Here is a 288,358-nt window from a genome sequence, read left to right on the forward strand (position 1 = left end):
CCCCACCAGAATGACACTGACAAAAGAGTAGAAAGGGAGTGGGTTCTCAAAGAAAATTACAGAAGCTCCTATCACAGGAAGGGGAGTGAATGCAGATCAGGTCAAGAAACAGATGCCTTCTGCAGGTGTGAAGTTTTGTAGCCACGGTGCATGTAAGGACTCTATGTTGGGGAGGCTAGCAAAGAAAAGAGAGGTATGAACCCCTGGGGGGAGTGCACAGGCAAACATCAGATCCTGGAAGACAGACAAATGAAGGAGTGCTTCTTCACATTGCAGAATTAATCAGAGTATTTGCCCCCTCCTTCTATTGTAGTGTTAGCCTCTGATTATCAAATGCATATCTGCACAAGAGTCCATGATGCACGTGCCATGGGAAAGTAGGTGTTCTAGTTTGCTAAAGCTGACACAAAAATGCAATATGCCAGAAATGGGTTGGCTTTTACAATGGGGATTTATTAACTTACAAGTTTACAGTTGTAAGGCCGTGAAAATGTCGAAGTCAGCAGAACAATACCTTCTTCCTCAGGAAAGGCTTTTGGCGATCTGGGACTCCTCTGTCACATGGGAAGGCACGTGACAATGTCTGCTGGTTTCTGCCTTTTCTCCTGGGTTTCATTGCTTCCAGCTTTTGGCTTAGGTGGCTTCTCTGTTTCTGTGGTTTCTCTATGCTTCTGTGTGTCTTTCTCTCTTGGTTTCTCTGGCTTTTCTTCTCAGCTTCTCTGTGTGCTTCTATGAATTTTATGTCTTATAAAGAACTCTAGTAAGAGGATTAAGATCCACCTGGGGTGTGCCTCAACTGAAATAACCTAATCAAAAGGTTCGAACCACAATAGATCTACATCCACAGGAGTGGATTAGCTTTAAGAACATGGTCTTCTCTGGGGCACATTCAGCTTCAAACCATCACACTAGGTAAAGTGTTAAATGAGATTCCTTATAGCTATGCCCATGTCTCTGTTTCCTATCTGTTTTACTTGCAAGGCTAAATTGGGAATCTGCAAAGCCTGCCCTCATCCAGGTAGAGACTGACCCCATCATAGCAGGGCATTCATATGATTAACAAAGAAAGGACGTCTGTGATCAAAATTTGGAAGCACTGGACTCAATGAAGTTTAACGGACATTGTTTCTGCAGTACTTCTCAGAGGCTTTAATATTCTAATGATCATTGAGATGTTCCACGAAGGGGGATAGAGATGGCAGAATTTCCTGACCTTATTTTTTCCCACCGTGGAACCCTTTTTGGGAGGTACACATCACAGGGCAGTGTTACAAAGAAAACATTTGGAGTTGGCTCCATAATACCATCTTTCAAAACATTTTCAAAGTTCTAATGATGGAATTTGATTGTTACATAAGTCAGAGCTGTCAAAAAACGAAACTGATTCATATTTTTATTGGCAGACCACTGAACGGTTTCTTTATTTTAAAGGGAATTTCACTGGGTTTACATGAACAAAAACATAACCTGGCAAGTTTACAATCCCTTCTCCTCACCACATTCTTTGCCCAGGAACACAGCATTAAATCCCTTCCCAATCACACCTTAGCCTTATTCATCTCCAGTCTCCTCTCCATCCCCCTTACCTTCCCAGTCCTGCCTCTGAGCCTTTGTGCCTTCACTCCTTCTATCATAAGTGCCCTTTTCTGAAGCCCATGATACCACACCAAGTTGGCTACAGTCCACTTCTCTGCTCCCTTACCTGTGTCCTATTTGCCAGATGATAGTCGTGTTTTGGGGGACACAGCCATTGGAGAGAGAGGAGGAGCATCTGTGTATGTGTTGGAGGAGCCGTGTTGGAGAATCACTTGTAGAGAAGTCCAGTTGCAGGAAAGTCATGGCGAGGATGACCCATGGGGCTCTCCTCCCCTCCCACATCCTTTTCTCTGGTGTGGGGAGACTTTGAAAGTCTGGGAAAGTCATGAGCTGTAAGGAGAATGAGCAGGGGACTGCAATGTAGGAGAACTCAGGTCTCATTCCTCTTTGGTCACATTATAGTATGTGACTTCGGGCGGATTGTCCTCCTCTCTGGGTCTGAATTTCTTCCTCTGTCCAGTGGCAGGACTGGGATATACCGGTGGTTCCCATACTTAGCTGATCACTGGAGACACCTGGAGAGGTGGTTAAGACACCATGTTCTGGATTCCAGTCCCGGGAGCCTGGTTTGGAGTTTAGAGTGATGCCTGGGAATCTGAATTTTAAGCAGCACATCCAGATGTGGCAACCAGTTGGATAGATTATGTCTAAGATCTTAGCCCAAAACAAAGCACTGACAAATTGCCTATCCCTCTTGGGACAGTGGGAATCTCCCTCCTCCACCACCATCGCCACCGCTACCGCAGGGTTCTGATGGAGCTGTCAACCCCAGGACTCCATCCCATGACCCAAGCCTGTCCAATCATGGGATCACACTCCTCTGGTCACAGAGAAGGACAGTGAAAAGCATGTCACCTAGCCTAACCCATCAGAGCTTTTCCCTGGGATTTTATTATTGTTGTTGTTGTTGTTGTTATTTAGAGCTGAAAGAGAAACAACTTATTCTTTAGGGTCATGGAACCTGAAGGCCGCTGTCCTTAGCTTCCAGGAGCTTTTGACCTGCCACATGGAGGAAGTCTCTGTAGCAGGAGAGTGTGAGGCTGGGCTGAGAAAGCCACAATGAGTTGGATAGATTGCAGCAATCCCAGTGGCCTCCAGTTTCTTAGGTCCCAAGAGCTGCCCTAGTTCCCAGAGTCGGTTCTCTGAGCTACCACCTCTTATGTGAGCCAGTAAAGTCTCTTTTTGCTTATGTCAGCTTGAGTTGGCTCTCTGTCACTTGCAACTAAGAATCCTGTGGCCAATTCAAACCAGGTCTGACTCCATAGCCTGTGCTTCTAACCACTGTTCAAGCTTGTCTTCTTCAATGGGGCAAACAGCATTTTTCATCAATGGTCCTCAGCTCTCTGTCTAAAACCATGCCCCTCCATGGGCTGACACTTTTTAAAGCCTGACCCATGGCTCCCCTCCTGCTTGAAGCTCACTGTGTCCTTTTCCTCATCCTTTCTGCTTTTATGGTTCTTCTGTTTGCATAGTTTGCTAGCTAATGATCATTTATGGCTTTAGACCATAATTTCTCCCTTTGTAACTTTTTTGGTTCCATCTCCTCTATGAAATTATAAGCTCCTTGAGGACAGAGAATATGAATTATATTTTTAAAGAATGATTCTTCACCATTATGGATACAGAGATGACCAAGAAACCTACACCAAATAAGTCAGAGGGCTTGGGATCCAATCCCAATTTATAAGTGGAGGAGCTGGGATTTGAGCCCAGGAATGGTGGCTCCAAAGCCATGCTATTATTATGCACATGTCATCCAAAGTCACAGACATGACAGAGTGGAGAGCCCTAGGAAAGAGCACTCAAAGGAACCTGCCCATTCATTTGGGGTGATTGGAAAAAGTCATTTCCCTCTGCAAAAACAGCCACATCTCCCCGGCAGCAGGCAGGATTCCCAAAGGAAACAGAGGCCTTGTTTATAAATCTGGCAGACATGATGTACGTGGAGAGTCGTTAACCTCAATTCTCTTGCCTCACTTCCCTGGGATACAGGGAGTGATGGAAGCTGTCCTCCCAAGATCCAGGGCTCAGCCTCCCTAGTAGATGCAGGGCTCACAGCTCTCCGGAACCACTGCCTGGGAGAATCGCTCAGCCTGAATCTCTGCCCTAGCCACAGTTGAGTCCTCAGCCTAGGGGGCTCCCCCTCATAGCCAGAAACAGAGACCCACAGCGAACCAGGGACCCGGTCCTTGCCCTCAGCAAGGCTGGAATCTCTTTGAGGACACAGCTCACATCTGCACATGAAAGCCAGTCTGAATATTTATGAGGCTGCCCGATGTGCCATGCAAACAAATGGTGCATGCTGAGTATTGATAGAGAAACGTCTTGGAGCAGAAAGGGACCTTACAAATTATCTAGCCCAGGCGTCACCGAATGGAGGCTTGTAGGGGGAAGTTGGCCTGTAGATGTGTGTTTGACTCATAACAATGTTTGGTTTTTCTTTAAGCCAATGTGTAAACTTGGGGAGAAATTCATATAAAACGCAAGTTCTGACTTCTCTTGGGAAAAAAAAAAAAAAATACATGATCTGGAAGCCCTGGGCTTGCATTCCTGTACAGCAGAAACCTGCCGAGCTAAGTCCTGTTGAGAGAAGACATATGCTCTTTGACTTGCCAGAGTCCTCACCAGTCCCTATCGTCTCCCTGCCTCTGAGGCCCAGTGTCATCTGCTGTGTATCGGTGCCTGTGTGCTGTTGTTTTCATTATAGAGGAAAAATCTCTCCCTCTCCCCATCCCTTAATCAAAAGAAGAAAATCTCAGGTTTATCAGAGGACTGCATTATTTTTACCTGCATTTGACCAGCTTCTCTTGTTTGTAAAACAAACTTGTGTATTAAGTGTCTGAACATGTGATCTGTGGTTTCTTCCCAAACCCTACATGTAGTGAAACCAAGGCCCCCAAAGAGGAAGAATCTAAAGACTGTTTTCACAGACAGAGCTCTGAGCTCAGCCAGAGTCAGGAAGGCTTGTAGCCCTGGGTTTCAAACCCATCACTAGCCCCTAATGTTCTTGGGAAGGTTGCCTCAACCCTGAGCCTCAGTTACTCCATCCATTAAATGGACACAAGAATAACCATCCTGCTGGGATTGTTGTGGGAATTAAAGGAGATAATTCCATAAGCTGTTTATAGACCATTAAGTTCAGGGAACCATGTACTTTTAAACAGTCATACGAATGTCCCAGCTTCATATTTTGTGTTTAACTTGGCCTCACAGCCCCTGTCATTAGCATACCTAAATCTTCTCAGTGCTGGAAAGAACCTCTAGCCTTTTAGGCTTTTGTTTGCCCCACCTCCCTTCTGTTTAGCTTGGGTAATAGAAAGCTTGTGTTCTTGAACCTGCATTGGCTATGCTTTAAGCAGTTCATGGATGCCTCATCAAGTACATATTTTTACAGACACACCCTCCTTGGTCCTTGAACCAGAGCAAAGAATCTGTCTTTATGGCCCAAAATAACAATAATGGAAATTCCCTGAGCTGTTATCATAAGCCAGCCACTGTGCAAGGTAGACCCTTCATGTGCGTTTAAACTTCACAGTGGCCCTGTGAGGTGAGTGTACCGGGTAGCTATTGCTGTGTAACAAATCACCCCCAAACTTAGCATCTTATAGCAGCAAGAAGCATTGACTACTTCACACATAGCTTCTTTGGGTCAGGAATTTGGGAGTGATTTAGCCAAGTGGCTCTGGCTCAGGATCTCTCATGTGGTTGTAGCCACCTGAAGGCTTGAGTGGGACTGGAAGATCCCCCTCTAAGGTCTTTCATTTGCACAGCTGGCCGGTTGGTGCTGGCAGCTGGCAGGTGCTCTCAGTTCCTTGACATGTGGACCTCCCCAAAGGGCTGCTTGGGTCTCCTTCTGACATGGCAGCTGGCTCCCCCCAGAGTGAGTGATCTAAGAAAACCAGGAAGAGACAGCTATCTGCTTTATGACTTAGGCTCGGAAATTACACGCCATTATTCTACCATATCCTATTAGTTGTGCGGGTCAGCCTTATTCCCTTTTGAAGGGACTACACATGACTTGAACATCAAGAGCAAGGATCACTGGGCACCATCTTGGAGGCTGGCTGCCACGGTGAGAATTCCTACTATTCCCATATTAAAATTGGGAAGGTTTAGAGGGATTACATAACTTTCCAAGGCCATATGAATAGTATTGACGGTGCTGGGAGTTGAACTAGCCATGCTGCATCCCAAGTACTTTCAAAACTGCAAAGCACTGTGCAAGTAAATTCCATTATTGGATAGAATTTTTCAGGAATCAGTATAATTTTACTGATTAGAAAGAGATCAATCATTCACCCCTCCATTCATTCATTCATTTCTCCATTTAACAAATATCCATGGAATGCTTCATTTGTACTAGGGTCTGGAGTAAAATGACTTTAACCAAAACCACATAAGTGATAAATGGCAGAGCAGGACTCAATCCTAGGTCTGTGTGACTCCTAGTCCATTGCTCTTTCCACCCCCTGTAAGGTTGGTTTAGATTTATTTTATGTGTCTTCAGATCATGTTGATGAAGCCCAGAGAAATGAAATGATTTCCCACAGTCTGAGAAAATAGACTGGAGCAAGTATCAGCTTCCTCCACAAAATAGCTCTGAGCCTGGGAAGATACTCAGACTGCAAGGAAGACTCAGGTGTGAGTTGGATCTCATGGTGTTCCCAATAATGGACTTCAGGTCTGAGCCCCCGACATATCTTGCAGACAGCCCCAGATGACAACCCGTTTTATGAAAGGAAGCAGAGGCTCAGAGACACTAAATCACCTGCCCCAGAATCACATAGCTGGGAAGAGACAAAGCTGGGGGATTTAAACCCAAATCCTTTCCAATGAAATGTGCAGCCTCCTTTTCTCTTGCTGCTGGATTTGCAGCCGCAGGGAGGCCAGGTAGCCATCTCACCAGTGCTGGGGCAGCAATTTGCCAGTCACTGAATGCCCCAGGGAGGCATTTGGCTTTTATGGCCTGAGATCAAGCTGGGGAGAAGGAATAGCCAGGGCTCTGGGCCCCTTGACCAGAGACAGCTGAGATCAGAGCAGCAAGGCTGCTGGTGAGCCAGTTCTCTCAAAAACATCCTGGGTGGGCTTCAGCTGCACAGCTGGGGTAATTGGCTAGCCTGGGAACACCAAGGAACATTTATAGGTCCAATTACTGTTGTAGAATATTTTCCTGCATCGGCTGGGCCAGATACCCCCAGATTTTTAAAATCCCTGAGATCTTGGGAATCCTTTTTATTTAACTTGAGGGTGGGGGTGAGGATGGTGAGTGGCAGTAGCACTGTGGGTCCAGGGAAGGAGGTGGGGGCCGATTGGGGTCTGTCCCCTTCTCCCTCCCTTGCCTTCCAAGCTCTGTGCTTGTACTTTCCACCCACAGCCCCTTGCTGGGAAAAGTGACACTTTAATTCAGAACAAGTGAAAAGGAGGCTACATTCAGCTTAATGAGAAGTGACCAGGGAACACACTGGATTAACCAAGGGAGATTGCAAAGTTCTGTGTAAATAGCAAACTGCTGGAGTAGGGATGAGGCATTTGGGCTGGTCTGAAAGCCGCACCAGCTCCCCGAGGTGAGGCCGAGCGAACAGTTTTGCAGCCACTGAAATCAGGATGACTGGGTGCTGAGGCAGAAGGGCTGTTTCTGAAAAAAACATCCTGAACTTTCTGCCTGGCAAGAGCTTCTTAGTGGTTTACAGGGGTAGGAGCCCTGGTTAAGGAAGAGACAAACACTATTTATGGAAGAATTGCCAGGATCCAGGGCTAATTCTGAGCACTTTCACATACAGGTGCCTAGGATCTTTGGATGCACCCATGCCCACATTTGAACCCTACTTCTGTCCCTTGCTAGATAATTGAACTTGAGTTTGCCCCTTGACTGTTCTAAGCCTCAGGTTCATCATCAGGGTTAATAATACCTCCCTGATCACTTTGTTGAAGGAACTAGGCAGGATCGGCCCTGTGCCCAACACATAGCACCCAGGACCTGGCATTTGTTATTGTCATCACTACTATCTGATCTCCTGGGGCCATCACCCCAGTGTTTATGGGGAACATTTGATCACCAGTGGAGCTAGAAAGAAGCATGAAAAGTGGGTCATTTTCAGTATTGGTCATCTCTCTTTACTCCTACAGCAAGGGTCAGCAAACCATTTATGTCAAGGACCAGATAGTAAGTATTTTTGGCTTTTCAGGCCATGCAGTCTCTGTCACATCTACTCAGCTTTGCTGTTAAAGCAGAGATGTAGCCATAGACAATACATAAGCAAATGGGCACGGCTGTATGCCAGTAAAACTTGATTTACAAACATAGGCATGTGAATTTCTGGGTGGAGTACCTGGCAGAGAGTAAATACTTAACAAGTGGTTGCAGAGGGTACAGATCCCTAAACTAGAGGCATGGCACCCCAAATTTTAGCCTGACTCCCACACCAGCCTAGAGCAAACCACTCAACCTTGCTCAACATTTCTGTCTGTCATTTCACTATTGGTCACGGGGAGAAAATAATCTTGCCCAATCCCCTGACTGGTGTGAGTTTTGAATGGTATGCTATACAAGTATAAAATACTAATACTGAGTGCAAATCATGCCACAAGGGCAAATCCTGCTCGTGATTTCTGCCAGGAACAGACAGAATCAATGGATAAATTGATGGGGTGTTTATACTTAACATCCATTTTTGTTTCCAGTAGACATTTCCTCAGAATTACCAGCAATTGTTGGACACTGACTGTGGTTACACATTGGATGTAACAACTTCTGCAATAATCATAAGTGGGTAGACAGTATGCTGGAAAGAGCTTTGTCTGGAACTCAGATAACCCGGGGTCCTTTTGCTACTCTTGCACTGATGAGCTCTATAATCTTCTCTCTGTCTTGGTTTTCCCAAAAATGGAGGTGGAAAATTACCCCAGGGGTTGCATTAGTTCAGTCTGGGATTGATATAAGAATCCTTCAAACATGTTGTCATTGACTCCCTCACTAGCCATCTCCATAAGATTGAATGACTCCACTGTGTTTTCGTGGGCTAAAATTCACTCTGTAATCCACTGAAGATTCGGTGTCTACGAAGTGTCATATAATTAGGCCTGGGAAATGGTTTGCCAGTACCTTGTGTTGAGGGACTGGATCATTTGCTCCTACAGGGAGGCTCATCACCGAGGACTTTTGGAGATGCTGAAAGCACCACTCACTCAGCTGAGTTGCCCTGGGAAAGGGGAAGATTCCCAGGCAGAGCTGTGAAGTGACAGGCACTGCTCCAGAGCCTCCCCCACCACAGCCAAGCCTTGGATATCTGTCAGGGAAGGTTAGGTGATGCTATTCCAACAAAAAAACCCAAATCTCCATGACTTAACCCAATAAAACTTCATTACTCCTTCATGGCATCTGTCCCTCATGGGCTGATGGGGTCCTCTGTCCGTGCCGTCCTCGTAGATGAACCTGCTAAAATGTCAACATGGGCAATCTCACTGGCTCTTAAATGCTCCCACCGTAAGTGACATACATCACTTTTGCTCACCTTTCACTGGCCAACTCAGGCCACTTGGCCACGTCTAACTTCAAGGATGTTGGGAAGTACAATCCTAATGTGTCCAGAAAACCGAGAAGTGGAAATAGTGGTCAGAAGCACTAATGTCCTTCACATCTTTATTGAGCTTCTTATGACATCAGCACCAAGTAAATCCTTTAATTTCTCCTTTGGGGTCACCATCATATACCTGGGACCCTTCTCTTAGAATTCTCAAATGTGTTTTCTCACTGGAAGCTTGCTCCCGGGAGAGGAGAGAAGCAGCCCCTTTCTACTGATGCAGTCTTGAGTCACAGAGGAATCTGTGCAGCTTGCTGGAAATACAGTGAGAACAAAGGACTTGGGTTCTCCAGTTCCAGGGCAAAGCTCATGCTGGGTCTGTGAAAATGGAGAGAGAGAACAGCCTCAGTGCCATATACGCTCGTAATACCCAGGAAACTTCTGTCGTCGAGAATCCACAGACAGATCCTAGGATGTGCTCTGTTGGCTGGTTCCTTCCTGATGCCCTGAGCTGCCCCTCCCTGCTCCCCAGAGCCCCCAGCTGCCTGCTGACAGCTCACGGCTTCCTCCCCTCCAAAAATTGACCTGGCCTGAAGCAAACTATCTCAACTATGATTATGCCCGCCCTGTAAGGACTGCCTGCATCTAATGACTATGTGTGGTGGCATACAAGTTCAGCCTCCTTCCCTCAATTTGTGACCACTCTGAAGGGCCATCCAGGCTCCCACGGGATCAGCTGAGATCTCTGTTGCAACTGCTTGTAGTTCAACTTCTCTGTCTTTCTCATCTGTCTTCCCTCACTTGGTTACAGTGTTGTTTTTGAGGTCACCCTCAGCCATAACACACCTGACTTCGAATCTCTGTTTAGAGACTGTTCCAGGGAATGCAGTTTAAGACATGAGCCCTCTCACTTTCTCAGATAAGCCCCACCCAGGCAGACAGGAGAGCCTTGGCATGGGCTGTTCCCTGTCAGAAGCACTCTTCTCCTGCCTCACTTTTCAGGAATCACCCAGAGGTCACCTCCTCTTTCTTGGCTGTGCAATCAAAATTAGCTCTCGCATCACCGTCTATCTTAGCACCCTGACTTACATTTTCCATATCCCTCATTGTCAGCTGAAATTATTTAATTTTTGTTTACCGACTTATTTTCTATCTTTCCGTTTTATAATATCAGCTCCACCTTGTTTGCTATTGTCACCCCGGTGCGTAGAACAGCGTTGAGTGTAGGTGCTCAATAAATGTTTGTGGAATGCTGCTAATGAAGCCTACGGGCAAATCTCTTTCCTTCTCTGAGCCTCAGTTTCCTCATCTGCAAAATGGCAATAAGAAGATCTGTCACCTTCATGAAATGCCAGTGAGACCATGGGGTTGAGAACACTCGCTAAATCATGCAGCTACCATCGCCTCCTTCTCATCTCCCTAGGAACGCCCCAGCTCACAGCAGTCCCTCCCCTAATCCTTTCAGATGAGGGTTTCTCAGCCTCAGCACTACTGATGTATTGATTCAGATAATTGTCTCCAGGTCTGCCCTGTGCATTGTAGGATGTTTAGCAGCATCCCTGGCCTATACCTACTCCCTCCGCTGGTTGTGACAACCAAAAATGTCTTCTGTCATTGCCAAATGTCCCCTATTGGGCAAAAGGCTCCCAGGTGAGACTAGCTGCTTCAGACCAAACCACTCACACATAATGAGGCAAACTTTTGGAAGAGGAAGACGCTTTGGGAGGTGACTGGGCCTTTTTGTCCACAGAGACCCTGTGGGGAAATGATGGCTTCATCTGCAGAGGCTCCAGGGCAGGAAAGTGTGATCTTGGACAAGTGACTTAACCTGGATGAGCCTCAGTCTCCTCATCTGAATTTTGGGGCGATAATTCCTGCACCCTCAGGGTTGCAGTATGGACTCAATAGAATAACACCACCAAATTGCTAAGCACACAGCAAGAATTCGGTAAAACATCACCATTCTTTTTACTCTGTTTGTTGTGGTGGTTATTGATGATGTGATAACAAAGCTGCTTTCTGCCTTTGGAATTTCAGGTTTCTTTTCAACAGTTGTAGCACCGAGTTTGCAAATTGGAATGAATGCACTGGATTTGACCTTCAGGCATGTTTTATTTGGCCTGTAATGTGAATTTAAAATGTTTGCAGCCATAGCCTACGTTTAAACATCAGATTTCACCCACAGTTCCAGATTTCTGACTTTTCCTCAGTGCAGGAGCCAGAGACCCACCTGCCAACGAGCAGCTGGAGCTGGAAACAGCCACCCTGTTAGATGGATGTGTGCCTCCATTCCCCCAAAGCCTCACCACGCTCACTTCAACTTCCCTTAGTGGTGTTTTCTCCTCGGTGCCTATAGATGTTTGAGTTTCCAACCCCTGTATGTGGAATTCTTTTCCAAGACCCTCCGAGTTGATGATTCTTATTCACCTTTTCCAATTCGATAGTTACAGCTGAACCTCCTTTTGCACTTACAGCCCCACCTACCCCCACACACCTAATCTCAATGTCCCTGTGACTGTCTCACTCTTGACGAGGAGCCAGGTGGGGACGTCTCCAAACCGTCAACTCAGTCTGGGGCGCTGTTCAGGCCCGAAGCTCCAGGACTCCCCATCTTTTCATCTGCTCCCATTCTCCTGACCCACAGCCTCCGCCAGTCCAGTCTCCCCCAGCGAAACCAGAACAGGCAGCTTCTCGAGAACCGTTTATCAGTAGCGAGGAAATAACAGCTTTTAACCGCGGTTCTTATGCCTGAAGACTGTGATCAAATTCCGAACCATTTCCGAAAGTGCCCCTTGGGGCCCAGGGGGAGACGTGGTTTCCATGATAACAGCGCCTTGCCGTCTCCCGGCCCCAATCCCTGGGAAGGAAAGCGGATCTCACCTCCCATTGGCACTGGAGGAAATTAAAGTACAAAGAGCCTGCAGCAAAGACATTTATGGAGACAACCTCACCGTCTTGGTGGGGATCTGTAAACAAATGTCTTGTCGGTGACAGCAGCTATAACGGGAGCCTGTGGCTCTGTCCCCTCTAGACACCTCTTCCAGGCTTTCCTGGGCCAGTGTACAAAGTGAGGAGATGGGGAGACTGTGGAAGGGAAGAAAGTCTCTCTCAGACTGACTCAGGTCTTAAGTGCTTTCCTGTGAGTGATTAAAAAAACAAACAAACAAAAAACCTAAGTAGGCAAGAGAGAAACCAGCAAATTAAAAAGAAAAGCTGGGGAGGAAGGAAAGCTGCTTCATAAATTAAAAAAAGATAATGTATATAAAATATATAAAAAGCACTTAGAGGGCTCTGATACTGAGAAAGCACTCCAGATTCAAAATTCATGATCATATTTATTATCATTTGATTGGCCCTTCCTCAGAGGCTGCAGTGATAGCCAGAGCAAACATCTACTGAGATCTTATGTTGATTGCATCCATGATCTTGTTTAATTCTTATGACCTTCATAACTGGGTATTGTTATTGCCATTTTAGAGATAAAGAAACTGAGGCTACAACTGGTTAAATGCCTTGCACCAGGTCTCAGAGTCCATTGAAGAGCTTGGCTACCAAAGGTCTTTCTTATTCCAAAATCTGTGATCATATGTAGCATACTATATTGTACCACCTTATTTGAGCCTAGGGAGAGAAAAGTGTTATTAAGTCTATAGTGGGGTATAGGGAAGCTTGTATACTCCAAAAATCTATCATTTTATCTCCAGTATCTATTGTAGCACCAGGAATAGAATATTTACTGAATTTTTATTGAATTCAATATTTATTGAATTAATGAGAAGGCAATGATTAACTCAAATGAATGTATCTCCACTGGTGGACTTTTAGGCAAGGTGAAGAGACATGCTTTTATTGCAATTGTCTGTCTGATTTTCTTTCTCTGTCTCTGAATTGTGAACTCCTCAAGAACAGTGATGATGTCTATATTGTTCACTATTGTATCTCCAGACCTTCCTACAAAGTTGAAGTAGATTTGATAAATAAGTTAAGGGAGGGAGGGAGGAAGGAAGGAAGGAAGGAAGGGAAAATGGAAAGATGGATGGTTGCATGAATGGATGGGTAGGTTGGTAGATTGGTGGATGGATGGATAGATAAGAAATGGGATGATTCACCACGCTGGGAGACCTACCTCTTAGAACTACCACTGGACAGGGATCCAGGCTTATATAGCATCATCTTGCATCCAAACTTGAAACACACTTCTACCAATGGTATCTGCTTTGCTTTTCCTCTCATCACTGTCACCATCTCCCAAGCTAAATATTTTGCTTGTATATTTTATTGCCTGTCTATCCTAGCTAGATGCATGAGGATCCTCTATCCTCAGAACAAAGTAGATGTTCAGTAAATATTTTGGTGTATGAATGCAATTATGAATTAAGCTCCTCCTATGGCCCCTGTCCACATCCTTCAAGACCCAGCAGAAGATACCCTCCTCCTCTGAGAAGCCTTCCTTGACTACTCACATTTGTAGTGATCCCCACCCTTCTCCAGAGGTGGGAGATGGAGTCAACTGTTCTTACCAACTGTTAGCTATGCTCCCCCAGTATTACCGTGCCGTGATTAAATGATTCATATAAGCAAAACAGATTGCCTATCTACAGAATGCAGATTCTCTAGCCCCAACCATAAATAGACTAAATCCAAATGTCTGGTTTCAGGGCCCCAGAATCTGCATTTCAGCATCCCTCCCCCAGCAGATTCTGAATTACATGGCCCTTGGATCAATTTTGAGAAACTGCACAATTAAGCACTGAGAATATGAGATCATAACTGCTGGAAAATTTAGCCAGTTCTCTCTCTTGCAATTCTTCATTTCTCACAAACTGCCACTTACCTACATTTGCCGTAGAAGAGTGTGATTTCCCTCTGATAGACTTGTACACACGATGTCACGTGGAGATCTTTCCTGAATACTGAGGCCAGATGCGGGGGAGGGACTTGATCCCTACAGGTTTTATGAAGCCCAGACCTCTCGGTGCTTCTCTCTAAAGATTCTGAAGAGTGGAAAGGAGAACTGGTTCCTAGGGCAAAGGTTGAGACTGGAGGGCAAAGGCCGCAGGGGCCAGTTGATTTATTTCCTCACTTTTGTTCATGCTTCCCCTCCCAACTCCCCTTACTTCTCAGTTTGCGATGTGGGTGGTTAGGTATTGTGTTGGGGTGGGGGGGGAGATAAAGGAGGGATTAGGGAATCTTTCACTGGGGAAAGAATATTTTTTCTCCTTTCTTGGTCTAAGATCTGTTTGGAAACTAAGTAGGATATTTTACTCCACCCCACCCTCACCCCCACCTTCTTGCCTATCCTTCTCTTCCTTTGTCTTCTTTCCTCTGCCTTCTTCTTCCAACAGCTACCAGATATTGAGCCTTCATCCTGAGTCTGGCTCTATATCAATAGTTTTACAGGCATTGTCACATTGAGTCCTTGAGTACATTGCATTGCCACCCCCACTCTCCCTATGAGGAGGCTGCAGCTCTGGGAGGTAAGGTCACCTGCTCAAGGTCACACAGATTGCTGGACCCAGAAATGGGATTTGAACTCAGGTTGTCCGATGCCAAGCAAAGCCCGTGCTTATAACCAGGACACAATGGCAAACAAACCCAGATGCCTGCAGGGGCTGTTTAGAGCACAGGCCGTGGTGGAGGCTGGGGCAAACTGCAGACCCCTGCCATGTGTAGAGGCTCTGTCATCCCTCATCTCCATCTGAAAGTTGCCAGGTAGGATCTTCTGATTTTTCAAGAGAAGCTGGGAATCTGAATCTTTATGGGAAATCTCTTGATTTTTAAATGTCAGCAACTGTGATGGTTAGGTTCATGTGTCAGCCTGACCAGGTGATGGTACCCAGGTGTCTGGTCAAGCAAGCACTGGCCTAACTGTTACTGCAAGGAGATTTGTGGCTGCTTGATAAATCAGAAAGCTGGTTTATTAAATCGTCAGTCAATTGGCTGCAGCTGTGACTGATGACACCAACTAAGGGCGTGCCTTCCACACTGAGAGAATGCAATCAGCTGGATTTAATCCAATCAGTTGAAGACTTTTAAGTGAGACAGATAGAGGATCTTTACTTCTTCTTTGGCTGACCAGCGAAGCGTTTCCTGAGGAGTTCATCGAACACATTCATCGAAGTTGCCAGTTTGCTGCCTGAGGAGTTTGTCAAACATCTTCATTGGAGTTGCCAGTTTGCTGCCTGGCCTACGGAATTGGGACTCGTGCATACCCACAGTTGCATGAGACACTTCTATAAATCTTATATTTATAGATATCTCTTGTTGCTTATGTTTCCCTAGAGAACCCTAACTAATACGGCAACTAAATAATTCTTTTCAACTTGTGGAGTTCAAATATGTCTATGGGCTGGACTCAGCTTGTGGGCCACCAATTTGTAACACAACTGCTTGAAGCAGCCACTAGAGTGCAACCACCATGGATGTGGGGTGCTGTGATGTCTGCACATTGACCCAGAATTCTTTGATCCAGTTGGGTCTTGGTCTTCCTTTGTGTTATCCCTTGACTCACAAAGAACCATGACTAATGTGAAGGGAGGAGGTTCAGATACCCCCAAAATAACATCCTTTAGAACTGCACTGTCCAATACACATGTAATCACATGTAGCTATTTACATTAAAATTAAATAAAATTCACAATTCAGTTCTTCAGTCACATGAGCTACATTTCAAGTGCTCAACAGCCACATGTGATTGTGGCTACCGTATCAGACAGTGTAGGATTATAGACCATTTCCATCGTCACAAAACATTCTACTCAACAGAGCCGCTGAGAGTCAGACTCTGGAACTGCCCCCTTTTCCCCCATAAAACACCTTTCTGTGCCCTGTTCTCTTAGGAACGCTTCTCTGCTGGTGGCAAGATAGCTTATCTGGAGGGAGAACAGGAAATCATGTCTTCATTGGAGAAGGCTAGCTGACCACCCCACCTTCCTCTCTCAGTAAATATTGTACATTATCAGTGCCCTTCTGGCGACTATTGCCTAACACTGATTAGTTCAGAAAAGTGTGTCTTGGAAAGCACTCCAGAGCAGACAGAGGAGCAGCAAGCCCTTGGAAGGGATGTTCTGAGACCCACAGTGACAGCTTCCTACACCTGGGGACCCCCACTCAGAAGCCGTCTCCTGCTGCTCCTGCAAGGACGTTATTGGAGTAAGTTGGTCCAAGTTAGTCCCAGCTCAGTGATGAGAAAGAAAATTAAATGGATGTGTTCCAATGCATCAAGGAGGAAAGAGTTCTCCATATGAATGTAGGACACATGATAAAAGAAGACAAGCTTGAAATTAATGACGATTCAAAATGCCAGAGTTACCCAACTTGTTTCTTTTCCTAAAGACTCCAATGAGAAAGACAACGTGGAGAAGTTGAAACATTTACCAGACATGAAGAAATTGCAAGAATAGTTGTTGGCCAAGTGGTAATTAGAAAAGACTTGGATGAGCTGGGATGTCTGCAGGGTTGGCAGAGGGTAAGGCATGGAATCCGCCAAATTGCTCCATGATTCAGGACCTGGGTGGGTGCGGAGCCAGAATCGGGAGAAGAAAGCCAAAGAAAGAGCTGTCTTTGCAGAAAGCTTGCTTGGGATGGCCATCTGGAATCAAGACAAGGAGACTTAAGAAGAATGGAAATAAGCAATGTAAAAAGAGGAGTGGACACTTTCTGGTGGTACAAAACTAATTGCAAGAGACACGAAAGAGTCAGATGGAAATCAAAGTGTCAGCTTTATTACTAATAAAAAAGCACTTTCTGCTAACACTCTTCTGAATTGAACTCACCCCCCACCCCAACTTCAGACAAAGCTATGTGATAAAGCCTGCTCTGCTAAGCCCAGAGTACACCTTCTCGGAGGGAAGCAGATCCAGGAAGCGGGGAAGGAATCTGAGCTGAGTGTGTTCTGTTCCTTCTTCCAGATGCACCAGTTGGGTGGGGCAAAAGGCCAGAAGTGTCCCTCTACTGGAGGTCCCCTTCTAGGGAAACATGAGGAGTGGGGAACAAGTGTTTCCCTTCTCCCCACCACTGACTTCAGGTTGTTTCAAGAAAATAGCCAAGTGGTTTTAAAGATATGAGGGAAACTGAATTACAAAGTCTTGAGCAGAATTTAGGAGGCTGTCTAGTCTCTCTCTGTTTCTCACCCTCCTCATTACTGGATTTATACATGGACAGATTTACTGGGGCCCTCACTCAACCAATTTCATTCATTCCCCATTCATCCTCGCTGCTTCGACCTTCTCTAGATTGTCACATTGATCCTACGAGAAAGGTGCTGTGATGTCTCCAATTTACTGATGTGCAGACTGAAGTTTAGAGGATTTGAACCCAGGCCTGTGCCCAACTTGAAGCCCCTCCTTTTCAGATTTGCACATTACAGACGTGACACAGGCAGTGGATGGTTGAAGAACAGCTCTCGACGCAGGCCGATCAATGTTCGAATCCCAGCTCAGCCATTATTTCCTTTGTGACCCTGAGCAGGTCACTTCTACTCTCTGAACCTTGGTTTCTTTGCCTATACACGAGGATTTTCCATTTCATAGGAATGTTGTAAGGATTTAGTGAGTGCTGAGTATTAATCACTTAGTCGAGTAAACATTGCATAAATGCATATTGTGTTTTTGTTTTAGGGGAGGCTGAAGTTTTCGTGGTTACCCAATTACGATGAGCCTCTTCATGCCATCTTGTCCTTGCCCGTGGTGTCCCTTTTGCCTTGAATTCCTTTACCCCACCCCCTCACCCAGCTTCCTAAGTTTGATGATCTCTTACTTGTTCTCCAAGTCCTAGCTCAGCAGTCACCCTTCTTAGAGCCATTTTAGATTCTCCCAAGCAGAATGAGCTGCTGTCTGCAACCTCTACTGCTTCCTTTCCTTATTATAGCTCTTAGTATGTATTACAGTGATCTGGTAACTTGTCTCTCTTCTCAATTCCCAAATAGGCTAGAGCTTCTCAAAACTACAGAACCATGTCTGATTCATCAAAGATTCCCCTCATTTAACATGGGTACTAGCACATAGTAAGTGTCTAACAAATGTCTGAGGAAATGAATAATTTATTAGCTATCGATTGCTGTGTAGCAAATTACTCCCCAGCCTAGCCACTTTCAACAGAACTCATTTATTATCTCACAATGTCTGGGTATGACTTAGCTGGGTTCTCTGGCTGTGGGTCACTCACAGGCTGCCACCGAGTAATCGGCCAGGGCTGCAGTTGTCTCAAGGCTCAACTGGGCAGGATTCTCCTCCAGACTCACTCACATGGTTCTTGGCAGGATTCAGTTCCTTGTGGGTTGTTGGACTGACGCCGCAGTTCTTCATGAGCTGTTGGCCAGAGACCTTCCTTGGTTCTTTGCCACGTGGGCCTCTCTGTAGAGCACTTAACACCGTGGAAGCTGCCTTCATTGGAATGAACAAGAGAGAGGACAGGAAAGAGTGCCAGCAACAGAGTGCTAGCAGGAGAAAGTCACAGTCTTATATCATCTAATCTTGGCAGTGCCCTGCCATTACCTTTGCTGTATTCCGTTCATTATATTCCAGTCAGTAGGTCCAGCCCACATACCAAGGAAGGGGATGACCCAAGGCTGTGACTATCAGGAGGGAGGGGTCATTGGGAGCCATTCCAGAAGCAGCCTACCACACTTAAAAATATAGATAGGAGCAAGTCAGGGGAAAAAAGGAAGGGAAGGAAATACCAAAGGGAGAGGATGAGGAAGGAATGGGGAAGGAGAAGTAAGAAGAAAGAAGAGAAGGGAAAAGGGGTAGAAGGGGTCATCTGGCAAACACTGATGAGATATCTGTGTTCCCAATAAGGTGATACAAGAGACACACGTACCCTGACATCACAGCTCCTCCCCGTGGGTGTCTGTCAAGATGGGGAGATGAGACACCCACATTTAGGATGATTGCATAATAACTCAGGGTCATCTGGGGGAGGACCCTGTGATTCATGCATACCCAAGTGCTATGAGATTGAGGTGAAGGTGAACTCATTGGACCTGGTGTGCTGAGAAAGGTGAGACTTGAGCTAGGACTTGCAATGTAGGTAGACTTTGGATAGGAAGACTGCATACTAGGAGTGTGGGAAAAGGCTCAGAGGTGGGACTTCTTGAAGAACAGAGACGCCAACCTAGTGTCCTGGAGGATTCCAGGAGGGCATCAGTGAGAGGCCAGGTGGTGTTGGCGGATGGGGGCCTCAAAGTGTCTTGAGAGCCTGCAGGAGAAGTTCAAGTCCATCCTATGGACAGTGAGGAGCTTTCCAAGGTGGTTGAATGGGGGTGGTATTGAGTAGGGTCAGTGTATCAGATAGCATTCTCTAGAGAAACAAAATCAACAGGCTATATGCATATAAAGAGATTTATTATAAAGAATCGGCTTATATGATTGTGGGGACTGGCAAGTTGAAATTCCACAGGGCAGGCTGGAGGCTGGTAATGCTGGCAAGAGTGATGCTGAAGTCTTGAGTCTGAATTCCTTAGGCTGGAAACTCAGGAAGGAGTGGAGATTGTAGTCTTGAGGTGGAATTCCTTCTGATCCCTGGAACCCTCAGTTCTCACTCTTAAGACCATCAACTGATTGGTTGGGACCTACACTCAGTATTGAGGGTAATCTCCTCTATGTAAAGTCAAATGATTGCAGATCCTAATCCCATCTACAAACTACCTCCACAGCAACAACTCGGCCAGTGTTTGACCGAACAACTGGACACCACATCCTAGCCAAGTTGACACGTAAAATTAACTATCACAGTTAAGCACAGAAATTTGGAATCAGGAAAACTGACTTTCCTTTCCCCTGCTCTGCCACTTACTGGCTGGTGGAACTCCTTGGGCAGGTGATTTAACTTTTCTGAGTCTCGGTTTCCTCATCATGTAAAGTGAAAATATCTCCCCCCCGCCATGGATTAGTTTTGAAAATTAAATAAAATAATGCATGTAAAGTGCTTAGCATAAGCTTGTCATATGGCAAGATCTTCTTTAGTAGTTAAATATGTAGTTGCTATTATTATTATTATTGATGTTGATGGTGATGATGATTTCTGAGTTTGGGGTGGGGGACAAGATTACCCCAAGAGATGGAGAATTTTTAAAATGTCAAAGTCTCCTTCTTGGTGGCAACACATTCATTCTGGCCCCTTCACTTGTCTCTTCCCAGCTGTGGGCTGTGACAGATGAGCAATGGGGACTTAAAAATGACAGATGTATCCATGTAGGACAGGACAAAAAGGGAAAGGAGAGAGGAAGGAAGGGCTGGAGAATGACCTAACAATGCCTGGAATCATGGTCAATGGAGTTGGGGTGGCTTAAGCAGCGATCTTTACAGAAACGTAATTCTGAGGCCAAGGCAAGGGCAAGTTCCCAGAATGTCCCTGGGGCACCCGTACAGCAGTTCTCATGCAGAGGGAGGGGCTGACTGGGATTCTAAAGGCAGGAGGGTCCTTGGAGGTCAAAGGATGGACATCCCTCCTTGTATCTTATTGTTCTTTGAAGGAGGCTGTTGACCTGAGCATCTGGGGGAGAGACAGGGCAGTTGGGCCTCATGACTCAAGTGAATTAAGATCTTGAACTCTGGGGTGGTGGGGTTATGTCCTTGGGAAGTTGGGAAGTGGGACAAGTTTGGTTTTTTAAGTTTTTGTTTTCTCCCTATCTTAGTTTCTTAGGACTACAAGCTAGGTGGCTTACAACAGCAGAAATTTATTGTTTCCCAGCACTGGAGTCTTCAAGTTCAAAATCAAGGTGCTGGCAGGGCTATGCTCTCCGTGAAACCCACTGGGGAGGATTCTTCCTTCCTCTTCTAGTTTCTGGAGTTTGCTAGCAATCCTTGATGTTCCTTGGCTTATAGATGCACCACTCCAGTCTCTGTCTCTAACTTCACAGGGCCTTCTCCCTGTGTTTGTCCTCCTCTTCTTAAAAGGACACAGTCACTGGACTTAAAGCCCCACCCTAATTCAGTATGACCTCCTCTTAACTTGATGACATCTGCAAAGACCCTCTTTCCAAATAAGGTCACATTCACAGGTACTGGGATTTTGAACTTCACCCTATCTTTGGGGGGCAGGGTGGTGGCAAAATTGAACTCATAGCCCTCTCCCAGACTCCTTTGAGCACTTTTATTCAGATAAAATGTACTTCCTGGCAGTGTCACATGCTGCAGTTCTTTTCTCTTCACTTCCTCCCATCAAAACTTACCCATCCTGAGTTACATGCCCTCTGATTCTGATTTTTTTTTCCCTGTTATCTCATAAAGCAATCATTCTCAGACTCTTGATGTCAAGGACTAATGCATTTCCTTTGTTGAGATTCCAGTATTGATCTATATCTCTACATAGGGGTTGCCAGCTCTCTATTTTGCCAAACAAATACCTTTTCAAAATTATTCCATAAATGACTCTTTTTTTACTTTACAAAGAAGAAAGGATAGGGTCTCAGAAAAAAGAAGCAATCCTTTAAATGGAATAATTTGAGCTTTAGGAGAAACTCCCATACACAGACCTTATTTTTCTGTGTCATAGACTGCCATTTGGAAATTGCAGTCAAAGATAATTCATGCTGAAGTGTTGATGGCTGGCTAACATTTAATTTAGTAAATAGCAAGTTCCTCTTAAGCGTCAAGCCCTATGCCAAATGCTGGCCCTGTGGAGATGAAGAGAACTTGGTATCTGACCTCAAAAAAATCATTCCAGTTGGGGAAACATTTGTGAAGAATGATACCGATGTCGATGCAATACCTCACAGTGGAAAGGGCTTTTCCAGGAGTTCAGACAGAATGATCTGGGTGCACAGGAGAAGAAGACAGAGAAAGCTTCACGGGTGAGGATTAAGTGTGGGAGGAAGGGTAGGGGATTCCAGGCAGAGGGAATGCATGCTTTTTTTATTATCAATATGTTCTAAATATTGCATGGGAATACTGATAACTAAAAATATATATATTCCTTGTTCATCCAAAATTCAAATTTAACTGGGTGTCCTGGGTTTTTATTTGCTGCATCTGTCCACCTTTACATAAGTCAACATATTCACATTTATATTCCAACCAGAACATTCAAAGCTAAGAGTGATTTGAGTAAAAAGCTGTTTCCTCCCATGAAACCCAAGTGTCCACATTACTAAGCTGAAATTGAATTTCGGTGGCGCAGGATGGATTTATGTTAGCCCACACTCAACCAATAACTACAACAAAAAATCTTTTCTGAGTGGTCTGTTTTGCTTAAAAATATGGTTTCTCGTATGGATAATTTCATGGAACAGAATCCCATCCACTTGAGCTGGTTCCAAATCCTACACTGTCCCTAAAAGGAGGGGGGGGGGGTGCGGGTTACAAGAGGTCTAGACCCTTCCAATTTGAGGACTCCACAACCCTATGAGGGCTTTCCAGGCCCCTCTACCCCATCCCCAATTTGTCTCCTATTCTAGGCAGCAGAACCCCAGCTTTTACTTCCCATCTTGCGAATTCCTTTGTCTGCACCTAACCTGTTGGGAGCTGGGAGGGAGAACACTTTGGGAGCACTTAACAGAGGCAAGCGCTTCCTTTCTTCTCTTCTCCCTGCTATTTGACAAACAAGAGAGTTGTTTAATCAAAGAAAGCAGGCTGAAGTGGAGTTTTTATCTTGAGCTATTCACTAAAGGCATCAAATTTGGGTTGCTTTTGAAGAAATAAAAAGAGTAGCTTCTCTTCCTTCTTCCTTCCTATTCCATCAGCTTTAAAAAAAAAACACACAGAAGTTTAAAGGGAAAATGCGTATGGCATGGAAAAGATGTTGAAAGTCCCCTGTTGGTTAAAGATGCCTAATCAAACCTCTCTGGCTACCGAAACCCTAACGCAATTCTACATGGTTTCTTTTTCTTTAGTTCTACCCATTTTCTGCAAACTCTGATCCAGAACTTCACGTTTCTGCCCTTTGCATTGGTGGGGCTGCCTTGGATTTGGGGTCCAGCAGTTAGGTTAATCTAATGGTCCCTTGAAAGTGTGGGCTAGTGTATGGGAGAAAAGAACTGTAAAGACAGACAGATGCTTTGCATACATTATCTCATGTAATCCTCCCCCAAATCCTATGACATAAACACTATTCTCTACCTTACAGATAAGGGGAGGCTCCGGGAGGTTCAGACTAGAAGAAATAAGATGAAGGCTTTGGGAAGTCATGGTAGTTGGGTGGGTAGTTAGAACAGGAAAGCTGATGCTGCTAATTTCACACCCACTAAAAGGCTTTGTTGATTCACCCTAGTTGCACTCTTTGCCTTCAGAACTACTCATCCTTACTCTAATAATATTAACTCCAAAGCTGCTCTTACAATACAGATATTTTTCTTCTCTTCTCTTTCTATGGGATGACGTAGAATGAAAGTCTTCCCACCTTCCTGACAGCTCAAAAGGAACAAGCTAAATCAGGCAATGTTCCGGTTTGCTAATGCTGCCGCTATGCAAAATACCAGAAATGGATTGGCTTTTATAAAGGGGGTTTATTTGGTTACAAAGTTACAGTCTTATGGCCATAAAATGTCCAAGGTAAGGCATCAACAATAGGGGACCTTCACTGGAGAAACGCCAGTGGCATCCGGAAAACCTCTGTTAACTGAGAAGGCACATGGCTGGCATCTGCTTGCTCCCAGGTTGTGTTTCAAAATGGCATCCTGCAAAATGTCAGCTTCTGGGGGCAAACTCTGGGCTAGTACCGCCAAAGCATCAGCAAAACTCGGCTTTCAATGGCCGTCCTCAAAATGCCTCTGTAAGTTGCAACAAGTGTCTGGGCCTGTGTGGCTCTTTTTAAAATACTCCAGTAACCAATCAAGGCCCACACTGAATGGGCGGGGCCACATCTCATGAAATCATTCACTCAGAGGTCACAACCTAACCAAAGGTGTCACTCACAGTTGGGTGGGTCACATCTCCATGGAAACAACCCCAGTATCCACGAGATTGGATTAAAAGACCATGGCTTTTTCTTGGGGGAGTTAATATATCCAAACTGGCACAGGCAATGTGCTCATTGGAAAATAGGTAGCAGGTTATCCAACACAGGTGTGAATTGCTGCCAATGCTGTTCAATGATGGCGTTTACTGCCCACGTTGGAAAGACCCCAGGATTAACACATGTGCTGTTTGTGCTCACCAAGTGATTTAAAACACCCACATGAAGCTGCTGGGGCAGGCTTCTGTTCCCTGCCTGGTGTAGCCATTTCCCTACTGCAGCTCTTTTTCACAGTACTATGGACAATATCCTAACGGTCTGCAAGGGTCCAAATTTCAAATACAACATGAAGGGTTGATTGATGGACGTGGATGAAAGGGGGAGAATTCAGGTGGTAATGATCAGCTGTGAATCCACTCCTTCATCCATTTATTCAAATATTCATGCAATCACTCAGTAGTATTTATTAAATCTCTCCTGTGCCAGGCCCTCTGCAGGGTGTTGGGATGATAGTTCTGAACAAGCTGGGTGAAATCTTCCCACCAGGAGAACAAGTTCTAGCAGATGGGAGGGGTGAAGATAGATCTGAGTGATGAATTATTTATTATGTAATTACAGAGTGTGGCACTTGTTCTCGAGATGCTGTGGGCACATGTAATGGAAGGGGGGCTGACTTCATAGGAAGTCAGGCAAGTCTTCTCTCTGGGAGGGATATTTTGAGTTGAGATCTGAAGGATGAGTAAGAATTAACTATGTGTGATGTGGATGACGGTTGGGGTGAGAAAGAGTGTCCCAGGCAGAGAGAAATGTTGTGCGAATATCCAAAGGAGAAGAGAAGAACAGTACAGAGCGTTCCTGCTTCTAGTACCAAACTCTCCACCCCAGTGTTTGTGTCACTCCCTTGTCTGCACAGAGCGAGCCCTTACCATTTGGGTGGCTCAAATCCAATGCACATAAAAACAAACCTGGGTTTCAGGGGGTTCATTGACTCTTGAAACTCATAGATCTCTGGCTTCAAAGAGAAGCACAAATGCTCTAGTGGGACATTCAAGCCCTTTTCTACATCTCCGGTGTCTTTTCCGGCTGCATCCCTGCCCCATGAGCTGAGCTAGTTCTGGAAACAAGCCACGTTCTCTCCTGCCTTTGGTTATTCTCTCCCCTCTGCCTGGGACCCTGTCTGCTCCCAACCCATCTCCTGGGTAACTCTTATTTACCCTTCAAGAAAGCTCATTATTGCCTCCTCTAGGATTTCTCCAGTAATCCCTCGAGCTGGATCAGCCCCACCCCTGACCCCAAAAGCTTCCCCCATGAGAGCACTGGGCATTGTGAATTCTGGATTCTGCCTGTGTGTCCTCTTCCCACTGGTAGAGGTGGTGGTTCTCTCTGGACCCCCAGTGCTGAGGACAGCACTGTGCTCTAGCAGGTTCTCAGTAAATAATTTCTGATTAAATTAACCAAGGAAGTGCCCCAACCTTAGCTCCAAACATTCACTTCCTAGCCTTGTAGTTTTGATTCCTGTTTGGCCCAAGCCCCATGTGTGATCTTGAGACTCGAGCTGACTTTCTGGCAAGACACTCTAGTTCACCATTATCAGTACAATCAGGCCTTCTGTTACTCATCTCACTGACCAAGAGGAGCTACTTTAAAGAGATTCACTTGAAATAAAGCCCACAGTGAAGCAACAGGCCCCTTGCCTCTGCTAGGAGGCTTTGTGGACTTCCTCCTTCCACGGCATTGTCCCCCTTACTCCAGCACCCACTGAGCATCTTTATTACTTCTCAGCTGACATTCATCAAGCACTTCATCTGGGTAAGACCAGGCCCTGGGCTAGACTTTTCAAAACATTGCTACTCAAAATGTGGTCTTGGGACCAGCGTCAGTGGTCCCAGGTTAGAGGAGGGTGTTGGTTAGAAGTGTAGAATCTCTGGCCCCACTTCAGACCTTCTGAATCAGAATCTGGATTTTCACAGGACTCTTAAGAAGCTCTGGAGAGCACTGGTTCTCGATCTCAGTTGCACACTGGAACCACCTGGGGAACTGAAAAAAAAACACAAAGTCTGGGCACCATCTCAGATCAATTAAATCAGACTCAGGGCTTAAGCTGCCAGCCATTTTAAGAAGTGCCCAGATGATTCTACTGTGCAGCCAGGTTTGAGAGTCACTGGGATTGAATGATCTGTCCTCCTGCCCCTCATCACTTCTGTCAGCATATCTTTTCCTGTGAAATAGGCACTATTATTGCCCCATTTTACATATGTGTAAACTGAGGCTCAGAGAGTCTCCGACTTACCAGAAGTCACAGTGTTTCTAACTGGAAGAGCCAGGAATTCACACCCAGGCCTGCAGCTCCATCCTGAGCCCACACTCTTAACAAGGAAGCCATTCTACCTTTTGTGCTGTACTAATGCACACGTTTGCCTCATGGATGGGGGTCTGTCTTGTTCCTCCAAAAGTAGCTCTTAATTTATGTAGGAGGAAGCCTTGCTTTTACAGGACTGGCCCAGAGTTCTGAAGCCAGGACACTTTGGTTCCTAACTTCTGCCACCACTTGAGAAAAATTGTTTTCGTTTAATTCCTACTCATCCCTGGTTTCCCTTCTTCCACAGTATTCTCATCCCGCCTCTTAGACTGACAGTCACGGAGACTTGACTTCATGTGCCCTTGGCTCAGTATTAGAAAAACTAATTGCCCAAGAGTGGACTTTTCTGCCCAGGAAAGACCCAGCCCCTGTCTCTTCTTGATGGGATGCCTCCAGTTTCTCCCCTCTCTTTGTCAACAACTATTACATCAAGTTGTAACTCTCCTGCCTCCTCAATGCTGTGTGACCTTGGGTCGATGCCAAGCCCTCTCTGGGCAAGTAACATGTAAAATGAAAGATTGTCTTGATGGCTTCAAAAGGTTAGTGATTCTGTAAATATAATTTTGACTTTCCAAGCTGGATAAGGAACCACTGGCTTTGCTATTTATTTTAAATGAATTCATCGAATCCTACCCCCCACTACAGTCTCCGTTGGAGACTGGCTGTATAGGCCAGTACAGGGCAATGTATCAAAATGCTTATTCCTGGTCTGATATGGGTCTTTTTCTGAAACGAGAAAAGAAAAAAAACAATATGGACAATGCTGAGGTTTTTTTTTAGCAAGTGAAATTTAGGCAATTTAAGAGTAAATTCTTTATTCTGAGATAATGTCTTTCCTACACTTGGGGTTTAAGATGTGCTTCCTTTAGTGAAATGATGATGATAATTTATGATAGGTGATCCTTTAAAAATGAAGTCTGCACTTGACGTAGAAAAATTACTGACAGCTTCTATTTATTCTGTTTATTTACATTTTAAACATTTTACTTGTTTGTTAAAACCTAACATCTAGGAACACTCATTTCTAACTTTGAAGAGGTCAGTATCCTAAGCGAGTGGGATGGATGGACAGATGGACAGATGGCTCAATGATGCCTTGCGGAGTGAAATGAGAAGGGGACTCTGAGCTACAATCTCCGAGTTCATGAGGATCCCTTCCCTTCTCCCTCATCCCTGCCTTCCACTCCCTTCACACTCCTTCCTCGTTCTTCCCTGGTTTGCCCTACCACAGGTCATCTGCTTGGCTCCTTGCCTTCCACTTACTTGTTTTGGCTTCTCAGTGTGTTCCGGGTCTTCTTTCTGAAATGCTTCCTCCCCCTCCTCTGCACCTCCCCTTGCTGTCTGGAAGGGAACTCAAAGCCTGAGTCTTTCCAGAAGCCATCTCAGATAACCCACCCGGTCGAGCAGTCCTCTCCTCTCAGCATCCACAGTGTTTAGATATTTTGATGGCTATGTGGGGTATTTCATTGTGGGAGTTGTCATGGGCTCCATGCTTATTTCATTTGCTGCATTTAGTCATCGAAAGCACCAGCCGTGTCCTGGGGACTTCACTGAGCAGTGGTGATGCACAAGGGATAAGCACACTGTGAATAGGACGAGAGCAGCTGGAGACAGGGCTCTGAGAACATAAAAGAGGTGATGGGGGCTGGGAATCGGAAGAACCCCTTTTTCGTGCTGTGATCGGTGGAAGAAGCATTTGAACTGAGATCTGAATGATGAGAAGGAGCTAGTATTTTAAAAGTCCAGGGCTAGAATGTTCCACACAAAGGGAACTGCACACACAAAGGCTTGGAAGGAAGAGTCAGCTCAGCAATTCTGAGGAATATCTATGAAGGTAAAATGCACGTGTCGTGTTGCTGTTTTTCAGCTTCCTCAAAGGCTCCTCATTACCCTAAAGATAAAAATCCTGCTCACTCAAGGCTGATTATGACCTGGCTCCCACCTTTTTCTCCAATCATATTTATTACCACGCAACTATCACATTCTGTGATCCAATGATTCTCAAACTTAGATCACAGGGGCTCATCTCTCGAGTGCCCAGTGGATTATGTCCAGAGTAGGGCCTGGGAATTTGCATTTCTAACAAGTTCCTGAGAAATGCTGATGCTTCTGGCCTGGAGACCAGACTTTGAGAAACAATGATGAGCTCTGCCTTACCGCTGAGATTTTGTATGTGTAGAGAGCTCTCCCCGCAGGGTTCCTTCTGTCCCCCTACCTTCTTAGCTCATACTTTGGCTCTCATTTTCCCTGATTGCCCCAACACAGGGGAAAGTGCTCCTTTTGTGTGCATCTTCAGCCTTCTGATGTTATATCACTGATCATATCACAGAATCACAGCCACTGTACTTGTCTGTCTCCCGGCTGGATTGTGAGCCTGTCGAGGGCAGAGCTATTTCCTTAATACTTGTTGAAACCCTAGCACTTGGTAGAATCCCTGATACCTACTCCATGCCCAATCAATTCTGTAAATGTATTCTGATAATTAGAAAGGACACGTGATCCGAATTACTTTCCAGGAGTCAGCCACACTCTCCATGGTTTGGGGCCAGAATGATATTAAGTTGTCTACTTAATATTAACTCTGGCCTCATTCGACTCCTGTGGAAACCCCCAGAGTTAGGGGTGATGAACTTGTCTTTCAGGGTCCATCCCTCACCTCTTCCTTATTTATAAGTTTCTGAAAGCAGGGAGTCCGGGATCTTAGTTTCGAGTCACTCCCCCTCCCCATCTCTTAGGAGAGCTTGCCAACCATTAGAATCACCTGCAAAAGCACCATGTTCTTTGTGTTTGCTCAATCACAGGTTCTAAAGGTGGTTCAAGTACTTCTGACCCAGCATGAGGCAAATAAGTGGAGTGTTAAGAGCAGGTGAGCCACTCAGCCAGAGAGCACGGTTACAGTCTCACTGGGCATTTAAAACCAAAATGCTTCCATTCCACTCAGTGCATCGCAGCTTCTCTGATCCCCCTCCAGTGCCCACCCTCTGTGCTGAGCGGCCACTACAGCCATTTCTCTGGAACCTCCGCTGACCTATGCCCAGCATCCATCTGACTGGTCAGCTCCATGCCATCTTAGTTAAGTCTTTTTGCTATCACTCCTGGTTAAGAGTGTGAGCCTTGGGCTCAGACAGACCTGGATCTAAATCCCAGCTTTTCTACTTTTCACCTGTGTGACCTTGGGTGCGATGCGTCATCTCTCTGAGCTTCAGCTTCCTCATATGCAAGAGGTGATCTCGATAGTAGGTGTCTCCTTTGGTGTTATGAGGATGGAATGAGGTGATGCATATGAAGTCCTCAGCCCAATGCAAGGTAGGTCTCGGTTGACACATGCTAATTTCTGTTATTATTATAATTATTTTCATGAAAACTATAAGGGAAGAAAAACAGAGAAACTATAGCGTGTCACCCCGAGGGAGGGGCCTTAGAGATTCTCAAGCTCAGGAGTTGCAAACACAAATGCCAACAAGGTCCAGGGAAGAAACCTGTAAGCACGAAGGGAGCTGAAGAGATGCAATTAGGAGCGGTGGGGTCTGTGGCAAAACCAGGAGCCTCTGTCTAACCTGTAGTCATTCAAGTTCTCTATTTCTAAATACATTGTGGATGTTAAGCAAATATCCACAGGTCAGATTCATCCTGTGGGGGACCAGTTTGAAACCTCCAAGAGTCCAACACCTTCATTTCTTAGATGAAAAGACTGAGGCCCAGAGTTAGGCGTGAGAGTTACCCAAATTCAGTGAGAATCAGGAATCCTGGGCCTGTAAGCCCTCAGTGCATATCCCAGCCTCATTTAAAGTCCTCCTTGAAGGAGTTTAAGATTTAAGAGTCATGAATTTGTTGCTCAAATTCCTGAATAATAAACCTAGGGAATTTTCCATTAAGTCTAGTTGAGAGGGATTTTTAAAAATAGCATTTATCACTTTCCTAATAACAAAATTCTATGTCACATCTATTTTAAGCACCATCCCCCAAAAAGATTTGTCCTAGACATGCTGACCTCAGACAAGTCCCTTCACTTCTTACAGAGCTTGCTTCAAAGAGCCACTGTGAGAATTGAATGTGAAAATGTATACAAAGCGCTTGTACAAAGAGGAAAGATGAAATGCTCCAGAAGTTATTCTGGGCTCACGGGGTTGTCAGTAGCTTGCATAAAATCTCACTTGCCTTGTAAGGCAAACTAAGTTTCCAGGAGAAAAATGATGCATTAACTACCGTGGTCACATCACAACACCGACTATCGATTTGTTTGCTAATTATTTCTGCAACATCCAATCTGGGGGCAAAGAAGGGAGGGTCCAGCTGGAGAGAGCTTTCCCCAATGCCTCTGGCTGCCAAAGATGCCTGATTTTTTTTCTGGCTCTCCTGCCTCCAGTTCTGCTTTCTTCGAGGGTGTATGGACAGCCTTGGTTTTTCTCTTTCTTGTCCTCTTGTTTTTTTCCTCAAGCCAAAGGTCAGTTGCCTTTGTCTTCTGCTTCAAAGCCTTCCAGGAGAGAATTCTGTATTCCGGTCAATAGAAAAGAAGTAACAGACAAGAAAAAGCAAGCCACATTCAGAAGCTGCAGCCTATCTTTAAAAGCAAAAGGCACTTGAAGTGATATATATCTACACACACGCACACACATCACACTCTCATGCACACACACACACACACGAATAAATAAGGTAGAAGGATGCTTTCAGATGCAAAACTGGATTCTCTTAGGCAAGTTCTCTTTCTACCTTCCGGTTTGTAAGAACGTGGATTTGTGCGACCACATTTAAATATTACACCAACTCAGTACAGTAGATGAGATGGCCACAGCATGTTTATGCCAAATGCTTGTGACTTATACATAAAGCAGCTGTGTTACACATTTGTTGAGTCAAATGCCAGCTCTGTCCCTTTCTAGTCTTGGCAAAGGCAATGTCAGGCTGTTACACCCAGAGGGGTCATACAGTGTAGCATCCTTGTCTACTGGGCTCTTACCATATGTACTTTTTACAACTGGAATAATTTTGAATGAGAAATATATATTTTTTTAATAGAAGGATAAACTATATATATATATATTTTTAATTACCTATAGGGAGGGAGGGCATAGGGTGGACAGGGCAGGGTGTCTAGACTTCTCTGAATCTCTGAAATAATGAGGTGGTTTTCTAGCATTCTTCTAATGTACTACTGAGTATTTTTTATCCTTATGATGAACTCATGAATTTTCATGTTTATATTTCAATTGATTGCATTATTATCTTTATTGATGCTGAAACAATAACAAATAACAATTTTCAGAGGAGGCCCAAGAAAGGGAAGTTTTTATTGTGGGTCTAGAAGGATAGGGGTGGATCAAATAAGACTTCCGACATGATGTAATAGAGTTTTGAGGGATGAATAGGAGTTTCTCAGATGGACAGAGAGGTGACAGTTTTCAGTGATTTGGAGAGTCATGGAAAAGTATGGAGTACACAGGAGTGAATTATGGGCAATTTGGAATGGGTGGAGGGTGAAGTTCAAATTCGGAGACAGAGGGGACAGAGAAGACAGGGGCCTGATCATGAGAGCTTTGCGGGTGACATAAAGGAGTTTGACACTTTTCCTACCAGTTTGGGGGAGTCAGTAAAGGGTTTTCAACAGGAGAAAATTATGAGCATTCCCAAAGTTCAGGAGAAAATGATGCAGAGGGAGTCTGGAGGAAGGCTGGGCCGAAGTCAAATGCTAGGAGCTGGAAGGCCATTAGGTGGGTGGTACAGTTTTCTAGGGAAGGATGGCCCCTTTATTCAAGACTTGATTTGGGGCAGCTTCCTGCACAGCCCGGACATTCTTCAGCTTTATATCCTACAATAAAATCAATATAATAGCCTTGGAGATTCATATCCTGTCCTGCCAACTATCTACAAAATACCAGAGTTCCCATACCAGGGAGTACAAGGCAAGCAGTTTTTGCCACTCCTGCAGACTCTGAAAGCAGCGTCCTTTGTAGATATGCAGACTGTTTAACAAACACACTCACCTGATGGTGCACTTTTCTTATTCTGTTGCTGGAAGTCAGTGTGCCATCGAGTTAAGAGCATGGACTTTAGAGTAAGACAGATCTGAGTTTGAAACCAGGCTCCACGACTTGCAAACTGCAGCTCTGTGCAAGTGGCTCTATCCCTCTGAGTCTCAGTTTCCCAATCAGTAACATTCAACCAAGAATAGTTCCTTTCTCATAGAGTTGTTGCAAGGATTAAATGAAATGGTGTTTATCAAAGGTTCAGCATATGTGGTGAATAAAACATAGAACATAGTAACCTATACTTGGTAACTACAGTTATTACCTGAGACAGCAATGAATGTATTTGTCATAGAATCATGGGAACTGTGCAACCAGGAAAGGAGGATTCTGGTTTTGTCCATGTCAGTCCAAGGGCATTTGAAGCAGCCTGTGTCTATGTTCTAGAAAAGGAATGGACAGTAAATGGCAGAAAGTGGGATTCAGATTATTCACAAGGTAGAACTTCCAAGAAGTCAGGATTGATAAACCCCGGATAGTGCAATCATTATTTTTATCGAATAAAAATAAAATATTTTTATTTTTATTAGAGATACAGAATCTTCTAATTTGAATTGCTTAACTCCATCCTGTTTAAAGGCACAAAGACAGGTGAATTGGTCTCATCTTATTTCTATTATCTCAATAATTACTTGAATCTTACAGTGTTCACTGGACTTTTGAACATGGGTACAGACTGTCGAGTTCCCTGGATATCTCTTGATGCTAGTGGATAAGGATTTGTCCCATTGTACTCAGAGGAGTCCTGGACACAGAGAGATGAAGGGGTTTACAGAAGGTAACACAGTGAGGTCATTGAGGTGGGATTTGAGCTGCCTCAGTAGAAGCGGTAGCTGTTTCCCTGAGTTGGAGATACTGCCTCTTTGGGTCAGGGGAAGGATGCATAAGAATCTCTTTAGCATCCACAGAGTACCTCAATCGAGTACCTCAATTTGAAAATCCTGTGTCTCCCTTTATTAAAATGAAAGAGCAATAGCAATTAGGTAAAAGAGACATGGATGGCAAATTGATTTTATCTGAAATGTCAGCTCCAGTCCATTAGCAGTGGCTGTCTAGAAGGTGGTGTTGAGAAGGATTCCGAGGCTCTATCCCAGAAAGAGTGCTGTGGTGGATTAGTGATGTCTGCCATCAGCATTGTACAGAGGAGAAGCAGTAATTGTGCCACATATGTACATTCACTGACCAGCCTGTTGATAGGTCTCAGTTTGTGGTGTGAGCTGGCTTGCACCGGGAAAACCAGAGAGCAATCCCCTGATGAAACAAGACATAAGATGGTTATATTTTGATAAAGTGATGAAGGAACTGGAGTTTGGGGCATATTGGGGAAGCCAGACCTAAAGTAATTTTGTTAGGGTAGAAAGAGGACAAATATTAGGTGATGAAAACCCAGAAGGTAAATTAGTCTGTGAGCTCCTTTAGGGAAGGGACCATGTCTTGCTCATCTTTGGATCCTCCATGCCCAGGACTGTACCTGACCAAGATTAGGCATCAAAGAATGATTACTTAACTGAACACGGCCTAACTTAAGGTATTAACCAGTGATGATCGCAACAGCATCAATAATAATAGCTACCACTTAATAGACACTCACTGTGAACTGGACACTGTGCTAAGTCCTTTTCAGGAAATGTTTCAGTCAGTCCTCAACACAACTCCAGGAAGTGTCCATTAAAGTATCCATTTTACAGATGGGGAAACTGAGTTAGGGATTAGTAACTAGTTCAAGGTCATCCAACTGTTCAGTGACCTGGACGTGCATTAATTTCTTTAACCCTCACAGCTGGTCCCTTTAAACATAGGATCTTTAACCTTTATAGAATCTCTATGTTACCAGTGAAGAAACAGAAGCATGCAGAAGTAGTCACTCCTCCAAGACCACGAAGCTGGGAAATGGTAGAGCTGGAACTTGAATCCAGGCAGTCTGGCTCCAATGGCAGACTCATTACCTGAGACCCCTATTTAGATGCTTCAACACCACGTGCTTCTAAGTATGTGGCTCGTTGGTGTCCACTGGCTTTTCCTGTTCTACCCTGGTATGTTTAAGATCCTAAGGACCCCCCAAACAAGAACAGAACTTTTCTTAACAGCCTCCTTTTTGTCCTTGGTGTCACCTTGGGCACGTCACTTAGGTAAGAGTAGCTTCCTCTCCCACCTCACCTGCTGCCATGGGGTTCAAGAGAGGCAGTGTCATGGAATGGAGCTTTACCAGCATTCTAGGAATTTAAGAACACAGCTTGGAGATGTTGGTTGATCTCATGGGGCATGATCCCACTGATTAATGATTCAGTTCAAATCCTAAGGATGATTTTAAATTCCCCAACCTACTAAAGGAGCCAGCTTTCAAGAATATTTAAAATGACTTCAACTTCAGGGTGGGAAATAGGGCTTGAAAGTGATCAAGCAATGGGCATCTTTGGCCGGGGCAGGGTGTGAGGGGGTGGGGAGCTGGCCTCCACTTTCTTCCACCTCTAAACTCGCTAGTCCTCTCCCACCTCCAGACGCTTCCCACCTAAGCCAGGAGATGCATCTCTAGCTGTTGACCAGAAGGGGTCACTGCAGAGCAGGCAGCACTCTAAGGCCCTGAAATTCCTAAGGCACATGAAATTCCAAATACACACATATCCAAAGGTATCCCCTTCTGCACCCTTACTCCAGGGTTCTTTCAACCTTCCCCCCCACCCCACCCCTCATCTTGTTCTTTCTGCTTCCTCCTCCTCTTTCTCCCATTCCCTTTCCTGTTCCCTTTCAGGGAATTTCTCAAGTTCACGTTGGTGGCCTGGTCCTTTGGGTCCCCATTGCCATCAGCATCAGCAAGAAGCAGGGGCTTATTCCTGCTATGGCCAGAACATGGTGCCAGGTCCCGGCAGGCTTTTAAGACTCAGGGAAGCCTCCTTCCAGGAGTTCACAGCCTTGGTGGGGGTGGAGGGGGGATGGGGGGGACCCCTGCAACTCTGCTGGGATGAAAGGGCTCCAAGGGAGGGATGGGCTGAAGCGTCCAGCAACTCTTGCCTTTCTTCACAAAAACCCTGGGAGGAAACGAGAAATTCTGACCGAGGTGCTCAGAGGTTTATGTTTCTAAACCTCCAGTTGCTGGGATTTGGATTAAACTGGGAAGGGGTAGAAGATAGGGAGAAGAGACTGAAAAATAACTCCCTATGTAATCTTCAGATTCCCCCCACCCAACCCCACCCCCCAAAACACTCCAAGTAAACGCTTTCTTTTCTAAAACGGACTCTGTTCCCCGGAGAAGCTGTGTTAAGAAAGTGCCTGCAGCCAAGTTCCCAAGAGTGCCTGGGATGGTTGGGGGGGCGGGGGCAGCTGTCGTCTTTCCTTTGGACGGGCTGGCAGCAGGGACGTTGGGCAGGCTGGCTGCAAGGCACAAAAGCGATGTCCCTTGCAGCGCCGCGTGGACAGATGTAACGCTGCGGCCCTCTGCGGGCGGGGGGCGCGGCTCGGCAGATGGCGAGAAGCTGAATTGGGGAGGGATTGTCCATCAAACTGCACTTTCTGGGTGGCGGCAATCTCCCGGCCCCCGGGCACACGGAAGGACGCAGGGGACCCTCCTTTGCCGGTGTAGGCAGTCCCTGCCAGAAGTGAGGGGGGAAGTGATTGATTTGGGAGGATGTGTTAAGTTTTTTGCGTCCCGCTTAATGGAAGATCCTCTACAAGACTTGGTGAAGAGGTTGAGAAGGGAGGTGGCCGGGCCCCGAAGGCAAGCAAGAAAAGCTGGGGAAGAGGGGCGCGATAGTCGGGGAAGAGAGAAGCAGAATCTCCTGCCTGCTTCAGTTCTGGGTGCCAGGATTGCGTCTCAGCCGTCAGCTCTGCAACTCTGTGGCCGCGGGGCCCTGGTGACAGGCGCATGCCCCGCCCTTTCTCCTCCCAAGACCTGCGGGCTTTTGTTATGCAGATGGAGGCAGGAGGCTGAGCGGGAGGAGGGGGTTGGGGGAGGAGGAGGAAAGACGGAGAAGGGCGGGGAGGAAAGTGCAGCTCGCGCGACCAGCCTCCTCTTCCAACGTCACATTGTGCGAGAGACAAAACCCGGGCGCGCCGGAGCTCACACGCGCACGCACACACAGACGTCCCGGTCGCCTCTTCTCTCCGGGCGCTGTCTGGAAAGCCAGCCCTTCCCTTCCTCCCTGGGGCGCTCGGGCTCAGCAAGCTCAGAGCGCAGCCCAGAGCCAACCCAGAAGGTCTGAAAACAGCCGGTGCACAAGCCTTCTTTCTCCGCTGCCTGCTCGGGCTGGGGCGCCCCATCCCCCGCCTCAAACCCCAATCTCTCCCACCCCACCCCCCTGGGCTTCACACGGACTGAGCCGGTAGCTGGGTGCGCCCCCGTTTGGAATCCACGTTTCAGCACTTCGGACAGCGCCCGCGTCCCGGCCTCTTTGGGTTGGCCATGGCGAGCGTTCAGCAAGGTGAGAAGCAGCTTTTTGAGAAGTTCTGGCGAGGAACCTTCAGAGCGGTGGCCACCCCGCGTCCCGAGAGCATCATTGTCGCCAGTATCACGGCCCGCAAGCCTCTGCCAAGGTAGCGACCTCCTTCCCCAAAGGGGAGCCCCTGGTGATCCCCCTTTTCCTGGCCTGTGCCCCAGAGCCCTGAGGGGTGGGTACAGGGGGCTGGGCCATGGCACCTGCCTGTGCCTGTCACTACTCGGTGTCTCCTGCTGGAACATGAGAACTAATTGCTTGTATGGGGTGGAAGCTAGCAAGAATGGACGGGGTGCTTTGTGGGGAGGGGTCCTTGATGTACTGGCAGCTCCGTTTTTGCTTTCTTAGGGTGGGTGGTGACTTTTTTTAGGGTGACTGACTCTGAGAAACTTTTCTTGGTATCACAGGGCTCAGAGGGCAGGAGGGGGGAGGCCGAAAGAATGGTGGGTTTCCTGTGGTTGGGCGTGTTGTATAAGAAGGGAAGATGAGGGTTTAACCAGCTCAAGCAGTGTTCAGAGACAGCAGCACATATCTATACTCAGCTCAGAAACTAGCGAGCTCTGAACATTTTGACAGAAGCCCATATGCTGTTCCCTCAAATACACCCAAAACAGCTCCCTCCTCCACACCTTTCTGGCTTCTGCTGCTGAATTCTCTCCTCTCCAGCACCGAAACCCAGGATTCTGAGCTCAAGAGTCAGGAAGGAGACTTCCAAACCATGAAGATGGTCTCGGAAGAGTTCTGTTTGATTTTTTTTTTTCAAAAGGCTCTGATTGCTTTGAACTCAGTGATGGTGGTGGAAATGTTGTGAGGTGGGCAGAATAAGGGGAAAAAATCAAGAAAGGCAGAAAGAGGGAGAACAGGATGTGGGGCAGAAAGAAGAAGAGGTAAGGAAAAAATGGAGGTAGTCCAAGACAGAGAAAATCTAATTCTTTTCATAAATCATTCAATTTAGAGGAGTTTGAGAATGAAAGGAAAAAGGCTGTGCCCTCTGTCAGGGAAAATCAAGGCAGTATGAAAACTCATCTTTTGCTGGTGTTGGATGAGTGGTTCGGTGGGAGAAAAAGAAAGAAGTGGACTGGGAGGACCACTTAAGGGATTTATTAATCCTGGCAGCCTGCATTAGGGAGTAGATGGAAAGCATGTCTTGAAAAGTGCTTCAGACAGAATGCCTGTTCTGGCACAACTGAATCTGAACTTTCCAGTGGGCATGAGGTGGAGGAATGATGGGGGATCATAGCTAAAAAATCAAACCCAGACTGGAGAACTTTTCCCTTCATGGTTTGACAAGAGACTTGGCTCATACTGGTCTCTGGAAAAATGGGTGCCCTGTGTTGGGAATGGATGGACTGGAGACATGCTGGGCCAGCAGGGTGTAGTAGGCTGAAAGCAGCAGCAGCAGCAGCCAGTATTTGCAGACAGGAGGGAGGGGACAGCCACGGACACAAGCTGGAGAAGGGGAACAATAACAACAAATGCTATCAAAAGCTGACGTTTCTCTGCTCGGAGTGAGTTTCTTTGTAGAGAGTTTTGACGTCAGTGGCTTTGTCTTCCTGGGTTTCTGCCACCCGTTCCACCTTTGGAGTGCACATTCTGTTGGCAAATCAGGTGCTGCATTGGCCAAAGAAAATGCCCTTGTAGAAGGGACTCGAGAGGAAATTTCACTGGAAATTGGAAGTGTGGCATTTGGTTTAGAGTCTTCCACCTGTTTCAGCGGTGTAGGGAGAAGAGATCAGATTCCTGGTGGCGTTTTAATTCTAAAAAACATGTCTGATGTCCACTTTGCTTGGTATGTTCATCCTTTTCCTGTTAGTTGGTTACTTTCATGCCCTCTTCTTGTTCAGATTTTGAATTGTCCACAAGGTCTCTCAACCCTCATGCCTTCTGTAGCTTTGTGAAAATCCCAACTGAATCCAAGACCCTCACGATAGCCACCTTTTCCCAACCCACAGGTACCACCTCACTCTTGGTGTTTTTTAATATCCTGGCTCTCCTTCCTCCTGGAAACCAGCCTTGATTAAGAGCCTGGGCCACAAGCCTCTGATTTATGTCAGGCTGGAGGGGTCCTCTACAATACTTCTGTGTCAAGGCATGGTTTCTGTAAAATAGAGTCTAGTTTTACAGCTTTTACTCCTAGTGTAGGTGTGGAGATGAGCAGGGAGCATTTGTTTCAAAGTCCTCAGGAAAGACTGGGTTTGGGTTGCCTTTTAACAGACTGGTTAGAGAAAACCAGAATCAACCCCATTCTCACCCAAGCTAGCCACATCCACTGATGGTCAATTTCGATCTCCTTTCTAATGTTCTGCTTACATTAAGAGTGAAAATGCTGTTTCTAAAGCAGAGCTCTTAGGAGGGAAAAGGATGGAGATGCTGGCATATAGCATCAGCTGGGTCCCACTTGCTTCCTCTAGAGGCAATGTGGGGCTCGGCCACATCAGAAATGTTGTTTAGTTCCATGAGTCAAGCCCAGCTCACAGTCAGCAGATCTGCCCAAGTAGCTGTCTGCAGGGAGATGGGGGAGGGACGGCTGAACCACCAGCCAGTCTGTTGGTTACACTCTTAATATGTGTTTATAAATGAGGGCCACCTCCTGAATGAACTTCTCCAGGATAGTTTAAGTCTATCTCCAAAGATAATTTAGTACAAGGACGGAAACATACTTTCGGATGGAAGCATTCATTCAATTTGTTGATTTCGCAGCAATATGCATACATCACACAACTGCACTCCAAGCAAAACCTCCCCGAGTCCCCCCTCCCCTTCCGCCCCTCCATGAGGCATACTTGATGAGGCAATAGCTTTATAATGTATCAAATTGCAAGCAGATGTCTGACTCAAATGTCAGAACAGTATAGCAGAGTGGGAGGCAGTATATCATAGTGGTTAAGAGCTCAGCCTTGAGTGTCAGAGAAACATGGGTCTCTGCTTTACTCCTGAGTGTCTTGAACAAGTGGCTTAACCTTGCTGAGCCTGTTTCGTTGTCTTTCAAAATAGTAATAATAATAATAGTAGCCACCCCAGATGATGGGGTGTGAGAGTTGAGTCAGGTAAGTACTCTGCACAGCATGTGGCATGTGGCAAATGTTTAATAAACGTTGGCTCTAATAAAGCCAATAGCTTAGAGCTTATGGTGGCCAGAAGGAAATCAACAATTCCTTCCAATACTGTGTTCTCTGTGGCTCCCCATTTCTCCCCCACCATATAATGCTGAAGGTAAAAAATGTAGGATTTCAACTCCAGACAGGCAACTAACTATACCAAGGTGGAATTAGGAGACATGAGGTGAAGGGAGCTGGAGGGCGGGATTTGTTTGCACAGCTCCTCTCCCTGAGTGAAGGTTGGCTGCTTTGCGAGCTGTCTTTTGGGAGTGGTGGTAGTGAAGTGTCATCTGGCTTCAGAATCGACTAATAGGACATCCTTATGGAGCATTCTTTTGGTTTGCACAGGTACCCAGTCTTGAGAGAGTTCAAGCTCTTTGAAAGTCACAATTTGAATTCCTTGGTTCCATCGAACCTAGAATCACTAAGTAATTTTTGGTCTGGACCAAAACACAGTTGAGAGTGAAAGGGGTTGCTGTTAGTAATTATTCTAGGACCGAAGACCTAACAGGGACTATCCCAGACAAATCAGGATATAAGTTCTCCATAGGCTAACCTCATGCTCTGTCAGCTGGAAGGGAGCTGGTATAAATCAGCAGGACACTTGAAGTGTCCCCACCAAACAAGTGTAGTGATTAACTTCATTCTCTTTGTTAATTGCTTGGTCCACAAAAGTTTGTACTTCCGAAGTTTCCTCACCAAGTGAAAACCTAGTGTTTGAGGCCAGCTCAACCACAATAACGATATAGAGGAATAGCAGCTGAAGACTTAACGAACATGTAAAAATCATTTGAAATTAGCATATCAATTGTGAATATATGAGTGTTTGTAAAGGGCTAGAAAAGTGGGCCCCTTAAATAGAATAAGCATTCCCTTTGTAACTCATTTGGCAAGTTACTAATTTTCTTTGAAAATCCTTTCCATGCAGAATAGTCCAGAAGCAGATTTCAGCCCAGTCCCTGTCCAAAGGATCATAAATTCCAAACTGTTGGAGATTTTACCACATAAAGGGAAAGATGGCCAGATTGGATGGCAGGGGAAAATGCCTTTGAATCATTTACTTCAAGACTCCCCTTCCTGCCAAGAGATCAGTTAGCACATTTGTGCTGACTCCATCCTCGGGAGCAGGGCGAGGGGCTGTTGGGAGGTGATTTCCTGACAGCCTGTGGTTAGGATCCAGTATATGCAGGGTCCTGGAGAATGCTTGCCTGGAGATGAATGAGCGTTTCTTCTTGGGAAGGGGGTGTTATTGTTTGGGTCAAGCCTTTCTCTTTCTGAAAGGTGAGATTTGTTGAATGGGGTACAAGGGTCGGTGGGAGCTCATTGCTGACACTCTGCTGGGTTCATTTGGCACATGTGGCACCTTAGAGAACCAGTGTGGCAGGTGTTCAATGAACTTTGGATGTATTAACTGGTCCAAAACCAGCACAGATTAGCTCTTTCTTAGCACCACCCCCAATCTTGACCCACTGGGGATTCTGATCAGTGCAACCCAAGAGAGAGACACTCTGCAAATGGAATTGACTCTTGCTAGGGTGAGAATGAAGCTCGCTGGATATAGACATCTGTTGGCTGGGAAGGTAACCGTTTGAGCTGGCATTGAGTTAACTGCCACCTGAAACTGCCTTCTGGGTCCAGGAGTCTCCGTTATTTCCACCCCCACGCCAGGCCATCAAAAGGGGAAATCCCTAAAAACTTAGCTCACATAATGAGAAAAGAAGCCTGGCCAATGTGCCCTCTGCTTCAGGAATGGTTCAAGCATGTCACAGGGATGTGATAAATGTTTAAAAATATCCTTTCTTTCAGAGTGGCTGGTTTTACCTTTCTGTGAAGTGGAAGGATTGGCAGGGGCTTATCAAAGCCAGTGTTTTTTAATTGCTTGTTCCTAAGTCCTTCTCCAAGGTGTGAGAGATTATTTCTGAGCTGGAGGTAGCAGAGTGTAATGGTTAAGAGTTGGGCTCCGAGGTCAGTGCACCCAGTCTCGTATCCTGTCATGCTGCTTCCTAGTGGTGGGAACTGCAAGTCACTTCACGACTCTGTGCTATGCTTTCCATCTGTAGAATCCTCACCTTGTGGTGTGGAAGCAGCGAGTAAGAAGGATTAATTGTACAAAGAGCAGAGCCCGATATCTGCAAAGAGCAAACCCTTCAGGAGCAGGTGTTCCTGTTATTATGACATGGGCAACCTGATGACATGCAGAGAGAGGAGGGGGCCATGCCCCCCACCACAGAGTCTCAGGGTTGCTGGGGGTCCTAGGCCTTGCCCATCCCAATGTGCTCTGTTCATTCTTGAGTGTGATCATTCACTATGGGGCCTCGGGATCTATAGAGCTGTTTAGAAAATCCGACAAACAGTACCCCTTCCCCCCATGCATAGTAATCAAAAGAAATGTTTCCCTTTCCCTTTTGTGAACGCTTACTGGCTGTGCGGTGTTTGCAAGCGATTTGACCTTCTGAGTCTCGGTTTTCTCATCTATAAAATGGGCTATTAATAGCAGCCACCAACTAGAGCTGTTGTGAGGACTGAACGAACTAATTCATGGAAAGTGCTCTTTGGCACACGGAAAGGGCTCCGTCAACGTTAGCTCGTCCTATTAATAATAAATTATACTTTTTATTATTACTACATGCTGGGCCCCTTAGGGAGAGGAAGATGAATGAGATGCAGTCTCTCTTTTCAGCAGCCTCGGAGTTTAGCAGCGAAGGTAGACACAAACACAAGTGTACATGACGTGAGCACAGAGGTAGAAATTTTATAAAGGGGAGTGTGAAAAAACAGAGGAGGCGGAGACCCTCACTGAGTCAGGGAGTCCCTTGCTTATAGTCACACAGTTACCCAATTTGCACAATGGGGATGATTCTATTTCATCAGTTTTACCTACAAATGCAAGGAATCATCAGAATAAATAGAGCCCTTGTCCCCAGTAGGGTCTCAAGAAAGGTCTTTCTTCTCCTAGGAGGGAAAGCAGGTGAAACTCTGTGGAGGGGCCGTTTCCTGGTGGGAGATCACAGTCAGTGCTAAAGAAGGGGGGCTGTGGAAGGGAACCGCCCACAGTATATAGAATTCCCAACTCCCCTGCCTTTGGCTCCGGGATGCAGACTCCGCTGGGCATCAGGTTTCTCATGTTTCGTCGTCCAGCTCTGGCTCAAGTCGGCTCTCAGCTCCTCTCCCCGGGCCCTGATGCGGTCAGGGATGACTTTGAATAGCATCTGAACTTGGCTTGGGCCTCCCTGTGTGTTATGGACAAGCATGAAATTTACAATCTCTCTGATTGTGATCAATCAGATTAGGAAATTGAGAAAGACAGTGCTTAGACTTCCAAACAGCAGTGGCAAATCTTGTTTCCACAGCAGCAAGAGGTTGGTCTATCTCTCACATCCATGCATGCAAACCTTCACCCTTCACCCCCAGGAACCCCCCTACACTGTGTGCTCTTGAGGCTATATTCTGCACTCTCTCTTCTCTCTTCTCTTTCTCTCTCTCTCTCTCTCTCTCTCTCTCTCTCTCTCTCTCTCTCCCCATTTGAGATTTTGCTGAGGGAGCTCCCATATGCCACAGCCTGTGTGCGGAGCTTCGTGAAATAAAACACCGAATTAAGATGTCATCGAGAGACAAAGCCAAACCGAATACAGGAACAATGCTGAACCCTAAAACACTCATTAAGTAATTCACGTCTACACATGTCTGTTCAAAACAAATATTAAGATCCTCCAGACGCAAATGTTTCTCATCAGAAGAATCCTCTAGTTGCTGGATTCCCAGGGCTTCCATCCCGCTGACAGCGTCGCCGAGCAGAAGCACCAGCAGATCACTGTTCCCTGGCATCATTAAAAGTTAAGCTTAGGCAAGTGAGCTGGAGTGTTACAAGGCAGTTACCACTCCTGCAGAACTGATGTGTATGTACTCATGGTGTGTGCACCTCCTCAGTCACAGTGGGAATGTGTACCGAGCTCCTGAAGTTATTACACGTCCAGCCCTGAGCTACTCATGTTACATCTGAAACCTAACTCCATGCTCATGATAAGTCAAGGAGAGAGGCATTTTTAAAAACCCTGTTTTACAGATGAGGCAACTGAGGCTCAGAGAGTAGACGTGACCTGCTCAAGGACACATGGCTGGTAAATCAGAATCGGGATGACAACCCAGAGCTCTTGAGCGATGCATTTTGCAGATGAGGGCACTTAGGCCAGGAGGGGAGGTGTGTCCAAGATCCCGCAGCGTGTAAGTGACAGAACCAGCATCTGAAACCTGGTCTGCACAGCTGCAAGTATGTTCTTTTCTACCTGACATACTTCTTGACATTGCGGTCTGGATTGCAGTTGTTTTTGCTTTGTTTTGCTCCTCTTGTTAAGGTTGCAGGTGTTTTTGTTTTGTTTTGCTCCTCTTGTTCTCTACAGACTGGTCCAGTCAGCTTAGGGGATGACCACTGTTCATATCCCAACCACGCCACTCGCAGCACACTGTCTTCCTCAACCTTGCCACTCACAGCTATACTCCCAATCCAGCCAAAAGAACCTCTTTGGAAAGCAGTCAGATCATGTAAATCCTGTCCCCCAACCCCATCCTGCACCCTCCATAGCTTTCCCACTGTTTTTAGAATACAGAACTGACCCCCTGCTGGAGCGTAGTCCAGGCCCAGTCTAGCTGCTGCCCACCTCCCCACAATCATTTCTACAATGCTGCCTCTCACTCTCTGCTCAGCTGCACCCAGCTCCTCTTAGCTACTGAAATTTTCCACACTCCTTGCTGCCTCGGGGCCTTTGCACATGCTGCAGGAAAGTACTCCCTCTCCCCAGGGCCTCATCTACTCCTCCACATTCAGATCTCAGCTCAGGAGCCTCTTCCCCAGGGAACCCTTCCAGGGTGCTCCTGACAGGTCACATCCCCCATCACCGACTTCCCTATCCCTGCAGTCCCTCCTCTTGGTACTCAGCACATTTGTCATTTTATACTGGTTTGTGAGGTCACTAATGATTCAAGCCTCCCCCGCCTCATCGACTGTAGGCGGCAGGAGGATGGGGATCGGGTTCATGTGCTCACGCTTGTACCTCTTTCACCTGATACACGAAGGGACCGAACAAATGTTGGTTGAATGCATGCACACAGCACTTTCCCCTCAGCTAATCTTTTTCATAAGCAATTGTATAAACCATCTGGAACTGCCAGTTTTCAGCCTGTTAGACTCACTAAAGCAGCAACATTATTCCCTTTGATTCGTGGGAGAACCATTTGGACCACGGAGGGCAGGGACTGTGTCTATCTCGTTCCTTGCTATATCCCCAGCGTCTAGCACAGTGGTCTGTGGTTGGTCATCTTTAAATATTTGTGGAATGCATAATTAATGAGGGCAATACAGGCTTAAGTTCATTGTACTGGTGAGGAGACCCGGAGACCTAAAGAGGTACAGCTTCAGAAATTTAGGGCTGAAAGCACCTGAGATCATCCAATGTCTGCATTTTACATGTCGAGGTGGGGAAGGGATGAGGGATGTGTTTTATTCTAGGCATAACATATTAGGACAATAGTGTGTGGATGTAATTTATAAGTAAATACACACGTATTGGGTTTCATTCTCAAAATTTTTTATGAAATAAGGTTTGAGATTGACAAACTTTGGAGCCCCCAATCTAATCCAGCTCCTCACTTTACAAATGTGGAGACTGAGCCCAGAAAGGGAGAGAGGGATTTTCCCCAGGTGTGGAGCCAATTGGAGTCAGTCTGGAGTGAGCTCTGGGTTCAGCCAAGTGGTGTTTCCCAGCATCGTGCTTCCTGTTTGGGCTTCCCTGCTGCCCTCAGGTGACCAGATACCCGCTCCCTCCTGCCTCTCCCCACACCACGAGACAAGACATCCTGCCCCACAAGGGTCTCCTGTGGCATATGCTGCCCACAGCCTGGTCCGGGGCTCCTGAGGGGATGTCCATCTGTACCAGCCTGTGCCGAGCAGAGCAGGTGAGCAGCTCCGGCTATTCCTGGGCTCAGCTTTCAGAGCTTCCAGCTGATAAAAGGCTTTTGTTTGGCTTGCCTCTCTGCCCAGACTCCCTTCTGTGTTCAGGGGCAGGTGATTCTGGGGCCCAGCCTGCTCCTGGAGGTAGGTGTCTGGACACTGATGCAGGGAAAATGAGAGGTCCCCACCATAATAACACCTTCCAACAGCCAGCTCGTTATAAACCGTCCTCACCTCACTGTGACATTGAGTCTGCAGTCATAGGATGGATGGCCAGAGGGCTCCTTGGCCATCAAATTCAGCCTCTTCAGTAGACATTTGGGGAGACTGAGGTATAGAAGGGCAGAAAGGGTTAATGCCAGAGCCATGGCTGGAATATGAGCCACGTGACAGCAAGTCCCAAAACACCACACTGCTTGGAGGTCCTTGGGAAGGAGGCAGGGTATATTCCCATTTTACAAATGGGGACGAATGAGATTGAGAGATGTGAAGTGATTTGCCCAGTCACACCATGAGATAATGGTATATTATAATCATTGTTGTTGTAATGCATTGACTGTTGAGCTCATTGGATCCTACCACAATCCTGTGCAGAGGCTACCACTTTCATGCCCATTTTACAAGAAGTCAAGGCACAAGGTCAAGAATAAACCCTGGGTCTCTTGACTCCAAGTCCAGGACCCTTACCCCGTTGTGCGGCAAGATCTCTCTTGGCCACCAACGGTTTGTGCACTGAGCATGGGTCCATCGGGAGGGGAGGATGGGGTCACCATCTCTGGTCATTCCCCACACCGTATGACATTGTGTCCTTTCCAACCACTCGAGTGTGTGCTGTATTTTTTCCTGTGTGCAGTCTCATAGAGTGACATCCTATTTTATGGTCATGCAGGGGGTTGAGGGATGGAGTGCACCCCATCCCCAAAATGACAGGATACCCAGAGCTCAGGAGCCTTAGGAAGAAACCCCATTGCACCTCCTCACTGTGGGTGCCCTGATTGAGAGGATACAGACTACAAACTGCAAGGGGAGGGATTTGCATCAGGAAACCTTCCTTCCATGGGGAGTCCTGGTTATGTCCACCCACAACCGAAAGGTCATCTTGGCAACTAGGAGACTTAGAGATGGCCCCTAGAGTATTCTAGTCCCACCCTCTCTGACTCTGCATTTTACAGAAGGACTCCAGCCTGGAGTAGTTAAGTGACTTGCCCAGGATCTTACAGTCAATGAATGCCATGGGCAAGGAGTTCATTGGAGAGCACCTGTGCAGTCTAGGGAAGAGGGAAAAAAAGGAGCTAATATGATCACCATCCACTGGCCCCACCCTATCCGCACTCCCAGAATACTGGCTCTTCCACCCCAGATCTATAGCACTTAAGTCCCTTTAACAAATCAACTCCCAAACTGCCCCCTCGTGATGGTTTGAATGCAGGAGCTTAAGACCGTGATCTAAGCTCTCCAAGAGGCTTTTGATATTTCCAGGGGAACTCAGATTGGACGTGCTGCTGTAGGACTCCCACTTCGTGGCGAAGGCAAGATGCCATCCAGGGCACCCTGATATTTACCTCCTCTACTCTGCTCCCAAAGAGCCTATTTTCCTCTCTCCCTGGAAAGTGTTGGTGCTCTATATCCCCCCACCTCCACCTTCTAACCTCAATGATGGCAGTGACTCCCACCTACCAAGCACATGGTTAACTGCCCCACAAGCCAAGGGAGAGGTGTTGCCTGCCAGGAGTTCTGGTTCTGTAGCTGATGTGCCTGGGTTTTCATTCCCCTCCACCACCTACTGGCTGAGTGACCTTGGGCAGCTCACTTCACTGTCCTGAGCCTCAGTGCCCTCATCTGTAACTTAAGGACAAAAATCCCTAACTTGGGAGGTTGCTTTTTCCTGGTAGGACTGAGTGTTTGAAATGATTGCCATTGACCATTCAGACTCATGTATAAAAGGGGGACCATCTTGGTAGTGGGTGGGGCTTGAAAAGACCCTGGGATTATACCCTTGACCATGGACCTTAAAACTCTAAATCTCAGAACTCATGGGTTCTGACAAATGACAAAAATAGCTCAGATAATTTCTTTTCTAAGATAACAGGCATGAAACCTGGCTGAACTTGGTTCCCCAGATCTTAGTTCTTTCCAAAACACTGTGGTCCCAAAGGATTCAGGCATCTTAGGCTTGGTTTTCTTCTCTGAGGCTTTTAGTATAGAGATTTAAATGATCACATGTATTCATTCCTAAAGAATCATAGCAATTGTCATGATCCCTTTTGTTTTAATTGGGAATTCCCATCTCCCTTTGAAGGGTTAGCCCTTGCCTTCTTGCAGCTTTGAGCTTCTAGTACATACAAAGCATAGTATTGATAAAAGTCTTCTCTGACCTCGTTGCTTACATCCTACTTGGAACAATACGTCTATAAATAACTAGCTATCACCAGGCAGGGAAGGAGTTAATATTGTCAGAAAAGGAAATTGAGACAAGGGTAAAGTGACTTTACTCAAGTTATACAAGTTAGCAGCAATGCCATGCAATCTTAGACATCTCCCAAGTACGGACTAAGCTCTATCTAGGATAGTTTATAGACTTGATTTCATGGATTTCTCATCCAAAGTCAATCAATAAATAACAGTGTCTTCAAAATTTTATAGATGATAGAAGTGAGCTTCAAAGAGTTCAAGCATCTTGGCCAAGGTTATTGTCTTGTAAGGGTCAGAGTTGGGATTTAGAGCCCAGATGTGCTTGCTTCTAAAGCCTGTGATTCTCTCCCACCCAATGCTTTTTCTTCCCCAAAGGCAAGGCGTGGAACTCAAATGTCACTGGTGAGGCCTAGCTGTTCTCCTGCTCTCCTGTCTCTAGGGGATCACTTCAGTGGAAGCTCACCCCAAGACTGGGCTTGGGTAGAGAGGGGAGCCTGACTTCATAGGTCCGGTGAGGTGTTGGCAGAATGTTGATGGTCCTCTCCCATCTCCGCTGGGCAATCACTCAGAGGGAGAAGCAGCCAGCTGGGAAGGGCCTCCCATGCAAGAAGTGCCCTTCCCAGCAAAAAGGTTGTCGAACCATATTGACATCCATGAAGAGCACTAACCCTCCAAGACAAGGAGATGAGATATTAGTAGTTAACCATATGTGTTCTTGGCCAGAGCCAAATTCAAAGATGGTAACCCCAGAAGGCCGTGAGTGGAACTGAGTGTTGAGAAGGGGGATGGGTGGTGGGGTTGGTTTGCTAAAGCTGCTGGAATGCAATGTACCAGAAATGGATTGGCTTTTACAATGGGGATTTATAAACTTAAAATTTACAGTTCTAGGCCATGAAAATGTCCCAAATAAGGCATCAACCAGCTGATACCTGGACTCTGAAGCCAGGCTGTGGGCATCTGGGGTTCCTCTGACAGATAGCAAGGCACATGGCCGGTGTCTGCTGGCCCTTGACCCTCAGGTTTCTTTGCTTTTAGCTCCTGGTTCTAGTGGCCTCTTCTCTGAGCTTCTGTGGTTCCTCTCTTAATATCTCCAGGGCTTTTCTCTAAGTTCTCTCCAAACTTTTCTGGGTTGTTCTGTCTTTGAGCTCTCTCAGCTTTTTCTTCCTTTATCCTCTCATAAAGGACTCCAGTAAAGGATTAAGACCCACCTTAATTGGGTGGGTGTTCTAGTTTGCTAAACCTGCCATTATGCAAAATACCAGAAATGGATTGGCTTTCATAAAGGGGATTTATTAGGTTACAGATTTACAGTTCTTAGCCCAGAAAAGTGTCCAAACTAAGGCATCAACAAGAGGATACCTTCACTGAAGAAAGGCTGATGGCATCCAGAATACCTCTGTCATCTGGGAAGGCATGTGGCTGGCGTCTGTTGGTACTTTGCTCCCGGGTTCTTGTTTCAAAATAGCTTTCTCTAAAATGTCTCTGGGCTTCTGTCTCTCTTAGCTTCTCTCTCTCAGTTCCTGTGCAGCCTTGCTTGTTCTCCCAGGTGTTTCTCTCTAAGCATCTGGGGCTCCTCTCTTAGCTTCTCTGGGGCAAACTCTGGGCTTCATCTCTTAGCTTAGCATCTCCAAGCATCTTTCTGTCTGCATCTCCAATTGTGTTTGTCTGCATCTCCAAGCATCTGGGTCATGTTGGCTCCTGAGCTTTCTTAAGGACTCCAGTGAGCTAATTAAGACTCACCTTGAATGGACAGGGCCACACTTCATGGAAATAATCTAATCAAAGGTCTCACCCACAGTAATGGATTAAAAAAAAAACATGGTATTTTTCTGGGGTACACAACAGCTTCAAACCAGCACAAGGGGGATAAACATTTATTAAGCACCAGGGTTTGGCAGCCATGTACACTTCCTTGCACTCACTTGTCGGGTGGGCAGAAACAGTCTTTTATTGTAAAGCCCAGAGAGGTTGTTTTTCTTTCCCAAGGTTGCCCAGCTTGGCAGAGCTCTGGCAAGTGGCTGTCACTCCACACATATTACCATGGAGAGATCCATCATCCCTGCTCATGTAGCACTTTTCTGGTCCCCCCTCTCCTGAGCCCAGAAGCAATCTCTCTCCACTCTGGGGAAATCCTTCTTGCTTTGTGTTTCTTCAAGACTCTTTCCTATATCCATAAATCCTCTTCCCCTAAGGGCTTTAATTTTTCCAAGAAGCAAAAGCTAAAATCATTCTCATTCTTTCCCTGTTTTCAGCCCTAACACATGCTTCCCTGAGGCAATGAGGATAGAACCCACAAACTGCTTAAATGGTAAGAAAAAAAAAAAAAAGAGAGAGAAGCAGAAAGTACAGGGAGGGAAAAAAGTACATAGATCAATACCACAAAATATCCCATTGCACAGGCAATGTCACCTTTAAGCCCCTCAACCTTATGAGATGGGGTCTACTACTATCTCCATTTCTAGGAGAGGAAGCTGAAGTATTGAGGGGTTATGTGACTTCCCCAAGATAACACAGAAAGTGGATCCAGGATTCAAGCCCAAGCATGTAAGCCTCCAATAGCCAGGATTTTAAACACCATGTCATAACAGACATACTACCTGTGAGAAAAGAAATTATCAAAATTGTCCAAGATCATTCATCAAGTCAACAGAATGGGAGCCAAGTTGTGGGTTAGAGACACATGAATATTAATTGAAATAATCAGTCAATCAGTACTGGCACTTAATAGGTACCATCTGCATGTATCTGTTCCTAAAGAGCATATAGCTCTATCTCTGGGGAAGTTAAACTCAATGCCTAAGGAAAAATACAAAGAGGAAATGGGCATTCCCTGGAGGGTTATCAAAGCTACAGAACCTTGCAACTGAGTAGGTAAGGAAAGGGGGTAAAAAAGTTTCATAGAGTCAACAACTTCAGTTAGTAGTGGTTACCTGGAGCAATCTATGGAGATGGATTTTGAGGCTACATCTGGGATCAGTAGCAAAGAGTACTTTGATCGATTGATAATGTCTGTCATTGGTGCAGGAAAGGGAGGCGGTAGTATGCATGCTGTGTATTTATCATTGCTAGGGAGGGGATGTTATGGCTATTGGTAGGATGAGATCAAGTACAACCACTGACCACTTACTATGCTGTTGGCACCATGCTCTTGACATTGATTTTGTCAATTAATGTTCATCGCAGTCCCTGTTAAGTAGACATTACAACCTGCATTTTGCAAATGAGAAAGCAGAGCCTCAGAAAGGTGAAGTCACTTGCCCAAGGCTAAAAGAAGCTAGTCAGTGGCTAACTAGACTCACTAGCTCTGATAATTACTGTTAAATATATTAACCATTAGGTTGATGAATAGAAATGTCAATAGAGGAGCAGTCCCAGAACCTGTTAATTAGGGTGTGAATGGTATATATTTGGCCAGAGGCCTATGTCTTGTTTGTCTCTGCTCTTCCAGCAACTAGCACAGAGCTGGGCACCACTGATGCCCAATACACATTTATTTAGAACCACAAACAGGTACCATGCTAGATGCCTGGGAGGCATGGCATAGAGAAGAAAGAGATTTGTTCATTTGTCCAATGGGAGACGTTAGTCCAGTGCATGGCATAAGCCAGGTGTGCAATCAAGATTTGTGGAGTCAATGAATGCTAGAGGAGTTGGCTACTGGGTGGGATTTGGAGAAGACAATACAGAGACAACCTGGGTGAATGGGGGGCAGGAACATCCCTTATCCTGTACGGAGGGGGCTGAGGGGTCCACTTCTGTGGGTTCCACCAGAAAGGACCAGCCTGCCCACTGCTGACTCCAGAGATGCCAAGCGAAGCAGACACATTCTGTGCTCTCCCCAGGCAAGTCAGGGAGCTGAGGCGGGTGAGGTGCGTTGAAGGAGCTATTTCTGGCTCTGTGTCTGCCAGCCGGGTTCTGGAAGACTGCAGGCACCGGATGTGCTGCTGGGGCTCTGGAACTCGGAGCAGGGAGGATTCCAGCTTCATCCTTCCCGAGGCACTGAAAGCACTGGCAGAAAGAGGAAGGCAGCAGAGGGAGATGACTCCGGGAAGCCTAATCCTCTCCCGCCACATTTTAGCCTGTGTTCAGTTTGGGGTGATTTATATTATCTGCAGAGTTGGCGTAAGGATTTTTAAAGAGTTTCAAATTATGATACCACTGGGAGATGGTTGGAATTCTTTTTATCCATTTTGTAGATGAGAATACAAAGACTAATAGAGCTATTTATAACAAGAATAACAGCATGATGTCAGAACTTACACTGAGCATTTTGTATGTCCTAACTTATTTAAACCTTATCATACCCTATGAGAGAGGGAATATTCTTATTTCCAATTCACAGATGAGGAAACCAAGCCTCAGAGAAGACATCAAACCCAGTCCCATCTGATTTCAGAGCCCGTGCTCTTCAACTCCATGCTGTACTACCTCCTTGTCAATTAACCAACCAACTTATTAATTAATAATTTGCATCTATATAGTGTTTCACGGTTTCCAAATATCCTGTATGTATGCGTGCTCTTTGAGCTGTACTCTAGTACAATAAGGTAGATGGAACAGGTGTTGTTTTTCTTTCATATCCTTTGACATGTGGAAAACGATGCTTCCAGTTGGGAAGGTATTTCCCACTCTGTTGTGAACCCAGTGAAGTCACCACCGTACTGTTTTTCACTTTACCAAGCCTTGGTTTACGCCTCTGTAAAATGGGGGGAATAACTCTCCTCCAAGATTGCTGATAAGTCATCATCCAAGGAGATGGTGAATTGTAAAAGAACCGAGCACAGCACCTGACGCACTGAAGAAGTGCCACACACTGTAGCTACCAAGCTACACACCTCTGTCGTTACACAGGAGTGATCAGACACGGCTCTCGCTGGTTCTTCTTCAGGATGGGAGTGGGCAGCTGCAAGGCAACTGGCTGCAGTTAGCCTGGTCATCTGTAAATAAAGAGTAGCACGAAGTGTATTCTCAGCATCTCCTTCTCACCCCCTGGGTAACAGCCACCAGCAGAACCCTTTACTGTGTCAGACCCAGGAGCCATGAAATCTCCAATATATTTGACCCCAGTAGACCTCATGTCTCCAGGGACTGATCCTGCTCTAAAACAGAGACCCGGGTTGTATTGGTTTCCATTTGGGCAAGGACAGGCAGGAGCTTTAGCCAGGATTGGGTTAAGCTGTTTCTAGGGGCAAGAGGTATCTCTAGGAAGATAGAGGCAAAAAGAAGAACTCAGAAAATGTATTTACTATTGGAAAATAGATTTTGTGATTACAACTCATCTAGCCATGCACAGTTGGGCTGTGATTATGTGTGTTCTGAGTTTTCTCAAGAAACAGCTAGGGATGGGGACATTTCACCTGAATCTAACCTAAGTAGAAGCTTAGCACCGTCTGTAGTCCTGGGGTTGTTTGATCAATGGAGGGGGAGCCTGGAGAGGTGGGGGCTTTCTTCCCCCCCCCAGTCCTTTTTCTTATGATCCCCTCAGCTCATTGAAATTGATTCCCAGCACTCCTTTTCTACCAAGGAACATGTTCTCTGACTGTGAGGGAGTGAATGCCGGCTGCATAGACCATTTGGACTCCAGTAGGAATAGACATCATCATGGAGGTTACCAGAATGTCCTTAAATGAGGATAATGTAATTAGAGTAGGTAAGATCAGCTTAAAATGATAAATTCATTTCTTGCTCATATCTTGGTCCTTTGTGGGTTGGAGGAGGACTTTGCTTCATGTAGTCATGCAGGACCCACCTTTGTGACATGGCTTCAGGGTTTTGTGGCATGATCTAGCTGGAAGGTGGGGACAGTGACCAGGATGGAGAGGTCTCACTTGCTCTTAACTGCCTCAGCCTGGAAGTGACCCTCCACTTCTATTTACGTTCCATTGATGAATACTAGTCACAAGGTCCCACCTGTATTCAGAGAGAACTGGAAAGTGTAGTCTAGGGGTTTCTCTGGGTGGAAAGGGAGGGGGGGGTGTTGGTGGACCCTTCGACAGCCTCTCTCATAGACAGGAATTGCTTTTCATCCTTGGAATCACTCAGGGTGAACATCTGAGGCCTCTCGCTAAGTTCCTTCTCCATGCGAGTGGAAGAGGGCAGGAAAGACAATAATGACTACTATTTATCGAGCATTTAAAATGAGCCATGCACTATGTTAAACTCTTCCCATTCATTAATATGTAATATATACATATATATACTATATTAATTCTGTCAATTATGTATTGCTTTTCCCTTTTTATAGATAAGGACGTGAGCCCCAAAGAGAGGAAGTAACTTGATTAATACCACCCAGCTAGAAACTGCTGGAGTCAAAGACCTGAACATAGGTCTGATTCTAAAGCCTGTGCTCCTAACCATTAGACCACACTGCCCATGCGAAGTGCAACCACCCAAGTGTTATTGGGAGGACTAAAAGTGGCGATAGACAAAGTGCTTACCCAGTGCCTGGCATGCCAGGGTGCTAATTAAATGCAAATTACAAAAAAGAAAATGGACAAAAATATTCAACTTTTAGAAATTTTCTCTTTGATCTTTGGGGAGTCATCTCCCCTGGTTTTTTTCCTTTGCATACTGAAGGATAGTGGTATCCCATTCCTTCACTTGCACCTTCAGTTAACATACTCATTGAGCATGTTTTATGTGCCCAACTGGTGCTATGCGCTTGGGATGGGACAGTGAACTGGATACAGTCCCCAACCTCAAGGAGCAGGGTTGGGTGTGGGATGGAAGGTGTTCATTCTTCCAAAATCCTTGGGGGTTCTGAGGAAGGACAGCGGGATATCAGGAACTTGGGTATGTGGGAAGGCTTTGTAGAGCCTGTGGTCAAGGACCAGGGGCCCATGGATCCAGCCCACCCACTTAGACTGTCCTCCTTCCTCTCCCCTCCACCAACAATGTCATTTGATCAAAGCCCAAAACTGAATAGCTCAGTGTCTCCAGTGTTCTCCTGAGCCCCCACACCCAGGGCTCTGTGGCATCCTTGATTCTTGGTTCTCTCACGGACATGCTGCAAAAGATTGAAATCAGTCACTGCATAGATCTCTGACTACTAAAATGAGGGTGATTTTATGTATATTTTCTTTTCCTATTTCCCCTACTCCCTTTCCCCCAAGGGGTTGAGATTGGTAAATGGGCAAAGCTGGCAGAGGTTATGATGCAGGAAAGGTCACCAGCTAAAAATGAGGTGCCTCGCTTACGTGGACATCTAGATGCAGCTAAAATACCACGCCCAGCTCAGCTCCAAAAGGAAGCCTCCTCAAGGGGCAGTGGAAAGATCAGAGAGTGCTGGATGGTACATTGTCCTTCCAGATCCCTTATGGGCTTGCTGCAGTGGCTTGAAATTCCACTGCTCCACAAATCCCCCATTAATATGCCTATACAGAGCCTGGGAAGGCAACACATTCACCCTTCTGCACCCACTGCACATGTAGCACAGGTCAGATGCGGATCCCCTTAGAGAAGGCGGGACCCTGGGGGCAGGGACCCAAGAGGGGCAGCTCGCTGGGATGGGGGAAGGTCCAGATTGAGGGAAGGTGGGGAGGAAAGGGTGGCTTAGTTGGGGTGAACGCATGACAAAGGGTGAGAGAGGCATGGAGGCGTTCTTGGCAGCCAGGCACCAGACATCATTAAGTCAACTTTTCATGCAATTCTGCCAAGAGCAAGCCCTAAGGCTAGTAGTTCCTTTTGCCTTCTTTTCTACCTTCCTTCTTCCATCCTTTCTTTCCATAAACAACATTAAAGTGCTTCTGAGTGTCAGACCCATCTTCCTTTGTGCCTTCTCAGTAACCGGCACGTATGCACTCCTGGACTTAGTTGCACAGGGTTGATGTTTTATTTCAGGAGTTCCATCATGTGGTTCTTCTGGATGTATCCTACCTACAGCAGGATGCCAAGAGGAAACTCTTGGATTTCTCTGCCTTCTTTCCCTCGCAGCCCCCTGCACCTTCCTGGTACAGGCAATAGTGCCGTGCATGTGGGAGAACGTTGAATGAGTAGAGAGATCTCTATGATCTTGTTTCAACTTGGAGATTATAAGATTTTGTATGATTTTAAGATTCTGTGCCTCTTTGATTCATGGTTCAGTGATTCTGTATTTGTAAGCTTGCATGGCTCTCAGTCTGAGGTCTATGATTCTGATATTCACAGATCCCATGAGTCTAAGCAGAGGAAAGTTTGCCATGAAGCAAGTGAAGCGTATTCTTCAGAGCTCCTCGCTTATATGGTCCACTTCCAAGGCCCTGAGAGGGTCCTGGAAATGTGTTTGCATGGTCATATATTCTTGTAAAATTTGCAGATGTAAGCTATTTTAGACATAAATCAGTTAAGTCTGCAATCTCTTCCCCAACTTCCCTCCATCCCACTTCTCCCCATGTTGGATGATGTTGGCATAGCTGTGGGCAGTTTGGGGATCTACTAAGGGAAGTTGAGTTGGGGATACATTTGGTTGAGGTTCAGTGGATATATTTATGTGGTTCATAGTTCACTTTCATGTATCTCGTCTGCTTTTAAATCACAATCGGACCTTTGGACTTTCAACTACCTGCCCCCTTCCTCCTCAAAGCCCTCCCAAGCAAACTGTCATAGAGGAAATGCTGAATTATCCACTCTCTCTATAGATGATGATATTACCAAATTGCCATATGATGAGGACAAAATATGCAGCCAAAAAGTGTAGAGAACAAACGTGTAGCGGTGTTCCAGGCTGTTATATTCAAAAAATTAGAAAATATGTTATATTCTGGATTTTAAATGCTTGTGGTTTTTCTCAGCTTTTAAAAATATGGAGTGCGTTGCAATTTCTCCCCTCATTCTACTTAGAATGATACTTCAGAACTTAGTTTTGTTTTTGAAATTTTATATTCTTTTGCTTATAGAAGGCCTCCAAAATTGGGTAAACTTCAGGCTCCACACCCCTGGCTGTGCCCTTGTTTCTAAGGTTCTGAAACTGTAAGATTCTATGGTTTTTGTGTCCCACAGATCCAAGGTTTTGTCCTTAGCTGAACCCTTGGGGTCGCTCCCACCCTTTCTGATACCCGCCCGCTATAGGACATTGCTTATTAGTATTTTTGATTCCCAGGCTTCAAAGTCCTAGAAATCTCCCCTTAGTGCCCAAAACACTTGTGGACCAGAGTCCTGAGTGCCAAGGAGTTCAGCAAAGCTCTGCCACTTCCGATGGCATCTAGTTCCAGAGAAGAGGAGGGAGGCTGCAGCAGAGAGCTTTGGGAAGAGGCCTTGCTTTCTGGGGATTCCTATATCCCTTTGGATTTCCCTCTTTTCCATCCTGTGGCTCACAGTTCTGTTGGGAGAACTAGCCTCCTCCTAGCAAAGGGTAGGTCAAGGCCAGAAGAAGCTCCAGTTATTTTACAGCAACGACATTGACCCTAGTATGGCAGAAGCTGGACCAAGGCCATTCAACAGGTCAGCCGATAGCCAGGACTCTAACCCAGGAAAGAGACTCTCGACTCCACATGGCTCCCCGGACTCAGGAGAAGCAGCACAAGGAAGGCCTTTTGCTTCCTGCTGAGGGAGAAGCAGGGGACAATCTCAAAGGCAGAAGCAGGGATGATTTCATGATCCTGGAAGATAAAAAGGTCCTGGTTCCCATGAAGGTGTGGACTCATCCAGGATTCGTTTGCGTTTTCCTGTTTCCTGGGCAGTGCCCCGGGCTCCCCCCTCATTATCTTTCCACTGTATTTCAGGGCACCCAACTAGTTCACCCAGAGAAGAGGAGAAACACTGCTCACTTCCTCGCAGTCCCTGTGGCTTCCGATTCCAGTGCTCACAGTTGCAGGAAAGCCTAATTTGAAATAAACATCATAAAAATTTTACAACAGACTCCATGTAGGTTCCCAGAACTCTGGCTGATTCTGGGGAGAGAAGGAGCGGGTTGGAGAGGGTTGGAGCCGTTGGGAGCAGCCAGCCTTCTGGAGCTCCAGGCTGAACACGCTCTGGGGATTAACCCTTTCCTGGGCAGAGCCTGGAAAGGATGGACCACAGTCTGTCAAAGCCAAAGGGACTCCATTTTAAAGCTAGGGAAACCGAGAGAAACTCAGCTGACCAGGGCACTTTTGAGGTGATCAATGGAAAAGTCCCTGGGGAGAGGGCGGTGCAGTAGTTCCCAGACTTGGCTGCACTCTGGAATCACCTAGGGATTGTTAAAAAAAAAATACTGATGCCTGGTTCCCCCCATCCCCACCCCCCGATTTCATTGATTTGGTGTGAGAACTGGGCACTGGGATTTTTTTTTAAGCTAGCTTGGTGATTCTAATGAGCAACAGTGATTGGGAACCACCAGCTTGGTGGTGAAGAGCCAGGGATCTGTGTTTGAATCTTAGCCCCACAGTTTTACAGTTGTGCCCTTGAGCAAGTAACATGAATCCTGAGGGCCTCAGCCTCCTTCATCTGTAAATTTGAGCTGACAGTCATGCCTGCCTCCTAGAGGGCCAAGGTGAGAATTAAGTGAGATAACATGCATTAGGTGCTTAAAACAGTGCCTGATGTATAATAGGTGCCCAGTCTGTGTGAGTCTTATGTGGTGGCTGTTGCTATTGTATTACTAATATGTTTATCATCACTCCAATCTCCCAGGTAGGAGAGGAAGATAGACTCACAAATCCACTGATAGACGGATGTGTCAGGATTCAGAAGACCTAATTCTCTGAGTGTCCTGACAGTAAACGAGCTGTGTGACCTTGGGCAAACCTCTTAACCTCTCTGAGTTTAGTTGCCTCCTCTTGCCAGATGGGTCTCATATCCCCTGGCCATCTACCGTCCAGGGGAGTTGTGAGCTTCCAATAAGATAATGGATTTGAACAAGCTTTGAAAATGGGAATGCACCAGAGGAATTTGAGATATTATGATTATGACAGTCATTTTATCCCCCTCGTGCCCTGACGGGCCCATCTGTTCTGGGAGCTTGCGGTTCTCTCTCTGCCTCCTTTGGCCACTGGTCCTGAACTGCTCGCTCTGACACTTGGGCAGGTTCCAGGGAGGATTCTGTCCCTCATCCATCTGCCCCTCAAGTTAACTCATTTCTCTCTCCTCTTTCAGTCTACCAGGACCAATCTCTGACTCCAGGGTGTGTGGTGATGCTACTCGTTTTATTCTTTTCCTGGGGACAGAAGTAGGTAGAGAGCTTGGATTTTCCACATTGGCTGGAATGGACAGTCCTCGTGAGACCTTCCAGATAGACCAGCCACTGGGACAGAGTGGGGAGGTAGAGCAGGGATTGGAACCCACTTCTTCGACTCCCATCGAGTGCTCTTCTGCCTTTCTACAGCCCCATTGCCCTGAGTTCCTGCAGATGGGCTCTGGAACGGGCCCCTTCTAGCTCCTCAGCTTCTCTTGGATGAGTTAGTGCCTGCAGGAGAACCTCAGGGCACAGTGGGTGGGGGCGTTGCTGCCTCCTCCAGGAGCCTGGGCTGTCCTCCCAAGGAGGACTGGCATTCTTGACCAAGTCACGTAGCTTCTCTGGGACTCAGTTTCCTTAGCTGCTCAGTGGGAAAACCACCACCTCGCCCATTGCTCCAATGAGACATTAGGCGAGAAAGAGTTCTTGACGGCCATTGCCTGGGATGCCAGTGCTGCCGATGGGGAGGAGGTGGGAGATGCTGTCAGGCCAGATCTCCTGGCTGGAGACAGGAGCAAAGACAGAGGAGTCTGGGCTGCTCCAAGCTGTGTGGGCTGGGAGGAGCCAGGAAGAAGGCAGGGCCTGCCTGGGATTGGCAGCTGCAGGCCTGCTGGCAGATGGTCTCCTAAGTGGGCCACCCTGGGGTCAGTTTTATGGATTTGCACATTAACCCCTCCCTACCCAGCAGCACGCTCATTTTGCCTTTGGCCTGGGCCCCAGAACCAAAGTCCTGGGTCTCTAACTCAGCTATAGGCAAGACCCTGGCCATGTCTTATCACTGTCTGCCCCAGAGACAACCCATCCCTTGCATATTACCCAGAGCAGGGCAAGACTGATGATAGGACAGCTATTTAATATTTGTAACTTTTATTAATACTAATTTTTGTAAATAATGACGAAGAAAAAGAATATCACTGCACAGGATGACCACCAGTAATATTTTGAGGGTTTACCCTTCTAGACTTGCAAACTCACCTGTAGTTTTTCTCTATTCTCCTTTTACTTTCCTTCTAAGTCTTTTCCAGAATGGGATAATATTGGGCATTGTTGTTATATTCCAGACTTTTTTTTTTTAATTTAATACCACAGTCTGAGTATCTTCCCTTGCCAGTAAATATCCATCCATCTCATCCTTTTTTAATGTCTGCATAAATCATCCATTGTGGGCATGTGTCAAAATTAATTTAACCAATTCCCCATTGTTGGATGACACTGGTATGACAGAGGAGGAAACAAATTTAGAGAGAGTCAGTGCCTTTCCCAAGGTCACACAGCTTATAAAGAATGGAGCCTGAACTTGAATTTTGGTCTTGAGGCTTGAAATTCAGTTCTCTTTTCAGGGTGAAAGGAGGGGGGGTTTGGGAGCCTCAGCCTTCCAAACCAGTGTGAGCCTGACACCCTCAAAAGAGGGTCCAGATAAGTAATTTGTTGTGAGGTTGGCTCCCTTTTGGTTAGACGTTCAGCCCCATCCCTGTTGGCTGTTTGGCTGTGGGTAGCCTGCTTCCCCTCGCTGAGCCTCAGTTTCTTCCTCCATAAAATGAGGCTGTTAAGGCTATGGGGGGATTAGATGGGATGAGGGAGTGTCCCCCCAACTGCCTGGCACATGGTGGGTGCTCAGCAAGGGAGGCTGATCCATTGTTGCTTGAATTCTTGCCCATATTAGAGTTACAAGAGAATGTTGTCCAGTTAACTCCAGCCCAAGACCGGCTGGACAACCTTGAGCAAGTCCCTTCTGTCCAGGCCTCAGTGTCCCGATCTGGGAATATGGGGTGTTGCCTCTGATTATTTCTGAGGGTGATTCAGTCCCTCACTCCCAGCCCTCATCCCCCTCCTGAAGGTGCCCATTAACCCCAGGGGCTGGGGCTGGCCATGCTCCCGGCTCTATCCGTGCTCCTCCTCCTCCTCTCCCCGACCCACCGTGGGAACCCCGCCCTTCCCCCACCCCAGCACCCCGGGTCTTTGACACTAATTGATACGGAGTTTCCCCCTCTAATCCTGCCTCTGCCTCCGGGGCCCTTGTTCCCAGGGCATCTGCTTAGTGAGAGCAGGAGGCAGGGCCGACAGCCACCCGCCTGTCTGCCATCTGGACCCTTTCCCCTCCCCGCCTCTCAGCACCACCAAAAAAAATCTGTAATGAATCCGTGGCCCCCGCCCAAAGGGGTGGGGTGAGACCGGGCGCATGCTGGCCCCGTGCACACAGACGCACACACATGCATACACACACACGCAGACACGCAGCTTGTAGATACAATTAATAGCCAAGCTTTTGTGCAGCCCTCCCAGGCCTGCTCCAGCTGAACAGCTGCTGGGAGCGCTCCGGAGCGAGATGCTAACAGGAGAGGAACTTTAATTATCCGACCGAATGGCATCTCCTGCAGTCCCCGGGGACTGGGCGAGGACAAGACAGGGGAGAGGGAGGCAGGCAGAGGAGAGACAGACAATTAAACAAGAGATGCGAGGACAAGAAAGGGATGGGACACCCCAGCTGAAGGAGATTCACGCTGCTTCCAGCCTCGAAGAGTCAGACCTTCTCCAATCCAGGGGCTCAAGAAAAGATTTGGGAAAGTTACTATTTTTGTCCCCTTTCCTAAGTGACCTTCTCTCACTCAGCCATTAGGGCTGCTTTGTTCATCCTTGTGTTAACAGCAGGACTTTGGCTCTGCACCTGGGTTCTAATTCCAGCTGTGCTCCTTGCTGGCTGTGTGACCTTGGGCCAATTACTTAACCTCTCTGAACCTAAGGGTTCTTCTGTGTCAAATGGAGATTACACTAACCCGGACCTCATAAGGTTGTTGCATCAGATGAGGTCACTCTGTTCAAATAACAAATCCTTACTGAGTGCCTGCTGTATACCAGGCACCATGCTAGGAGTCAGAGATACAAGAGAACAGATGACAGATGTGGTCTCTGCCCCCATTTGGGGGATGGAAGGAGACAATAAGCAAGGAAATCAACTTATAGAAAAAGAAAAAAGCAGCAAAATGGCAAATTGTGAATAGGGCTCAAATACCAACTGCTTCAAGCACCGTTTCCAGATTCTACCCCTTTCCCTCATGTCGGGCAACACAACTTTTTCCCTTTATTTCTTAGTTCTACTACCGGAACCATATGTTTGAGTATGTCATGAGTGTTTGCCATGCTGTGGGAGCATGTTTTCTCGGGACGGCTTCTAGCTCAGCACCTGGCCCATAGTAGGTGCTCAGAAAATGTTTTCTGAGATGAATTGCTTGGAGTGGCTGGGGGTGAAAAGTATCAGCCCTTATGTTAGAGGCAAAGGAGAGGCTTGTGCACTTTAGAAGTTCTCTTTGTTGCTTCAGGGTTGGAGACTAAATGTGTTACACCCTTCATATTGGCAAAATTGAAAAGTGGGATAATATCACGTGCTGGCGAAGATGTGGGAAAATGGTTACGCGTTGCTGGTGAGAGTGTAAGCTGGTGCTGCCTTTTCGGAGTTCAATATGTCAGCATTTATCAAACTTAAAGATAAATTTTGCATATGGTCAGTTCTTGGTGTCTGACCTAGAGAGAAAAGAAGGTTAGTTCAGGAGAGTTTATTGCAACCATGTTTATTATTAAGGAAAAACTGAAAATAACCCAAATGCTCTTCAGTAGGAGGATGGCTAAATAAATTATGGACTATGCAGAATTATGGAATACAATGCAGCAGTTTAATGCGGTAGAATCTCTTGTATTGACATAGATCTCCAAGAGGTTGTTAGAGAAGAAAGCAAGTTGCAGAACGATATGCAAATTATATAATTTTATACAATGTACATCTACAAAAGAATTCTGAATATGCTATATATACATTACACAAAAGAACACCATGACTGTATAAAATAAATATGCATAGAAAATATGTCTCAAGTATATACACCAAACTGCTCATGAGCGTCATCACTGAGAATAGGGGGAAAAGGAGAATATTTTAGCATTTCTCTGTGGCTTACATGTTTTATGAAAATGCGTTCATAAATTGCAAGATTTCTTTCTGTATTGGTTATGTATATAAAATTAATTAAACAAAAAAGAGTATGTATAAAACACAGAAGTAGCCAAAAAAAAAAAGTTCTGTGAAGAAGCTTCGGATTTCCATAGACTGTTGACATTGGGACCAGATAATTCTTTGTTGTGGGAAGTTGTCCTGCAGGGAGTTTAGCAGCTTCCCTGGCCTTACGCATGAGATGCCAATAGCAACCCTCCCCCAATTCTGACAACCAAAAATGTCTCTAGATTTTGTCCCCTGGGAGGCAAAATCACCCCAGGTTGAGAACCACTGATCCACAGATAGTTTCCAAGTGTATGTTTTATGTATTTGTGTTTTTTTTAATTTTTTGTTTTTTCCTTCCATGAGATCATAGTCTTGGAAGGTCAGTTTCTTTAAAAATGTCCACTCGAACATGAATGATGCATTCATTTGTTCAGCAAGCGTTTACTCCACACTCACTATGGGTCAGTTCCTGAGGATAGAAACGAATCAGACACAGCACTCGGCGGGGGGGCTCAAACTCCATCGTAACATGTCATTGAGCTAAACAGCCCGGGTGGCTTTCTAATCAAGGTTCCCATGACAAAACGCCCAGGAGGACTCCCCTGACTTAGCAACATTCCTTGGAAACAAAGCTTTCTGTGAACTGTTCTCTGCTGCTTACATCCCCTGCTTCCACTTTCAGCTTTCTCCACCTAGACTGACACCAATCTTAAGAAAACAGCTTTCTTTTCTGTTCTGCCTGTTCTCCACCTTGTCTGTCTCCCACTTTATCAACCAGTGAACTCCCCAAAATGATTTCGTCTGCCTCTGCAGCTCTCCCTCTTTCTTCAACTGCACTCCTGCCAACTACTTCCTTTAACCCCATCGTGGCTTCCTTCTTGGTTCTTTAACTCATGATTTCTTGTTCTTTCTCTGTAAGGACCCTGCAGAGTTCCTTTATTGTTTTTTTTTTGTCAATTAACTCTCACTTAAGCGTGTCTAGTTTTTGGTTTTTTGGTCTCTAGTGAGGATGCCTCTCCTGCTTAGTGATTTCCTCTGCTGACATTCACTATGTCTCCCCAGCACTTGGACTGACCCAATTACCTTCTAAACTTTAGGGAAGGCTCCAGAGAGATAGATGCTCTACTTCGCCAGGTGCTTTATATCAGCCTGGAAGGTGATGCTGTTTACTCCCAGCACGCACTGGGTCACAGGTAGCATTAAGAACCAGGTCACTGGTGGACAGGTGAAAACTGGGTCACCCCTTGGCATCTCCAAACAGGCCTTCATGGTGGGGAAATATCCGCGTTGTTTCCCTAAGTAAGTGGCATGATCTCCAAGACAACGAGATTGATGTTTGCATATGTGTAACAAACAAAACAAATTTTGGAGCCAAACAATGAGGTTGCCTACTTTTCTCCACCAGTTGGCCCCTCCAGGAGACTAAAAAACATCAGTGACAACAATGACATCGCCAGCAAACTGGCAGCATCTCCGGTTCAAATGAGAAATTCTGGCCTAGAGAGGTTGAGCAAGTAATCTAGAAATAGAACGTAAACGGGGGTTAGGGCTCAGATGTTCTAATTTCCCGATTTCAAGTCCAGGACTGATCTGCTTTCCAGCAAATATTTTTAAAACACATTTTAATCATAAAAGTAAGTCATGGTAATGGTTTATTTAAAAAATCCTGCAGAAGTATAAAAAAGTGAAAGTCCTTTCATCTTAATTTTCTACTTCTATCCTCTAGAGGCAACTACTATTGTGTTTTCTTATTCATTCTTCCATGTCTCATATGGAAAAAATTATATTGGGAAACTTGCTTTTTCCCCTTAACTTGGATTTTTTGTTTTTGTTTATAAACATATTTAGAGCTGCCCTGTTCTTTTCAATGGCTACATAGTGTTCTATTTTATAGATGTATCATCTTTTATTTAGTCAATGTCCTATTGATTCATAGTCAGGTTGTTTTCAGAATTTTTGCTATAGTGAACAATACTTCAATAAGTATTTTGGTGCATTTTCCTTTGCTCGCTTTGAAGGTACATCAATACTATAAATTCTTAGAAGTGGCATTGCTAGAAATTCCTAGAAGAAGATACTGCCAAATTGCCTGACACAAATTTTCACACACACACACCCACTACAGGGTATGAGAGTCCTTTTCCCTGACTTTTATAAGATAGGGGATAATTGAGCTCCTTCATCCATGTCATTCAGAGAGTTGGAAAGCAGTGTATGCTTGTTTCAGTTTTCCTTTCTCTAATGAGTGAGGGCATGCATCTTTGCATGTTTGCTGGCCATTTTGTATTTTTGGGTAATTGATTGCTTCTTCATGTCCTTCATCTGTTTAATAACATTAGGTAGCTCTTCTTTCATATTTTTAAGAGTTCTTTTCATATTAAGGCAATTATCCTTCTATCTGTCACATGCATTGCTGCAAACATTTTTTTTTTTTTTGAAGATTCAGAGCAGGCAAAATAAAAAAAGTTGTAGGTTGCCTTTGGAGAAGGGACAGAAAGTAAAGCGAGATTCTCTCTCTCTCTTCTACCCTCTCTCTCTCTTTTTCTCTCCCTCTGCCAGGAATGACCTGCTCTAACAGATGGAGAGCGAGGAGTCAGAGCAGGTATCAGGCTCTGCTCTCCCCGCAGGCTGGACCTGGGCTCTAAGGAGGGCTTCATTAGAGGGAAGTTCTCCTCTCTCCGAGGAAGAGCAGGCTGTTTCCCAGATCCGAGATGGAGTTGGCAGCCTGGGCCCCATTCCCAAAATGCCACTCCGTGTTTTAAGAGACCAGGCACAAGGTAGCATATGGCCTGCAGGAACTCTGCAATTTTTAAATTTAGGAAGGCACAGGAAGGGAGGAGGTGGGAAAGAAGGCAGGGGTTGCTCTGAGATGTTCACCTTCAGAGGTGGGGAAGAAATGGGCTTTCTCTCCTTAGGGAAGGACTAGCAAATCCATGGCCACCGAAACAGTGGGAATATATTATGGCAAAAATACACAAACAAAATATATACATACAATGTATATTATTCGCCTGTAAAAAAGAATGAAACTCTGATAAATGCAACATGGATGAACCTTGAAAGCATCATCTTGAGTGAAATAAGCCAGACACGAAAGGACAACTATTGTATGAGCTCACTGATATGAAATAATTAGAATAAGCAAATTCATAGAGTCAGAAACTAGAATACAGGTTACCAGGGGCTGGGGTGGGGGTAAGGAATGGGGAATTAATGCTTAATTGGTATGGAATTTCTATTTGGGGTAAGGGGAAAGTTTTGGTAATGGATGGTGGTGATGGTAGCACAGTGTTGTGAAAGTAATTAACAGCACTGAATTCTGTATTTGAATGTGGTTAAAAGGGGAAATTTTAGGTTGCCTATGTGTTACTAGATTAAAAATTAGAAAAAAAAAAAACAACCATAGGACTGTACAACACAAACAGGAAACCCTAATGTAAACTGTGGACTATATTAATAATAATGCAATTATAATAATATGCTTTCATCAGTTGTAATAAATGTACCACACTAATGCAAGGTGTTAATCATTGGGGTGGGGGTGGGGTTGTATGGGAACTCTGTGCTTTCTGCATGATTTTTCTGTAAACCTGTAACTTTTCTAATACAAAAATGAAAGATATACTGAATCCTGTTAGAGTGAATATGTATGTTAGAGTGAAAGCACTGTACAACCCAGCTAGATGTACCCTTCTAGCCCGGAGAGAACCTCAGATATATACTCCAATTCCACTTAAGAAATTTGTAGAAGAAATGAGTGATTGCATTAATATGCATTGCAGCATTGCTGTAATTGTGAGAAATTAGAAACAACCTAAGTGTCTAGGAATGGGGCAATTTATAAATAATAAATTGCGATCTACCCAAAACATGGAAGCAGTGAAGCAGTTAAAATGAAAGAGGCTGGCCTGTATGTTTGCACGGAAACTGGACCAAGATATTTGCTGAGTGAAAAATGCCAGCTGCAGGTAGATATATGCATAGGATGAAACTTCGTACTAAAGGATTAGCCTTTGTCTCCTGAACACATAATCCATCAGCCAGCCTATCAGTTATAAATCCAAAATATATGCCGATTCCCCCACCCCCTTTCCTCCATCCCCACGGCCACTGTCCTAGTCAGAGATGCCATCATCTCTCATCCGGACATGGGGACAGTCACCCATTTTGTCTCGTTGCCATTTACACTGTTCAGTCCCCTCCAAGCTGTGCTGCACACAGCGGCCGGAGCGATCACTTAAACACCAAATAGTTCACGTCAATTCTGTGCTTGGAACCTTCACTGCTGGCCTTCGAATAAAATCCCCAACTCCTGGCAATGGCCCACCTCTCTCTCCTCCCCTCTCTCCCTCTCACTCCTTGTGCCCCAGCCACACCGGTCTCCGTGCCATTCCTCCCACACATCATGCTCATTCCAGACTTAAAGCCTTCACACTTCACCCTGGACTGCTCTTCCCCCGGATCTGTGGCTTCTCTTCATTCTACAATTCTCAGCAAAAATGTCACCTCCTCAGAGAAGCCCTCCCTGACCACCCTGATAAAGTAACTACCCCTCACCATTACCCTCTAGCAGGCGACCCTTCATAGACATGAGCAGGATGTGGTCTTTGCCTTCAAGGGCTCAGGGTTCAGTACTGTTTAATTTCACTAACAAGGAAAACAAAAAAACAATTAGTTCTTACTTCCCGGGAAGAACTAAATAGTTTTCTACTCCAGAGTTATAAAAATGATACAATCCAGACTTTTTATTTTTCTCTTTGCCTGCCAGGAAACTCAGACCCAAATGTGTAATTTAACAACAGTGGCCCTGGGAAAGGAGATGGCTTACAAATCTGTGCTCTGTTTTCCCCTCTCTCATCTTGACTACTGTGTGTCATTTAGTTTTCTTAATTCTAATTATGCCTTCTTTACAAATATATACATTTACCTATTTTACTGTGTTTTGTGGAGAATAGTGGTAGTGTTTATTTTCGTTTACAATTTCATGCTATAGACGTGTTGGGAAAGGAAAGATGACATAATGCAGATACACGGTATGAATTGGAATCCCAGCTCTGCCACTTACTGGCTGTGTGACCTCAGACACGTTACTTCACATCTCTGTTCCTTGGTTTCCTCATCTGTGAAATGGGGATAGAAGAGTACCCAGACCTCATGGGGTTATTTTGAGGATTAAATGAAATAATATTTGTACATACCATGGGCTCTGGGATATGGAACTTACTATTATAAATGCTTGTTAAAATAGCTGACTTAACCCCACCAATTAAAAAATTCCTTAAGATAGGAACCATCCCATCTACAGCCTAGACTGTAAGCTGCTGGAGGGTGTATCGCCAGCCTCTCTTATTGGTGCATGGTAGCTGTTCAATAGATCTTTGTTGAATGAATGAATGAATGAATGAAACCCATTAGCCACTGGTCCATGGACAGCACACTCTCCCTTTCTGGACTTCACTTTTCCAATTTGGAAACTGGCATCCATTTCAGGCATAGAATCTGGGAACTTGAAAACTGGAAAAAACTGCCCTCTCTCAGGACACCTGCTTTTGGAGCCTTTGCCTAAGTCCCCCATAGGCTGTGGACTTCCGAGTCTGGGCTGAGGATTCAGTGTGCGCATGCTCTGTGGGCCGACAGCCACTGCGTTCCTGAGCTACGGAAGACGGGCAGCAGGACGAGGTGGGGATGGCGAGAGTGGAGGGTTCTGGGAAGCTGGGGAGGAGACAGGTGAGCATGTGAGTGGGTGTGGTTATGCAAATCAACTGGGAACCTAGAGTCTGGAGGACTTGAAGATTCTTAAAAGCAACAAACAAGGGACAGACTCCATTTAGTGGGAACTCAAGAGTGAAGGTGCCTGGCGTTCCTACATGCATAGTCAATCCCCTAGTGAACTGGTTCTGCCTCACCCTCAGTCCTTCCGCTCTCAGCTTCCCGCAGAATTCCGTCGTCTGGGACCCAGACTGACCTGGGTTCAATTCCTGCCTCTGCCACTTACCTGCTGTGTTACCTTGGACAAGTTACTTAACCCATCTGAGCTCCAATTTCCTCATCTGCAACACAGGAGAGAATAACTTAGGGTTGCTGTGAATATTAAATGAGAAGTCAATAAAAGGCTTAGCATAGTGTTAGGACATAGCATGAGCTCAATACCTGAGAACCACTATAGTTACTCTTTTAAAAAAAAAAAAGGGAAGCAAAGAAGGATGGGGAGAAAGAGACATGAATTTCTTCAGGCATCTGAAGAATGAATGGGTTACATTGAAAATGCTGGGTGGCCACTAGTAGTGAAAGATAATTCTATAGTAATACTCTTGTAATAGAAAGAATTATTCTACCTAATTTACTTTGTCATAAGTTGGAATTTCCATATACTAAATTTATTTAAAGTGGGGGCATACCTGCTCTCAGGTTCCCTGCATCATGAAAACCCTGCTGAATATTCTAGGTCATTGATCCTGCCATCACTCACCCCTGGCTAAAATCCTGTATGTCTCCTTTAGAATGGTTTGGTTGCAAGAGACCAGATTTTGGTGAAGTTCAAGTAGAAAGGGATCAATCACAGGGAAATCTCCCAGAACACACCACTCCAAAATGGGGAGTTCAGTCCCCAAAGTCTCCATAATCTTCCAGGTTTGCTCCCCACAGCTGACCGTCTGAATCTCCTTGCCCCAATTCCACATTCCCTGCAAAGATAATTAGCCAAGGTGCTGTGTAAATCAGTTTGACATAAATTCAAATTCTAATTTAAATGCTCCGGGGGCCAGTCACTTAAATATTTAACAGAGGCTTAAGAAGTGTTGGGCACAACATCCTTTGTGCCATGTGAATGAGCAAACCCTAATCAAAGGCACGGCGACCATCCTGGATGGAAATAATGGGGTTTCTGCAGTCCCACCTGCGAGTCTGAGCGTGCTTCTTCCTTCCCTCCAATCAGTGTGAACAACAAGGGAATGCAAGTAAGTGCCTGAAATTTCCCAGAGTTTTGAATTTCCCTACCACCCAACCACCTCAACTGCATTTATTTTAATTTTTCACTTTCAGCCAGAAACCCCAAACAACAGCAGCTTCTGGCCTTCTCTGGCAGCAGCTGCCTTTGCACCCTGCTATCTCCCCAAATTACACATTTTATTAATTTCTCATCCCAGCCTTCATAGCAGTTCCTTTCCCTGCCCATAAACATTCGGCTCCAGGCTCCTGGGGGTCAAACTGCTTCACTGAGAAATGGAACCATTTCCAAGCCGGTTGCCCTGGCCAGAGCTCCTTTTTCCAGCTATTTCATTTGACTAGAAAGGCTCTGTGGTTCTTGATCAGAGCTAGAGAGGAGGTACAAAGGGGAAAGGAAATACTAAGGAACTTACAGAATGGCAGGGAAACAGGGCTTGAGAGAACACGCAAACCAATGATTTTGAGTCTTTCCATGGGGCTCAAGGTCCTTGAGAGGCAGACGAAAGCCCTGGACCAGATTTTGGTGACGTTCACCCACTTGCAAAAATTTGCTTCCGATTTCAGGGTCTTGCTGAGCGAATCGGGGCGACCCAGCTTGCTGAGTGTTTAGGACTGGACTTCAGCTCCCACCTACTCCCTTCAACGGGATGCAACTTGAGCAACTCAGGGTGATGGCCCTGCATGGACTTGCCCCCCTCTCTGATTTAGTGCACACCCCCTGCATTTTATGGATGGTATCCTGAAGTCCAGGAAGGGGAAGTGACATTCTCAAGGTCCCACTTTGAAACAGTTAGCAACCTGGGATTAAAGTCTTAAGTCAGTCTTTGCATTGTATCCTCCACACCTCAAAGACAACAGCCACTCCTGTCTACCTCGTGATTAAATAGCCAATCGATTATCTCCAGTCTACTCAGAGGCAAAGTGACCAGTGTCATAGATAAAAATCTGTTGTCTAAATATCTAAATTAAATCCTTGTAGAAGATGCCCACACTGAAGTGTTAGCAAACCCAGTGGCCCCAGGCAGGGAAGAGGTATTTGTCTTATCAGTACAGGGTTGAATAATCCATTTCCAGCAGTGCAAGGAATGAAATCGTGAAACGATGGGAGTCTGGATGGAGGGGGAGAGAGTTGGGGCTGGTGGCATTGAAAAGGTGCAGCTCAGAAGGGGAGGCCGTCCCAAAGAGGATCATTCAGTTGTGTTAAAGACAGGTCCGCGAAAGTGCAAATGAATTGCCCAAAATGGTGGTAATTGGTAATTGCAAGCAGGGCTGGCGAAAGGTTTTGTATCAAAAGCACAGGAAGGAAAGAGCTGGGGAAATAAAGAGGATTTTATTTTGAAGCTAACAGTGAGGAAGTTCTTTAGAAGAAAAAAAAAATGGAATGAAGGTGGCTTTTCCAAAGAGAAAATGTCCCTAATGGGTGAAAAGGAAAAAAGAGATGCTCATCTCTGCCCACCTCCACAAGGGGTTGCTGTAGTTGCAACAGGAAAGTGATTCTTAGAGACGATGGGGAGGAGGGGGTGGGTTTTGATGGTTGGCTGGGTGACTTGGCTTGTAATTCCTCTCTCTGAGCTTTAGTTTCCTCGTCTGTAAAACAAACTCCTACAGTGATGAATCTTACAAACATAGTGGAGACTCAAAGAAGCCAGGCACAAAAGAGCACCTGCTGTAAGAGTCCATTTATATACAGCACAGAAGCAGGCAAAACTGATCCATGGGGTTAGAAGTCAGGAAAGGGCGATGGGAGAGTGACTGGAAGTGGGCAGGGGGGTTGCTTCTGGGTCTGGGAATATTCTGTTCTTAATCTGATGGGAATTCATTGAGCTCTACCTTTGTGAATTGGGCACGTTTCTGCTTCTGTATATTTTATTTAAAAGTTTATTTAAAAGAAAGGAAAAAGAATGGACCTTGTATCTTCCAGAGGAGATGAAACTTTCAGGCAAATGACTACTTCTAATCCAAGGCAGAAAACAGGAGCCATGGGAGCCAGGCAGAAAGACTATCAGGAGACATCAGCTAGCTGACTTGTAGCTAGGGGTGTGTGTGTGATTTCTTCAGGGTGTGTGTTCCAAAAGTGGGGCCCCCTGGGGCTGCCTTGGGTCACCTGGATGGACAGGAGCCAAGGGTGAGCTAGAACTTCCCAAGGACCCTGGTGGCCATTGGTGCCAGAACTGCATTTGGGGAGCCTTCTGCTACACAGGGCTCAGAAATCCAGTTTTATCCTCTCATCCTACTGGGGACCCCAGGCCTGAACTGCAACTAGTAGAAATGGTTGCCTTGTGACTCAATCAAAAGAGGAGACTGCTTGCCTTTTACTCTAACAGAAAGGCCTGACCAGCTGAAGATTTCATGTTTATTTGTTCCTTAAAACACACACACACACAGACACACACACATTTATTAAAAGTGACTTGCCAGTCATTGCCCTGGATGCCAGGGATCCAGCCACAGCCAAGGTGACCACCCATGGTATCAAGAGTCTAGGCAGTTGTTTGAGACAAAGAGGTGATTGCCAAGGGTTTTCCTTCACCCAGAGAGAGTACCTAGAACAGCAGTAGGTATTTAAGCCAGGTACCAAGGAGAACTTCCTGACCACAAAATAGTTGAACATTCACCTGTTACCAAGGAGGGATGCTCTAAAGGACATAGATTTCATATATCATGGAGCTGACATGTTAACAATATCCCTACCTATTAGAGGTAGAGAGATTGTAAAATTTATAAAGATTCATGACATACATCTCAAACTGAGGCCCAGAGAAAGAGAATCTGTACCAATTAAATATTTGTGGCTGTAGGTCCCAGAACACACAACAGAACATGGCTTAGATAATAAAAGAAATCTATTTTTCCAATGTAAAAAAAGTCCTAAGGAAGGAGTGGGTTAATTCAGCAACTCATCTAGACCTTAGATTCTTTCCATTTTTGGCTCTTCCATCCTCAGCATGTTAACGACATTTTCCCTCATCACTGCAAGAGGGCTGCAGCATCTCCAGCCATCACACACAGACACAGCAAGACAGCGCATTCTTTCTCATGTCCTTTTTTAAGAAAAGGCACACCTTTCCTCAAGGCCCCTCAGAGTTACATCACGTGCTTTTACCTCAGCCAGTCACTGGCAAGGAGAATGGACTTTCCATGATTAGCTTCGATCCATCAAGAACCATTCCCTGGGAATGTGGGACGCCCAGTCTCCCCAATGAAGCACGAAAGCCACAAATAGGGGATTGTCTGCTGAGTGGAAAATGAAGTGTTCACCCCAGTGATAAATTAGAGCTCCGGAACCATCCCTTGAATCACAAAATGGAAAGCAAACTGGATAACCTGGCGAAGGGGTGAGCACTGGGAATGGCTTTGCACTTGAGTGATGGGGTTATCGCTATTTGTGCTTCATTCTCCTTAGAGCAGTGGCGCCCCCTGCAGGTGGGACACACTGGGAGCTGAGAACCTAAAAGACACTGCAGCACCTCAGATTCTCATTGAAGAGTCAAATGATGAAGAACAAGGTCACAGGTTACATGGCCAAGATCAGCTTGTAGTGTCTTTGGTGAGTAGACAGAGTGTGGCCTTTAGCATCTCCCCAACAGGAGCATTTCCCAAAGGCAGCCAGTGTGATCTTCTCCACATGCAAATCGGATCATGCTAGGTGGGCTGCTTAAAACCTTCCAAAGTCTTTCTGTTATTCCCAGAAAAAAAAAAAAAAAAAAAAGGTAGACTCAAATCCTTCCCTTGCCCTGCAAGGCCCTGGATGATCTGGTGCTTGCCTTCATTTCCCCCCAAAACTCATTCCATTTTCCTTCTCAGCCTTTGGCCCCAACTCACTGGACTTCTTTCCCTTTTGTCATCCTTCCAGACCCCAACACACCATGGGTAAATACTTCATAAATAGATAACTAAATAGTTGTTGAATGGATAAGTGCTGTTTGCAGCCAAAATTCTTTCTTACCCATTTTTTGCCCACATTCTACTTAACGCCTACTCATACTTCCCCCTCAACAATTCCTTGTCTTCTTGCAAATGAAGCTCTCCCTATAATTCTCTTATCTCGAACCCTTGACTTCTCTTCTTAGGATGAATCACAGTTGTCAGATTTAGTTATGTGCTTGCTTTGGAGTGCCTATTTCCCCCATCTATTTGTGCATTCCGAGAGAACTTAGCTGCATTCCCAGCCCTAACCCTAGTGCCCAGCCCATCACGGGGGCTCAAAAATAGTACCTGAAGCCCAGAGAAGGAGGTGACTTTTCAGGGTCACCCAGCAAGTTGGGGCCAACTCTGCTGGCCCCCATACCCAAGTTCCTTCCCCAGAGGAAGGAACACACACACACACACACATACACACACACACACACACACACACACACACACACACCCCACTCAGCGTTACTGCCGGTCTGTAGCCTCTCCTTGCAGTTATCTAAAGGGGGCCCCTCTGGGTGGTTGAATCGGGCTGTTTCAGCTTCACAGAGGGGCACACGGCCCAGGGGAGGGAACGTGGGCTGGGTTTAGCCCTACAAGCCCCTCGGCTGGGCACACTGGTGCAATGCACAAATGCACACAGACGGAAGCCCTGCTCTCCCCAAGGCCCTGTTTTATGCGTATTCCACTCCAGCCATCTCCCTGTGGGTCCTGGCCGGGCCCTGCCCTGCTTCAGCTCTTTCTGCTGCCGCCCGCCTCCTCCCCTGACAGGCCGCTAGTCAGCTTTGATCTGTTAATCCAGGATTTGCCAGAGCATGATTGACATGCACTTAAACAGAACCTCCCTGGGGCTGACACCTGCTCTTGTACAAACCCAGGGGCAGACGGGCTGGCTGGGTCCCTCAGCTTAATCTCCCGGCATCAGGAGTTTTTCCAGATCCCTCTACCTCCAAACCAGGCAGGTGTCGAGGGAGTGTAATGTGTTTCATTTTTGTGGGCTCTCTCAGGAATACTGTCTATCTCCCCTGGTGTGTAATGGGGCCATGGGAGAAAGGAGATGAGGAGCATCAGTCAATGAGCACTTACTGACTGTGTGTCAGGTCCAATTCTGGGCACCGGTCAGACTGGAGAAATGAGGCCAATATGTTCTTGCCCCCGTGAGCTCACATTTCCTTGTGGGGAGGCACACGAGTCAAAATTAAAACAGAGAGTGATGGTGCTTTGGTGGGGGGTTGGGAAGAGTGTTCTGCGCATCCAGAGCAGAGGCATGTAACCTGGTATATGCCTGTGTGTGTGTGTGTGTGTGTGTGTGTGTGTGTGTGTGTGTGTGTGTGAGTGTGGAGGGAGGACAGACATTTCTGGAAGGAAGGACACTTACCCTGAGACTGGGAGAGTAGGGTGGGAGTCGTGTTGGAGCAGAGCAGGAGCATGTGCTGATGGTATGTAACAGGGGACTGTATGTATTTCAGGGTGGTTGGAATATCCAGTGACAGGGGTAAGCAGCGAGAGAAGAGACGGACAGGTGGACAGAGCCCGGGTCATGGAAAACTTTTCATACCATGCTCTGGTGTGTTAGTCCAGGCCTTCCTAGAAGCAGACACCAAGATGAGATGACCCATCTAAGGACTGTACTAGGAGAACTGCCTGAGCGAACAACGAGGTGCAGTCTAAGGTCGGTTGGTCACGTTGGGGAGCCCTTGGCCAAGGTTGGCCATTGGAAGAGTCCCACGTATGACCCTGCCTCGGTATCCCTGCCACCCAGGCCCTGGCTGGAAGCAACCCCGGGGATCTGTGACCTTGGCACAAAGGTCGGAGCTCAGCTTTGGAGGTTCTTGGTCAAGAAGCTCCCTGTGGTCGGAGGTCTGTGTGGCACATTCTCTCAGCCACCACATCGAGATGTGACTCTATTCTAGGGAGAATCGGAAGCCATTGAAGGTTTTAAGCGATTTGTATGTTATATTGAAAAATCACTCTGGCCATGGTGGGGAGGATGAGTAGGACGGGATCATTGATGGAATCAGAAAAAACAGTTGTGGGTTGTTGAAGAGGCTCAGGAGAGAAATGATGTTGACCTGGCTATGGGGAAAGGGGTGTGACGAAGTCATGGGGAGAAATGGACAAACTGAAGTCCTACTAAGGAGTCTGAATGCTTAGAACTTGGTGAACTATATGTGAGACGAGAGAGAGAGGAAGAGACAGACAACGAGGGCAACATCTCTCAAGTGCCATTGTATGCTAGATGTCATGGGTGGCACAAGGATCTCATTTAATTGCTACAACAACCATGTGGATCCACCTAAGATGACCGACGATGATACCACTCACTCACCTGCAATTGCTTTGGGAATGGACATATGCCCCAGTCCAGGCCAGTGAGACACAGGGAGAGGTCTTCTGGGGTAGCATCTGGAGAAGTTTTCCATCTCACAGCAAGAGACGGTCCCTGTCTTTCTCTGGACGTTGTGGTGTTTGGGTGGGTTGCCTGGGACTGCATCTGCCATACTGAAATAATGAGAGGGGCAGCCTGAGAGCACAGCCTCAAACCAAGGATGGGAGAGCAAAAAAATCACAAGAACCTGGGCCCTGAGTGATGCCATGGAGCTACTGAATCAACTACCCTGGAGCCCACCTGACAACTGCACCACCTGGAATTAAGATTGTAAATTTCCCTGTGGTTTCAACGAGTCAGGGTTTTCTGTTTCTAAACTCATACAAAGCTTAAATGAAAAAAATGGAATCTTAAAGTCACATGGCTAGTAGATGGTAGAGTGAGGACATAATCCCAGATCGTCCTACAAGATCATTTCTTCCCACTGTCAATGGCAGTTTTCCTCTCTGATGTCAACTCAAGTCACCTGTTAATGAGAAAACCAGGGCTCTTAGCTTGTAGGATATTGACGTATGGGGCAATGAGAGTCAGATCAAAGGCACTAATTGTGCTCTTGCTGTATACCCTGCATAACACAAATCATTGTGGAGGACATAAAGGATCTAGATGTCATCCCTGCCTTTCAAGAGCTTATGATATAACTGAGGAGAAATTAACACAGCTGGAGACTATAATAATAGGTAATTTGGGGGGAGGCACTTATGCTAGGCAGAGGAATAAGTATTCTACATGTTTCAACAAACAACAAAGAATTTACTGTTGCTGTCACTGTCTCTATGTTACAGATAAGGAGGCACCGAGAGGACAGTAACTCACCCACGATCACAGAGCTAGTATAAATGGAATTTAGGGCGGGCTGACTCCAGAGCCAGTTCTATTTCTTAAACTTTTTAAAGGTTTTCAAACTTAAAAAAAAAAAAAAAAATCCATAACAGAGAACTCCAACATACCCACCCCACCCCCATACTCAGATTCACCAATTTTAACATTTTGCCACTTCTGCTGTATCATTCTATCTATCCATCTATCTTTCTAGCAATGTACCCATCTATCTATCTAAATATCTAGCTAGCTAGCTATCAATTTTCTAAACATATTATCATGCTCCTTGAACACATAACACTTCCTTTTACATTTCCTAAGAACACGGATAGTTACATATGTGAACAACCTTAAGTACAGTTATCAAGTTTAAGAACTTTAACATTAAAATAAAGGTTTCAGGCTATATTCCAATTTTTCATATGTCCCAATAATGTCCTTTTGGGCCTTTTCTCCTCCATTATTAGATCCAGTCCAGAATCATACATTGCATTTAATTGTCATTGTCTCTTTAGTTGCTATTTAAAAAAAAAATTTTTTTTTGAATTACACAACATAAACTTTCCCATCTAACCACTCCCAGGCATACCATTTAGTGGGGTTAATCACATTCATGTGTTGTACTACCCTCACCACTATCCATTACCAGAACTTTCCCATCACCACAAACAGAAACCCTACACCTGTTATGCAGAGCTGGTACTCTTACCCACCCCTAACAGAGGTCAGTAATATAAGACAGCATCAAGCCAAGTGTTATACATTCAGGATGATGGTAGCTAAGATCCTTAAATACATTTTCTATGCAGGTCTTTCCACGTGTTGTCACCAGCCAAACTTGAGCATGCATTCGAATCACCTGGAGGACTTACTCACACACAGGTTGCAAGGCCCCACCCCCAGAGTTTCTGATTCAGTTAAATGATTAGCATTTCTAACAAGTTCCCAGGTGATAATGGTGGGCTGGGGCCCACACTTTGAGAACCACTGCCTCAGAGTTACTATCGCCATTTTGCAGATGAGGTAATGGACTCAGAGCAAGCAACTCAACCTTCCCACACCTGGCTCCAAAGTGCATGCTTTGCCCATTGCTCCACTCTGCTCCCAGATCTAAATGCACCACAAATTTAGGAGGAGAGAAGATGGTAGGTAGGTGTGCTCAGGGAAGACGTCCTGGGGGAGAAAGAAACCTTGAAGGAAAATAAATTTCACTCAGCCGTCTCAGGCTCTAGGCATGACCAGAAGGACACTGGACTTGCCAAGTTATAGCTGGTAAACACCCATGCCTCGGGTTTCTACATGGTGGGGGGAATTGTGATGAGGACACAGTCAGAAGGGGCAGAATAGACATTCTGGACTACAGGAAAATAGCAGGGCTCTCAGAGGCAGTGTGAGTCTGCTTAAGAAATTGCAGCTGGAAAAGGCAATCACAGGTGGGAAAGTTTGATCCCCCACAGGCAAAGGTGAGGAACAATTCAAGGTATTTTTCCCATGAGAGAGGATGGCATGGCCCCATCCCGTTTCCTAAAGCGAGAATGAGATCATGGCTTGGATATAACTCCCTCCGGACCCTGCTCCCTTATTCCCATGCTAATTTCCTTAATCAAAGCAAAGAACAAGGACAGTGAGTGAAAAATGATGCCATGAAGACTCATTGTCATACACCCCTGAAAAGCTGTATGCCCAAGAGAGGAGGTTTAGTCCAGGTGCTTGCCGAGGTTAGAAGCTGGGCCAATAGGTAAAAATTCCAAACTAAAAGAATGTGCTAGTCGCTCTTCACGCTGTCCTTCCATCCCGTTCTTGATTCATTCAACAGCCACCCATTTGGAGCCTGCTGTGAACCAGGAGTGGTCCTAGTGTTTGATGAGTCAAACAGGAATGGTTCTTGTCTTCACGGTTTCCTAAGTCTGTCTTTGTGGATAGTCCCCAGCCAGCCCCTCTCCGACACCCCTGTTTCTTCGTGTAGCGATAACATATGCTTTGATTGCAATGAGACTTGCTGAAGTCATCTTTCCCAGAGCCCTTTCGCTCCAGGGAGTGGGAGCCTGGGAGTAAAGGCAGATGTGGTGGCCGGGGAAACCACATACAGCTTTCACCCGGTAAACGTGAGAGGAGCATGTTCTGATGTAGGGGGATGTGTCTCTCGGTGAGGACGACCTCCCCACTAATGGCCCGTCTCCCAGGGCAGGGACTCCCGCAGCTGTCCCAAAGCATTTCTTGGGTCTGTGAGAGAAAATCCATCGGCCATTCACCACCAACCTGGGGAGCATTTCAGCTTTCTAATAGGGTCATTAGCTGGGTAACAGATGAAACCGAGCAGCGACAGAAGGGCAGAGGGAACCGAAACATGAGAGTAAATACACAGTGATTTTCCACATTCTTTCAGCACATATGTTTTCCTCAAAATTCCCTCTATTGCCCAGCATCATGAAAATGTCAGAAACCAAGGGATTTGAAGAGTGACTCAAAGAATCTGGGGTTTGCTGCAGGATGAGAAAGTGCCCGTCCACAAAGAAGGGATGACAGATTTCCAGAAAGCAGTGAACTAATCCTGTAGAGCTGGTGACAATATCTTAAGACACTTACAAACCCACTCCCAGTGATTCTGTGAGCCCAGGATATCAGGCAGAACGATTTGTGAGAAACAAGGGACCATGTTCTAAACAGACAGTTTAGCTGTGGCTTAGGAACTTATTCCATTGTTGACTTTCATCAGTTAACTTTGCTTTCTGATTATAAAAAAAATAATATATGCCCACTGACAAAAATACAGGAAAAAAAAGAAAAGAAAAATTACTTAAAATCCCATAATTCAAAGATAAACACTATTAACTTCTAATTGATATACCTGTGGTCTTTTTTCTCCTACATGTATTTGTACTTCTGTCTTTTGCAAAATTGAATCATACTTTCATAGTTTTATAAACTGTTTTTCTCACCTAATATATCATGAAAATTTCCCCATACTGTAAAATATTTTTATGAATGCTATTTTAATATCTATATTGTATGAATGCATTAGGTTGAAATATACAAAATTAGTGATATTTGACTTCTTTAACCTACGAAGATGGCAATTTCACATTTCACCTCTATCGTAACTGATTTCTCCAGCCTTCTATTGATTGACATTTAGGCTATTTCCAAATGGTCCCAATTATAAATGTGTTGCGGTGGGCTTCTTTGTGTCCAGATCTTTGTACATATCAATGATTATTTCCTTTGGGCAAATCCTTATGTACCAGTTACCTACGCCGTGTAACAAATTGCCAGAAGTTTAGCATCTTAAAACAATACGCATTTGTTATCTCATCGTTTCTCAGGATTGGACTTTAGCAGGGTCTGACACTTCAGGGTCTCTCACAAGGTTGGAGTGACCTCCAGGTGGAGGTCACAGCTCATCCAAAGAGGCAACTGGGGAAGGATCTGCTTCCAGTTTCATTTAGGTGGTTGTTGGCAGGATTGAAATCCTTGCCAGCTGTTGACCTGAGACCTCCCACAGTTCCTTGCCATGTGGAGCTCTCCACAGAACAGCTCAGAACATGGACTTTCTTCATCAAAGCCAGCAAGGGAAAGAGTCTGTTAGCAAGATGGAAGTTACAATCTGATGCCACTTGATCGTAGCATCATCTTTGTCATATTCTACTGTCCAAAGCAAGTCATAGCTCCCACCCACGCTCAAGGTGAAGGGATTACAGCTGGGTGTGAATATCCAGAGGTGGGAATCACTGGGGACCATCTTAGAAACTGTCCATTGCACTCTAGAATTGCTATGTCAAATGATATGACCCATTTTTTGGCTTTTGAAATTTATTGATGAATTGTCTGCTGAGACAGTTGCATGAATTTGTCTTCCCACTAGCAGTAAATGAGAGGTTCCAGCTGTTTGCTTTCTCTCAATTTTCATTTTAAAAAATCTTTTCAATTTAATAGGGAAATGATGGTATTTTTTTCATATTTGCCTTTTTCTGAGAACTAATGTGGTTTTCTTTTTTCATTTATCAATTAGTCATATTTCTTCTTTTGTATATTGCTCATTCATGTCTTTTACCCATTTATTTTAAAAACAGGGCCATTCATCCTTTTTAATACAACAAAGGTTTTATTAACTATTTGTCTGTCATACATGTTTTAGATATTTTTCTGGTTTTTTCATTGGTTTTAAAATCTTATTTACAAAATTTATAAAAATATTGACTTTTTACATGGTCAAATAATGATATTTTGCTGTATGATTTTTTCCTTTTGCTTTTATTTCTAAAATGTCACTCACCCCAAAATCAGTAAGATTATCATCTAAAGCTTTTTTTATTTTTTAATAGTTATTTCAGGGTTTTAGTATTTAATTCTTCAGTCCAGTGACTTACCTTCCCCCACCTATCTCTCCTGAGTGATGATACAACAGCTTCTCACAACTGTTGATTCCTGACTGGTAGCTAGGGGCCCACTGTCCAAGAAGGGGTTATCAGAATCTCTCTCCTCGTAGGGGGGTGTAAATACTGATCCAGTTATTTCAATTTCCTGCTTTATTGCATTGATCAGTACTTCCAATAAAAGGGATGGTTGCAGGTGTCTTTTTTAAGAATGCCCTAGTGACTGAGAGTATCTTCTTGACCAAAAGGGGGATGCAAAATGAGACGAAACAGTTTCAGTGGCTGAGAGATTCCAAATGGAGTCAAGAGGTCACTCTGGTGGACATTCTTATGCACTATATAGATAACACCTTTTAGGCTTGAATGTATTGGAATAGCTAGAAGTAAATACCTGAAACTACCAAACTCCAACCCAGCAGTCTGGACTCCTGAAGACAATTATATAATCATGTAGATTACAAGGGGTGACAGTGTGATTGTGAAGACCTTGTGGATCACACCCCCTTTATCTAGTGTATGGATGAGTGGAGGAATGGGGATAAAAACTAAAGGACAAACGGGGTGGGATGGGGGGATGATTTGGGTGTTTTTTTCACTTTTATTTTTTATTCTTGTTCTGGTTCTTTCTGATGTAAGGAAAATGTTCAGAGACAGAATGTGGTGATGAACGCATAACTATGTTATCATACTGTGGACAGTGGATTGTATATCATGGATGATTGTATGGTGTGTGAATGTATTTCAATAAAACTGAATTTAATTTAAAAAAAAAAAAAAAAAAAAAGAATGCCCTAGTGCTTCACCTATAAGTGTGTTGTTCTTCATTGGTTTGAAATAGATAATCTTTATCAAATTTATTCCTAGTTCAGTAATATTTAAAATAAATCTGCAATGAGTGTTGGCCTCGAGGACAGGGATGGCAATATAAATGATCCTAATTTTTTTTTCTTATTTGACTTATTCGGATGTTTCTCATTGGTCATGGTACGTTTATCTCTTAATAAACTTCTGGTCTCCATTTGTTCATATTTTATTTAGTACTTTGGCAATTATATTCGATAAAGAATTGGTTGGTTGTTTTCTTTTTTGGTACTAAAAGTTATGCTAATCTCATTAAATCCTTTGGGGGGAACTTTCATCTTTTTCTATGTTTTATTATAATTTGTAAGATATAGCTTTGCTGGGTTTTGGAAGTTTAAAAGATCTTACTCTCGAGTGGTTTGGGCCCAAGCATCTTAGCGGAGTTAATTCTGTAACGTTTGTTCAGATTGTCTGTCATCAGTGGTCTAGCCAACTCATCTACATCCCATGCTAATATGGTAATTTATATTCTTCCCACAAATTGACCATTTCAATGGGAGTTAAAAATTATCAGCAAAAAGCTCTAAGAATAGTCCTAAATCTAACTTTTGATCCATAATTATATTTCTAATTATATGCATTCATTTATGGTCTCTTTTATCCTTGATTAGATGTGATGAATCATCTATATTATTGTTGATTTTTCCAAGAACCAATTTTTGTATTTATGTATCAATTCTATTGATTTATAATTTTTTCTAATTCTTTAATGTCTTCATTTATTTTTGTTATTCCTTCTCCTCCTATCTGTTTTAATTTTTTATTACAAAAATGTTCAAACACTCAAAAGTAGAGAGAATAGTAAATGCACCCCTTTGTACTCAGCACCCTATATAATTATCAAGATTTTGCCACATTTGCTTCATCTGTCTCTTTTTATTTTGTTTTGTTTACCAAGGTATTAAAATAAAACCCTAGAAATCATGTCATTTCGCCCCTATACATTTCAAAATGCATCTCAAAAAATTCTGTCTTCCTTATCTCCTTTGACATTTTTTTGTGGTTCTTTTCCCACATTTTTTGGATTGACTTCTTAGTTTATTGATTTTTCAGTCTTTCTTATATAATAGGAAAAGCATTTAAGATTATGAATTAGCTTCTGAGTACAGAATTAGCAGCATATATTATTAAGTTGGTGTGTAATAGTCTCAATGGCAATAGTTTCAAAGTCATCTCCAATTAAAGTTTTGAGTCTTGGTCTGATATCTACATAGAATAAATACATGTGTTCATATATATCCTTCTGGTTTTCTTGTTTGAATGTTTTAGAAGCAGTTCTAGTTTATTGGAGCATGGTCTGTTCCTCAGGTTGAGTTCCCTGGGAAGCAGGACCCCAGATGGAGATTAATGAGCAGGTGACTCGTGAGCAAGTGATCCTGGGACCAGGGATCAACAATTGTGCAAGGGAAGGTAGCAGGTCTGCATAGAGGGAGAGGTTGGGTGGTGACGGAGCCTAGTAGAGGCCTCAGGCCATCCCACGGACAGCTCTGAAGCTAGGAAGACCCTTCAGAGTTGTCTGGAGTAGGTGGGGGAGAACAGATCTTTATTCAAACACCCCACTTCAATCAGTCATCCAGTGCAGGCTGTCTCGGGCAAGGGGCATGACTTTGGACTCTGCAGTGGAGCCCCACCCTACAGGGGGCTGACAGCCAACTCCCATTGGCCAGGGAACACATCCTTCATTCTTTTTTTTTTTTTTTTTTTTTATTTTTAATCATCATTTTATTGAGATATATTCACATACCACGCAGTCATACAAAACAAATTGTACTTTCGATTGTTTACAGTACCATTACATAGTTGTACATTCATCACCTAAATCAATCCCTGACACCTTCATTAGCACACACACAAAAATAACAAGAATAATAATTAGAGTGAAAAAGAGCAATTGAAGTAAAAAGGAACACTGGGTACCTTTGTCTGTTTGTTTCCTTCCCCTACTTTTCTACACATCCATCCATAAACTAGACAAAGTGGAGTTTGGTCCTTATGGCTTTCCCAATCCCATTGTCACCCCTCATAAGCTACATTTTTATACAACTGTCTTCGAGATTCATGGGTTCTGGGTTGTAGTTTAATAGTTTCAGGTATCCACCACCAGCTACCCCAATTCTTTAGAACCTAAAAAAGGTTGTCTAAAGTGTGCGTAAGAGTGCCCACCAGAGTGATCTCTCGGCTCGTTTTGGAATCTCTCTGCCACTGAAGCTTATTTCATTTCCTTTCACATCCCCCTTTTGGTCAAGAAGATGTTCTCCATCCCACGATGCCGGGTCTACATTCCTCTCCGGGAGTCATATTCCACGTTGCCAGGGAGATTCACTCCCCTGGGTGTCTGGTCCCACGTAGAGGGGAGGGCAGTGATTTCACCTTTCAAGTTGGCTTAGCCAGAGAGAGAGGGCCACATCTGAGCAACAAAGAGGCATTCAGGAGGAGACTCTTAGGCACAAATATAGGGAGGCCTAGCCTCTCCTTTGCAGCAACCGTCTTCCCAAGGGTAAAACTTATGGTAGAGGGCTCAACCCATCAAACCACCAGTCCCCTATGTCTGTGGTCATGTTAGCAACCATGGAGGTGGGGTAGGCGAATACCCCTGCATTCTCCACAGGCTCCTCAAGGGGGCACTACATCTTTTTTTTTTTCCTTGTTTGTCTTTTTTCTTTCTTTTTTTTTTTTTTTTAACTTTCCCTTCTTTTTTAAATCAACTGTATGAAAAAAAAAGTTAAAAAGAAAACAAACATACAATAAAAGAACATTTCAAAGAGACCATAACAAGTGAGTAAGTAAAAGACAACTAACCTAAGATAACTGCTTAACTTCCAACATGTTCCTACTTTACCCCAAGAAAGTTGCATAATATAGCAACATTTCAGTGAACTTGTTCCTACTACATCCATCAGAAATTAACAGACCATAGTCATTTCCGGGCATCCCCAGAACGTTAAATAGCTTATCTGTTCTTCTTGGATTATTGTTCCCCCTTCCTTAATTGCTTTCTACTGCTAGTTCCCCTACATTCTACATTATAAACCATTTGTTTTACATTTTTCAAAGTTCACATTAGTGGTAGCATATAATATTTCTCTTTTTGTGCCTGGCTTATTTCACTCAGCATTATGTCTTCAAGGTTCATCCATGTTGTCATATGTTTCACCAGATCGTTCCTTCTTACTGCTGCGTAGTATTCCATCGTGTGTATATACCACATTTTATTTATCCACTCATCTGTTGAAGGACATTTGGGTTGTTTCCATCTCTTGGCAATTGTGAATAATGCTGCTATGAACATTGGCGTGCAGATATCTCTTCGTGTCACTGCTTTCCGATCTTCCGGGTATATACCGAGAAGTGCAATCGCTGGATCGAATGGTAGCTCTATATCTAGTTTTCTAAGGAACTGCCAGACTGACTTCCAGAGTGGCTGAACCATTATACAGTCCCACCAACAATGAATAAGAGTTCCAATTTCTCCACATCCCCTCCAGCATTTGTAGTTTCCTGTTTGTTTAATGGCAGCCATTCTAACCGGTGTTAGATGGTATCTCATTGTGGTTTTAATTTGCATCTCTCTAATAGCTAGTGAAGCTGAACATTTTTTCATGTGTTTCTTGGCCATTTGTATTTCCTCTTCAGAGAACTGTCTTTTCATATCTTTTGCCCATTTTATAATTGGGCTGGCTGTACTATTGTCATTGAGTTGTAGGATTTCTTTGTATATGCAAGATATCAGTCTTTTGTCAGATACATGGTTTCCAAAAATTTTTTCCCATTGAGTTGGCTGCCTCTTTACCTTTTTGAGAAATTCCTTTGAGGTGCAGAAACTTCTAAGCTTGAGGAGTTCCCATTTATCTATTTTCTCTTTTGTTGCTTGTGCTTTGGGTGTAAAGTCTAGGAAGTGGCCGCCTAATACAAGGTCTTGAAGACATCCTTCATTCTTGAAGGCCAATCTGGGTTAGGCACCCCAGCCTCCACCACAGTTGGAGAATTTCTGAGTAGGGAGATTTATTTCTTATAAATGACCCACTGATGTTCAAGAATCACGTTTTTTCTTCAGAATGCTGAAAGTCTAATACAAACATATTATGTAAACGTCCCAATTTTTACCTACTTGATTTGTTAAAGAGCACTCAAGTATTCTAAGAAAATTATGGTTTGGCCATCTCTCCTTGAATTTTTTACTCTTATCTTTTAGTTTTTGCTTTATACTTTTTGAAACTATGCTGTTCTTTACATAAATCTCCACAATATTGTATCTTCCTTGTGGATCGAACCTCCTGTCCATGCAAAAACCTTTCTTGGAATATTGTTTCCTCTTACTTTGAATTTTATGTTCACTGACATTTTTATCCCTGGTTTCCTTTGGCTTGAAATTGTCTGATGTATCTTTGGCCATACCTTTATTTTTAACCATTCTATGTCATTAACAAGGTGGATCTCTTGTTAAAAGCCTATAATAGATATGGATTTTTGTTTTTGACCCACAACTGAGAACATTGGTGCTTTCATAGTGGAATTTAACCCCTTTATAATTATAGACATAAACAATATAACATCTTGTTTTATGAGGATTGATTTTCATGCTTCTTTAAAGTTTACTTCATTTTCTCCTATCTTCTATGTGAACAATGTTTTCTCGTCTCTTGATTTTCTAGTGATTTGGATGCATTTTGTCCCTCCCCACCCTACTGGTGATAATTTCAGGTTTATTTTTTAATACATTGTTGGAAAATATTTTAATCTGCTTATTATTTTTTCAACTTTCATTTTTTATACTTTTATTTTTATACCCTACTTAATAACAATAATCATCTACTTATTATTGACAGAAAACCATTTTTTAAATATCCCACTTAGATAACATATAAAGTTACGCATAATTTTTGTCTGCCTTCTACCCACTGCATTTTCCTGTTTTATTCATTTTATCTGGAATTTCAATCTCTCATATTTTTTCAGTACTTATTTTCCCTTTTATTTATTTTGTTTTATAACTATATTAGATTAAAATCTGCTTCATTGTTTTCAATTGTTTCTAATTGTTTTATATCACAAACTCCCCAGTCATACATTCTTTATTTTGGTTAATCTCTTACATGGCTGCAGGATATCTTTAAATAACTTTTTTCAGAGGGTACAATTTTTAAAATTTAACCCTTGCATTTTAAAAATATAAGTTTTCTCTTTAATTGGAAAGTTAGCTTCATTGAATATATAATCCTTAGATCAAAACATTTTTATCTCAAAACTGCATCGTTCTTTGTGCCTCATTTTGTAGAGGTTTTTTAATTTTTATTTCTTAGAGGTAAACTTTCTTCCCTGCCTTGCTTGTACATTCGTTACTTTATCATCGAAACTCAGAAATTTTACAAAGATACCTAGGTGTTTGTCTCTTATTATTATTATTTATTCCTAGAACTTGCTAATTCCATCTGATTTGCAGACAAAAGTCATTCTTCATTCAGCTGAGCAAACTTTTCTTCATTTTTCCTTGATGCTCTCTTCTCCTTTTTCCTTGATGCTCTCTTCTCCTTTTCCCACTCTATGGTATTGAATGTTGTGGACCCATTCCCCATGTCTTTAATTTTTCCTTTTACGTATTTCTAAATTACAGGAGATTTTCTTAAGTTTATCTGTACTTTTAAAATTTGATCTCCCATATATGCAGTCTGCTCTTTAATGCTTCTATTGCAAGTTTATTTTTAATTCAGCCAACATGTTTTTTCATTTCCAAGGCATTTTCCAGATTTCATGGTTACCTCTCTCAGGTTCTCTCTTCTAATTACATAGATGCAATGCCTTCTTTAATCTTATCAAGAATATGACTAACACTTTTGCTTTTAGTAAGTCTATATTGTTGAGCCCTCTTCTTCATCCCCTTCTTTTGAGCTTTGATTTTTTTCATATGGCCAAACACATTTCTCTGTGGGCTCAAGCTTACTGAGTGAGGTCCACACGTATCCTAACCAAGAAGCCTTTAAGGGTTGGTTGCAACAGAGATTTAGTAGGTCTTTGATTGGACATTTCAGGCCAGATAAAGGGGAAAGAGAAGCATTTAGATTTATTGTAATTTTCCTTTTCCTTTCCAGAGATTCAGCTGCTTAGCGAGATAAGAGAGGTAGCCAGAGCCAAAGCTATCTTTGGCAAGGGGTTTTCCCTTGGGTGAAAGACTTTCTTTTTCATGTTTGTGGGGAGCCAGCAGTGGCCCTGGTCTTTACTCAGCATGATCATAGTAATGCCCTCACTTTGTTCACTTTCCAAATACCCTACAAATCAGTGCCTTGGTGGGTTCTGCTCAGTAGGGCCACCAGCTTGCTTCACTTTCCGAAGATACTGGTGGCTTCCCAAGTTGTCCCCAGATGACCTCTGTGGCCCATCCTGGCCTCTAGCCAGGTGTTTGTAAGATTTTTCCTGGGTCTCTTCCCCTTGCCCCTAGGCCCATGGTTCTGGGCACCCAGTGGCTTGCCACTGACCTTGAACCTTAACGCCACACTGGCCCCATCACCTCTTTGTCCTGTCAATATTCTCCGTGTTCCTCTGGATCGTAGGAGTTGCTTTTTCCTTGTTTCTAGCACAAACACTGTGCATCTCATTGTTAAATAAAGGAAGGACATGGGTTTTCCTCTATGTTTATATTCTGTTGGGCATCTCAACGGCAGTTTGGGGAGCAAAGGGGGAGGAAGATGGATGTCACCCTTGGAGAGCTCTTGATTGCCCATTTCATTCCGAGTACTGCCCGTGGGAATAATTGTCCAGGTTTAAAGGCAGTAAAGGGGAAAACAAGCAGTTGAGTGAAGGGAAGGGAAAAGAAAGAAGACACAGGGCAAAAAAGGAGAACGATCCTACATCATTGTCTGCAATAGCCACTTGTGCTTGGATCCTCCCCACCCCCACTGCCCACCCCTCACTAGGCAGCTGGGTCCATGGTTCTGGGGATGGTCCCACATCCTCCAGTGGTTCTTGAGGACCCTAATGATGCTACGGGTGCTGTTCTGGGGGAGCTGCTTGACACCCCTCCTTATTTCTGCCACCCAGTCCTCTGGGGAGGGAGAGAACCCAAAGAATTTTGGTCTCATTTCTGGAAGGTTTTAGTAATGGGTTGTGGTGGGAGCATCAGGGGTTATCAGAAAAAAGTCAGGGACCCCACTCCCCCATGGTGAAAAAGGTTTTCCCTCCTCCTTTCCCCTGTTTCTTCTCCAAGTTCTCAAGTGGGTCCCTGGTTTGTCTTCTCCTGCTGAAATCCAGAGAAAGGAAGAGGGGGGAAGGGGTAGGAGAGATAGCAGGGAGGGAGGGAGGGAGGAGGGAGATCTTAGGATGAATGCCACCCAGAAGGCAAATTGCCAGGAGTTAAGGACCATCATCAGAAAATAGATTTTTCTGTTCTGGACGTGAAACAGATAGTGGAGCCCTATGGGTGGGGCTGGAGAGGAAACTTGGAGGCAGAGAGAGAGAGACAGGGTACCACTAGCACATCAGAGTGAGGAATGGATTTCTGTTGACTTTTTTGTAGATGTCCATGTGCCTCCCCATCACAGTACAGCTGGGTGAGAAATTATCCACAGCCCACCAAGGACAATAGAGCTGTGTGAATCAAGATTTCATTGCCAAGAGCCATGCTATCATATGGAATTTCTTTATGGATCAACATGGCTGATTTATTTATAAGTGTACCCTGTGCACATCCATTAGGCCTCCCAGGTGGAGAATGGGGACAGCTGGCTTATATATGAGTTGCCTGGGCATGTGGCAAAACCCTTGCAATACATTTGCTAAAAAGAAAGGGAAGGAAGGCATGAAAATATATTGGGACTGCTTCTGAGTACTTAAGTCCTGAGTCCAGGGCTGGTTCAGCAGGTCATTGAGGTATGATAGTGGCTGAAATGAGTAACTTGGGTAGGAATTACTAATACTGTCATTATTGACTACTATGAGTAGGAATTAATAGTACTTTGTATAGCCATTCATTTATTTATTCAACAAACACTTACAAGCAGGTATTATGTGCCAGGTACTTTGTAGGTGCAGGGGACCCACCTTCATTGTTTTACAGTCTAGTGGGGACAGACAAGCCACCTTTCTCCCCTGCTTTGCTTATAGACTTGTTTTTTCATCCTTGAAGTTCAAAACTTTTACCAGGATTTCTAGGTGTGTGTCTCTTCTCATTAGGTGTACCTGTAACTTGCTAAGTCTGTTTGATTTGCAGACGGAAGTCATTCTTCAAATCGGCAAGGTTTTCTTCATTTATTTGTATTTCTTTTCTTGCCTTCTGTGCCGGTTTGAGTGTATTGTGTCCCCCAAATGCCATTATCTTTGTGGTCTTGTGTGGGGCAGACCCTTGGGTGCTGGTTGGATTTGCTTGGAGTGTGCCCCACCCAGCTGTGGGAGATAATTTTGATGACATGTTCCCATGGAGGTGTGGCCCCGCCCATTCAGGGTGAGCCTTGATCGGTGGAGCTATATAAATGAGCTGACTCAAAGAGAGGAAAGAGAGTGCAGCTGGGAGTGATGTTCTGAAGTGGAGCAAGCTTGCTAGAGAGGAGCGTCCTGGGAGAAAGCCGTTTTGAGGCCGGAGCTTTGGGGCAGACGCCGGCTGCCTTCCCAGCTAGCAGAGGTTTTCCGGATGCCATTGGCCATCCTCAGGTGAAGGTGCCCGGTTGCTGATGTGTTACCTTGGACGCTTTGTGGCCTTAAGACTGTAACTGTGTAGTGAAATAAACCCCCGTTTTATAAAAGCCTATCCATCTCTGGTGTTTTGCATTCTGCAGCATTAGCAAACTAGGACACCTTCCAATCAGATAATAGTAAGTGTCCTAAAGTCATGCTCCATGTCTCTTATTTTTTCCGTCTTCATTTCTGCATCTTCATGGAATGCTACAAGGGGTTGGAGTTCCTGGAAATTTGCTAATGGGTATTTCACTGCCTATTTAACCCATCCATAGAAAGCCAGTCCTCGCCCACTGCCCCTTCCCCTCCAAATACACACCATTAAGACAGGAACCAAGAGGGTGCAAAAGAGGAGCTGAATTGGCCTATAGATGCTCACTGTTGTCTTCATGTCTATCATCACAGATCAAGATAACGGGTCTTGTCAGCCTCAATCTCATATCCCAGCACTCTCTGAACACAAGGGCGCTGAACAGAAGCCAAAGAAAGTAAGGAGTTCAGAGATGAGTCTAGGCTCAAACACAGTAGGCATCATCTCAGTTCTTACTTTTTGGAACATTCTAAACGGTGGATCAAATCAGTTCTTGTCACTGAGAACTGCACTGACAGCCCATGTTCTGCCTTAGAGCTTTCCCTGCTCCCCTTGGAACACAGAGAAAAGACCACTAAACAATATCACTGATCTCATGGTGGACACTTGGCCGCTTGAGGACTACATGGCACCCAGAAGGCACCATTTATGTTGCAGTCTGTGTGGATGATGCACCCTTGAGCTCATGGAAGGGTGTCTCTTGGCAGGCCTGGCCAGCGTCATCCCTGGGTGATCGGGTTATAGGGGACTTCAGTTGTCTTCTCTATGATTTTTTTGTTGTTGTTGCATATTTCAAATGTCCTGTAATTTTTATGTTTACCACTATTATTATTGTTGTTGTTGTTAGTTCAAAGAGTTTAGGATAGCACTCATCATTTCAACATTTTGGCCAGTGTGTCGGGTCACCTACATGTTCTGGTTTGCCAGGACTTTCCCAGTTTGGACACAGAGAGTCCGAAATCCGGAAACCCCCCTCAGGCCTGGGTAAATTGGGATGGTTGGACACCCTGCCAATGTGGTATATAAACCACTTGTGGCATATTCGTAACCAGATGAAAAGCAAAGTACTGGCTTATAAACATCCAGTGCCAAACTTGGGAAAGCTATGGTAGAAGCTGAGACTGGGGTCTGAGGCGGAACCAGCACATTTTCTTTTGATACCTAAATTAAATTCTGGAGCTAGAGACCCATGCTTACAGATGTGGCTGGAAAGTGAGTTTGCCTCACCCACCCAGACACGGGGAAGAGGCAGCTTGTGGAGCACATGTGCTCCCTTTGTATGCAGTGGCCCTAGCACCAGAGACACATGACCACGCTTGGCCCACTCAGCCTGACCACTTTCTCATGGAGAGGAGGGAACATGGGGGTGGACAGGAGGCTAGAAATGCTCCATAAACCCCTTAGGAACGGAGAGAGACTGGGTGGAAGTCACCTCCCCTAAGGGACAAGGTGTAAATTCAGGAAACGAAGAATGAGACTCCTGTCCAACATCACCCATACTATCAGAGGCTACACTGCTCCCAGTGACCCAGGCATCATATTAAGCTTCTTATATGTATTATCTTATTTGATCCCCATCATAATGTCATGAGAGGCACTAATATTATCTCCATTGGACAAATGAGGAAACTGAGGCCCAGAGAGGTGAAGCCTTTTGCCCCAGGCACCAAGCTAGTGAGCGTGGAGCTGGGATTCACACCCAGTTCCATCTTGGGCTAAGTGAGTGATCTGAGTTCTAGTTGCAAAGCTAAATCTGTATAACATTGGGCCCCTTAACTTGTGTATGCCAAAGGTTCCTTATCTGTTAAGTGAAAATGATAGAGCCAGGATTGGAATCCAGTACCACCTGCTGGCTCAGGACTTCCCAAGACTCCCCCATCTATCCCCAGTAATCTTACAGAGATATTATGAAGATACAGTAAAAGGGTAGGTGTGAAAGTACTTTAATCATCTTACCCTTATAAATTATTTTTTATATAACTTACATAGTATCAGTGAAATTTCAGTTTCAAGAACAATGAAACAAAGAACAATCCAGATTCAAAAGATGAGATGGGATGGGGCCATGGACAATTCTAAGTTATATTATCTTGACAAGCCAATTGAGGTGATTGGGTGAGGCCTGTCTTCAGACCAACATCTCTGCTTTCTTTAGATCTTTGTGGGATGCTGTTGTGTGTTTAGAGGGGTCTGGGAGGCCATGGGTACAAATAGAGTCCCACCAATGCCTCATTAATTCTTAATTGAAAGGCACATAGTGCTGAGATGTCCATCTGTAAAGTAGGAAAAATGGGACAGAGGTGATTAGATGCTCTGTATGATGGTCAGAGAGGTAGGGCTTCCTCAGTGAAAGGAGAGCGTGAATAATATCAATAGCATGGTCTCTATCTACTCACAATGGCTTGGTCCCACTGGGGAGCCCACTTTAAAGAAGGCAGAGGGAACAAGTATTCTCTCCAGGGCCATCAAACTCTATTAAACTGATGTCGTCCAACAGCATCAGTCATGAACCGCAGACTTCAGGAGCTGAGAATGGCCTTGGAAATCACCTGGTCCAATGTCTTTATTTGGCAGATGGGAAGAGTCTTAGAAAGGTTCAAAGATGTTCCTGAGAACATACAGCCCATTAGTGGCAGAGCCAAAAGCTAGAATTCGAGCCTCCTGACTCCCTATTCAGTGCTCTTTCCATCTGGCCGACTGCCTATAATGTAGTTTGAATCTTAAGTTGGGGAAGCAGGCTGTGGGGTGGGGTGGCTGGAGGTGGGCCTTGTGGGAGAGGGAAGGAGAAAGGGGCCAGGGATAAAGAAGAAAGAAAAATAAAGAAGAGTGAGGAGAGAGAAAGAAAAGAGAGATGGGGAAGGACCAAGAGAAGGCATGATAGAGAAACAAGATTTGCAATAAATATGAGGGATGCTATGGAAATTACTTTTTGAATGGCATTTAATTGGTTTATTAGTGTAATTCCGTTGCAGTTTGATTTGATTCAAAACTTTGATGTGTGTGATTCACCATCTACGAAGGACACCGCCAGCCTTTCCAAGCAGCAGCACGTGGCGGATCTAAGAGGAGAAGGTGGTGGCTGTGGGTGAGAGGAGGGATGGGGGGAGAGAAAAGGAGAGGGGTTGAGAGAGTGAAGAGTGAGACAGAGGAGAGGGAGAAGGGTTGAAGAAAGAGAAGATGTGGAGAGAAAGGTAATAAAGAACAAGAAAGAGAGCTGGAGAGGGTGGTGATAGATTGGGAGAGAAGGCAAAGAGGGGGAAAGATGGAGACAGAGTTAGAGAGGGACGAAAACAAAAATAAAACAGGGAGGCTAGGAGACCTGGGAACTGAGGAAGTCAGATGGGGACAGAGCAACTGATGCTAACTGACAAGGAGACACAAAAGCAAAGGAAGGGCAAATGAGAGATAGGACACAAGGAGAGAAGAAAAAGTATAGGGGCCTGTGAGTGGCAAATACATGGCAAACACACACACACACAACTGTGTTCTGGGAATCTCTGACCACTGGCTCCCTCTGGACTCCTGATACTAGGCTGGCACCAGGGGCCTGCCACCCTTCGGGCCATTTTCCAGCCCCCTGGAAAGGAAGCCCTTCTGTGCCAGTGGCGCCATCCCCAGCCAGGTACCTTGGTGGTACCCTGGGGAAAGAGGAGGGTGAGGCTCAGGAGACATGGACTGGTAGCATCTCAGAGCTGCAAAGACCTGGAGTTTTTATTGCATCGACCCCTCTTCCTTTCACAGATGGGAAGTCTGGGCCCAGGGGAGGAGAGCGGAGGGATAGGTGGAGACCCCCAGTGAGGAGAAGCTTCCAGTGCTGCTTGTCCTGACTCCCACGTCAAGGCTTGAGCCCCACAGTGGGCTGTTGGGACAGGTTGGTGCAGTGGTTGTGGGCACAGGCTTTGGACCCCAGGAAACCCAGCTGCTGTGGCCTTGGCCAGGTCACATCACCCATCTGGGCCTCAGTTTCCTCACGTGCAAAATGCAGATCAAGATAGTCCCCATTTCATGGGATGCCGTGACGAACCAGGGAGATATGAATATATGGGAAAGATCTAGAAAAAGAAAACAGCACAGGCAACGTGCTTGATGTTTTATGACACCTGAGGCACCCAGCAGAGTTGGGGGTGGGAGCTGTCTCTAGCCAGGATTTGAGAAGGGCATTGTGGACTTGTGGTCATGAACCTGGGCCCTGTAAACCAGAGTGTCTGGGTTCGGATCCCTGCTCCAGCACGGAGCGACCTTGGGTGGGTTCCTCCACCCTGCTGTGCCTCGGTTTCTTCATCTGTAAAATGGGCATGACACTAATCCCTGTGCCATCGGATGGTTTGCAAGGATCGATTGAGATAACGCATTTTCCAAAAGAGAAGACATACCCCCAATGCCAGCACCACGTGGCTTGTTCCTTCTCACTTAATCTTCAGCTGTCTCTTTTATGAAAATACTTCCCTTCGAGGAACAGAAAGGACGAGTGTATTCAGCCCAGACTTTGGGTCTCCCTGGCCTTTAGAACCACCCCCTCCACACAGGGACTTACACCCAAGTGTACACAGGCTCACCCTCCACCTCCACCTGCAATTACGGAAGCCAAGTCAGCACGGCTGATGGGTCGGCTGGGAACACAGGCTGGATTTGTGTCTAATGCCGATTCCGGGGGCTGTAATTTTTGTCAGTGCACAGGACTTTTTATAGAACTGAAAAAATGCCTGCGCAGCTAATGAGCTATAATTCTGAAGAGCTTCTGCCTTGATTGGGACTAATTATTTTTATAAAGAAAATAATTAACAATCCTGGCGACCCACCGATGGGGAAGAGAGGCCTGCTTTGGGCACCATTAATTATCACAGGGCTGGTGTTCAAGACCCTTTTATCTTTTCTCAGTCAGTCTGGATGGAATGAGAGGGAAGCAGAGATCCCCAATTTATTAAAGAGACTTTGCTGGGGGACCCCTGGGGAGAGGAGATAGAGAGTGAAGTTGGACCCCTTAGCCAGGGAGAGGAGCTCGGTGGGCCTCGGTTCACAGTGAAGCTCTCCCAGAGAATCTTGGAGCTGGAAGTGGTCCTGGAATCCTGGGATAAGTCTCGAAAACTGGGTTTGAATTCTAACCACCCGACCTTGAGCAGTTTACTTCACCTCCCTGAGCCTCAGTTTGTCAGCTGACCCTGGAAGGATCACGATATAGATTAAAGAGACAACCCGTGAAACAACTTAGAGTCGAATGGGCATTTCAGAAATGATTGTCATAAGTGGTTCTGTGCACCGTCATTGTGCAGCAAAGATCCAGAGACGGGAGAGAACGTGACAAAGAACGTACAGTCAGTTCGTGGCGAAACCAGCATCAGAGCCCAGGTCTTTTTTGGCCTGTGTGTTACTGTTTTTTGTTTGTTTGTTTGTTTTCCTTTTCACCATGCTGCCTGAATTCTCCATTACCCAATCTCTCTTGAAATATCCAGAACACTGATGATATGGCAGTTCTTTAGCCTGAATTATCTGTATACCATCTGGTCTTCCATTTCACAGGTGTAAGGAGACAGCGCAGCCTGGGGTAAAAGAATGCGTGGACCTGCCATCACACAGATCAGTATTTTATGCCCTGGCTATGCCATTTCCCTGCCAGATGACCTGCCAAATCTCTGAAACCCTCTGTTCTCAGTTCCCTTATTTGTAAAATAGGGATAATAATAGAATCCAGAAAGTATTTCATGATATAATGCTCATACTGTGACATTTAGCAAGTATGTCTATCAGTCAGCTATTGGCACAATAATGCTGTGTAACAAACCACCTCAGAACTCAGTGTCTTACACATCAATCCTTTCTTCTCACTCACGCATTGGCTGGGAGGTTGGCTGGGAGGTTGGCTGGGAGCCTAGCAGAAATACACACCTCTTAAGGACCAAGCTTGGAACTGGAACACTGTCCTTCCACTCATACCTAGTTGGCCAAAAAAAGTCACATGGCCATACCCAACACCATTGGGGTGGGGGAAATAAACCTACTCCTAGTAGGAGGAACTACAGAGTTATATGGCAAGGGGTGTTGATAAAAGGAAGAGGCAAGAACAGGGAAGAATAATGCAATCTGCGACAACATGCAATAAATACTAACAGTTCTTATAAGGAACAAATGTCTACATCCATAGCTTGAGAAATAATACTACCTTACATATGCATAGCACTTTACAGTTTTCAAAGCCCTTTCCTAAATGTCTTTTCATATCACCTTCCCCACAACTCTGTGAAGCAAGAATTAGAAACCCATTTTACAGTTGGGGAAACTGAGGCTCAGAGCTGTGATGGAGCTTGCCCTAGATCGTACAGCTGGAGAGTATGGTAAATCCAGGAAGAGAATCTGGGTCTCATTAACCCAACCCAAGATCAGGTCTGGGTCCATGACCCCCTATGGAGGGAAATAATTCCCAGCAGCTGTCATTGACTTTCTTCTTCTCCCCAGAATCAAATTATCAAGATATATTTAGCCAGGCCAGCCCCTGTGAAGGGGTGAAGAGCAGAGAGGAAAAAGCATGAATCATGAGCTTTGGGGGTTATTCTGACTACCTTTCCACAGTAGAGTTCTTGAAATCCCTTCTAGTGTTTAAGAGCCTGAGAATTTCAGGAAAAGAGAACTTGGACATGTGAATTAACCTCTCTGAGCCTCAGTTTCCTTACCTGTAAAATGGAGATAATGATAACAGCTACAGCATAAAGGGGTTGTGAGGACCCACTCATTCATTCATTCATTCATTCATCCGTCCATCCTGCTGTGTGCCAGGAACTTTTTTAGGTGCTGGAAATATAGCAAAAGTCCTAAGAAAGTTGTTGCCTTCCTGGACCCCATATTGTAGTAAAAGGGTAGAGGCAATAGTTGCACAAGTAAATACACAATATAACAGATGGTAGTAAGTGTTAGGGAGAAAAATAAAGCAGGGTAAGTGGATAGGGAGAGCCTGGCACTGGTTGCTATTTTGCATCCGGTGTTTAAGGAAAGCGTCGCAGTTGAAGTCTCATTTGAATGAAGACTTAAAGGAAGTGTGGGGACAAGCCAGGTGACCTCCAGGGAAAGAGTGTCCCGAGAGAGACTATGGCGAGTGCAAAGCCTTGAGGTGGGAGCAACTCTGGCCAGCCAAGTTGGAGCAAATTGAGAGAAAAGGAGAGTTATAGAGAGGATGATAGAGATAATGGGGGCCAATTTGTGCAGCAATTCTTTGGTGATCGTAAGGACTTTGATTTCTATTTGGAGTAAGGTAGGAGGCCTGGGTTTGAGAAGAGGATCCTGCTTGCATTTAAGAGGATCACAGTAGCTGTGGGGTGGAGGATAGATTTAAGGGACGGGGCAGGGTAAAGACTTAATGAGATAATACATGTGGCACACTCAATACAGAGCCTGATAGGTTTTTGAATGATCAATGGTAATAGTAATAATAATATAATTATTATTATTTTCTTGTGCCTCATTTAGTAGCCCTATTTTTAGGCCAATCGTACTTTCTTCACAGCTAGGCAAGACCCCAGAGGGTGACACGTGCTTTGACCCTTTCCTAACCAATGTCCCCCCCTAGACTCTCCAGTCAACAAATATTGCTTGAGTACTCACTCTGTGTCAGGTACTGGGATACTGTACTGAGCAAGTACAGTCAGGCCATTTAGTTGCTCCTGGCATAACATGGTTTTCAGAGCCTTCACCATCTTCAACAGAGTCTTCAGGATCTGTTCTAATTGGCTTCTTTTGGTTGTCACAATTCAGGAGGTGTTACTGGCATCTAATAAGTAGAGACCAGGGCTGCTGCTACACATCCAACAGAGCTCAGGACAGACACCCACAATAAAGAATTCTCTGGTTCTAATGGCAGTAGTGCTGAGGCTGAGAAACCCTGGTCTAGGAATTTGTATTTACAGGAGACTTTGATGCTAATCTATCAGTGATAGTGCACCTACCTAAAATACTTGATAATTTACAAAGTTGAGTAATCCTCTCAACCATCTGGACAATAATTAGGACCAGATTCACTCCCACATTAGGGAAGAGAAAAGCAAGACTCAGAGATGTTACATGACTCAGAGGGGAGCAGAAATGGAACTCAAGGGTGCAAGTTATAGGGAGGCTGCTTTTTTCTCAATTAAGGAAGAATTTTCTAACCATCAGAGTTTTCTGAAAGTAGGGAGGGGAGAGTGAATTTACCACCGCTTAAGGTATCCAGACTAAGGTTATTCCTTGAAGCTGTTTCCCAAAGTTCTCCATGGAGTATTGGCCCATTAGGCCACAGAACAAAGCAGCTGTGGCCAAAACTTTTCAAGAAAGGCTGCATACACCACATCTCCTTCCTAGACAGTGGGCTGAGCACATTAAAGGCTCTGATAAGTCCTGCAGCAACAAAACCTTCTTTCTGTTTTACCAGTGTTTCTCAAACTTTTTGGGTACATGATTCCGTACCCACTCCAACTCCAAGTTTTATCCTACAAGCAACTAACTATTAGTAAATTGTAGAATCAGTGTTCAATGGATCACATTTTGAGAAATGCTACTTTACAGGATAGCTAGCCGTGGAATGTAATATCAAACAATCCCTCTGCCTCTTGGGTCTGTGTATAGTTCTGTTACTTTCTATGTGACCTTGGGAAAGGCCTGGTGTTTTGAGAAAAGCATTTGAAGTATCTAGATCTGGACTAAATCTAGTACACAGCTAGAGTGTACCATTTCAGAGCTTGGCCAGCATTTATTTTTCATTTTCCTCTTTCTGCTAATTGGGAGTCTATTTGGTTTAATGTGAAGTCTTTCTCCCCAAGAGCCTGAATGAGATACATTGTGCCCCAATCATCAGTTTGATGCTGTACTCCAAGGAGAATTACATCACCTGCCTCATTTAGAATATATCGCCATAGAATTGTGGCAGCTCTTGTTTTATGGTCATAGATTGCTTCCATGTAGCAATGATGAGTGCTGGCACATCCAAAAGAGAGAGACAGGGCAGTGAGTTTCAGCTGATGAGGACTACTAGCTTTTTTATGTGTCTGTCTAGTGGTAATTGGATGGGTGTAAATGTCAGTTTGCAATACAGTGTTTCCAAGACTCGCCTGGTAAAGACCCATGTGAATTAAAGGCTTTTTTTTTTTTTTTTTTTTTAGCTTAGCTTAATTCCAACCGAGTACCAACATAAAGATGAACTAGAAAGCCTAACTGTTGAGATAGACAGGAGGGGTGAAGGAGAAGGAAAGAGAGAGAGAGAGAGAGAGAGGGAGAGAGAGAATTAACATGGTGGAGGCAGTGGAAAGGAAGTGTCCTTAGTGAATAGATAAATCGGAGTCTGCAGTGCTGTGTTTTCCAAAGTTTTGTCTCCATGTTATTATTAGTCTGAGAGATCTTCTGTGGCCCCATGGGCACTGCAGGAAATAACATGGAATCTCATGGTGGGAAAGTCATTGCCCTTTCAATTCACTTTCTATCCTTCCAGTTGTCAAAGAGTTGTCTCAGTTTGGGGCTACTGTGTTTTAACACCACTCAACACTAGCAAATCTTCCTTTCTTAACAAAAAGAGGGATCAGGTGTCAGACTCAGAGCCTGGGGCAGTAGCAGTGCATAGCTGGAATTTAATCATGTTCTTTTGTTTTCATCGTATCTATTTTTAAGGCTTTCTTCTATTTCTGAACAGGACATTCATTTTCCACTTAAAATTGTGATGCGAGTTTTCTTTTTTAACTAGATGTATTGAGTAAAAAAGTAAGTCAATTTAAGGAATAATATGAAGCAAATTACAGCATAGGAGACACACGCATACATGGACAATAAAGCATGACGTGTCTTTGGGTGAGCAGCTGAAGATTGGGAAACATGTTTTACGGGAAATGTGGCTTTGGAGAAAGCAAGCCCAGGTTAAATATCAGCTCTGTCACCTAGTAGCTGTGTTGTATGGAGCAAGTCTTTTTTACTCTCTCAGCCTCAGTTTTGTGGCCAATTAAGTGGGAATAATAAATTACCTATCTCCCATGGTTGTTGTAAGATAACCATATAAGGCACATAGAAGAGGATCAATAAGTGGCGATTCTCACGTGGTTATTTTGTGACTTGCACATCAGTTTGTGCACTTGGTGTCTCTAAGGGGCCCAGGTTTTGGGGAAAACAAACTTTCTGATCAACATCCCAACAGTAGCATTGTTTGGACATTCACTATGTGCCAGGTGCTGTTCCAGACTTTGAACATGTATCATCTCATTTAGTATTCCCAGTGATTCAGTGAGGTAGGGGATACTATTATCCCCATTTAACAGATGAGGCACAAGCAGGTAAAGTAACATATCAAAATCACACAACTAGAAAGCAGCAGAGGCAGGCCTCAAACCCAGGCATACTGTTTCCAGTATGTATGCTCTTAACCACCTTCATAAGTAAGAAAAGCTCCTATCTTTGTAAACCCTCAGTAAACTTTTGTTATGGTTGATAAGGGTGATTGTATTCATTTGGAGTCCTTTGGTTCCAAGAGACAGAAACCCATGGTAACAAAGAGGTTTGGCTTTCAAAACTGAAAAGTGGAAGAGCTTCAGGTCTGGCTGGATCCAGGAGCTTAAATAATGCTGTACCTCTCTGCATTTCTCAGAACTATTCTCTTGTAAGTTGGTTCCATTCTCAGACAATCTCCTCTCTTATGGTGACAAGAAAGCTGCCAGGCACTCCAAGCTTACATCTTACCTGTTTTAACAACTTCTAGCAAAAGAGGGTTCCCTCCTAATAGGTTTCATGTAAGTCCCAGAATTGGGTCGCTCTGCTCTGATTGGCTTGGTTTGGATAGGTATCCATCTTGGAACCAATCACTGTGCCCAGGGGCATGAAACACTTTGACCAGAGCTGGATCACATGCTCATCCCTAGAGCTGGGGTGAGGCCACTTCTGCCTGAATGGGATGGACTGAGATTAGAGAAGGGGGTGGTTCCTCAAAGAAGAATCTGCTGCTCATACCATAAAAGGAGAAAATGAACCCTAGGCAGGGAAAACTGTGCCTTCTATGAAATCGTATTTATAATCTTCACTGAGACAATTTATTGGCTAGAGGCCTGCATTAGGAAGGAACAGACTGGGACCTGGTCACTTCTCTCCCATTGGTTTGCTCTGTGACCTTGAACAGCCCCATAACCCCTAGTGGGTCTCAGTGTCTTCAATTGTTATGTGGGGACAGTGACATTTTCCCCACGTGCCTCGCAAGACTATTCTAAAGAGCACATGCAATGGTGTTATTTATAAATGTAATTAGCATTATGGCTTTTTTTTCCTCTATGGTTTCTATAAAATAAAGCACACTTTAGACCATGATTTTTCCAAATGGCTGGTACTCTTCTCAAAATCCAAATTGAGACAGGCCCTGCTGGATTTTTAGCACCTGCCTTTGTCCTCCAATAAGATTGAAGGGCCATGCATTTGGTATGCGCTCAATCAGCAGTTCCAAAAAGGGCGTACTGCATGCCCAGCACTGTGCCAAGGGCTTGGTATGTACCATCTCGTATGTACCATCTCGTTTGGTTGTCCTGCCAACCCTGTCCTTTGGTGGGTAATATGAAGGAAGGAGAATACACAATAAACAGCTTGGGTTCTGGAGATCTGAGTTCAAATCCCAAGTCTGCCTCAAAGAGCAGCAGGACTGTAGCAAGTCACTTACCCTCTCTGAGCTCCAATTTCCTCTTCCATAATGTGGGAATAATACAGAGCCTATGTATAAGGTTGTTGGGAGGAGTCAGTTGGCTCATGCGTGTAAGTTGCTTGGCAACGTGCCAGACGTGTAGTGATGGGCACCTGCCCAAAGGTCACTTGGCTGACATCCATCCCAGCCCTGTCTGCCTCCAGGACCGATGCTGTTCTGTCTTATAACAGAGCATGTCTCTTCTGAGGCCAAATCAGGAAGTCCTTTAGCTTCCAGCAACTCAAGGTCTCAGAGCCCCTCCAGCCTATCCAGATTTTCTGTGTACCCAGGCTACAAATTGCTTGCTACAATGTCCTGAAATAACTCGACTCTTCCGGCCAGCCACACTCCCAGCCTCCCTCCCACCAGGCCCAGAATAGCCACATGCATCACGGTTCCAAAACAGTCTGCAGGATGCTTCCTCCCCTTTGATAACAGCTCAGCCTTGTCTAAGTGCTGGCACAAGCGGGGCCAGTGTGCCTGGTGTGGCCACAATGAGGCTTAGGTATGCTATGCTGTCATGTAAGAGATGTCACTTCCAAGACAATGTCACACGCATCATTATACCAGGGAGTGGGGTGGGGTGCAGGGAGAGGCAGGGGAGATGATGTTATCCCATCTCAGCAATGGAGAAACCGAAAGACTAGTGATGGCCCATAGTGATGGTCTTATGTTGACATTTCCGTGGAGCTGTACCACTTATTAACAGACCTCACGTTCTTTGTCTCATTTAGCATCTCTTTGCTGGTCTGCAAGGCTTTTCCAGAACAGGTCCCTGCTCTGCTCTCTGACTGTCTCTTCTTCTACCCATTCCCTTCTCTTTTCAGTTCTTCACACCCACTAAGCTCTCTCTCCTGCCTCAGGGACTTTGCAAATGCTGTTCCCTCTGCCTGGGATGCACTTCTGTAGCCCTCTTTTGTGTGGCTGTTTCCTTCTTACCCTTTCCATTTCAAGCAAGTCTCTTTCCTAGTTGCCCCCCTTCCTTCCGTGCACATAGCATAAAATAAATTACATATGTATTTTTTCAACGTATATATTTATGTCTCCCACCCTAAATTGTGAACTCCATTATAACAGAGACCTTGTCTGTCTCACTCACTAAGCTTTCCCCAGAGCCTGCTGCAGGGTCTGAGCCATAAGAGGAGCCTAATAACTCCTTTCAGAGGAGAGGCGTTGGCAACAGTGTGATGTGCTATGCATCATCACCCCCATTCACCAGGCAATAAGATAGAGACACAAAGCATCAAGGAGTTTTTCCAAGGTCACTCTCACAGTGAGGAACAGAATAGAAATGAGAACTCGGTGCAGAGCTCTTTCTGTCCCTCACAGCTGCTTCTAGACAGGGGCACAAAACCAGGGTCTCCCCAGGATGATGCCAGGAAGGGCTGTGCCTGGAAAATAGACTCTCTGATCTGAGTCTTGACCTATGGGGAGGTAGCTACTGGGTAAGACGATGGGGAAGGGAGCTCCAAACAGAGGGCACAGCAGGGGCAAGGCATGTAACAACCTTGTCACAAGCACTTGGCCCATAATAAATGTTTCCTTGATTTATTAATTCATCCATTCATTTATTCATACCATATTTATTTAAGATCTCCTATGTGCCAGACATTGTTTATATACCTAGAAATATATAGGTAACTAATAACCCTTAACACACTAATAAAAATAAATTTTTCAAGCTCAGATTTTGCGCCAGACACTGCATTAAGTGCCTTGTATGCACTATCCCAATTTTAATCTTCATGGCAATGTATTAAGTATCCCCGAGACTGGTACTAGTGTCTCTTTTACAGAGGAGCAGGCTGAGGCTTAAAGAGGTTAAATAACTTCCCCACGTCACTCAGCCCACAGGTGGCAAAGCTGGAATTAGAAGCTAGGGAATTTGAGGCAAAAGCCCAAGTTCGCCAACCTTTGGTTACCTCACCCCTTCTATAACTTTTCTGATGGAAGAGGTTCCTTCATAATTAGAAGACATTGGTGATTAAAGACATGTGCGACCTTCAGAAGTATGAGCTGCCATCAGAAATGTCACTCCCTTCTCCTCTTCTGACACTCTCTGGTGTTGGAGAAGAATCAGCTAGTCTGTATTCTCCCTGGAGCTCAGCTCCAGCCCCAGCCCCCTGCCTCTCCCTCCCGCCATCCCACCTTTGTCTTTAGAGACTTTGTCCCTTAACACCCTTCACCTTCTCGCCAGGGTTGTCCCTGCCCATGGCAGCCGAATTGGGCACCCTGTACCCCACCCTGCAGCTGCCTCTGACACTCGGCGAGCTCTCCAGTTGAGAGGTCTGTGATCGCTTTTCCCTCTGAGCTGAGCCAGACATGGAAAAAGTTGCCTTCAAATCCTGCAATTACCTCTCCCTAGATTGCAGCTATTTAGCTGGAGACACCTCCACCCGGCCCTCCTCCGTGCTCAGCAAGTGCAAGGACTCTGAACAGCGGAGCTGCAATCCAGGGCCTCTTGGACTGTCCTCGGTCCTGAAACCACTTCTATTTGGGTCTTGGCTTAAGAAACATTGATTCTACCAATCAAGTGTCCCCTTTCCTACCCATTGGCCCTCTTATACTTCAGTCCCTTCCCAATTCCACTGATAAGTCTCAGAGTGACTTTCACTCACTCGTTCATTCATCCATTCATACATTCATTCATTCATTGTGATGAGCACTGAGCTAGACTCTGGGGCTGCAACACTGAGCCAGCCAGATACAGATACCAGATAAGAGCTCTCCTGTTCAATGGGACCCCAGAAGAAGGACACTTAGGTAGGATTTGGGGGTGGTGGTGCAAGGAGGATCAGGGAAAGCTTCCAGAGGAAGTGGTGATAGGGATTAAATGAGGTATAAGCAGAAGTTGGCGATGAAAGAATAGGAATAGTAGGGACTGACTCCAATAGGTGCAAAAACTGTAGGTGAGAGGGGACCTAGGGAAATTCCAATCTGGCTAGAGAGTGGGGTGGAAGTTCAGAGTGGAAAGGAGGGAACTTGGAAGGGCTGTAAGCCCAGCTAAGGGGCCGTGGCCTTACCTTGACAGCACTGGGGAGCCACAGAAGGTTTTAGACAGTTGCATCTTCTCTGTCTCATGTCAACACTAACCTGACTTTTGACTTCTCCCATGTTTCTTTCTCCCAGAGAATCTATCAGATCCTGGTATGCCAGGGCTGTCTATCTGCAGAGCAGGATAAATTCCAAGACTGAAATGTCCAACATCTCTGGAGAAAGGAGTGAGGCTGCAGGGTCTCCTCCTGTTAGGGTCAGAGGGTGCTTTGTGCTTCTTGGCTCACAAGCCAGTTCTCTGTTCGATGCCAAGCCAATCTTCCGGATGCTGAGGAATCATGATTAGTATTGTGGAAGTATCTCTAGGGTGGGAGGCACAAGCCTGGTCCAGGCAGTGCCCCTGAAAGGCTATGTGACTTTGTGTGGATTTTGCCTCATTTTTCTAGACATCAGTTTATCCATCTATAAAATTAAGTGTTTTGAGCCTGTCTTAATTTTCCAGCTTCTAAAATGAATACCATAGTAAGAGTTGACTTAAACAATGGGAATTTACTGGCTTGTGGTTTTAAGGCTAGGAGAAGTCCAAAATCAAGGTGTCAGCAAAGCTATGCTTTTTCCCCAAAGATTGTGGCGTTCTGGGGCTGGATGCTAGTGATCGTTGGTCCTTGGCTTTTCTGTCACAGGGCAATGCACAAGGTGGCTGCTCCTTTCTCTTCTAGATTCTGTTAACATCCAGCTTCTTGCTGCTCACCGTGGCTCCTCTATTTCCATGCCCAATTTCCTTTTCTTAAAGACTTCATCCATACTGGATTAAGGCCTACCCTTCTGAGTTCACACCCACAAGACTAGGGGTTGGGACCTGAACATGCTTTTTGTGGGGGACACGATTCAATCCCCAACAGAGCCCTTTCATCTTTGATATTCCGTACGCCTAATGGGTATCCAAGGAAAGGAAAATGGTATCTTCACTCTTGAGACCTGAAGGCTCCTTCCAGGTCTATGATGCAAAACCTATTTCACCTTGGAAATATCTGCTTTGGTGGATAGATGATCAAAACAGCAAAAACTAAAACAAAACAAAAAACTGTCCAGGAGAACCATAAATCCAGAGGAGAAATGGCTATTGATATGACACTCTCACATTGTCGAATGCCCATGAAAATTTTCATGGAAGCATTTCCAAATATGTATATGATAAGGATGACTACATATGTGTATTTTCACATACATGCACACTCATCCGCCTCCTGAGTTTCCCTGAGGAAATTTCTGTACCTCAAGTGTTCTTTACAAGAGTCAGAACTCTGAGTAATCTGCAGTTGTATCTGGGTTTGGCTGCAGCACCACACATATGCATTCCCCAAATGGCAGAACTAGTTTTGTATTTTCTGACACACACAGAAGATGGAATAGTCAGGCCTTCAGGTATTTAATCATGTTTCAATAGAGGTCAAAGAGATGGAAATTAGTAGACCTCCCCTTTGTATTATCTTTAACTTCTTTGACAAGATCCCTTCCCAAGTATGGTCCAAAGAAGTATGAATACTGGGACCTCATCTCTGTACACCCCACCTTCCATCCCATCCTAAGACTCAGAGAATTGCCTCTATGTGCTGGGCCCTCCACGTTTCATATGCCAAGCCTTCCACTTTCCTGAAGGACATAATGACCTCCAAAGACAGGCTTTGGATGAGGTCAGCTGATTCCTGCACTTATCTTATCAAATATCTTATCAGTCTGTCTCATAGTCTGAGATGGAAGGAACATAATCTCCACTTACCAACCCAATCCTGTTCTGTGGCTAATTTTCTTTGAGAATGAAGCCCTGTACACCATCACTTCACTCCCCCACCTCCTCCCTTAAGACACTCTAACCTAGACATCCTGGTCTCATCCAGGCATGCTTTCTCCACTTCCTGCACCTCTTAGTGCACACACATGCATGCACGTGCATCAGCATGTGTATCAGGGCTGTGAACTCAGTGGCAGAAAAGTCCTTGAAGGATAAAGGAATGAATAATGGAAGGAAACCAACCGCCACCCTGTTAAGCCCCAGACCGGAAATTCTTCAAGATGGACTCAAAAATAGCAATGTTTCCTGCATACTAATTAACTTGTTCCGAGGATGGGGGCAGAATGTCCTTGAAATATGGAGGCTAGAAAAGAAAAAAGGTGTAGCCCTGCATGTGCACTTGGGCGTGTGGGCAGAACTTCTGCTCAAACCCAGGGCTTTGCTGATTCATGTCCCTGAGAGCCTGACAGTGGTTCAGAACCAAGGACAGCGACCTCGGATTAAACAATTTAAGGCTGAGATTACTTCAACCATGAAAGCACTATCTGGATGCGATTCCAGGACTAGTATGGGATGTGTGTGCTCCTGAAAAGCACACACATAAATAAATAAACCATATTATTTAATGTTATCAATTCAGGAATGCATTTATTTTCAACAAATCTTCAAGGGTGTTCAGTGGGAATCTTGAAGCTTTGTCTTCCTGATTTTTTAAAAGATAGATGTGTCCAGAGACAGTATAATTTAGTGGTTAGGAGTATATTAGGAATAAATTAGGATTTCTTGGCACTATTGACATTTTGAGACAGATAATTCTTTGTTGTATGAATCTGCTCTGTGCAGTATAGGATGTTTGATGACATCCCTGGCCTCTACCCACTAGATGTCGTCACACTTCCCCAATTGTGACAACTAAAAATGTCTCCAGACATTGTCAAATATCCTTGGAGTGTCAAAATCATACACACATATCCATTGAGAATCCATAAAAGTTATGCATCTGAACTTGATTCTGACTCTGCCACTTACTAATGGTCCTGGATAATTGGCTTTCCTGCTCCATGACTGCTTTCTCATATGCAAAATGAGGACACAATTTGTGTTTACCTTATGGGTTTATTATTGTAGGGACCTGTTCTAGTTTGCTAATGTTGCTGGATTGCAAAACACCAGAAATGGATCGGCTTTTATAAAGGGGGATTATTTGGTTACAAAGTTACAGTCTTAAGGCCATAAAATGCCCAAGATAAGTCATCAACAATCAGGTACCTTCACTGGAGGATGGCCAATGGCATCCAGAAAACCTCTGTTAGCTGGGAAGGAACGTGGCTGGCATCTGATCCGAAGTTCTGGTTTCAGAATGGCTTTCTCCCAGGACATTCCTCTCTAGGATGCAGTTCTTCAAAAATGTCACTCTTTGTTGCTCTTGGGGTGTTTGTCCTCTCTTAGCTTCTCTGGAGCAAAAGCCTGCTTTCAACGGCCATCTTCAAATTGTCTCTCATCTGCAGCTACTCTCAGCTTCTGTGCTTTCTTCAAAGTGTCCCTCTTGGCTATAGGAAGCTTGCTCCTTCTGTCTGAGCTTATATAGTGCTCCAGTAATTTAATCATACCCACCCTGAATGGGTGGGGCAGCACTTCCATGGAAATTATCCAACCAAAGGTGTTGTACACAGTTGATTGAATCACTTCTCCATGGAAACACCCAAAGGATTCCAAAATGTAATCAACACTAATATATCTGCCCACACAAGATTGCATCAAAGATAATGGCATTTTGGGGGACATAATACATCAAATTGGCACAGGACTGAGTAAGATATTGCATGTCAAGTTATTTAACATAGTGGTATACACGTAGTAAGCCTTCAATGGATGCTAATATCATCAATGATGTCATTATAGTCATCATCATCATCATCATCATCTCAGCCTTATAACTACAAAGCTTAGACTGTCATTTTTCTGAGTCATTCATTCAGAAAACGTATACTGATATCCACTACATTTTTAGTACTCTGCTAGGTAATGGATATTCAAAGATAAACAAATTACAATCTCTTTCCCAAAATACCTAGAAGTCCTGGATTTGATCTTGTGGTCATAAATGCCTGCGACTCCCATGATAATGTATGTATGTGTTGACTCCATACTGCGTGTATCAGTAAGGATAGCTTTGGTTGTGGTGAAGTAACAGCAAACCCCAAGATGTCAGGGGCTTAAAACAGCAAAGGTTTCTTTTCATGCTCACACTACATGTTGGTCACAAGTCAGCAGGAGGCTGGGCTCCAGGTTGTCCTCTCACAGGGATCCACAATTTTTCTCAGGGAGAGGGAAGATGCGACAACTTTACTGAAAGAAAAGTACTATGAAATTTCTTGAACGCTTAAAAGAAAGGGAAAACTTAGACACACCTCTGAAGGGCAGGACCAAGTGCAGAGTGGATACTTTCTGGAAGTTGTGGTCACGCAGGGTACTTTCATCTTTGAGCTGCTTCCCAGCAAACTACTGGTCAGGAGGGATGTCTTCCGTGTCTGGAATCTTTGCCTTGACATTTTCAGTGGTGTCACTGGGCTCTACTTCAAAAATGACTTTACAGTTCAAGGTGTTCATGAAGATCTGCGTTCCACTATCTGGAATGTCTGCAGTTGGCGGAGGGGAGGGGGGGAGGTAGGAAAATGATGAATCACACGCTTGCCTGTAAAGACTTCTATCCAAAATTTACACACGTCAGTTTCATTCACACTTCATTAGTCAAAGCAAGTCATGCCTTAATTCAATAGAGTGGGGAAGTGCAATCCTACTATGTGCCTGAAAGGAGAACTGGGATATTACTTAAAGCCCTGATAACTACAATACACCATCTCACAAGTGCTAGCCGTTGGTCCATAGGGGAATATCGTGAGTGGTTCTGTGTAAAACTCTTCCCACTAACAGAGACAACTCAATAGTGCCATTCTTCTGATAAGTAAGGAGTGTCATCAAATACAAATTATGGCAGTGTGTTCTCTTGAGAATGAAGGTAAGAGAGAGAAATAGAAAAAAATGAGAGAGAGAGAGATCAACAGAAGTCATGGGCTTGGCCTCTCATCACCATTCCTAAGCCGATGTGAGATCCCTGGGCTTAATTAAACACACAGTGACAATGGGCTTCATGCCAAAATATCACAAGAAGAGCTCATGCTTTTTAAAAGGGAAACAAGAAGCAAAACAATACCCTTACATCTAGTTGTTCTTATTATCTTCCAAAAATAATGAACAAGGAAACTTTAATGGGAGCAGGGTAAGATCAACTCCATTGATTTGCAGCTCAAACAGGGATAATCCACACCAAGGCTCTATTGGCCATTTCATTCTGGCTTCCAAAGCCCCATTATTAATTCATTTCTAAAGCGATCTTTCTCATTCCTAGGAGGTATATCCCAGTAACTACGTGCTTATAATACTCTATTTGATTAAAATTTAACAAGCTATGTTATTGGCAAATAAACTATTTATTTCAGCATTGTTGCTGATGCCAAAAGGAATGCTCCAAACAAAGGAATGGAATTGACACACTAAAGAGCTTGTCATTAATAATTCACAATAGCCAAAATTGCACTCATATACATATTTTTTCATTGATGGCATTACAGTATAAAAAGCCAGAGGAGCCAGCCAAAGTCCTCAGGTTTCCTATTTATTAAAAGGGGAAAATACAAAATTTGAATTTAGGTTGCCATGTGTAGTATAATGGAAGGAGCATTTAAGAAACCTGTTGCAGCCTTGTTACTAATTTGACATGTGACTTTAGGCAAGGCATTTAACTTCTCCAGGCTCGTCTCCTTCTTTTAAAAATGAGGCTAAGGAAAGTTTAATTATTTAAGGCACAGGACTTTTTTCAGGATAAAATTAAGGGAAAGTTATAAACATGCTTTGAAATGTAGAAAGTACTTTGTCAATGTAAGTATTATTATTTTTGATAGGTGCTGTTCTTCCTAGCTCCTCAAACCAGACACCAATTTGTCTGGCAGGAAAAAAAGGGCTTTCTCTTTTCTTGTTTGTGTTTTTATTCCCCAATCAAAATGATTGTACAAAGTTTGGCTTCAGCTGATAATGAAGACACTGATCTTTTGAGCAGATTGTCCCATCAACCTTTACATCCCCTGTTCTGCTGATGACAATACTTATGACTTGTTTAGCCTTTAATTAATTTATACCAGGAATCATGCTAACCTCTTATAAAGAGAAGAAAATTGAGGCTCACAGAAGTTGGATGATTGTACAAGGGTATCCAACTAATAAGCAGGAGGCCCAGGAATCAGGAATCTATCTAGATCAGTCTAGCTCCAGATCCTCAAGTCTCAACCTCTCTCCTTCAGTTTTCGGTTGAATGAGGATATGCCAGCTCTGGGTGAGTTGGGTTTCCTGACTGAAACGTGGAAATACCAGCTAATCGGAAATGCAAAAAAGGGCACAAATGCCAGATCAACTTGACTGTGGGCTTTTCCATTGAACTTCATAGCACCTAGGACAGATTTTAGCCCAGAGGAGGGATTTAAAAAAAATCCATGGGTGGCTAGATAGAGGGGGTAGATGGACCGATGAATGGATAGATGGATGGATGGATGGATGGAGAAATGATAGATGGGTGAGTAAATTACTGAATTAATAATGGGATTGCTCAATTAATGGATGGATGAGTAAACAAGCAGATTTAGGAGCCATGAAGAAATAGCCTCCAATGACTGTCTGCTTCGAAGTCTTGCTTAAGAAAGAGTAACCCCTGCTGCAAAGGAGAGGCTAGGCCTCCCTATATTTGTACCTAAGAGTCTCCTCCTGAATGCCTCTTTGTTGCTCAGATGTGGCCCTCTCTCTCTGGCTAAGCCAACTTGAAAGGTGAAATCACTGCCCTCCCCCCTACGTGGGATCAGACACCCAGGGGAGTGAATCTCCCTGGCAACGTGGAATATGACTCCCGGGGAGGAATGTAGACCCGGCATCGTGGGACAGAGAACATCTTCTTGACCAAAAGGGGGATGTGAAAGGAAATGAAATAAGCTTCAGTGGCAGAGAGATTCCAAAACGAGCCGAGAGGTCACTCTGGTGTGCAGTACGATTTTCTAGGATTTGAGGATGGGCACATGTAATATTGGGCCTGGGGATTACTTACTTTTCGAGCGCAGGTTTCTTCGACTCTGGAGACAAAGGTGGCGAAAGGCTTACTCGGCTCCTGGAAGAGCTTGGTGAATTTATTAGGCCGACAGGCAGAGCAATTGGCAAACGCGCGTAAGGCGATGCCTCTGAGGACAGTCCAGAAGGCAGCAGGGACATTAATATAAGCAGACGCATTTAGAAACGCTCCAGTGCCCAAATAGGCTTCGGGGGGATGATAGACTCCAAGGGCTGCATCTTGCTCACTTTGCTTAGCTGCTTCTGCCTGGAAGTGAGCACGCCAGTCAACAAACTGACCGGGGTTAAAAATTGAACGGGCAAGCGAGGCCCAGTCTTGTGGGAGGCAATAGTTCATGGCGAGATCCTGTAGTATTTGGGAAGCATATGGGCTACCTAACCCGTCCTCCTTGACGGCCTTGCGAAGCTGCTTGATAGTATCTAAGTCAATGGGATACCAGTCATGCGGCCTCTGTGGTGTGGGGGCAAGGTTAAGAGGAAAGCAGCGAAAAGCACGAGAGAAAGGAGGACGCGCTTGTAGAGGACTTGGCGCGGGAGTGGGGGTAGGGGGAGCGTTGCCCCAAGGGTTGCCTTGAGGTGCAGAAGGCAGCCAGGGGTTGTTAGTCGGCAGGGTGGGAGGAGCGGCGGCAGCTGCCGGTAGCGGCTCCGAGGGGGAGCTCGCCGAGGGAGAGGCGGGAGTGGGAGGCCCCAAGCGTCGCAAGATGGCGGCGTGGTAGGCGTGGCTAAGACACAAGATGGTGGATTAGCCCCGCCCTGTGAAAGGGTGGGGCCCAAGGCATAAGATGGCGGACTAGCTCCGCCCTGTGGAAGGGCGGGGTAAAGCGTATGCGGTTTCCGGCCCAGCTTAGGGCTGATGTCATCGCCAGAGCATTTCCTCCCCTCGATGGAAGAAGAAGGAGGAAGTTCGCCATCTTGGCGTGGCGCAGTGTTATTTTGCTTTTTGGGAGTCACCTCGAGCGCGTTGTTAATCTGCTCGACTAAGGACTCCGTGTCCGAGTCATGATTTGAATTAGTATCGCTATCTGAGTCTGTTGGCTGGGTTGATAGGGCCTCTTTGGATTTAACGGGGCCTCTATCGGGGGGGAGGGAGCCTTGAAGGCAGGAGCGGATGGTTATCAAGGTGGGGAGCAAGCCGGGAGGGAAGCGCTTGCTCTCATGTTCCATGGCATTAGTGACTCGATCAATAAGACGATCATAAGTAACAGGGTCCCAAAGATGGCAAGTGGTGAGCCATGGGTTAAAGGGCAGCAGGAGATCCCAGTATATCTGCAGCTGCCGGACAGACACTTTACAGCGATGCGTGTCTAGGAGACCCGCCAGAGCACGAACTTGAGGTGCCTGACATGTAGATATACGATTACCCATAGCTGAGGGGAGAGGAGGGGGAGTTGTTCCCGAGCCGGGCCGGCCGGCTGGCGGGGAGGAGAAGGAGGAGTAGTTTACTGAGCAGAGAGAATGAGATAAACTGTGGCTGCAAGGCCGAAGGAGACGGCGAGAGCAGAAAGCAGTGCCCTTTGGCAACGGGAGCAGTCAGGGGGGGGCGGTTGCAAAGAGGCACACGGTGCCAAATGAGGAAATAAAGATACAAAGAACTACAGCAAAGTAATGGAGGGGAAGAGGGAGAGTGTTAGGAGGAACGGGGGTCATAGAAGTGCGCATACAAGAGGACGAAGAGAGCGTGGGGGAAGGGAGGAGTTCCTACTGGATGAAGAGAGCGTGGGGGAAGGGAGGAGCGGCCTCGGAGCAAGGAACCTCCCACGGCTCCGGAAGCGGCGAGGGAGAGGCGGCCCTTACCTTGCAGGCGAGGAAATGGGAAGCTGGAGAGGCGTCCGGGCGAGCGGGTGACCTGCCAAACTGTCGTGTGGAGACGTTCCTCACACGGGGCACCAGTTGCGGTCGGGGTTACTGCTTCTAGGGGGAGTGGCGGCCGGTAGCCGAGCCCTCAGCTCTCGGGGCTGCTTAAAGGGTACCGGCGGCGGGGGCTCTTTCCCGGAGGCGAGGGCGAGGCGGAGGACGTGGCCAAGGTCCTCGGCGAGAGGCGTGCAAGGTGTGGAGGGCGGCGATAAGGACAAAAACACTCTTCATCCAGTAGGAGTATGCGCCAAAGAGATTTATTCAGGGGTGATTACAGGTTATATAGGCTGGTAAGAGGGGCAGGGCTGGAAAGGAGGTGAAGTAGCCTAAAATGGCAATACTGAAGGGAGAGGGGCTAGGATTGGTTCTGAGAGGACGCAGGAGCCGTTGCAACGGGCGGGGGTTGTTCTGGCCACGGTGCATGCGCACTGGCGGTGGCAGGAGTGGCCTTGGCACAAGGGAGTATGTGGGTAAGATAAGGAAGTGGGGAAAGGGCAGTTGGGAGAAAGGCGGTTTCTTCCGGCAAGCCTCCCCTGCCAGTGGCATTTTGGGTGAGGAAAAGGGAGCTGCCTTGACCTCGCTCCTCAGGCTCGGGGGGGCTGCAGAGGGCACTCACGCCCGTACCTACTACCCTCCCCAGGGGGTGATCAGGTCCCCTGGCCCAGGCCTGGCAAGCCGAGGTACAAGCTCAGTCCCCGCACTGGTGGGCACTCTTACGTACACTTTAGACAACCCTTTTTAGGTTCTAAAGAATTGGGGTAGCTGGTGGTGGATACCTGAAACTATCAAACTACAACCCAGAACCCATGAATCTCGAAGACAGTTGTATAAAAATGTAGCTTATGAGGGGTGACAATGGGATTGGGAAAGCCATAAGGACCATACTCCACTTTGTCTAGTTTATGGATGGATGAGTAGAAAAATAGGGGAAGGAAACAAACAGACAAAGGTACCCAGTGTTCTTTTTACTTCAATTGCTCTTTTTCACTCTAATTATTATTCTTGTTATTTTTGTGTGTGTGCTAATGAAGGTGTCAGGGATTGATTTAGGTGATGAATGTACAACTATGTAATGGTACTGTAAACAATCGAAAGTACGATTTGTTTTGTATGACTGCGTGGTATGTGAATATATCTCAATAAAATGATGATAAAAAAAAAAAAGAAAGAGTAACCCCTCAAAATGTGTTATCAACTTCTTGTTATTATTCATCAATATCAGCTACTTGTTGCCTTAGTGGCCCCATGCTTTGGATGCTTGTTGGGGACACCATTTTTCAGTCTCAGACCTAAAGTGTCATTGATCACCATCAGGAAAATAAATGCCTGTTTAATCATTTATTCTGGGTAATAAAATTAACAATGGCTGTTATTAATTGAGCCTCTTTTATGTGCCAAGTACCGTCATAGACTTTTTTTTAATCATGTGTCATCTATTTGTTGACCTCCAAAGAGATATGAAAGATAATCAGAAGGTGGATTTCATTTTCAGTTGCAATGCTTGTTCATAAGGGTCCTCAGAACACACTGTTCCCTTGGGCAGATGTCACAGACTTTTTACCTGATGTACTGTAAATATACTATAAACTTGCAATGTTGCTATTACTGGTCCCATTTTACAGATTAAAAAAACAAACAAACAAACAAACAAACCGAAGGTCAGAGAAGTAATCCAGCTCTACCACAGTTAAATAGGGACAGAAACTGGATTCAACTCCAAGTTAATATGACTGCAAACTGGTTGCTTTTGACTCCATACCGCTGCTTCTCAAAATGTGGTCCTCAAATCAGCAGAAGCAGTGTCACCTCGGAGCTTATTAGAAATGCAAATTCTTGGGTACCAGCCCAGACTTACTGAATCAGGAACTCTGGGGATGGGGCAGTTGGTGCTATAACAAGCCCTCCAGGTGAGTCTGATACACACTCAAGATTAAAAACCACCATTCTAGTCAAGACATATTGCTTCCTCACGTTGCAGGCACGTATTTATGCTAAATCATCCACACCTGCTCATGCCAGCAGCCTTGATTGGCATTTGGGAAGGAACTTGTGCCAGGGAAGAAGCTACAAAATCCTTCCCTCTTTCTTCAGGGCATCATCATCTCTTTTCAGAACCCTGCAAGGGCCTCCTACCTGCCTTCCCAGCCCCTGCTCTGGCTTTCCTATCACACTATTCTCTACACTGAAGCCAGAGGGAGCTTTCCAAAGAGTGGGCCTTTGGAGTGGCACACCCCCCGAGAACCTAATTCCCACCGAGGGCTCTCAAGGTCAAGTCCAAACACCTGCCCTTCCAGGCTCATCCCACACCATTCTCCCACTCATGCCTCTCTTCCAGTCACACCCTTCAAAGTCCATCCAGTATACATCAGTACAGTGAACTTTCCTTTGAACGACTTCTTCCTTTAATTGTTTTTAATTAGAGAAGTTGTAGGTTTACCGAAAATTCATGCACGAAATACAGAGTTCCCATATACCATCCTATTATTAACACCTTGTGTTAGTGTGGCACCTTGGTTACAACTGATTGTAACAACTTGACCTTTGTAACAAGAGAATTGACATTTGTTATAAGAGAACATTTTTATACAAATGACTTCTTTTTGCATCTTCCACTAGACTGTAAGCTCCATGAAAGCAGGAACCATATCTTTTTCTCAACGTAATTATCCCCATGTCTGACACATGAAGAAGCTCAATCAACTTTGTACAAATAAGACCTAGAAGCCGAGTTCTTTTTAACATGTTATGCCTTATTGTGACTGCCCTAGTATGGTTTGCTGCCTATTCATGAGTCTATTGGTTCAGACCTTGAGTTCTAGAGCCCGATAGAACTGGATTTGAATCCCAGCTCCTCCATCCCCACCCTATATGACCTTGGGCAGGTGATTTCATCTTTCTGAGCCTCAGTTTTCTTCCTTGTAAAGTGGGGATAAGAATAATGCCTACCTTAGAGGGTGTTAGTGGTGATTAAATGAGAGAATGCACATAAAGCTGTTAGCACATTCCCTGGGCTAGTAGGGCCAATAGTTATCTGTTTTTATTACAGCTGGCTTCCCAAGCTATATTGCAAGTTCTTTGCAGATATTCAAAAAGTACAAGTCCATTGGGGATGTCCAAGTGGGGACGGAGCCCAGAACTGTGTCAGTATAACCTGGTACTTAAGAGCCGGGTTCCAAACTCAGACGGTGTTCAAATCCCGGCTCCTACGCCTCCCAGCTGCATGAACCGGGGTTAAGTTTGTGAACCTCCGTAGGCCTTGGTTGTCTCACCTGTAAGCCCAGAGTAACACAGAACCTACATGCTAGGGCTGTTGTGAGAATTAAATGCATGTAGATCGTGTAGAACCATGGTTGGCTTGAGCCAACAGCATGTGCTAAGCCCTGAATACCTGTTAGCCATCGTCATGATGATAACCATCATCATCATCAGTGTTAGGACCCAGCCTGGGGGCTGGAGGACAAAGTGAAGGAAAGGCAGGCTTTGTGCAGCCGGCTTACGCCACAGCCAAATCCTCTCTGTTCTACCCCCTCCTCCCTCCCTCCCTTTCTAAACTGGGCCCTGCGACAAGTAAGAGGATCGCTGGGGAGCTGCAGTGGGGGGTGGGGCCCCATCTGAACTCCACTTTCTTTTCCTTTTGTGTGTGTGCAAAATCACCTTGAAGAGCGGCTGTTTCCATGGCTTTGGGAGTTTTAGATATTTATCTCCCATCCGCGTGGACCCCTGGGCTCAGTAATCCACACTCAGCATGCCACAGAGCCTCTATCACTCCTGCTCAGCCCGACTCCCTCCCAGCACCCGCCGTCGAGGTGTCTGGAACAGCTGATGGATTTCCAAAGCAGCGAGATAAAACGGCCCTTGTTCCCATTTATTGATCCTAAACGGAAAAGGAGGTTTAGAAATGGAGAGGAGGGAGGGGTGGGGAGAAGGAAACTAGAAGGTCTGGAGTCTGGGAGAAGTCTCTGTGCAAGGGTTGGGGTAGGGGAGAGCGATGAGTTATGAGTTTGTGTTTCTCTGGTTCTTACCTTTTCCCCAAAGATACTGTTTTAGGGGGAACCAGGAATTTGGGGGTCTGCGCTAAACCCAAAGGATAGAATTCAAAGTAGATGAGGGGGAAAATCGGGAAAAGAATGACCATGCTCAGAGAGCTATCCTTGGGGGAAGGTCAAGGTGAGGCAAAAATAGAAACTGGAGAGCCCAACAGGAAAGGCACAATTTAAGGGAACTGAAAGCAGAGCGGGTGGAACAAAGTGAGCTGTTTAGCCTGTTATCTAATGTTCCCACCCCTGGCTGGGCACTAGAATCACTTGGAAAGCCGACTCTAAATATAGATGCTGGAGTCCACCCCTCACCCACCGTGACCTATTAAATCAGAATCTCCAAGGGCGAGGCCCAGGAATCTGTATTTCCAGGTAGTGCCTTCCATGTTTCCGAAGTCGCCCGGTCAGCACTGACCGTGGACACGCATTTGGGAACCATGGTTTTAGCTGACAGAAATGTAATCAGCTTCATGGCACTCCCCAAACCTGATCCAGGCTGAATCTCTCCGTGGGTCTCTGTGACTGAGCCAGCATGTTCCAATCTGGGAAGGAAGGACCCTGGGTGAGAAAGGAGAATGAGGGTGGCTGAGTCTTGGGTGTATCCTCCCCATCCAGGACACGAGGACATGGCTGCTGGCCTGTGTCGTCAATTCCTGGAGCAATCCTGGTCAATGAGATGTAAATCCACCCTCTTGCTTCCCTCCTGGAAGAGAAAAGGATGGACTGAGAAATTGTGGTTTTCATTCTTATTTAGACTGTCCCTTCTTCTAGTCCAAAGCCCGCCCTTGCACTATGCCCCCAAGGGCCTGGCTGGGCAAATGTCTCCCCTATACCTGGAAAGAGAACCAGATGACAAGAGACTGGGTGGATGGGATATTGGGACGCAGCCCATCTTACCTGCTTTCAGAGCTGCTTTACTCCATCTGTCTCCCAGAGGCTCAGAGATTAAACAGAGGGCATGGGTAGTGGAATGGGTTAAGAGCTGACAAAGCAGGTTGTTGTTTTGTGTTTCATCTCTCCCAGGCAGACTTAGCTGTGGCCACCCCAGGGCTCAGGTCCTCCACGATAGACCATCTCACACTGATGTGAGCGTTTGCTCACGTGTCTCTCCCACAAGTCTGGCAGCTCCTTCCAATCATGTGGTTCCAAACCTGGCTCCAGTTAAACACCTCTGGGTTGAGAGAACGAGTAAAAACATATAAATAAATCTCAGTGTGAGAATTATGGAGGGAAGACAGGATAGCATGGTGGTTCCTCAACCACAGATTTTGGTGTCAGAAACAAAAGTGGGTCGGAATCCTGGCTCTGGAATTTTCTAGCTGTGTAATCTTGGGTAAGTTACTTAACCTCTCTGAGCCTCAATTATACTCTTAGAATTAAACTTATTAACGCGTGTCAAGACTCAGCACATACCGAGCACACAAGTAACTGCCACCATTGTTATTTTATTTCATTTTTCAGTATTTTTGTTTGCAGTATTATTTTAGGGAAAATTTACAAACAGTGAAATGTACTCATCTAAAGTGTACAGCCTAATGAGATTTGACAAATGCATGCACCCCTCTACCTGCACCCATCAAGATGTAAAATATCTTCATGTCAGAAAGTTTTTCTCAAGTCCCTCCCTCCTCAATCAATCCCCAACCCCTGAAGGTAATGATTATCCTGATGATTTTTTTTTTTTGTGATGGGTTAGATTTGGCTATTCTCCAACTTCATAAAAATGGAATCACACTCTATGCCCTCTTTTTGGTCTGGTTTCTTTTCCACAGCATGATGTCTGTGTCATCCTCATTATCCTTTTGCAGTGAGGGTCTTGGCGGGCATCCTCCCCGTCAGACTTAGAACTCCTTGAGGCTGGGCCCTGTGTCTTTAGAGCCTTACATTCCAGTGCCTGGCACATCATAGATGCTCATGAATTATTTGATGAGTAGACGGCTGAGTCTTGGGTAAGAAACACAGGTACATCCTCAGCAGGAGATGTAAGGGGCTAGAAGCACTCTTGGGCAGGCCCGGCGCCTCTGGCTGGGAAGGAGAGCCGAGTCGGAGAGCTCAGGTTTCGGAATGGGACTCAGCAGCACTTGATCACCTACCGTTGAGGAACCCTCACTTCTCCCAGCCTCAGTTTCCCCTTCTGCATAGTGGGTGATAATAATAGTACCTCCCTCCTAGGGTTGTGAGGAGGACCAAATGAGATAATGCCTTTGCATCATATTCTCACGATAGTAAGAATTCAATAAAATATACCTGGGAGTATTTATTATTCTTATGTCCAGCCATCCCTTAAAAACATGTAGGGTGCCTTCTCCCTGACTTATTCCCTCTAAACTCAAACAGCAACTGGGCTCAAAAGGGAGGTGACGGCTGTCACAGAACCTGAGAGATAGCTGGCCTAAAAAAGGCTCCCTCCCCTCACCTTCCTTCCCTACCTGCCCCCAGGCAACCATTTGCCCAGTCAGCCCTAGCCCTGATCTCGTATTTGAGGGAAGGAGGAGGAAGGGGCCAGAAAGGGACGACGTGGGTTCCCCCCCACCCCAGGCTATTAGGAAAGGGAGGGTGACACTGCCCTCTCCAAGTTGACTGATGTTGCGCTTAGGGATCTGAATTCTCTGATGTAATTACACTGTGTGCTCCGTGCGATAAGGAGATTAATCAGTCCATTACGCTGGGGCTGTTTTACCCACAGATGGAGGTAATTGAACGGAGACGTCCGACACTACCGGGTCCCAGCCAGCCGGCCAAACCACTCCTGTTACAGGCAGGTGGCTGGCCTCTGGGCAGCGAGGTCACCTTCTCCAAATAAGACCAACAACTGCTGTAACTACTACTGACTAGCTTGCTTGGAACACCCCCTTAGTTTCCAGACACTTCCCATGCATTCTTTCAGCTAATTCTCATAACTGCCCTGTGAGTTGGCCACTATTCCTAGATCTGTTGCTTAGAAGGAATAACTGAGGCTCAGATACCTCAAGACGTTTGCCCAAAGGTCACAGAGCCTACCAAACTCCAGCTTTGAATCTGGCCCATGTGGATTCAAAAGCACCCACCGTCATTACTGCCTCCTAAAGAGAACAAAAAACCGAGATGGAGCCAATGGCCAACATGCCCATTTTCTGGGGATTGGAGAAAGTGAGCAAAATAAGAGGCATTTGTGCATCTGGGTCGGACATGCAAAGAAGGAAAGATGCTCCAAGGAAAGAATTGAGTCTGGGAGCTAGTTTGTAAAATGAATTCCCAATTTTTCACAGTGCATAGTAAGGTATATGTGGGAGGTGTTTAAAAACATGGGCTTTGGAATCAAACAAAGCTGGATGGGACCCTGGCATTGCCACTTAATAGCTGCATGACCTGAACAAGCTGTAGAACTTCTCAGAGGCTCCATTTTCTCATCTGAAAACTGACATCGTAATGCTTATCTGATGAGATTGTTGCTGGCTTAACAGTTCCTTTAAAAGAGCCTCGTGCAGAGTTGGGCTCGTTTCTTAACAGTCGCTGATGATGGTGGTGGTGATGGTGTGGCAGTTTCAGGTATTGTGAAAATTTCCCATTTAGTCTGAGCACTGCTTCTCACCTTCCCTTCCTCTGACTGTTTGCCATGTGACTTAGCACAGGGAAAAGAAAAAAAAAAATCACCTGTATTGGGCACCTCTGATGTGCCCATCTAGGCCCCTCATCCACATTATCTCATTCATTGCTCACCAAAAATAGCTCCAAGAAATGGATATTCTCACCTCCAAGGTCTAGATGGAGAAACAAACTCTGAGAGATCAAACAGATCAAAAGCACCATTTTTGGGAGCCAGTGAGGGTCATGGTGTTTGGAATAAACACCCATTGCCACCCAGTTCAATAAAATGTTAAGTGCCTATTAATCCTATTAATCCATATTAATCCATAGATGCAAATATGAGGCCCCAAAGGGGTCTCAGTCAGGTCGTTGGAAAAGCATAATGCAAATTATTTAAATGGCCTAAAGCAGTGATTATCGCCTCTGGATCTATATTAGAATAAATTTCGGGGGGGGGGCCTCCCCTAGGGTTTCAGATTTAATTAATCTGAGATGATCCTAGACGATGGCATTTTTTAAAAAGTTCCCCCTCTTAATTCTTATGTGAAGCCGCCAAGCTAGAGGCCTATAAGGTGATTTAAAAGTCCCAAAAAACCCTACAGATAAGCCAATTAACTCACCCCACCAAAGGTGTCGGAAAGTTGCAGCCCTTGCGCTCCCCGTGTATTGGACACAGGTGTGAGAATAATCCACTCCCACACAAGATGGGAGCAAAAATGTTCTCCAAGGCCAAGCAGTGTGGGAAAAGCTCAGAAAAAGGCAAGACTGAGAAGGACTCGGGAGGGAGCATTTGAGAGACACTTGAAGGATGAACGGTGGTGGAGGCTATTGTCCCTTCTCTGGACACCGATGGGGCTGTGTGAAGGGCCTGTGGCCACCATCCTTCTCTCTCCAAGTGAAATAGATGTCAAGTTGGTCAAAACCTCAAATGACTAAGCTATCTTGGATCTTATTCATTCATAAAACATCTAACAAATGTTTTTGGAGTACTTACTCTGTGCAGACCTTGTTTCTTCTTATTTAACAAATGATGAAAATTTTTTGATATTGATAACTCGGTTTACTCACTGCATCAGCGTGTAATCTAGACTACATGATGATGACAGCAGTGGTGGTGGTGGTGACGATGATAGTTACCATCTATGGAATGTTTTCTAAGTACCGGACACAGTGCTTAGCACTTTGCATGGATTAGCTCATTTAATCCTCACAATAGCCCTTTGAGATGGGTAGTGGTATTATCCCCATGTTACAGATGAGAAAACCGAGGCTCAGAGAGGTTTAGTGACTTGGCTAATTCACAGGCTAGTCACTGGTAGAGGTTGGGATTCCAGTAGATGCAGAACAAGTCTGGACTAGGAGGCCTGGCTGTGAGCCAGCCCTGACACTCACCTGCTTTGCAACTTCAGGAAAGTCACTCCCTTTCTCTCTGTGCCTCAGTTTCCTCATCTGTGAATTAAGTCTTTCAGCCTCTCAGGTCTTAAAGCGTTATGATTCAAAGATGTAAAGTTCAAAAATATAAGGAAAGGTATTTTGGGGGAAGTCGGTGGATGCTGATCACACAGGATGAAAGATTTATCCAGGGAGGTTGTCGAGGTCCGATATTCAACCACCCCAAGGAAGCCAAATAGTGCAGCTGGCGCTTTGCTGATTCAGAGGAATGACTGGCAGGGAGATGGGAGCCAAGCTCACTGAGAGTCTGTGTAATCAGAGAAAATGTCTCCATGATTTGCCATTATAATTCTCAATAACAAACTCTGGGGCTCCAGCCTCAATAATAATAACTGGTTGAAGTAGGTGGGGGTTAGGAATGAATTAAATTTTTTTAAAAAACTGCCTTTTGGTGAAGCACGAGGAAATGATCTGGGCTCCTAAATTTAAAGGGATATTTTTAGCACCTGTAATCAAACCAACTTGCGTAAACACATCTGTTGGAGTGTTGGCATCAAAATGTCTTTTACCGTCTTCATTTTATAGCTCTTGCAGCCCTCCTGGGACCAAGGGAGACTTTCACTGATTTTCTTCCTTTCATTATGTTTTTCCAAATCACTGAGTGAGAAAGTCAAATGGAATATTTTCGTTTCCTGTCAAAAGCTGCTGGTTCCCTACTTGGGGAGAGTGACAAGATTCTCAAACTTTAACGAGTGTTAAGAATCACCTGCAGATTTTGTATAAAATGCTGGTTCCTGAGGCCTTTCCCCTATACTCTAGAGGTCTGGTGTGGGCCTGGGGATTTGAATTTTACAAAACTTCCCGGGTGATTCTTGTGTAGGTGATTCAGGGACCACATTGAGAGATAATGGAGTTGGAAATCAAGCAGCTCTAGGATAAGCTTCTTGCCCCACATACCAACCATTAACACTGGGAAAGTTACCTTTTTGAACATCAGTCACCTCATCTGTAAAATGGGGCCATAGTGGTACCTACCTCATCACTTGGGTGTGAGGGTTAAATTTGATATATTTGCTTAGCTGAGCACAGTGCCGGGCTTGTAATAAATGATCCACAAATGTTAACTATTATCATTATTATTAATTATAACAGGGCAAATTATTTTCCTTTCTTCCTCCAGTTCTGCATCTGCAAAGTTTTAATTCAAGGGTTGTGTATTAAATGAGAGAATGTCTCCAAAGTTCTTAGCACAGTGCCTGGCACATAGTAAATGTCCCATAAATATTTGTTAAATGAATGAATGAGTGATTGAGTGAGTGAATATAGTGAGTGTTTCCACACTTGCCTTCCACAAGTTACAGACAATAGGATTGATTTCAGGAGAGCACTCCCTCTCCAACACCATAAGGTAGACCTTTGGCCAACACTCAGTAAGTAAAGTTCTTGGTCTCTGCACGCTCACTTTTTGACAACATTGTGCCTCTCACTAACCCAATTCCTAATGTCATCCCAAACCTCATCCACTCCCAAATGTGCCCAAACTTGGTTATCTGAGGAATGACTCCTTTGGATCTGGCTTATTTGGTGGTTCTGAAGACCTTCTCCCAGCTCAAAGATGACTTTAGCAACTTGGGGGAGAAAGGTGGAATGTATGATATTCACATGTCTACTAGGTATCCTCTTTGTGACTTTGGGAATGCCACAGCACACCTCTTTTGACCCTGTTCCCTCCAATGTCAAAGGGGTCATCTATTCATCCTATATGGACTGGTATTAGAAGCATCCATTTGCACACCCATTTTTATCTTACTACGCTGTGAGCTATTGTAGGTCAGAGATCTCGCCCTAGTCAGCTTCCTAAAGCTCAGTGCTGGACAATTGCAGGTGTACAAAAACAGCAGCTGGTTGACTGACCGAATAACTGAATCAGGGATGTCCAAAAATTTCCAAGAGTTCAGGTCATCGCAGCCCCCATCCTAAAAGAGCCAGAAGAACAAGCAAACTGGGAGCCTCATCATGGTCACTCAGTCAAAAAGGCTGCAAACCCAGCCAGGTAGGGGAGTGGTCCAGGGGCTTAGGATGCAGGAGTTAGCCAGGTAGGGAAAGCAGGGAAGAGTGTTTCGGGCTGAGGGAACTGCATATGCAAAGACATGAAATCATAGGAGGGTGGGAGATTTGGAGGCCTCCACTGGGTTGATATACTTGAAACAAAGGATGCAGGCAGGGGAAGAAAGGTCTGGAGAAGTGAGGGAGATCAGCAAAGGATTTTTGTTTTGTTTTTAATTCTATTTTATTGAGATATATTCACATACCATACAATCATCCAGTTCACAGTACCATCATATGGTTGTGCATTCATCACCCCAATCTATTTTTTGAACATTTTCCTTGTACCAGAAAAAGTAAGAATAATAAAAAATAACAGTAAAAAAGAATACCCAAATCATTCCACCCTCTACCCTATTTTTCATTTAGTTTTTGTCCCCATGTTTCTACTCATCCATCCATATACTGGATAAAGGGAGTGTGATCCATGGGTCTTTCACAATCACACCATCACCCCATGTGAGCTACATTGCTATACAATCATCTTCAAGAATCAAGGCTACTGGGTTGCAGTTTGATAGTTTTAGGTATTTACTTCTAGCTATTCCAATGCATTACAACCTAAAAAGGGTTATCTATATAGTGTGTAAGAATGCCCACCAGAGTGACATCTCAACTCCGTTTGGAATCTCTCAGCCACTGAAACTTTATTTTGTTCCATTTCGCCTCCCTCTTTTGGTCAAGAAGATGTTCTCAATCCCACAATGCCGGGTCCAGATTCATCCCCGGGAGTCATATCCTGCGTTGCCAGGGAGATTTACACCCCTGGGAGTCGGGTCCCACGTAGGGGAAAGGCAGTGAGATCACCTGCTGAGTTGGCTTAGCTAGAGAGAGAGAGAGAGGGCCACATCTGAGCAACAAAAGAGGTACTCAGGAGGAGACTCTTAGGCACAATTATAAGCAGGTTTAGCCTCTCCTTTTCAGCAAAGGATTTTAAGCCAGGCAGTGACTCAGTGAGATGGTGCTTTATAAAGATGCCCCTAACTGCAGTGGAGGAGAAAGATAGGAAGGGGAGAGGTGGAAGACAAGGAGACCAATTAGAAGGCTATAATTCAGAATCTGAATGGCAGGGCAACTTAGAGCAGTTTTCCAAAGCTGACTGCTGGCGATCTTCCTCAGCCTCCTGTGTTTGCAGTGACTGTGAACCTTGCAGAGATAACCCGCTGAATCATGCCAGCCTGCTGCATGACACACTCAACCCTGCCCAATGGCCACACTCGCTTTCAGGAGAATTGTAAGCCACACAACAAGAGAAAGGGGGCCTTGGGGGTCAGCTCCCTCTCTATAAACTCCCGGAGCATCCCGTGTTGTCACATCTTTAAAAGCTATTACGCCCGATCATTTCCACCCAAAAACCTGTCAGCCTAGTCAATTACCAGTCAAGTGGGGTAATGTGCATTCATTAGGAGCCTCTCATTTCAGATATACAAGGCCGTATATGAAATAAAATGTTCTGAAGTTATTTTTTTTCCCAGCCAGTGATTAGGTGCTATAATTAAGAAGGCATTGTGGCTGATTTCTAATCCTTTTTTCTTTATTTAAATTTAATTGATTTTCTCCTTGATTTAATCAACCCAAATTCAGCTACCTGGCACCCCTCTCCACTCGGATGCTTGGGAATACACTGATTCTTAAAGAGGTAGGGCCATGCCTAGAAAATGCGGGGTTGCAACCAGTCCCAAGCCTGGATCTCTGTGAGCTGGTATGAGAGGCATCTGGATATCAGAGAGCCGGGTGGTTTTATTTCAGGCTAGAGAGGGAGAAGGAAGGATAGGCTGGTTTTTAGGTGTTTGAAATCCGTCTCTGCAGTGTGAACTTCAGGGCCTTATTATTCTGTGCCTCAGCTTCGTCATCTGTGAAATAGGAGGAATAATAACATTGTCTTCATATCTTTGTGATGAGGATTAAGTGATTTACATGTGTAAAGCACTTAGAACCATGGCTGGAATATAAGTGTTAAAAATGCTATTACTTTTTCCCGTCCACTTTATATCCAATAACCCAGTGAATGCTCACAGTGTGCCCATGGGATCGGGTTATTCCCACAGAGATGAAGGAACTGACACTCACAGCTAGTACATGGCTGAGTCAAGATTCCAGTTCATGTCTCCTCAGTTCTGAAGCTCAAGCTCAGGGATGCTGTCCCTCACTCCCACCCTGTAACTTACCTCTCCCCCCACGCTGAACGTAAGGAAACAGACGCTTCTGAAATTATGCTCCTTACTCAAGTCCACTCAGCTAGTGGTGACAGAATCCAGACCTGAGCCAGTCACTGGATGCAGTGACCGTCAGCTGTCTCTCAGGGGCAACCGTCTCAAAGCCCCGCAGCAAATAAGAGTTCTTTAGTACCCCATCTCTCTGTTCTCCTGCTCAATAGGCAAGTTGTCCTCACTCAACCTTTTTTTTTCCCCCAAGAGTCCTGATATATGACAGATGATGTTCACACCCACCGCACAGCCCCTACGGATAAGCCCAAGGTCACGTAACGTTGACATGTCTCTTAACTTTGGCACAAGCTTAATTCCACTCCTTTCTTTCCTGCTCAACAAAGCATAACAGAATGCAACTGAGGGTGAATCTTTGAATCCATTCACATATCCATTTGCCAGATATTAATTGAGCACTTGCTGTGTTCCAGGCACCGTTTAAGGGTCTGGGGAAATAGCTGGAAACAAAACAGACAAAACCCCTGCCCTCATAGGACTTACATTATATTGGAGGAAGGGCCTCATACAAAAACAAAATAAAGATGCAAATGACTATATCATAGTAGAAGATACTGTGTACCTTTAAAGGGAATAAAGCAGGAGAGGGAGATGAGAGTGCAGTGGGGAGGTACAGTGATTTTGAGTGGGTTGTCAGGGAGGATCACACTGAGAAGGGGACGTCTGAGCAGCCATGAAGGAGGTGAGGAAAGAAGCCAGGTGGGGATCTGGAGGAAGAGTGTTTGGGGCAGAGGGAACAGCATGTGCAGAGGCCCTGAGGCAGGAGTAAAACAGGCACGTCCGAGGAAAACCAAGGAGGCAGTGGGGCCAGAGTGGAGTGACTGAGGAGGAAAGAATAGGAAGTGAGGTCAGGCGGGTAACAGGAGCCAGATTGTGTGGGTCTCGTCATTACTTGGCTTTAGGGACACCATCAGACAGCTTTGAAAGACGGGTGCCGTGATCCTGCTTAGGTTTTAGCAGGGTCCTCCTGCTGCTTTGTGGGGCAGGGACTGCAGAGGGGCAAGCGTGGAAGCAGGGAGACAAGTTAGGAGACTCTTACAGTATTCCAAGTGGGTGACGTTGGACCATGTGGGTAGCCATGGAGCAGCAGAGGAGCAGTTGGATCCTGGACATATTCTGAAGGTAGCAGGTAGATTTGCTGATAAGCTGGTTGGACCTGGGGTTTGAGGGAGAGAGAAGTCAAGGTCAGCTACAAGGTTATCACCTCATCAGCTGAAGGGCATTGCTGTTAACCGAAATGATGATGTCTCATGTATGTGTATACATTGATTTTAATGGGAAACCATTCCCCAGCTTTGCTCTTTAATAATCATTAGTAGCGAACCCACGACAGAACTTACAATTGATCGTGATGGAGCAGCAGGTCACGCCGCAGCTGACGGCTGCTGAGAGGCACTGCAGGGAGGGCACCGAGCCTCGTTATTCTGCAGGCATGGCTGGCCGGGGGGCTGCACCCCCGTTCTGCAGCTCATTTGAAAACAAGCCGAGACCCTCCTCCCAGAGGAGCCCCCTTTCCATTGGGGATAATTCCACCTCCACCCCAGCCACACTACCCGTCCTTCGGCACGCTCATCTTTTCAGCTGCTGTAATTTGGGAAATGTGGACCTGTAGGGGCTTTGGCTAAAAACATTTGATTGATCTTCTCAAATGGGCCTCTTTCTGGTGAGAGAGGGAATGTGTTTGTGATTTCACCTTTCTTTTAAATTGCAACAAAAGGCAAAATCCTATTTTCCTGAGACCGTTCCAGTGCGGAAGGATGCTTTTTGAAATGCTGAGCCAAGCCAGCCTGGCTGGTGATCCAGCCTGGGGCTACAGGGGTTTGAAAGCTTCTCTCACTGCCAGCCCTGGACCCTGCAGCCTGGCTTGACCTCCTCATCCTCGGGCCAGAGGAAGCTGTTCTGGCAGGATGGGCAGAGGGGGAAGAGCTCGTGGGAAGGGGACCCTGAAGCACAAGGTGTCAGGGGACAGGGCTGCTGCTTGCTGCACTGCCACCCTACCAGGTTGATTACCACTTCTGAGCCTTATAGGAAGAAGGATTTGGACTGGGGGACATCAGTGTCTGCCCAATCTTGACATCCTAAGAGTGCTTGGCTGAGCAGAGACTCAAGAAAGGTCTTTTTGAGGGAGGAAGAAAGGGTTGATGAGTGTGCTGGTTTGAATCTGTTATGTCCCCCACAAAAGCCATGTTCTTTTTAATCCAATTCTGTGGGTGCAGACTTATGGGTGAGATAATTTGATTAGGTTGTTTTCCATGGAGATGTGACCCACCCAACTGTGGGTGAGGACTTTTGATTAGATTATTTCCTTGGAGGTGTGATCCCACCCATTCAAGGTGGGTTTTGATTAGTGTACTAGAGTCCTTAAGGGAGCTCAGGAGAAGTTTGGAGGTGCTAAGCTAAGAGATGAAGTCCAGAGTTTGCCCTGGAGAAGTAAAGAGAGGACCCCCACATGCTTGGAGAGAAACACCCCGCGAGAACAAGCAAGGATGCACAGGAGCTGAGAGAGAGATAGAAGCCCAGAGACATTTTGGAGAAAGCCGTTTTGAAACCAGAACCTGGGAGCAAAGGACCAGCAGATGCCAGCCACATGCCTTCCCAGCTGACAGAGGTGTTCCAGATGCCATCGGCCTTTCTTCAGTGAAGGTATCCTCTTGTTGATGCCTTAGTGTGGACACTTTTACGACCTTGGAACTATAAATTTGTAACCTAATAAGTCCCCTTTATAAAAGCCAGTCCAATTCTGTTATTTTGCATAATGGCAGCTTTAGCAAACCAGAACAATGAGGGAGGTGAAGTCTGGAGTTTCCCAGAATTGGGGACCCCTTGGGAAAGTTCTAGGGGCATTGAGGATTTGCCTGGTGGTTGGCCATTTTCCGGAGCATGGCCATAGGGTCAGGACAGTCAGAGCAGCCCCCCCACACCCCACCCAGTGCTGAAGTAGCAGGCGCTGCCGTGGCCCCACCCACAGACCCCAGCATCCAACACCCCCAGCACACAGCCTGACTTCAACTGACGATATCCGCGACTCTTCGCTTGAGACTCTCTCTGACCACAGAGAACTCTGTCTGCACAGGGGCAGGAAGTAATGCCCCCGAGGAGCAGCCCTCAAGCAACGGCTGATGGGAGTTGGTGGATGAGGACCCCAGCTCCCTCAGGCTTAATCCCCAGTGGGATTAAGCTCCAGTTGCCCACAGTGCTAACTGGCCTGATGATGTATCTTCTGTTGGCTCCTTTTTTCCCAATCTCCTCTCCCTTCTTCCCCACCAGAGCATCCTGGGGTCACACCACCAATAAACTGCTTGCCCCTAAATCCTTATCTCTTTGGCTGGTATTTGGGAAAGTCCCATTTCCAAGACTGCCAGGGATCTCTGCTGTTTCAGCTGATGCTTTGGAGAAGGCCTCTGGCTGTGCTGGCAGAGGTGACAGCAGCTGGTGCAGCTAGATACACAGAGAAGATCCAACCTGCAGGACTTGGCCATGCAGAGACGTAAAGGAGACGGCGTCGAAAGTGGGGAGAATGGCACAAACCAGATGTGAAATCTGGAATCATTGTTTCTAAAAAGTGCCAAAAAGCATTTATTGATCTCTTGCCATTCACCATGCCCCTTGCAAGATGCTTTGTCTCACTGAATCCTTACCAGGAACAATGACGCTTTCCATTGTACAGGTGGGGAAACTGAGGTACAGAGAGGTGAATTCGTTTGTTTGAGGTTCCATAATACATATGTGGCAAAGCTGAAATTTGAACCCAGGCCTCTGGGTTCAGAGATGGTTTGATGGTGGGGGTGGGAGTACCCAGAGGAGAGGAGAGGCAGGTCAGTAGGAGTGGGGAGCTCTGGGAGGATTCTCAACACCAACCGGAGGAAATCATTTGTCCTCTGCATCCCGCACCGGGGGAGTTGAGTCCTCTGGAATGTGGGAAGGGAACAGCCGGGCATTTGCAGCAGGAAACCGGGGGGAGAGTCACCCACCATTGCTGTGTGGCAGCCTCAGGATAAACCCGCCTGCCCTTCATTATCTGCCCATCTGGGAGAAGCATCTGTTGCAAACGTCAGTGTTCAGTGACTCAGGAACTGCCACAGCAGGCTGCAGAAATCACATCTGCAGCCATGTCGAGAGAGGGAACTACTGCTGTCCCCTGCCTGCCCCCTCATTTAACTTCTCCCTTGCTGGCTGATCTGTTCTCACATTCAACAAATATTTAGTGAACATCCACCTTCCTAGGTCCTGAGGATATAATGGGCCAGAAGACTTGGGCTTGACCTCAGGTGGGGGAAACTGAGAATTAAATTGCAAATGGAGGGAGGTTGTGAGCAGAGAGATCTAGTAGTCAGGGAAGGCTTCCTGGAGGAGGGGACATCTAAGTTGCGATCTGAGAAATGAATAAGAAATAATCGGGTTGAAGGAAGCGAGTGTGACACCATTTCTTTACTCAATAAACATAGAGTACTTACTATGCAGAAGACACTGTTCCAAGAGCTTTGCATGTTTTCACCATGAATCCCCACATTAACCCTATGAGGTGGGTTTTATTATTATCACCATTTTACAGATGAGGAACTGAGGCCCAGGAGGTGCAGCAGTTGCCCAAGGTCACAGAGCAGCAGGACTAGAGTTTGAACCTGCAGTCCAGCCCCAGATAGTGCCTATAAACTCCACATTCTGCTGTATCGCAGCAGGGAAAACGACACGAGCCAAGATGCAGTGGCTGTTCAGGGCACCGCAAGGACTCTGGGCTGTTTGAGCATGGCGAGTGAGAAGCAGCTGAGAAGGGCAAAGCTGGAGAGGTCTGCCAGGGCCAGACCTCGAAGGCCCATGAGAGCCAGTTGAGAAGTTTGGATTCTGCAATAGGGAGTGACATGGTCAGATCTGTGCTTGGAAAGACAAGTCTACTGGCTGCGTGGAAAGTGGGCAGGGAAGGGCAGAGTGAAAGCAAAAAGCTGCTGGGGAGGCTGCTGCAGTTGTCTGGGCAAGAGATGATGGTGGCTTGGGTAGGGAGGTTAAAGGAGAGGGCAAGAAGATGGATCTGGAGATGCTTTGGAGCTAGAGTCATTAAGATTTCCTGATGGGCTGGATGTGGGCATGAGAGAAAGAGAGGATCAGGGGTGATGGCCAGGTTGCTGCTTGGATGATGTGGGTGATGGGAAGGTGATGAGTTGAGGTTTGGACATGTTCAGCTGGAGATGCCCCTGGGACTTCCCTGATGGGAGGAAGAGGAGACTGTTGGACACTTGAGTCTTAGAATCAGGAAAGAGAGAGAATGAGGACCGTACAGCCCTGTGTAGGTCACCTATTGTCAGTGTCCCTTTCAATCCCCAAAGTGGTCCAGTTTGGGCAGTGAATTGTATGGTCACCCTAGACATAGCTGAACCCACTGTGTGACACATTTTGATGTGGAGAACATCTGGGTCCTGGACCCACCCCTTTATAGATACACACCTGGATTCAACCTACATATTCATGTAGACATTCTCAGCTGGACACATGTGCAAATACAGCCATGAATGTGCAGCTCCTGGGAAGGCATTTACGCTGTTCCTGGGGTGGGGGTGGGGGGGCGGGTTGAAGAGTGTCTGACCAGTCTAAAGGCTCATCTCAATCCCCAGTTCCCACCACCAGGGCCTCGGAGAACTCTGTAAAGGGAACCAAGGCTTGAGCCAAGGCACCAGCCATAACAATGAATTGGAAGACTGCAGCCATATCAATGAATTTTGCCAAGCAGTAAGATCTTTGCTTTCCTCTCAAACCATATTCCAAATCAACCCAAAGGGTCAGTTTTTCCCTCCATGAAAAGGAGGATGCTCTACTGCAAATCCACAAAGGCAAGTCCATTCTGAACCTATACAAAAGGATGCCACAGAGCCTTTTTGCAGGGAAGGGGTGAGTGGGACAGTGTGTTGCTTTCCAGTGGTGTTTCTCATCTCTACCACCAGCAAAGATCAAGAGAGCTGGAGGGAGGAACTGGGAGTCTGGATTAGATGGTTGGTCCCTAAGGTCAACCAAAAGGGTTGACTCCCAAAAGGGATTCAGAACCTAGGAAGGCTCCCTCCCAAACTCCTCACCCTCAGTGCCTCTCACCAGCAGGGTCCATGGAGACTGAACCCAGGAGACCGTTTCTCCACTGACTCCCTGTCCCTTACTCTACACACCAACCACACAGCTATAGAAGGACACAAAGCTTTCTTGTTACAGCGTGCGATGCTTTCAGAGGCCTGAAACAGGAGGCACCACGCGGGCTCGGAGGGTCCACAAATGGCCCCCAGGATGTGTAATCCAAGAGGCACCACGGTGTAGGAGTTAAGATCATGGACTTGGAAGCTAGGCTGCCTGGGTTCAAGTTCCATCTCCTCATCTATTACCAAGATCTCCTCTTGCCTCAGTTTCTTTGTTTGTCAAATGAGGTTGATAACTTTACCAACCTCATTGATTAAGGTGAGGATTATGGGATCAAACCCATGCCCAGCATACAGCTGGTGCTCTGTGGATATTATCCTTTATTACTAGTGGGTTTAGCAATTATAATGGTTATAACCCAGCCTAGAAATGGATGTGGGAGAAAGAATCGAGAGGAGAGAAGCGGCACCAGGGCCTTTTGGCTACCAGGGCCTTGCTCAGTCAGAAGGCCCAAGGGGTCCACGTGATGACATTTCATTCCGACTTTTTTTTACCAGAATGAGAAACGCAGGTTCTGTGTCAGAAATCATTGTAAATTCCAAATTAGTGAGGTTTCATGGTCCGCGGAAAGGTGCTGGAGGGAAAATTGGTCAACGGGGTGTTTTTTAGCTGTCAATGCAAGCCAGCTGATTGATTGAGTGTCTCGGTCAATAGACTGTGCAGACAGCAGCCGGAGAACTAGGCGCTGGAGATGAAGCCTGGAGAGCTGCTCACCAGTCAGCATGGGGGAGGTGTAGACACGGTCAGCCATGGAAATGGACATGATTACACCTCCAGCTGTGTGGACACAATCTTTCTAGACTGTGTAGCCATCCTCAGTCTGGAGGCCAGACACACTTAGCAGCAGCTCCTTGAGAACTCTACCTCCCTTGCTTGCTAGCTGTATGTCCCTAGGCTAGTTGCTTTACCTCTCCAAAGAGGTATCAGTTGTCTCATCTAAAAACAGCCCTTAACCATAGCCACTCAAGGGCTTGTGATGGGACACAGATGAAATAATGGGCTTTAAATGCCTGATGTGCATGGCACTTAGTAGGTGCTCAATAAGGCATCTCTCACCCTTAAATTGGGGGTTAATGGGCCATGCTGTAGTTCTGTGCCCTAATGCACTACTGTACCCAATGTGTTCCAAAAGGGATAAAAAGATGAGGGTGACTCAGAACCAGAGAAGAAAATAACACGGATCTTGGGATTAGACAGTCTCTTCAGAAGTCACTGGGGCCAGTTTCCTGTCTTCAGGCTCCCCAAGCAATTCCAGCAGATGGAGAGCCATGCGCTCCTCAAAGATGACCGGAAAGGGATAACCCATAAGTCTTCTCATCAAGCAGAAATCCTTCCTCATATTGGATCCACCAAGCCTCTTTCAAAAATAATTGCAATTATGATTACAATCGTAAGACATTAGGCTTAGCTTAATTAATATATATATATATATTTCCCCAACCACCCCAATGTACAAGGTATTATTAATCTCCATATTAAAAATGAGAAAACTGAGGCTTAAATAGGTGAGAGACCTTGCCCAAGGTCATGCAGCAGTATCTTGCAGGGATTTATAAAGAGACACTAGAGCATGGTGGAGTAAAGAATTTATTCCTCTGGCAGGGTGGGGGGCAGATAGCAGTGGGCAGTTGGGGGTTGGGAGAGGAGGGTAGGATCATTGAACTGAGCCTTGAAGGATAAGTGAGCCTTCTCCTGGCTGGGAAGGAAAGAAAGGGCTTTCTAGGCAGAGCTTGGGCAAAGACAGTGAGGTGGAAGGCTCTGTCCCAATGGCTATTTACAATGAGTAATTACAGTTACAGTGACAGCTAACATTGATTAAGTCCTTACTCTGTACCAGAAACGGTGCTAAGTGCCGTATGTGGATCATGTCTATGAACCGGACACTGTCATGATCCTCATTTGCAGAAGAGAGATGAAGTGACTCATCCAAGACCACAGCTTGAAAATGGCAGAACCAGCTTTGGAGCTTGAGTTTGCCTGATTCCAAAGCTCCATTCTGATGGCTCCTGGCTGATCAATCCCTGATCGATTGTCAACAGGGAAATGATGCAGCCTGAAGAGACCTCTGCCCATGTGGTGGGGAAGCAGGGAGGGAATGCCGAGAGACCTCCTACGCTGTTCTTTCCATAATCCACCCTCCCAAGTCCTCCTGGAGCTCAGGGGAACCCATCAAAGTTGGCGGATGATAATCATGAAGCTGACCGCCTAATAAAGATAAAGCTCTCTAATAAACCTGCAATCCGGAGGTAATGGGTTTGACTTTTAAAAAGGCAGATAAAAGTCTCAGAGGAGAGACAGACCTTTCCCATCAACTCCTTAATCAGAATCACAGTGGAGGAGCCTTTTCCTACAGGTGGGACAGCTGGATGCCTGGACTGGCACTGAGAAATGGCCCCTTCCCGTGGAAAGCCAGAGCACCGCCTCTCTCCAGGGATCCTTCTTTCCCACAGGGAATCCTTTATCAGTGAAGGATGATAATGCCAAAGGTTGGGGCCTCTGGGATAGGCCTAAAGGAGGGTAGCCAGACTTTCTGAATGGAAAGGGCTTGATTTGAAAATTTGCTGATGATTGGTGTAGGAGCTGCAGAGGCAGAGGTCTTTGAAAGCTTTCTGCTGACTGGTGGAGTTGGAATGGAATGCACTCTCCATTCATCACCATCACCAGCATCATCACCATCACCATCACCATCGTCATCACCATCACCGCTGTCATCACCGTCATCACCACCATCACCATCACACAATCACCATCATCACCACCATCACCATCATCATCACTATCACCATCATCTGCATCATCACCATCATCACCATCATCATCACCATTACCACCATCATCAGCATTATCACCATTGTCATCACTTCACCATCATCACCATCATCACCATCACCACCATCACCACCATCCTCACCATCCTCACCACCATCACCATCATCATCACTATCACCATATCTCCATCATCACCACCATCATCAACATCACCATTACCACCATCATCAGCATTATCACCATTGTCATCACTTCACCATCATCACCATCATCACCATCACCATCACCACCATCACCACCATCCTCACCATCCTCACCATCATCACCACCACCATCACCATCATCATTAAATAACATGTATTGAGCACTTACCATGTGTCCTTTTATATTTAATCATCACAACATTTTGAAGCAGGCAATATAGATCATATTAACATCCCTGTGATACAGATGGGAAAACCAAGGCTCAATGATATTACATAACTTCCTGTGGGTTACATAGCCAGGAAGTAGCAAAGCAGCGCTTCAAACCCATGTCATTCTGACTGCAGACAATACAATACTTAACCATTGTTTGTGTTTAGTAGTTTGATAGAGAAAACTTTGGTCTGAGCCTCTGACTGAGATGGAATTCACTAGAAGTCAAGCCTGAGGCAAGGATTTGGGTGCATGTGACTTATTGGTGGTATGCTCTTGGGAGAAATGGAGTGAGAGAAGTAGGATAGGGCAGAAGAAAGCTAAGTAACGCTGTCATTTCAGCTGGAATCTAGCCTCAACCTGATCCCTGGGGAGCTCTGGAGTATGAGCTGTACCCCAGAATTGGTCCCACCTTGAAGCAAGGAGCCAGTCTTTTGTATTCCTCTGACAGTTCATGCTTGGCTGTGGGCTGCTCCTCTCTCCACCCAGAAGTGGGCATAAGCTACTGGAAGGGGCTTCTGAAGCATTAGCAACTAACACTCACATTGTCCTGAAAAGGGAGGATCCAGAATCTGCCCAGCAGCATCTACTACAGCTGCAGAGCTGAGCAGTGGTCCTTGCTCAGCCTCTAAAGCCCTGTGTGTCTTTGAGTCTGCCACTCACCCACTCTGAATCTCAGCTTTTTCGTTGGACTTGTGCTTGCTCTTGGCTCATCCTCCAAGAGCTAGCCTAGCTCTAACCTGTTCTGACTCTGTGGTCTGACCACAGAGCCACTGATGGAGCTGGCAATCTCAGTTTCTGGTCCTGGGAAGAGAGAAGAGAAGGTACCTCCGGTGGCTCCAACAATGTGAGGCAAGGTGTCTGACCACTTTCCCTGCCACAGCCCTTTATCTCCCTTCTCTGCTGTGTTATTTTAAAACTAACAAGCCCAGACCTCAAGAGCTCGCTGCCTGCCATCGAGATTTGTGGCTTGTCTGTTCTGTCCTCTCTGCAGATTTCAGCATTGGCTCACTCTCTGCTTGTTAGAAATTTTTTTCCAAACCTCAGTCCCAGGAAGGAGGGGTATGTGTGTGTGTGAGTGTGTGTGCACAACCACATTTGTGCCCAGGAGTGTACAAAATTCCTAACTGTGCCATCCTCTAAGAGACCCCTGCCTGCAGTGCTAGCTGCTTTATAAAAGTGTCCAGTTGGTGACTTGGGTGGAAGTGACGGAAGGGAGACAAATTAATCTATGGGCTTTTGAGAAAGGAGAAGCCAGGGCACAGCAGGGAATGGGGAAAGGGCCATTTCTAGGTTCTGAGGAAGCCAGTTGGCTTGGCCCTGGTGGGGAGCCGAGGCCCCAGTCTCAGGAGGACCTCAGGGGACACTCAAGGACACTCCAGCCTCCCTGCCCCTCCTCTTCCCAAAATCCCTTGCCTTGAGCTGTTTGGGGAAGGTGGCTCCGAATCAACAGTTAGTGGGTCCCCAGGAGCAAGCTCTGCCAGTGAGGCTAGAGGCCACTGTGGCTTGTCCCTGGAAAGCATGGTTGAAAAGGTGCCACCAATGTGCCAGAAACGGTCTAAGCACTGCACATGCATCAGCTCACATCATCCTCACAACAGCCGTGCAAGATGAATGCAGTTTGTGGTTTCAGATGAGGAAGCTGAGGTTCAGAGAGATGAGGGACTTGCCCAAGACCACCTGGCTGCTAAGTGGCCAGGCAGGGTCTATGCAGCCCTACCACCCCTCCCTGGACAGTAACTCGGTGTCCCCTCCATGCAGTCTGTCTTGCTTTGTCCAGGCAGGAATGCCCTCTCCTCCTTCAGGACTGCTCCTCTCTCAGGGGTCTTGCCAGCTTCGCCCCTGTCTGAGAGTTTCTTAAGTACTTGTCCCTTCTCTTCCTCTGGATTGTGAGCTCCTTGAAGGAGACTCATGTCTGGGTCATCTTGATATGATCTTCCCCCAGAATTAACATGATGCTTAGCAGAATGAGTGAATGAATGAATCAGTGAGTGAATAAATGAATAGCTGATGAATAAATGAAGGCATGTATAAACAAATGAATCACTGCACCTAAATGAATGAATTGGAGGCATCAGTCACTTTTTGAGTATATTTTAAGGAGCCAGCCCACCACGCTGGGACACTTCTTTTGAGCCATCTTGTTATCCCCACACCCCACTGGCAGGATGCCATCAGAGCTTACCTATCTCCCCAGCTTCCCATCTCACTTGAGCTAGGTTTTCTATCTCACTCCCCAGATGATCCAATCTCCTGGTTTTAATTGCCTTCTAAATGCTAACATCTCCCAAATGCATTTCCCCGCACTAATCTCTTCTCTGAACTCCAGTCTTTGTGGACCCAACTGCCTACCTAACACTTCCCACATGGATTTCTAATTGGCACCTCAAAACCAATGTGTCCAAAACTGAGCCCCAGAGAGCCCTGTCCCAACGCCCTGCTCCACCTGCAGCTGCCCGTCCTCGGTAATCAGTCGGCAGCTCCATCCTTCCTTATTCGCTCTGTTCCTTTCACACTCCATAGCCAATCCATCAGCAAACTCTGTTGATTCTACCTTCAATATATGTCCAGAATCCAACTGCTGCTCACCACTGCTGCAGCTGTACCACTGATCCCAGGCACCATCTTCTCTCACATGGGTTATTGCAATAATTTCTTGCTCGTCTTCTTGCATCTATCCCAGCTCTTCTGCAAGCTGCCAGAGGGATCCTTTAAAAGACAAAACAAACCATAGGACCATAGGACACAAACAGTGAACCCTAATGTAGACTATGGACTATAGTTAACAGCACAATTACAATAATATTCTCTCACCAATTGTTACAAAGTTACCACACTAATGCAAAATGTTAAAAAAGTAGGTGGGAAACTGTTTTCTGCACGATCTTTCTGTCAACTGACAACTTCTCTAATAAAAATTAAATTAAACAAATAAATTAATAAATTTAAAACCTCAGGTCAGAACATGTCCCTTCTCTTCTCAGAACCCTCCATTGGCTTCTCATCTCACTCAGGGGAGAAGCCAGGTCCTGGCAGTAGCCCACCAGACCACCCGTGATCTGGTCCCTCGTGGCCTCTCTGACTTTACCCCCGTCTGTGCTCCCCTGGTTCGCACACTTGTCCTCACCCCAGGGCCTTTGCACTGGCTGTGCCCTCGGCCTATTACACTCTCTCCCAGGCATTCCCCAGGCTCACTCCCTCTTCTCCTTAAACTCTTTGCTCAAATGTCACCTTCTCAGTGAGGCTTTCTCTCCACCCAAATTTAAATGGGCAGCCCCTTCCTAGTGGCATTCCCAGTCTCACTTACCCTGCTCTATTTCTTCTGTCTATAGCACTCATCGTTTTCTAATTGTCCACATATTTACTACTTAATTATGTTTATTTTCTGCTCTCCTCCTGCCTCCCACCACCCCTGTTAGAATGCAGGCTCCACCGGGGCACGGATTGTTTTGTAGATCTTGCTCCTTGTTGAGTCCCCGGTGTGGAACACATGGGCTGCGCAGTGGAGATGTGAGTATTTATTGAATGAGTGCCTGAATGAGGAATAAGTGTATGGCCTCTGGCAGCACCACTTGGGGCCAGTTCCCACACTCCCACGTCTCCCCCTGCCCTGGGCTGTTTCCTCTTAGGTTGAGGGCTTCTTCCTTCTTCCCGGGGGACTCTTGCTTGCTTGTTCCTGCCTCCAGCAGTGGCTGCGATGCCCCAAAGGGACTCCCCTGATGCAGTCCCTCCCAGTGCAAGAAAATATAACCAGCAACACACCGTCCCTGGAGAAATGAAACCTTGTCTGCAATCCCAGCTGATTACCAGCTGGTCTGGAGGTTGCCCTGGGCTGGAGGAAGGGATGTCGTTCTGGCCCGTGGACTCAACTTGGTGTAATCAGGGCTTGAACCTGGTGAGTCAGACTCCAGGACCCGTGCACTTTCCCTGCATCACCTTATTGCCTTCTGCAGTCTGTCCAGACAGGAGACCACAGCATTTGAAATTCAGCCCATTTCCAAATTAGGGGTAGCCTGCATCTCAGGCAATCCCAACAATCAAATCCAATCCTCCTCAGCAGTTTGAGCCTTCACTTGGCAAATAGGCAGTCGACTAGGGGGTCTGTGGAGGGGGAAACCACTGGCTGGATTTGGGGTTGTCTGGAGGGCAGCGGATGGATGTGTTCTGTGATGAGAGTTCGAAACCCATGCAATCTGGGAGCCGGATCTCCTTGGCTGAGCTGCGCAAGAAATGCTGAGCTGATTTTTCTCTTTATGGTTCCTTTGTCCTTTGACCTGAACTTGGGAACCAGGCAATTTTTGAAGTACAAGAGTGTTTACCACACACCCTCATGCACACACACACACTCGTTCTCAGCCTTGAGAACTGAAGTGAACCATTCTCATCAGTCGCTGGAGAGAAAGCATGGTAGAAGGCTTTGCTTTCGGTATCAAGTTGGATTCCTTAGTAGAATCTCCAGTCTTACTTCTCTAAGTGTTGTCCATGGACTAGCAGTGGCAGCATCACCTAGGAATTGGTTAGGAATGCAGAAGCTCAGGCCCTAACCCCGTCCTACTGAATCAGCCTGTCCATGCTAACACAATCCCCAGGTGTTTCAAAATGCACAGTGAAGTTTGGGAAGCACCTGTTGCACCTGTCTACAGGTGAACCTGCATGATTCAGCCTCTGGCTTCCTCCCCAGTCTCATCTCCACCCTCCCCACTCCCCACAGTATGATCCTCTGCAGTTTCAGGAAGGTCTCTTGCTGCGTCTCAGTGCTGGGCCTTTGCACGTGCTGTCCCTTCTGACCAGGCTCTCCTGCCCAGGTCCCATCCGTCTTCTAGGAAGCTTTCCGCAGCCACCTGCCCGTGTTCCCCAGGCTGGGTTAGGTGCCCTCTCTGTGCTTCCATGGCCCTCCAAGCTTCTGAACGAGAACATACCACACTACGTTGTAATTCCCAGTTTAGGGATCTGCTTCCCTTCCAGGATGAGAACTCCTTGAGGGCAGGAACCAAGTCTTGATTACTTTTAGGTCCTTGGAACTTGACAATAAGTAGATTTTCTGGAAACAACTGTTGGAGAAACAAACGAAATAACAAGGGAGATGCCAGCATCATCCAAGTGCCTCTTATTTGTGATTCAGTTTCTATTAAGAGGACCATTCCCCGCCTCCTCCCCACCCAAATGGGATCTCCCACAGGTGGACCCCAGTCTTCCGCCCAGCTCCTAAGCTTTCTCCAGCAGTGACAGCAAAGCTCAAAGTGTCACAGCCCCAGTGGATTATCCAGAACCAGGTTTAATTAACTGGATTAACCTTGAAAAGGACTTGGAGTGCCAAGGCCTCAGGTCAGGATACTAGCATGGTCCAGCCTGAACTCCCAGGAGCCTAGGAACAAATTAGCCAAATTCCTCCTGTCCCTGGGCTGGGTCCTCCCACAGACAGATGCACGTGTCTGGCCAAGTAAAGGGACAAAGGTGGATTGTTCACAGCCCTGGGTGCAAGCGTAGAAGAAGTACCTGGGGTGTGAGCCCTGGATGAGAAGCAAAGTCAGTCCCTTTGTCTCTCCAGGCTTTGCTGTCTTCATCTGTGTAACAGGACAGCACTGCCACGCTGCGTTATCTCACAGAGGGTTGCCGGCATCAACTGAGATGCTGGATTAGAAAATTGTTCTATGCACAAGAGGAGCTATTAGTGGGATGGAGGCAATAAGTGTCAGGCATGTCCCGAATCTAACAACCAAATGCCATTTCTGTTTGTGGAATGTAATACCCAGGCCGAGCCCCTCTCCACACATGTGTGTCGAGCCCCTGTATCCCAGGGAAATGAACGAGATGCACCCTGTGCCCCAACTTGTTCCTCCCGTACATTTTCAAAGTCTTTTCCAGATCGCCCCCTATTTTCTCCATTGATCCTTATAAACATGGAGGGCAGCCGGTGTTCTTGCCCCTTAATCTTTCCAGGTCTCAGTTTCTTCATCTGCCGAGTGGAGATGATGAAGTTCAAATGCAGTAATGCACTTAGCACGGTGTCTGGCACAGGCAGGCATTTGGGAAACGCTGGCAGCTGTTATGATCAAGTGACGTGGAGAGGGCACTCAGCTGGCGCTGGAAAAGCCGTGGTTCCAAGCCACAGCTCTGATGGGACTCAGGGTGGGGACTGGGCAAATCCCTTTGCCTCAAATGAGACGAAATAGTTTCAGTGGCTGAGAGATTTCAAATGGAGTCGAGAGGTCACTCTGGTGGACATTCTTATGCACTATATAGATAACATCTCTTAGGTTTTAATGTATTGGAATAGCTAGAAGTAAATACCTGAAACTACCAAACTCCAACCCAGCAGTCTGGACTCCTGAAGACAATTATATAATAATGTAGATTACAAGGGGTGACAGCGTGATTGTGAAGACCTTGTGGATCACACCCCCTTTATCTAGTGTATGGATGAGTAGAAAAATGGGGAGAAAAATTAAAGGACAAATGGGGTGGGATGGGGGATGATTTGGGTGTTCTTTTTTCACTTTTATTTTTTATTCTTGTTCTGGTTCTTTCTGATGTAAGGAAAATGTTCAGAGATAGATTGTGGTGATGAACGCATAACTATGTGATCATACTGTGGACAGTGGATTGTATACCATGGATGATTGTATGGTGTGTGAATGTATTTCAATAAAACTGAATTTAATAAAAAAACAAATCCCTCTGCCTCTTGGAGCCTCAGTTTCCCCTCTCTTTGCAGGGGTAGGCTGGGGCAGGGGTCCTATCTGCGCTGACTTGGTTTGTCTCTAGGCCCCCAAAATGGTGTTTAACTCCATCTGGAGCTCGGGGCGCAAGGATTTGCACCAACCCTGGGCCGAGAGAGCACTTCGTGGGGAGCGGCGTGCAATTGGTGGGTGAGCAGGATGCTTTGCTGGGGGACCCTGGGAAGCGGCGAGGGATCCAGGCGTCTTGGAGAGTTTTGCAGAGTTCAGCCCCGACTCTTATCAGTTGGTTGCCGTGACGACGGAGAGCAGCCTCCAAGCTCCAGATCACTGATTAGCAGGAATAGAGAGGGGAGGCCTTGAGCAATCGGCTTTCCTGCCCGCTCCCCCCTTCTGTGAAGTGGAGTGTGCGAGCCCTTGACTTCGCTGTTTTAGCCGTCCCCTGAAGATCTCGCTTTAAGTATTTTTTTTTTTAATGTAACATCAAAGAGCTATGTGGTGAAAACGAGGCAGCTGCCGGTACCCCTCAGCAAAGATGGAACGCAGAATTGTTCTTAGGGCCCTGCAAGGAAGGAGGCAAAGACAGAGGCAGAGAAGGAAGCAGGGTGGGGTTGCGGGGGGCGGGTCCGGGGCTGGCGCCCTGCAGCGCTGGGTGACCTCGCACCGCCCCCCAACTCTGAACCTCGGCTTTTTTGTTTGCAAGGAGAGGCTGACCCAGATCTGAGGTTCCTAAACCAAATTGATCATCAGAATTCATTCATTCATTCGTTCATCCATTCATTCATTCATTCAACAGAAACTTACAGAGCAATGTTGCTCTATGCTAAGCACCATACACCTGGGGACTCAGTGGTGAGGAAAGAAGAGTCCCCATGGCCTTGGAGCTTGTATGCTAATCGGGAAGACAAACAGTTAGCAAATAAACATATTAAAAGGCCATTTCAAATAGTGACATGTGCTAAGAAGAAAATAAATCCGACACCTGTGACAGGCAGGGAGCAAGATGAATATGAGGACTCTGAGGTGACATTTGAGCTGAGACTGAGTGGAGGGAAGGAGTCGGTGGTGCAAAGAGCTGGAGAAACCTCAGGGCAGGTGCGAAGGCCCTGAGATGGGAAAGAGAAACAGTGGGGAGGCTGCGTGGGTCCACCTGGCTAAGGGGTGGGGGGCAGAGGTGGATGGAGGCCAGGGTAGGTCTTCTCTTCCTGGCGATCAGTCTGGATTTTAGGAGCAGGGTTCCCAGGGATGTTTCTTTAAGACACAGATTTCAGAGTTTTGCCCCTTTGTGATTCTGATTTCTTTACAGCTAGGCTCTGGCCTAGGAATGTGTGTTTTTAAAAGTTCCTCCGGGTCACCTGAGGCTGTTGCCAGGTTTGAGGAACCCTGAACTAGATGCTCTCGGTGCTCTTTCAGTTTTTTTTTTTTTTTTTTTTATCTTCATTTTATTGAGATATATTCACATACCACGCAGTCATACAAAACAAATCGTACTTTCGATTGTTTACAGTACCATTACGTAGTTGTACATTCATCACCTAAATCAATCCCTGACACCTTCATTAGCACACACACAAAAATAACAAGAATAATAATTAGAGTGAAAAAGAGCAATTGAAGTAAAAAAGAACACTGGGTACCTTTGTCTGTTTGTTTCCTTCCCCTATTTTTCTACTCATCCATCCATAAACTAGACAAAGTGGAGTTTATGGCTTTCCCAATCTCTTTCAGTTTTAAGAAAGCGTTGGAACATCTTGAAAAAAGATGTTAAAACCTATATTATATTACTAAAGATGCTCTTCTTCCTCCCCTCAGCACTCCCTGTCTGCCTGGTAGAATTAATTATACTTTTGTTTGTTTGATGGCAAAATCCCAGGTGGGGTACCCAGTTACCAGGAAAGTGAAACCAGAACTATCAGAGAAAAAGAACAACCCATCACAGCAAGGAGTATAAAGCTATAAGAATTCCAGCAAACGCCACCGTGTGGTTCCTCACCAAACCATCAGAATCTCCCCATCTCCTATTGTGACCCCCACGGCTTGCAGTGACGGAAGGATGAGGCATTGTCTTCACCCCAAACCTCGTCCCCTCCAGGGCTCTGGCAGCAGCAGCCACCGGCTTTCCCTGCACCGTCGATAACCCCTGCCTCTACTTCCTCCACTAGCACAAGTCCCTGGGAGCCTTCTGCCCGATGCACAAGTTACCGAGTGCCTACGCAGAGCCATGTGCCCCACAGCAGTGCCCAGGTTTGGCCTGTTCTGGGCTTGCCTCTGGTGCATATTTGTGTTTCAGTTTTCAGTAGGATGCCAGGGAGTCCAAAATTCCATTGGTCTGTGTCCAACTCAGCGCTCTGCTGGGCAATAGGCACACATTGCTGAACTCACTGACCTCTTTTCTAAGGGAACTATGAGACAGAAAAGAAAAGGCACTGATGGGTAGGCTGCTCAGACTGGGATGTCAGCAAGGTTAGTCACCCTCTCTGGGCCTCAGTCTCCCCCAAATGTAACATGAGGGGTTCATCTTTATCATCTCGAAAGCTCCTTTTAACTTTTTGAAACAAAGAGCATTCTCATTAGCCAATGCATTTGCTCTTTTGTTTATTCATTCAATGAATATTGTTGTATACTTGCCATGCAGCAGACTCTGAGGGAATAAGATATGGTCCCATTCTTGGGAAGCTCATGGTTCAGTGTGAGAGAAGACACTTAAATGGCTACAACTACACAGATTATGGAGATCCTCCATAAGGGTAGCAAAGGGACCATCAGCTCCTATAAAAGGAATTAGATCACCCCAAAAACCTGCTCCCTCTGCCACCTTCTCCATCTCAATTGATGGTGGGTTTAATCCTTTCAGTTGCTCAGGTGCAAAAACTTGCTTCTCCCCTCACGCCCCATTTCTTCCCAGTAGCAAATGCTGTTCATTCAACTCCCAAAACACATCAGAATCGGCCACATCTCACCACCTCCATTGCTACCCCTTTAGACAGAGCCACTCTTGTCTCCCACCTCTCCGTCTCGATCCCTCCCTCTCTTCAGGCTAGGATCTCTCAGCCTTGGCATGATCCTCAGCCAAGGATCATTTTAGAATGGTCCATCTAAAATGTAATCCAAGCCATGTCACGCCTCTGTTCAAAAGGCTTCCCGTTTCATCTGCAGGAAACCCAAAGATCTCCTCACGACTGACAAAAAAGTCATATAATATGACTCTCTTTCCCCCACTTCCTCTCTGATCTCACCTCTTACCACTGTACCCCTTGTTTGCTGTTCCTGGAACATGCCAAGACTGCTCCAATTGCAGGATCTTTGAACTTGCTGTTCCCTCTGCCTGGAGCCCACATCCCACAGATACTCATGCATTGTGCAACAAATGATCCCAGATCTTCATGGTGTAAAATAGCAATAACAGTTACTATGAATGCCTCACTGTTTCTATGAGTCAGGAGCCTGATGGGGCGATCTGTCATGAGGTTGCCATCAAGATGTCAGTCAGGGCTGCCGTCATCCGAAGGCTCGACTGGGGCTGGGGATCTGCATCCATGGTGGCTCCCTCCATGGCTGGCAAGTTGGTGCTGGCCAATGGTGGGGGGCTGCAGACCCTCATCCCATGGGCCTCTCCATAGGGCTGCCCATGTGTCCTCACACCATGGTGGCTGGCTTCTCCCAGAGTGGCCAGGCCAAGAAAGCGAGGTGGAGGTCACACATCACTACCACCACATTCTATTCATTAGAAGTGGGCCACCGAATCCATTCCTCTTTCTAAGGAAGGGGAATCGGTTTTCATTTTATGTTGGCAGGAGGGGCGAGGAATCTGTGGACACACTTTAAAAACCACCCTAAACTGCAAGGTTAGTCCCTCTTTCCTTAAGTCTCCATTCCCCCATTACCTTCCCTGATCGCTGGGTTCAAAATAGCAGCCACCCCCTCCCATTTGCTAGCCCAATTGTGCTGCTTTATTTTCTCCATAATTTATTACCATCTATAAGCCATATTTTTACTTGCTTGTGTGTTTATGCTCTGCTCCCCATCTATAGCGTGAACTCCATGACTGAGGGGGACATCTCTGTATTGTTTGCTGCACCCCTACACCCAGAACTGATGTGGACATGTAGTCGGCACAGAGCGAACCAGAATTGATGAATGAGGTTAGCTCAGGCCAGGGCAAGTAAGGGAAGAGGCAAGCCTTGCTGGGGGCTGGGCAGAAAGTGCCAACTCTGAGCTGGCTGTGAAGAGCTAAGACAGCATTCCACATGTAGAAGCACAGACGGGGCAGTGAAACCAGGAGAAGCGGGCCAGGGAGGTCGTGGGGAAAGCTGAGGCCTAACAGGATGGAGAGGAGTTCTGGCAGCGTGGTGTCGGCGGTGAGGAGGGCTGGGCAGCTCCAAATAGGCTCTCAGCTCCTCCTGGACTTGCAGTATCTCCTGGTTCTGTTCCTAAAGATGCACCGATAAACGGCTGACAGAGATGAATGTGTTTTCCTGCCTTTCTTTCAATATTGCCTGGGCCTGGCCTGCTCTCCTGGGAGCCCTAAGGAGCAGGGGGACTTATCAGATGGATTCGTCCTGAGTCATAAAACCAATCTTGATGCACCGGCTGCAGGAGCTTGGTGCACGAGAAATGCTAGTGCCTGTGATCAATGCTTGACCTGGGTTCTGGAAGCAGGTCTCAAACTCCTGCCTTCTCCTGGTTAGGAGCCAGGTAATTTGAGTGCAATCTCTTTAAAAGCTGAGTAACCAGGCAACTTCCTTTCCCTCTCTGGGCCCAAATAAGGAAGCAGAACTCACAGGTAATTTCCTGGTGTGGTTTAGAGCTCAGGTCAGTTGCAGAGAGGAGAACTTCAGGCCCTCCTGGTACCTGCCTTCCAAAGTACATGACCTCATGTCTTCTAAGGATGCAATGTTGGCAGGCTGGGTCACAGGGAAGGGAAGGGAGGGGAAGGGGAACTGACATTTTTTTAGCTCTTTCTGTTTGCACACATCATCTCATTTTATCTTTACAACTCAACAATAAATGGAGATATTATTCCTTATTTTATAGTTGAGAAACTGAGACTCAAAGAGGTTAAGTAACTGGCCCAAAGTCCTACAGATACTAGATGGTAAAGATAGGGTTTGAATCCAGGTATATTTGTCCCATACATAGATTGGGCATAAAAATGGAATAGAAATAGCAAGGTGGGTGGGGGGAGGTTGAACTAATCTTATCATGCTTTGGCTTCCAATTATACCTTGAGAAAGGAAGTGAAATACAGGTTTCCAGCTTCTCCCTATAATTTAGTCAGAATAGGATAGACTATGCTGCAGAAACAAATAAACCCCCAAATCTCAGTGGCTTGACCTATTTAAGGTTTATTTCTCTCATACAAAGTCTGATGGGGTACAGGAATCTCTCCTACATCTAGCAACTTTGCCTTTCAGAATATGTGGCCTCCAAAGTCCCTGTAACAGAGGAGGTAAGAGCTGGTGAAGACACCCCGACCTTGATATATGATATGACACATGTCACTCCCCTAGAGACCACTGGCCAAAAGTAACCTTATAACATATCACCTCAACCTAGCTGCAAGGGAAGCTGGGAAATATTAGAAAGTCTCTGGGAATATTTGATCAGCATTAAGTGTTTCTGCCATATCCTAATGCTTCTGCCTTCTTATTTCTTCCCCTGTAGGGCAGAGCCCCAGAGCAGCCCCACAGCGCCAGCTCAAGATGGACCCTCGGAAAAGCTGGGTCAGCGTCTGGCTACCGAGACCTCGGGCACCAACAGCTGGGAGAGAGACAAGGCCTGCCGGGAGCTCAGTCCTGCCAGAGCACGCAGGTGAGATGCCACCTCCCCTCCTCTCTTCATCCAGTGGAGAAGTTAAAGTTGAGGCTACAGAAATGAAGTTTGTCCTGCTGGCCACATCTCCCTACTCTCTATTGAAAGTTCTTCTTTCTGTTTCTTAAATTAGGGGTCAGGAATTTTTTTTTCTGTTAAAGACCAGATAAAGATTTTAAGTTTGTAGGCCAAACAGTCTCTATCATGATTACCCGACACTACCCTTTTAGCACAAAAGCAGCCGTAGACGATAGGTAAAGAAATGGCATGGCTGTGTTCCAATAAAACTTTATTTATAAAAAATAGGAAGTGGGCTAGATTTGGTCCACAGACCATAGTTTGTTGACCCCTGCCTTGAATAATGGAGTTCCTCTGGTTTTTGTTTTGATGACCATCTATGAGTCCCTGACTCCCAAATCATGACTTCAGCACAGACCTCGTCTGATGCCTTCCAGATCTTTGCATTCATTCCTTAATTCAATTACTCAACCAGTATTTTTTGAGCACCTTCAATGTGACAAGCTGTGTGATAGGATCTGAGGATACAGGATTTTACTGAGGCTTGAAAAGGTAAAGAAGCTTGGCCTAAATATGTCAGCCAATAAATGGCAGAATGAGTTTTGAACTCCAGTCTCTGATCTTAAATCCTAGACTAAAAATCACATTATTGATGCTAATGACAAATCCAATCTAATCTCTGCCTTCTGTTTTTCTGTGTTGTTCCATACATGTATAAAACCTGACTGGTCTTCGGCCTCTGGGAAATCTGATTCTGTTTGCAACATGTCTTTATACGTCAGTTTCACTACCTGGTCTAGGAGACTTACCCCTCTCCTCAAACTAACCCACCACTCTCTCCCTGCCTTGAACCTGTATCTACTCCCCAGCTAAAGGTATAAAATGAATTTGGTGTCCTTGTCAGGAAAACTCCCCAGATATATTACCTACCTCCTTGTGTGGAATCAGAGTATAAAAGCCATTTTACAGATGGGGAAACTGAGGCCAGTGGTAGCAGGACCGGATACTTGGTCTCTTGTCCAAATTCTCTCCTTGAATCCTGGAATTCTTGGTTTATTAAGGTAGAGATTCAAAATAATATTGGGTACCCATTTGAGAACTAGACAGAAGCTATATGAGTTCTGTCCCCTTAACAATGTATGTGCTCCCAAGTATATTCCCCAAACTCTATGTACCATTTCAAAGAGTTCATAGAACCCTGAAGTCTTTTAACCTGGGCCCATCTTTAAAATCTCCAGTTCTAGGAGATATGGTTATTGAATTTTGAGAAAGCAACTTGGGGAGCTTTCACATCCAAAGCCACCCACCCCCACCCCCACCCCCCACTCCCAACCTGCCAATTCCACTACAGACTTTATTTAGGCTGTGATTTCAGTGAGGGAGAAACAATTAAGTCCTATCAGCTTGGAGAAGCGAATCTCAACATCAAATCTGGCAAAGTTATCTCCAAGAAACAGGAAAGGGATTGCTTCCATGAGAGACTGGGGGAGATGGAGAGAGAAAGGGGTAGGAGGGAATTTCTGTATTTTCAAAACGTTTTCTCTCAGACTGCCAAGGGGGAATTTTTAGAGACTTGAGTCCAAACCCGGAAGCTACCACTTACTGAGTGACCTTGGCAAGTTACTTTTCCTTCCTGGACCTCAGTTTTCATAGCAATCAAATGGGGATACTAAGATCTAATTCTCCAGATTGGGAGAATCAGGTTATGCACGTACAAATCCTGGCATATGGCATAGAACACAGGAGATGCTCGACCAAGGTTAGTTGACATGTCAAGACGCCAGAAGAGAAGATTCTAGGTAGGAAAATCTGAGAAATGATGCCTTATTATCAACTTGATTGCTGTCTGGACATCTTGCTCCCTTCTCCTACCTGTGACTGACTCTCAGATATGATAAAAACCACAATAATGATGACAAATAATAATAGCGATAATAAAAGTTGTAATTACTGTAATAGAAGCTCCATTTACCGTAAACTTGCTTTGTGCCAGGGCAGGGTATATTACGTGGGCAGAGCTTCTTTATTCCTCATGACAAACTTATGGCACAGGTACTTTAGTTTATTTTTGTCTTACAGAGGACAAAAACAAGGCTCAGAAATGTCTCCAAACTAGTAAGTGATAGAGTCACAATTTAAATACAGGTTTGTCAGTTCCCAGATCCCACATTCTTTATCAGTCTAGCTAAGGGTTTGTCAATTTTATTGATTTCCTCAAAGAACTGTCTTTTGGTTTTGTTGATTCTATTTTTTTTTTAATTCTCAATTTCGTTTATTTTTGCGCTCATCTTTGTTATTTCTCTCCTGTTTGCTTTGGTATTAGTTCGCTGTTCTTTTTCTAGTTCCTCCAGGTGTGCCATTAGGTCTTTGATTTTAGCTCTCTTCTTTTTTAATGTAGGTATTTAGGGCTATAAATTTCCCTCTCAGCACTGCCTTCGCTACATCCCATACATTTTGATATGTTGTGTTCTCATTTTCAATTGTCTCGAGATGTTTACTGATTTCTCTTGTAGTTTCTTCTTTGACCCACTGATTGCAGAACCCACACTCTTCACTGTACATATTTTTAATTCAATTTTATTGAGATATATTCACATACCAGTCAGTCATACAAAGCGTGCTACATATGTAATCACTGTATTCTTAACCACTGCATGTGGAACCATGCACATCTAACCACTGCATACTTAACCTCTGCATACTTAACTGCTGCATACATAACCACTGTGTATTTAACCACTGCCTATTAAATACTATGAACTTCACTGCATATGCAACCATTGCCAGTTTAACCCGCTGCATGCTTAACCACAGCCTATTTAACCTGCAGCATACTTAACCAGTGCATATTGAAGCCCTGCATACGTAACCACTGCATATGTAATCATAGCATACTTACCCACTTGGAACTTACCTGCTGTGTATTTAACCACTATTCTGCACCTCCCAGTCTCTCTGGGTTGCACACCTAGGAAAATTGGTGCAGGGGAGAGAAAGAAGTGGAGGATATGCAGACCTACCTGGGGAATTATTGAGAGGATTGTTTATTCCCACCTCACAGACCTAAAATCTATCCAAATTCAAGGGCTTTCTCAGTATTCTATCACTTAAAGCTGAGTCTAAGACAGTGGTTCTCAAACCCAGCTCCTCTGCGACCCTGGGGTTCCAGAAGGCAGAGTTGGTCAGCTGAAACATGGAGTCTGCCTGTTTTTCAAGACACACTTTAAAGAGACTTTTAATAAAGTATTTCTTCTTCAAATGTTTTCTCTCAAATTCCTGGCAGCTGTTACTTACACTGAGGGTGTTTATAGGAAACAAGATGATTTTACAAGTGACTAAATTATTTCATCCATTCTTCATCACTCATTTGGTCACTTGACAAATATTTATTAGGCTCTTGCTCTGTGTCAGGCACTTGGAGGGAAACCTTGGAGGTGGCCTCTCACGTTTATACAAACAGCTTGTTTGCTTGCTGGATACATATACTGCACTTTGTGCTTTGTAACATATAAATGCAGTTAAATAGCTAGGGCCTTAATTCCCATGACATTCATTTCTAACCTGCTAAAAGCAACTCTCTTGAAAATAGTATAGATAGATAAAGATTTATGATTTTTATTTATTGGAAATGCAGAGACCTTAATATATATTGCAATCATTCTTTTATCATTCATTCTTCTAATCATAATGATCCAGATTCTTAGAATGCAATTAAATATTGCAACATTTTATGATATTCTGTAAAGAGTTGGATAATTTCTAAGAGATCTGCCACACAAACAAGTTTGAGGAGGCAGGTGGTTTTGTGGGAAAGCTCTCATGATTGGAATCACACAGACCTAGGTTCAAATCCCATTGACACTTCCTAATTGGGTGGTCCTCAGCAAGTCAGTTCAAATTTCTGAGCCCCCTTTGTTTCATCTGTTAAATGAGAATTATGAAAAATTGTACCATCTTCACAGTGCTTTCGTGAGTATCAAAGCATTTAAAACACTTGGCACATAATACATGGTAGTTGGTTATTACTAATAATGAGGATAAAAATATTAGTTCTTTTATTATTATATTATTAATATTATATTCTCCCATTGCAGTTCAACTGGGTTAGCATGTTTCACTTCCCAAGCAGTTTTTCGTCTGAAACAACCTTCCTTTTTCACAGGCTAGAGTTTTTTTTTTTTTTTTTGAATCCCTGGAGCCAGCCCCAATTATAAAAGGAGATAACTTGCCTTCCTATAACTGCAACCTGAGCATTTGAATTTAATTGAACAGGAAATAATTATTCCTGAATAGCGGGAGGTCTTTGAGGTTCTGTGAGGCAATATAAGATACATATCTTGTTACATTAGACCTCAGCAAATATGCTTTTAATATCAGCTGCTATTTAACATACCTTCCGTCTCCTATTAAATTTCCAGCAGAAACTACAGATGCGATGTATTGGGGAGGGACAGGGCTGAGCTGCCGATTAATTATTTTAAAAGTGATTTATTTACCAAGGTGAGCCATTTGCAAATTCAATAATAAATCTATTAAGGAATAGTTAACCTCTATAACTGTTTTAAATAGTCAATTGGTGTTTGGGTAACGTAAGGCGCCTGTCTCATTAGGTCGACAATTAATGCCTTATTTGAAGCACTAAATCTGAAGGGTGACAGAAGTAACCATGAGGTGGTAATTAGGTATTCGCTGTGGGTCCTGGATCCTCCAAGGAACAGGGTCCTTCTCAGGCTGCAAGAGCCCTGGTTGGGGGTTGGAGAACCCTACAGCCTCAAACACCTACCTTGTGTTCCCCACAGCGCCTCTCGTGACAAAGACTTGACACCACCGCCTTCCTCCAGGGGGAAGAAGAAAAAGAAGAAATCCACTCGGAAGAAGAGAAGGAGGTGAGCGCACCAAGGGGCGGGGGGCAAGACTTTGAAGATTGGAGGAAAGAAAAAAATGGAGTAATCCAGATCTGGGAGTCAGACAGCACGGGGTTCAAATCCCCTCTCTGCCTGTTAACTACTGTGTGACCTTGGGCCAGTCACTGCATCTCTCTGTGCCTGTTTCCGTGTCTATAAAATGGTGATAATGAGAATTTGATGAGAAAGTGGTTGTGGAAGCAGCTGTCACGGTGTCTGGCACAAAGTAAATGACCAATTAATAGGAAGCACATTTATTCTCATTCTGCCAGTGATTTTTTTTTTCTTTTTTTTTTTTTGAGGGCTTACTCTGTGCTGGGACTGTGCTAAGCACTCTAACCTATCTGTTTTACCGCTGACCATAGACTACAAAGGAAGCATTATTATCCCCATTTTAGAGCCAAGAAAAGAAATGCTCAGATTGGGGGTGACAGAACCTACAGGGCTTTGACCCCAGACTTCTCAGCTGGTTCCACAACACCCACACATCGGGTGTGGATAACAGACTTTATATTTTTTGCCAGCTACAGCAAATGGATTTTTTCCTACGTAAAATTCCCCCTTTCTATTTTTGCATACGAAAAAATTCCAGTTCTGCTTCTGGGCTTCCACTAACTCTACTAAAGGCATGTCCAGTGTCCCAGCTCCAGAGGGGTGGGCTGGAACCCGAGAGGGACACGTCGAGAATCTCACCAAACCTCCTTTCAGAGGCAGCTTTTACCGAGGCCTACAGGGGGCAGCAGAGAGCAGTTTCTGGATGATGGGCCCCAACTCCAGGTTTTCTGGAACCTTGTTCCCCCGACACCCCTTTAGCGTAGTTCCAAGGGGACAGGCCCCAAAAGGATCCAGGGGTGAATATGGCGAGGACACGGAGTCCCAGCCATTGTGGGGTGGGGGTGGAATTGGGGCAAGTGACTTGAGCATCCTGATTTTTCCAAGTAAAAAGAACACATCAAAAAAGGAAACCATGAGATTCATTCATTCACTCATTCATTCATTCATTCAGAAATGTCCGCTGGGCACCTCTTTGGGAGCAGACACTGTGATACCTTAAGGGTCAGGTTGTTCCTCAGCCATTTCCCCCAGCAGATATGTTTTATTTGACCTGTAAAATATTTTTTTTTCTTTTTAATTGGTGGCCAACACTAAAAAATCAGATTTCATAAGAAAATATGTGTCTTTGGCTTCTATAGAAAAGGCAGGTGCTCTGGAAGACCAGGTCTGCATTTCCACATGGGGCCCTCACTGATCTGAGAAGCAGGCTACTCCTTTAGTCAGGGGCTCCCTGCTTCTCTACAGTCCCCACCACTCCCTATTATCTTCCACCTGGCCCCCTAAATTCATTTATATCATCTGAGAGGTCCCTGTAGGCACTGAGTTTGCAATCCCTCATCTGTTAAAATGCTGGGAATTTGTCAGTGGGGAAATAAGAGAACTGGAGGTGAACAGTAGCCTGCTCAACATGACTCAGTGAGTTGTGGGAGAGTCAAGAGTAGAACCCAGTCACCAGAACTGCAGCCTGGAGTTATTGTCACACCTAGGCTGTCTCTGTTTCTTTAGTGGCCCCTTGAGGCACTGCCCATGCTAACTATGGCCTGGTCCCTCCACGGATCTAGTCTTACTGGGGGACACCACGGTGGGGCAGAGGAGAGAGACAAAGAATAGAAATAAGGGTATATAGCTTGGGGAGAGAGCAGCAAACAAAAGAAAATTTTTGCATCACAACCAGGAGGGCAGCTATGGGCAAGATAGCAATTGAGGATAAAGTCACTGGGATCAAACAGATCTCAATGAAATCCCAGCTCATCCATTTCTAGCTGTGTGACTTTGGGCAAGTCACTTCACCTTTCTGAGCCTTACTTTTCTTGTCTTTAAAAAGAGGGTAGTAATTGTACTTAAGAATTGTGGGGGAGAATTAAATGAGATAATGCATATAAAACACTTGATAATGTTTAAAACAAATGCAAATTAATATCAGTCTTGGTATTAGCCTTAATGTGTGTTACTGAAAGGGCTGAGACCCTGTATATGGGGGGCAGGGAAGGGTCTTTGGAAATCAGCCTTGGCCTCTGAGCACCTCCCCCTGAAGTGTCTCCCCTCCCCTGGCAGGTCCCCATCATATAGCCCATCGCCTGTCAAGAAAAAGAAGAAGAAAAGTTCCAAGAAACATAAACGGCACAGGTATTGTCCTTTCTTTTCTGCAAACAGGGACACCATGGGGACTTTGGAGGGGGAAGGGGGTGGCACCAAAAGGTCCTTTAGGAGCATATCATTTCATTTATATAAAATATTTGCCTCTATATTGTTATTTGTTACAAGGACCTGATGCCCAGTGAAACTAACTCAGACCAGAAAGGGGATGTGATTTATAAAAAGGCAAGAGTTTCTCAGCCGCTTGGCTGCAACCTGCTCCCACTCTCCATGCTGCAGCTTCAGCCAGGAGAGACTGAATCTCTCCGTCTTGTTCTTCATTCCCATTTCCCAAGGAAGGGACTCTCTGATTGGTCCATCTGGGCCCTAGCATGTGGGATCATATCTTAAAGTACAGCTGCTGGGATTGTCCAGCTTTATTGGGGAGGCAGGGACAGTAAGTAAGGGATCTTTATGAACTGGACATGCATTCCAAAAAGCATCTACTATACACATGCACGCTCACACGCACACACGTATGTTTAGGGGAAAATAAGATTAGAAGGGTACATACTTGGAGGCTCAAATTCGTGGTACGTGAGCCAAGCCAACATTTTACCCTTGGAGGATTTTGCAATACAGAAATCCAGATTCCCAGTTACTCTGTAAATCACACCCCCTGTCTTCTTTGGGCCAGCTTTCCCACAGACACCCATCAGCCGGAGCTGGGGAGCAGCTGTGCATTTCGAGGGAGAATGAATGGGTGCTGGGTTTGCCACAGGCCCTGCCTGGCCTGCTCCCCCCATTTGCACCCATTTACAAAGCCTGCTTAGCCCTACTAGGCAGGGAATTTGAAGCTCCCAGGATAAGTTAAGATGTTTAGGTGGTTGACTGTGGATGAGGGGTAAAGTGTGGCTTGAGTTTTATTTGTGGTTATGTGTCTTGCAATTTTCCTACATCAATTGCATATTACATGTGCAATTAAACAACAACAGAACAGACAGTAAGAGGTCATTTGAGTTATCACCCTGCATCTCATGCCCAATTCAAAGGTTACATCGGTGTGGCTTTTCCCAATCCAGGGTGTCACCTCATCTCAGCTTTTGTGGGTGTAATGGCTTCCACTCAGTAGGGTTTTGGACATTCCAGTGGACCACTCTCTGAGTTTGCATTTCGTATAAGACATGGGCAAACCAATCAGTGAAACACCGTTTATTGGGTGTTAGAAATCTTCCCCAACACGGTGCCCTTGGTGGGGGCAGCAGCCTGCCCGTGTCCCTGGCCGCCATCTTGCCGACTTCCTACACTGAGCAACTCGCCCCAGCTTGGGGGTGGGATGGAAGGGGCACTTTTCCCATATCTGAATCCTGGAAGCTAAGTGGCTTCTCACCCAAGGGTTTCTTTTCATAAGAAAGACACTTAACACAGTTTAAAAATAGGCTTTCTAAGCCGGCTACAGTCAGCCCAGAGGTCAAAGCTCTCTCTGGGGGAGGGTCATGAAGAAGGAGGTTGGGAGGGGGACGTCCTGCTGCCCACCCTCCCCCAGCCCTCACCTCCTGAGCCCTACCCTGCTCCTCGTCCAGCCTCTACAGGCTCTGAACTTGTTTGGTTAAGGATGGTGAGACATTTTTAGAGGTGGGGGTAGGGATTGGGGTAGCATTGAAGTTTGTTGGTTTTCTTCTTTAATTCCTCCAATAAACAAGGCGTCAGGGTTTAAAAGAATCTCGTTGTTAAACAAGGTGTCAGAGTTTAAAAGAAATCCAGATTCACAGCTATTTATTGAGCAGCCGTGGTGTCAGGCACTCACATGCTGGGCTCCAGGAACAAACAGCGACCAAGGGCAAGCCCCTGCCTGCAGGTCGCTCACATTTTAGTGGGGAAAATGGGTCATCGTAATATGAAGAGGTGTGTGCTATAATAAAGGTGAGTGCAGAAGCCAGGATCTGGGGGAGCAGAGAGGAGGCCCCAACCCACTCCAAAGGGTTCAGAAATGCTTCCTGGAGAAGGGAGGTCTGAGTGGAGCTCAGAAGAATGAGCTGGAAATACACGGTTGGATCTGTGTGACCCTGGGCAGGCTGATTCTCGGAGGTTCAGTGTGTCTGTCTGTAAAATGGTTATTAACAGTAGTTCACAGGGTTTGGGGAAAGATTGAATGAGATTGTGTGTGCAAGAAAGACACTTGGCATAGGGCCTGGCACACAGTAACAGTTCCACTTATGGAAGGTGGTTGCCCCATGATGATGGTGATGTTGAGGAGGACGATGGTGATGAGAAGGAGGATGGTGATAATGATGATGGTGGTCATGATGATGGATCCACAACTAGGGAAGGAGAAGATGAGGGGGTGACTGGGTGGGGAGAGGACTCTCCCTATGTCCCCCTTACCCGACTTCTTTAGGGACAGGCTTACAACTTTGAGTGAGTATTGAAGCACTGGTAGGCTTTGACCTGGAAATTCAGAATTCAAAGCAATGTCTCCCATATGATCCTTAATTTCCAAGAAATCAAAGAGAGGAGGAGGATGGTCTGGGTGTGCCCACTCCTAGGAAGCGTGATCACAAACACACTGACACATTCATTCCTGGGGAAGAAACCCTCAAACTCACCCATATTTATTTCCTTTCTCTCTCCTTCCCTCCCTCCCTTCCTCCTTCCCTCTCTCCTTCCCTCCCTCCCTTTCTTCCTTTCTTCCCCCCCTTTTCCCCTTCCTTCCTGCCATCCCTCCCTCCTTCCTTCTTCCTCTTCCTGTTTTTCTTTTACCAGGTCGTTCTCCAAGAAGAGAAGGCACAGGTAAGAATCGTGTGGCCTCTGCTTTCTCATCCAGGCTTTGGGTAGCTTCTGTGGTCACCTCTCAATCTCTGTTTCTGGGTCCTTGGTCTTGCCCCTTCATCTTCCTGGGCCTCAGTTTCCCCACCTCCTAAATGAAGGAATGGGTTGGTTTCCCTGAAAGATCCAGGCCAGCTCTCAACTGCCATTAGTCGCTCCTGGGCCAGCCACACCTGGAAAGTCTCGCCACCCCTGCCAGTCTGTTTGTTTTTCCCCTGGATGAAGTCTTGGGCTGGGTACCTCGGAGCATGTAGAGAAATAGCCCCATCCACCAGGTTGAGTAAACAGCCTTGGCCTCTCCACCAAAGCTTTCCCAGAAGCTAGCCAAGGGACAGAGGCCACGTGCTCGTATATTAGAAACACTGTAGAGCACAGATAAAACCACTGCCTACTAGGCTCTCATTTATAGTTGGGTTCTTTCCCTGCATATGTCTATTTGGTCCCCATCCCAACCCTGCACTGTGAGTATGGTTATCGTTCCCATTTTACAGATGAGGAAACTGAGACTCAGGTAGGAGTTTGGACAGGCATGTCCACAGGCACACAGCCAGAAAGTGGCAGAACGAGAATTCAAACCCAAATCTGTCAGAGGGTGACAGTGACGTCTTAAATAATAGTGACCATGCCTAGAGCAGTTTGCGGTGTGCAAAGCCCTTTTGTTTGTTCACTTAACAAGGTCATTGATCACCAAGGTCATTCGTCTCCTCAGGACAGCGGCCTGAGCATGTCACAGTTGAGGAAACCTCCTGTCCGAGAAGACAGGGAACTTACCCCATGGCACATAGCAACTAAGTGCCGGAGCTGGGGCTCGAACTCGGGTCTTCCAGTGAGGTCCTGGGACCTTCTGCTGTCCAGGCCGGGTCTCAAACGTGGAGGCGGCTTACGCAGCTGACTCACGGTGTGGTTTCAGTCTGATGAAAGAAATTGTCCCCTTCCCGGGACCTGCTTCAGAGCGTCTGCCTGGGTATTCCGTTCCCTTCTCTTACCAGCTGATTGAATAGCAGGCAGGAGTGTGGGATCTGGGGCCACATCCCAGCTCCACTTGTGACCCCGGGCAGGGTTTGTAACCCATCTGGGGCTCAGTTTCCACATTTGTAAAAAGTGAGCGCTTACACTATACCTGTACCCACAGGTTGTGGGGAGAGAATAAAAAGAGATCATTAACGTACATAAAGTATTTAGCAGAACGCCCAGCCCATAGCAAAGCCTTGAAACATGGCAGATACAGTTACCACTGCCCTTATCGCTACTGTGATGATCAGCCCACCAAAGCTGAACTTCACCAGCATCACCAGTCTCAGCGTCTGTGTGTGAGCCAGCGCCGTGACTGAACCCGCTAGGTGAAAGAGCTGGCAGTGATTTTCCTGGCCTCGGACAGTGACCGGTGTCCATTCCAAAACTGCCTGGATCTAGTTGCCCGCTGTATGTTAAGCATTTTAACCATTTGGAATTTGGCATCTTTGACTAATTGGCCGTTTTTTGTTTAGCTCCTCTAGCCCAAAAAGCAAAAGAAAGGAAGAGAGGAGGCACAAAAAACAGTAAGTAGATCCCACCTGGAACGCAACTCTTCAGTGCTGGGAAGTGGGGGACCAGGCCTCTTACAAGCCAGTGATCAAGGTGCCAAACAAACAGGGAAAGGAAGAGGGTGGTGAGTGCAGAGGAAGGGAACAAAGGAGAGGGAGGGAGAGAAAGAGAACTGTGCGGGTACTTGTATTTGTGGGTTAGGGATGCATGAGTGCACAGGGCTGTGTCTAGGATGCATATGTGTTTGCATATGTGTCCGCAGTGTGTAAACTGTGTGTACTCTATGTGCATCATATATACATTTGTGTGTAGTGGGGATATATGTGCAGCATGCACATTGTTTCTAAATGTCTATACGTTTTTACGTAGTGCAAACATCTGTGTGCACTGTATGTACAAATGTGTACAGTGCAGGTACACATTGTGTGTATGTGGTATATATCGGTGTGCACATAGATGCATCGCATCTGCCTTCCTATGTTTATGTGTGCATGGGACATGAACAGTGCATGTGTAGGAGCAATGTCTGCACGATGTGTGTGAAGCTGTGCACTCTGCTTGTGCTCTGTTTGTATATCTGGGTGCCCTATGGGGACGGGTTGTTTGACAGTATGACGCATATGCACGTGCGGCGTGTGCATGCATGGTTATGGGGTCAGGGTCACATGTGTGAACACGTGTGAGCATGCATGGGATTCCACACCCTGGCTGCCGGGGCGTACAGTGTGGGGATAGCAGTGACACCCTATCGCCTGTCTTGGGGCCCCAGCTGTTTCATAGTTTATAGCTGGTAGTAGAAATTCAGATAAGCTAGCGCTGCCTGTGGAGTTCAGTTCCCAGCCAAATTAAAAGCAAATTTGGTTACAAGCCACCTACTTTATACCCTGCAAATGTTAGTGCGTGTGTTTTCCAATCAACTCATATTTTATCTCCCACCAAGAAACTTCTAACGTAAGGATCAAAGACAATGGGATGAAAGGCTTTTGGCTGCTGAGGAGGGAAAAGGGGAGATGGGGGAGCAGAGGGAGGGCCCCAAAGAGTCTCTCCATCCAGGGTCCCTGCAAAGGGAAACATTTCAGCCACCACCACAGGGGCCTGGTGACGGCTACAGAAGGAATCAAGTAGAGGTTTAAGTTAGCCCAGGGAAGAACTTCCAGATCATCACGACTTTCAAGTCAAGTCAAGAGACACTCACTGCTCACAAATTGATTGAGTGTCCTTTCATTCTTCTCACAAATGGAGCACATATTCTCGGAGATCTCAGCATTGCTTGTCCACTGGGGCTATGGTTTCGGCTGGGCCCAGACCCCGTGAGCATGGAGGACAGCAACATGGATGCCCTCCCTGGTGCCACGAACTGAGTCCCAGAAATTGCTAGAAGTCCGGGATGAGAAAAGCTGTGCAAGCCAAAGACAAGAGTCAGGAGAGGGAGATAAATGGTGGTTTATTCCTAGCAGGTCCCATGATCAGCGCTGCTTCTAGGCAAATGACCACTTGTTCCAGTTTGCTAATGCTGCCATTAAGCAAAATACCAGAAATGAATTGGCTTTTATAAAGGGGGTTTATTAGGTTACAAATTTACAGTCTGAAGGCCATGAAAATGTCCAGATTAAGGCATCAACACAAATACAACTTCAATGACGGAAGGCCAATGGTGTCCGGAAAACCTGTGTTAGCTAAAAGGCACATGGCTGGCGTCTGCTGATCCCGAGTTGTGTTCCAGCTCCTCTCTCAGCTCCTGTGCATTCTTCAAAATGTTGCTCTTGGGGTGTTTGTCCTCTCTTAACTTCTCTGAAGCAAACTCTGGGCTAGCATCTCCAAAGTTTCAGCAAAAGTCTGCTTTCAGTGGCTGTCTCCAAAATGTCTCTCTCAGCTGCTCTGAGGTCCTTCTGTTTGTGAGCTCTTTTATAGGACTCCAGTGATTAAATCAAGACCCACCCTGAATGGGCGGGGTCCATATCTCCATGGAAATAATTCAATCAAACATTTCACCCACAGTTGATTGAGCCACATCTCCATGGAAACACTCAATCAAAGGATTCCAACCCAATTAACACTAATACGTCTGCCCCCACAAGACTGCATCAAAGAACATGGCTTTTTCTGGGGGACATAATATATACAAACTGGCACTCCACTGGAATGATTTAGCCTCCTTATATTCAGCATCCCTTAGTGGGGCCCTAATACGTGGCAGGCCCTGTGCTGGGCCCTGACATTAGCCAGATGTTCTCCTGGCCTCGAGGAGCTCACAGTGCAGCGCAGTAAGGAGGCAGGCCCCGGCGCAGCAGTGCGGATGGAAGCCCAGAGCATTATGGGAACACTGGCGCTGGAAGGAGGGTGTGGGATCCGGGGTGGGGTGGGGGTGGGGTTGGCTTCCTGCAGGAGGGAGTGTCTAGGCTGGGGGTGACAGCAGAGGGGACCATTCTAGGCTGCAGGTTAAGCAAGTTTAAATTCTCTGTGCCTCAGTTTCTTCATCTGTAAGATAGAAATAATAAGCTAACCTGCTTCATAGGTGATTGTAAGGAATAGGTGAGTTCATTTAGTAAAATGCTTAGAACTCAGAGTCAGGCACAGAGTAAGTGTTAGAAAGGGGCCACCCGCCATCACAAGGACATGATGAACATGGAAAGGTGTGAGACAGTATACAAGCCATTCGGTGTGGCTGGAGCCTGCCAGTCCAGCGCTGAAGATGTCAAGCAGTGAGCTGGGAGGGTTAGGCAGAGACTAGCTCCTGAAGGAGATTCAAGCCCACAGTTTGGACTTGACCTGAGGGCAACAGGAAAGTTTTAAGTAGGGCAGAGACATGGTCTGATTATTACCTTAAATGACTCCCTGAGTCCTCAGCTGGGATTACCAGGTTACCTCCTGATAGAGCCTCTCTAACTCCCACTGGCTTCCTGGCTTGGCCTAAACTATTGACATTCCTTATACAGCCTTGAATAATGACTTCTAAGTCATCATTACTTAGAGAAACCTGTACTAACCTGTGGTAATACCACTATTTGTGGGGGTGGTGATAATTGTTATAATTGTTTGTTATTGATGTTTGTAAGCCACTCTGAAAGGCTTTTTACCCATGCTAAGGATCTGAGCTTAATGTTCCAGGTCTGAGATTACAGATTGGTGGCCCAAAGGCCTAATTTAGTCTGCAAATGTGTTTTGTTCATCCCAAACAGTGTCTTTAGTTTTTGAAATGCATTTCCTTTTAAAATAGGGATATTTTCCATAGAAATCTGTATTTCTGTATTCACTTGAAAAATGTAAAGGTCCAGCCATACTCCGATATTCTGAAAGCCAAGCAGCTCCTTCCTTTAGCCCATGCCCTTCGGTTGATGTGATTTTCGTGCCTGACTGAGTCACACACTTAGGGTACCAGATGGCCCCTGACGTCTCTGGAACTGGGACTCTTGCCTTGAGTGTGGAAGGGACAGCCCTGCCCAGGGTGTGATCTGCATCAGACCTGCTTCCCACAGGAGGAAAGGGCTGCAGTCATCCACACTGCCTCCAGAGGACCCCTTTTCCCTTCCCTGTGTCAAGTTCTGCTTGTTAGAGACCCTCCCTGCCCCTCCAATACCCAGGTGGAAGCTGGGGTAATTAATACAAATGGGCGGGAGGGATGGTGCTGCAGAGGCAGGAGGAAAACGTGTATACTGAGATGGAAATCTCTCTCTCCTCCTCTGACTCGCTCCTTCTTGTCCCCCCAAGGTCCCGAAGCCGGCCCCGAAAGTCTCGCCGCCAGCGCCATCACCGCTGCCACTCACGGTGCCAGAGCTCGGAGTCCCGCCCCTCGAGCTGTGAGAGCAGGTATCACCACTCCATGGGGCCCCCACCCCCAGCCGATGCCCAGAGCCCCATCTAGGGAGAGTCGGCATCTGCTTGGCTCCCACTGTCCCACTAGGCTCCCGCAGACACACAGCCCCTGCCTTGCACTCGGCAGCTGTCACCACTTCCCTGTAGAGAAAAGGCTGCAGAAAAAAGGGGCTTGCTGCCTCCACGTAAAGTAACAACGACAGTGCTAGCGAATGTGTTAATACTTACTAAGTGTCAGTAAGCACTCTTCGTATGTCAGCTCATGGTTCTATCTGCAACCCTGGAAGTAGGTACATTGCTGTGCCCATTTTAAAGATGAGGAAGCTGAGGCACAGAGAGCTTAAGGAACTTGCTAGTCACATGGTTACTAAGTGGTAGACCTAGGATTGAAACCGGGGCCTCTGGCTTTGTAGATTTTGCATTCCCATTAGGGGATCTTCTAAGCACAGAGAAGCTAAGCAGCCCATGAAAGGTCACACAGCACAAAGTATCAAGTTCTGAGACCCTTCCCAGTCAGTTTTCTCCTAACGTGAACCCTCTTGAAGGCTGATATATTGACTGTCTCAGCCTGAAGAGGGGGAGGAGGATTCTACTGTGGATAGGAAGGAGAAGGAGAAGATTTAGGTAATATTTATCCAAATCCTGCTTTGTGCCAGGCATGGTGCTATGATTTCAAATCTGTTTTCTCTCTCGTTCATCCCAGTAACATTATGAGCTAGGTTCCAGCTTCCTCACTTTGGTTGCACTTTGGGATCACCTGGGAAGTTTTTGAAAATACCAAGGCCTACATCTGCCCCCTAGATATTCTGATTTAATTGGGATGAGATGGGGCCAGGGCACTGGGACTTTTAAATCTCCCCAGGTGAGGCAAATGTGCAGCCACGTGAGAAGCACTTAAGAAAGAGGAAAGCCGCCCCCGGTGTCCCGAGCCAGCCTTGTACTATCCACGAGGCCTTGGAGTACCCATTGAGCATCGGCTTACTCCCACTTTCTGAAGGCATCCAATTCAAAACAAAGCTCCAGTTCCTTACACAGCCCCCCAGATCACCTGCCACAGGGTCAGATCCTTTAATGGGCTCTTTCTAGCACCCTCTTATAGAAATGCGCTATGGTGCTCTGTGCTGCAAGGAGCAATAGACACACTTGTTCAGCCACAGGCTTGCACTTGGTGGTCTTTAAAGGGTGTTGACACGCTGAGCTAGATTGCATCACTGACTTTTATGAGTTGTGGGCAAAGGGTCCCACCAGGGTGGCACAGCTAGTAAGTGACTGGCAGTGGGACCCAGCCTGAGCCCTCCACTCCACCCCAGGCTGAGTCTACTCTGAGCAGCTCAACCCCTGCCGGCCGGGGCCGGGGCATCAGGCAGGGCCCATTTGCAAACATGCCACGGGGTGTTGTGCTGTGCCCTCCCCATAGCCCATCTGTTAGAGAAATGGTTGCCATCACAGACTCCAGCACCAGCTCTCTTCTGCTGTCACACCTCCGGGGTGTTGCCACCTGAGGTCCCCAGGTGGTGGGGAGGGAACCCGAGAGCTGGTACCCTGACCACACACCCAGCATAGAAGGGGTCAGGATAGAGAGGAACACTCCAGAGCAAGAACCAGACACACCAGTTTTTCCAGGCACAGAAAACTCTCCCCTGCCACATCCAAGCTGTGTGACCTCAGGCAGGTCCCTAAACATCTCTGAGCCTCAGCTTCCTCATTGTAAAATGAAAAAGTAATAGCTTCCCTGTTATCTCTTTGACTTGAAGAGAGGACTGTGAAAGTACCTTGAGGAAAGTTTATACATACCATGCAAATCCACAAGGTGTTATTTTTATTACTAAGTAATAAACGATATGCAAATCCCAAATATACCCTTTCCAAGGTGTCAGACTTTCCTTTGATTTCCACTATAGACAGGAAAGCCAGGTCTTGACCTAAAAAACTTACAGAAAGCAGCTCTGTTGTTTTTGTCAGCGATTTTTTTCAAAAGTTTGGGATGACAATAAATAGGATGCCTCTCTTTAACAGATGGCAAAAGATGCAGACACAAAACCACACAGATATGCATAGTTATGTTTATAGACACATATGGAAACACAGAGGGACACACTTAGGCATACACACAGTCACAGACAGACAGACAGACAAAGGACAGTAAACTAAAGCAAGGTAGGAACCTTGTCTGTCTTCTTCACAGTGGTATCCCCAGTCCCCAAAAGAGTGGAGGTACACATTTTGTTGAACGAATGGTGTGCACCATTGTGGAATGAGTGGATGGATGGATGGATGGGTAGATGGATGGATGGATGGGTAGATGGATGGATGGGTGAGTGGGTGGATGGATGGGTGGGTGGGTGGATGGATGGATGGATGGGTGGGTGGATGGATGGGTGGGTGGATGGGTGGATGGATGGGTGGGTGGGTGGGTGGATATATGGATGGATGGATGGGTAAATGGATGGGTGGATGGATAGATGGATGGATGGATGGGTGGATGGATGGATGGGTGGGTGGATAGGTGGATGGATGGATGGATGGGTGGATGGATGGATGGATGGGTGGGTGAATGGATGGATGGATGGGTAAATGGATGGATGCATGGATGGATGGATGGATGAATGGATGGGTGGATGGATGGGTGGATGGATGGATGGATGGATGGATGGGTGGGTGGGTGGATGGATGGGTGGATGGATGGATGGATGGATGGGTGGGTGGATGGATGGATGGATGGGTAAATGGATGGATGGATGGATGGGTGGATGGATGATGGATGGGTAAATGGATAAGTGGATGGATGGATGGATGGATGAATGAACGGATGGGTGGATGGATATACACATGGTCCAACTTTCATACACCCTAACACAAATAGGACCAAGTCACATATGAGCACACACAAACACTTCCTCATCGTCAGAGCCTTTTGGTCCCTCAGCCACCTCCCTGTCTTGCTCCTCTTCAAAAGACCCTCAGATTTCTCTCCCCCCACCCCAGGCACCGCGGCCGGTCCCCCAAGGGAGGGCGGAAGTCCCGCCGGAGGCGCTCCCACCGCTGCTCCAGGACCCTCTACAAGGCCAGCCCTGAGGCCCGGTGCAGCCGCCCGCCCAGCCAGCCCCTCCAGATGCTCAGCCTCCTGTCGGCCAGGGGTGTAGTAAGTATTCCACACAGCCCCCTCTGCCCGCCATGGCCACGACGCTCAGGGGAGGTGGAGGCCCAAGGTCAGGGAAACATGACACAGTTTGATTCAGTCTCGGGCAAAGTGTCCCACTGGCTTCAGACCTCATTACTGATTAACCAAATGGCCATCCACCAGCCTCTGGCAGCACTTGGCTTGGGGATTGGGGGTAAGGAGGGAAAAATGAACATACCCGGGCTTTATATCAGAGGGATGTTGGAAAATAAGTAGTGGCCTCCAGAGTGACAACTGCAAGAAACCATGTCTGAGACACCATAGGAGGTTTCTTTGGAGGGGAAGGAGAAGAAGGGTCTTGGATGTAACAGAGGCACCCCAGTTTTCAGCTGGCTAGCCAGCAGTATCAATAGGCAGCTGGGCTTTTATTCCACCCATACGAATGATCTTGAATTTATATGCGAGTTTTCCTCCGAGGAGCTCATAGCACTTGACCTGTGTCCTCTCGTGTGTCTGCACAATGTCTTCGGAGTTCAGAGCACAGTGAGAGTTACTCTCACCAGTCCCTTTCATTGATGGGACAGAAAAAACCAAGGCCCAGAGGGGTTAAGGCTGGGGCAGAGCCACAGAGCAAGGCAATAAGGATCCAATCTAGTCACCTGGCATTGAACGGAAACATGCACCGCTCCCCAGGTCAGCGAGAAGGAGCTGGAATTCGATGACTGCAGACAGTTCCCCCTAGGAAGTTTCATGATGAGGGATTTGGAGCTGGATCTGAATTCAAATCCCAGTTTTCTGGCTGTGTGGCTTTGGGCGAGTTGCTTAACCTCTTTGAACCTCTGTTTCTCTTTAGTAAACTTAATACCACTCCCATATGGGATTATTGGGAATATCAAATAAGACAAAGTATGTGAAGGCCTTTTGTAGTTTCTAATGGGACAGAGAAACAAATAGGAGAAGATTCAATACTGGCATAGTCTACAGTTGCAGTTGACAGCTGTGAAGGGTGCTGTCTCTTCTGGCTATGAGTGAATGTGAGAAGTTCAGGGAGTTTCTCCCTTAAAAAAGATGAGGTGGGAGCCAGAAAAACCTCAGGAGTGCTTACAGGGAGGTCAAGGAGGGGAAGGCAGTGATATACAAGAGTCGAGCAGAGTTGACACAATGAATATTATCTGCATTCTGGGAAATTCTTCTTCATCAGTCAAGGCATACTTGTTATCACCACGGGTCAGTTTTTCCCAAATCCTCTGCCTGGCTGGAACCATCCATTACTTTTCCCAGTCCCTCCTTAGTAGAGATGCCCATGGTTTCTGAGGACTTGCAGATGGCAAGTGACCACTACATTCTCCCCTGCCCAAATGTCCTAAGAAGGAGTCTTCCCAGAATGACAGAGAATCTGAAGGTCTGGGTTCAAGCTGTGGCTTGATCGGATGAATCATTTCACCTCTCCCAGCCTCAGCTTCCCCAACTGGAAAATGGGTATGATTATCCCACTTCTCTCCCAGGGGCAGTTGTTGCAAAGGTAAAAATAAATGTTCAAAATGAGCAATAAGAGGTGGAATAATGTTTTTTAAGTTAGTAAGGGCTTTCCAGTCTCCCTGGTCATATTGGTGGCAGCTCATCCTGTGATCCCAACTAGCCCATACTGAAAAATGCCAGTGGGAACATCTGGCTTATGCTTTCTCAACCCTGGGATAGTTCCCTAATACAGTCACATCTGTCTAGATGTTGCACAGAGCTGGGTATCTCCTTTCACACTGGCTGGTGAGGTACTAGATGAACTGTTGGTAGTTTGTTTTCCTAAAACACACAGGTTCTTGGGGCTTTAGGGTAAGACACATCGATATTCCCCATGGCCCCAGACCCTATCAGAAGAGCTGAAAGCCAGGAGCTCATCCATAACTAAAAGGGAGAGGCCTTACAAGCTCATTTAGCTCAATGCCCTCATTACCAATAAAGGGAAACTGAGACTCACAGAAAAGAAATTATTTTTATGGGTTGTGGCAAGGCAGAGGTGCTACAAATGTGGGATTATGACAAACTTGTGATCAAATCCTGCCTCTGAACTCAGAGTAGTTACTTAAAACTTTCTGAGCTGCAGTTTTCTCATCTGTTAAAAAAAAAAATGCAGATAATAACAGTCCCTTCTTCAATAGGCTTGTTGACAGAAACAAAGTAATATTGTAAACTGTTGCACAGGGGGAAAGCTCAGCAAATATCAGCAGCTATTATGACAATGGCCCAGATCCTGACTCTGCATTTACCAACTGTAGAATCTTGAGCAAATTACATAAACTCTTGTGTGTCTCAGTTTCCTCAAAATCTGAAAAATGTGGATAATAATAGAACCTACCTTGTAAGATTGTTATGAGGATTCACTGACTTGATGTATCAAGTAAAAATTTTAGACTGTAACAGGCAAGTACTCAATGCTATATAATGAGTGACACTAGTGGTAGTAGCAGCAGCAGTAGTAGCAGTGGAAGTGGCAGTGGCGGTGAGAGTAATGGTAGGAGTTGGGTTAGAAGTGTAGTTCCCAGCCCAGGGTAAACCAGTGGCTGCCCTGGGAATACAGCCAGGGCTCTGCTTCCCAGACCAGTTTCTTTCCATCCTAGATGGTGGTGGCAGTCCAAACGGCTACTCCCACCCCACTCCTGGAGTCATCAAATGCCCCCAACTCCATTCCTCTGAGATCACTCCATGCCAGGCCCTTTCTTAGCTTCTCTCTTGCAAAGGCAGAGATAGAAGAAGGTTCCAGGTTGGAGCAGAAGGCAAAGGTTTTCCAAAAGTCCCGGTCCCAAGACTTTTCTAAGGTCTTGTTAAAGATAGCAGCAAAGTCACTGTCATTGAATCACTCATTCAGTCATTCACTCATTCAAGTCTACCAACATCTATTGAGCATCTAGAAGGAGTCAGGCTCTGACTTGGCTCTCAGGATCCAGTGAATAAGAAAAAAGCAGTAGTTGGCTTTTAAAGGGGGAGACAGACAAGTTCAAAACAATAAAAGACAATATACAACAATTGAAGCAGAGATGCTGAGAGGGAGTGGGAGGTAAGCAGGCAGTGTCAGGGTTGGGGTTAGGGCAGAGAAGGTGACAGCTAATTGAAAAACTAAGGGTGAGCAGAAGTTAACCAATGAAGGAGGCAATGAAGATTGGCATCAGGATGGAGCTGACATTTCAGGGGGAAGGACCAGGGTGTGCGCAGACCTGGAGGTGAAAGAGAGCACAGCACTTTGAGATGGCTCAGTCTGGCCAGGTGAGAGATGGGGCTCTGGAGGTGAAGAGGAGCTGAAGCAAGCGAAGGGTCTCCTATGCCTGGCTCCTTCCGCATTGGATTCCAGGCCTTTCATATGCACAGTTCGTTAACAGATCAAGGACAGGTGCATTCCATCAAGTGCGTATATTTGCATATATGAATATGCAAATCTGGGGGTTGTAACTTATAGAAATCCTACTGAGTGAGCTAAAGGAAACCCTTGCTTTCTCAGCCCAAATCCAAATGGAAAGTCCCAAGGAAAAGGTTTAGGGACTCTTCACAGCCTCACTCATGCCTCTCATTTCCACTTGACTCTCTCCTCTGTTCAAGGCACTGGGGGGACAGAGAGATGAGTAAAACACTCTTTCTGGACTCCAGAGCTAACAGTTTAGTTATATGCAACATGCTGTTGCACTAAGTGTGATAAGAATTGAAATTAGGGCTAGGATTCAGTTGGTAAGCACCAGTACCTAGTACAATTGTTAAAATATTCAAATACTAGCACACCAGTTGGCAAAGAAGCACTGTCCCCACGCTCAGCCCCAGTGAACTCAGCCATCCTTTTCTTCCCTTGAGATTTCCTGGACCTTCTCAAACTCCAGCAGCTAAAGAGTGACGGCTAACACTGCTTCAGTGTGAAGACCAACTTCCCTGCTGCTGGGGCAGCCCCCACACATATTGAATATTTTGAATATCACCCCTGGTAGTGATGGAAGCACATACAGTATATACATAGAGAAAGGACCAGACAATGTTGTCTTGGTCTTTACACATGAGGGGACATTTAAGCTGGGTTTTGAAGGATGGGTAGGAGTTCATCAGATCGAGATGAGTGATGGGAAGAGGGAAGGGGAAACCCCACTGTCTGCCTGGTATCATCACACACTTAACGCAATTTTTTTCTCATTTGGTCCTCAAAACAGTTCTTTATAGTAGATACAATTATTATTACCATTTAGTAGATGGGAAAACTGAGGCTCAGAGAGGTGAAGTGACTTAAGAATGTTCCACAATGGGGAAGAAGGAAAGCTGGTAGGAACAGTGGCGCTGTGCCCAGGAAGCTCACCCTGATTAGCATTGCCGGCGTGAGGGAGAAGCTGAGGGCTGACCAAGGCCTCCCCCTGTTGCACGATCTCTCTATGGAGGCCCCCTAACAGGAGAGGAGAGGAGTCAGAAAGGAGGTGATCAAGGCTGAAACGGGACCAAGAGAAGGGCAGGCTCCCTTTCCCTTCTCCTGCTCCCAGCCTGTGCCAACAGTTGGTGCACACCTCTTGCCAACAAAACCTGCACAGATCAAGCCAAAGCAAACAAGCAAGAAACTAACAAAAGCAGACCTTGCAGTCCAGAAAGGAGGGGTCTCGTGAAATTGGCAAACCGGAAGAGGCAATAGAGGGTGGTGATTTATACCTGGGCTTTGGGGTAGATCCGGGTACTTGGGAGTTCTTGGTCCACCCACTGTTTACTGCTGCCTTACCTGTAAGATCCTGGGTACATCAATAACTACCACTTATGGCACACCTACTGGGCGCTAGATGCTATGCTGAATACTTTACAGGTGTCATCTCACTTTATGATGGCAGCCCTTCAAGGGAGCGTCCACTAATATCCCCAGTGCAGGATGAGGAAACTACAGCTCAGAAAAACTAAACAAAAGGCAGCGGTTAACTGGAGAAGCTAAAACTTGAACCCCAGATAATCTAACTCAGGGTCCGTGTGCTTAATTAAATGACCTCCCTCATATCATTTCATTTTTCTGGGCCTCAGTGTCCTCATCTGTACGTTGGGTTAATTAGCCCAAGGATAAAGTGAGATGAGGTTTCCAAGCATTCAGAAATATTCGTTAAGCACCTACTATGTGCCAGACATTGTCCCAGGCAATGGGTATTCTTGTTCAACAGGGAACAAGACAGGCAAGTCCCTGCTGTCATGGGGTTTCCACTGTGAAGAGCTTAGCCCAAATTCTTGTCCATGACACTGTATATATGATAGTTGCTAGCGTTCTTGTCATCATAGCAGCTTCATTACATTTATTCCACATAAGCCCAGGCAGGATGTTTTTTCGAGTATATCTGGCCTCAGAAAGCATAACCATATCCAAGATCTCAGGTGAACTTCCCAACAACCCTAGGAAGAAGGCAGGATGGGGATCGTGGCTCCCATTTTATAGAGAGGGAACATGAGGCTGAGGGACAGTACCCGGCTGGCCCATCGGGGAGACCGAGACGTCAGCCTCCTGACCCCTGACCCAGGCTCTTGCACATTCTGGAAGGCTCAGCCTCCAATGCCATCCTTTGTGGTTTGGAGACGAGGGACCAAAGTGCAGAAGGAAGACCCATTGAATTCCAGGACCACTTTCTTTTAAAATGGGGAAAGGACAGTAGTGTCAACTTTTAATTTTGCTAAGAAAAAAGTAAAAAAGAAAAGAGAGAATACAACCATTGCTCATCACTAAAGAGCCATTTAGCCACCCGGATAGGAAGGACATGACCTCAGAAGAAACGATGAGTCTTTAAATCGAATGCATGTAGCTGGATGAACTGACTACATTGCACTTATTTATCTCATTTCACTTTGGCCCTGTGGGAAAAATTATCTAACATGGGTCCATGTAGAGATCTTTGGGTACCAGTGAGCTGGGGCTGTCAAGAGAGACTTCAGAGAAGGGATGAGCTTGAAGCTGCCACTCTTCCTTCAGGCGCTGGCTGAAGGGAAGGAGAGAAGAGGCCAAACAACCTTCCCCAGCCCAAGGTCAGCTGCTGTCCCCAGCCCTGTGTGTTCAGCCCTGTCCTGAGGGACTTGGTCTTCTTCCCACAATCCCTAGCGGGGCCTCCCTTTCTTTCTCCATTTCCCCTCCTCCCCGATGAACTCCCAACAGGTCAATGAATCCATTCTTTCACTGTCTTCCTAATTAGCGTGCAAAGGAAGATGAACAACAGCAAGGAAAATAAGCTTAATGTCTTTGTAAAGCAAAAGGATTTTTTTTAAAGGAATAACCAGAACCCTCTAGCTAAAAGCTCTGCCATGCAACTCTACACTCACATGAGACTTCCCAGTCCCCCAGATGGCAGGGAGGAAAAAAAAAAATTTATAGCCATCTCTCTCCATGGGGCCATTTGAAGCTCGGTAAATGGACTTGTTCAGTTTAATTGGAATTCTCTTCTTGATTGTATTTTTGTAACCTATTAGGCCGTGCTGCCTCTTGATCTCAGAATTCAGCTGAAATTAAATTTTGAAGTGTAAGTGAGAGGTTGCCTTTTTTCCCCCGTTCTTTATTAAATAATGATTTGAAACAAAAACAATAAATAACAGTGCCAGCTTCCCTGGAGGGCTGAAAGAGACTCCCAGTGAAACGCCAGGGAGCTGGAGCTCGTGGTGGGGGGATTTAATTACTTATTAGAAAAACCCAAGTGTTAACACTGAGTATATTAAGAAATGAGAAGATGAGGCAAGCTTACGAGGAAAAAAAAAAAAAAATAAGGCTACCGCAACTTCACGGAGGGGACTAAGGGAGCAAAGAGGAAATATTTGTTAGCTTTCCCCCAGTAGCTGTGAGTTTGTGGAGAGCAGTTTGTTCTTTAAAAAAAAAATTAAAATTAAAAGAAAAAAAAAATCTGAGATTGGCAATCAGAACAGAGATCTTGTAATAGCCCTGGGGTCTGGTTATGGCTCGATGGCTGCAGTCTCTTGGACTCTTTCCTTGACAAGAGGCCAAGAGGGGTTAAAAGGGTCAAAATAGAGAAGACAGAGCAATCCATTTCCAAGTTCTGGAAGGGAGAGGTGAAACATACGGGGTACACTGTGTTTATGTTGTCTATAGAGTGCTCAAGGCTGCATAGAACATTTAGAGCAGAAGGTCACAAACTTAGATGTCTCAGGGGCCAGACAGGTAATAGAGAAGAGTGACATTGACCCCGTGGGGTCTGGGGCCCAGAGAGCTCACGCCCCACCTGATAGGGGCTATTGCAGCTGCTCTTTAGCCAATGATTGCCAGGCGGGAATGTGGGCCCAATGTTACCAGATTTTGTTTTCAAGAGAAACTAAAGATGGGATTTTTATGTGAAATCTCCCCATTCTACAGTGTTGGCATTTAGTTCAATGTATTTTCAAACATACTAAGTGGACTAAGCAAAGCACAGCTGAAGGCCTTGGCCTGCCAGTTTTCCAATGTTGGGTTTGGGGTGTTGAAGCAGACGTTATCCATATATTTCCCCACAGCCTTACCACTTTAGGGCACACAGCCAATTTTCAGCAGCCAGACAGCATTCTACCTGTGGTATGCAGCAATCTGGACACACTGGGGAAACTGACACCTCTGGGTGCAGCCTTCAGCTCATGAGTGACAGGAATGAGGGTATAAATCCCCCAGCTCCCTCACCCCTTGCTTGGAATTAACTCTGGGATGCATTTCTATAATGGCTCCCAGAGTACCCCAGGGGGGTTACGTTCCACCCGCCCACCATGGTAGCTGGTTTGATTGCATGTCCTTTATTGGCACCTTCTCTTTCCCATCTCATTCCCTCAACTCCCCTACAGAGTTTCCTTCCTCTGTCATATAATCCACTTGCACTCAAATTCCTGCCTCAAATTCTTGAGTAAGCCAGACTAAGACAGGTGTTGTTTCCCTTGATTATTGAGCAGATCCTACGGGGCTGAATTTTCATTCCATGCCTCAAAGGTAGGACTTTGTCAAGATATGATGGGAAGGGTAAGGGCAAAGATGGAGAACCAGGTGAGATTGGACCACAGCACAGGGCCCTGGTATGAGGGTTCCAGGTCTTACATGGGGGCTCAGGTACGGTGGGGGTGTTGTCACTGGACACCAGTAGGTCAAGGATAAGTCTTTCCACCAAGTATCTTGGGGATCATTTTCCAGCCAAGCTGGGAGTGCAGGGGCAGAGAGCAGTTACTAGCATAGAAGAGAAATTCCCAAAGGATGAAGAAGAGCTCTTCAAAGATGAATTTTGAGAGGCCTGTTATCTAAATGAGACAGAGAGGAGCAAGGGGAAGACGTCCTGTCATGTCAAAGTCAAGTGGGCAACCGTTGCCTGTTAAGTGCTGGGGTTGGTATCTGACTAGGAGGAGACCCCCAGAGATGGGAAGGCAGAGACAAGAGCATGGGGAGGCCTCTGTGGTCTGCCGATCATGATGTCCATGACATGACGTTCTCCTTTGCATTTTCATGACCATCGTCCCACTCCCACCCTACTCATTCTGCATCCCCACCCCCACTCCACATCCTCTAAGCAGGTTAATTAGAGTGAGAAGATTTGTCCTTTCAGTACCTGCAAGAGGTGTTATGTTAAGCTGGTTGTAGCCTAGACCAGACTGATTGACCAAGAGGGCAAGTGTGGGGGTTAAACCCCACTTAACCCTCTATTTACCAAGTTGTAAATCCTGATATGCAGCTGCTTCAGCCCAGAGAGAGGTTAACTCTTTGTCTGACCAGCGGGGGCGCCCTTTTCTAATTCTTGACCCAGAAAGAGCACCTTTTTTACAACCTGAACAAAGACACTGAATGGGGTAGCAGCTCTGTTGCATGAAAACAGCCAGATCCAGTACATCTTTTAACCAGACCTTCAATAGTAGCAGGGGGTGGAAAAGGGAGCAGAGAGAACCAGCAGAGCCTGTCCCATCGGGAAGACTTCTCGGGTCTGGAACTCCTCGTCCTAAACCTGGAGCTTATGCTGTTGGGAATCTGCAGGTAGAGCCCCTGTGTGTTTTCTCTCAGTGTCATGGGTCTGAGAGAGTGTCAGGAGAAAGGGGAAGAGGAATTAAGTGTATTCCTTCCCTCTGCTATGGGCCTTGACCTAAAACTTGATTCTAGAGGTTCTCTCTAGCTCCCACACCCAACCCTGAGTTCGTCTTGAGACCTCAGTCTTCAGCAAGGGGTACACCTTTTTTTTTCCTAGAACCATTTTGAGTATGATGGAGAACAGTACCTACTTTAAAAGAGGTCAAATCCCCAAAGTCACCCAGCTGAACCCCACAGGAGCCTGATGCCCCAACCATCTATAGCAATGAATTAAGTTTGGATGGGCACGTGTACCATGGAGCGACTTTATCCATTGGGCAAGATTTACTGAACACTGACTCTGTATCAGGCACCGGTGGGTACGTTGAACCAGTCATGGCCTCTGCCCTCAAGAAGCTCCCCATCCAGATGGGGAGACAATAAAATAAACAGTTACCCCACTAAGCAATAGTGTTGTGGCACACAGAAGGCACTCATGTTTGAGTGAGTGAATCAATGAAAGATTGCATGAATGAATGAATGAAGTACAGAGTATTGTGCTATTCTGGTCTAGGGGATCAAAGAAGGCTTTCTAAAGGGGGTGATATGAAACTTGGAGGATGAATAAATTTAGCCACGTGAAGTGGGAAAGAGGAGTGTTCCAGGCAGAAGAAACAGTATGGTACTGGTCTTGGGTTGGGAGAGCAAGATGTGGGGGCAGAGCCAAGAAAACTCTAATCTATCCACTTAGGTTGTGAGGGTGTGTGGAAGAGATGTTTGTGAAGTAGGCAAGGCTGGGTTATAAACAAAATTGTAGTCCATGTCAAAGAGTTTAGACTCATCCAAAGAAAAGAGACTTTTAAACAAGTGAGAGTTTGGTGTTTTCAGACACCAAGGTCAACCCAGTGGGAACCTTTTAGTAGTATTTCTACCTCTGCTTTCTGGTGGTGATGGAGAAGCTTGATGCCTTGTAGAGTTCTTCATTCTAACCATGCAAGTTACATGTGGATAACGATTGAAGTCAGGTGGAGACACATCAAAAGTGTCCCTGTGAGCTTGGGGTGTGGGATTGAGAAGGTGAACAAGACAAGGTCCCCTTCCTTATACACTAAATCTGAGGGGCCTCAAGGGTTCTCATGGTCTCAAGAAATTCTGGCTAATGGAAATCCATGATGCATCAGGGCTGATGTTTTAAAATTAATAGTCAAGGGCGAGAACAATTACGTGGCTTGCTAGCCACAAGGTAAGGGAAGCCATTATGTTCGCTGGCCCTTTCTCACTTGAGTTATCTTCCAGCCTGGTTCCCTCCAAGATGGACCTGCCTGGTGTAGTTGTGATATACTGACCACCAAACATTCACCACATCCAGGGCAAAGATTCCATGAGCCCAACCCTGGGCCAAGCCTCAGCCTGAGAGCTCAGGTCCCAGAGTCCAGCTGCGTGGCATGATACCTTCTCATTTGTGACAGTGGTGGTGGAAATACATTTGTTATCATTGAACCCAACTACAAATGGGGAGACAAATAGGAGGAAGTGAATAGGAAAAGGACCTTAATATTATTTTTAAACAAGTCTTTCTCTTGAAAACTACCTGGCCAACCTTATTTTGAGGTCTCTTCTCCCAAAGCAAAGCTAACCAGATCACCAGGCAGGTAAAGCAACAGTAGCACCGGGTAGAACTTGGTAAAGTTGGACCATCACCTTCTCTGTGTGCAAAGTCTCCTGGGAGAATCGACAAAGGAAGTCCCAGCTCCCCAGCTCCAGGAGCTGAAATCCTGGGCTGCTGGCTGGTGTTATCTCTGTAATTCTCTCCGTCCAGTGTTTCTGTGTCTCACCCTCATGACTGATGACTGAGGAAGCAGAGATGGTTCCCTAAGAAAGCCCTGAAGTCCCATTCCTTTAGGCCCAAGGTGCTTGGGGGTAAAGTGAAGGGAAAAAAAACAGGCTTTTGATGGTCAAGCCTGCCCAGGGCAAGAGTACAGAAAGAGGTCCACATGTGATATGTATAAATATTTATAAATCAAGTCAACAAGCTTAAAAACAAAATATGTCCTCCTATCTTGGCAAACATAACTTCATACTGATCTAGAAAGGCCATTTGGAATTTAGAATCTTGGACCCCTCCAGTGTCAGGCCACAGCATGACAGTGTGGGGGCAACTTGCCCCTTGCCCTGGGCCCTCCCTTTCTCACCCCACCTCTGGAAGCTTCCATTACCATGATGGCCTTACACACATGTGCCTGTGGACACCTTAGCCTGACTATCCAAGTGCTCTCCAAATACTCTTGGGCCTGGGAGTGTGCATACTTGAGTTCCCTTTTCTTAAGAGATCCATGGAAGAGGCCCATAGAGACCCTGGAAGGGAGTTCAGGGACCACTTAAACTTAGAATCCTGAGATCTTGGGTAACCAGAGAGTGGTCTGGGAGTGGGGCATGAGGGATGGGAAGAGTTTACAAGTGGGCATGCCCTCTGGGCTCCACAGATTTCTCATCCCGTGGGGAAGGTTGTCCCTGTAGGAGGCTGGGTGCAGGATCCTCTTGCCCACCACTAAGCCTGGTACTGTTGATGGAGAGCAGAACCAGATCCACTGTGTGGTCTGAACGTTTAAAGAAAACCATCCATAGTGCTTCTAAACTCTCCGTTGCCTCCCAAATGCTGGCTCTCCTTCACCACCTTTACTCCATCTGGCCTAGATCAGCACCAAACAGGATGCCGGGGACCCCTCCTCACTCCCAGTCACCCCAAAGCCAAATCTCCAAACCCCTTCCGAAGCATCGAGGGAGCATTATGTTTACACCTAGATGGACGCAGACCCTAGCGCCATTTGCAGATTCAGCAAGGGTTGCCTGATCTAACTCGGGCACGAAGGGGCGAGGTTAGGGTTGATGGCTTGAGGTCCCCCAATGGCAAAACCAAACAGAATTGACACCCCACCTATCCAGAGCACTAAAAAAAGAAAAATCAAAACTCAAAGTTGAAAGCAAAGTGTGAGGATGTGCAGAAAGGTGTGTGTTTTTTCTTGTCATTTGCGACTCTAATGATGGACTCACATTACCCGCTCTTCCCTTTCTCTTACACCTTACCTACCTACTAAAGGAGGAGTTCTTGCTTGGTAAGTGGATATGATCCGCAAAGACGTGAGAGAATTTATTAGAAGCCACTCGAGAGCCTTAGCTACCTTCTACAGGGGGAAAAGGACACACACAGATATCCGTAGAGACCTTTTTGTTTGTTTGTTTTCAGTCAGAGTATTTGACTTCCACATTTTTTTTAGCCCCCCTTTCTTTTCCCCTTTAGTTGAAAATTGCTAAAATGTCAATTTGCGACTTGACTTTACATTTGAAAAAAAAAAAAAAAACCACCTCTCATATTTATTTCATTTCTTTTCCCCATGTGATTGATACTTGTCTAGAGTTCTATTCAGGCAACTTTTTCTTTAAAAAAAAAAAAAAAAAAGTCAAATTCATTGAGGATTTGGTGGAAGCTTAAAATTTTGGCTTTATCTCCTTTTTTATTATTATTATTATTTTTTTTTCCATTTCTAAGATACCTTTTCAGGCCCATCGCCCCATTTCTTTTTTCCCTTCCCCTTCCTTTATTTTTGTTTTTATGTTTTTTAGGTTGAGTTAAGGGTGATTTTCATACCCTTCCTATTGAGTTTTCTCTTTCGTTTGAGTTCATTCATTAGCAATTAAATTCCATATAATTTCCTTTTTCTTTTGTTTAATCTGGATCGCATGCTTTTTCTCTGCATGATGCCTAAATCTTCCAGTTATCCTAGCAGGGGGTAAACAAATATCTCCTTTCTGTGGTATTCTCTCAGGAATTTGTGCTTTTTGTTTTTTGGCGTCTCTTCTCCTCTCTCTCTTTCCTTTCGTTACAGTGCATCATGACGGTAAACATTTCTTGGTTATTTAGCCACAGCCCACGGGCCCCGTGCTCAGCAGTGTCCAACGGGTCTTTTTGTTTTCAGATCACTGGGTCGGGGTCTGCTGCTGACCTCTTTACCAAAACAGCCAGCCCGCTGCCCACCTCCCGAGGACGCTCCCAGGAGTATGATTCGGGCAACGACACATCCTCGCCGCCCTCCACGCAAACCAGCTTGGCCAGGTCGCGGGGCCAGGAGAAGGGGAGTCCCGGCGGGGGCCTCGGCAAGAGCCGGGAGCTCAACAGCGGGAACACCTCCGATTCAGGGAACTCCTTCACCACCTCCTCGCCCCGGAACAAGGGGGGCACTCTGGAGAATCTCTCCCCCTCCACCAGGAGCAGGGAGTCAAGGTCGGTGCAGCTGGGGGGAAGATGGGGGCCCCCTTTAGCTCCAGCAACTCAGTCTTTCAACCCAGACCCCAAAGGAGCCTTTCATTTGCGAGAAATGAAACACTCAACTTGAACTGGCTTAATTTCTGAAAAATCCATGAGCATCTAGCTTCAGGTACGGCTGGATCCTGGGGCTCAAAGTATGTCCTTGGGCATCTGTCTCTCCTGTTCTCTCAGCTCTACTTCCCTCTCTGTTGGCTTCATTCTCAAGCAGACTCTCCCTAGGTACTTATAAATGTATCAACCAGCTGATCTTCTATCGCTTTAGCAAGGCATTGGAAGAAGGCGGCCTATTTCCCAGTGATTTCAGTGAAACACCAGGGCAGGTGCTCATTGGCTCTGCTTGGCCCCAGCCTGGGTTCATTTGATAGGCCCTGGACCAACCACTGTGGCTCAGGGGAAGCCGTGCTCTCACTGGCCAGTGCGTACCACCACTGGGGCTAGCGAGGAGGGTCTTCCTAAGTACCCTAGACCTCAGAAAGGACTGTTTCCCTGAAGGAAAAGTTGGAGCACTACTGTCAGGAGGAGGAACAGAGGCTGGGCAGGCAGAAACAGATGTTAATTTCACCAAAAGTCTCAGGAGAAAGTCTAATGTTAAATTCACGTTAAGTCACTGTCATTTAAGAATGTAACCCATGGGGCGATTTTAGGTCGAGTGCGATCAAGCTATCCTAGAATTCTGAGACTTCTCAACCCTTTTGCCCCAGTTAACACACTTGCTAGATCATTTTCCCGTGGTTGTCCACGAGCCAGCTCTGATTCCACCACATCACCCCCTTACTCTCCCACCGGAGAAATCTCCACAGAATGCTAATCACCGGGATTAATGTCATAATAGCTACTAAAATGTACTGGTCACTTGCTCTGTATCCTTCATTCAGTTTTCATCCCTCACCCTATTTTCTGGCACCTCCTATATGCCAAGCGCTGAGCTTGGTGCTGAGATATAAAAATGACATGGACCCTTTCCTCAGAGCTTGCACGTAATGGGGCAGATGCAGAGGTGAGAAGGGCCGGGTAAGATTTGCTGGAGCTCTGCCATGCTCACAGTGGGTCTTCCTTCTTCTGGGCCCAGGGATCTGCCTTGGTTCAAATTGGCCAAGATTTCAGAAAGATGTCCCGAGCCTGGGCACTGAAGCAGTTGGCAGCTCCCTCAATGACAGGGCACCCTTTGTCCCCAACACACAGCCCACCACAGTCCTGGATGAGCAGCTTGGTATCTGCTCGGAGCTCCAACCTCTGGTTTGCCTGCCCAGGACATCCCTGGCTCAGCTCACACCCTAGCCTGACTCGGAGCCAAGCATGGTCAGAGCAAATGTCAGTGTCTCCAAGAACAGGGATCAATGTTACCAGATAAGGGAGCAGGAGAGGAGGCATACGGGTCTACTGATACACTATTTTGCTATTTTGCAGGAAAAAAAACAAGAATAGAAACAATAACAATGACAATAATAATTATAATGGTAGCTAAGATTTATTGAGCCTTAACTGCATGCTAGGTACTATACCAAGGGCTCTCCAAGCATAATCTTCCTTTATTCCTCCTAAAATCCTTATGGAGGAGGTACTATTGTAACCCTCTTTTTACTGATGGGGAAACTGAGGCTCAGGGTGGTTACAAAACTCTGTTAGTGTCAGCACCAGGATTCAAATGCACATCTGTCTCCAGAACCAGAGCTAAAGCCTGAGAGACATCCAGCCAGTTACCTGCTTCATTTGATCTATGTGGACAGCCAAATTAAATAATTTAGACCTAGCCTCTCATTTTGAAATAGAAATGATCATTAACTCCCTGGCTATTTATATCATGACAGCTATGAGCAGAGGGCTCAATAAATACAGGCTGGGTAGAAGAGACCTCAACTCCAAATCAGAGGAAACAGAGGCGAAGGTGGGGGAGCTGGTGCGTGGCAGGCGCACAGGGTTGGGGGCTGCACAGATGAGGATTTGGGACTCTGGGTGGCCTTGAGGCAAGGGACTCACCCTTCTGAGTCTTCTCTGTAAAACGGAGTTGATAGTGCCAGCTTCACAAGGTTGTTGGGAGGATGAAATGAGACGATGCTCAAGACGTGCCCGAGGGAGGGAAGAGGTTCAAAACGGGTAGCCATAGCAAGTTACTGAGGCCCTGGGATCAGCCCTGTGCCAGGTGCCGGGAAACTGTCAAGAGGGGTGTGAGTCCTTCCCCGCGGAGTTCACCGGCTGGTAGAGGCAGAGACAACTGGCATATAGACCAAGGGGTGGGGGAAAGCGTAGGGGCTGGGGGCTGTGATAATAACCCTTGGAGGTCACCCACATGAGACTTAGTGGGGGTTAAGGGAGTCTTCCAGAAAAGCCTGAACGAAGGTCTGAACTATGAGTGGGGTGTTGCCAGGTGGAAAACAAGCCTCCCAGGCAGTGGGAACGTCCTAAGGCCTGGAGACAAAGGAGAGAAGAGATTCCAGGAGGAACAAATAGTCTAGTAGAGCTGGAGTCCAGAAAAGTGGATGTGACTGGAGGGGTGAGCAGGGGCTGGGTCATGAAAGACCTGAAAATCATTCTAATGGGATTTGAACTTGAACCTTGGCCCCATCCAAATGAGCATGTTCTTACCAACACCCAACGGGAGCCCAGCATGACCCTGGGCAGGTGGGGGTACAGGCTTCTGTTCTTTGGGTGAGTTTGGGCAAACCTCTACCCTTCCTGTCCTCCATCTGGATAATGGGCTACACCAAAGTTTTCCAAACTTAAGCCAACTATACGTCACCTTGCTGATTTCTGTCATATCCATGTGCTACTGATACTCTTATTTACTTTAATAAACTCACTTTTTATACAAATAAATCTAAAGGAAACGGATCACACTAGCTTAAATAGAAAATCAGTATTGCTTGTCCCAAAGAGAAGTCACCTGTAAAAATACATATGATTAAAATGTATTTAATTCTGGTTAGTTACAGTTGCTTGCCCAAGGCTGGGAGCCTGAGGCCTGCTGTCTCTCTTTGAGAGATTACAAAGTGTTTGAGAGGTGTTAAAGCACCCACAGAGGCTTTTTCGTTAATGTAATCGGAAGGATTGAAAAAGACTTGAAAGGGAATACATTTCTCACCATGTGATTTGATGTTATTTAAAGTCAGGCCCAGGCTGGAAATGCTCAATTAGACTTTTTTTTTTTTTTTTTTAAGTTTTGAGGTCATGTATTACATAACGATAGATAACTAGTATAGGCCACATTAAAATTGAGAACTTGGGTTCATCAAAAGACAAATAGATGAAGTGAAACCACAGAGCCATAAACTGTGAAAGAATATTTGCAATACACATCATTGGCAAAGGATTGGGATCCCGCACATAAGAACTCCCATGAATCAAAAGGAAAACAGAACGAAAACATTTCCAGAGCGGGGGGTGGGGGAACGAATGTCGAATATATGAAAGGACACTCAACCTCATTAGTTATCAGAACCACGCAAGTAAAGACCTCAATGAGATGGCACCTTGATGTATCAGACTGCCAAGAGTTAAGAAGCCTGGCGATACAGAGTGATAGCAAAGGATGTGGATCAAGGGGAATGCTTAGAGATGGCTGGTAGGAATGTAAATTGCCACAACCACGGCAGAAGCATTTTGGTCTCTCCCATCTCTACTTCTGCAACATCTATGGAGTGGAAAGTCCCAGAAAAGGTGGTAGTGTGAGAAAAGGTGGAAAGAGGGTTCTGTGGGAGCACCGTAGCCCAGGCAAAGGTGTGGTATTAGCGCAGTATGCTCCAGACCAGCAGGCAGTCCAGTGCTAACCGACTTTTCTTCCCTCCTGCAGAGGATTTCAGTCACCGTGCCTGGAATGCTCCGAGGTGAAGAAGTCCAGTTTGGTCCCGTCCACAGCCCGGAGCTCCTCCATGAGAGGGTGCTCCCGCAGCTCCTCCTATGCCAGCACCCACTCCTCCAGCCACTCCTCCCGATCCCCAAACCCCAGGTATACCCGGAGCCGATCCATCTCCTCTGGGAAAAGGTGAGTGCAGTTTTGGGTTTTGCTCTACAGCATTTGTCTCCTTAGGGAATTAGTTAAGGTGACTGGAGATAATCCTTTGACTTGTTGGGGAGAGGAGTCAGACAGACCTGAATTTGAATACCCACTCTACCTGTTACTAGCTGGTAGCTGGTAGGAAAGTCAGTTAACCTCTCTGAGCCTCAGTTTCCTCATCTGCAAAATGAAAATAATAATAATATTTACCCCCAAAGGATTGTTTTGAGGATGAATTGAGATAAAGTATATAAAGCACTTAGAATATTCCTCGTAACATAATGACTATTAGTTATTATTATTGCTGTATTGGTGGGGGGGATGAGCGAATGGGTATCGTTTAGCTTCTGCTGCATGAAAAAATTATCCAAAACTTAACATCCTTAAACAATTATTTACTTAGTCTAGGATTCAGTGGGCTGGACTCAATTGGGTGCTTCTTCTGATCTCTCTGGGCTCACTCACTCGTCTTTGATCAACTGGTGGGTTGCCTGGGGACTGGCTGATCTAGAATGATCCCAGCTGATTCATCTCTGCTACATGTGGCCTCATCTGCTAACAGGACAGTCTGCCCTTCTTCAAATGGTGATGGCAGGTTCTGAGAGTGAGCTGAGGCTTTGGCTTGGAATTGACATGATATTCCTTTGGCCATTATCCTAGCCATAGCAAGTTGCAAGGCCAATCCAAATTTAAAGGATGCAAGAAGTAGTCCCTACTTCTTAGTGGGAGGTGCTACAAAGCTACACGGCAGGGAGCCTGGCAGGGAGAAGAAGAATTGCAGCCATTTTTGGCATTCTATCACACATTTCCTATAATCATTGCTAATTGCTTGATTGTCTCACGTGGAATAATGATACAATAGAATTTGCAGACACAAGATCTCAGGAACTGGAGGAGTCCATCTAACCCAATCAACCCATGGCTTCATGGAGTCCAGCTTCCTTCTACAAACAGGAATTCCCAACATCAGCCCTCTTTTGCAACCAAATATTAAAAAAAAAAAAAAAAAAAAAAAAATCAGTTGCTTACTTAGTGGGTTATTTCAAGACCAGATCATATCAAAAGAGGAGGTGAGGCAGCTGATAAAAAATATTCAACATGATAGAATGACATAAATAGAAGGGAAAATCAGGCTAGAAGGAAGAGTAAGGAAATAAAAATTAAGCCAGGAGAAAGGTTAAGTCCCAAAAAGCATGTCCTACCATCTTATGCAGTTGCTATAGCAGTAGGCTATAAATATAGCTCTGAGCTTCCTGGCAGACAAGGCAAAGAAGGAAATTGCTCCATTATTTCTTACATTATTAACAACAACAACAACAACCATAAAAAGATAAGAAGAGCCACTGTTTCTGATTTTTAAGTCTATGAAAAATGACTCTTTGACTCCACAGCGAGGGGTCACTATGTGATGTAGTGAATGAGAATGCCTGACAATATCCTTTCAAAGTGTCTAAAAGCATGTTTCATTTTGACGCTCTCTTACAGTATCTCTACATGCACAGCCAAAGAGCAAGGTGGCAAGAGCAAATTTTCAAGGGGCCATAGCTGGACCTGTCCTGGGTGCTGAGATTGGAAGGGTTATTCCTGCCCACACTGCTACATCACCCTGGGCAGCGTGTGAGAATAGAGTCCCAGAGCAATTTAAAGGGCACGGTATTATGATCCCCAAAGAAAGCAGGAAGAGCTAAGTGCCTAACATCTAAGGGAGGGCAAGTCATATCAAGGCTTCTTTGCAAGTTGAAAAAGAATACTTGGAAAAACTTTAACCTTTCTATGAGGGAAAACTGGCCAAAACAGCACAAGAGTGTGTCCCCACTACCCATTTGTGTGCTACAGCAGATATTGCTAATCCATCACTAATCCATCACAGTGCTTTTTCCCACTGAACAATAAGCCATGACCATGTGATCCCTCTCAACCAGCAGCCACTACCCATCGATCAGAATCAACACATAAGAGATAAAAAGTTTTTGAAATCCTGACTTTAGGGAGATGAGAAAGAAGAACAGAAGCTCCTGGAAAACTGGTGGAGAAACCAAAGCAGCAGTTCTCTAAATGTGGTAGGCATTAGCAAAGAGGGAAAAAAACTGGAAGGAGGAGAGGGGTCAGTGATTTGGATGCACAACAATATAGCTTAGCAGTAAAGAGGACTCATTTTGGAGCCAAACACTCCTGGGTTCAAATCCCTTACAAGCTGTGTGACCTTAAGCAAATAATAGCTCTCTGTGTCTCTGAAGCCTCAACTCTAAAATAGGATTGAAAATAACACCTACCGCCTATGATTGTGTTAAGGATTAAATAAGATAATATGCATAAAGCATTTACTTCTCCTGGTACATAATAAAATACATAATAGTCATAGCTAACTTTTCCTGTGTGCTGGCAGTGTGCCAAGGTGCTAAGTGAATGACACTAATTTACTCATTTAATTTACCACCCTATAGAGTAAGTACTATGGTTACCCCATTTTACAAATGAGAACACAGAGGCCCAGAGAAGTGAAGTCACCTGCCCAAGGTCACACAGCTTGTAAGAAACCAGGATAGTAAACCCCAGTTAGAGGAAGTTGTTATCCGTATTGTGATTAACCACCCAAACCGGAGGAGGGGGTTTGGTTCTCTCCTAGGGTCCCCGTTCCTCCTCCTGGTCTCCGAAAAAGAGAAAGGTCTCCACCTGGGGACCAGCTGGCATGCAGGACAACACTGGGGGCCGCTCAGCAGGCTCCTCAGGGGTTCTTGCCTCTCCCCAGGTCCTACTCCCGCTCTCCCAGCTATTCCTCCAAGTCGGGCAAGCGAAGCCCACCGAGTAGAAGCTCTCGATCCCGCCGCAGCCCGAGCTACTCGCGCTATAGCCCCAGCAGGTACCGGCCCCGCCCCGTCCACCACCCTGACCCCGCCCTCGCCCCGCCCGCCACCCTGGCCCCGCCCCCGGCTCAGGCCCCGCCTCCCTGGCCCCACTTCTTTGCTGGGCTCAGCCTCTCTGGCCCCGGCCCCGCCCCGCCCCCGACTCAGGCCCCGCCCCCTGGCCCCACTTCTTTGCTGGGCTCAGCGTCTCTGGCCCCGCCTCCGCGACGCACCTGTCTGGACCGTCTCCCCGGCCCCGCCCCCAGTCCCCTTAGGTCGGGCCTCGCTCAGGTGGGTATGGGGAGAAGACCCAGCGTCCTGCGGTTCCGTTTGTCTTCTGTCAGGAGTGGCAACGAGCCCCCAATTATGTCCTTGGGGTCTTACGTCCCCAACCCAGACACTCCCACAGCCACATCCCGGAATTCACCTCGCAGCCCCCGGTGCCTTCACACATCCAGGATACGACCCCCAGCCCTGTATTCAGAGCCAGCTCTTACCCACGCGCGGGGGCCCGCAGAACGTTCACCAAATCCCAGCACCCGGGACCCTGCGAGGCCCGGCCCCCACAGGACCCCCTCCCGCCCCTCCCGGTGCCCCCTGCGGACCCCATCTCCTGACCCCGGAGGGTGGAGGGGGCCGGGAAGGAGGGGCGAGAACTCAGCCAGCCTCGGCGCCCCGGTGACCCCCCGCACCCCTTCAGGGAGCGGGACCCCAAGTACGGCGAGAAGGACTCCCAGCAGCGGGAGCGCGAACGAGCGCGTCGGAGGCGGCGGTCCTACTCGCCCATGCGCAAGCGCCGGAGAGACTCCCCCAGCCACCTGGAGGCCCGGAGGATCACCAGGTGAGGCCCGAGGGGGCAGGGGCACCCACCTGCATTCTCCATCCCAGGCCCACCCGTTGGGGCCTCGGGCTGGGATTTCAGGAGCTCAGGGACCCCACCTCCCAACTCCTGAAATCAGGTTTGTGTTCCAAACCTCAGTGCTGAGTCATCTCCCCACCCCCACCCGGGCCGGGCCTGCGAGGGAGGGGGTGGGCTGGGGAGGGGGAGGGGCCAGCCTGAGAAAATGGGTGGGGCCGGGGCAGGAGCTTGGGGGAGACCGAGAACGGGGGCGGAGCCATGCGGCGGGCCCTCCACTCAGACCCACATCCTTCAGCTGCCAGGCTGAAATGGACTTACGTAAATATGTCCTGAACCAGGGTGGAGAGAGCAAACAGGCTTACTTCGGTGCTGAAGGGACTTAGAACGAGCTGTGGTCGGTAAGGGGGAGAGCTCTGGGTTTGGGGTCTAACCCTGGCCATGCCCCTTTCCATGTGACTCTGGGCAAGTCTCTTTTACCTCTCGAACCTCAGTTTTTTTCCCAGGAGTATCAGGAGGATGAAATGGAAGGCACCAAAAAGATGTGATGGTGCTGTGTAAACTTAAATGCAGACCTCCAGGACACACTGCGTGCCATTGTTATTAACTGAATGGTCCAAAATAGGTGGATAAGGTTTCCTATAACAAGTAAGGTCTTAGAAGTGAAAAGCCTGAGATGGGAGTGGAAACAAATTTCTCAGGCCTTGAAAGCTGGGAGGATCATAGAAGGCTGCAGAAAATTCTGAAGGGCAATCAGTGGGGCTTGTCCTTCAGAAGCTCTAAGGGTCGGCCATTCATCCAGAGACCCTCAGGGAAGGCAAGACTGTGGCTTTCCACTGCCTGCTTCCTGGATAAGGAAAGAGAGCTTTCCCTGGAGAAGGGAAAAGAGCTTGAGCCTCACTGTAAGGCCTGGCCTGGTGGCATCCCCTTGTCAGATATCCCACAGGGCACCCCGCCTGGGCCTGGCACACAGCTCCTTGGGGATGAGTTGGAGAACAAGGCTGGAATAAAGAAAGTGGCATTTCCACAAGGATATCTGGTTTTCTTAGTCAGCCCCCACTAATCCATCTTGATCAGCCCACTCAGTGTTTCCCAAATCTCAGTCACCACATCATCTTTATATAACACTCTGGTCTTGTCAGCTTATTAACCTGTGCTATTGTTTACATAATTTCCTTTAAATAGTTATGCCCTTTTTTAGAGGTCCATATATTTATTTCAAAGTGAAACTCGATACCCTACAGTAGATGGAAAATCAGCCTTTCTCACCATAAATAGCAGACTCTAGTAAAAGTAAATATAGCAAAACAAAACTATGGTTAAAGTTTAGATATAGATTCTTTCCCCGGCTGGAGGCTCTGAGCTCTGGGTTTGCCTTGATAAAAAGGGGAGTTATCTAGTCTCCAGGACTTACTAGCTGAGACTTTCCCCCCTTGATGTTCTTGGGGCTGCAAGAGAAGCGTAAAAGCGATACATGTTTCCTAAGAGCCTGGAGAAAGGGAAAGATCCTGCTTTTGCTTGGGATGAGGCCAAGGCTCCCTTGGGTCGAGCCTGGGAGGAGGCAGGCCTCTTGAACCTTCCTCTGGTCTCTGCAGCGCCAGGAAACGCCCCATCCCCTACTATCGGCCCAGCCCCTCCTCGTCCAGCAGCCTCAGCAGCGCCTCCTCCTGGGACGACAGCAGCAGCAGCCGCTCTGCCAGCCGCAGCTACTCCCGGAGCCGGAGCCGGAGCCGGACCCGCAGTCACAGCAGCTCCAGCTCCCGCAGCCCCAGCCTGGGCTCCCGGAGCCGGAGCCGGAGCTCCAGCTCTGCAGACAGCTACTCCAGCACGAGGTGCTAGGCAAGGGCCCTCCCTGGAGCCGGCTGCCCACGGGGGGCCCTTTCACCCCTCCAGCCTCCCCCACTACCTGCCCGCCCTGCCTTCTCCATGGTGACAGACATTGAGGGCTCCGGGACCCTGTTCTTCCTGTCCTTCTGAGGAGAAGAAAAAGCAAACGGGGGCTCCACCCTCTAGGTCGAGCTGCTAGGAGCCTCCACCAGCACCCTCCTGGGGCTCAGCTCAGGCCTGGGCATATATATGGAGAGAACCATCCTCTTTGGGCACCAAACACCTGAAGGTTTTGTAAGAACCCATTGTTAGCCCAGTGGGTTCAGAGCTTAAAAGTTTGGGCCTGGCCAGGAAAACATACAGATCCGTTCTGCCCACCCACCGCTCATAGATTACGTATTGGAGGCCAGTGGTAGTTCACGCCCAGCTGCCCTCCTTCTCCCCTCATTCGATCCCGTGGCTGCACATTTTATGGACCCCAAAGTAGGGAAAAGAGGACACCAAGGGCAATTCAGGTCCAGAAGAGGGGGTCAGGGCTTTCCCCTTCCCAACCGTGCCAGAGCAAAGGCTGGGAGACTCATGGGTCCTGGAAGAGGGGTCCCATATGAGAAGCGGGCATGGACATTTGAGTTAGCAGTAGATGCCAGGAGACAGAAGATGGGTTCCCCAGAGGCCCTTGGTCATGAGCATAGAAGCAAAAAAGAAGGGATCAGGCTGCAGCTCCCAGAATCTCGGTGCGGTCAGGGGAAGGGGCCCAGCAGGTTCTAGCAATGGAGTGGCTCCCAGATGGTTGGCACAGAATGCCTCTTGGCTGCTCGTGGGGACGCTGCAACCCCACAGAGAAAAGGAGACAGTGAAGCAGTCGGGACAGCTTGGTCTACAGCCCCAGTTCCAAATTCACCTCAGCCCCATTCGCTGGCACCAGCTTAATTCCACGGGACCATCTGCTGAGCATTCCCCCAGTGCCGTGGCGAGCTGCCAGTCCCCAGCGCCAGCCAGTCTGGCTTTACCCTCTGGTTGGCGCCTGCCCACCCTCTCTCCCCACTGCCCAGACTGCCACACCCTGGCTTCTACCTAAAGCAGCTGGGCACCCACCCACCCACCCACCTTTCAGCCTAAGCCAGCCCCCTTGCCTCTCAGGAACGGTGCCAGGTTGGGGAGCAGCAGCTCAGGTTTGGGGGTGAAGGCCCAAATCCAGAGAGTCTGGGGGAGAGGGACCTGGAGGTCTTGGGTTCCTGCTGCCTTCTGGGATTTCTTGTCAGTGTAGAGGAGCTCCACCTTCATTTCTGCCCTCACCCCACCTCTCCCCTATCTAGGGCAGTAAAGGATAATTTGATCTTTGACACACAAATACCACCAGCTGCTTCATCCACAGGAGGTGCTGACGACAGGGCAGGCAAGGGAGAAAATCCTTAAAATAAACCCTTGGGCATCCCCCTCGCCAGCTGACTGGGCATTCCAGAGCCTCGTGGGTGAGTTTCAGATTTGTGGTGGCAACAGCAGGAGGACAGAGTGTGGAGGGAGAAAGCGGGGGCCAACCATCCTTCATCCCTCCTACCCCAGGAAAAACATTTAGAAAACCCCCTCTTTCTTGGAAGCAGTGACCCACCCTCCCCAATCTTTCCCACCACATCAGCCAGTGGGATCAGAAACTGCTGTGCAACCACCCAGAAAGTCCTTCTGCCATCGGGAGAGGAGCAAGGTGGCAGGACCTAGCCTTCTCATGATGTCCTCTGGCCCAGATCAAGGCCCCACCCCTGAGACTAACCGATGCCAATGCTGTCACCACAGAAGGACAATGTCAGGTGCCTGGGCCAGGGGCAGATGCCCCGGGAGGGCATGTACAGCGACTGTAAATAACCCTCCTCCCCACCCAGGGCCCAAGCCTGGACACCGACCTGCTCCACAGAGATAACGGCTTCCCAGTGCCACGGAGCTCCTTGGCAGGACAGCAGGGAGAGACACGCGGGCTTTCCATTTGCAGGGTCGGCACCCAACTGCCTTCATCCAAACTCTAGGGGACCCTTTCGCCTGGGGCTTCTAGCAAATGTTCTATTTATTTTATTTATTGATGTTTGTTTGTTTATGTGATTTCTCTCTCTCATCTGAGACTTGCCGTTAGCAGTATTTAATTGATTATTTATTTATAGGGAGGGTTTTGTGTGTGTGTGTGTGTGTGTGTGTGTGTGTGTGTGTGTGTGTGTGTCTTTGGGAGGGAGGACTTCTAAATTATTTTGGTGCATCTCTCTTTTTCTCACATTCCCTGTGGATAGGTTTTGAGAGGCCAGACATGGGCAGGGGTGTTGGCCTTTGGCCTGAAGTTGAAACCCGCATAGCTCTAAGCCTGGAACATTCCTAGAATTTGCCCCAGAGTATATCAGGCTCAAGATTCAGTGAGGTTCAGGCCTCTGCCATTGCCCCTTGCCCTCCAGCTCCCTCACTGAGTCATCAGAAGGATGAAAACGGGCAAGAGGCTTAGGAGGGAAGGCCCTGTGTTGGCACAGTGCAGTCAAAGCTTAATGGTAGGAGTTGAGAGTCGTAAGTTAGCACATCAGGCAAAAACTGTACAGAGTTGAAATCATTTGTGGAAGTCCCTTAAGGAGGCACCAGACTGGACACAGATGTGCTCTCTCTTGACAAACTGATAAGGCTTTGGCTGAGTCCTCATTGAAAGAGTTGCCCTGTGTTTGGGGGGTCGTGGTGGTTGAGAATGGCCTGTGGTTTAACCCTGGTGTGGCCGCTGGGGTGGCGAGGTGCGCAGTGAGTCTAGGGAGGGATGGCACAGACTGCAGCAAGGGAAGGTGCACACTTTGATCTCACCCTTACTCCTGGGCTGCAGTAGTGGGGATGTCACTCGCTCTATTAAAATTCTCTTTCTCTGCCTTTCTGAGCTCACCTGGTTGGTTTCATGTTAGTTCAGCATGAACGGACTCCACCGTACCCAGTTTCTCCCCAACCCCTGAGATTCAGAGGCTGCCCTCTTTGGTCTGTAGTAGACACCTGCTGCCATGTGAAGGTATTGTCCTTCCTGGGGAAGATCCATGTACCCAAAACAACAGCCTTTGCTGTATCCTCTTGCTGTTTCAACTGGGAAGAGCACAAATCCAATTCTGAAATTAGAAAAAAAAAAAAAACAAGATGGAAGGAGCAGCCAAGATGTTCTCCCTAAGAAGGTCATTTTGGAGCCCATCCTGGGAACCAGGGGCCTTCAAGAGTTCCTTCACCAGTATCTCCTGGCTGCTAACCAGAGAAGGCTCCCACCCTTTTCGAAGTCACCCTGCACTCTGCCTTGTCTGCTTGCCTGAGCCAGCCTTGGGTTTGGAGAGAGTTTTGAAGCATGCCCCAGTCACATCCCTCGGGCAGTGTGACTTTACCCTGCCCTCACCCAAGCAAGGGCGTGCCCTGACCCTGTGCGCAAGAAGGCTGCTTAACATGCCTCTTGGGGGAAATCTTCCCTCTCACTTTGTATTTCTCCAACTTCTTTTATACTTCCTTTTTTTTTTTCATTCAAAAATGAAACTCCATTGGGACATTGGAAATCTTCATTAACCAGAACCCTCTATCCCTGGTGTGACTATCCCCACGCCCACTTCACTCTCATTGCCTTCCACTTCCAGGGAATGAGACAGATCATCTGAAACCAGCTCATGGTGAGGATGTATCATAAAAAGCAACATCCAAAATGAGAGAGGCCACAGCTGAGGTCAGCAACTTGCAACCCCAGCCCTTCAACCCTCCCACTGTGGATACATGTGCTAAAGTGGACGAACTTGGGCAAATTGTCCCCTTTCTCTGCACCAAAGTTTCCACCTCTGCAAAGTGGAAGAGTTTTTTGAGAAATAATCCCAATCTTTGACCTTAGGCGTGGGAGATTCTCCAGAGATTCTGGGAGCTTCACTGAGGCTCAAGCATCTTTGGGAGAGTCTCAGTCAGGAGAGTAAAAAACTAAAAGCAAGACTTGAATCCTTTTCCGCTAGCTAGGAAAAACTAACCAACCCAAAGCTCCCATCCAGGGGCTTTCTAGTTCCTTGAGCTTTGACTGCACGTCTGTTTCTGTTTGGGCTTTGAAGGGAAGTTGATCTTCCAATAGCAAAAGAAAATTAAGATGTTTGAGAGATACAACAGTCTCAGTGTCAGGGAGCCCCCATCATTTCCTCAGACCCATCTGCTTTTCCCAAAGATTCTGATCAAAGGGGCCAAAATTTGGGGTGCTCCCAAAGGTGCACACAGGAAATCGTTTTCCTTCTCATCCAAATCCCTTCTTTTCCTCTGCTGTATTCTTTTCACCTCTTGTTTTCCCCAAATATTCCAAATCATGTGCATGTGTCTCACCTTGCTTTCCTCTCTAGCTGAATAGGAATTTTTGTCTGATAGAAAACCTCCAGGATTCTCTAAACCCCTCCCCGATTGGCCAACTGAATCCAGTTGAGGAGCTTGTGCCATCAAGCAATGCTTTATCGCAACCTCTTCCTTCTCACTTAATGAGCCAATGATGCTGACGCAGTCACCGTCTCCCCTCCATCTGTGACTGCTTTTGTTTGGTTTATTGTTGTTGTTTCACATTGTAAATAACATGATGGGGGTACCTCATCAGGACATGGCTTATTTAATAATTTATTTCCTATTTATTGAATGGTATTGGGAAAAGAGAGGAGCCACCTCTTCCCCAGGTCTGGGTGTGCCTGCCTGCAGCGGGGGGAATTAGCACCCAGGTAACGCATGCTAGAAGCACCCAGCAAATCGCAACTGGCAGAAACAGAGGCTTGAGTCATACAAATTGAGCTCAAATGGAACTAAAACACTGGTTATCTCCAGGAAAACCTCATTTAGATGGAAATTAATTGAGGAATAAAATGCCTACGCACGAACCAACTTCTATTAAAAAGTCACAACTCCCTGTGGAAAAAAAGAAAGAAAATTATAATACTTTTTCTCTAGCCAAGAGAAACTATGCCTCATCTTCTAACGAGCTGAGGTTAAGAGACAAGAACAGCTGTCCCTGTGCTTGTCTTGCGTGTGTCTCTGGGTCTGGATGCAAGGCAGTGGGCCTCAGTCTTAAACTGTCTGTAAAAATGGGCCTTGGCCTAAGAGGTCTTGGCAAGGTGGTGGCAGCGGGTTCTGACGCTGACACTGTGGCCTCCGTGCTGTTGGATGTCTAGTTCTTTGGGTTTTCTGCTGACCATACTTTGCAGGATGTCTCTCAAGGAGGGAAAGGGCAGAGTGTGTAGTTTGGCTGCAAGGTGAGGTTGAAGTAGCTGAGTCCTGCAGTCACCACCTTGATGACTCTTGTGGCCTGGGTTAAAACCCTCCATATTTAACTTAACCTTTTCTCCAAACCCAGTGGTCCAGAGTCATCGAAGGAGAGACAGGTGGCTTTGCCCTGCCCTGGGTTTAACCACAGTTTATTGTGTCCAGCCACATTTTGTGCAACCGTTCCAACAACCTGGTGACATAAGTCAGACGGCCATTTTTCAGATGAGAAAACCGAGGCCCGGGAAGGGGGCATGGATGGGCCCGAGCTCCCATAGCACGTGAGTGGCGGAGACAGGACATCAACTCAGATCTGCCCGCCTCCATATCCCATGCCCCTTCGGTCACTACTTTTCTCGCGGCACCTCTGCCACAAGGACTTTTTTCCGTGCCGAATCTCTTCTCTCTAGCTCTTAGCTATTTCGTCAGGTGGTAACTGCCCAAGGACTTAGCAGAATCCACCGTGTCCACCCAGGAGACTTGGTGCTCCACCTCGGGGGGCTGGGATTCCCGTCTGGAACCCCTCCAACTGGGAGAGCCACTCCCAGCCCAGCTCGGCCCGACCAGCCAGCCTCTTTCCAGAACATCCCCATCCCATTCTGGGACAGCCAAGTCAGGGGGAGAAAAGCTGCTGTGTCCTGGGACGGACCCGGCCCTCTGCGTGGTGACACAGCAGCTGCGACGTGTTTGATTTCTGGTTTCCATGGCTCAGTGTAACACTCCCGGGGTCGCCAGCTTTTCAGCCTGTACGAAACATGTCTCTGTTCTAATAAAAGGTCCCACGGTACGGTGTTCTCATACACGGCCCAGTGTCCTCTGTCCATAGGGGGGCCCAGAAGCAGGGCGGGGGGAGGCATGGGGACGGGGAGACAGATAAGACTGAAGCAGCACCTGCTGCAGGCCACATGTGTGTCCATCGTTCATCCGTTTCTTTAATCTTCAAAGCGAACCTGTAGGTATTTTTGGTTTTACATGTGCATTAATATCATCTGTAGAGCATCTCAGGAGACTTTTGTTAAGGCGTTTATGTTCATTACCTTACTCAGTCTTCACGACAACCCTGTGAGGTAGGAATTAGAATCTCCTTCCTACAAAGAAGGACACCGAGGCTCAGAAAAGCAAAGTCAGTTACTAAGTCCTCAGGGTAGATGGTAGATCTGGGCAGGCTCACTCCAAACCCCAAGCTGGTAGCTGCTCTATTCTACTGGACTTCAGTGATGCAGTGACGAACCACTTTTCTTTGGTAGAAATCCAACCACCACCACCACCACCACCACCCCCCCACCCCCCAGTGCCCCTGGGACCTTGATGATCCAGGAAGAAGTTAAGCACAGGGCTCAGGTTTTGAAGTCCTAAGACCTGAATTCAAATCCAAGCCCTGACGTTTATTAGCTGGGTGACACTGAGCAAGGGCATCACCATGTTGGTGCTCGGTTTGTCGTCTGTAAAATGGAGATAGGAGCAGCCACCCCCCTGGGCTGCCGTGACAACTACAGGACGCTCTAAAACAACAGTGCCCGGTAAGCACTCAGTGAATGTTAGTAAGCTTCCTCACGGTTTCCCAAGCCCTGACCTCATGAGGACAGCCAAGGGCAGCTGACTTGGAACAGTGAGGGCCCGGCAAGGCTCTGGGAGGCCTTTGGAAACGTTGGCAGGGTGGGATTGAAAAGTTTCTTGCTGTAGAGAGCAGGTGTTGAAAACACCCACGGGAGGGCCGGCAGGTGAGAGAAGTGAGGGGAACAGACAGGGTCAGGACTGGGAGGCACTGGGAGGCACTGGGGGGCCTGCTGCAGGACGCCCGATGGAAATCTTGGCCCCGTGTTGCCAAGTCTCCCAGTTTTTCCAGAGGACCTGAATTTTTAGACAAAGTCTCCTGATTTTGAAAACATTCATAATACATCCTCTTCTCAAATATTGTATGGATCAGAAAATGCATATATTCTATATATTTATATATATATATGTATAATGATTGATGGATAGATGAGAAAGCATATTTCATCCCAGGGGTCAGACAGGAGTAAGTGCCTCAACCCCACCCCTACCCCTTAAGGTGACTGGGAGGCCATGGAGCCCCTTATCTAATGCAACCTTGTCCACACCTGAAGTGGGTTATCACCTGGGGGAGAAAGATCAAACACAACCGGTTACCACCGCTGCTTCCCCTTGCAGTCCACCCCTCTGGAAATCTCCCTTGAGAATTGTTTAGAACGGGAGAACCACCCTGGGATGTGTAACCCATTGCAATTGCTGCTACCCAACTCCTTCCCCCACCACACCTATTGACTTCTTGGGAAAAGCGATAACCAGTGTCCTCATCAGAGACTTCATCAGTACACGACAGCAATAACAATAAAATTACCTGTAATGGATCAACTGTCATGAGCCAGGCCCTTTGCAGACATTCATTTATTACATTTCCTTAGTAAGCCTACTGAGCTCCAGGAGAAAGTTGAGGCTCAGAGAGGGTAAGACCACAGAGCTAGCAGGGATTTGAACCCAGGTTTGTGAGCTCCAGGACCACTGACTGCTGCTATAGCTGTCTCCCTGCCAGGGCTGTGCGCCTGGTTGACTCAGCACTAGCCCTGCATAAGGGGCCCTTAGGCCTTTTCCCAAAAAGATGTGGCTGCCAGGACGTTGTCCCTGTGATGCCAGTCGCCCCTCTGTGACTCACCGGAGGAGGCCTTGGTCCTTCTGGCTCCTCTCCAGCTCCCGGTTACTGGAACTGGCGTGTTTGTGCTTGCAGTGATTAGTCTAAAGAGGCTCCCCGCGCCCTCCATCCTGGCTGCCCTGGCTGGAAGGAGGGACGCCTGCTTCCGGAGATGTTTCTCTTTCAAGCCAGCTTAGCAGCTGCCCAGAAATGCAGCAGAGGTGGCATCCCACCCCCTACACTCCGCAGCCCCAGGGGCACACATGGCCGCTCCACTAGGTGCAGCAACCGGATAAGCAGAGCGAGCCATGGGAAGAGTCTGGATCTGAGACTTTAACCTGTCTCTAGCTTGCTGTGTGACCCTAAGCAGGTCAAAACCCTCTCTGGGCCATAGTTACTCCACCTGCAAAAGGGGTTGGATTAAGCCAGTGGTTCTCAATCCTGGCTACACCGTATTCACCTGGGAACTTAAAAACAAACAAAAACGCCCATGCCCAAGTCCTACTCCACCCAGAATAAAAAGAATGGGGGGAAGTGGGTGGAGGACAGACATCAGCATTTTGAAAAGGCTTCCTAGCTCAATTAAACGTGAAGCCAGGATTGAGACCCACTGATTTCGACGGTACCTAAAATGCTGTCAGATCTGATACCCTACAGTGTGCTGCAAGCTGCCGTGAGAGTAACACCAGCAACCACAGCCTCTAATGCTTATTTAGGGCCTACTATGTGCCAGGCCTGGTTCTGAGGGCTTCACAAATATTCCCATGAATTCCTTACCTATTTCATCCTCACCCCGTCCTTATTTTGCCGACACCGAAACTGAGGCACGGGCAGCGGTTGCCCAAATCTCACAGCTAGGAAGGTGGCACTGCTGGATGCCAGGATGAGGGCGAGGCCAAAGGGGCAACCCGAGCCCTGCGGGTTCAAGGAAGGCTTCACGGAAAAAGTGATGTCGAGGCTGATACCTGAGAAATGAGTAGGAGGTGGCCAAGCAAAGAGAGGGGCTGATGGAAGAGGAGGGAGGGGAGAAAATCCCAGGCAGGGGCAATGGCAGCCACTCACCTAAAGCAGGCTCCCCACCCCCACCCCCAGTGCCTCTCTTCCATGGCACTTACTGCATCTGAATTAGCTTGCTAGGTTGTTTCCTGCCCATCTCCAGGAGGATAGGAGCCCGGTCTGTCCCATCTCACCCTGTACTCGGAAGGTAGTGCAATGTGCGGTAGGTTGTCAGGTGAAATGAATTTGGCTGGGGGTACCAGCTCTGCTCCCTTCCGATGCCCATTCACTCATTCATTCATTCATTTCTAGTGCACAGAGTATTGCACTTTTTTTTTTTTTTACATTTTTTATTGTGAAATATATCCAGAAAAGTGATGACTTTCAAAGTATGATTTAACAAGTAGTCAGCAAATTTAAAAGAATGTAACAGGTTACAGTTCCACTATTTTCAGTTATTTCCTTATTGTGAAATATAATATGTATATAAAAACGTGGCAACTTTCAAAGTATAATTTAACAAATAGCTACAGAGCAAATTTCAAAGCATGTTTTATATGTCACTGTTCCACCATGTCAGTTATTTCCTTCTAGCCATACTGGGACCCCAGAAACTTAAAAAATATATATATATTTATATAAAGATTCAGTATTTGTAATCCTTTGTTAAATCCTATCTTGTCAGTTGCTACCCCTCTCTTTCGTTTGATCACTGTCTCAATTTTCAGGGATATCTGGGCAGTGACCACCCTAAATTATTAATATTGAAAAGGGGTGTCTGCATTATGGGGAAGGGGGATGCACTTGGTTGATGCCTCTGGGTTTTGGGACTTCTCTGGCATAGGTACACTCTGGGGGATTTAAGATTCTGAAAAATAAACTTAGGGAGTGAAACTTTTAGAGTCTCAGATAGGGATCAGGGTATTCTTTAGTATTTTGGGGACTACTGCAAATTAGCCAATACCCATTCATTTTTGAGCTGGTTAATTTCATGTGGGAGGTGGGGAGTGTGGGTAAGAGGGCTGTGATGTGGCCCACACAGGGACTTGCAGGATCTCTCATGCATATAATCCTCCCACTAGGTCTGAGTTCCACCCTGGGTGTGAGAAAAGGTGGGGTGGGGGTAGGGGTAGTGGCAGACATAAGCACCTACTATTCACTGTCCGAAGCACTGGGATTCGAGCACGGCATGATTTTTAAAAAGGTGGTGGTCAAGGGCAAGGACTTAGGAGTCAGGAAGGCCTGGGTTTGAACCTGGTTCTCTGTTCCTTCCCAGCTGTGTGTCTATGTGTAAGTGGCTTAACCTCTCTGAGCCGTGGGTTCCTCATCTTTCCAATGGGGATAATAAAAGTGCCCATCTCATAAGGTTGCCATGAGGATTAGACAAAGTAACACATGTGAAGTACTCAGTGCCTGGCAAAGTAAGTGCCCAATCATTGTTACTGATACTAAAAAAATAAATAAATAAAAGTGCAGCTGGTGTGGGGGAAGGCTCATTTGTCCAGGTAAGCATGTAACGAGTTTCTGAGAGGGTTCTAGGTTGCCTTGGCGAAAGGTCAAACAAGCTATTGTCACTTTGAACTATAAATTATGCTGCCTTCCCTAAGTATCTTCTCCTCTCAGAAGAGTCTGGAGGTCTGCCCATGTGTATCCCCTCCCTGATGTGTCATCAGCATTTTCCACGACAGCAATTCTAAAATCAATCCACCAGAGGAAAGACACCAGGCCTGGGTATGCATTTCAGTCGAAAACGAGGTAGGTCTTTACCACTGTCTGCACCATTCTATACAGCTGTTGCCAATCTATGGCCAGAGGACTCAGGGCAGTTCTTCTTTTTTGTCTTTTAACAACCTTCGCCATGGAAACTTGCCGTATGTTCTCTCAAGGCATAACACTGGTTTCCTTTGACAGTCTGCTCTCAAATCTAAAACCAAAATAAACAACACCAACCTCATCAAATTTAGGCTTATCGACAAATAGAAAGGGGTTGGAATAGGTACACACACACACACACACACACACACACACACACACACACACAGAGTTTGTTTTTTCTCTTCAGAATCCCTCATCTCAAACCCTATTTCTAGTTCAAGGAATCTTAACATAGAAGAATCTATGGACTCCCATGCTTGGGCTTTGTCGAGTCTATGAATCTCTCAAAATTTAAGTCCAAGATTGTTTTTATATATGAACTAAGAGCTTTGTGGTAGAGAGGAGTACATATTTCTTAATCAGTTTTCCAAAGGAACCCAACTTAAAGAAGCCTTTAGGAAATTTCTGCAAAACCTATCTTCACTCTTTCAGGATATGGCAGAGTTTCTAGTTGTCTCCCTGTAGCTGTTTCCCACCACTTCATTCATAGAAATAAAACCCCGAAATTTTAACTGGGTTCACAGCTACCCAGAATAAACACTGCATTTCCCCAGCCTCCTTTGCAGCTAGATATGGTCATGTGACTAATTTTGACCTTCCAAATGTAGATAAATTTGCTCCGTGGTAGCTTCCAAGAAACTCCTATAAAAGAGAGTTGTCATGTGTCCTTTCCTTCTTTTTCACTCCTTCCTTCTTGCTGGCTGGGGTGCAGGCATGATGGCTGGAACTCAAGGGGCTCACTGGTACATGAGGTAGCTTTGCGAATGGAGCCCCCATAGGTGAAACAATAAGAAAGAAGGGATCTCGGTCTCTGAGACCATTGTGGAGCAGAGACACCATATCAGCAATGGACAGAAATATCTTTAACACTAGGACTTTAACGTGAGGAAGAAATAAGCCACTCTTCTTTATGTTGACCATACTGTTCGCAGCTAAAGCTAATCCTCACTCAGGATGAAACTAAGCCCTTCCCCAAAAGGAAGCTTGTTGATTATACCTCTCCTACTCCATCTCTAGCCATCCTCCTCAACCTCCTCCCCTCCCAGCACCAACCTTCTCAAGCTCTGACACTCCCAGCCCTAAACACACTGGTGTCATGGTCTCCAACTGGTCAGACCAGCTCCTACCCTGACCTCAGAAGTATCGGGGAGACGGCCCTTCAAAACCACAGCCCTTTTGTATCTCCCTCTCCCAAAGGCCCCAGAGCCACTCTCTGCATGAGGGGCTCATGATAGAACGCCACAAAAATGGCCCAAACCTGGAGGAATCCATCCCACCTTCCCAGCTAGGTCTCCCGGCAGAGAAGGATATAAAATGGTTTGCCCTCAGAATCATATGAGCATTCAGAAAATTCTTTTGAAGCAACGCCAACAACCACAAAAGGACAAAATTAGGAAGGATAGCAACCAGCAGAGGCTGGGCTACGCCGCCGTAACAATAAGTCCATTTTAGTGCCCACTTGGGCCAGCAGGGACAGTCTCCTCGGAGCCACGGTGATGACCGCGATGTTGAGGACAAGGCAGAGGGAACGAGGACCCCTCTGGAGGGTCTTCCATAGGCAACTAAATGCTTTGAACCGGCAGCGACAGGCCTCACTTCTGCTCACAGCTCACGGGCCACACCTAGTTACATGGCTCCTCCCAACCACACGCGTGTAGGCAAGTTCATTGCTACCTACCATACCCCCAGAAAGTGGGGAAGGGGGAGAGGGCTGGGATGCTGGGCAGCCATCACTGATGGTGACCACTCGGTGCCAACCATGAACACCAACTATTGCCCTACAGTGTCTAGGTGCCGCGATACAGCCACAAACCATCAGACAAAAGTCCCTTCCCTCGGTCCTCACGGAAATTCTAATGGAGGAGGCAGATGACAAACAGGTCACTATCAATGACAAGTGTGCTGGAAATTCCAATAGTGTCATCCAGAAGGAGGCTGAGAAAAAGAAGGGAGGAACGGAGCTGAGCACACTCATCTCCTGTTTGCTGGAGCATACGCTGGCCCTGGGGGGGCGTCCATGAGAGGAAGCTCTGAGAAGATGTCCCGGGAGCTGGGGGCAGAGTGAATGTGGGACAGACCAGGATCCGTCACTACCCCACCTCTCTCGCCTCCCTTCCCCTGGAAAGTTCCAAGCCCCTGGATTTGTAGATGAGGCATTTGGCCAAAATGACCTCCAGAAGGCCATGCCTTTGAGGACTTCACAGAGACCCTGCCTTCCGGCCTTGCAGCCCCTCCCCGAGCTCTGGCCAGAAGTGCAAGTTAAGGGGTGTGAGGCTGGGGAGAGCCAGGACCTGGAAATCCCCTGAGGGTAGGAGTGAACTTTGTTTTTTTTTTCACTGCAGTGGAAAGAAAAAGCCCAGAATGTGTCCTTGTCCTGACTCTACCTGTGTGGCTTCAGCCTGCTGCTTCCCCACTCTGGGCCCCAGTTTCTGGAAGGTGGGATGATGTCATCCCCCTCACCCCCCGGGCTGTCTGACTTGAGGATTACTTGCGGTACTTCCCGTGTGAAAGCTCCAAGAAGATGGCAGCCAAGAAAACCTTAGTTTAGGGACGTGGACCCGACATCTTCCCTCTTCTCCTCCCACCCTAGGAGAGCTGGGTTACAGGGTCCTTCCATATTGTCCCCTGGCCAATGGCAGCCCGTGGGGGTTGTTGACAGTGTTCACTGAGCTCTCACCAGGGGGCTGTGTCAGCAGGGCGAGCAGCCCTCCCTTGTCAGCTTCTGCATATGGAAGGCTGCCTGACACAGAAACGCAGTGAGAGCCTGAGATGAAACCAGACACGGGATGACAGAAAAGAATCATAGGGTAAGTCCTCGGCAACATAGTTCCTTTCCAGTTAGTGCCGTGGGCTCCCAAGTGCCCCTGGCTTGGGTTCACATCCTCCGGTCAGCTGTGTGACCTGGAGCACGTGGCTTCACCTCTCTGAACCATGAGGAGCCAATGACACTGCAAATACAAAGTGCTGAGCTCAGGACTTGGTGCTCACTAAAATGCTCAGTAACCATGAGCCCTTCCTATCATTTAAGAGGCAGCATAGCACAAGGGTTAAGAGACAAATGGCCTAGGTTCTGATCCAAGCTTTGCCACTTCACCAGGTATAGACATGGGCAAGTCGCATCACCTCCCCGATCCTCGGTTTCCTCATCTGTAAAATGGGGATGACAACTCTTCCCAGGCTGTGGGAGGATTAGATGAGTCAGTACACCCCAGTTGGGGTGGGGGGTGGGCCCAGTGGCCCAGTGAGCCTTGATCTATGCAGAAGAGCCTTCCCCAGGGTGGAGGATGGCTGCTGAAGGAGGTTTTTCCAGGGCAGACGCACCCATAAATAAACACAGCCCCACCTGCAAAGCACATAAACACAGGGTTGAAAATCCAGCCCCTGAAATCCACACGCACACTCACTCGCGACCAAGCCACCCCACGCCACCCCACCCACTCGGAAGCCTCATAATCCCACCCCCACCCCCAGGTCCCAGGCAGGGCCAGATTTCTCTGGTGTGTCGCCCAGTGATTCTCCCATAACTGGCTCCAAGGTAGCCGCCCCGCCCCAGCCGTAATTACCCAGAGAGCTGGGGCTGCAGTGCCCGGCCTGACGTCAGCCTGAAGCTTCTATCCTGATGATCTCACCCAGCTTGGGGGGTGGGGGGCTCAGCCTCGCTCTCAGTCAGCTGGGAGGGGGAGGGGAGGGTCTCGATGAGTCGGCTGTCCACAATTCTGGGGTTCAGAGGAACCCAAGTTCCCATCCAGGCCCAGCCACCCCACAGCCCTGTGCAACAGCCGACACCCCACACCTCGGCTTCCCTTCCTGCAAAATGGGAAGATAACAGTGAGGTTGTTGGGAGGATTGAAGACTGCCATTCCTGCACCCTGCTCCCTGCAGTGACAGGCACATGGAGGCAATAAGGAGGGGGGTGGCCCTCGTTTCCCTTATTATTTTTAGCAAACAGCCTCATGCATGCTCTGTCTAACCTCCCAAATGATTTCTCAGCGAATGACTCACTGAATTCCTTGCAACCCCCATCCCACCTCCACCCGGGGAGGAAGGCAGGGCTGAGACCTGGGGGCCACAGAGGGGAAACGGTGACTCCAGGTTGCCCACCTGTTGCGAATAGATTAAAGATGGGAACCCAAGCCCAAGGGGCCTGTAGGATCCTAAAGGATGATCTGTATGTTCATCCTCCAAGCTTACATGGGAGCCGCAGGGAAGTCTAGAAAAATAGGTCCCCCTTTAGGCTTCCAGTTTCAGACCAGGAACCCTGCCTGGGGACAGCATCTTTAAATAATTATCATTATTAATAGTCATAATAATAATAGAAGTCCCCTTTCCTATGGTAGTTTCCTCATCTGTATTTGGGGGCTAATAATAGTACCCTACCTCCAACGGGTTGTTTTGATGATTGCATGAGCTAACATTTGTAAAGCTCAGAGCAGTGCCTGGGGCCTAGCTAGCTTTATAGAATTGATAACTCAAAATTAAAAATAGAAAAGTGCCAGTCAATCTGCTGACTGCTCAGGAAGTTTCTGTGCTCCTCATGACACATCCAAGAGGAGGCAACTATTGTTATGTCCACTTTCCAGATGGGAAACTGAAAGCTCAGTGATGCCTGGAAATGGCGGTTTGTGCCGTCTGGGGACGGGGGTGGGGGTAGGGGTGGGGGGGGCCTGGAGCTTGAATGTCATGACTGGGGGGTAAGTGGGGGGGGGGATTTCCAACCCAGGGCCACCTGCCTCTGGTCCTTCTCTCCTCCTTCTGCAGGTCCCCAGGGTGACAGCAGGATGCAACAAGCTCCGGGGCAGGTATTTCCAGGCGTGACCCGAGCCCCAGGCCTGGCGGAGGGTTATTAATAGCCGGGCCTGGGTGCCGCCGGAGGGTGGGGGTGGGGAGCGGCCCCTACCAGCCCCCACGCGAGCCCAGCTGTTCCCGCAGCGGATTCTCGGGGGCTGGGTCATCACCTCCGAATACAACCGTGACAGGAGGCGCTTGCAAAACCCGCCCCCAGCAGCAAATAAATAGCCGCCTCCCAGCCCAGGAGAAGCCGGGAGAAGTTTCCAGGCGCGCGTCCCCGGGGTTTATTAAGCTCCTGGCTCCAGTCTAGAGCTCAGTCGATCTGGCTGCCAGCCTGGGCAGCCTCGGAGGACGGGTGACTTGCTGATTTCTGCTGAGGGGTCCGGAGTGGGGGGACCCTCTGGGATTCTGCAGCTCCAGCCGGGGTCGCCTCTGATAGCTGGAGTGTCTTGGGGGCGGTTCGGACTCCAGTCTGGTGGGTTCCTCGGTCTTTGGAAGTGTATGATTCTGCTTCAGGGTCCCTGGCCGAAGAGCAGCGTTTTCTGAGGCTGAAGAATTTGCTTTGAAAACCAGCCAATCCACCATTGCCTTGCTGCGTGATCTTGGGCAGGTGGCTTTCACCTTCTGAGCCTCAGTTTCCCCCTCAAGCTCCCCAGCCACCATGGCTGATGGTCAGCTACCCTTCTCCTGCCACTACCCAAGCCGCCTCCGCCGAGACCCCTTCCGAGACTCGCCTCTGTCCTCCCGCCTGTTGGACGATGGCTTTGGCATGGACCCCTTCCCCGACGACTTGTCTGCCCCTTGGTCCGACTGGGGTCTGCCTCGGCTCTCCTCGGCCTGGCCGGGGTCCCTGAGGTCGGGCATGGTGCCCCGGGGACCCACCACCGCAGCCAGGTTTGGGGTCCCCGCCGAGGGCAGGAGCCCCCCACCCTTCCCTGGGGAGCCCTGGAAAGTGTGTGTCAACGTGCACAGCTTCAAACCAGAGGAGCTGATGGTAAAGACGAAGGACGGATACGTGGAGGTGTCTGGTGAGTGGGGTCCTGATGAGTCGGGGGGCAGGAAGGAGAAAGAATGGGGGTGGGGAAAATGGGGGTGGTGCAGGCCTCAGCCATGGGAATAGCCAGGAGAAAGTTCCTTAGAGGGGCAGCTGTGGCTGCAGTAACACAGGTGACTTCAGGGCTCAGGAATGCAGCCCAGAAGGTTATCTTTATGCCTCACCCACCCCCACCCACCCCCACTCTCTGCTGGGGCCTTTGGGTGCTGTAACAATCAGAGGACAAGTAGGAAAATAGAACCTGCGTCAGATGTTTTGATGGAGTGAATTCAATAATATAAACAATAGGTAAACAGATATTGAAGGACAAAAAAAGACAAAGATGAAATGGGGTTTATTATACCCCAGCAACACAAAGCCGGGTCTCCTTGGGCACATTTGATGCTGGGAGCTGATAGTGTTACAGCCAGCACAGATTTTAAGTGAAACACCTCCCCTTTGTCACAGAGAAGAAAACCGAGGCTTAAGAATTATGATAATAATTGTGGATAACCTTGGTTGAGCACTTATATATTGGCTAGGTGCCATGCTAAATAAGTGCTTTACCTGTAGCCTCTCAGTACAACAACCAGGGGAGGTGAATCCTGGCCTCGTTTTATAGGTGAAACTGAGGCACACAGAGGCTAAAAACATTTGCCCAAGGCGTCATCCCCAGGCTCTGTGAGAACTGGGAGTCAAGGAGCGAATCGATGATTTATTGAGCACTTACTAGGCACCAAAGGCTGAGCTAAAACTGTTATATTCCTTATCCCGTCCTGAGAGGCAGAGGTATCTGTCCCCATTGTGCAGCTGACGAGGCTGAGGCCCCAGTGGCCTTGCCCAAGGTCACACCGTGAATCAGCAGCTGGAGCGGAGACCATGCTGGGCCTGGAAGCCTCTGGACACCACATCCCAGCTTGGGAGACAAGCACTGTGGGAGACAGGAGAGAGAACACAGGAGGTTCAGCCCCTGTTCACTGGCTCTGGCTCCAAAGCTCAACAGCAGAGAAAGCTTTCTCTTCCTTCCCTTCCAATCAACTCTCCACTAAAAAGAGAGGGTTCCTGGCAGAGGCCTGCCAGCCAGAAAATCAATTAAAAAACCACTACAGTCGCAGGCCAGGCAGGAACAAGCCCTGGCAGCGTTGGGGGTAGTTTCAAAGCCACGGGAGGGCAGAATCAGAAACATCAGAGGCTCCGGCGGGTGTGATGGCCTGGTAGACAAGCTGGGACTATGTCCTGAAGGAAGGGGTTCAGCTGGGGATCCTGACTGGCTGAGGTGCAAAGCCCAAGTTCTGAAATGGGCTCCATCTATAACCAGCAGGATGTGCGAATTCCTTAACTTCTCTGGGCCTCAGTTTCCTGATCTGGAATTTGTGGTTCCAGATGGCTGCACCTCACTGGGTTTTGTACTCAATGACGTGATGCATGTAAGGTGCATGTACATTGCCAGGCACCCAAGGAATCAGCTGCTGCTGTTGTTATTCAAGTGCCAGGCACATGGTGAGGCCCCAATAACTGGTAGATGCTCTTGAGACCTGGGTTCATATCCTGACACTGTTGTGCTGGATAGCTCCATAGATGTGAATGATAAAGTCTTTTCACCACTCTGAATTTCCGTTTCCTCATCCGCAAAATTAGAGATCATAATAATATCTATCCTACAAGGCTATACAGAAGATTAAATATGTGCAGATTATTTATGACACTATATGCTGAGTATCTGTAAAGCAGAGCTAATAACAGTGCCTGCCTGGTGCTCTGTAAACAGTGGTAATTTTATCACCATTCCTTCCACCCTTGTTATAATTAGGGTTGAGGGTCTCCCACACCCTGTGGCCCCTCCAGGAGACACCGTGTCCAGTCTGGAGGGCTTTTCCTCCATCCTTTTCTGCAGGTGCTTCTTAACATGTGGGGTCTGATGGCCCCATGCTGGGAACCCAGTTAATTACCTTATTAATCTGGAGGCTTTGAGTGAGTCATGAAGCCTCAGTTTCCACAAGTGTAAAATGGGAAGATCAGGGCTTAAATTCGACAAAGACTGACAAAGCCATTTTTGGTTGTAAAGTGCCTCACAGATGTGCAATCACTGACACCAGATTGATGGAATCAATCAAAATCCCTGAGAATACATATGGGGGCTTTCATAAAAGGGATCTAAAAAATCACATCAATATCAGGGGCTCTGTTTATAAAGGAACTTTCAAGGTAAGTCAGGAGTCAGATCCAACCTCCCATCCTAGACCATGCAATGACAAATCTATTCTTCAGCAAGTGCTTTGGACTCAGCACTGGGCTAAGTGCCTACATATGGTGGCTCCCTGGTTCATCATGAGCACCTCCAAGGAAGTGTGGGCACAGCTGTTACCCCCATTTTACAGATAAGAAAACTGATGCCCTGAGAAAGTAACTCACCTGAGGTCATCCACTTCTCTGAGGCAGAGTCTGAGGTTCAAAGTGAGGCTGGCCTGTATGGTCCTGAGTCAGGGTGGCTGGATCTGTTTCTGACCCTGTGAGCCTGGGCAAATCCCACCACCTCTGGGCCCCAGCTTTACTGTGAATCGTACGACAAAACGGACTAGATCAATATTTGCCAAACAGTGTGCTATAGGGTATTACTAGGCATCTGAGAAATTGCAGGAGGGAGTGTTGTTGTGTTCAGAACTTTGGAAGGTGCCAGATGAACCAAACTTAGAAGCAGGGCTCCTCACTGCAGGACTTATCAGAGCCTTTAGTTTGCTAACGTAGTTATGAATTCCTGAGAGGCAGCTCCACTTATGCGTGTCTAGTTCCGGGGATGTGTCTGGGAAATGCTGGACAAACATTTTCTTTCTTTCATGCCTCACATCCCCCCACCCAACTCTGCAGCTTCCAGCCAAGAAATGTTCTTTTCGTGGGCCACTGGGCCAGACTCTGGCCAAGGAAGGGACTGGAAAGCCCGGAGAGTTACTTTCCCCTGGAAACAGCCCCTTCTTTCTTTACTGTGCCAACAGCTTTCCCCAAAGTGCTGACACCTGCCCCTTGGCACCTACGTTTCTCTGAGGCTGTTGAGAAAATGGTGGCTGCAATGGGCCTCTGAATTTCCCTGGCCAATTTAAAGAAAAAAAAAAACATAATAATTACTTCTTTCTGTTTACAAAGAGAAAATCCTTTCATGTTGGAAAATGCAATAGAAACACAAAATAAGAAATTAAAACTCACTCATAATCCTTAAGTAGTCCCAACAAGCAGTCTAAGTATGCAAATAATATACAAATGAAGCGTCAGGATGATCTTTCTGGAAATACCCTTTCAGCTACATTTAATCCCCTTTCCAGGCCCCTCTTTGTGAGAATTTGGAGCTGCCCCGGCCCAGAGATCCTCCCTTCCCTAACCCCAATACCCGATTTTCAGAGCGTGGACAGGGAGGCTTTGCTTCTGAGGAACAGTCAGTTTCCCCAACATAAAAGTATCACAAGCCTTCACCTTCATACGGTATTTTTTTTACAACTTATAAAGTGATTCTGTGATTTCATTGTCATTATCTACCCACATTAACCCATTAAGGTAGGGGTCCTCACCCCCATTTTAGAAAAGCACAAACTGAGGCTCAGAGAAGATGTGCTCAGAAATGTCAGAGCAGAGACTCAAGTCCCAAACCCAGAGCTTTGGAAGCTGTCTGCCTGCCTTTGAATCTGTTCCATCACTTCCAAGCTGTGTGGCCTTGGGCAAGTTACTTAACCTCTCTGAACTTCTGTTTCCCATTCACAAAATGGTAGTAATAAAAGTACCTACTTTCTAGGGTTGTTGTGAGAATTAAAGGAGTCAATATAGAGGTAAGGTATGTAGAACGGTGGCTGGCACCAAGTGAGCTCTACATAATAGTTTGCTGTTATTATTCTTCATATTATCATCAACATTTATTGTTTCCAGGGCACCGAGCTTATAGGAGAATTCCAGGATGCAGAATAGCTGAGTCAGAGGCCCTGGCCTGTCCCCAGGGGGAGCAGGCCTCCTGGAAAGGAACAGTGGTCCCCTGGCCCCAGACATGTGCTAGAGCTGGGCCATTGGTGGTCACGGATTAGACCACATGGAATAAATTCTACACATGGAATAAATTTTCCGAGTGTCAGCACATTCGTGGAATAGCATGTTCTCGTTAGCCTGCTATTCCAGTTTAAAAAAATGAATTTCTATAAATGTACCCCTTTCCACTCCACTGGTGGGAGAATAAATTGGTACAGCCTTTCCCGAGGGCCATTTGGCAATAAGAACAAGCCTTTGAAATTCATGCTCCTAAGGAAATCACTGGGCCTGGTGTGAAGATTTAGTTACTAGAATTTTCAGTGTGGTGGGGTTTATTCCCGTGTGGGAAACCACTTTGATGCCCCAAAGTAGGGAACTGGCTGGACAAACTAGTATATAGTCATGCTGCAGAATGCTGGCAATCATTAAAAATCATGTTGTTAAAGAATATTTGGTGTCGTCTGAAAAAATAATTATAAAGCATTCACAGATTAAAAACAGGTTTCAAAGCGTAATGCATATTTTATCAAATGCATCCCATTTGATAAATTATGGAATATATGTCCATACTATATAACATATATGTATTATAAAGTGACAGAGAAAAAAGTCTGGAAGGACATCTAGAAAAGTGTTATCCGTGGTTTTCTTGGGGCAGTGGAATTATAGATGGTTTTGATGTTTTTCATTTTCTACATTTTCTAACTAAACACGCATTATTTTATAATCAGAGAAGTTATTAACAAAGGAATAGTTAACAATAAAAAAGCTATTAATAATGTAATCATCTATAAATTGCCAGTGTTTAAAAATCTGTACTGCAAAAAGACATCACATTCCAGAAGGTTATTTACAGTCTGGTCTGGGAGCCCCTCAGAGGGACATCCCTTGTGTAAATGAGGGTCCTGGACTCTGGAATGTGGTTCCACAAGTGAGGAGTGAAAAGTGATAGGGGCCCAACAGTTCCACTATGCACTAATCTTGTTTGTTTAAAGGGAAATGAGACACCCTCTCCGTTAAAGAAAAAATAATAAAAGAATGGGGGAGGATCAGCATTTGTTGTATACATTACAAGATAAAAGCCAGTTAGGACCGAAACCTTCTTGCAATCCCATCTTTTTCTTCCTAAGCAAGAAAGTCCTCCCTTGCTACTTGCAGGAGGTTGGATGGGTGGAATCTCACATCCGTGGTGCTTAGGAGAGCCTGGGTGCCTTCATCGGGTTGAAGCATTATTTCCAGGTAGATGAGGTGGCTGAAAGAGCTAGTTGGGAGCTGGCACAGACAGAAATCTGAGGGGCATTGGGGATGCCAGAGCCAGCACAGGGCCTAGACTCAGAGACGGCTGATTGAGAACCTAGAGCTTCCACGCACCTGCAGGGTGACCTTGGGCCTGTCCTTGAACCTCCGTTTCCACGTCGGTGACAAAGGGAGAAAGATGCCCATCCTCAGAAGAAAGGGAAGGACGTTGAGTTACAATGCCAGCTGGGTTGGACGTGACCCCCCTCTTTTCCTTTACCTGGGTCTAGGATGTTAGCTTCAGGGTTCTACTGACTGGCTAGGGGAGTGGAGAGGCAAATGCAGGATTTGCAAAACATGGCCCAGTGCCTGTGCTTTCCTAAGACTAGTAACTAATAGTCCAAAGACTGCGGGCAAGGCCTTTCCTACCTATTTTCCTCTTTCTACTAGCCTGGGAGAGGGGATTGAGTGGGTCCATTTAAACAGACGAAGGCCCTGAGGCTCCAACAACTTGGAACCTCTAGGCCAGGCCATACGGCAAAGCAGCGATGGAGCCAGGGTTCAAATGTGATCCTGAGTCCTGGACGATGTCCAAGGGGCATGGCTGCTGACCCGTGACGTCCCTCTCCCTTCCAGGCAAACACGAAGAGAAGCAGCATGAAGGTGGCATCGTTTCCAAGAACTTCACCAAGAAAATCCAGTAAGTAACCTCTGAGTGTCAATTTCAGGGAGGGGGTGGAGGAGAGAGGGTGCCTGGGACCTGAGCTTTGGGGTCTCTCTCTCTCTCTTTCTTGGGCATCTCTGCCTTAAGACACCCCAGTTCCTATCCCAGGGGCAGGGAATGGAACCCTCACACCTAAAGGGGAGAAAGAGTCACAGGAAACCCGCCATGGGGCCCCAGAAAGGGGTGGGGTGGGGAGGCACATGGATCATGTCATCTCATCTGCAAAGTGGTATTAATCCCACTTTAAAGATGAAGCATCTGAATGTAAAAGTGGTGAAATGGCTTGTCCAAATCCTGAGAATCAGGGCTCTAACCCATGTATGTGGTACAACTGAAAGGGGAGCCCCATCCCCATAAGTCAGGCCCTCTCTCAGTGACCCCAGTGCCCCCATCCAATCACTTTCAAAGACTGTCAGCTGTAATGCTCCCCTGGCCTGGGAGAATGAACACCTCCTCCAGGGCGTCCACCAGGATTGAGTGGGAAGGTGTCCTGATCTCACTGCTTATTACCTTGAGGGGTTTTGAGGTTGAGAGATTGGGACAAAGGAAGGGCAAGTTTTGCTGAAGGGGAGTGAGTGGAAGGGAAAGGCCATAGTTAACAGGGAAGGGGGGCAACAAAAAGATGACAGGCTGAGCCAGGCAGTCAAAGTCACGCCAAGCCTCTAACTGGCAAAACCTGTCAGGAGAAGAGGCTCATAGCAAGAAAGCGATAGCTTCATGCCTGCAAGAGCTGCTGCGTGCTTTGCAGACGAACCTTATCTTGAATCGGCTTCACTCCACTGCAAGCACTTCTGGTTCCAACATCTTTTCCCTGCTACCACTGCATTTAATCCTTGCAGTGAAGGTAGTCAGCAGGGAGAGAGACATTTCCTTCCTTGTATAAACGGGGAAACTGAGTCTCCTAGAGGTGAAAGGACATCTCAAGGCCCTTACAACTGGAATTAGAACAGTCCCAAAGAGGTTTCTCGACCTCCAAGCTCAGCAAGGTCTGTTGTTTCCTCAACTGTAAGATGGAGGCTGGCTCCAGCCTTGCAGAGCGACCAATGGAAAATTAAATGAGTTAATGCCACAGTGTCTGGCACCAGGAGGTGCTTGTAAGTGGCAGTTTGTTGTTAAGATTATTATTGAATGTTAACTCCACCATTGATCCTGGCAAAGGTGTCCGCTGTCTGGACAGATTGCACCAGCTGGATTCTCTGGCTTCTTTCAGTTTTGTGATTCTGCAATCCCTGTGCGCCACCCCCCCCCCCCCACCCCATGCCCATTCCTGATGCTCCCAGAGCCTCCGGCTTTCTTAGAAGCCCGTGGACACTTCCTGATAAGGCAAACGCCAGAGCGTTTTTCTTCACGCTCACTGGCTTGCCTGCTGTCCCCGTGACCCGCACCGTTCCCTCCTGCAGCAAGAGGGGAAAAGAAGAGAAAAGGGAGGGGGAGGGAGTTGATGTTTCTTGCTCAGACAAGACTCAAGCAATGTCACAGGATGGAGTCACAGGCAGGGCAGAGCTGTGAAAGAGTCTGAGTTGGAAAGAAGTGGGCAACTTAATCATCTTCTGACAATGGCCATTTTCGTAGATTTCATTGGCTTTGGGGCTTGCTGGTTGCTCCTTGATCAGGTAGAATGTCTACAGTTGCTCAAGGCTGTTCAGGTGATGCTTGGCCCTGAGCTGGGCTAGTTGTTGCAATATTGATTAGCCACTGCCCTGAGGCCCCGCACCAAGTGCCCTCGGCCACCAACCCAGCCATCCTGGGGCTGTCTCCAGGACCCTCCAAACCTCCTGGTTCAGCAGGGGCTCCCAGAACCCTCTCCCAGCCCTATGACATGCATTGTTCTGATTGCTCAATGCCCAGTGGTGCCCATTGTTGATTTTAAATCTCATTCCTGAGTACAGGGCATCCTGGCTCCACTAAAGTTAAGAGGGTAACTTTGAGCAAGTTGCTTAACTGCTCTGAGCTTCCATTATTTCAGACCCTCGTGGATGGGGCTGTGATGGGGAGTGAGAGGAGATGTGTCAGCACTTAGCACAGCTTACAGTCAGGGCTCACTCCGTGGGGCCTGATACACTTTAAAAGAAGCTCACACAAGAATGGGTGGGGCGAGAGGAGGCTCTGCCCAGGCGTCCGGGGAGTTTGATTGGAGTCTGGGATGGCCCTGTGCAAATCTTAGGAGGCCTCATTACCTCTCCCAGGTCCTTAGAGGACAGAGAAGCTCCTTAAAGCCTCACTGGGATCCTTGGAGTTTTCCACTCAGGCAGGATGCTGGGGCTGGTCCAGCTGTTAGCCTAGCCATGGCTAGACTATTCATCCCAACCCGTCCACCCCCATGTGAAAGGCCCCATTTGGACTGGGGGAGGGAGAGAGGGTTTAGAATTTGCCCATCAGGCTGGGGGCAGGGCAAGAAGGACCGAAGATAGGCTCTTTTCCACATTCAGCCTGGATGAGAGAACAGGACGCAGGAGATGCAGGAAGTCGTCCATAGAGAATACCCAGAGCCAAAGTAAACTTTATTTTTCTTGCTCCACATCTTTCCAGACATCTGTTCTGCTACTTATTGGAAACTACAGTGTACCAGGAGCCATGTTAAGACCGTATAGATGGAATTTCATTTGATCTTTAAAATAATCTGATAGAGTAGGTATTTTTTAACCCATTTTATGGATGAGGAAACTGATGCCCAGAGAGGTGATGGTACTCAACTGAGGGCACACAGCTAGTAATGAGCAGCTGTGGGATTTGAACCCAGGTCTATACCTTCAAAGCCCATGATCTTCCTACTTGGTTAAGGGAGACCTAATTACAGACTTAACCATAGTCATTCACATACCTTTACTATTTTGGCCTTATGTGCCTTAAATGCTTACATTATTTGCTTAAGACATTTTTCTTTAAAATCAACTCACCTTTGATAAAGTTAGATTTTCATCACCAAAGTGTTCCCTGAAGACGGCAGCGCAAAATAAATCCAATGAAGGCCAAAGTGGTTAAATTCTAACTTGATAATGTTGCCTGCCTAAGGATCTCAGACTCAGATCAGCTCTTTCTTTGTGAAAAAGGGAAATTAGTAAGCAATCGAGGCTAAAGGTTTTAAAGGCGTGTTAGCACATCTGACTTCCTTTCAGTTGCAAAAAAGAACTGAACAGGAATTGAAAAGAAATAACTTTGCCACCCTGTGGTGAGACAGTTTGCACCAATCTATGCCCATCTCTTGGCCTCAGTTTCCCCCACCTGTAGTATGAGGGCATTGTCCCGGACAATCAGGAAGGGCTTTTGGGCTCTGACATTCTGTGGTTCAACGATATTGCAACTTGGGCTAAAATATTAACAGGTGTCAGCGTACCCACATGGAGGGTCAGTGACTGCAATAACAGGGTAAAAGCTAACACTTGTTGAGCACTAACTTTATGCTAGGTGTCGTGCCTAGCCCTTTGCTTTCATTATCTGATGTAATTATTCTCATGCCATCCTAAGAGGCAGAGATGGTTGTTATCCCCCTTTTCCCATAAGGAAACTGGTTCAGAGGGGAAAGATCCCCAGCCCAAGGTCATACAGTCATAAGGTCAGGATTTGAACTCAGGTCTGCCCAACCCAAATGGCTGTCCCACCGCCACGTACCATTGGTTGGTACGTGAATGGTTAAACAGTCAGACCATCCAAGCCATGGGCGGTACAAACCTTGTAGCTGCTTGAAAAGTTTGACTTGGCAACTGCCCAGGCTCCCTGTGTCTCTTCGGTCCTTCCCAGCAGGCCCCTTGTTAATCTCCATGGCACCAGTTTGGCAGGGACTCCCCAGGGTAGATGTGGATCACGTGGCTACACGTTGCTGTTCACAGCAAAAAGCTCCCCAGCCCCACCAGGAAGGCCCTGCCTGTGAGACCAGGGATGGCTTATGTCATTTCTTGGTTCTTTCATCGAGCCCCTGCATTTACACCAGGCAGAGCCAGCCTGGAGCTGTGGAAAGATCTATTGAATTGAACCTCCTGTCCATATCCCCTTATCGTCCTTATTCTGATGTCTGGTGCCAGGGGAGCAGTGGAGCATCACAGTCAGCTGCTCTGGCTATGGAGAGCAGAATTCCAATTCCAGTCTTCCAATCTGCCACTCAGCAGCTGTGTGACCTTGGGCAAATTCATTCACCTCTCTGGGCCTCAATTTCCTCATCTGTAAATTGGGGGTAGTCCTAGACCTGCCTGGTAGGATTATTTTTAAGAAGTCAATTAGAGGATTCAGGTAAATTACCTGACACTTAGGAGGTGCTCAGGAGGTTGCAGTTTTCATTATTTTTATTAACAATGGCATCCCAATGAGGCCAAGAACATGGTCTCCAATTCCAAAAGTTTGTCAAAGAGACCATATCCCAGACAGCCTCATTCATTCAAAATAATCCAAAGATAATAAAAATACCTTCTCAGAATTGGGGCCAGAGTGGGGTTCAGAAATCCAAGCTCTGGTGCTTTCTCACTCACTGAGCCTGTCATTTGGCTTCACACGTCTCTGTTTTATGATCTGTGCAATGGGCGCATTGATTCCTACCTTCTTAACCGTCTGAGGCTCTTCTAGAGCTCCAACCAGGTAATGCCTATAAAAGTGTTTGGGGAACAAAAAAATTGTGACCTGCTAAGAGAAACTTAAACTGTGACCAAAATCAAGTCTCATTCTAAGCAGCATAGAGTACGTTGCCATCTGAAGTCTATCCATGTGGCCAGCATCACTCCCTTTATCTGCCAAGGTGCCCAGAACTTCACCATTATTGTGTTTCATAAGCACTCTACAGCAGGCACACAGCAAAGGAAAATGTGTTACCTGCTCCAACATCTTACCTGGGCTCCATAAAGGGATGGTAGCAATAGCTACCTCTGCCAGAAGCTGACCAGTCATGGGTGCAATGGTGGAGACTAGTTAACTAGGTCCTAGATACCTAGATACCTAGTTAAGAACTAGTTTGAGCAGCATTTTACCATTTGCAAAGCATTTTCAGACACTTTGTCTCATTCTAGAGCTTCAAGTACTGTCCCAGTTTGATATTGTCATCCCCACTTTGCAGTTGAGGAAACAAGCTCAGAGTGATTGAGTGACCCTCTCAAGATCATTCAGCTAGAAAGGGGCGGAGCTAGGATTGAAACCCAGCATTCTATGCCCCACACTTAAGCTCTTATCACAGGTATTTTCGCTCTAATGAATAAAAGAAGGTTCAGGTGGTATTTCAAATAATAAATAAATAAACTCATATGCTTCCTTTAGGCTTCCTGCAGAAGTGGATCCCGTGACGGTCTTTGCCTCGCTTTCCCCAGAGGGCCTGCTGATCATTGAAGCTCCCCAGATTCCCCCTTACTCACCCTTCGGAGAGAGCAGTTTCAACAACCAGCTTCCCCAAGACAACCAGGAAGTCACCTGCACTTGAGACCCCAGTCTTGGCCCATCCTTGTCCCCTCCCCAATCCCAGGGCTTCTCTGATTCCAGGGTACATCACCTTAGCAGAACTAATAGACTTAGTGTGAGTAAAATGTTGGGGGGATGGATGGACCCCAGATTCCGTGGAGAGTGTGGTAGAGGGTTCTCCAAAGATGGTGCAATTGGCAAGTCATGCTCAGTTGCATTAGGCCAAAATGCTGGGAGTTTTTCTTTCTTTACCTTTCCTATCTTGATACAAACATTGCACATTCTATAGCTGCAAAACAAATAGAAAGGGGACTTAACATTTCACATGGTATCTTAACCTTATGGCTTAATGCAAGGGTTGCTTTTCTCTGGGAACCTCCCCATGACCCGGCTTCCTATTCTAAACTCCCAGTTTCTGTGCCTGCCCCAGGATTTGGTTGATGGAACCCATTAGCTCACCCCACTGTGTTCCTGTAGTTCTGGTCTCCAAAGGGTTGTAGGCAGATCTTACATCTCCACTCATGATTTATCCACCAACCACATAAAACAGTGCCTTCTGCCCTCCATCCAGGCATTTACAACATGTTCCCAAGCTGGCACTCCCCAAGTAGTCTGGAAGTCCGTCCATTTATTCTCTGGCTAAGATTTCCCCTTTCTTTTGTCCCCTGTGTCCAAGACTGGATTTTTCCAGAGTTGGCTGTCTGGAGACAGCCCCACCAGGAACCAAGCAAAGGCCAGACAGCCTGGCAGACAGGCTAGTGGTATTGTGTATATGGATGGGACATGTGTGTCATTGTTGTTTGAGTTGTGCTGTTGTTTAGGAGGGAAATAGTAAATAATAATAATAAAGGAGCTGATGTTCTTAGGCTTTTGTGCTTCTTTTGATGATGAAGTAAATGCTATAGCACTTAGGTATGGTATGAGTTAAGAATGCTTGTGGCAACACATAAAACATGCCCAAAGAATAGTGGCCTAAATGACATAGACAACTATTGCCTAATTCCACAAGAAGTCTAGAGGTGACTGATTTCGCGATTTATTTCCAGCTGTTATACCACCAAGAATCCAGACTCTCTTTATCTCTGACAAGTCCGCACACTATCCTCACAGTTGCAAGATGGTAGCTGTAGCTCCAAGCATCATGTTCTCAAGTGACAATGAACAAGAAGAGATGGCAGAAGCAAACAGGACTTTTCATATGGCTTCCTCTTTTATCAGTGAGCAAAATCTTTTCCAGAAGTCACCAACATACTTCTGTCATCTTGTTGGCCAATACTTGATCATATGGCTACTCTTTCAGTCCTTGGCAAAAGGGGAAGGGATGACCATTATGGGCTTATAACAGTGTTGATTTATCCCCTGGAGTCAGGAACATTATCATCTGAACCAAACAAGGTTCTGTGGGAAGGTGAAAAGGGGCATAGCAGCTGTGAGGGCACTCAACAGTGCAATGTCTGCCACAAACACTGTTGTTGCTGGGAGCACAGAGCTCTCCACGAAGCGTGGTGGAGAGCAAGGCTGCTGGCAGGTGTATCAGAACTCTTTCTGTGGTAACTGCCAAGAAACCCAACCCAAAGTGATTTCATCAGAAAAGGATCTTTTTTGCTACACCTAGCTGAGAAATCCAGGATAAGAGGTGTTTTCAACATGCCCAGATTCAGGGTTCTTCCGATGCCGACAGAATGCACATTCTCTTCTTCTCCTGGCTCTGCGTGCTGGCTGTATTCCCCATTTCCTTAATGCCCCTGACGCTTTCTTCTCCCAGCCTTCCGCACCTCCATGGTGATCACGAGATGGCTGCAGTCGCCATAGCTCCACATCCTCCCACGTTCCAGGAGGGAAGGGAAGAAGCCTGGCTTTCCCAGTAGCTTCCGCCATTTTCCTGAGAGGCATTCTTATTGGACCAGCTTGAGTCACATGATCACCCCGGAACTAAGCACAAGCCAAGAAACCGCGCTTTGATTGGCCAGGTCTGGGTCACATGATCCATCCTGGGACCCGAGGCAGAGTCCATTCCCCCCAACCACACCAACCAAGAGGTTGGGAAAAGGGGATTCCCAAATAAAAATTGGGGGACCATTACTGGAACAGGGGAGCATGGACACTGACAAAACAAGGGGAGGAACAAGTAGCCACCATTTATTGCATCGCCCTCTGTGTCAGGTCGGATCTCATTGAAAGACTGTGGAAGGAGACCACTTTTACAATGAAGACGCGGAGGCTAAGTGGCACGAAGTGGCTGCTTCATTCAGTCCTACTTTGGAAAGAGTTACTGAGGATGAAGAGCTTCTGGACTGCACCGCCAACCCCCCAAATGACAGCAGAACTCGGCGAGTATTTCCTGCATGGTGCCGCCATGCTGGGAGCCACAGTCTCTTCCCACGTGGAGCTCACAGTCCATGAATGGAGGCAGGCGGAGAAAAGAAGACCCAGCCCTCGCCGAATCCTTCCTGGGAGGCAGGCACTGGGCTGCGTGCTTTGTATGGATTCATTCAAATGAACGTTAACCCCACTACAATCCTCCTCCGAGGTAGGTCCAACTATTCTGTCCATTTTGCAGATAAGGAAACTAAGGCATGGAAGGTTTCAGTGCACTTCCCCAAATCAGGGTCTGACTCTTGGACCTTCACCCTTCACTGTGACTATTCTGCCAACAAAGCAAAATGTTTAGTGTGTCTTAAGTGATTCAGTCCAAATTGTAGGAAGAGGGGAGAGGAGATATTCCAAGTTGGAGCTTCTCAATCCCACGATGCTGGGTCCAGGCTCATCCCGGCGAGTCATGTTGCACATTGCCAGGGAGATTTACACCTCTGGGACTCATGTCCCGCGCGGGGGGAAATAGGGTGAAATTGGGGATGGTTCGCCAGAGGAGAGGTCACTCCTGTGGGGTCTTAAGGATGGGGCATGGTTATAGGACTTGGGCAGGCAGGGGTAAGGGCAGGGAGCTGCCTCATAGGTGGAAGGAAACACAAGCAAAGGCAGAAGGTGGAGTCTTATTAGAATTTTTAGATGGTTCCTCATTGTTGGGTTCCTCTTAGGGTTGAGTCCCAGCTTCCTCGCAGGACTTACAAGGTGCTGCAGGAGCCACCCCCAGGTTACTTCTCTCTACCCAGCCTCCCACCACTCTCCAGTCCTCCTCACTTCCCTCCTCTTCCAACCAGCCAGGCCCTCTCTTCCTACCAGGACTTTGAACAGACTTCTATGTCTGCCTGGGATGCCACTGTCACCTTTGGCTCAGTCTTTACGGTTTCAGCTCAGACTGCTCCCTTGCTTACCTCAACCCCAACAAAGCACACCCTATTATAATAGCTTGAGTATTTGTGTAGCAGAAAAAAAAATAATCATCATAAAACCAAGCTGACACCAGTGGCTCTGCTTTCGGGGATGGGAGAAGCAATCATTCAGGTCTTGGAGAAAATCCCAAAGGATTCAGTATTTGCTCAACAAATATTTACTGGGCACCTGCTATGTGCACATCCCTTTGTGGGTCTTGGATGCCATTTCTCTGTGCTGTGAGAGCCTGGAGAGTGTGGAGAGCCCATCCGTGAGCCGGTGCCCATGCCAAGGGTCTGCAAAGCAAGTGAGCGGGGTCTCTAAGGCAGGGGGGCTGGCCGCACAAGGTGTGGGCATAGGGGTGGCTGGACTGTAGCAAGAGGTGACCAGTGAGAAATGCCAGGGTGGGGTGGGTAAACCAGGAACCAAAGAACCCATGGACCAGATTCCATTTCCGATCCTTTGCATGTGATAGGAAACTCATACGCCAGTCCACACCCTTAGGGAAGTCTGATGCACCTATAGATACTTTCAGCGAGTGGTCTTGGGGGCGAGTCAAGGTTGAGGACCGCCCAGAGCAAAGTAAATAGAGAGGAGACAGGAACATGAACCTAGAAGGGGTGTGAGAATGTAGCACCTGAGACCTCAGAGCTCTCCTGGAGAGGCATTGGAGAAAAAGTGTGAATCAGTTTTATTTAAATGTCTCAGGACAACCTGGCTCCAGCTGTTACCGAGCAGCTCCTTCGGTAGACCGTGGGTCTCATGAAGGCAGAGAACACATCTTGCTGGTTCTCCACTGTAACCCTAACTCCTAACGTAGTGCCTGGTGTATAGGAGGCATTTATTGCTTGCTGACTGCGTGGATGAATGGGTGAACAGTTGATCAAATAAAATTCAAACTCTTTTCCATGGCCTCCGATGGCTTGTGTGATCTGGCCTCAGTCACCTCTCTTGTTTGCCATGCACAGACCTCCTCTCTGTCCCTCAAACCCATCGTGCTCATTGTAACCCCAGGGCCTTAGCACATCCTGTCACCTTGGTTGTGAACACTCTGCCCCAGCTATTTATTTATTCATTCATTCATTCACTTGTATTTTTGTTCCCATTTTCCTCCTCTTTTGCCCATGCACTTGATAAAGGGAATGTGAGCCACATGGTTTTCACAATCACACGGTTACACTGTGTAACCTATATAGTTATGCAATTGTCTTTAAGAATCAAGGCTACTGGGTTGCAGTTCACTAGTTTCAGGTATTTCCTTCTAGCTATTCCAATACACTAAAAACTAAAAAGGAATATCTATATAATGCATAAGAATAACTTCCAGAATGTCTCTCGACTCCATATGAAATCTCTCAGCCACTGAAACTTATTTTCTTTCATTTCTCTTCCCTTTTGATCAAGAATGCTTTCTCAATCCCAAGATGCCAGGTCCAGGCTAATCCCCAGGAGTCATGTCCCACGTTGCCAGGGGGATTTACACCCCTGGGAGTCAGATCCCCTGTAGGGGGAAGGGTAAGAAGTTCACCTACAGAGTTGGCTTAGAGAGAGAGGGGCCACATTTGAGCAACAAAAGAGGTTCTCTGTGCCCCAGCTTTTTGCCTGGCTCCCTCCTTCATATAATTTCCTCAGGTCTCCCCTAAACTGTCACCTCCTCAGAGAAGCCTCACAACCCACAGTAGCTTCCACTTAATCCCTGAGTAATAAATATATCACACTGTTTTATTACTTCAAAGCATGCCTCAGAAGTTTCTTCGCTTGTTGGCAAACACACTTGCACATTAAGACGTAAGCTACCTTCCACACACACATAAATACCCTAGAACGTAAACTCCAAAAGGTCGGGACTTTTTTCTGTTTTGTCCACTGCTGCATCCTCTATGCCAAGTACAATGCTTGCTACATTGGAGGTAATAATTATTTGCTGAATGAGTAAATGAATGATGGAATGTTGGCGAGTGGGATCACATGATCTCAAATCCTAGAGACCTGGCTCATTTCAGTTCTGAGAACTTCCAGCCCAAAGACATATGACCCGACATCAAAATAGATGGCTCGACCCTTCCCCAGGGATGGCGTTGGCACAGGGGATGCTGAGAAGCTGCACCCCACGGGTCTCCCATGATCCGGCTCCCCGGAGAGTTTTTCACCCACAGCCCGCCTCCCCCGCCTCCCAACTGCCTGCCAGCCAGCCAGCTGCCAGTGGTGATATATGGAGATGACTTGATTTGACCTTGAAGGGAAGAAACAAATTAATGTGTCTCAAAATAAATTCCGGGAATCAGTGGCTGCTCTCCCCGCCCCCTCTTGGTGCCTCACAGGTTGTGCATCATAATGTGAAAATCAATACCACTTCTGAAATGAGAGTTATTGAGCACCTGAAAGCAACAGGATGTGGGGCTGCTTGGAGGACCTCTCCACCCAATGTCCTGGGCACAGGGGTTGTTGGGAGGTGGGGGAGGCTCAAGGCCATCTGTGTGCTCCGCTCTCTGGTTGCTGGGGGCTGGCTGAGTCACTTTGTCTGCAGTGAGGTCCACGCCCCCAGCTCCCCAGCCCCCCAGCCGGAAGGGCTCCTGGGTGCAAGCCAGTGTGGGCTGCCTGGGTGGGTCCTAAGGGAAGGGGGAAGGACATTGGCATTGCCAGTCTCCAAAGATGACCCACGTATGGGAAGAGGAGAAGACACCAAGCCCTGGGCTGCCCCCTCCCCCAATTCAGCAATTCAGTGTAGATTTTCTGAGTGCCTGTGCACTCAGTACGTAGCAAGTGGCAGGCTCAATTATAAGGGTTCCAGGTATTCAAATACTGAGATACTTCAGTACCACTTGATATATAGCCACTGCCTGAACCTCTAAGGTCCCCCCATTGTCCTAGACCCCCACGCTGCTAGGATCCAGCAGCCAAAGGGTTAATGCCTCCCCTGCAGGAAGCCTTTGGCCCTCAGTGGCCATTCTACCAGTTATTAAACACTTTGACTGTCACCCCTGCCTGCCGGGTATCAGGTACAGTGCTGAGCTCAGGATGAGGGGATTAGTTAGACAAGTGATGGTACCTCCAATGAGAAAAATCATGCAGCGATTACATATGCTCTTGAAGTTGATTTATTGGCACAGAAATAGTACATGGGAAAAACCAGCTTGGAATAATCAGAATCCTATGAGGGTCCATTTAAGAGAAATAAATATACATTTGCGTTTATATTTTAGTCATTTTTAGACCACTTTTTTTTTTTTAAAGAAGGTGGAAGCTCAAGTTATTTTTATCCTTTGTGCTTGTCTGAATTTTCCAAATATTCTGCATTAAGGAAGAATTGCATTTATGATTAGAAAAGTAAACCTGGCTGTTAAGTTCAGGGTTGGATTCTCTCAAGGGAACCTTACATGTAATACAGTATCTGATGCAAATTTTACTTCCCCTGTTAGAACATGACCTTCGTGTGGCTATATAAGTGTGATGGTTATATGGACAGACTCCGGAGCGGGACTGCCAGGTCTGAATTCTGTTCCCTCATTTATTGGATGGGTGACCCTGGGAAAATTTCTTAACTTCTCTATGCTTCAGTCTCCTTGTCAGTAACAGGGATGTGATGATAGAGTCCCCTGTAGGGTTGTGGTAAAGAATAAATGAATGAAGATATGTAAAATGCTTAGAGCAATCCTTGGCACGTGAAAGTCACATTGGCAGTGCGCCCCTACCTCCCCCCACCCCATCCTCACCCCTAATTAGTCTGGAGGCTAATACTTTTTTCTCTCTTTCTCCTCTTTCATTAACGCTACCCTGTTCCACCTTCTGTTGCATCCCTTTGGGATCAGGCCAGGTGTAAGTGGGTAGTAATGAATGAATCTGATCGGCCAATCACAGTCATCTATGCTCAAGCTTTGCCTTCTCCAGGGATGAACTTTAACCTACTTTTGTGCCAATACCTGGGTCAGGCCTGGGACCAGATCCCTGAGGCTTTTGCTTGACCTCACCTGAGTCCCTTTTTCTCCAGTCACAGGCCCTCCATTTCTCTTTGGGGTGTCCCTTCTGTCCATTCTGCACAGTTTTACTGGGGCTTTCCGTCCAGGGGCCCTCTTCTTCCTTTACCAAGGGGCATCACCCTATCCAAACTAAGCCAATCAGGGCCTCTCTTGTGGGAATTCTAAACCTTGTGCGGAGAGAGACAAGGTTGGGAAATAGTTGAAGCTGATTCCTCCCAGTGAGGGTGCTCTGAAGGCAAGGCCATTATTTCCTTTTACTCTCCAGATCCCTAGAGTGGCACCGTTCCTAGCGTTCAACTTTAATTTCAATTACATGAGCTATCTCACATCCTTCCAACGTTTTTCCCCTTAAATTAGCTCGAGTCCATGTCCTTAGCTTGAAAACAAAGACCCAAAGAACACCAGCTTCCAGAGAGAGAAGGGGAGGGGTGTGTTGGGCTGGGCTGGGTGGCATCCCCCATGCCCCCAGTAAGGTGACACCCGAGTTCTAATCCTGCACAACCACTAACCCCATCTGGGACCCTGGGCCAGTCCTCCCAACTCACTCCCGGCTCCTTCTCGGTCCTCTCTGGGAACCACCCCATGAGCACATTGGTGCTGAGTCCTGCCCCGAGCCCCTTGGAGATCGTCCCTCTGCAGATCCACATGCCTCCTAGCCCTTCCCACCCCGAGGCTCCTCCAACTACACATGCCCCAAGCAGAACTCAGTACTCCCCCTGCTCCCCTCCTGAAACCCCAGAACCCTCCTAGATGCCCCGCTCTCCTTGTCAGCCTGTCCACTCTCTCTGACTTCCTGTCATAGGAGTCCTCCTATTGGACCAGCAATTGCCATTTTACAATGTCCATTCATCCTTTATCATCTAACTCTCACAACAAGCCCAAATGGTAGGTGGCATCATCCCATTGGAAGAAATGGAGGGATCAGAGAAGGGAAGTGATCTGGCCAAAGTCACACAGGGACGCAGAGGCAGACGCGGGATCTGACAGTGAGCCCTGAGCCCATGCATCTTCCTCCAGGACCTCTTCTGTCCCCGGTGCTCACCCGCAGGACAAGCAGGATTTGGGCCAGCCCCTCTCTGGCCGGTTACTAAGGTCCATGGTGCAAACAGTGACAGTGTTTTTCATGAGATCATCTGCTCCACCTTATTCCACCCACTTCCTAATCTGGGCTGTGACCTCGGAACTCATCTCCCGGACAACCAGAGTGATGCAACAAACACAGGTGGAGCCGCCGACTGGGGACCGAGCTGTTTCAGGCAGGCTGGGTGGAGTAAACCGGGGACGGGCGGCTGACGTCTGCAAGGGCTCCAGCCCAGCACCCACCCCACCCCCACTCTCCGTATTTAGCACCAGGTGCCCCCGACAAGCCAGAGGACCCCAACACCCAGCCCTGGCAGGGCACCAGGAACTGGCAGCTCTGGGAGGCTGGGAGGGTGGTGTGACCAGCTGTGATCACAAAACACTAGCCATGTGGTTCTGGGCCCGTGAAGAACTCAGGAGACCCAGTTCCAGGCCTGGCCCTGTGACTTACCAGCTTTACCTAGAATTCATCAAGAAATCCTTCACTTCTAAACATATTCAACATGTGATCGCTTCTCACCATCTCCCCTGCCTCCACCGGGCTCTGAACGTCTGCGTGACAGCAATGGCTCCTGTTTCCATCCCTGTCCCCACAGTCCATGCTCAACGGAACAGCCAGAGTGATCCTGTTCAAATATAACCCCAATCATGGTGTGACATGGCTCAACCCCGTCCCGTGGCTCCCCGTTTTATTCAGATTATAAGTGGCAGCCCTTACCATGGCTACAAAGACCTAAAGGAGCCCCCACCCCACATACCCCATTACCTCGCTGCCCTTCTGACCTCAACCCTCCCCCCTCCTCACTCCACTCTGCTCACACCCTTCCTTGTTGGTCCATGAACATCCCAGGCACGTCCCTGCCTCAGGGCTTTGCACATGCTGTTCCTCTGTCTGGAATTCTCCTCCCCCAAACACGTGTGTGGCTGACCTTTCATCTCCTTCAAGTCTCTGCTCAAATGTCACCTTTCCAATGAGGCTTACCCTGAACACCCTATTTAAAATTGCCACCTGCGCCCACTTCCTCCATCATTCCCAATCCCCTTTGACATCATTTATTTTCCTCCCCAGCATTTGTCACTTTTTAGCATGTCATATAATTTATTTATTATTGCCATTGTTTAGTATCTGTATCCCACCTCTAGAATGAAAGTTCTAAAAGGGCAGGGTTTTTTTTTTTTTCCTCCCAGTTTCATTTATCCATGTTTTTGAAGCACCTAAAACAGTCACTAGTGTGCAAAAGGCACCCAGTAAATATTTATTGGAAGAATGAAGGAGAGTTGGGACGAGTAGCTGAACTTCCCTGAGACTCTGTTTCCCTCTCCCTGAATTAGGGATGATGACCCAACCCTGGGGGGAGGGTTCAACTGTACCCACCCTTTGTAAAGTGTAAAGTGCTGTGCATGTAAGAGGAGGTGGAAGAAAATGGATCGGTACTAAGTACCCTTGAGACCTGGTATTTTCCATGGCATCTTGTTATCTTCCCTTTTACAGAAGAGGAAACTGAGGCTCGGAAAGGTAAAGAACAGTCTGTGGGTGTTCAACCCTGCTCTCCGGCTTTTTCTGTAAATCACTTCCAGCTCTGATATTTCATAAGCCTAAGAGAAAACTCCTCCAGGGACCAGCTCTGAACCCAGAGGAGTAATAATGAAGCTGAAGAATGGATAATCACTATCTTTTATTAAGAGCTTCCTATGTGTCTGCCTCTCTTCTGTATGTGCTAGGAGAACACCACGTGCTATCTTCACATGAAAGCAGGAAATAGGTACTTTTATTGTAATATAACAGTTGAGGAATAGAAGATCAGAGAGGTCGAGCCATTTGCCTGAGACCACACAGCTAATAAACAGCAGAGACAGCATTTGAGCCCAGGGCAGTCTAACTCCTGTGGGATGACAAAAACATCCATGATCACAGAGATGTGGTTTCTCTAATACCACATATACCCCTCTACCCCTAGTGCCATCCTCCAGGGACCTCCTCACCCAAGGCAGACCCAAAAGGATGCGTCTGTAGGTGAGAAGACAAGCACAACAGCAGCTCCTCATGCCCTCCCTGTCAGCGTGAGGAAAGAGGCAGCGATGGGAGTGGAGTGGGGATCCCACGGGCTTGTGTTGCCAACAAAGACAAATGAATGAACCACTTGGCAAACCAGGGCACTTCCGCCCCAGAGCGGAACTGTTGCTGGTAAATAAATCATCTGCTCTCCATGCTGGACGTGCCAATTTCAGCGGGAGGAGATGAGCGCATTTATCTGCCTTGTGACACCCAGGGTGTCTTCAGGCTGGGAGGCGGCATGAGAATAGTCCCCAGCATGCACTCTGCCTGGGGCTGGTTGAGGGGGGAGGGGGAGAGGAGGGGGAAGGAGGAGGGATGTAGGGGAGGGGAGGGGGGTCTCCCTCCAGGAATCAGGTTCATCCTAGGCTCCCCCTAGTTATTCCCTGATGTTTCCTGTGCCTTTTAAAATAATAATCATCATCATAATAACGTGTTGAGAGCTTAGTCTGTGCCAGTTATCGTGATGAGTTTTTTGACATATATTATCACACCAACTGACTCAAATAAATTGTTATGGAGTCTCTGTTGCGTAGCAAAATGTCTTCTTTCAGGTGCTCTATTCTTTATAATTATTCCCAAATGTTAAATAATGTCTAAGAGACGTGGTCCAGGCCCAGGGTCAGAGGTCACCTCCCAGGGGCTGGTCTGACTCACCATTGTCCCCAGTAGCAGGACCCCCCCCCCCCCAGCTCCCCTCTCCATGGCTGGACCACTCGGGGCAGTGAGGAAGAGAAGGAGCTGAGAAAGCACAGCCCCCCGAGAGGTCAAGGTGACTGCCGGTTTGGATGTATTATGTCCCCCAAAATACCATGTTCTTTAATGCAGTCGTCTGGGGGTAGATGTGCTAGTGTTGATTAGGTTGGAATCTTTGGATGTGGTTGTTTCCATGGAGATGTGACCCACCCAATTGTGGGTAATACCTTTGATTAGATTATTTCCATGGAGGTGTGGCCCCACCCACTCAGCATGGGTCTTGATTAGTTAACTGGAGCCCTATAAAGGTTCAGACAGAAGGAGCTCAGTGCTGCAGCTAAGAGAGACATTTTGGAGATGGCCATTGAAAATAGACTTTTACTAGTCCAGAGTTTGTCTGGGAGAAACTAAGAGAACACCCCCAGATGCCTAGAGAGGAACATCCTGGGAGAACGACATTTTGAAATGCAACTAGCAGACCCCAGCCACGTGCCTTCCCAGCTGACAGAAGTTTTCTGGACACCAATAGCCTTTCTTCAGTGAAGGTATACTCATGTTTATGCCTTGGTTTGGACACTTTTATGCCCATAGGACTCTAACTTTGTAACCAAATAAACCCCCTTTATAAAAGCCAATCCATTTCTGGTATTTTGCGTAACAGCAGCATTAGCAAACCGGAACAGGGACGAGGCCCAGAACACCAAGACCTGGGACCCAAGTTCCTGCATTTCGGGGAAGGGCAGTCCCACGCGCGGCCAAGTCCTGCTGTGCTCTGCCAGAGAGTTATTGTCTTGGGGGAACTGAAGCCACTAACATCCATCATGTTTGGGAGGAGGCTTAGTTTGCTGGGGCTGCTACAACAAAGTACTGCAGACTAGTCAGCTTGCACAACAGAAGTTTATTGTCTCATAGTTCTGGAAGGTAGAATTCTGAAATCAAGGGGTTAGCAGGGCTGGGCTACCTCTAAAAGGGAAAAGTCCCTTCCACGCCTCTCCCTGGCTTCTGGGAGCAGTCCATGGTGTCCCTTGGCTTGTGGCAGCATGACTCCGTGTCTGCCTTCGTTGCACAGCCATGTCTCTGTCTCTCTTGCTGTGTCCAAATTTCCTCCGCTTATGAGGACACAAGTCATATAGGATTATGGGCCCACCCTAATCCCAGAGGACGCTTGCTCCGGTTTGCTAATGCTGCCGTTATGCAAAACACCAGAAATGGATCAGCTTTTATAAAGGGGGTTTATTTGGTACAAAGTTAAAGTCCTAAGGCCATAAAAGTGTCCAAACCAAGGCATAAACATGAGTGTACCTTCACTGAAAAAAGGCCATTGGTGTCTGGAAAACCTCTGTCATTTGGGAAGGCACGTGGCTGGGGTCTGCTCCAGGGTTCTGGTTTCAAAATGGCTTTCTTCCAGGATGTTCCTCTCTAGGCTTCTGGGGATATTCTCTTAGTTTCTCCCAGAAAAACTCTGGGCTAGCAAAAGTCTGCTTTCAACGGCCGTCTCCAAAATGTCTATCTTGGCTGTTCTGAGGTCCTTCTGCTTGTGAGCTCTTTTATAGGACTCCAGTGATTATATCAAGACCCACTCTGAATGGGCAGAGTCCATATCTCCATGGAAATAATTTAATCAAACATTACACCCACAGTTAATTGAGTCACATCTCCATGGAAACATTCAATCAAAGGATTCCAACCTAATCAACACTAATATGTCTGCCCCCACAAGATTGCATTAAAGAACATGGTGTTTTGGAGGACATAATACATCCAAACCAGCACAACCCTCATCTTAACTAATCACACCTTCAAAGACCCTGTTTCCAAATAGGACCACATTCACAGATGTGGGGGTTAGGGCTTGACCATATCCTTTTGGGGGGCACACTTTAATCCATAGCAAGAACCTTCCTGATCTCTGGGAGTTTCTGTGTTAGTTAAAAGGAATGGAGGAGGAGAAAGAAGAGAAGATGGTGTTGGCACTTAGCATGTTTATTGCATCCAGTTTTCAAAATGGCCCCAGTCGTTGGTGCTAGTATGATCCCCCTTTGACAGATGAGGTTAAGAAGGTGAGGGTACTTGGCCACAGCCTCACGTAACGGGTCAAATATTATCGTCAGGCTTCCCAAAACATTTCCTATCAGAAGCTTCCAAGCTGTTCTGCCACTCCTGAGTTCTGGCTGTCTGGGGAGAGAGCATGGGTGGCCCCTCTTTGCCAAACCTCCCCCAAAGCCCCTCTAAGTCCTGTCAGAGACCCCCCCACCCCCCACCCCACCTCTGCCCCTACAGCCAGTGTCCCGGTTATCCCCAAAGTAATTCTTCATCTTCTGTCTCTTTGAGGGCAGTGAACAAACAGCCAACAATCAGAAGTCTGCAGTTATCACAATAATGTTATGAAACTGTCTTTATTAATGTGAGCTCGTTTAGTTAAAAGAACAAGCCCACAAAATAGCATGTACAACATAATCCATTTAAAAGTTGCATAAACACAAAAGCCTTGGAAAGAAATAGACCAACAATTAATAATGATTTGCTCGGAGAATGGGAAACTAATTTACCAGTGATTTCTGTTTTATTATTTTTGCTTATATGTATTTTCTAATTTATCAGCAGTGTGATGTGATGTGTATTTTAGTTGGATGATAAGGGACAAAACAAAAGTGGTTTTTTTTTTCCCCCCTCAAAAGAAAAAATGAAGTTAATACTTTGGAAAACTTCTGTAAAGTTGCTGCTGGGAAACAGTGTGAGCCTCCACATCAGTGGCTAATGTCGTTCTTTCACAGTTCTTTGTACTTAGGGTTTTTTCTTTTTTATGATTCAGAGAGCATAATATAGCCAGGTATGAGTTCTAGGTAGTCATGTTATCGTGGAACAAATAAACAAGTATATCATCAGAATTTCCATTATTTTCGTTCCTACTTGGCACAGAGAAAGGAAACAGGGCCAGTCCTGTAACTCACAATCTCCCTCTCCTGCATTGCCTGGTTTCCCTAAATTCCAATGGAAATCCTATTAAATCCCCTTGTAGTTCTCAATTCCTTCACTCCAATGTGCCATTGCCTTAGTTCCTGCCAGCAGAGACCAATGTCTGGCCTCACTGTTCATTTCTTTGTTTGTCAATTCAGAGAAGTTCATATAATGTCAGGAACCATCTAAGAGCCAAGACGGTGGGCTCTGGAATCAAACTGCCTGAGTTCAAATCCCCTCTCTGCCTTGTGTTCAAACCCTCGTCTGCCTGAGTTCAAACCCCCACTCTGCCTGAGTTCAAATCCCTGTTCTGCCCTTGAGTAGCTAGCCCATCTCAGGCAAGTCACTTCACCTCTCTGAGCCCCAGCATCCTCAACAGGGAAAGGGGATAATTTTGCAACCATCTCCTGGGGCTGATGGAAGGAGATAATTCTTACAAATCCCTCAACCCATGTGAATCCCTCACTCCCTTTTCTCTTCTGCTTTTCCCTCTCACGGAAGTGACAAAGGGTCAAGGTGTTTCAGGACAGAACATGTTTTCTAACCCTCTGATCATCCAGATGCAGCCATAGCTTTCTAGTTGGACTGTGAATTCACGATTCTCATAGAATTGGTAGACATGGCCCCAGACTTGGCCCTGGAAGGCCTCAGATCAATACCTGGCTGGAAGCCAGATGCTCAAGACATCGATTTGCTGAATTTGCCAAAAATATTCTTGAGGACTGGGCTTCTTGAATATATTTAGTGACTATGAATGTGATCTTCTTAATAAATTAGTCTTGAACATATTCAGTGACTATATTTCAGAAGCATTGTAAGATCAATTTGTCTAAAGCTAAATATCACAGGGGCTATTTAGCTTTCTTATGACTACTAATGAAGAATATATTCTAGACTATATAGTATTAAATAGTCTTGAAAATAATTAAAATATCTCGAATAAATTTTTGGATAAAAGCATTCACGAAGTATAAATACATTGAGTATTATCATCAAACATGTTAAAATAGCATGTTAATAAAAATATTGTCACTGACTGTATTCAAGAGAAATACATTCATATTCATGGACTATATTCCATAAGGTTTTCCTAATAAAAGGTTTTGGGAAATCAACAAACTTGACTAATTGATCACTGACAACTTGATTCTTCAGGGAACTATCTTTCGTGGAATTGATTATTGGTGATTTGTCCAATTCCCTCAGTGACTGCCGGGGAAGGCATCCCAAACATTCCCTAGGAGAGTGGAAAGGAAATCCACCAAGATGAACCTCTTGGCTCCCTCACCTCCAACTTTGGCCAGAACCCTGACCCCCCAGCTCTGTCCCCATCCTCTGAGATAATAACAAAGCGCTGAGTTCAATGCCTGGCACATAGTAAGAGTGTAAAACGTGGGAGCTTTTCTTATCACTGTTAACTGAAAAAAATATTACTCCAGTTTTGGGCAGATCCCTCGATGCTTCTGGTCCGTAGTTTTCCCATCTGTAAAATATGAAATGGTAGAGGCAGACTAGATCCACAGTTCTCAAAGTAAAGTCTGGGGAACCCAGAGGGGACCCCTGTGACACTTTTAGGAGGTCTGCCAAGTCAAAACTTTTTTCCTAATATTGCTAAGGTGTTATTTGCCTTTTTCACTCTCATGCTCTCATGTTTGTACAGAGGAGTTTTCCAACATGTACATGACCTGTCATATCACAATGGAGTGAAAGCAGAAGCAGACACAAGAATCCAGCCATCTTTTATTCAGCCAGACATTAAGGTTTGCAAAAATGTAAAGCAGTGCCCCCTTCTCCCTTATTTTTGTTTGCTTGTTTTGAAAAATATAGTTGTTTTTCATAAAAATATGTTTTTTTAGTGTTTCATAGACCTATTGTTATTTTTACATGAATTAATAAATATTTGAAATTTTAATATTAAATTTAAAATTTAAATAAATATTAAAATTTAAAATTTAAATAACTATTAAATAAATTTAAAATTTAAATAAATATTGAAACACTTTTCAGTTTTAATTTCGAAGACGGTAAATAATGCTAGCTAGAACCCATATAAATGTACTCTTTGGGGTCCTCAGAAATTTTTACGAGTGTAAGGGGTCCAGACACTAAAACATTTGGGAGCTGTTGGATTAGATGAATCTAAAAGGCCCAGGAGTATGGGGCTATTGTGTGCCAAGCACTCCAAAAATGTTACTCACTCATGGCCATCCATCCATTCACTCATTCATTCATTCATTCATTCATTCATTATTTAACACATTTAATGAGTACTTAATATATACTAGGAACTTTGCTAGACTCTGGGGATCTCATGAGGAACAAGACAGAGTCCTTGGTAGAGAACAGACCAACATGGGTGTCCACTGTAACAGAGACACAGACAGGACAGTCCTTATGTGGCAAGAGGAGGAAGAAATGGTGGCAAGAGGCAGGACGACACATGGCACTGAGAAAGAAACTGGGCAAAGAATTAAGGTGGGGCTGGGAGGGGCCCCCAGGGATGGGGTCCAAGCATCTCTGGCAGTGGTGCAGAAATGATGACTCCCGCCTTTGGGTAAGGCAAGAGCAGTGCCTCAGAGAGGGACAGCCAGAACGGACTTGGGGTCACCTGGAAGACACCTGATGCTCTCTTTTCCGGCTCTTCACCTGTGCTCCTCATTTATCTGTAACACGTACGGCCTGCCCTCACTTTTCTGCATCTGGCTGACTATCCTCAAACTTCAGTGCTGTGCTGCCTTCAGGGTGTCTTCTCTGATGCCCTGGGCTCCCGAGGCAGAAGTAATAACCATCAAAGCACCTGTCACTGGGTCACTCTCTCCCACCAGGCTGTGAGCTCCTTGAGGACCGGGTTGTTGTGCTGTCCTCCGTCACAGCTCCGGGTGTAGCTCAAAGCCTTGTATGCAATAAGCACTTGGTACTTCACCATCATCACCATCACTCAGGTTCATGCTTTTCACACTGTGACCGTGTGCAAAGCATTTTACAGCTCTTAACTCTTACAATCCTTACTGTGACCCCAGGAAGCATTAGGTTGCACTATATGAAATGACCCATTTTTGTGGGTCAAAAACAGACGAATAATAATTCCACGTGGTTCAACTGAATAGTTACTTGTAGTATCCCCATTTTACAGATGAGAAAAGTGAGGTGTAGGGAGACAATTATGTGTTGAAAAATGAATAAATGAATGAATGAAAAATCCTTACAAATGAGGGAATTATGATGTCGAGCATCCACTGTGTTCCAGACACTTCACAGGCATTATTGCAAGCATGGAATGACCCCAGCCCCAAGAGATTTTTGAGCAGAATGATCTCATCTCATCTGATTGCATATGATGAGGGGGAGTAGGGGGTGGAGGGCGGCACACAGATGCATTCTCTCATTTAATTCTTACAACATCCCAAGGAGGCCAGCAGGCAGCCATCTGTGGACAGATGAGAAAATCGAGGCCCAGAGATAGGAAGCAGCTTGCCCAGGTCACACAGCCAGGAAGTGGCAGGAGTAGGATTCGAACCCTGGTCCCTCTGACTTCACGATGACTCCCTGCTTCCGGTCAGACAAGGCATAAGGGGGAGCGTGTAAAGGTGTGTGTGGCAGGTGGGAGAACTGGAGCCCCTCACTCTGAAGGGAGCCATTTCCGGACATCAAGGCCTCCCAGTCCAAATTCTACCATCCGTACCCCACTGAGCAAGAAACTGCCAGGGGCGAGAACAAAAGCTTCCTCACTCCTCCAGTGCAGGAGTAAAGGCGAAAGGGGGAAAAATACACGAGGGGCAAATACTTACAAAGTCCGCAAAGCCCTCCCCGGCTTCCCCACACAAATGCAAACACAGGAGGCTTCCTCTGCTGCTGTTTCAGTTTATTGAACTAAAAATACTTGCCACAAAATGCTTTTAATGGTGGCGTGATTAGGAATTTTTTTTCAGCAGGCAAAGTCATTACCAGAATAGGGGCCTGTGAACATCAGAAAAAGCCTGAGCTGGCTGCTGTTCCTCATTTTTATTGATTCCTTTCCCTCATTTTCTCCTTAATCTTAAAATTTTCAACTACATAAAAATATTTTCTTGAAGGAAAATCAGAAAACTCAGAAGAAAACAAAATCACCCATAATCCCCCATTCTGAGAAGATGATCACGATCAGGTTTCCATTTGTTTCTTTTCCATCAACATTATATCTGTAGACATATAGACATTATTATTACTACTATTTTATAAAAATGGTATCAAGCTTGGCTTACGGTCCTTTTTATTATGTAATATATCACGAGTATCTTTCCATACCAGTAAACATAGATCGACTTCATTTTTCCTATCTGCCTACTATTATGTGGATGTTTTATAATTTATTTCAGCACGTTCCTATTGATGTACATTTAGATTGCTTCCAGCTTTTCATTCTTAATAACAAAGATGAGCTAAGCAGTCTGGTAGCTAAATATTTTCACTCATTCATGCTTTCTTCCTTAGGATACATTCCTAGCAGCAGTAGATCTGAATTAATGGATACACATAGTTTTGCTGCAATTATTGAGTGTCTGTAAAATAAATACGTATTTATATCAGCATCAAAATGGAGGACTTTCTTTTCCCCCTTTCCTTACCTTTTGTTGGGAGACATTTTTGGAAACAGAGCAAAAAAGTCAAAGGTTAGTATAATAACATATCAAAGTTATACTATGAGAGCTCATTGATCATTAAATTGGAATGTGTCATGCATATTTAACTAATTGAATCAAATTCTTTCATTAAATATAAAACATTACATACACTATTGTTTTATATACAATTAAGAAAGAAGGAAAGAAAAATTCTTCCAATTAAACCACAACTGATGACTCAACAACTACGTGGCTGCTCATGTCATCTCTTGTGTCTTTGAAATTCTTTTCATTTGTTCTGTGAGATTTGGCAATTTCTCCTGCCTCTTGTTGCATGGCTTGGTGTGTGACAAGGAATCCTTTTGCACATCTTTCAGTGACAAAATGCCACATGGTGTCATCTATTTGTGTTCTCTTCCTTTTGGGGGGTTCAGAAAAGATTTGTTTGTTGATTTGTAAAAAATATGAAACTGGAGTCATTCCCCCAAAGCTGAGAAATTTGCTTCACTAGTATCAAATTTCCACACCACTGCTTGGTTTGGGGGCTTTCCTGTATACACAGGAACTTTCCATTTCAATGCCAAATCATATAACAGGTAATCTCTTTGAAGACATTTTAAGTGGTGATTACAATCACACATGCAGGATCTGCAGTATGAACAATTCAGTGGAAATGACAACAACGTGAACAGCTACTACCAATTTGCTCAGCCGTGTATGAAATTAGGGCGTATCACAGGCTGGCTGATGGCAAACTGCAAAATGAACCCCAGTTGCAGAGATGTTAAAATTAGAAAAATCATGCACATGAGAATTGATGAAAGATGATTAATGGGATCCTCAAAAATGTGAGATAAACCAGAGAGGATTATCTGAACAAGTGTGCCGGTACTTACACTCCTTTATTCCCCTCAGTGTGTGCTCCAGAGAGGCATGAGGTGGGAAACACGGACCTGCAGATTTCAGATGACCTTGAGGCTGTCAGGTCCAACCTGCCTCTCAGAGAGAGAATCCATCTGCCACAGTGAGGGTAGTTCTAGAGCTTAAAATGCACACAAATACTACTATACAAATGTAGATATAGAAAGACATATATGATATAGATATAGATTTAGTTTAGATATAGATAGATATAGGTGATAGAGATAGAGATGGAGATAAATAGATATAGGTCAACATGATCCCTAAACACAAGCCAATTCCTTCGTTGAACCCAAGAAGCAACCAGAAGTTCAAATTTTGGTTGAAGGCTTAGAGAGTCAGTGTGTAGTTCTCCAAAAGGATGACTCGTAGAGATTTCAGGGGCAATCTTGACTTCAGAAATTTTCACCTTTCATGCTTATACAGGATGGAGCAAGGACTCGAGAGGAGAGAGTGGAAAAAAGGTAAAGAATGCAGGCAAGGGGAGAGAAGATGGAGGAAAGTGGAGTTGAAAAGATCACACCCCATTGGACCTCATCTGAGTGGGATTCTGGAGGGACTGAAAGGGGTTCAGTGGGAAAAGTCTTACTTTTGTCTCAATCTCTGGACTCCCCATTTGTTCAAGACCAGCCATGTAATATGATTACTTCCTTTTGTCAACTGCGTGTCCTTCCAGATGCTTCCATGATAATCTTTATGGTGGATAACTTACGTTGGATGGTCACCATACCTACCAAGATCCAGGCACAAGGCTATGGGCTTCCTCTGATTTCCTCATTCATTCCTAATTCCTATGAATTAGGAATTATTATTCTTTCCATTTGAAGAAACTAAGGCTTTGGAAAAAATTGACTAACTTCCCCAAGGCCACATAGCTGGAAAGTAGAAAAGCAGCAAGATGAGCAGGTGAAGTGAATGGGATCTCAAGCCAGGATGCCTGGTTTGCAGGCTTTATTAGTTGTCTATTGTTGCATAATAAATCCCCACAAACTTAGCAGCTGAAAACAGCACACATTTATCATATCATGGTGGGTCAGGAGTCTGGCCATGGCTTAGCTGGAGCCTCTGCTTCAAAATCTCTCACAAGTCCACAATCAAGACATCACCCAGGGCTGGGGTCCCATCTGAAGGCTCACCTGGAGAAGGATCTGCTTGTTGTGAGGATTCAGTTACTCAAGCATCGTTGGACCTCAGTTGGCCTCAGTTGGCCTCAGTTCTTTGCTGGCTATTCGCAAGTCCTCAGTTCTTTGCCACATGGGCCTTCCCAACATGGTCACTTGCTTCATCAGAACCAACAAGAAAGAGTCACCTTTCTTGGAAATTATAGACTCATGCAAAGCAATTACAGAAGTGATTCTTTGGTTGGAAGCAAGTCACAGGTCCTGCCTAGGCTCAGGGGAGGGTTTTACACAAAGACACAAATACTGGGAGGTGTTGATCACTGGAGACCATCTTAGAGTCTGTCGGCCACAATCCTGACTGCACCACTCCCTGGGAACTCCTCCTCTCTGTGACTCAGTTTCCTTATTTGTGACAAGGAGACCCTACTTCCTTAAGCCAACCTCATAAAATTGTTTTGAGGTTTAGATGTTTTAAGATTTGTGAAAATCTTCAAACAAGGCTTAGCATGTAGTAAACATCACACAAATTCTGTTAAATTAATCAGTAGCAGAGCTAGAATTCAAACTCAGATTTGTCTGGCTCCAAAGGCCATATCTGGATTACTGTACTTTTTCTGATAACATTAGAAAATATTAATAAGCAAAAGAGAAGAAAAATTATCCTTACAAACCTACCATGCGGAAACAACCACCGTTCAATGATTATACTCCCGGTCTTGCTTTCTTGCAGATGTATTAATATATTTAACGAAAGCATCCTCCAGAAGGGCAGGCACATTTTAAAGTGTTTCAATACAAATGGCCAAAATGTTCCTCCAGAAAGGGATCAATGTCCACCCACCCACAGAAAGAATGAGTGCCCTTTTCCCTGCACCCTGCCCAACACCAGAAATCTATGTTCTTTTTTTCACCCCAACCGAGTTCACAGGCAACCAAATGGCTTCTGATGCTTGTTGTATTTCCTGCAGCAAGTGAGACGCTGCTCAGGGCTGCTCTGCCCTGCAGTTCACGTTGGCAGCTGCTTCTGGGCCCTGGGCCAGGCTGTCTCTGCAGATTTCAGACGACCTTGAGACAGGATGGAAACTAGCTTTTGGCCACGATTAGATTTGTCAATAAGGCTGTTGCAAAGTCTTGTCGGGGTCAAGTCCTGACCCTCCGCCCTTGCTCTAAACTCTGGCCCTCTTGGGACAACACTGGTGAAGGTCAGTTCTGGAGAGACCCACGCACGATGCCAGCTCAAGGTCAAGACCACCCAGAGGTTAGGAGGAAAAGTTGGGCATCAGACTGACAGTCTGAGGTTTCCAATCTAGCTGTGTGCAACCCAGGATAAATCCTCTTTCCCCAAGCCATCGTGTGTAGGTTAAAAATAGTCCAGACTCTTTGGGGTCATTGGGAAGAAACTTACAACAGTGATTGAGACTGTAGGCTGAGTTGAGGACATTCAAATCCCTATTCCAACACACAGTAGCTGTGTCACCCTGAACAAGTTACTGACTCAAATGAGCCTCAGTTTCCTCATTTGAAGAATGAGGGTTCTAATGTTCACCTCAGGGGGCTCTTGTGGGGATTTAAATAAGATAATCCATGTAAAGTGCTCAGCACCCCTAAACCTTCACTAAAGGGAAACTATTATGAATATTCAAGGGACCATTAGGGACCATTGCATCTACTCACCCCACACACACTGGTTTGCCCAAGGGATGACTGAAGCCCAGAGAGGGAAGTTTCTCGCCCAAGGTCACACAGTAAGTTGCTGATCATACCAGAAAGTTCGTTTTTCAAAGCTCCAATCCAACGCCCTCTTACTGAATCCCAAGGACCCTCTGGTAGGTTGCCAGGTGCTCAGAACAGGACCCGCTGTCTGCTTCCTTGGCTCTGTTCTGCCCCTGGAGACCAGATCCTTCTCAGCCTGATAACCCAGAGGAGCCCCCATCTCGTCTCTCCCTTGAATTTCATTATCAAGAGACCCTCTCTGTTAGCATAGCTTTATTATGTGCCTGATTCCATATTTCTTTCTATATGCATATTTACTTCTTTAAACACATATGAACTGGTGTTTCCCTGGTGTGTGTGTTTTGTAATTTTTTAATACATTGAATTCAGGGGTGTGGCACTGTGTATATGCAAATCTGTTTATGAGAGAATATCTGTTTAGTATAGTGTTGTATGCCTGGAACTATGCAAGGCTTCTTGTTGTCTCATATAATTTGCACCAACGCTTTGCAATAGAGGTAGTACTATCTGCATTTTATAATGAGGAAATTTCGGCTTAAGGGAATGGCTATAAATAATAAGTTATTTGTTGCAGATGCTGCTGGTGCCTGCCCCTTGCCCCTGTTTGGGCCTCATGCAACTAACAGCTCCCACCTGCAACCCTTGCCAAAAATACCTGGAAGATTCCATCCAGACCCAGGGCTGATTCCAGGGCCGATGACTGACTCAGGTGGGATAGGAGAGCTCACCAATTATCACCTGGGGAGTGAGGGAAGCCGGTTGGGGCAGAGGGATGAGCTAGACGAAATGTAGGTTCGAGAGAATCCAACCCTGACTGCATTCTTAGGGATTCTGATCTAGACATTTTGAGCCAGAACTTGAACCCAGGTTGTCTCACTGCAAAACCTGGGTAGAATCTCCCTTGGCATGTGTTACAATTCATGCTCACCTGCAGTGACTTTCCTATACCTTTCTCTGGAGGTGGCAATGAATAGGAATTATTTGTTTGTCTAAAAGCAGAGTGGAAGCTAACTGCTTTAGACTGTGACACACTGTAATGGACACTGTGCCTGTTACATTACATTTTATGGTTTTATAGCAATTACACTGCATTTTATGGTGTCATAACATATTATATTTTATGGCTTAATATCAGCTTTAATACAAGACACCATGGCCCAGAATTTTAACCAAGGGAGGCTTCTCCTGGTGGGATAGTAATGGGCTTTCCACATGAGCACACACCTTCCAGCAGAGGCTGGGAAAGGTGAAGCAGGAACCCGATCTCCCTCAGGCCACCATAGCCACCCATCCTGCGCCCCCTCAGTCAAGCCTGGCTTCCTTGCCAGGGGTCGTGTGTCTACTAGTTGAACAGATGCTTTGGATTTCCAGTCCCCAGTCTCGCCCCCAACCCCAACTCATGCTCCACATGGCAGGTGGGAGGCTCTTTCCAAGGCACAAAGTTAATCACACCACTGTCCTGCTTCAAACCCACCCATAGCTTCCCGTGGCCAAGGGGCCCCAGCCCAAACTCGGTCTATGGTGCAAGGACCTTTGTGTTCTGATCCTCAGAGTTGGCTCATTTATCCTTCCCATGAACCCTATGCTAAAGGCACAGTGAGCTTCCTGCTATTTCCATTTGTCCCTTTGGTACATCTATGCCTTTGCACATGCTGTTCCTTCTGCCTGGAGTCCCTTCCTCAATATGTTTCTTTCTACTCAATGAATATTTATTGAGCACCTACAATGCCGGGCATTGTTCTGACTGCTGGGGATACACCAGTGAATGAAACACTCAGTGTCTACTCCCATGGAGCTCACCTTCTAGTGGGAAGAGGTGACTTTGTATCCAGTCCTGCAAAACTCAACTCTGTCACCTCCTCCAGGAAGTCTTCCCTGATGAACCCAGGCAGCTGGGGCATGCATTTCATGCCAATGCCAGAATACTTACCACTTCAATTGTACTCATCTGTCTGCTTCTCTGCCTTCCCTGAGGACAGGCAATCTAGCTTACCCATTTTTACTTTTGTAGCCCACGTCTCCACGGGCAAGTTGATCAAATAAGTAAATAAGCAAAACAAGAGGAGATAAAACATTTGTGCGATTTAGGAGTACCAGTGAGATTCTGTCCCCACTGCAAAATATCTCCCAGCACAGGTGTCTCAAATTCTGCCACCAGCAATTCGCTTCTTTGGCTTAAGCATCGTCCACACTAAGCAACTCTTTTGAATGCAAATAGCCCTGAGAGTAAGACGTTTATGTGAATAATTCCATCAGAGCTCTTTGGAGCTGGCTGGAGAAACCTGGGCTTGAGAGAACTGCTCACCTGCACCAGGAGATAGAGGGACTTGTTGTGCTCAGGGCTCTGGCCCAGTGGAGCTCAGGGAATTGGTGCAAATGTTGACAAATGCATTAAATTAAAAGCCATGGAAATCTCAGCGCTGTTAGAGAGTCACTGTGGGGAGATGAAAACAGCTCTGAATTAGGTTCAGACTAGCCCTGGCTCTGCCACTGACTTGCTCTGCAACGTCTGGCAAGACCCTCTGCTGCCTGGGCCTCAGTTCTTATGAAAAGCTATAAAACAAGGAAGCTGGGCTAGATATGTTCAGGAGACAGCAGAGCTCAGTGGTTCTGTTCAATTTTTTTTTTTAATTCCTTTAAAAAAAAAATCTGTTTCAGTAGTTTCTACTGCTTTGTCTTCAAGTACACGAGTCTTCTTTTCTGCAATATCTGATCTGCTGTTATCCTATCCAGTGTATTTTTCTTCTTACACATAGTTTTCATCTCTAGAAGTTCAATTTGAATCGTGTTTCTATCTTCCATGTCTTAACATTTTCAACTTTGAAATACTGTTATAATTAACTGTTCTTGTTGGCAAATTCTGACATCTGTGTCCGTTCTGGGCTGGTTTCAATTGATTGATTTTTCTCCTTTTTATGGCTTGTAGTCTCCGGCTTCTGGGCATGCCTGATCATCGGAAGGCAATCAGGGGTGCTCAGGTGACTCAACTCCAGTGATGAGCCTCAGGCCTGGGCAGTTCCATTCCTCTCACCAGTGGTTGGTTTAGGAGCCAACACATGACTCAGTTCTGGCCAATGAGCCATGGGAAGAAATCTGCAGGGAGATTTTTGGGAAAAGTTTCCCCTCTCTTAGGAAACAGAGAAGTTCCCTCTGGATGTGATGTGACTATTTTTGGATGTGACACCAACAATGCTGCATTCACTGAGCACTTACTGTGTGCCAGCCCCTGTGCTAAATGCATTAAATCATGGAATCCTCACCGTACTCCTTCCCAGGACATATTATTATGATCCTTTTTTTTTTTTTCTTTTTTTTTTTTCAGAGGGCAGGGGTGGGATTTGGAAGCCAAGTCTCTCTGACTCCAGAATTAGTGACCTTAAACTCTTTAAGGAAACGTCATGCAGATGAGACCCCCTCCTTCCACCGATGAATATGCACAGTCTTCAGAGCCAAGTAATTGGAGCTGCGAAAGGGTGCTGAGAAGCTTGCTCAGCTCCTCTTCTGAAACTGCATTCCACGCCAGACTGCAGGTCCCTTTTGTCAATATTGATGCCTATCTGGAACCTGCCACGGAGGGACAGAGGAGCAGCTGCTGCTGAGATTTAAAGAGAGAATGAAAAAAAAAATCCCCTCAATGGCTACTACTTGGCATTGCAAACCCAGCCAACCCCATGCATCCAGAGAAACTGCAGAAGAAAAGGCTAGACCAGATGCCTGCTGACCTGTTAGGGGCTTGGCTGGGCTCCTGCCTCCAGGGCCTGCTTACCTGCTCAGCAGCGCCCTGGAGAACTGGCCAGCTGGGGAAATCTGCCCTCTGGATGGTGCCTCTTGCCAGGTATGCTTTTGGGGGAGCTGGGATTCTAGGCTTGGGACCTGCTCATAGGTCCTGCCCACCAGGCAGCCCCCAGAGGGCCAAAGTTATGCTCCAGGAGAGCAGATTTCTGGAGGGTGAGGAGTCAGGGGTTGGGACAATAAGGCCCTCCTTTTCAAGAAGGGTAGTGTGGTGTAAGGAGCACTGACTGTGGAGTCAGATAGGCCTTGGTTCAAATCTCATTATGAGTGCCTAACCCTTCTGGAAAGTGGGGATTTACCTACTCAACAAATATGTGTGCACTGGGTGATAATGACAGTACAAGGTTGTGGGGATTTAAGTAAAATACCAAGCATAGGGCCTGGCACATAGTATGACTTCAAGAAATGCACCTACTCCAGGTGGATCATACAGCTGTCACCACCCAAGGCTGTCTTATCCATAGGGACAGTAACCCAGCCATGTAAAAAGGGTCTTGGAGACAGGGCTCATACTCCAGCTCTGTCACACACAATGTCATGCAACCTTGGGCAGCTGACTCCACTTTTCTGATCCTCATCTGTAAACTTGTGACAATGATTCCTGCTTAGTGGGGTGGTTGTGAGGACAGGCAATTGCTATACAAATTCCAATGTGGTTTGCATTGTGGTACTAAATGGATAGCTGGGGAACACGGAGAAGCAAATGACCGCACCTTAAAGAATGGTGTCTTAAAAGAAGAGACAGAAAGGATGAGTGGAAAATATGGAAAGGGCGTTCAGGAAGACGGAAAAGCATGTGCAAAGACCTGAGGCCAAGTAGTGTGTGGCCTTATTATAGCAGTGAACATGGGGCAGCATGGCCAGGGCTGGTTCATGGGGCCATTTTGCATCACGTTAAATAAGTTGGTCTTTATCTTGGAGGCGACGGGGAGCCATTGAAAACTTTTCGGCATAGCAGTAACGTGGATTTACGGGACTTGAAACAATTCACTTTAACTTCTCTGAGTCTCAGTCTCCTGAAGCTCATCAATAGCTACACCTGCTTTGTAAATCGTTGTAAATTGTTGAGTGTTGGCAAAGGGACAGTTAACCAGTAAGTTCATATTACTATATCAACTTCAAGGCTTTGTGTCGCTAGCAGTGTCTCTAACCAAAGCCACTACTCAAATAAGATATGGAGTAACAACTTATTTCACAAACCCTAGCACACTTGATTAAAGGTAGAAGTTTGCTAGTTGCTTCCCTAGAATCTGTATGAACATGGGTACTCCAAGAAGCAGAGACCAAAGCAGGGTTATACATGTAAGAAATTAATTAGGGGAAATGCTTGTGAGAGAAGATGGAGACGGAGGTGGGAGAGGCATCTTGGTGATGATCCGATCCTGAGGGAAGGGAGAGCAAAGGAAAGTAGGAAGGCTGGGTGAAAGCATCTTAGACTAGAGGGAAGGCCCTTGAGCAAGGCTGATGGGGAGTCCTTGAGCCAAGGTCACCCGTCAGAGATGTCCCGAGTCTCCCAGGAATGGATCTGTCTACCTTAGTATTCCTGCCCCATGCACTCAATCGTTGGCTGGGAGCTGGGGAAGGAAGCTTGGCCTCTGTACTAATACAAGGATGGATTTCAGAGCCCAGCAGCTGAGACCCTCTATCCATCCCTCCTGCTCTCCCCAGTCAGAGATCTAAGAACTGCATTCTCATGGTTGCCACAGTATCTTCATCCCTTTTGTGACTACAGCCCGATTTTTGTTTAGGAAGCTGTTCTCAGTTCATGTGACCCAGGCCTGAGCTAATCAGAGTGTCATAGTCCCCTGGCTGCAGTGATTGGTGCAGTGGGGGGGCATGTGATCTAAGCTGATCCAATCAGAGTGAACTTCAGAGTTCTGTGAGAAACTGGGAAAAGATGCTCTTTTCTCTCCTGTGGGTGGGAGGCCCCCAGGAGTGTTTGCAGTCTGTTGATCAGTTGAGGGGAGCCCCTCTGGCAGAGGCCACACAACCAGAGAAAGAAAAGTTGCACAAGGAAGACATTGTTTCAGCTCTTTTTATCAGACACGTTTAGTGCCATAATTAGTCCCTTGACTATGCAATCTTTAAAATATATGTCTAGTCAGGCTTTTTACATTCTTTATATTATACTTAACTGCTTTATTGAGGTATAATTAAACCCAGATTTAAAGCATACAATTTGATGTTTGACATATGCACACACCAAACATATGAGGCACGGGAAACTATTGTCACAATATAGACAAAGAGCACATCTATCACCCGCAAACTTTCCTCCCCCTCTTTGTAATCCTTCCCTCCCACCTTGGGCAATCATTGATTTGCTTTCTGTTACTATAGATACATTCTCATTTTCTAGAATTTTATATAAATGAAATCATACTATATTTACTCTCTTTTGACCACATTCTTTCACACAGCAGAGTTATTCTGAGATTCCTCAATGTTGTGTGAATCAGTGGACCCTGCCTTTGTGTTGCAGAGTAATAAATAGTCCATCATGTGGACATACCATAGTTTGGTTATCCAATCACCTATGGATGGCATTTGGGTTGTTTTCAGTTCCTGGCTATTTCATATAAAGCTGCTGAGTGCATCAGTGTACGAGTCAGTAAATGAACATATGCTTTCATTTCTCTTCGGTAAATACCTAGGTGTGGAGTAGCTGAATCATGTGTTGGGAATCAGGTATTAGTTTCCCAGGGTTGCCATAACAAATTACAAACAGGGTGGCTTAAAACAACACCAATTTATTTTCTAACAGTCTTGGAGGCCAGATGTCCAAAATCGAGGGGTTTGTATGCCCACACTCCTTCCAAAGGCTCCAGGGAAGAATCCCTTCCTTGCTTCTTCCAGTCTCTTGTGGCTTTAGGCGTTCCTCACCACCACCAGCACCCCCCACCCCCGTCTGTGCCTCCATGGTCACGTTGCACACCCGCCTCTTTTCTGCATGTCTGCATCAAATCTCCGTCTGTGTCCCTCTTCTGAGGATACATGTTATGGTACCTAGAACTACCTGGATAATTCAGGATAAGCTCCTCCTCGGGATCTTGCTCCTCCAGATCTTGGATTTTATCATGATTCCAGGGATTAGGAAATTGTGTAAATGATTAGATTAGAATTTTTGTAAAAGTCACAGGTACCAGGGATTAAAAAGGGAATATATCTTTGGAGAGCCATTTTTTTTTTTTTTTTTGCCTACCACTTAGAAAGTTAAAAGTAGTTTAACTGTTTTAGAGACTGTCATATTGGTTTTCAAAACAGCTGCACAATCTTACATTCCCACCGACAGCGAAGGAAGTGTTTTAAGTTCCAGGTCCTCAGCAGCACTTGGTATGATCTTTTTTCATTTTAGCTATACTAATAGTTGTGTAGTGGTAGTTCCTGTTGTTTTATGTTTCATTTTCCTCTTGGCTAATGACATCAAGCATATTTCGACGTGCTTTTTTGACATCCCTATATCTCCTCTGGTGAAGTGTCTGTTAAAATATTTTGCCCATTTTTAATTGGATGGTTTGTTTCCTTATTATTGCATTTTGAGAGTTCTTTATATATTCTGGACACAAGTCCTTTATCAGATACATGATTTGCAAATATTGTCTTCCAGTCTATGGTTTGTCTTTCGTTCCCTTAACTGTGCCTTTTGAAGAGCAGAAGCTTTTAATTTTGTGAAGTCCAATATATCAATTTCTTCTTTTATGGATTGTACTTTTGAGATTGTATCTAGGAAATCTTCGTCCAACCCAAGGTCACGAAGGTTTTTTCTTATGTTTTCGTATAGGATGGAGTTTCTCAGTTTTGCAACCGGTCTTAGTTTGCCTGGGTGCTGCCCTAAATACCAAACAGTAGATTGACTTAAGCAACAAGCATTTATTTTCTCATGGTTTTAATGGCTTTAAGTCCAAAATTAAGGCGTTGGCAGGGCTTGCTTCCTCCGTGAAGCAGGTAGCATTCTGGTGCTGGTTTGCCACTGTCCTTGGGATTCCTTGACTTGCCTCCCGTCCCGTGGCAAACTCTCACTCCTTGTGTCTGCCCTTCCGGTTTCCGCTGACTTCCAGCTTCCGGCTCCTCCCTGTGACTTTCTCTTACTTGTAACTTCCAGTTTCTTCTCTTTACATGTCCTCCAGGAATACGGATTGAGCCCCACGTTGATGCAGTTGGCTACATCTTAACTAAAAATAGCCTCTTCCAAAGGTCCCACAGCAATGCGGAGATAATTGAAGAACATGTCTTTTTGGAGTACCTAATTCAATCTACCACACTACTATTGACTTGTTGGGCCACGTAGTTCTTGGTTGTGGGAGGCTGTCCTGTGCATCATGGGATGTTCCGCAGCTTCTCTGGACTCTACCTACTAGATGCCAGTAGCTTGTCCCCTCCCAGTTGTGAAAACCCAAAGTGTCTCCAGACACTGCCAGTATTTCCTGGGGAGCAAAATTGCCCCCACTGAGAATTACTGCTCTAGAATTTTTATAGTTGCAAGTTTTGCATTGAGGTCTATGACCCATTTTGAGTTAATTTTTGTTTTGGTGCAAGATATGGATCTAAGTTTTTTTTTTTTTTTTTTTTTTTTGCTTGTGACTATCCAGTTCTTCCATTTATTGAAAAGACTTCACCTTTGTTGAAAATCAGTTGTCTGTATACATGTAGGTGTGTTTCTGGACTCTCCGTTCTGTCCTGTGGACATGTTTGTCCCTCTGTCTGTGATGCCTGGCCATCCTGATTACTGCAGCTGTATAATAAGTCTTGAACTTTGTTCTTCTTTATCAAAGTTGTTTTGGCTCATCTAAATCCTTTGCACTTCCATATTTCCATATTTCTGTTTGACAATTTCCACAACAAAAAGCCTGCTGCAATTTTTATTGCAATTACACTGAATCTGTAGATCACTTTGGGGAGACCGGACATCTTATTGATATTATGGCTTCTGCCCCGTGAACATGGTACGTCTTTGCATTTATTTAAGTCTTCTTTAATTTCTCTCTTAATTGTTTTATAGTTTTTGATGTATAGTTTCTTCACCTTTTTTTGTCTGATTTACCCTAAGTGTTAACACTGTTGTAAATAGTATTGTTTTGATTTCCATTTCTGATTGTTGATTGCCTGAATATAGAAATTCAATGATTTCTTTATATATTTATCTTGTGTACTGCAATTTTGCTAAAACCCCTTATTAGATATCGTAGTTTTTTTTCATAGATTCCATAGGATTTGCTATATAGATGATTGTGTCATTGGCATGTAAAGAGAGATTTACTGTTTCCTTTCCAATCTGAATGCCTTTTATGTCTTTGTCTTGCCCATTGTCCTAAGACCTCCAGTAAATTGTTAAATAGAAGCAGTGATAATGATTTTTTCTGATCTCAGGAGGAAAGTATTCAGTCTTACACATTTAAGTACAGTGTTAGCTGTGGAGGATCCTGCTTTTAAGGTTTGTTAGGGACAACAACAGTGCTGAGTCTAGAACTGACCATTGCCCACCAGTGAGGCAACGCCCTTCTGTACGCTTTCCAGTACATGGGAATCATGAGGTTTTCCAGAGGCTGGTGGGAACAGACACTGCTCCTGGCCCTGTGTGAGTGCAGAGGGCTGGTATCTATTCCTTTCAGGTGATCCTTTGCCCAGCCTTGGGGAGGATCTGGAGTTGTCTCTCTGTGCAGCTCTCCTCCCTCCACCTCCCTGATGGGTGAACAACAGCCCCCTTGGCTTCCGCAGATCCTCGGCTCTGTCTTCTCAGTTTAGGGGCACTATAGCACTCCGCCTCCATACACTACTGTGTGTACACTCTTTCAAGTCAGTATGCTGGGGTAATCCGAGGACTCACCTCATTTATTTCCACTTCCCAAGGATCACTATCCTTTACTTCTTAAGGTCCAAGAGCTTGAAAATCATTCTATCATAGGTTGTACCTATTTCTTGACTGTTTCGGGCAGGAGGGCAACTCTTGGCCCTGTTAGTCCGTCCTGACTACAAGTAGAAATCTGTTCAATTATTGAGCAAAGAAACTCCCAGTTTGTGTTGGGATTCCCCTCATTTGTAGTCAAAAGCATTCTAATTATTATAGTTCTATGGCTTGTGAAACCTGGGGCAAATTGAGCTGGAGAATATTATCCCACTCTGGATGAAGTGCCAGAGAATGATAAGAGATGGTGGTAACTCTTGCAAATTATTCCATTATAAGTATTTGGACATAAATTCTTTGTGGGGTACTGAGAGGTGGTGAAGGCCACAGGATTTAGAATTAGAACAGACCTGGGCTTGAATTCTGCCTCAGCTACCTTCTAGTTGTGTGTGACCTTGGTAAGAGTTACTTAAACTCCCTGACCCTCAGTTTCCTCACCTGTGAGATGGGAATGATCACATCCCCTAACTCACAAGGTTGGACGCGTGTGAAGCTCAGTGCCTGGCATGTAGGGAATTGCATGAAAAATAGCAGCAGTTACCATTATTAACATGCTCAGACTACACTGATTTCACTCTTCTGATCATTTGCTAACTGCGATTTTGCCTTCTCTGCATCCATAGCCCCCAATAAAGCCTGAATTGGTTCTATATTCATGCTGCATAGACCCAGTACCCCCATCCCACCAAAACTGTGTGATCTGTGATGTCAGCCCAAATATCCTTAAGGATCTACAAGGACCTAATTTGTTTGATCAAAGCAGAGAACAAAGATGCAGGATTTAGGTTTCCACGTGATTATGGGTCCTGAAATATTCAAATTACTTCATTGGATTGTTGTACTGAAAATGCCTATCATTGTGCCTTCCCAGCCACAGAGAGTCATAAAGAGAAATGCCTCACCTCCAACCCCTGGTTAAGAGATGGGCCAGCCAACCCTGACCCTGATCCACTGCTTACTGGACCATGGCTGATCAGTCTGGATCCCAGATCCACTGATCAGACTGATCCAAGGAGAGCCACCCATGGGCTGACTGGCATCATAGGCCTTGGCCTGGATGAAGAGTTGGGCTGGACCATTCACAGTCTCTCTCCTGGAAATTTGCACTATGCTATACCCAGAGAACTAAAATACAGCCAGGGGCGGAATGGTCAGAGTTTGGAGTAGCAAGGTCATGAGGTTGAATTCTGGCCAGGCGGAGTGAGAGGGGCCAGAAGCAGGCAGAGGTTTTGAGGAAGCAGAGCCATGGGTAAGCAGAAGGTATGATGAGTAGAGACAGCACAGAAAGGACTTAGGGAGAAAAGCAGCAGTGCTGGCGAGAGCCCAGCTTGTCCCTGAAGTTGCCTTAATTCCCAAGTGTTTCCACTCCAGTTCTGCCTACAATTCGGAGGTTTCCTTTTGGAGGAAAACAACATTTTCTTTTCTGAACAGGAAAAATAATGCATTATCACTGGAAAAAAATCAGAACAGAAAAACTCAAAGAATAATATTAAAACCACCCACATTTTTTTCATGTTCCCAAAATAGGGCAATTCCTTCCCATCTCTTTTCTGTGCAATCATAGACGTAATGTGTGTGTTTGCATATATGTGCATAAAACCAAGATCGTATTATTTGGAATCCCATATGGCTTCTTTCACTTAACAATGTATCATATATTTTCCCCGTATCAATAAATATTCTTCTCTAATATACTTTTAAATAATCATAGCATTCCATCCTAAGGATTTGCCATTATTAATTTATGTGGTTCCTTGTCATTGGACAACTGGACCTTTCATTATAAATAATGTCGCAAATAACACAGCTGTAGCTAAATCTTTGCACACATAAGTGATTATGCCCTTATAATAAATGATTAGAAGGCTGATCTCTGGGTCAATGGGCATGCACATCTCTTAAATCTTTTGATACACATTGCTAAATTATACTCCAGGGAGGTTGCAAAAATTTATGGTTCCACCAGTACTGTATGAATGTTTCTGATACACATGTTTTTTTTTGTTGTTGTTGCTTGATTCTGCCAGACCTGGGAGATCAAATATCCATTGCCTAGCCTGGTGCCTGGTATACAGTTGGCACTCAATACATGTCTGTGGACCCAAACTGAATTGGCAAAGTGTCCTCCCTTAATCATAAGGGTGACCAAAGAGTCCCTTTCTCTTGAGCTAAGTCGAGGGGTCTCTGTTCTTTGCAGACCCCTATAGCACCTAACACATCTCCCTCCATGCCAGTCTTTGGCCAAACCATTTCTAATTATCCCCGGGGACAATCAGAATCCCTGGGCAGCAGATCCCAAGCCAGAGAACCCCCATCCTTGAGTCTGTGACCTCCCAAGAGTGGGATCTGTTCTTTCCTCTCCATGAAACTGACTACCGAGTAGAGAAAGACAGAAAAAAATGAGACAGATGGAGAGCTCATTAAAACAATCAATTATTTCGATGCATTTGGACATGACAAAAGTACGTTGGGGCGTGTGGGTTTTTAATAAGGCCGGTGCTGAGAGAGCAGCCGTGGGACGGAGTGGCAGGGAATGAGACATTGCTTTCTAGAAGGCACCTACTGTGATAATGTTACCTGCCATTTATGCTGTGGCAGAAAATAGATGCCGAATCAGAGCACGTTAAATCTGAGATAATGGGTTTTTTAATTGTTTTCAAATTCTGGATGAGCATTTTAATTGAAGTGGTTTGGAGGTTAATATAACTTTTGTATTTGATTATCTGACAAGAGAGGGGGAAATGAAGAAAAGTAGGGGAAATGGAGGTAGTCTTAAAAAAAAAAAAACTCTCATAACCCGTAGGATGATAGATTCCGTTTCTGTACAGTCGTTCTCATTATACATGGCAGAGCCAAATGATTTCTGTACATAATTAGTGCCAAGATGAGAGAAATGCTGACAGCTTGAGGTTCTGAGTTAACCCTCTGCATGTCGAGAGGGAAGGGAAGACTTCGTTCTTTCCACAGATTTTTCTTAAGAGTAGGAGAGAGCTGGTATTGTGGTGTGGCCACTATTGGCTGAACCAATGCCAGCCTGTATTTTCTTTTTCAATCTCACAGCAACTCTGGGAGAAGTCTTCTCTTCCCTATTTCACAGATGGGGGAACTAAGGCTCAGAAGGGTTAAGGGGTTTGTCCAAGATCATTGAGTTGGTTAGAGAAGGCTGGAGCTCTAACCCAAATCCAATTGACTCCAAGGTCAGTGTCGTGTCAGAATAGAAGGATGGAGTCCCGGTGGCCTGGGTTCAAATCCCCCTCCCTCTTTTAAGAACCCTGGGACCCTGAGCTTATTATCCAAACTCTTTAGCTTCAATTCTAATCTTCTGTAAAATGGTAATAATAATTAAAAAATAATAGCACTTACTATCTAGGGGCTTAAAAAAATTTTTTTTGAGGATTCACCAAAATAATGATTAGCAAGTGTTAGCAAGTGTTGAATAGACATTAGCTGTTTGTATTAACAGGAATCTTCCTTCTCCATAAAGCTTACCCTTTTCAAGGTCCTATGGGAAAAGGTTTTTTCAAGGAGTGGTCCCCATCCTTGGGGAGTTTACAGTTGGTGTAGGTGATGCTCCAAGAGCCCCAAATTCCCAGGCAGCTCCAATCTGGTGACTGGACAGAGGCTGGTGGCTATAAGACTGTTCCCAGTTTCCCAGGATTTGAAATATTATCCCATCCCATCATCAAAACAAGCCCCCCCCCATATAATTGTGCCTAAGGGTCTCCCCCTGAGTGCCTCTTTGTTGCTCAGATGTGGCCCTCTCTCTCTCTAAATAAGCCACCTTGGCAGGTGATCTCACTGCCCTGCCCCCTATGTGGGACCTGACTCCCAGGGGTGTGAATTTCCCTGGCAACGCGGGATATGACTCCCGGGGATAAATCTGGACCTGGCATCGTGAGGTTGAGAACATCTTCTTGACCAAAAGGGAGATGCAAAATGAAAAGAAATAAAGTTTTAGTGGCTGAGAGATTCCAAATGGAGTCGAGAGGTCACTCTGGTGGACATTCTTATGCACTATATAGATAACACCTCTTAAGTTTTAATGTATTGGAACAGCTAGAAGTAAATACCTGAAACTATCAAACTCCAACCCAGTAGTCTGGACTCCTGAAGACGATTATATAATAATGTAGATTACAAGGGGTGACAGTGTGATTGTGAAAACCTTGTGGATCATACTCCCTTTATCTAGTGTATGGATGGATGAGTAGAAAAATGGGGACAGAAACTAAATGAAAATAGTGTGGGATGGGGTGTGTGTGATTTGGGTGTTCTTTTTTACATTTATTTTTTATTCTTATTCTGATTCTTTCTGGTGTAAAGAAAATGTTCAAAAATAAGATTGGGGTGATGAATGCATAACTATATGATGTTACTGTGAACAGTTGACTGTACACCATAGATGATTGTGTGGTATGTGAATATATTTCAATAAAACTGAATTTAATTAAAAAACAAACAAACACAAAAGAAAACAGCCCCCCCCCCCCCCATAAATCCCGCTTCATTATTTTTGGAAAATATGGTTCCTTTGGACATCTAAGAAAGTATCTACTTTATTAGTCTTTTGTCATCGTAGGCATTGGAGTCCAAGAGCAGGTTTTGCCCTTGTTTGAAGCCCTGGAAAAGTGAAATTGCAAGCCTTCAGCTATCACAAATGGTTTTACGTTCCTGCATTTGGAGAAATTCTCTCCCGCAGGGTTTAAAGGAGCAGGTGGTTTGAGGAGTTGTGTTAACTCTCTGAGAGATACTTGTATATCATAAGTATGGACACATATCCAGATACTTCTTTGCATTCTGCCCCTCTCCCCCCAAAACTGATGCTGCAGGGAAAGAGGGCTCAGGGAAGGATTCTTCAAATCATTTCTGAACTCAAGCTCCCTGGCCCAACCAGAAATCACAGTGATCATTTATCGTCTTTGCCCCGTGGCAAACTGGGCTCCCTGTACTTGGCCCCATCTGGCCAAGGCTGAAGGGATCTGAGGTTCTGTGACCTAGTCAGACTCACTTAACTGGACAGAGATGAACATGGCCTTGACCATGACACCAGGACAGTGCCTGAAACTGATTTTGATAGGCTCTCGTACTTACTTATTGTCAGTGAAATGACTTAAGTTTTTGTCATATTGTATGTATGACAAAATGTATTTTGTATATGGAAAGATCATTTTGGGGTCCAGGGGGTGGAATATGGCAGTTTGAATGTATTATGTCCCCCAGACACCATTATCTTTGATGTAATCTTGTGTGGGCAGATGTATTAGTGCTGATTAGCTTTTAATTCTTTGAGTATTTCCATGGAGCTGTGACCCACCCAACTGTAGGTGATAACTCTGATTGGATAATTTCCATGGAGGTGTGGCCCCACCCATTCAGTGTGGGCCTTGATTAGTTCACTGGAGCACTATATAAGCTCAGACAGAGGAGTGAGCTTGCTACAGCCAAGAGGGACACTTTGAAGAATGCACAGAAGCTGAGAGAGGAGCTGTGGATTAGAGACAGTTTGAAGACTGCCGTTGAAAGCAGACTCTTGCTCCGGAGAAGCTAAGAGAAGACAAACACCCCAACAGCAACTAAGAGTGACATTTTTGAGAAACTGCAGCCTAGAGAGGAATGTCCTGGGAGAAAGCAATTTTGAAACCAGAACTTTGGAGCAGACACCAGCCACGTGCCTTCCCAGCTAACAGAGGTTTTCTGGACACCATTGGCCATCCTCCAGTGAAGGTACCTGATTTTTGATGCCTTACCTTGGACACTTTATGGCCTAAAGACTTTAACTTTGTAACCAAATAAACCCCCTTTATAAAAGCCAATCCATTTCTTGTGTTTTGTATTCCAGCAGCATTAGCAAACTAGAACAGACAGCATCTGACATGCCATCTCGCTATTGCTTCCACCACTCACACCCGTAAGGCCAGCAGTGTGTCCCATTTCTGGTTCTGTCTCTTTCTTCTTAATGCATAGCCCAGAATTCTCTACAAATACCCCAGGTGAAACTGGACTGATCTCTTTAATTGTCTGGCAAGTGAGAGTGAGGGCCGGAAGCTGGTGGAAACATTCTTGAAAGTCTTTGTGCGATGTGGGGCACAAGCAGATGCTTATGCAGTGAGGCCCTAGTGGGAAGGCCTTTCTCCTCACATGGCATGGCACGTGCCCCCATCCTGGCATCCCCAAGACCCAGAGTGTTGGGAGCCCCGGGAGGTGCTCACTGGCCTGGACACTGGTGTTCCTGTAATGAGCACAGTGGGGACGGTGTCACCACTCCAGGTGGCTGCGGTGGTTGCAGACGTGCAGAGTCAGAAGCAGAGAAGAGAACGGGAGAGCTGGAGGACAGGGTGGGGTGGGGTGGGATGGGGGCCTTCTATCCTGCAGGAGTAGAATGGGGACTCATGCCCAGTTATACTTGGATCCCACCCCTTCTCCCCTGGTCCGAGCCACCAACTTCTCTCACCTGGATGGTTGTGGCAGCCTCCTAACTGGTCTTCCCATTTGCCCACTACAGACTGTTTTCAACTCATTTTGATCACCCTCTTTCACTCTGTTCATGAAAGAGGGATCTCCCACCCTAAATAGTACGAGATGTCCGAACACACAATACCCAGCGCCAGACAGATGAGATGGACGGCAGTTTATTGGTTACATATACTCACAGCGGGAAGAGAACTGCACGAGGTTGAGATCCAGGTGGGCTTCAGCTGGCCCAGCTGACAGGGGACTGGTTAGGTGAGAACCTTTCCCACTGGCGGGGGAGGGGGATCTCTTTGGCAAGAGCAGGGGCACTTGCAGTTAGGCCTTTGGGGCCCTGTGGGGTTCAAAGAAGTCAAGACAGCACTTGAAAATGTAGGCTTTACACACAAGCAACCTGAGGGATTCTGTTCAAACATAAGTCAGATGGTATCACTTCCCTGCTCAAGATTCTGCAAAGGATCCACATTTCGTTCAGAATGAGAGCCAGCCTCACGATGGCCACGTACTCAAATGATCCAGCAACCTGTGCCTTCTCTGACCCCACCCCTACTCCCTCCCCTTCACTCATCCTGATCCTGGCTAACAGCCTCCTTGCTATTCCCCAAACATTCCAGACATGCTCTCACCTCAGGGCCTTTGCACCTGCTGTTCTCTCTTCCTGCTCTACTCTTCTCCAAAATACACATACACCTCACTCTTTGCCTTTCTCAGGTCTTTGCTCAAAAGTCACCTTCTCTGGGAGGTTTTTGCTGACCACTCTCTTTAACATTGCAACCTCACCCCACCCACATGCTTGCCACCCCCATTCCCTGCTTTCCTTCTCTCATCACACTCCTTGCCATCTGATATACCATATACATTTGTTTATTTGCTATCGTTGGTCTAGCCCCAAACCAGGCAATGTCGGCCCCCTGAGGCAGGGAGCAGGCCTGTCTAGTTATCTCTTGTATCTCCAGCACCCAGAGCTAAGTCTCTGCCATATATTAGGTGCTCAGTAAACATCTGTTGAGTGAATGAGTGAATATAGAAAGTGTGACCTTACTCATCATCCACAGGCTGGTGAGGCCTGATACCCTTGGCTCATACTCGCTCCAGAGGATCTTCACAAACATCCTATGAGCTAGGAGCCTGATGTGCCTGGCACGTTGTAGGCATTCAGTTGGAGCTCGCTATGATTATTGTTGCCTTCGTCGTTGTTGTTCTTAGTCTTCTTAGCCCTAAGCCTCTCTCTGCCCTTGCCCCTTGTTTGGCTCTTCTCATTTATTAGTCCCTAGCAGCCCCTTCCTTGTCCGCTTTTCCTGCCACTCAGAGCAACCTTCAGTCTAGTCTGGCAGGCTGTGAGTCCCCAACCAGTGTCTCCACCACGTCTGCCTCGGTGCCTGGAAAAGTGAATCACTGTGAATCACTTCCTCCCTGGACCAGAGATCAAAAGCATCCTTGACAACATGCACAAGTTCTGCATTTTCAGATGGAACAAGATTCAAGTCAAGTCTAATTTCTTCCAGGGAGAGGGAAAGGCTGGTGACCCAAGTGGGGAAGGTCCCCCCATGAGCCACCTACAAGAAATCACTTCAGCATCTACTTTTCTGCTTACAGGAGCCAGTGGCTTCTCTGCAAACTCGGATCTGTCCCCAAATAATACACAGAAACAAATATTCCCCAAAGGCAGAGGCAGGCCCATCCCTGTGTGCTGGCATCCTGACAGAGGGTCATTCATGAATTAAATTTTTAATTAAATTTAAAATAATGATGCAACGATAGTAATAAGAATAGTGAACCCTCTGTGACAGTTTGAAACTGTTATGTACCCCAGGAAAGGCCATTTTCTTTTAATTCAGTCTTGTGGGTGTGGACTCATTGTGGGTGGGACCTTTTGATTAGATTATTTCCATGGTGGTGTGACCCTGCCCATTCAGGGTGGGTCTCAATTAGTTCACTGGAGTCCTTAAGAGAGCTCAGGGGTCGACACAGACCCAGATACTGGGAGATGCAGACAGAAAGATGCTTGGAGATGCTAAGCTAAGAGATGAAGCCCAGAGTTTGCCCTAGAGAAACTAAGAGAGGACCCCCAGAAGCTTGGAGAGAAACACCCTGGGAGAACAAGCAGGGATGCACAGGAGCTGAGAGAGAGATGCTAAGAGAGACAGAAGCCCAGAGACATTTTGGAGAAAGCCATTTTGAAATTAGAACCCAGGAGCAAAGGACCAGCAGACACCAGCCACGTGCCTTCCCAGCTGACAGAGGTGTTTCAGGCACCACTGGCTGTTTTTCAGTGATGGTATACTCTTGTTGATGCCTTACTTTGGACACTTATGGCCTTAGAACTGTCAATTTGTAACATAATAAATCCCCTTTATAAAAGCCAGTCCATTTCTGGAATTTTGCATAACGGCAGCTTTAGCAAACTGGAACACCTTCCAAGTGTGTACTGGGTGTCAGGCCCTGGACAGAGAGTAGGTTATTTAACCCTTGCCACAACCCCTGTGGTAGATTCTAAAACCCCACTTCATAGTTGAGGAAGTTGAGGTGGAGAAAGCTGAAATAACTTGCCCAAGGTTACACGGCTAGTGAGGAGAGAAGCTGGGACTGGAACTCAGGCAATCTGGCTCCAATTACTGAACAGTTTCCATGTAGCTAGACACTGTGCTGGGTGCAGGACTCTAGAAAGCAAAACATGATACAGCCCTGCCCTCGTGGAGTTTACAGTCTACTGGGGCAGGCAGTCAACCATCAAATGCACAAAGAAATGGTTATGTCATACCAGGAAGGAAAAAGAATGAGAGAACCCCTTTGGGCCTCCACTTGGAATAAATGGTATCGTCAGAATCTGTTTTCACTAGGACCCACTGGTGGCTTTGAGATCCAAGAAGCCTGGGCTTAGAGAAGCTAAGTGGCTATTGTTTCTTGGGTACCCATTGTATGCCAGGTAGTAAATGGCATGCTTTGTGCCCAGAACTTCCTTCAGTCATTACAAAAGAGGAAACTATTTTTGTCCCCTCAGATAGATGAGAAAACCTGAGCCTCAAGAGCTCAAGTAACTTGCTCAAGGACTTCTCCCAGGGAGGAACAGAGCCAGAATTGAACACAGTGAGTCTGATTCTTTCTACCATATTTTAGATCAGATTTCTCACCCTCAGCACTGCTGATATTTTGGGCCAGATGCCTCTTTGTGGTGGGGGCTGTTCTGTGCACTACAGGACATTTTAGCCCCATCTCTGGTTTCTACCCACTGGCTGCCAGAAGCACCCGCCTCCCCAGTTGTGACAACCCTAAATGTCTCCAGATGTTGCCAGAGGTTCCCGAGCTGGGAAGGGGAGCAAAATCATCCCCCAGTTGAGAACCCCTGCTTAGATGCCCAGCCACCCCCAGATTGTGTCTTAATCATCTCTAACTACCCAGCAGCCAGCACCATAAGAATCTGCCCCATAATAGGTGCTCAACTAAAGTCTGAAAATACAACACTGGAAGAAATAAAGGAAGGAAGGAAATGAAAGGGGAAGGGAGGGATGTAGGGAGGGAAGGAGAAAAGAAGGCCTGAGTTCACTCGATAGGTGTATTACTGAAAGTCTGTAGATAAAGCAACCTTTGTCACCCCAAATCTATTTGAGTACCCTGGAAGAAAGTCAGGGTTTCAGGAAATCTTGCAGTAAGTTCCTATGTTAAATGAGCAGTCTTTCTGTGATATGAATCAGCACACACATGCACGTGCACACACAGACTCACTTGTACATAAAAATGCCCTGTGGGTTTGGCTTTCCTCGTTTCTGTTTACTTAGGGTCTACCACCCAGAGTGGGGTGAGCTAAGCCGCCCTTGCTCCTTCCCAGTGGGAATTCAGTTACCCACTTGTCAAAACACCCAGGGACTCCTCCAAGCTTCTTTATGGAACAGTGTTTATTGGAGATTGTTATTTTTACCAAGAGGCTTCTTGTTGATCTGGGATATGCTTCTTGCCACCCAGGAGCTCCCCCATTTGCAGCTCTGCAGGGTGAGGCTGATAATACCATAATCTCCTCTGCTCAGATTTCCCCCAGCCCCGAAGACAGCGTTTCCGGTGGCTCATTTCAATCAACAGAAGCACCAGTGTTTTCAGGGCAGATGTTTCCTGTCAGTACTTACTTGTCCTGAGCAGGTGGCCCTGTTATAGCTGCATTGTTGGACAAGCCTTTCCTTCAGGGCTTTTATTCCTGCATGAGTGATGGGTGACAGCGAAGGAAGCTCTGAGGTCAAAGCCAGGCAGGAGAGAAGCGTGCAATCTCCTGTCTTCCATGTGCTTTCAAACGAGACCAAGACACGTCCTTCCTGCCCCGGGCAGCTGGTTCTGGGCCTGGCATTTGAGAGTCATGGGCAGAGATTCAAATCCCATCTTTGCCACTTACTGTTTGAGTGACCTTGGGAGAGTAACTATAACTGTCTGGGTCACCGGGTCCTCGTCTATAAAATAGAGCTCATATTACCCATCTCACAGGGCGATTGAGAGGAATAAATCACTCAAAGAGCACAGAAGCCACTTAGCACAGGGCTCAGCATCCGGTAAGTTCTCAATAAAGGATTGCTCTTATTTTGTGACAATCTTGCATGGAGGGCATGAGATGGTTGCTCTGGGAGATCCAGACTTGACTCGAATGGAGCCCTTGCCCTCGTGAAATTTCAGTAGTTGGGGAGATACAGCTCAGCTCAGGGGGAGCTCAGCTTCCTCCCCGCTGGTCATCCTTGGATGAGTTACCTTGCCCCTCAGAGCCTCGGGTTCCCACTTTTTGTTGTTGGAAGGACTTGGGTAGTTGGCCCATCGTAGGGACTTAGGACTTGGTAGCTAGATGTATTGTTGACCAGTTCCAGACACTGTGGTAGCCGGTGATTATTATTAAAATGACTGGACTCCTAGGGACAAAGCAGTGTGATCAGTGATGGGGGCAACTGACTTGCCCACCTTAAATGTCAGCTCAATTTAGCAGGGAGTGGAGCAGTGAAAAAAATAACGGAAACTCGCTTCCATCCAGCCACTTTCCACAACAACATTGAAGGAAATTTCCATACACTAAGGATAGTGCCAAGTAGAGTTTCAATTTCTTTATTATCTGGGGTTTGGGCTCTGTGCTGGTTTGAATCTATTACGTACCCCATAAAAGCCATGTTATTTTAATCCAACTTTGTGGGGGCAGACCTATTCTGGGTGGGATCTTTCGATTAGGTTGTTTCTATGGAGTTGTGACCCTGCCCATTCAAGGTGGGTTTTAATTGTCTTTACTGGTATCTTGTGTGAGAGGATAAAAGGCAGAGACATTTTGAAGAGAGGTCAGAGATGCTTGGAGAGACAGACAAAAAGAGGTTTGAGCATGCTAAGTTAAGAGATGAAGCCCAGAGTTTGCCCCAGAGAAGCTAAGAAAGGACCCCCAGACACTTAGAGAGAAAGCCACTGGAATCAGAAGCTGAAAGCAATGCAACCCAGGGGCAAAGGACCAGCAGATGCCAGCTATGTGCCTTCCAAACTGACAGAGGTGTTCCGGACGCCACTGGCCTTTCTTCAGTGAAGGTATCCTCTTGTTGATACCTTAGTTTGGACACTTTTATGGCCTTAGGACTGTAAATTTGTAACCTAATAAATCCCCTTTATAAAAGCCAATCCAATCCTGGTATAGTGCATTTTGGCAGCTTAGCAAACCAGAACAGGCTCTATGTCTTGAATGGTACGTATAGGAAGAGCCTGTTTCTGAGTGATCTCACAAGTTTTCCAGTGTTGTTCTAAGACCAGAGCTAGTAGAATAGGATGAAGGGTGATGGTGAAATTCTTCTGGTTTCTAGATAAGCCTAGTGTTTATGGTACCAGATTTAGAGACAAAATTCCCAAATTTATCTATTGGTCCCACTCCCAGGTCTGTGTGGCTTTGGTCTTGCCGTTTACCCTTTCCAAGCTATTCCAGATCCTCCAGATCACCCCTCCTCCTTTCTCTTTGGACAACTCTACCCCCACCATCTTTAGCTCTGTTTTAGTTGGGATTACACCTACCCTCTGCTCTAGGGTGGGCCTTGAATGGCTTAAACTGATGAGCATGTACTATCCCTTGTCCACAGTGACTAGTTGAGAAATGGGCACCTGATACAAGTCTTACCAATGAGACAGGAGGCGAGGCTTTCTGGAGTTTCTGGGAAAGAGACGGGCTCAGCCTTCCATGAGCCCTCATCTGTCTTACTTGGAGCAGTGTGATGTGAGGATTTGAAAGTACAAGGCCAGCTAATATTGCTTTATGAGAAGAGGCAACCAGAGGACAAAGCTCAGAAGGCAGCTGAGAAAGACATCCAGAAACACAGCCAGAGCCTTCATGACTACAGGACCCCTGGATCAAACCATTCCTGAATGAGAATGCCCCAGGATGATTGCATTATGTGATCCAACAACATTTCTGTCCTCCTCCCCCCATCCCTATTTCTTTTCTTCCTTAAGCTATTTAGGAATATTCCTAACCAGGACACTCTATTTTCTTTGTCCTTCTTCCTCTTCAAACTTCGGCAGGGGGTGGGGGTGAAGCAAAATAATAAGGTATAGGAAAATGCTATGTAAACTGTAAAGCACTGCACCAATTAGATGTGATGATTATCAGAACAACAATTATTGCCATCTGTAAGGTTTCATAGCCCAGAATAATCCAATTTGCAATAGATATGGAATTTTTCCTACCAACCCTCTGAAATATATTAGTTTCATTATGTTGGAATTATTTGATCATGCACTGATAATGGTGCTTAATGGGGCTAACAGTATTATTCTTCTGTAAACAGAAATGTATATAATTAATAACTCTTTAAGGCTCCTTGCATTCGTTGGTACTAATTACATCCCAGCCCTTATCAGTGTGAGTCCAATCTGAGAAGACTGAACAAAAACAGACATCCAGTCCTCACGGAGAGACATATGAGCCCCCAGGATCTGCTTTGACTACCATTCGGCAGCACTTATTTGGGGAAGAGAGCACTGGGCTGTGTTCCAGCTCTGCTGCTGATTTTCTGTGTGACCCTGGACATGTTGCTTAACCTCTCCAGGCCTCGGTTTCCCCATCTGTAACATGAGGAGGTTATGCTTACCAGAAATTCTTAACTTTCAGTGATCATGAGCTCCTGTGGGAAACTGCTGCAAACTCTGGACTTTCTCTAGGGAAGTGCACATCTACATTATATATATGGATTGTTTATATATGGTTACAAGAGGCCCATAGAAAACTCCATTTGCTTTTCATTTTTCATCAAGCCAAATGAGCAAATAAGAAATCCAGAACTAAATGATCTCAAAGGGACTTTTAAGCTCTATATTCTAAGTATCTGTAATTCCATGACTTCCCAGAAGTAATACAGTCAGATTTAAGTTTTAGAAAGCTTACTTAATTGAAAGGTGGAAATTCATTGGGCATTCGTGTCTTTGGGAGAGGCTGAAAGCAGGGAAGCAATGAGGAGGCTGTTGCAGACAGTCCTGGTGACAAATGATATGGTGTGTGCAAGGATAAGAGAAAGGGAAGTATTGGAGAGAGGCAAGAGATAGGCTGAATGGGACTAGGTTTAAGATTAGATTGTGGGGGAGGATGCCCAGGATTCTAGCTTGGGTAGTGTAAAATTTAGGATGAGGTTCAGCTGTGAATAACACGAAACTCAAACCAACAATGGCTTGAACAAGAGAGAAGACACTTTCTTGGGTGAAAGACATCTAGAGGTAGGCAGTCCAAGGCTATTTGGCAGCTCCTTAGTCTTTAGAGAATCTGGTTCCTTCTGTCTGTTCTACCGCCCTGCCACATGATTTCTATCCTCAGGGTCCAAATGGCTGCAGGGGTTCCAGCCGTCACACCTATGTTTCAGCATAAACGAGGGAGTACAAGTGAAAGTGCAAAATGGAGTCTCTGTAAAGACTTTTCCTAGAAGTGACATGCAGAACTTCTACTTGCATCTCATCAACCAGAACTTGGTCACATGGTCATACATAGTTGCAAGCATGGCTGAGCAATACAATTTTTTGCTAGGCATGTTCTGTTACTAAGGAAGAAAGAATGGGTATTGGGAGGCAGTGAGAAAACTGGTAACTAGACAAGGGGAAGGTGGAAGATTAGGTTTGGGAAGGAAGACAAAGAATTCAGTATGAGATGTGCTACGTTTGAGTTGAATATACGTATGTGAAAGTCAGGAAAAAAGGCTTGGAACCTATCTAAAGATTCGAGAGCACCAAGATAGAAAGGACATGTGAAAACCTGGGAATTATCTTCACAAAACCCAAGCCTGAGGATCTCACACCTCCTTGCCATCCATGAGATATTTCAAGGTCTTTTCATGGTTCTCAAGATAAAGATGAAAATCCTTAATGTGATCGACATTGATTGTCATATTCTGGCCCCTGACCACCAGCTTTATCTCACACCATTTGTCTCTTTGCAGTCTGAGCTCAAGATATGCTTCTTCCTTCTCAAAGCCTTTGCAAATAATGGCCAATTTCCCCTCTCCACTGCCACCTACAGCTCTGACATTCTGCAGTATTGCATCTTTTGACCTTTGCATGCACAATACTGTTGGAAAAGTGGAATCCTCACCCCCATGTTATAGAGGAGTATAGCATCAGCTCAGAGAGCAAAGGGACATCTCCAAGGTCACACAACTAGGAAGTGGCAGAATCAAAAATAAGAGTCAACATCTTCTAGCAGCTCAGCATGCCAGGCTGCCACTGTTTGGGTGGCTCTCCATATCCTAACCCTTAGAAGGGATGGATAGGGATACAGAGGGGAAAAGCCCCAGATATGCAAAAGAGCTGACTCCAGTGAAGGGCTTATTAAGTCAATTCTGGACCAAAGCCTGCCCCATTGCTCCTGTCTTCCCTCCCTCCCACCTTTTCTCCTCACCTCCCAGAGGAACTTGATTAATCCATTAGGTTTAACCTCTCTTTAACTTCCTGATTACTTACATTTATAAACTCCATTTGTTGTTGCTTTCTCATCAAGCCAAACTAACACCCCCGGAAAAAAAAATAGGCCAATTTTCAGTACCACTGATTTACTGCAATTTCTGAAAATCAGACTGAACTGAGGAGAGACATGACTAGAATTTCAATTCATCCTCTTCACATTTCGGGCATCTCTGCTTAATGGGAGAGAAGAAGTAGAACAGGAGAAGACCGGGGGTGGCAGGATCCCAGATTTGGCCACAGTGGCCAAATACCAAGTCGATTAGGAAAAAGATTTGGCACATTCTGTGATTTCCATTTCTTGGCTAAGTAATGAAGCTACAGAGTACAACAAAAACCAAAACTAAAGCTGAGAAATTACACATTTTTATTGGCAAAGTGCAACACTCAAAATGATGGTAGTCTTTCCTCCCCCTACAGTCTGTGGTCCACACAGCAGCTGGAAGACATACTGAGAAATAAATTAATTTTTATTTTAATGAAAGTAATACATGTTGATAATTAAAAGCCAAGTTTTGCTGCAGAGTTTATAACATACCTGAAGGTGTCCCTGATACTCTCCCATACAACATTCCCCACGGAGGCAACCAGATTTAAAACTTTTGGCACCCTTTCTGGAACTTATCTCCATATTTTAAGTAGCATACTAATACTTCTGTTTATTGAGTTATCAATTGTAAGCATTATCTAATATATTCCTAATATGGAAGATGAGAATTTAATTCTCCTCCATCATGAGCCCCCAGCCACACACACAATCTCTTTTTTCTCTCTCATTCTGTCTGCCCCCATCCTTCCATATAATATCTCAGTTTTTGTTTAAACATCGTTAGAACCTTGTAAATACTATTTATCCTTAGCTAATTATTGTGCTGCCCTTATATGGCCTTTCTTGGCCAACCTTTTATTTTTCTTGAAGGTAATAATTGCCTCTTGCTTTTACTTACTATGTGCCTGCTATTAGTTCTTCCTAAAATCTACAACCAAAATGTTACAATTGTAAGGCCATTTTCCCACATGCTCAAATGCATCATGTAATCTACTGGTTTTCCCCCTCCCCTCCTTCCCCTCCCCTCCCCTCCCTCTTTCCTCCCCCCCTCCCCTCCTTCCCCTCCCCTCCCTCCTTCCTCCCCCCCTCCCCTCCCCTCCCTTCTTCCTCCCCCCCTCCCCTCCTTCCCCTCCTCTCCCCTCCCTCCTTCCTCTCCCCCCTCCTTCCCTTCCCCTCCCCTCCCTTTCCCCTTCCCCCTTCTCCCTCTCTCCCTCCCTCCCTCCCTCCCTCTTCTCCCCCGCTTCCCCTCCCCTCCCCCATCTCTTCCTCTCTCCCTCCCTCTCTTCCTCCTTTCTTTTCTTCTCCTGTCTTCTCTTCACTCTATCTTCTTCCCCTCCTCTTCCTCCCCCCTTCTTCTCTTGCTGCCCTTTCCTCCTCCTCTTCCACTTCCTTCCTTGTTCCTGGACCATCCATTCTCCTGCTTCAAAATGGTTTCTTTTCAGGACTGCTGATGGCTGTTGACTTGGGATTTTCCTTGGTTATTGTCTTGGGGCTTGGATCATCTGTCCCTTCTTTAGAGTTCTTCCTTCTTTTGCTGAAACACTTCCTTTAGTAGCTTTTTGAGAAAACTGCATAGGAAATAAAATTTTGTAGACTTTTCCGTCTGAAAACATCTTTCTTCCATCCTCATATTTGACTGATAGTTTTCTTAGGTATATAGTTCAAGACTGCAAATAATATTTACTAAGAATTTTAAAGGCATCAATGCAGTTTCTTCAAGACTCCAGTATTGCTGTTAGCTGACTGATGCGACGTGGATTCTTGTACCTTGGTGTGTGACTTGGGATTTTTTAAAAATTTCTTTTTTTTTGTTTTTTTTTTAATGATTGTATTATCTTCCTTTTATCCCTTTTATTTTAAATTATCATTATGGTGTGCCTCAGTGTGAATATTTTTCCCCTTCATTATACAAGTCACCCAATAGGCTTTCTTAATCTGGAATTTCATATCCTTTAGTTCTTGGGAATTTTCTTGTACTATTTCTCTGATGAGCTCATCCCCTTCATTTTTTCCTAATCTCTCTTTCTAGAAGGTTTATTCAGCTTTTTTTAAAAAATATATTTTAATTGAGATTGTTCACATACCGTACAGCTATCCAAAGATCCAAAGTGTACAATCAATTGCCCATGGTACCATCATACAGCTGTGCATCCATCACCACAATTAATTTTTTTTTCAATTTTTAGAAGATTTGCATTACTCCAGAAAAGAAATAAAGACAAAAAAGGGAAACACAAATCCTCCCATAACCCTAACCACCACCATCGCCCGCCCCTCCATTATTGATTCATAGTTTTGGTATAGTACATTTGTTACTGTTGATGAAACAATGTTAAAATACTACTAACTGTAGTATATAGTTTGCAATAGGTATGTATTTTTTCCTATTTGCCTCTCTATTATTAACTTCTAGTTATAGTGTCATACATTTGTTCTAGCTTGTGAGAGAGATTTCTAATATTTGTATAGTTAATCATGGATATTGTCCACCACAAGATTCACTGTTTTATACATTCCCATCTTTTAACCTCCAACTTTCCTTCTGGTGACATATGTGACTCTGAGCTTACCCTTCCCACCACCTTCACACACCTTTCAGCAGTGTTCATTATTCTCACAACATGCTACCATCACCCCTGTCCATTTCCAAACATTTAAGTTCACCCTAGTTGAACATTCTGCTCGTAATAAGCAACCACTCCCCCTTCTTTAGCCTCATTCTATATCCTAGTAACTTGTATTTCATGTCTATGAGTTTACATATTATAATTAGTTCATATCAGTGAGACCCTGCAATATTTGTCCTTATGTGTCTGTCTTATTTCACTCAATATAGTGCCCTCAAGGTTTCTTCATCAACCCATTTCTTTTAAGATGGTTTTGTTCACACACCCTACATTCCGTCCTAATTAAACAATTGTTGGGTCGCTGTATAGTCACGTATTTATGTATTCAGCACCATCTCCACTATCTATATAAGGACATCTCCATTCCTTCCACAAAGGAGGAGGAAGAGTCGAAGAAGCCAGAGAGACAAAAGAAAAAGAAAGAGAGAGAGAGAGAGAGAGAGAGAGAGAGAGAGAGAGAGAGAGAGAGAGAAATGATAGCTAGAAAGCAACAAAAGGAAAGAGAGTATTAACCTAAAGTAGAATAGAGAGTCAGACAACATCACCAATGCCAGGAGTCCCATACCCTTCCCCTATTCCCCTCCCTATATGCATTTAGCTTTGGTATATTGCCTTTGTTATATTAAAGGAAGCATAATACAATGTTTCCGTTAATTATAGTCTCTAATTTGCATTGATTGTGTTTTCCACCCAATCCCACCCTATTTTTAACACCTTGCAATGTTTACATTCATTTGTTCTACCTCATGTAAAAACATATTTGTACCTTTTATTTCAATCGTTGAGCACCCTAGGTTTCCCTGAGTTACACAGTCCCAATCTTTATCCTTTGTTTTTGTTCCGGTGTCCCACATGGTCCCAACTTTCCTCTTTCAACCATACTCACAGTCATCTTTGTTCAGTGTACTTACATTGCTGTGCTACTATCTCCTAAAATTGTTTTCCAAACCTCTCACTCCTGTCTTTTCCTTTCTGTCTACAGTGCTTCCTTTAGTGTTTCCTGTAGAGCAGGTATCTTGTTCACAAACTCTGTCATTGTCTGTTTGTCTGAGAATATTTTAAGCTCTCCCTCATATTTGAGGGACAGTTTTGCCAGATCTAGGATTCTTGGTTGGTGGTTTTTCTCTTTCAGTATCTTAAATATATCACCCCACTTCCTTCTTGCCTCCATGGTTTCTATTGAGAAATCTGCATGTAGTCTTATCAAGCTTCCTTTCTATGTGATGGATCGCTTTTCTCTTGCTGCTTTCAGGATTCTCTCTTTATCTTTGACGTTTGATAATCTGATTATTAAGTGTCTTGGCGTAGGCCTATTCAGATCTATTCTGTTTGGGGTACACTGCGCTTCTTAGATCCGTAATTTTATGTCTTTCATAAGAGATGGGAAATTTTCATTGATTATTTCCTGTATTATTGCTTCTACCCCTTTTCCCTTCTCTTCTCCTTTTGGGACACAAATGACATGTACATTCCTGCTTTTTGTTTTGTCCTTAAGTTACCGGAGACGTTGCTCATATTTTTCCATTCTTTTCTCTATCTGTTCTTCTGTGTGTAGGCTTTCAGGTGCCTTGTTCTCCAGTTCCTGAGTGTTTTCTTCTGCCTCTTGAGATCTTCTGTTGTATGTTTCCATTGTGCCTTTCATCTCTTGTGTTGCGCCTTTCATTTCCATAGATTCTGCCAGTTGGTTTCTCGAACTTTCAATTTCTAGCATATGTACGTCCAGTGTTTTCATTATACACTTCATCTCTTTTGCCATATCTTCCCTAAACTTTTTGAATTGACGTAGTATTAGTGGTTTAAATTCCTGTATCTCAGTGGAAGTGTAAGTTTGTTTCTTTGGGCCATAACTTCATTTTTCTTAGTGTAAGTTGTAGTTTTCTGTTGTTTAGGCATGGTTTCCTTGGTTACCCAAATCAGGTTTTCCAAGACCAAAATGGGCTCCAGTCCCAGAAGGAAGAACTATTCAGTATCTGGTTTCCCTGAGGGTGTGTCTTAGAAAATTGGTACACCCTGTGAGGCCTCAGGTCGTTGTGCTTTTCTGCCCAGCAGGTGGCGCCTGTCAGCCTGTAACTCCAGACTGGTGTAAGGAGGTGTGGACTGTGGCTGTTTTCCCCCTAGGCTCTGGGGTCTGGTTCTGAATGAAAGGTGGGTAGTAGAGCTGGGCCCCACCCCTTTCCTCTTAGGGACGATAGACCCCCCCCTAGGGAGAGGGCATTAGCATTTCAGTAATCTCTCTCTGCCTGTGCTATCTCCACCCTTGTCTGGGTCAGAGCACTGGGAACTGAAAATGGCTGAGACTTTCTCCACTGAGCCAAAACAGGGACAGAAAGCACCCTTCAGCGCCAGTCCATGGCCACCCTCAGGCTCTCCCAGGTCAGTCATCACCCAGAGCCTCTGCTTGTTGGGGATTCATAGCTTGTATCAAGCAGTTCACATTTGTGAATTAAAACCCCAGTTGGAGCTCAGCTGAGCTGGATTCACTTGTTCAGAGAGAGCTGCTCTCTGGCTCCAGGAGGCTTTGAAGCTCGGGTCGTGGGGGGGGGGGGCTCCGGGCTTGGATACGCGGTTTTTACTGACAGATTTTATACTGCAGTCTTGGGCATTCCTCCCAATTCAGGTTGGTGCATGATGAACGGACGGTCACGTTTGTCTCCTTGCAGTTATTCCAGATTATCTACTAGTTGTTCCTGTTTGTTTATTAGTAGTTCCAGGGGGACCAACTAGCTTCCACTCCTCTCTATGCCGCCATCTTAGATCTTCCTTTATTCAGCTTTTGAACCTCTTAGAATAAGTCCTTAATTTTTTTTACTTCTTCGCTCCTATTTCCCAGCTCTTTGTTGTTGTTGTTGTTGTTGTTCTACTTTATGGGAGATTTCTTCAACTTTATCTTACAACCCTTCTATTGATTTTTTTTTTTCATTTTAAATTGTTTCAATAACTCAGTCTTACCTCTTATTGTCACTTTTAATACTCTCCTCTTGTTTCATGTATGTAATATCTTCTCTTCCTAAGGATATAAAATTGCAGTTTGTTTGTTTTGTTTTATTTTAGTTTTCTGTTCCTTATTTCACCTCTGTTTTCTCCATGATTCCTATTTCTGTTTGTGGATTTTCATGTTAAATATTTTCCTTATTAAATGTGGGGCAGTCATTATATGTCCTAGATATATTTATAAGTAAACAAACAAACAAACAAACAAATAAGCAAACAAACAGAAAGCTTATGGAAATTTTGTTTGGGCAGGATTTTCCAACCAATGGGCTTTACAAAAGGTGACCAGGTAAGAATCTGTCCCTTTTGGGGTGGGGGAGACAGTCACCCAAAGGTCAGTATCTTCTCTTTTTTTTCTTGAGGCTATTCTGTTTCTCCAAAGAACAATCCTTTTTGGCAGGGGGTGGCATACTCTTGACTGCTAGTATTCTAGTTTCTGAACAAGAATGTTGGCTGGGGTCTTAATATTTAGCATAATATTTTACTCCTACTTTCTTCTATGTCTGATCCCCTGGGTCTCGAGCTCTCTGGTGTAATTCCTCCAAAAAAAAATAAACCCATAATCTCTGTTGATATGGGAAGGGGGGTGGGAAGAGATCACCTGACTGTCTGAAGGGATGAGAACCTGGGGCTCTAATCCCTCTCAACAGACCTGCCATCAATTCTTGCTTTTGCACCTCCCCACCTGCCCCCAACTGCTATGGTTGCTGGTGCCTCCAGTTCTCAGACACTTTCTAGAATTCTGTTGGGGTGAGCTGGCTGGCTTCTCTCTGACGTTCTTCTCTGCCAAAACTTAGGTTTTTGGATTATTTCACCCTTCAAGTTAGTTGTTCCAAATATTTGTTGACATCACACAGCCATGTTGTCTCCCAGTCTATGTTCCTTAAAATTTGGGGGTTTATAACTTTTTTTTTTTAACTATAATTTTTATGGGGTTTGGGGAGAGAGTGGAGATGAACATTTGTTCAAGCTGCCATATTAACCCAAAGTCAAGGGATTGTTCATAAAAATAAATCAGATCATTCCCTGCTTAAAACCTTCCCAATGGCTTCCCATTACATGTAGGATAAAGTCCAAGCTCCTCATCGTGGCCTGTAGGGTCATAAATAAACAGACCCTTTGTCTTCTTCACCCTCATCTGCTAGCAGTCTTCTCCTGGCCTGGTCTTTCTTCTGCCTTTTCAACATGCTTAGGCCATGGCCACCTCAGAGCTTTTGTACTTGCTATTTTTTTGCCTGAACCTTTTCCTCCAGCTCTGTGCCCACTTGTGACTTTTGAATCATTCAGGTCTCAATTCTTCTCAGTGAGCCCTTCTTGACACCCTATGTAATGTTGCCTGCCTACCTCACTCCCAGGCACACTCTATCCCCTGCCATTGTCTTAAGTTTATTCACAGTATTTTATCATTTTCTCTTTATGTGTTTCTTGTTTGTCTCTTCCCATAAAACATAAGTCCTAAGACCTTACCCATCTTGTTCTCTGATTTTATCACCAACAATTAGCAAAGAGCTTGGTGCCTGGTTGACTCTCAACAAATATTTATTGACCGGCTGATATTCATTGCTGTATTATTTATGTTAGTGAAAAATTAAAACTTCACAGCCTCTTTAATAACTTAGTGTGGAAATTTCAAACATACATAAAAGAACAGGATAATGAATCCCTCAGCTGGTCAAGCGTGTTTCATCTATACCTCACCCCTTGGAGTATTTTAAAGTAAACCCCTGACATCGTCTCACTTCCTCTGGAAATATGAAGCCCTTTGTGATGCCTTGCCTTTGCACGTAGGAGGAATTGCTCTGGTTGGAACTCAGGTTTGTGGTGATTGTCAGTTCCCATTTCCCCCCAGTTCCAGGAGTAGCTCTTGGTCCCCCCCTATAATGAAGGGCCAACCCTTCCAAATGGCTTTGGGCTCTGCCCATGGAACAATTTTTGGAATATTAACCCTAGGGAAATAATAACTCATTTTAGGAGAACCAGGACTTACCCTCCCCAGGTCTTGTCCCTTGAGGAATGAGAACAAAGGGCAGTCCTGCTAGCAGATCCTCAGGAGGCTTTATTGTCCCCTGGAAAGCCACTGGTATCATGATAATAGGCAATGAGATGTTTAAAGCTAAGCTCCAAGAAGGAAACTTTAAACCAAGTTTTATGAAGCTTAATCTGCAATGCCACTTTGCAAAATCTCCTCTTAGTTCAGTTTACCTTTCTGGTACCATAGCAACTGGCATCCCATAATAAGTAGCAGACAGAAGAGACGAGAGGAGCAAGCCTGCAAATGCAGACTTCGCTCCCAGTCATTCTCAATTTCTTGATGTTTTCTTCTTGTTGTACACTCTTGGCATCTTGTGATTCACACACCACCTGTGAGCATCTGGAAACATCTCCAAATGAATTGGGATGTTCTTACTGTTTTGGCATCAGGCAGATCTACACCCGCATTTCCCGATGTCATGCACCCACCAGTATTGCATGGATCTTAGAGATTTTAGCTCATACTTCCTATCTACCACCCATCAGAAAAGCCTAAGATACAAGTGAATGGAGACAGAGAGTGGATTAGTGGTTGCTTAGGGTTGGGGAGGCGAGGGGACAGGAGGGTGATAGCTAAAGGGTATGGGGTTCCTTTCAGAGGTGATGAAATGTTCTGAAATTGGTGATAGTTTGCACATATCTGTGAATCTAATACAAACCATTGAGTTGTACACTTTAAATGGGTGAATTATGTGATATGGGAAAGGAAAAAAAAGTGACTAGAGACCAGATTCTTAGGAAGAAATTCAGCCTCTCAGTACCTCAATCCCTTAACCATAAAATGGAAATGACACCATCTTTCCTATCTATAGCTCAAGGAGGTTCCAATGAAAGAGGAACTATCCATCAGGCACAAGTCTTCACAGCAACCCAATGAGGCTGATATGTTAGTCCCGTTTTACAGAGGAGGAAACTGAGGTTCAGATATTCCTAGTACTGTATCAAAGGTGGCACAGCTGGAAGAGGTTAGAAGTGAGATTTTGAACTTGACTGTCTTATTCCAAAGCCATCGCTTTTAATCATACACTTCACCGGAAGACCAGATGAGTGGACTACAATCATTTCAATTTGTAAAAAAATGTAACTATTACTATTCTCAGCCCTGCTCTCAACTGGGCATACCTTATCCTTGTATCAGCTGAATGTGGAAATCAATCTGCTAGCAGTGGACAATCTGAAAGGCACAGCCTCTAAACCAATGTCTCTCACATTATCTATGGTGAAAGATTAATTCTGTAGCTCAGTCCTGCAAGAACTGATAGTTGTTGTCTATCCCCTCTTCAACAAGATGGGTCCACTGATAACACACTTGGAGGTTGTAAAAATGTTAAGTTGCTTTAAATGTTTCTAAATGCTCAACTTCAATTTGTATTCTTATCTCATCATGGCAAATGATGAGTAGTTCATAGCCGGGCATGGACTCTATCAGTGCTGCCTGTGGAGCTGTGGAGTGGTGTCCATCATGTGTCACTGCTGTCCCAGCAGCTCTTTAACCCCACCCCCCACCCCTTCCCAACAGCCCTTAATGCCTCTCTGGGAATCCTGGTTGCTGTGGGAAAGATGACACCATCTCTGGCTGCAGGCACGGGCCACGTGACCAAGGCAAATCAAATCAGTGGATTCCATCCCTCTGTCCTCAGTCATTGCTTCCAGTGTTGGCACGTGACCCAAAATCGTCCATTTGGAGTGAATCTCAAGTCGTTTCCTTGGAATGAGGAAAAGATCTCTTCCCCTGGATTTGTGATGTATGGGTTTAAGACATGGTTCTCCAGCAGCTGTTTTTGCTACCGTGAGGCAAATTCTCATGAGGACCGGAGCTACACACAAAGGGGGGCAGAACTGAGAAAATTTCAGAAAAATTAAGTCACGACCCAGCTCATATCATGAACTTCCAGATCAAAACCTGCCACAGCCCACCTGATCTCTGAACATATCTTTTTGGTTAAGTCTATTTGAATTGGATTTTCTGTCCATGGTGACTGAAAGCTTCCTTTTTGATTTCTTGGCTGCATGCATTTCTTCAACAAGTACTGTGCCAGTTTAGATATATTATATCCTCCAGAAAGCCAGGTTCTTAAATGCAGTCTTTTGATTAGGGTGGAACCTTTCGATTGTGTGTTTCCATGGAGATGTGACTCACCAACTGTGGGTGATACTTTTGATTAGATTATTTCCATGGAGGGGTGACCCCACCCATTCAGGATGGGTCTCGATTAGTTCACTGGAGTATTTAAGAGAGAAACTAAGAGCTGACAAAGATCCAGATGCTTGCTGACACTTGGAGATGCTTGGAGACATTTGGAGATGCTTGTCCAGAGTTTGCCTCGGAAAAGCTAAGAGAGGACTCCCAGTTGCTTACAGAGAAATGCCCTGGGAGAAAGAAGCAACGATGCACGTGAGCTGAGAGAGAGGAGTGAAGACAAAAGCCCAGCGACATTTTGGAGAATGCCATTTTGAAACACAGCCTGGGAGCAAAGGACCAGCAGACGCCAGCCACGTGCCTTCCCAGCTGACAGAGGTGCTCCGACACCATCGGTCATTCTCCAGTGAAGGTATCCTCTTGTTTATTCCTTGGTTTGGGCATTTTTATGGTCTTGTAACTGTAAACTTGTAGCCTAATAAATCCCTTTCGTAAAAGCCAGTCCATTTCTGGTATTTTGCATAACAGCAGCTTTAGCAAACCAGAACAAGCACCTACTAAGTACTGAATGTGTATCAAGTACTATGTCAGGTCTCGGAAAAATAGTTCTTACAAAAGAGATTATGAAATGGATCAGGTAAGGAATGTGTTACTAATGTACTGGAAACATTCATAGATATTATCTGCTTCACCTGTAAGAGGGTCCTGTGTAACTGTAAATAAAATTTAAACCATAGATGTTTGCAAAGTATTAACTTCACAATTTGAAAATAGAGCAATTTCACGGTTATCTCTAGGAGAAGGCCAGTGTAACTTCCTTGTCTTCTAATATCTGCCATTTTCACAGTCTTTGGCATTTTTACATATCACCTATACATTTTCATTTAATAGTTTTTCATTGATACGCTCACAAACTTAAAAAGTGTATTTCAAGAGAAGTCTGCCATAACACCACCATTGATGAAAATTCATTTCCACTTGCCATGAATAGAAGGTAATCAGAAAATAAATTCATTGAAAATATCATTGTTACTACTTTCTCAGTATCGCAACCCTGCGGACTGTTCTGTCTTTCATGAAAGGGGAAATTAGCAAGTGTTCAAAAGCATTAAAGACATGTTAGCACCAAATTGAGGCTTTCTCATTGTTATATTTAAAGGGATTAAAAGAGAAGTGGAAAAAAGAAATCAATTTCCTACTATGCAATTCCTTGTTATTGAATGCCGCCTCTGCGTGCAACCCTAAATCATCTCTTTTGCACAAAATATACTACCTCACATTTGATAAATATTCTTCCTGCCAAACCTCATTTTACAAATGAACATAAGCCCACAGAGGTGATGGGACTCTCCCAAGTTCTTTGTCAAAGTTTCCTGATTCCCTGCCTGTTCAGCTCTCCATTATTCTACTAGCATTCAATGATATTTGATTCCTTTCATTATACTTATTTTATGATTACCTTCTAATCAAGGCAAGTGACTCTGATTTTTCACTTATGATAATGATATTGTTTCCTTTTTTTGATAATCTTGACTGCTGTTAAATCTTCCCACTGAGAACAACCTGAAGTGTAGCTCTATGTCCCCTTCCCCCCACCTTCCCCCCAGCCGTAAATACAGATCCAGGGGATTTCCACCCTCTTCTACTGCCCGGTGCAGGAATCCTTAAAAATGCCCCATGATTGGGGTCCTTCCCTCTCCAAGCCTGGAGGGAAAAATAGAAGCTGGGATGCAGAAATTCCTCCAAAGCAGGGTTTCCCTGCCTCAGCTCTGATGACATTTGGGGATGGACACCCCTTCGGGGGAGGGAAGGGGGGCTGTCCCCTGCTTTGTAATATGCTGAGCTGCTTCCCTGGCCTCAGATGTCAGTGGCACCCCCTCCCCCAGCTGTGACAACCAGAGATGTCTCCAGACACTGACAGATGCCCCCCTGGAGCTGATCTGCCCCATCTGAGAAGCACTGCTTTATTTATTTATTTATTTATTTTTCTTTTTTACTTTTATTTTTTATTCTTATTCTGATTCTTTCTGGTGTAAGGAAAATGATCAAAAATAGATTGGGGTGATGAATGCACAACTATATGATGGTACTGGGAACAGCTGATTGTACACCATGGATGATTGTATGGTGTGTGAATATATCTCAATAAAACTGAATTTTAAAAAATGGGCAAAGGACTTGAACAGACATTTCCCTAAAGAAGACATACAAATGACCAATAAGTACACAAAAAGATGCTCAACATCACCAGCCGCCAAAGAAACGCAAATCAAAACCACAATGAGACACCATTTCCACTAAAGGAAGATTATTTAAAAAACAAAAACAGAAAATAACAAGTGCTGATAAGGATGCAGGGAAACAGAAACCTCATGCATTGCTAGTGGGGCCGCAAAATAAAGCAGGTGCTATGGAAAACAGTTTTGCAATTCCTCAGAAAGAGGTACCATATGATCAAAAACAAACAAACAAACAAAAAAGAGATACCATATGATCCAGGTGTATACCCTCCAAAATTGAAAACAGGGACTCAAACACATATTTGCACACCAATGCTCGTAGCAATGTCATCACGATAGCTAAAAAGTGGATGCAACCCAAGTGTCCATCAAAAGATGAATGGCCAAACAAAAATGTAGTGTATACATTCAATGATATATCATTCAGCCAGTAAGAGGAGTGAAGTTCTGATATATGTTACAACATGGATGACTCTTGAGAAGCACTGCTTTAAAGCAACACCCATAGGGTTACTCTGGATAGGTGATATGTTCCTCACCCAGTCCTCCCAAGTTTCCCAATAAACTTGAAATAAAGAGCATTGCTTTGACATTAATGTCGGGGTAATCGAAGGACCCTCTTTCTTTAAGACCAGCGTAGTTACTAAGGAAAAAAAAAGAACAACCTATCAACTCCCAACTAGACGTCAAGTTCCCTTTAGACAATTCCTTTGGCCTCTCCCAGGCAAAGGACATTTCAGTGGTGGCAACGCCAGTGGGTCCTCACACAACCCCACTGCCAGGGTTGAGCAATGGGGCCTGCTGGAGAGGGTGTTCTTTTTGCTCAGAGCCCTTTGCATTTTGGCTTTGGAAATTTAAAACCAGAGGCATTCCCAGGTTGCTTCTTGGCATCTGGGGTCCGTGTCTGGCAGGAGCCCCCAGTGACTAAATGTTGCACCCAAGAAGTATGAGCAGGAATTAGGGCCCCAGAGTGCAGTCTCCCCTTCTTAAAGCAATGAGTGGTGTTAAAGATATAGGTAAGAAGATGTAGCATAAATACATGAATGAACAAGTATGTGTGTATACTTCTCCATTCATTGCAACAGGAAATATACTAAAATGCTATTGTCTTAGTTTGGGTTTACTCTAAAAACAGACCCTGAGATAAGAATTCGGGTGCAAAGAGTTTATTTGTGAATGGTCCCAAGAAGCACAAAAAAGAGTGGGGAAATGAGACAGGGAAGGGAAGACAGACAGAGAGGCTGTGTTAAGGAGCTGGTTTCTACAGCAGGCCCAATCCTATGAGGGACTTCAAGAAGACAGTGCAGAATGCGCCGCAAAGCTGTCCCACCGAGGGGCAAGGGCGCTGGGGGATTTGCCCACCAAGTCCTGCTCCTTGTTGGTTGAGAGACACTCCTGAGGTTTAACGGCTTGCTGCCCTGTCCTGGGGACACCCTCGGGCAGAGAGACACAGGAACCATCGGCAGCCAACCTCAGGATAGGCCTTGGGGATGTGGGTCAGTACAGCATTAGCGTCCTAGAACCGCCGTAACAAATCGTCACAACCTGAGCAGCTTAAAACAACAGAAATCTGTTCTCTCACCGCTCTGGAGACCAGAAGTCTGAAATCCAGGTGTCAGCAGGGCCACATTCCCTCTGAAGGTTCTGGAGGAGAACCCTTCCTTGCTACTTCCCGCTTCTGGTGTTTGCCTTGGCTTGCAGCTGCGTCGCTCCCATCTCTGCCTCTCTTTTCAGATAACCGTCTTCTGTCTGTGTTGTCTGCCTGTCTCTGCGTTTTTTCTTATAAAGACACTCTCATTGGATTTAGGACCCACCCTAATTCAGTATGATTTCTTCTCGAGATCCTTAACCCATTACATCTGCAAGGACCCTAATTTCCAAATAAGGTTGTATTCTGAGGTTCCCGGTGCACCTGAATGGGGGGTTGTGCACTGTTCAACCCAGCACAGGTACCGACAGCCTGTCCCTATGGCATCTGCCTGGGGCAAGCCCAGGAGGCCACGGAAGTCTGGGGGAGGGTAAAGGAGGCTCCTGTCACCCTGGGCCAGGCCAGTCTCCTGGATTATTTTAATGGCCTCCTAACAGTGTCCCCACCCCCCTTCATCCTCCCTCCAAAATAAAGTAACATGAAAGATCACCAATCCCAGATCACCGTAACAGGAGTAATGATAATGAAAATGTTTGAAATATTGCCAGAATTATCAAAATGTGGAACAGACACGAATAAGCAGATGCTGTTGGAAAAATGGCTCCGATAGACTCATTCGACTCAGTGTTGCCACAAACTGCCTATTTGTAAAAAAACGCAATACCTGCCAAGCACAATAAAACGAAGCACAATAAAACGAGGTACGCCTGTATCTCTTTATTTCACACCCACACCCACTCTTTAAAGCACCTCAGTGCCATTAAAACGAAAGCCACATCTTTTAACAATCCCATCTTATTGCCTCTGCGGCCTCATTTTTCTCCACTCTCTCACCCTCTCCGTTGAACTCCTTGAACTTCTCAAACAGAGCTCCCGCTAAATCCTAGAACTGTGCCAAATGCCGGGGATGGAAAAGACAATGAGATGCACTCCCTTCCCTCAGTGGTTTACAGTCCACCTGGGCGGAGGGGACACAGGAAGACCAAGATGGAAAGAATTCATTTTAGTACTGGGTATGCACCAGGAAGCTACCATAGAAGGAGCAACCAACTTTGGAAGTACACATTGTCTAGATGCAATGTACAGACAGAGATTCTTTGTTTTAGGATTAATCCTTTCTCATCTGGGGTTACCTGCAGAAAAGTCAGGGATGCCAAGTTTGAAAAGAGATTCTCTCCAGATAAGGAGACAGCACTGGGGTGCTAGGAATAAAGGGGGTGCAGGATGCACTGGAGGGGACAGAGAGGGAAAATAGAAGGTGCAGAGTTTTGCCTCTTTTCCAGCAGCCCCCATCCCCCCAGATCACAGCCTCCCCAGATCACAGCCTCTGGGGCCCCAGCCTTGCCCACTTGGGATTCTCTGAGCTCAGCAGAAACACAGACCATTAATTAATTAGCCTCAGAGCTGGTGGCTGGGCAGCTCCAGGAGGCCAGAAGCAGAGGGAAAAGGGGGAGCATGCCGTGGATGGGGTCTAATTATGCAGGAGCCATTTTCTGTTTACAAAAAAATATCTTGAGTAATCAGCAGTGATGAGTAGAAGGAGGAAAAGAGCCTGCCTGAGAGTCTGAGGATGTTATGATCAATTAAATACCATCTTTCCAAATGCTTGCAGTGGGGGAGTTTTAAGGTGGAGCTGACTTTAACGTGGCAAAGAAGACCTGAAGTGGTTTTGCACGGGGCTCTAAAATACATACCCCGGCCTGTGTCACTGACCTCACCTTGGAAATACATTCCCTGTGTGTTAACACCCACATAGTTTTAGAATCCGTTTTTTAAAATCTCTGAAATTTCAGTGCCTACGCTGTGCCGGGTGTTTGGCAAATATTATTTCTATCCCTATGAAAAACTCTTAAATGTAGGCGTTATTATCTCCACTTTACAGGTAAGGAAACAGGTTGGAGAGGTGAAAGCAATTTCTTAAGGTTACCCAGCAAAGAGGAGGTTTTCATAGCTATATGAAGTCGATGTTACGTCCAGGTCTCCATTTCCAAGGCCAGAGAGAGGTTGGGGAGCTGCAAACTCACCACTATCCTAGAGGCTGGGAGGCTGGGCTTAGAGTGAGGACACCAAGTTCCTGGGCCAGACTGTCCCCAACTTAACTGTAAGGTGAGGCTGGACCAGATGATAAACTGCACCCTCTCAAACTCTTCCATCCTCTGCATGTCATTGGGTTTGGCCTTGACCTTGTTGCTATGGGGAGAGCCGCTCTGGACAGACAAGGTGCCCTTTGGAGCCACACAGGCTCCACTTTAAAGCTGGATGAACTTGAGCAAGTTATTCAACCCCTCTGAGCTTCAATTTCTTTTTTTTTTTTTTAATCTTCATTTTATTGAGATATATTCACATACCACGCAGTCATACAAAACGAATCGTACATTCGATTGTTCACAGTACCATAACATAGTTGTACATTCATCACCTAAACCAATCCCTGACACCTTCATTAGCACACACACAAAAATAACAAGAATAATAATTAAAGTGAAAAAGAGCAATTAAAGTAAAAAAGAACACTGGGTGCCTTTGTCTGTCTGTCTGTTTGTTTGTTTCCTTCCCCTATTTTTCTACTCATCCATCCATAAACTAGACAAAGGGGAGTGTGGTCCTTATGGCTTTCCCAATCCCATTGTCACCCCTCATAAGCTACATTTTTATACAATTGTCTTTGAGATTCATGGGTTCTGGGTTGTAGTTTGATAGTTTCAGGTATCCACCACCAGCTACCCCAATTCTTTAGAACCTAAAAAGGGTTGTCTAAATTGTGCGTAAGAGTGCCCACCAGAGTGACCTCTCGGCTCCTTTTGGAATCTCTCTGCCACTGAAGCTTATTTCATTTCCTTTCACATCCCCCTTTTGGTCAAGAAGATGTTCTCCATCCCACGATGCCGGGTCTACATTCCTCCCCGGGAGTCATATTCCACGTTGCCAGGGAGATTCACTCCCCTGGGTGTCTGATCCCACGTAGAGGGGAGGGCAGTGATTTCACCTTTCAAGTTGGCTTAGCTAGAGAGAGAGGGCCACATCTGAGCAGCAAAGAGGCATTCGGGAGGAGGCTCTTAGGCACAACCATAGGGAGGCCTAGCCTCTCCTTTGCAGCAACCGTCTTCCCAAGGGTAAATCCTGTGGTAGAGGGTTCAACCCATCAAACAACCAGTCCCCTATGTCTGTGGTCATTAGCAACCATCAAGGTGGGGTAGGCCTATACCCCTGCATTCTCTACAGGCTCTGAGCTTCAATTTCTGTACGTGTGATTTGGAGGTAATATTTGCTCTGCATATTTGATGCAAGAGTCAATGTCATGGGGGTAACAGTGGACAACTGCTTAAGAGAAAAGGGGTTTCCTTTGGGGGCAATGAAATTGTTTTGGTGGTTGGACACCATTGTGAATGCCACTGAATTGTTCACTTTAACATGGTTAATTTTATGTTATGTGAATTTCACACAATTTAAAAAAAGTTCAGTGGGATGATGTCTGTTAAGTGCCTGGGACAGGGCAATGCTTAGCAAACTTAGGTGCCTGTCCCAGTTTGCTAATGCTACCTTTTTGCAAAACACCAGAAATGGATCGGCTTTTATAAAGGGGGTTTATTTGGTTACAAAGTTACAGTCTTTGGGCCATAAAGTGTCTAAGATAAGCATCAACAATCGGGTACCTTCACTGGAGGATGGCCAATGGTGTCCAGAAAACCTCTGTTAGCTGAGAAGGCATGGGCCTGGTGTCTGCTCCAAGTTCTGCTTTCAAAATGGCTTTCTCCCAGGACGTTCCTCTCTAGGCCACAGCTCCTTTTCAAAATCTCACTCTCAGTTGCTCTTGGGGCATTTGTCCTCTCTTAGTTTTTACGGAGCAAAGGTCTGCTTTCAAAGGCTGTCTCCAAAATGTCTCTGTAAGCTGCAGCTCCTCTCTCAGCTCCTGTGCGTTCTTCAAAGTGTCCCTCGTGGCTGTAGCAAGCTCGCTCCTTCTGTCTGAGCTTATATAGGGCTCCAGTGAATTAATCAAGGCCCATGCTGAATGGGCAGGGCCACACCTCCATGGAAATTATCCAATCAGAGTTATCACCTAAAGTTGGGTGGGTCACATCTCCATGGAAACACTCAAAGAATTACAGTCTAATCAACACTAATACATCTGCCCACACAAGATTACATCGAAGATAATGGAGTTTGGGGGACATAAAACATCCAAACCAGCACAGCACCCTGCTGCCCTTCTCCATCATCCTTCCCAGGTCAGCCCCATGCTTGGGGGTCCCTGTCCCCTTCAGGCACTAATTCCTGCCTGGTGGGGCTGGGGCCAAGTTCAGCAGAGGGTCAGGTCTGTGACCTTAGCATAGCCGCTCACGTAGCTCATAGTAAGAACACAACGAATGGTAGCACCTATAGTAATTATTGTCATTATTATTATATTAAAAATTTAAACAATATACTTCCATCATCGAAAGATAATCCCTGTTAAGATTTTCACATATATCCTTATAGGTACATAGACCGAGGCATCATCTTACACATATTGTTTTCCCTGCTTTTGTCCATTGAACTATACATAGTGGACTTCTTTTTGTGTCCATAAATATCCATCTGTATCATTACTTAAAAAAAAACCTATATAGTCTTTCAGTGCAGTTACACATCTATAGACTTGTTGTTGGACATTTAGGTTTACATTCTCTGCTTTTTAGAAGGCGGCAGCCAACACCTTTGCAGCTAAACTTCGCACATCCTTACTTGTGCTCATCAAAGACACTGTTTTAATGCCCAGTGTAGAGAGTATGCCATGATTTATTTATTCATCTTTTTATTTCCTTAAACTAATACCCTACTGTAGGATATTTAGATTAGATCCAATTTTTTGCCTGTTCTAAATAAAATTGATATGAGTATCTGAATGCCACATCTTCACATCTTACCTAATTATTTCCCTGAGATAAAGTCTTAAGAAGGGGAATGAATGGGACCAGAGGGTATTTATGTTTTTAAGGCCTTTGACACTTCTCAGCAAAGGGCTACAGGAGTTTATTCCTCACCATCTTACTCAGTCACTTGCATTCATTCAACAAACATTTCCTTTTTTAGGAGGGGCTCCTAACCTACCCTCCCCATCTCCACACACTAATGCAACCATGCATTCATGGCCCGGCTGAATCTGAGTTGGAATCCTGTCTCTGCTCTTAGCCTGTGTAACCTTGGGCAAGTCACTTCACTTCCCGGAGCCTTCATTTCCACTATCTCTAAAGCGGGGAGGTCAAGTCATCAACCCTCCAGGTTTACTGCAATGACCAGATGAGGTGCCAGCCTTGAGCTTTGAGCGCTGAACAAATAGATGGGACTTACTGCTAACACAAAGGGAATTTCTCAGGCAGCAGTCTCCTTATTTTGTTTTTATGCACAGAAGTTTAAGTTTGCCACGAGACTCTTTATTAGGTTTTCTTAACTTTCCCCTGCTGTGGTTACCAAGACACAGATGGAATCTCATTTCTTACGCAGGAAACAGGCCCAGGGAGAATCTGTGACTTTTTCTAGACTGCATCAGCTTCAGAACTGGGACCAAACCTGCCATTAGTCTGCTCTCTGAGCCTTGTTTCCTTTTTGTCGATTAGCCGCACAAAAATGGCCTTACCCCCAAACGATACACTTGTATGCGTAACGAATCTGATGGCGCTGCAATTTAAAACATAGGAGGCAATTTACCATTCAGTGCTTTGTAACCAAATGAAATGGGATGACCCTTCATTTGTCTTTCCAGGAGACTTGGAATCCTCTCTGAGGGTTGGAGGGGAGAAGGGAGAGGAAACAAGGCTATAGTTTCCTGGAGCACTGAGATCGCTACTGATTTCTGTATTCATCACGACACACACCACAGCTCTAGGCACTGGGTGGAGGCAGCCACTGTGCTATGGCATAAACATTCATTTTGAAGCCTAAGTTTGAAGGCTACATTCGAATCACAGCTTTGCCACGTACTAGCTGGTCCATCAACACAACTCATCGGTTGCCTACCAGATGGCAGACGCCGTGCTGGGTGTTGTGATGAAGCTTTGCACAAGTTAGTTTGCCTCCCTGAGCCTTTGTTTCCCCTTCTGGAAAATGGGAATAATAATCCCTACCCAATATGAGAATTAGAGGAAAAGACCTAGAGAAAGCCCTAGTCATATGGTGCGTTCTCAGTGACAGATCTGAGTCTGAGCAAGACTCATGGAAAGACCTTTCAGATGTCATAAAAATACTGCCCTGTGCAAATTGTGCATCATATGTAGGGTACCTGTGAGGTGCACACCAGAAATCTCAACAACAGGAATTTGTGAGTGCCCTCCTAGGGTACATTTCAAAGCATAAAAATAATGCAGGGCCAGTAATACATGACATACATGACTTTTTCCTCTTCCTTTGACCATGGCAGACATTGGTAATCAAACCCATTATTCTTTCCCGAAATCCTTCTCTGTAGAGAGTTCTGAGCTACAACCAACAGAATAGGGTTGTCTAGTGTGATGAAACCTGGCCAATCCCAGATTTAATTGATTGGAGCACACTTTAATTTTAAATAACCCTCCTTGGTGGAGTATTTAAAATCCTTGGAGGATTTTCTTCCTGCAGTTGCTAAAACTCAATGACCCTTTAAAGACATTATTGTAGGAGTGCCACCTCCTCTGCCCTGAGGGTCATCCAGAGTGACCTTGTGATCAGTGGGTCCCAGAAGTAGCTTCTTACAAATGCCAGTGAGTGCCAGCAACTCCTCAGGCTGGAAACCACCCCAAGCTCAGGCTCCTGGAAGACTGGGTTTGGTCCCAGTTCAACCAAGGTGGTCCTGTGTTCTGCCCTCCACCCCCTTCCTGCAGAGAATGTGTCAAGTCTAAAGAGAAACCAGCCTTTCCACTAGATGGTTTTGACCTTGGACAAGCTGCTTAACCTCTCTGCACCTCAGTTTCCTCAACCATAAAATGAGGCCGTTAGCAGTATCTACCTCCTGGGATTGATGAGAACCTGAAACAAGATGATGCATGCAAAATCCTGCAAACAGTATATGCTCAAAAAGCTTTACTTATTATTCCCCATTATTATTAAGCACTTAGCCAAGAGCTAGGCATCACTGAACATTATCTTAGTTGAATCTTGAAAAAAAATCCTATGGGCAGGTTTTGTGTTGTTAAATTTTTAAACTAATTGTTGTTGATTGATTTGCACAAGCATATGGTGTTTGTTGATATAAAGCATTTAATGATGAGTGTATTTAGTTCCCGTGCCCACACTTTCTTCCCTGGGAGTCTTAGCCCAGTGCTGGGAGAACGTTACCCAGTAGATATAACGACCTTGACTTTGCATGGCTTTAAATGGCTTTAAGCAAGTGATACAGCAATTGTGTGGTAGAGTCAAGATATGGCTCTGTGGTGCCATGAGGGCACATGTAGTTTCTTTCCACTATTCCCAACCCTACACACACACACACACACACACACACACACACACACACACTCTTTATTAAAAAATTAAGGCACAAACAATCCATAGCAGCAAAGCCCCTACTGTTTGTGCTCTTACTATGTACCAGGTGCTCTCCTACCTGCTTACCTTCCCTGCTTTATGTAATTCCTATAGGATAGGTTCTGTGACTCTCCCCATTTTCCAGGAACCCCAAGGACACTGTGAGGACTAAGCGAAAGAATGGCACTTGAAAATAGCACTCCTAGCTTAAACCTAGCTGTGGGAACTTGGGTCGGCTAGAAACCTCCGTTTCTATGTCTTGGAGATAAAATTGTCCTTCATTCATTTATTCACTAAACAATTATTGAACACACAATGCCCAGAATGGTGCCAGGTACTTGTATATACCAGAAAACAAAATCAGCATCATTCTGACCTCAGGGAGATTCCTGTCCAGGATTAGATGAGATTATTTACATAAAGTTTTAAGAGTCTGGCAAACAAACATGTTCAGTAAAAG

The 288,358-nt window shown here is 46.0% G+C and overlaps 2 protein-coding genes across 2 annotated transcripts; both read left to right on the plus strand.

The window, feature by feature from the left end:
- Positions 1–36,454: 36,454 nt before the first annotated feature.
- Positions 36,455–197,298, plus strand: SRRM4 (serine/arginine repetitive matrix 4). The gene is made up of 13 exons (XM_037817282.1): positions 36,455–36,920; positions 149,950–150,096; positions 154,914–155,000; positions 157,128–157,199; positions 159,912–159,938; positions 161,462–161,512; positions 165,207–165,305; positions 168,297–168,453; positions 181,396–181,700; positions 185,533–185,724; positions 188,486–188,596; positions 189,280–189,420; positions 191,031–197,298. The coding sequence occupies exons 1-13, from the start codon at positions 36,790–36,792 to the stop codon at positions 191,272–191,274; spliced, it is 1,764 nt and encodes a 587-aa protein (XP_037673210.1). The 5' UTR covers positions 36,455–36,789; the 3' UTR covers positions 191,275–197,298.
- A 9,743-nt stretch (positions 197,299–207,041) lies between these two features.
- HSPB8 (heat shock protein family B (small) member 8) lies at positions 207,042–220,056 on the plus strand. The gene is made up of 3 exons (XM_037816971.1): positions 207,042–207,849; positions 213,729–213,792; positions 219,052–220,056. The coding sequence occupies exons 1-3, from the start codon at positions 207,483–207,485 to the stop codon at positions 219,209–219,211; spliced, it is 591 nt and encodes a 196-aa protein (XP_037672899.1). The 5' UTR covers positions 207,042–207,482; the 3' UTR covers positions 219,212–220,056.
- The last annotated feature ends 68,302 nt before the right edge of the window (positions 220,057–288,358 follow it).

Source organism: Choloepus didactylus, chromosome 23 (assembly GCF_015220235.1).
Source record: "Choloepus didactylus isolate mChoDid1 chromosome 23, mChoDid1.pri, whole genome shotgun sequence".
Classification (NCBI taxonomy): Eukaryota; Metazoa; Chordata; class Mammalia; order Pilosa; family Megalonychidae; genus Choloepus; species Choloepus didactylus.

Bases quoted from the DNA above. Each gene is read 5' to 3' on its own strand.
- HSPB8 (XM_037816971.1), top strand. From the start codon at position 207,483: ATGGCTGATGGTCAGCTACCCTTCTCCTGCCACTACCCAAGCCGCCTC. The intron at 207,850-213,728 runs GTGAGTGGGGTC...TCTCCCTTCCAG, and splicing joins CGGATACGTGGAGGTGTCTG to GCAAACACGAAGAGAAGCAG. The intron at 213,793-219,051 runs GTAAGTAACCTC...TGCTTCCTTTAG, and splicing joins AACTTCACCAAGAAAATCCA to GCTTCCTGCAGAAGTGGATC.
- SRRM4 (XM_037817282.1), top strand. From the start codon at position 36,790: ATGGCGAGCGTTCAGCAAGGTGAGAAGCAGCTTTTTGAGAAGTTCTGG. The intron at 159,939-161,461 runs GTAAGAATCGTG...TTTTTTGTTTAG, and splicing joins TCCAAGAAGAGAAGGCACAG to CTCCTCTAGCCCAAAAAGCA. The intron at 188,597-189,279 runs GTACCGGCCCCG...GCACCCCTTCAG, and splicing joins TCGCGCTATAGCCCCAGCAG to GGAGCGGGACCCCAAGTACG.